The 288,358-nt window shown below is 42.4% G+C and overlaps 1 protein-coding gene, 1 long non-coding RNA gene and 1 pseudogene across 4 annotated transcripts; 1 reads left to right on the forward strand and 2 right to left on the reverse strand.

The window, feature by feature from the left end:
- Positions 1-33,737: 33,737 nt before the first annotated feature.
- On the forward strand, positions 33,738-224,582 carry PLCL2 (phospholipase C like 2). 2 transcript variants are annotated; one of them, XR_006609244.1, is made up of 7 exons: positions 33,738-34,163; positions 149,143-151,629; positions 154,333-154,536; positions 181,875-181,950; positions 205,934-206,043; positions 206,831-207,020; positions 223,725-223,810. XR_006609244.1 is itself a non-coding variant. In XM_004773534.3 (6 exons), the coding sequence occupies exons 1-6, from the start codon at positions 33,828-33,830 to the stop codon at positions 223,902-223,904; spliced, it is 3,393 nt and encodes a 1,130-aa protein (XP_004773591.2). In that variant the 5' UTR covers positions 33,741-33,827; the 3' UTR covers positions 223,905-224,582. The 2 variants fall into 2 exon arrangements, 1 of the variants encoding a protein (XP_004773591.2); XM_004773534.3 differs by lacking the exon at positions 206,831-207,020 and having other exon boundaries at positions 33,741-34,163; positions 223,725-224,582.
- Positions 188,233-203,671, reverse strand: LOC123394463. Of its 2 annotated transcripts, none has more exons than XR_006609245.1 (3): positions 202,727-203,664; positions 202,501-202,618; positions 188,233-188,613 (listed from the first exon to the last, which is right to left on the reverse strand). It is a non-coding gene; the product is annotated as an uncharacterized LOC123394463 (long non-coding RNA). The 2 variants fall into 2 exon arrangements; XR_006609246.1 differs by lacking the exon at positions 188,233-188,613 and having other exon boundaries at positions 202,086-202,618; positions 202,727-202,834; positions 203,422-203,671.
- A 9,802-nt stretch (positions 224,583-234,384) lies between the features above and the next one.
- On the reverse strand, positions 234,385-234,493 carry LOC123394555 (annotated as a pseudogene).
- Between the last annotated feature and the right edge of the window lie 53,865 nt (positions 234,494-288,358).

Genomic DNA, 288,358 nt, shown 5'->3' on the forward strand with positions numbered 1-288,358 from the left:
AGGAGAACATCTTTGATAATCTAGGTGGTCTTCATAACAATCAGTTGAAAGACTTAAAGAACAGAACTAAGGTTTCCCTAAAGAAGAAATCCAGCCTGCCAGTTTACCATATGGGTTTTGGACTCACCGGTCCTACAGATACAGAAGTCAATGTCTTGAAATCTCTGTCTTCATATATACATACTATATAATATTTTATATCATAGTTATATAAAACCTGCCTCTGTATATGTTGCATATTAATTATATTATTATGTCTTACTATATAATTTTGTTATTTAATATAATTAGACATTAATACATAACATAATATTATGAATATATAATTTCTATATATTGATATAATTCACATATTAATATATACATACTTTAATTAATATATTAGCATACATTACATTATATATATTCTCTCTTTATATATCCTCTACTGGTTCTATTTCTCTTCTTGAACCCTGGACTGATATGGTAGGAGAGCACAGGGGTAACTGAATGATGCAAATGAGGCTGATGTAAGGAGACTCTCTTGAGATGTTTACAAGTAAAATAAAGGGAAGAACAATTATTTTTGAGAAAGATGAATATTTGAGAGAGAGAAGTGTTCTCAACAGTTGAATCTATAATGCTATCCTTTGTTTATATTTAATGTTTTTACACCATAAATAGATCTAACATTTTAAACTCTTTCTTTTCTTTTTGTAATATTGCATCCAAGTAGTTTAACTGTATAATCTGATGATATAATTTTTAAGGTAATCTCATTAAAAAGCTATTTCTTGTCAGTAATCTCATTAAAAAGCTATTTCTTGTCAGTTAAGCATCTGCCTTCAGCTCAAGTCATGATCTCAGGGTCCTGGATTGAGTCTCACATCAGGCTCCCTGCATAGCAGAAAGCCTTCTTCTCCCTCTCCTAACCCCTGCTTGTGCTCTCTCTTTCTCTCTCTCTCTCTGTGTCACCAAAAAAAAAAAAAAAAAAGCTATCTCTGAATGCCAATCACTGTAATTGCATGCTTAATAACAAGTAATTTTGGGAGTGCCTGGGTATCTCAGTCAGTTAGCATCCGACTCTTGATCTCCATTCAAGTCTTGATCTCAAGATTGTGAGTTCAGTCCCTGTGTTGGGCTCCATGCTGGGTGTAGAGACTACAAAAATAAACAAGCAAAAACAATAAAACATCCAGGGAATTATCAATAAGCTCCATAGTATTTGCTTTATAAATTCCTTCTTTTCTCATGTTGGCAGACATCACGAGAAAAAATATGAAAGAGGGGTTCCTGGGTGGCTCAGTCATTGTCTGCCTTCAGCTCAGGTCATAATCCCAAGGTCCTGGGATCAAGTTCTGGATCAGGCTCCCTGTTCAGTGGGGAGCCTGCTTCTTCCTCTCCCTCAGCATCCTGCTCCCTCTGCTTGTGCTCTCTCTCTTTGTCAAATGAATATATAAAATCTTTTTTAAAAATCATAAATGAGTCTTCATAGGGGAAAGTTATAAAAATAAAAACTAAAAATTTTAACTTGATAGCCATGAAATCATAGCTATTATGGAATCAATCATGGAAAAATAAGATTATGAAGTTCAATGGAAAAAGTGAAGGAAATGTATTTTTTATAAAATTTAAGAAAAAAATAATTCATCTTATTTGATAAATCCTTGAGATGTGGAGATTTTAATTTCTTATCTAAATCAACAAAATGATAGTCTTTTAACTTACACACTACAAGTATAAATGCATATTCTAAAATTCATGTTTAAAGAAAAAAAATGAAGGACTTGGCTTACTTTGGGCCAGAGCTGGATGTAGTATTTTACAAACAAGCTGGCATATGTTGCCACCATTTGATGCTATACCTTCTAGCTCCTATTACATTCCTACTGATTGCATCCTAGGGCCAAGTTGGCTTTGGAGAAAAACACTTTTTTTGATGAGTGTCAGGTTTACTGGGCTACTAAAAACATGTAGTTAATAAACCAGGGAAACTGCTGAGTATTGTCGTATAGTTTTGTTCCAGAAGAACTCCATGAAGTTAATATATAAGCATCCAATCCGTGTTTTCTTGAGCCAGGTGACTTACATATTATTATGTCAGTTCTATTGTTAATATGATGGCATTTGTCAGAGAACATTATTGTAACTGGTTCCCTAGGTTATATCCTAGGATACAAAACCTGCCTATGTATATGCTGTTATATACAGAAGTCAATGCATACTCTTACATTGACAGAAGTCAGTGTACTCTTCTTAATGATTTTCAGTAGCTATCCTCTGGGAGAATAGGAAAAACAGGTTACTTACGGAAGAAGCTTCTTAGAAGGGCTGACTTCCACTGGCATGTTTAGATTAAATGGATTTAACAGACTTAAATCTTGTTGCTGGTTGATATGTTTTAATTGTGACAACTTCTATGAAAATAACTAATATAACCTAAGCTACAAAAGTATGTTGAAATGTAATTTTTAAAATTTTTTCAAAAGAAAAGTTAGAGATTATGAATTTCTTAATGGCAGGGACTCCATTTTATTGCTACCAGGAGTACAGGAACTGGTACATGGTAGACATTCAAAAATGTTTGTTGAATAAAATAACAAATAAATTAATTAGTTGGAATAATTGGCCAGAGAAAATCCTTATGATCTGACATTGGCGCTAAAAAGTAGTTTTTAATCAGGTGATGGGTTGATATGAATTCTGGCATTCAGGTTATAGGCTGGATTAAAATTTACTCTGATGGAAAATTAGAGACCTGTTCTGAAGTAGTAAGAACTCATTTGTGGAGATATTTGGGAGTTGAGTGACTAAAGGAAAGAAAGCTCAATGGCTCCATCTACTCATCTTCCTTACAGCAAAATATAGGGAGATTTAATAACTGTGTGTGAAGTTTTCTCAAGGAAAAAACATATTTCTGTTGTTTTCAGACTGAATATTATGCTCATGTGGTCAACTGTTTTTCTAACTTTGCAGGGAGTAAATTTGTTATAGATGTATTCTGGTTTCCTGTAACAACATTCTACTTTCATCAATCATCCTTTCTGCCACTCTTACCTCTATCTTGAATTCCATCTCCAGAAATGGGTAGTTCACTGTAGGCTTTACTGGATTCTACAGAAGACATTAAACTTAGGGAGTTAGTCTTGTCAATCTTTCATTTGGCATTTTTACGCAAAGTATTGCATGCTGTTGCCCAATGGTTAGACACAGCTGGTCTGACATTACAAAACTTGCTTGAGATGTGTTTGTCTAAAAGTTGTTGCCTTCCAATTGTCAGCCACCATCATTAATGCCTGCACAATAATCATGATGCATTTCTAGTGCATCAAAACTAATCTATAGTAAAACTGACTCCACTTCTAGAAAAAAGTACTTTTTTTTTAATCATTTCACTCAAAATGTAGAAATAGCAAACATGCTCTGGTGAATACAAAAGAAAATACAAAGTATAAGAAATTGTTCCTACCTCTTTAAAAAAAAAGATTTACTTATTTATTTTAGAGAGAGGGAGAGAGAGTGAGCAAGCATGAGTGGAAGAGGCAGAAGTAGAGAGAATCTCAAGCAGATTCTACATTGAGTAGAGTCTGATGCAGGACTTGGTCTCACCACCCTGAGATCACAACTTGAGCCCAAACCAAGAGTTGGATGCTTAACCAACTGCACCACCCAGGTGCCCCAAAATTGTTCCCACCTTTACAGAATTAAAAATACAATTGGTTGTTTTCTCTTACATGTAGAGAAGTTAGGCTAGCCTCTGTATTGAGTTTATTTTGAAAAAGACCACCAAAAGAGGTATAATTTAAATCTAAGAACATGATTATAAAAGGGAAGAATCAGGAATAATTTAAGGATATTTGTTATCATTGCTAATTTACATTGTTCTGGAGGCCTGAACTAATGTAATAAGATAAGAAAAAAAATAAAAATACAATTAAAAAATTAACAGAAATAGAAATGTACCTGTATCTTTGAATGTGGATAGAAAACTACCTGAGAAGATACAGGCTAAACTATTAAAAGTGGTTGTTTTGAAACGTGGGGCTGTAAAGTGGAGAGAAAATAGACTTTTACTTGTTTTTTTCTCTACATTTTAATGCAGTCTGAATTTTATATATTACAACAAACATGAATTAGTTTATTGCATTTTTAAGTTAAGACGAATTAAGGAATTACGACAATCATGAAACAGGATCTCAACAAGCCAGAGAGAGAAACTAAATAGGCTATCAAGACAGAAGTTATGTCAGAAGCAAATTTTTAAGAGCTGGAGGATGGAGTGCTGGTGATGTGGCAACATGAAATGCTGAGTAAAAGATACAAGTGAAAAAACTGGGGAGCTGGGTGCCTGGGTGGCTCAGTGGGTTAAGCCTCTGCTTTCAGCTCAGGTCATGATCTCAGGGTCCTGAGATCGAGCTCCACATCGGGCTCTCTGCTCAGCAGGGAGCCTGCTTCCCCCCTCTCTCTCTGCCTGCTGCTCTGCCTACTTGTGATTTCTGTCTGTCAAATAATTAAATAAAATCTTTAAAAAAAAGAAAACAAAAACAAAACTGGAGTGCCATCTGTGACAATAACGTTTTGTGTATACCATGAAATGTGGTATCTCTATGTGATTAAACAGTCATTAAAAGACTGAAAATATGAAGGTACATAAGTAACTTTTTGGTGTCTAAACAGGGAAATTGTATAACTTAATTCACATTTCCTCTCATATTTTTATTTAAAAATTCAAATCTGTGGAAAAAAACTTTTTTTAAAAAGTTGCAATGAACATTGCATATATTTCTTCACAATCTTCACAACACATTGAATATACTTCTTCATCCAATATCACCAGTTAAAACTTTGTTCTTTCTCTCTATTTTATTTTCCTTGAATCATTTGAAAGTAAGTTGCAAATATCATGACATGTGACCTCTAAATATTTCTGCAAGTACGTAACACATATAATTATCAAATCATAATAATAGCCCTTTGCTAAATGCTTTACATACATTAGTTCATTAATCCTTACAAGGCTTTGTGTGAGATATGATTGCTCCATTTCATTGATGAAAACCAAGATGGGATTCAAGCTTATCTCTGACTGACTCCAAAATCCAGGATTTAGTTAAGGGCTAGGAAAGTGAAACAAGTTTCCAGTGAACTTCAAGGGAGGGAGAAATCATGGCAGAACAGAATGATTTAGAAATATTTTCCAAAAATGGTTACCTTTAGAACTGGGCTGACAGAAACCATTTTCTCTCTTTTGATTTGTTGGGAAGATATGTCCCCAAAGCACTGACATTATAATCCTTTTTCCCTTTTTATGTTCAAAAGGAAAATTAACTGTATATAAACATTTATTTCTTGACTTTTCCTTATCTGTGATTGCAATGTCATATTTTCCAATAAAAGCTTTTACCATATATGTTAATTTCATATATGTTTTACCATATATGAAATTTATTTTATTTTGGTGGCATTGAGTATGTTCATGGTGGTAATTAATAGATTACTATAAAAGAAATTTCTGTGAGTGGCTGTATAGAGGATTTTTAAATCTTAAGAATTTTCATAGCAGGCCTATTTCTAATGTATATAGAGATGTTATGTGTGCAAATATATCATCAAGAATGCACAAGATCAAAAGTGTGAAACTAAATACAGTTCATAACTCAACAAAACAAGAGTGAAGTTGTGCCAAAACAACTTTGCTCTTCATATTTCCCATTGCAGTAACATTTAAGGGATTATTTCCGAAAATGTTCATGAGTCAGAAGTGGAGAATGAGTAATACTGTGCTTTGGACTTTATGAATGTTTTACTGCCAGAGGGACATTATCTAGGGTTTTTTGGTTTTTTGGTTTTTTTTTTTTCCCAATAAGGCGATGAGTTGCTGCTTCGTCCTGATTCCTAACTGGCTTATTTGGAAATACTTGATTATAATTTGAACAACGAAGTTACTGGCATCTTTTGAACTTAGCACTGAGTTTTCTTAAACTGTTCTAATTAAGTGAACAATACTTTAATCTCATTTGTACCTGGGTAAACAACTACTGGCGGCTGAGGGTTACAATAACCTTAGAATAGGTCAAGATTCTTTAGCAAATAGAAAACAAGGTTGGATCGAGTCATTCAAAGTCAGAATATGCATGGAAATATATTAAATGGTGAGTTGACATTTCAATTTTCTTTGTGGATTTCTAAACTTTATTATGACGAAGAGGTCAATGAAAAATATTTATGAAGCCCATGATGGGGATAAATTTTGTGTCTTTTTTTTTTTTGAGATTTTATTTATTCATTCATGAGAAACAGAGAGAGAGAGAAAGAGAGGCAGAGGGAGAAGCAAGCTCCCAACCAAGCAGTGAACCCCATGCAGAACTCAATCCCAGGACCTGGGGATCATAACTAAGCAGAAGACAGATGACCAACTATCTGAGCCACCCAAGTGCCCCAATTTTAGATCTTTTAATTTCTACATTCCACTGAATTTGGAAACCTTTAAATTTTATGCCTCTATATATTTCTTATCCTCATTTTCAGATTTCCCCCACAGAATATAACATTTTGGCTCTCATTATGAATGAATCAAGAAATTTTTATTTTTTATTTTATTTATTTATTTATTTTTAAAGATTTTATTTATTTGTCAGAGAGAGAGAGCGAGAGAGAGAGCACAGGCAGACAGAATGACAGGCAGAGGCAGAGGGAGAAGCAGGCTCCCTGCTGAGCAAGAAGCCCGACGTGGGACTCCATCCCAGGACGCTGGGATCATGACCTGAGCCGAAGGCAGCTTCTTAACCAACTGAGCCACCCAGGCCTCCCTGAATCAAGAAATTTTTAAAAGGGCCAGGACTGACTTGAAGTTCCATATTTTAAACCAGTAGGGTGATGCTATTTTAATTCCTCAGTTAGCCACTTATTACTGAGCACGAACTGTGGTTCCAGCACTGGAGTTGAAAAAGTGAGCATAAATCATCTATTTTCCCCCTCTTTTCTGTCTTAGATTTTGCAGATAAACCTTCTTTTCCCATTTGACACACCCAGAATTTAGTATAGTGATTCTGGCATACACTTACCAACAGAGAGAATAATCAGGATCTTTTCAGAGGAACCACACTTATAACCTCCTAAAAGAGAACAGGGTTTTTCAAGTTAGAGTAAGACATATCCCCTAAATTCTATAAAGGGGAAAGATTTAATCTAAACCTAACTATGCTGTTTGGTTATAAGGAGGACCTAAATAACACAAAGACCTCTTTTTTAAAACAACGTTTACAACAAAATGTTTTCCCTCCAAATATGTAGCTTGTGCAAGCTAAGATGGGACAGGGGCTGCTTTCTGGCTTTAGGAAAGAATCAGTTATACATTAATGAATCATATTTTTTTCTTTTCTTTGTTAGATAAAGATATGACTCATGTCACCATTGTGGACTAAGCATACAGAGGCTCAAGAATAAAAATAAGATTTTGAAATATAGTTTTTGAAAATCCAACAACATAATCACCAATTCACATCATTGGTCACATTAGAACCTCTTCTTTAAAGCAAATATAGATTTTTAATGATAGACTTAACTGTTTTGTCATGAAGAAAGAATGCATAGGCTTGCTAGATATTGATGATGCCTAGAGGAGGAGATGATTGGGCTTAACTATAGCAGCACTATAGGAAAGTAGCCTGTTGTCTTGGTATCTGAAAGAGAGCTGGTAGAGGAAAATAATGAATAGTTGGCCCAATTATGGTCATCAGTTTTGTCAGTAATTTATTTGAAGATGTAAAATTATCCCTTTTCTCGCATAAAAGTGGTTCAAACAGTACAAAACCAAAACAGGACCAGATAACATAATAGGCAACAGAATTAAGATTGGACTTTATTATGGCAGATATAAAATCCTCAGATAGAATTTTCCAGAGGTAAATGCAAATTTCCTCTATTCTATCCTCTATTCTCAGTTTCAAAAACTTATTTGCATACTCAAAGTGCGGAGATGTCCTGGGTTGGTTAAGAGAAATATTAACAATTTAGTGGGGAATTATGCTGATCAATTTTTTGAAAAATATTTTATATTCATTCACTCACTCATGTGCGCTTAATTACAATATGCCAAAAATAGCTCAGAATTTCTTGCTCTTAAAAGCTTACATTTTAATTGGGAAAAATAGTCTCATAACTGATAATTGCTGAACAATGTGATAAATAGTAAAAGAGAAGGTTGAGCAGTTTTGCAGAAGCACAGAAAAGAGAACAACTTCTTTGGGTTTACCTTCAAAAAGAGGTTGACTTTTAAACTGGAATTTGAGGATTAAGTAGGAGTTTGCTGGAAAGAGAGAAGAGAATGAAGGAAGGAGAACATATGCAAAGAAAAGGGTGTTTTGATCATAGAGTGCACGTCGGAGGTGGTGGGAGTTGAGGTCCAAATCATAGGCAGAAGCCCATCTTGAAGGGCCTTCTGTGCTGTATTAGAGATTGAGATCTTGGATTCCAATAGGTTGTAGTATATTTGAAAGTGGAAAGTGACTAGCAGATTTATTTTTTAAAAGGAAGTGACAAGTAGATTTATGCTTTACAAAGCCATAAAAGATTATAGCTTGTAATATAATGGACTTTGGGAGGGCAGTTTAGAGCCTGCTGGGATCAACAAGATAAGGTGAACTCAGTCAAATAGTGATAGAGAAAGGGACAGGGGAAGAAAAAGTAGGAAGAAACCTTAGAGATAATTTTCTGTGAGATACAGTCAGAGGAATCAGAGGAATCAGGTCTATTTAACCTGGAATAGAGAAGACTAAGATGAATGGGTATCTGCTGTTGATATTCAGTATTACTCAAGACAGCAGAAGTAGGATCAGTATGTGGAAGACATTGGTAACAATTGTAGTTACCCAAAAATGGAATGGGCTTCCTCTCTGGATAATGAACTCTTTATCCTAGGAGACATGCAAGTGAAGCTGAATAACCATATTATTCAGCTACAGAGATGCCATAGAAAGGAAGTCTTCAACTTTGGGAGACAAGTTACACAAGATGATCTCTAATGTGTCTTCTAGGCTTTCTTTGATTCTTTGGTTCCAGTAAAAAGTAAAAAGTCAAGCCATCTAAATGAGCCTTTAGAGACACAGACTCATATCCTTTCTAAAATAACTTTTAAGGTTCCACTCCAAAATGGAGAAGGGAAAACAAATTACTTTTGATGTCAAACAAAAGCAGACTGGCTTTTAGAGATATTTTCCCCTTATTATAGAATGACAATTTCTTGTTTTGGACATTGGAAAATCCTCAAGGAATGGAATCATACCTATCTTACCCACTAGTCTAAGCCTAATGCCTGGGATATAGTTTGTGCTCAACAAATACCTGCAAACAAATATAACGGATACTTCATACATCATCCACATTTATTTTCAGGACTTAAGGACCCATTTCCCCAGCTGCTGGGAGTGCTGTCAGCAGATGGCCCTCAAACTTCTTCAAAATTACCCTTGACGGCAAAGAGCTATCTCACCCAAGGGCAGACACCTCTTTTCAGGGCAGCCAGCAACTAATAACGCCACTCGAAGGGTATAAAGCTTGCCACAACCTAGGACAACTGTGAAGGACCATCCTAGCTCCAGAGCTCCCCATAGGGCTAGCTGAGGCCTCTGTTGTCTCTAGAAGACTATCCAACCTCTCCCTCTGCCAATCCTGCTTCTTTCCCTTCCTTTTTAGAGAAGTTGATCCTGACAATACTTTTAATAGACCTCCTACACATTAATCTCCATCTCAGAGTCAGTTTCACAGGGACTCAGCCCCAGGGAATTAACCATATGAAGGAGAATCCATTCAATTTTTAACAGAATTTTGTAATACACAGAATGAGAGGTTCTTGGCTATCAACAATTTTGACAAATACTTCTGGACGCAACTTCTCCATGGGCTTTTCCTTTTTATTTAAATTAATGTGAATGAAACCCTTTCATGAAGTGATGTTATCTACCTCCACCACCACACTGTTTGACCCCCCACCTCCAGTTTTCCTATGGTTTTCAAAACATTGACTGCTGTTTGATGTAAGATCCAAGGCTGAACTTTCAGAGTGTGTGTTTATTTGGGGCTTGATTTACTGCTCTTTGGCCTTGGTTTGTTTCCATTTGATTTCAAATGATCATTAATCTTCCTTGGAAATCCTCCAGGGATTGATGGTGTCCTGGTCTGTTCACTGATTTAAGTGAAATTATTCAGAAGTTCATGTATCATCCCCTTTTCTGACAACTTTTATCTTTCTGTTAAAGTCCCCAGATGTACAGTATTTCATTGGAGAAAAAGAGTATCAGAGGGCAAAGATGGAACTCTTTGAGCTTTACCAAAGGGAAGTAACAGGGTCTACAACTGGTTGGTGAGATGACAGAGTGTGTCAATCTCTGGTTTATCAGCAGCTGATGACCTAGGGCTGGATAAAGTCACTTAACAGAAGGCACTGGAATTGCTCAACATCAAGCAAATCCTTCACAACCTGTGGGCCCACCAGTCTACTGCTATGTGAACACTAGAACCTTGTAGGTATCTCTGCCATCTCCAGGCTTCTCCCTTGTGAAGTCTCTTACCACCTAGACATGACCTTAGATATAGAGTCACACTTGGATTCTGGAAAAGATTAGTGGAGCCCCCATACACTGAATGGTGGCAAACAGCATAGCATAATGGTTACGTGGACATACTCTGGAGCCAGGTTCAAATCCTGGCTCTGCCACTTGCTAGTTGTGTGATTTTTGACAAATTACTTAACCTCTGTGTGCCTCAATTTCTTCATTTGTAAAATGAGAATGATAGTAATAGTGTCTAATTCTCAAGATTGCTGTGGGGATTATATGAGTTAATATATGTCAAGCACTTAGAAAAGTACCTACAACATATTAAGCATTGTATGTGCATTAAAAATTCAATAAAAATTTCTGGCTGTCACAAAATAATGCATTGAGAGGAACATTTGACATGGAGATGGGGTCATAGGACTGGCTCTACTAAGAATTCTAGACATTTCCACTGTCAAATTCTGACAACAGAATGTATAACCACAAAATTGAACACGGATCTAATACTCAGAAGCTCCTCTTCTAGTTTTGTTTTGGTTTTGGTTTTTTGGTAGCAAAATATGAATCTAATAATTCTAGTGGGATGGTGGATGCATGGAATAATGTTGGCAAAATGGTCAAATTTATGTAGTATTAAAGTAGGACTTTAATAACTAAGAAATACAGTGACAGTCAAAGGAAATACAATTTTCATAGCCACCAGAAAGACAGATATACAATGATTAATTTTAGTGTATCTCAAACTGACTTAAAACAACATACCTTCCACTCACATTATGACATGACTGTAATGGCACAAACGACTTATTTATGAAGTAAATGAATTTCAGCTGGCAAGCATGATCTAGACAGTTGTAAGGATATATTTAATACACATCTTCCTCAACTTATGATGGATTAGATCCCAATAAACCCATCATAAATTGAAAATATCTTAAGTAAAAAAATACACCTAACTTACAGAGCATCGTGAGCTCAACACGTATTAGCCGACTGTTGGACCAAACTGTCTAACACAAAGCCTACTTGATAATAGAGTGTTGAATATTTCATATAATTTGTTGAATCCTGTACTGAAACTGAACAAGAGAACAGTTGTAGGCGTACAGAATGGTTGGAAGTGTATCAGCTGTTTACCCTTGTAATCCTGTGGCTGACGGGGAGCTGTGGCTCAGTGCCGCTTCTCAGCGTGACAAGAAGCTCTTACTGCGTATCACTTGCCTGGGAGAAGATCAAAATTCGAAACTGGAACATTTCTGCCGAATGTGCATCACGTTCACACCACTGTAAAATCAAAAAATTGTAAGTTGAAGCATTGTTAAGTCGAGGGCTGTCTGTATATGTCGCCCCATTGTGTTTTCAGACAAGGAAAGAATAGGAAGTATAGTATCCCCCCCAATTAAGGCAGCATTTAAGCAAAACCCCAGAATACTCACAATGTTCAGGCTTATAATATATAAATAAGGCAAGAAGTGTCAGACAATATACATTTCCAAAAATGGATCACAGGAAGAATGGTTCTTTTGTGCTTCCCCTCTTGCTTAATGAAAGACCTGCAGTTTACATTGTAAAAATAGCAGGTACAATGAATACGGCAGCTAATCCTGTAAATCACTGAAGGGGTGTGAGGTGCTGGCCACTGGTAGAATTAACAATGTGCTCAGCTTGTTTTGATACCTGTATTCATAAATAAAGACAGGGACGCCTGGGTGGCTCAGTTGGTTAAGCAGCTGCCTTTGGGACAGGTCGTGATCCCAGGGTCCTAGGATCGAGTCCTGTATCAGGCTCCTTGCTTGGCAAGGAGCTTGCTTCTCTCTCAGATTCTGCCTGCTTGTGTGCTTTCTTTCTCTCTCTCTGACGAATAAATAAAATCTTAAAAAAAAATAAAAGAGAGTAGTTGAATTTTTGTAAAATAAGCTCTTAAGTTTACATGTTCTAGACATATTAAATATTTGTTTCCAGTCTTTGTTTACCATGTATTTAAGTAATATTAACACAAAAGAAATGGATATATGACTTTGAGATTATCTATTTTTATTTTCATTTATTTTTTAAAGATTTAATTAATTTATTTATTTGAGAGAAAAAGAGAGAGAGTGCACATGAGCAGGGGGAGGGGTCAAGGGAGCAGGAGAAATAGACTCCCCACTGAACAGGGAGACCAATGTGGGGCTCCATCCAAGAACCCTGAGATCATGACCTCAGCCTAAGGCAGATGCTTAACTGACTGAGCCACCCAGCCACCTTGTGAGATTAAAGTTACTATTAAAATGTAAATAAAAGATGGAAAGTGTTTTAAAGAGAATAACAACAAGCTGAAAGGCCTCAGGTTAAATCATTTGAGACCTCCAAATACCCTAGATCGTAATGGTGGTGACCTCATTTCTTTTTTCCTGTTGAAAATTAAGAGGATTTTAACAATTTTACTGTGAAAATTATCATTGATTTTGTTTTTCCCTTCTTATACTTTTGGGCTATTCATTCATTCATGCCTGTATTTTTAGATCTGGACCATTTTCCATAGTTTTGAAAATCCCCCAGTCTTAAGACATTGAGCCTATGCGGTCTGAGCAATGGAACGGTCCAGTTTTTGGATTTCATTTTTCTCACCTCTGAAGAAAGTGTTTCCCAAACTGAATTATAAAGCAACTTTGTTAGGGTTTAAATTCTCTATCATGGCTCTCAGTGAAGGGTGGATGGAGCTGGGAATGAGTTGAGTTGGAATTCTGCCTTCTTGGGTGGGCTAGGAGTACAGAACCTGCATTTGGTGAAGAGGTCTCTCGTGCACCGCTCTAGTCAGCATTTTCCTGAAAAAGTTTTCTGTACATTGATTTTGTATACTGCCACATTACTGAATTGCTGTATGAGTTCTAGTAGTTTTGGGTTTTCCATATAAAGTATCATGTCATCTTGAAGAGAGAGAGTTTGACTTCTTCATTGCCAATTTGGATACCTTTTATTTCTCTTTGTTGTCTGATTGCTGTTGCTAGGACTTCTAATACTATGTTGAACAAGAGTGGTGAGAATGGGCATCCTTGACTCCACCCCCAAACTACTAGAACTCATACAGCAATTCAGTAACGTGGCAGGATACAAAGTCAATGTACAGAAATCAGTTGCTTTCTTATACACTAACAATGAAAATACAGAAAGGGAAATTAGAGAATTGATTCCATTTACTATAGCACCAAGAACCATAAGATACTTGGGAATAAACCTAACCAAAGAGGTAAAGGATCTGTACTCAAGGAACTAGAGAACACTCATGAAAGAAATTGAAGAAGACAAAAAGATGGAAGACCATTCCATGCTCTTGGATCGGAAGAATAAACATTGTGAAAATGTCTATACTGCCTAGAGCAATCTATACTTTTAATTCTATTCTGATCAAAATTCCACCAGTATTCTTCAAAGAGCTGGAGCAAATAATCCTAAAATTTGTATGGAATCAGAAGAAACCCCGAGTCGCTAAGCAAATGTTGAAAAACAAAAAAATAAAACTGGCGACATCATGTTACCTGATTTCAAGCTTTACTACAAAGCTGTGATCACCAAGACAGCATGGTACTGGCATAAAAACTGACACATAGACCAGTGGAACAGAGTAGAGCGCCCAGATATGGACCCTCAACTCTATGGTCAAATAATCTTCAACAAAGCAGGAAAAAAGATATAGTGGAAAAAAGACAGTCTCTTCAATAAATGGTGCTGGGAAAATTGGACAGCTATATGTAGAAGAATGAAACTCAACCATTCTCTTACACTATGCACAAAGATAAACTCGAAATAGATAAAAGACCTCAACATGAGATAGGAATCCATCAGAATCCTAGAGGAGAACATAGGCAGTAACCTCTTAAATATCAACCACAGCAACTTCTTTCAAGATATGTCCCCAAAGCCAAAGGAAACAAAAGTGAAAATGAACTTTTGGGACTTCATCAAGCTGAAAAGCTTCTGCACAGCAAAGGAAACTGTCGTCAAAACAAAGAGGCAACCCACGGAATGGGAGAAGATATTTGCAAATGACAGTACAGACAAAAGGTTGATATTCAGGATCTACAAAGAACTTCTCAAACTCAATACACACAAAACAGATAATCATATTAAAAAAAATGAGCAGAAGATATGAACAAACACTTCTCCAATGAAGACATACAAATGGCTATCAGACACATGAAAACATGTTCATCATCACTAGCCATCAGGGAGATTCAAATTAAAACCACATTGAGATACCAACTTACACCAGTTAGAATGGTCAAAATTAGCAAGACAGGAAACAACAAGTGTTGGAGAGGATGTGGAGAATTGGAACTCTCTTATACTCTTGGTGGGAATGCAAACTGGTTCAGCCACTTTGGAGAACAGTGTGGAGATTCCTTAAGAAATTAAAAACAGAGCTTCCCCATGACTCTGCAATTGCACTACTGGGTATTTACCCCAAAGATACAGATGTAGTGAAAAGAAGGGCCATCTGTACCCAATGTTTATAGCAGCAATGGCCACAGTCACCAAACTGTGGAAAGAACCAAGATGCCCTTCAATGGACGAATGGATAAAGAAGATGTGGTCCATATACACTATGGAGTATTATGCCTCCATCAGAAAGGATGAATACACAACTTTTGTATCAACATGGATGGGGAAGAGATTATGCTGAGTGAAATAAGTCAAGCAGAGAGAGTCAATTATCATATGGTTTCACTTATTTACGGAGCATTACAAATAACACGGAGGACATGAAGAGGAGAAGGGAGTTGAGGGGAATTGGAGGGGGAGATGAACCATGAAGAAACTATGGGCTCTGAAAAACAACCTGAGGGTTTTGAAGTGGCGGGGCGTGGGAGATGGGGGGAACCAGGTGGTGGGTATTATGGAGGGCATGCATTGCATGGAGCACTGGGTGTGGTGCAAAAACAATGAATTCTGTTACGCTGAAAAGAAATAAAAAAAAAAAAAGTTTTCTGAAGTCAGCTCGTTCCTGGTGAGTCTCTAGGTACATTCCTTACATTCACTGTGGCCTAAGTGTCCAATCTGGTAGCCACAAACCACTTGTGGCTGTCTAAATTTAAGTTAACTAACATAAAGTAAAATAATAAAAGAAAACAGAAAGTTCTGCTCTTCCATCACAGTAGGTGAATTTCAAGTGGTGAATAGCTACACGTTGGCCTGTTGGACAGTACAGAGGTAGGGCATTTCCATCATTGTGGAAAGTTCTCTTGGACAGTACTGTTCTATAGCCCTGGTGTCTGGTTTGTTTTCAAAGAATCCACTTGTGGGCTACCCGGGTGGCTCTGCCGGTTAGGCGTCTGCCTTCTGCTTAGAGGAGAGTCTGCTTCTCCCTCTGTGAGCTCTCTCTCTCTCAATCTCTCTAATAAGTAAATAAGTAAGTAAGTAAGTAAGTAAATAAATAAATAAATAAAATTTTAAAAATACAAACAAGCATAGGAAACCAGTTGTTCTTTTCAATAGCCAGATGATTTTTAAAAAATCTTTATTGAAGTATAATTGACACACCTTACAATTCACCCATCTCAAGTGTACAATTCATTATTTTTAGTAAATATACCAGCGTTTCTCTTCTGAAGCACAAAACACACATCTTTCAAGGGTAGTACATAGCTAACACAATTTTAGGCAGCAGTGAATCTTTTACATACTGTGAATGGATGTCTTGGGACATTGGGGCGTAATTCCTGGAATCCCAGGTGAGAAAGAAAAAACACAATTTGGCAGCATTTTAAATTATGTCAAAGAGACATGTAAATAAGTATAGTTGAATGTCCCTAGCTCAAAGATATGGTGCAATTGTACTGTATAACCAGAATTTGGCAACTATTGTGGTCGTGTTGCAATATACATAACATTTCCTTTCCTTTCTTCATAAACAGAAGTATCTTTATAAGGAAAGGGACCCTACATCCACTGAAATGTTATTAATGTAAAACTGTTTTGAATATCGTCACACATTATGCTGTTATGGCAATATTAATATTGCATTCCTCATAATTTCAGATATTTTCTTTGTCATTGCACAAAGATGCTTTTTTAATATAATTGTAAGGAACATTACATATTGTTTTATTTGGCTTTTCTCCCTTCATGCAATTTTATACTTTCATTTTTTATGCATCACCTGTATCTATAGACCTTGTCACAGGGTATTTTATTTTGTTGATTAAACAGTGTTTCCTTAGAATGACCCCTCTTTAGGGCCATGAGGATATTTCCAGTGTGCTGATATAGTAAATAGTGCTATGATGGTAATATTTGTTACTGAGGTCTGTATGTTGGTGTTCCTCCAAAATTCACGTGTGATCATCCTAAATCCATGGTCAAAGCGTCAGAAGGCAGGGTCTTTGGGAGGTGATGGAGTTATGAAGGTGGAGCCCTCATGAATGGGATCAGTGACCTTATAAAAGAGAGCCCATGAGAGCTTCTTAGCCCCTTCCACCATGTGAGGACACAGTGAGAAGTCACCGGCTATGACCCAGGAAGAAGGTTCCCACCAGAAAATGACTATGCCAGCACCTTGATCTTGGACTTCCCAGCCTTCAGAACTGAGAGAAATAAATTTCTGTTGTTTATAAGCTACCAATGTATTTTTTGTTATAGCAGCCTGAAGGGACTCAGAAAGTTGTATTCTACTTCTTCTACTTTTCTCTGGAGTCCACACACACACACCCAATCGGTCAAATATTATCATTATCCGTGTTGTCTCGTCTACTATGGTAGCAACCGACTGTGTAGCCACTAACAGTATGAAATGTGAATAATCTGAACTGATATGTGCTGTAGGTGTAGAATACAGACAGGATCTCAGAGATTAATATGAACAAAAGAATATAAAATATGTCATCAACAATTTTTATATTGATTACATGTTGAAATGATACTTTTGATGTATTAGATTAAATAACATTATTAAAGTTAATTTTACCTATCTCTTTGTACTTTTAAGAATATGGCCATTAGAAAACTTTAAATTACATGTATGGTTCACATTATATATTATTGACCCCTGAACAATGGGGTTAGGGTTGCCAACAGCTGCACAGTAGAAAATCTGTGAATAAATTTGGACTCTCTCCAAATTTAACTACTAATAGCCTATGGAAGACCAAAAGAAGCCTATGATATCATAAGTAGTTAATACATATTTTTATGATCTGTTTTTATATACTGTATTCTTACAATAAAGTAGACTAAAGAAAAGAAAATATCAAGAAAATCATAAAGGGGGTCACCTGGGTGGCTCAGTTGGTTAAGTGTCCGCCTTTGGCTTAGGTAATAATCCCAGGGTCCTGGGATCAAGCCCCACATCTGGCTCCTTGCTCATCAGGGAGTCTGCTTCTGCCCCTCCCTCTGCCTCTCCTTCTGCTCCTGCTCGTGCTCTCTCTCCTTCTCTTTATCTCTCTCAGATAAATAAGTATAAATAAAATCTTTAAGAAAAAGAAAATCATAAGAAAGAGAAAATACATGTACAGTACTGTACTGTATTTATAAAAAAAGATCTCCATGTATATGGACCTGCACAGTTGAAACCCAAGATGTTCCAGGGTCAACTGTATTGCTTTTGGACAGCACTGACTTAATGCATTCAATCTATTTCCAGATTTTTTCTTTTCTTTTTTTTTTTTAAAGATTTTTTAAAAAATTTATTTATTTGACAGACAAGTAGGCGGAGAGGCAGGCAGAGAGAGAGAGGAAGAAGCAGGCTCCCCACTGAGCAAAGAGCCTGATGTGGGGCTCAATCTCAGGACCCTGGTATCATGACCTGAGCTGAAGGCAGAGGCTTTAACCCACTGAGCCACCCAGGAGCCCCTATTTCCAGATTTTCTGATTAAGTTTTTCTAATTGTTTATACCTAATTTCTGTGGTTTTGACATTTATTTTAATAACTTAAAATATATTTGAAATATAACCTGAATATGATCACATCTTTAGAATAGTATTTGGTATTATTAGTTTCTTATGTATTAGTTGACATGTATCATCCATTTATAAAGTTAACGTATATTATATCATGGGACCTTTGACACCGTAGTCCATTAAACTTCTTTTTTCTTTTTTTAAACCTTTTTGTTAACCTGAAATATGGTCATCTTTTCTACTTTTAGACTTCCAAAATGCTGATTTCTGCTTAATTTATTATATATTCCTGTATTTTTTCCATTTGGGTCTTACAGTGGTTTTTTATCAACCTTTTTTAAGTTGACTTCATTATCTTTCTCATTGTTTAGTGGGAACTCTTTGTATTTTCTTCTGGTGTGTCATCACTATAATAAAGGAATGCTATTAAATTTTGTTACTCTCGTCTTAATTCCTCTTGTCTTTTCTTAATTATCTTTAATACTTTTGTGGCTTGTTCATTTCTAGTTCCTAAATACAGCTGCATTAACTTACAAAAACAGGACTTTAAATATTATCCTTTCCTTGTATTTATATATCATGTTTTTTCTTCTTGAATACATTGTGCTGGCATTTATATTTGGATTTTACTATTAAAGTATCTATGCTTTATTATATTAAGGTGGTAATCCACTGTGCTTATTTGGCTTATTTTTTATGATTAATTTTATTAGATATTTTGCTGTAGTATACCAACTTCACATTCTTGGAACAAATTTTGTTTTTTCCATACTGGGCAATTTTTTAAACCTATTATATGTGTATATATATATTTTTTCTTTTTTTCTTTTTCTGAGACTTTGGTTAAGGTTGTGCATCTTTGTTTCATTAATGAGATTTCCTAGCCCTGACAAAACTCAATAAATTCCCTTAGGAAATATTTTTTCCTATGGAAATATACCATACTTTAAAAATACATATTGGGAGCAATTTAAATAATATGAAGGTTTATTTATTTTTAAAACTTAGAAGATTCTCCAGTTAAGGTGCCAGGGTCATAATACCTAACTTTTCCTATTCATATGTCATGAATTAATAGTGTTTTCTATTTCTTGTTGCATATGTTTTTTATTACTTGTTTGTGAGAAATTATATAAACATGATTATTAAATCAGTAGCCATACATTATAGCTAAGAACAATGTGCTTTAATATTTAACAAAATCTATGCTGTTTTAATTATCTTTCCCTGCTTTAATTATCTTTTCCGTTGTTACATTAATTTGTAATTTCTCCTCATTGGTCCAGAGTTTTATCAATTTCATCCATTTTGTCAAAACGCAAACTACTGTTCTGTTGGTTTGTTTCTATTATTCCTTATTTGTTTATTTATTTATTTATTTTAAAATATTTTATTTATTTATTTGACAGGCAGAGATCACAAGTAGGCAGAGAGGCAGGCAGAGAGAGGGGAAGGAAAGCAGGCTCCCTGCTGAGCAGAGAGCCCGAAGCAGGGCTCAATCCCAGGACCCCAGGATCATGACCTGAGCCGAAGGCAGAGGCTTTAACACACTGAGCCACCCAGGTGCCCCCTTCTTTATTTTTAAAATTTGTGTCACATTTTTACTTTCCTACTTTGTTTTGGTTCATTGCATTATTCCATTTTAAAGTTCTTGAGGCACAGATTTAATTCATGATGTTTCTATTCTCATTTATTTTAATATACATTAGAGAGAGAAGTTTTTGGGCTCTTGGATGGTTCAATTGGTTAAGCTTATCACTCTTGATTTTGTCTCAGGTCCTGATCATAGGATGAGGTCTGTGTGACCTGCCTTGTGCTCCATGCTGAGCACAGAGTCTGCTTGGAGCTTTCTCTCTCCCTCTGCTCCTCCTCCCACTTGCATTCTCTCTCTCCCTCTCTCTCTCTCTCAAAGAATGAAAAATTAAAAAATAAATAGTTGAGTTTCCTTAGTTCATTTCTGCCATATCTCATTAATTATGATTTCTTGTACTTACAAGCTTGATCTTTTAAAAAATATTTGTGTTACTACAGCTTTCCTCTATTTAAGTTAATATGGTATTTCAAAATTTAATTTCCATGTCATTTGTTTCTGTAGAATTCTGTTTTTCCTATTAATTATAATTGTATTGTTATGTTGTGGTGTGAGAATGGTTTCATAGATTTCATGCTATTGTTTTTTGTATTAACTAAGTGCATTTTTCTGTCCCAGTGTATAACTAATTTGTACAATTAGAAAGAATCTTTATAATACTTTGCCCTATGTTCCAATATTTTCCATATGTCTGTTAGCTCTCCTTTATTCCTTATATTTTTAAACTGTATTGTTTCTCTTCTGTTTGTCCATAGACCCTGCCATACTCCTTTAGTCCTGAGCTCTACAGTTATATTTCTGTGGATTTCTCCTTGCACTTGGCCAGCTCCTCCTATCTATGTTTTGATCAAGGACTGGCTTCAGGGGCATTGCAGCCCATGCACTAGCACAGGGTCCTGCTCTTAGAGGGACCCTGTATTTGATCTAATGCTTGCTGTCACAGCCTTAAATTTTTAAAAATTTCTGAACAAAAGGCACTGAGTTTTCATTTTGCAATGGGATGTGGCAAATTATGTCACTGGTCTTGCTTGTTCCTTATATTCTGTGACTTTGCTGAACTCATTTTTAAAATCACGAGGTGATTGGGGATGATTTGTTGGATTTTCTAGATAAGCCATTCCATCATCTAAATGAGATCCTCTTGGAGCCAGGCAGCTTCAGCAGCAAAGTCCTCTGGTTAGCTCTTCCCCTCGCCCTGCCCCGGGTGAAGTCACTGCTGAGAGTTCTCTCCTCAAGTCTCCTTCACTTAATATCAAGGGTTCTTTTATTACTTCCAGAAGAGCTTGTGGTCGGGCATCCCACAGAGGAGACTCAGCTCAGGCCCCACAGGGCTTTTGGCTGGAGCAGCAGTGGGAACACAGGCAAGCTCTGCCCCTCATCTCCCTCCCTCCCACACAACCCAAGAGTCCTCCTCTTCCCTAGCCTCTTAACACAAGGAGGATGGGGCCTGATCTCTTGCACTTAGCATTTTAGGCCTGACTTTTTCCCCCTACCATTCTCCTCTGCCTTGACCACACACTTTCATCATCCTGGAGGCACAAAACTCACTTTTCTTCAAACACAGACCTCCTCTTGAGGAGTGAAGGCAGTCGCTGGATGCCTCCTGGGAAACAGAGCTGTCACACAGCAGAATGAGGTTAAAACCCACTGGAGCATCCCTGAAGCTTTGAATTTGAGGTTGGCCTCTCTCTCACCTGTGGTCTGGACTTAAGCAAGTCCCTTCACCTTTCTGAGCCTTCTCAGTTCTACCATCTGTAAAATGGAGACAATAAGTGTAGCTACATAGCAGAGTCTCTGTGAGGGATACGTGAAATGAGTCAGAAAAAGGCCTCTAAAGGGTGGAAACGGCATGATAAATTCTCACTGATTCTCCACTGGGCTGCATGCTCAGTCCTCAAGGCTACACTGAGATGACCACACTGGTTCAATGCTCTGAGGTCGTCTTTGTGTGGTAACACTGGGAGGGAACGTAGAGGGAGTTGTCCAGATCTGTGTGCACCTGGAAAGGGAATAGCCAGCCAGGATGACTAACCAAGTCTCAATCTGCTGAAAATAATAGACATATAAATGTCTCCCCATAGCTACTATGGGGAGCTTCATTCCTCTTGGGCTGGACTTTCAAAGAGGGGATTCTGGCTCTTCTCCACCCCTCAAAATTGCATGAAGGTTAAGTTAATGGACTTTGGAGCCATACTTGTCCCTGGGCATGTTACTTAACTTTGGATGTGCCTCTGTAGCTTCATCTGGTCTCACAATGACATTCCTCCTTCCTTCTCACTCATGAAAAGGAGGTGATTGACTCAGATGGAGATGAGCAGGCTCTCTTTCACCTTTGGATCCTGATTTCCTTTATCTCACTCCTCTCATTCCTCAAATTGAGCTCTGTTTTTCTTTTTTTGGGGGGGGGATGGGTAACTGCTGTTGCAGGCTGAAACTACACTCACAGAAATCTCACCTCCACATCCTGGAGACGGTCTTGATGAAATAAAATCATAAAGCCTGACTCTAGACAGGGCTAGATAGGAAGTGAAACTACTTCTCAGATGTCCCTCTCTTCCCAAGATGCCCGCATGCCCCGCCCTGAGCCTGAAATGATATGGACTTGCCCAGGGCAATTAACTGATAAATCCTTGGTTCCTGTCCCCTACTCCACTCACGCCAGAAGCAAGGAGGGCTCCTGAGCCAGCTGCACAAGGAACACTAATTCTACTAATGCTTTCTTTCATTTTGATACATTGGAATAATTCTTCTTCCAGCCCATGAGCCCCATTACTCACCCACCCTTCTGGATTGATGAATGATTTTCCCCGCTACAGTCCCTAGTTGCTGGGTGGCCTCCCTCTTTTCTTCTTGGTCCGATCACAATGACACAATTTCTGTCCTCTTATTGTTTTATGTTTCTTTCTCTTCAGAATTATTAGCTTGTGAGATGCACTTAGAGAAACTAAAATGTGTGTATAACACACTGTGTGCTGATGGGTGAGTTAATGGGCAGTCATACAATCCTCAAAGTCGACATTCTGTACAAGAATCAGTAGTCGATAACACTATAAAGGGATGCGTTCGATTATGTTCCAACAAATATCCATATTCTGTGATTGAGCAGACATTCTCTTAAAAATAAGGGAGCCGCTGACTGGGGCTCTGGAGTTTGGGAGCATGGAGATTTTTACTGTGAAAAATTTGTTATACCCCAAACTCACCTTTATGGGGACCAGTGAGAAGGGAAGTACATTAAGTACAGATGAGACTGAGAATTGCTGGGTGTGCCAGAGAAATCTTGTGGGTCTAACTGACCTTTTGGGGAAATTATTCGTGAGCTCAGATTTCTACCTTTCCAATCAGCATTTAAGCCTTTCTTAGCATCTATACACAGTGTGCAGACACATTGGTCTGTACCCATCCCAGGAAACAAGTCAAAAGGTAGGTCAGCATGTTTATCCCTAGGTGACCTTGGAGAAAAATGAAATCCCCAAGGTTTAAAGGATTATCTTGTGTCAAGTAGTGACCAAATGGCAAGGGTTCTGATAGGAGCTCCTAGCCAGAGCATCTCAGGTCTGGGCACTGAGTCACATAGCCAGGCTGCTTCCGAACATCCCACATTAAACAGAAGGTTTAAATTTCCCTACGAGTAAGAGTGAGAACAATAGATTATTGGAATAAAGTGTTTACACACCACTGTAGAGAAAAGGGCTTATGAAAGACTTAAGATTTAAGCTGTGTGTTTAAAAGGAAAAGAGAAGGCAGAGCAGAGATGGTTGTGATCATTTTTATGGCTGAAATGTCAGTGTCGACTAATACAATCTTTGTAGGGAGACGGATGGATTGGAGAACACAGAAATGGTTCAGTGTGTGAAGTGTTTATGGAGGCAATAGGCTGAGTTTGACACTGGAAAATATCGTGATAAGAAATTTTATTTTAGATGCAACACAGAGTCTAAAACACAAGTTACCCATTATCAAAACTGGAGATTGAGGGTGATTTAAAATTACTCGCATTGAAAATTAGTCCCATTAACATTGTACTCTACTAGACACTTTAATTGCCCCTAACTGTTACAAATACAGCATGCCCTCAGCATCAAAGAAGTTAGTTGCCATGTTAGGAAAAGGGCCGTTTAAAATTCACCAAGCAGAGAATCTACCCAGAAGAGAGTGTCCTGGGATCTTGGGTTCAGTGGTAAAGAGAAACCAGGGAACCTGATTTAAAAGGTTTGAAAATGGACCAATTATGTGAAACACTTAAACTCATAGTATGGGAATGTAAGATTACAAAGGTATTCAATTTCAAGACAGCAAATGAGAGGGAATGGGACACTCCGGTGAGAAATACACGGGATTGGAAGAGAGCTGAAACATTTCATTACAGCACACCAAAGTGTAATTCCACTAAAATGAAGACTACGGAGAACTGAAAACAAAAACAAAAACAAAAACCAACCAACCAAACAAACAAAAACTCCAGCATCTAATTCGACTTTTAAAAAGCTCTGTGGTTAAACACCCAGAATCATCAGGTCAAAGAAGTCATTCATTATGACCTTTTGCCTTCAGGCTGGGGCAGCCCAGACCATCCTGGTGGATAATTGCCTACCCTATGCTTAAGGTTCTTGTGGAAAGGAAATTCCAAGCCTACCCCCACCCCCAACGCATACCAGGGTCCAATGGCTTGCACAAGGACGGTTTCCTCTCCATAGAACCTAAAATCCTTGTGGCCATAGCTTATTCACTTCCTCGTGTTCCTGTGCTAGTCCCAGTTGAGCTCAAGATCCTCTGTTTATATGATCACAATGATTTTAGAAGATCATTTAAGGCTCCCTCCACATTGTGTCTTAACTATGGTTTAATAACGCAAGAAGTGGTTGCACAGGAACTGGTGACAAGCAGAGGAACTTGGATGTGTCTTGGTTTGTGCTGGCTGGCTTCCCCAGAATGACCTTCTGACCCCAAGCCAGTTCCATCCCTTCCTGCAAGGCCCATGTTCACTCAAGTCTTGCTCCGTCTGTCCCCAAGTCCTCTCTTAGGAGTTACGTTGTAAAGGGCAGGCCTGGAACCCCATTATAAAAACTACAGCACAGTACTCTCTTCACTTGCCCCATGCTCCCTATCTATGGTTTTTGTTTGTTTTGTTTCCTTTGTTTTGTTTTTTTGGTGGTGGGGATGAGAGTGGCTAGTATTCTGAGTCTGGTCCTCCATCTTCCGGGTAAGGAGAATAACCTGTCTTTTCTCTCTCATGTGGCCTCCATATGTGTATGCTAGAAAGGACAAGGTGACATTTGGCTAATTTTTTGTTAATGTGCATAAGTGAGAGATGTCTAGGGAAGCTTTCTTTTGCCAGGTAATTTGTACATCCTAACAGCAGGCTTCTGGAGATTTTGTCCTCTCCTCTGTTGTGTACAGTTAGCGATGGGAATTTCTAACTAATTTAGAAGGGAGTTGGGCAACGTGCCAGGCTGGAGGGGTAATGTTTTTGATCCGGTCAGGTTTTGCTACATCCTACCTCTCAGAGCTGGGTCAGACTTTTTACTGAACCGTGACAGAGCTGGGACTGCTCCTTTAATTTATTATTTTTAAGTACTTTTAAAACTGAGACTGTAATGTGTGCACAATGGAAACTAAAACTCTCTCCTACCCCCAAACTCCTAGTCACCTTCCCCCCATAGCATTAAATATAGTTCTTCATAGTGTACGTATATGTTTAACAGATGTTAGCTACATGAAGGGATTTATTGGAATCAGATAATTAGAAAAGATAAGGATAAAAATTGGAAGGCAGAGACTAAAACATACTCAGCATATCCAAAGGAAAAGGCCTTATGAAATAAAAAAAAGATTTTATAAACCTATGAGGATTTTTATAAAGGCTTATTGAAACCAAATTTACTGAGGATCTGTTACATGTCAAGTCCTAGGCTGGTACAGAGTTGGAAGGTGAACCTTATGTACTGTCAAACTCTGATAAGCTCAGTTAGCATGGAGAAAAGCCTTCTAAGTTGTGCTCTGTTGAGCTCAAACTCATGGGGAAAAGACTCATAAATAATTACAGTGTAGTATAATGAGGCCTGTAGTAGAGGGATATACTAAGTGCTTTAAGAGCCTTGAGGAGTAAGTCATTATGTCTTCTGGAGTCAGGAACATTTTATCAATGGAAGAAACATTTGTGCTTTCTTAAAGGATGCCTTTAAGTTCTTCCATTGGAGAGAGGGAAACAGGAATTCTAAACCTAGCAAACATATAGAGGATGAGAATGTAGAGATGAGGCTAGAGAGGAATCTAGGGACCTGGCTATGATGGGCCATGTGTGTTGGCTAAGGAGAATGATGTTTGTCTTGAAGTGGAACTGTCGGAGACTTTTAGGTTGACAGGTGATCCAGACAGGGAAATTTTGATTGTGGTTTGAGAAATAGATTGAAGCTGGGTGGGGGGGTGGCAAGGAAGGGGGTCTAGAGTCAGCCAGGGTTAGGAGGCTTCTGCAATAGTCCAAGCCATGTGTAGTGAGACAGTAAACTAGGTCACTCTGGTGGGAATAGGACAACATAGATCCATTTCTAGGTTGATTTATATGGTTAACTGTGCCTTAAGAGTTAACTGGAACAAGGGGCACTGGGAGTTGAGGCTGATGTTGAGTTCTTCATAATGCTACTCTGTGGGTAGAGTACCACAAAAAGAAATATGGAGTACAGGAGAATAGAGGTTTGGAGTAAAGACTAAGGCATGTTGAGTTTGCGATTCCTGTGGCACAACCAGGCAAAAAAATCTCAGCAGGGAAAGAGAGTTTCAATGATATAAGGAGAGTTAACAACATCAAATGTTCCACGAAGGGCAAAAAAGATAAAGATTAAAAGGTAGCCATTGGGTTGGTTAATTAGGATGTCAACCATGACCTCTGGGAGGGCAGTTTCAGTAGAAGAGGAAGGAAATCAGTTACAATAGACTGGTAACTGAAAAATTACTAGGAAATTATATCTAGAATATATTTATATAAAAGGGAAGTAGAGAGATAGTACAATGGAGAGGAGCTTTAATACTTAACCTCTCCCTGCTTACAGCATGGGGGAATTATACCACAAAGAGCAACTTGAAACTGGCCACATGATGTTCCTATCTGGAGAGTCCACAGGCCCAGCCTTATGGAGTTTCTGATGAAGGCAGTCTTCTCCTGGCTCTTGGAGGCCTTATTTTCCTCCTAACTTCCCTGGAGCTCCTATGAAGACACACCAGGCCAACAAGGAGAAGGTGGCCCAGGAAGAGGAAGTTTCTTCTCTCTTTGATTTAGGCTTCCTTTCAAACCCTTGATTCTTGTCCTTGTATGATTGACTTTGAGGTTGAAGACCTCACTGTCCTTTCAGCCAAAAAAAGTTGTGAAACCCTTTGGTCCCCAGAGAAAAAGACGCATCAGAATGGAAGAGTCCAATGATTGAAGAAGACAGTCATACATGTTTTTTTTTTTTTTAAGATTATTTATTTATTTATTTGTCAGTGATAGAGGGAGAGAGAGCGAGCAAGCACAGGCAGACACAGTGGCAGGCAGAGGCAGAGGGAGAAGCAGACTCCCTGCCGAGCAAGGAGCCCGATGTGGGACTCAATCCCAGGACGCTGGGATCATGACCTGAGCCGAAGGCAGCCGCTTAACCAACTGAGCCGCCCAGGCGTCCCCATACATGGTTTTTGATTTAGGGTTAGCTTAAGATCAAGGGCGATGGGTGAGGTAAGGTTAAATAGCATGGAGGGGAAGTTAAAGCAACCTATTTTTTTAATGTATTTTATTGTGTGTGTGAAGTAGAATTCTAGGACTATGGCTCAGATGGTGTGGGAGACAGTGGGCCAACTGGAAGAGTTTGGAGAATGGAAATTGGAGCCAATTAGGAAAGGGTAAAATAGTGCCTTGGAACACCAAAGGTCCCACTGAACACATAAATTATCACTCATTCAGTCAACATGGCCATAGGAATTTTTTTTTCTCTCTCACAGAGTGGCAGCCTTGGTTGTATGGTTGGATGTATGCAAAGCTGTAGATTCAAGATGGGCAGAGTAGAAGGACACAGAAGTGAAGGACCTAGAATGCTGATGCGAATGTGGTTGAAAGTCTTGGACCTGAGGCCCAAGGAAAGGAATGAAAACATAGACTAATGGACCAAGAGAGCGGGAGGGGTGGAGGAAGCCCATGTTTTGCTAAGGCTGGCAGGCGGGGAAATAAAGGAAAGGGACTGCTGGAAGGGCAGAGTTTTTGGCTGGACAATGGGTTTCTGAGTTTTAGAGTTCAGAGATGGAATAGTTCTGGGATGGGGAGATGGGCATGGGTAGATGAAGGGGAGTAAGTTGGAAGCCATACATCACATACTGGGATGCTGAAAATGATATGGTCATCAGATTTCTTAAGCTCATTAAAATAAAGCTATCCTTGGAAATCGTTTTGACAAGACCCCAAAAAACACTTTGCTCATCATGCTGTTAGGAGGTGGGATAGGAAAAAATAGGCCTTTCTTTAGACTTATAAAGAACAATACAGGGAGACTTCACTTCGTGGGTGTCCTTCTCTTAAGAGAATGAACTAACATAATAGCTAATTTTATATTCCAGATTTTTGGCTTCTCCGAAAAAATAAGATTATCCTGGCAGCATTGGGCCAGGATTCCCTTGTGGCAACAGTAAGATTACTTACCAGGTTATCTGAGTCCCTATCACTCCATATCGCTGCCCCACACCTGGCTGGTGTTATTTATCATTAAGCTCACACTATCTTCCTTAGAGTTAGGAGGAAAGAGAAATATTTTTTATATCCAAGGGTCTTTTAAGACTAAAAAAACAAAGATGAATCAGAAAGAGTATTCCTCTGTTCTCGATATGCAAACATGTCACTGCTGCAAAACTATAAATTACGATGTTATTATGAAACACATCCTTCCAGCTTTACTCATTACATTATCCACCTGGCTTCTTATGGGCATTTCAGTTTGCAGTGAGTCCTGTAAGAGAATAAGAATAGAAATACATTCAAAGACATGTAAGCTTACAAAAGTAGCACGAGGAGCAATGGTAAGTTTTACTTTACTTTATTTTATTTTTTAAACATTTTATTATTTACTTGACAGAGATCACAAGTAGGCAGAGAGGCAGGCAGAGAGAGAGGAGGGGAAGCAGGCTCCCCGCTGAGCAGAGAGCCTGATGCGGGATCATGATCTGAGCCGAAGGCAGAGGCTTTAAGCCACTGAGCCACCCAGGCGCTCCTATTTTTATTTTTATTTTTTAAGATTTTATTTATTTACTTGACAGAGAGACTGAGAGAGCACAAGGAGGAGAACAGTAGAGTGAGAGGGAGAAGCAGGCTCCCCACTGAGCAGGGAGCCCGATGTGGGGCTTAATCCCAGGACCCTGGGACCATGACCCAAGCCAAAGGCAGACGCTTAGCCATCTGAGCCACACAGTTACCCCAGCAATGGCAATTTTTAGAGCAAATAATATTGTTACTTTTGTTGATGGGATAATCTTATCAAATTCTCAATAATTAACGGATTCCCTCAAAGTGCTGCCTAGCTCAATAGCTACTGAGGAAGATTTAATGAATTGTTCCTCACAGGCGGGAATGTGTCGGTGTAATTCCCCGAGTGCCCAGCTTCTTGGCAGCCATATCTACTTGTAAAAGGTGGAGCCAAGGAAAATGGGTGAAGGATCTTTAGTGTCAGAGGAGAAGAAGAGTATGAAAATGAAAGCTTTTGGCAGGTCTAACTTTCCTCTTTGGGGCTTAGGAAGAACGGCAGCTGCTACATATCTTTCATTCAGGATCATGATAAAATAAACATAATCCAAGCCTTAGGAGCACACTAGATTAAAATCAACGTCTTGGATTAACTCAGGAGGCAAATGGGTAGTCAGTGTGGACTGGTATGTTGATATAATCTGGTATTTCCTTAAAGCATTTTGCTCTTCTACTTTCTGCTCTACTTAAGCTTTCATATTAAGCATACAGAGAGCAGTCGAATATGAAGGCTTAAAAGTTGAACTGTGTCTTTGGCGAAATGCAAAAATAAATGAGATTGAGATTTGGGAAATGAAAATTGTTATAATACATTGAGGGGAAAAAATAATCTGAAGGCCAAGTGCTCAGTGAGTCAGAAAAATTTAGAGCGTTGTAACGTTAGAGCCTGCGAACTGGAAACTAGATATGAATTCATAACCTACAAGGGTATAAATGACGGCAAGAAGTCAGTAAACAGCGTCAGTGTTATTTTGGGAGGCTGAAGGAAGGTTATTATGGACCAGGGAGCCTGAACAGCTTATGTTCTAGCCATCAAATTAAAGAGACAAACAAGCAGAAGACAGTTTGGTAAGGGTGACAATGATGATTAAAAGCTGAGATGGACTGAAATATGAAGAAAACTTAAATCAAGCTATGTATTGCTTTGTAAATCAATGTATTGTGTAACCGGATAATGAGTGTTTAAAGGTATTTATTGACTTTTAACGTTACAGGCAAATGACTCATGAACATCTAACCAAGTATATATTGATATGGTGCTCATTGGAATGAGCACCAGGGAGTTATCCAGAATGAGCATTTTATTTGTGTCTTGCCTATCTCTTCTTTCCCCGCTCTGAACATTTCTCTGAAGAAAGCATTAGAGAGAATTTGCTGATGAATGACTATGATATTTTGGCTCTTATTTCTAACTCTAACTTCTATGAATTTTACAATGCAATGAAAACACTTCCGCAAGATTTTGGCAAAATGTTCATAATTTCTTTAATAACACTGCTCATGGAACAGGAGAAATGGAAAGCAATCACTTGATAACTGCAGAGAGATAAGCAGGAAGGAGAAGAAACAATTGCTTACTTTGCTGTTTTTAGTGAAAAAAAAAAATCTGAGTTTAGCTATTAAAAAGCCTGTTGGGAGCGGTGCAGCCAGTTGCTCCTTCCCATCACCATATAGGAGAAATGGTACCAATAGTCTGACTGTTGGTGTGATGCAGAAGTACAGCTATAACATCAGCAGGCGTGTGACCAGCAGCTTGTGGGAGACAAGCACTTAGGGGGATAAAAAGGAACCTGGCACAGGCCTTGGGCTTCTGGCATCTCTAGTTACAGGTCTGCCAAGATGCTTTGGGAAACGTTTTAATTTAAATGCCAAGTCTATTTTAACGAAGTCTCCCTGGTTTGACCTGCTGGGAGTCCAGAGTGAGACAGATAGGTGCTCATTTTGGAGAGCATTAGGAGAATTAGATGGTGGTTTTATAAAAAAAAAAAAATCCTGGAGGTTTAAATCTGTATTTGTCCCCCCGCTCACCGGGGGAAACTCATGGTATGAGCTGCAAGATATAGGACGCTCAGAGCATGTTGCTAGTGATTGGTAAATGCAGGAAAGGGCAGCAAGACCTTCAGGCAATTACTCAAAGCATCAAAATGAGAGAATGTGAAGAATAAAGGCGCAGGAGTTTTCCTTTCCTCCCCCTCAGCATATTCATTCACTGGCTACTATGACTATAAATCCGATAGAAAGCAGATTAAGAGCCTGATTTGAATTATTTGAATAATATTTTTTTGCAAAACTAGCATGACAGAAAATTTTTTTTTGAACAAAATCTAGAAAAAAAGAGAAGAGGATGGGACTGAATAAAATATTAAAACATTGTGGTCCATCAATGTGAAAATATTTCTGTTAGTGTGTAGGCCCAGATTGGCTGGAGATGAATAAAAGCTTTCCTGATGGGTTACAAAAACATGAATCCAGAAGATCAGAAGAATTAAAACGCCCCCAAGAATAACATGATGGTATTTGAAGTTGCTTCAGAGGCAAGGGTGGGTATGTATATGTATGTAAAGTCCGTTTCCTCAGAGGCTACTTGGCAGTTTGCTACAACATTATGCTTATGAAAGCAAAGTCTTTAAGTTCACCCCCCCAGCAGACTATCCTTTGCTCCCTTCGGGAAGCGCATTCTCAGAAAAGGAAACACACTAGTTGGACAAGAACTGGGGTCCTGAAGAAGTGCTGGAGGCTAAAGGCAGGGAACCTTGGATGGGGAGGTGGGAGGGGCCAGCCTGGGTGGGGCCTGGGGACCCCGGGAGGAGTTGGCAGCCCATCTAGCTGGGTGGGGGGGGGGTGGAGATTCTGGGGAGATGTTTGTGCTGGGGAGCGGCAAGATCAGGTTGATTTTTTTGGCAGGTCTCTCTACCTGAAGCATTAGGGGAGGGGAAGAAGAAAAAAGGACCGAGAGAAGCGGGACTGGCTGTTGTGATCCTAGTAGGATCCTGTCCCCAAAGATAAGTCTGACCTAAAGCTGAGACCCGCAAAGGGCTACATGAGCCCGCGTCCCTGGCGGCGGGATCAGGAAGGACACTGGGAGGGAGGCACGACGGTGATAAATCCCTGTAGGGCGATTGATTCGGAGGGTACAGAACAGGCTCAGCTGAGGTCCTCTACTCTTCACCTCTCGCCGCCCTCCTCACCCAACCCCCTCCCCCCACCGCGCCCCGCCGGAGTTCCAGCATCCTTGCAACCAGTTGAATCAAATCACAGCTTAGGAGCCCGGGGAACGGAATTGGTTTCTGTATGTGAAATAGGTCTGACCCAGTGGGGAAGCCCAGAGAGGAACGTCCGGAGGGCCTTTTCCCGAGCTGGGTGGGAGGCGAACGGGTCCCGCGCGCGGGCTGGGGGCAGGCAGGAAGGCGCAGGGGCCGAGCCCCCGAGCCCCAGATCTCCGCTCCGGGCCCCGCGGCCTGCTCGGTCGTTGCCCCTCCGGCGCCGGGCGGGTGATTGGCAGTTGTCGCAGCTTTAGGGTAACTGGGGTATCCAGGACCCGCGGCCGCTGCTGGTTGTCCGCTCGCTGGCAGCGACGTTCCCGCGGCCCCGTGACCCGGCTTCGGCGGGAGCAGCCACGACGGCGGCGACCTCGGGTGGGAGCCCGGGAGGCTCGCGGTGGGTCGGGGGCGGCTGGGGAGGGTCCCCGCGGCCTACAGTGGGCAGCGCGGAGCCGGGAGGAGACAGCCGCGGGCAGGGGCCGGGGGTTCTGGGCTGCCCCCTTCAGGCGCTGCCCGGGGCCGCGCCGCCACTCTCAGCCTGGCCGCCCCTGCCCGCTGTGCGCTTCCTCTCGGTGCGGCAGGCCGCAGGGCGACTTTGGGGGGGACGTGGCGGGGCTCGGCATGCGACGGGCCCTGGGGAGTTGGGGTCCGGAGAGACCCGGCTTCACCACCCCGCCCGCCAGGGCCGCGAGAGCCTCGGGAGGCGCCTCGGCGAGGCCAGAGAGCGGCGGCCGTCCGCCGCTTCCCTTCTCCCTGAGCCCGAGGTGGGCACCCCCGCCCGGGGCCGGGCGCCGGGTTCCCGCGTGATGGGCGCTCCGATCCCCGCGGGGGAGGGGTGCCCTGAGTCTCCGGGGAGAGCGCCCCGAGGCCCTGAGGCAGCCGCCGCGTTACCTCGGGGTGGGTGCCCCGTGGCCTGGTGGGCGCCCGGCCCGCGCGGGTTATTTTTGGCGCCCGCGGCGGCGCGTGTGCCGGGGCGTGTTTTCCTTTCCCAGGTACAGGGAGCCCCGGCCCCGCCGCCGCCGCCGCCGCCGCCGCCGCCGGAGCTGACTTGTGTCTCTTTCTCTTCCCCGCAGGAATTTTGCGATAATTCTGCCGCCACGACTTGAACCGTGTGCGACGCGAGCTTGAAACAAACATCACATCTAAATTAAAAAAAAAAAAAAAAAAAAAAAAAGCGGAAGGAGCAAGCGGCCGAGGAGGCGGCGGCGGGAGGAGGAGAGGAGGAGGGGCCGCGCGCGGCGGCCCGAGGCGGCGGCGGGGACGCGGGGACGCGGGGACGCGGCTTTGTGCTGGCGGGTCGTGGGGCGCCCATGGCGGAGTGCGGCCGGGGGGGCGCCGCCGGCGGGGCCCTGCCCACTTCCCCGGGCCCGGCCCTCGGCTCCAAGGGCGCCCTGAAAGCTGGAGCCGGGGAAGGCGGCGGCGGCGGCGGCGGGGGAGGTCGCCTCGGCCACGGGCGGGCGCGCTATGACAGCGGCGGGGTTTCCAACGGAGACTGCAGCCTCGGCGTGTCCGGGGACGAAGCCCGAGCCAGCCCCGCCAGGGGACCCCGGGGCGCTGCGCTCGCCCCGATCCCCGCTCCGACCGCCTGCCCCCTCCCCCGGGAAAGCAAACCGGGCGGCCTGCCCCGCCGGAGCAGCATCATTAAGGTAGGTGAGAGAAGGGCTATCATCGCCCACCCCCAGTCGCCCCTGGGGTCAGTTCCCAAGAGGGAAGTGGTGGTGGAAGGAGGAGGATTGTAAGAGGAGTCTCCTGCTAAGGGGAACCACCGGTGCATGGGTGCTTGGGGTGCTGGAGCAGGCATTGGATGCAAATGGCATTTGGAAAGAATGGAGAGGTGATCCCTAATTAGTGCAGGGGGAGCTGTGCTCAGACATTCCCAGTTGAACTTGAGGCTGTCATCTCTCTCAGGACTGGCCTGGAATTATGGCCTGTACCTGGTTGGGCAGGACGTGCTTTTCTGTGGTAGCCTTGGCTGGTAACAGACTCCCTGTAAGGTGTCTATTGTATGTTAAAGACACTGGTTTTGTGAAAACATTTTCTTGAAAATCCCAGGTGGTGAACAGAGCTTATTCAATAGGTTTCTTCTCATCTGTATCTAGTTGCCTCTAGCAAAATGGTTATACTTGGAGGGTACAAAATCCCTGGTCACTCAGTCACGCAGGGGAATGGAGTAGGTTTCTGAACATAAGTGAAGATTTCCGCTTTCTTAGGCTCAAAAGCACTGAGACATTACAGTTCTGCACAATTCAATCTTTTCCTTGCTGCAGTAGGCAGGCCTCCAGTTCTGTGGAAGTTCTTTTGAGCAGTTTGCGGGTTTTGATATCTTTTGCATAGTGTTACTTAGCAGAAGAAAGTCAGCAATTGTTTTGTGCATTTTAAACTCAAGAAGTAGTATTAGGAACTCTTTTGAGTTTGTGCTGGTTTCATTCTAATACTACATTTTTTAATGTAAAAATATTTCTCGTGATACGAAGTAAAAAACAAAACAAAACAAAAAAACAGTTGATGAGCTAAGAAAAGCAGAGCCTTAGGCAAGAGTAGCTCATTCTGCTTAAGTTCAGAGCAAATATGAAAACATTGCTTTCTGAAAATAAAGAGGTTACCAAGACAGTGAGCAGCAAAGCACGTTGACAGGTCTGCACCCACCCTTCCTGTGGCTGATAACCCGTGGGGGAGAGGGCAAAACAGGCCACAGTAAAGAGAATTGGCCCTGGGGGTATTTGAAATTTAATTGGACCTTGAGAAATCTTCTAAATACTCTGTAGTGTCTCATGGTGTTATCAGCTTCTGCAGTAATCTAGTGAAATATACCACCTTCCTACTCTCTGTAACAGGCAGTTGTGAAACTGCTTTTCGCTTTGTCATCTGTTTGTACAGTTTATGTCTGGGCAAGGGCACAAGTGAAGGGCTTAAAGATCAAGTGTATTAACTACCTGCAGTAGGTGTTGAGAGTTTAAGGAAAATAACCTATTTTTGCTGCTTACCTGGCTTTTAAAAGGTGACTTATATTTTCTTTTACTTTGTAGCTTATGTTTCCATGGAAGTTGTTTCAGCTCTGTGTGATAATCAATCCTGTTAACAGAGTTATGTGTCATGTCTTTTTTTATTGGCTACCAGATACTTGTAGTGATATCGCATTGTGGTGTTAATGAAATTTGAGGTGAAAATTACAGAGAAGATACCAGCCTACCTAATTTTAGGTAGGATTTTTTTAGGTAGATTTTTTTTTAGGTAGATTTTAGGTAGAATTTTAGGAAGATACCAGCCTACCTAATTTTATTCCCCAATTTTATGGAGGGACTGTTTTTGCACTTTTTTTTTTTTTTAAATCAAGCTTTATTGGTGTTCATAGTGGGATCCATAGTGTAACTTATTTAATTAAAACAGCTGCTTTAATTTTATATTCAGAATGGAAAGAGGGATGATTTGCCAGTATTTCTGATATGTGGAATTGAGACCTTGTTGGTGAATTTCATTTCTTCATTGAAGATTCTAGGAGCACATGGGGAAAGCATTAATTATTCAACAATCACTGGTTTTTGAATTTTGAAACCTTGAAAGGTATTTTTGTCATTTTTCTTTTTTCTAATGAAGGCAGGTGGTTTCTTGTTCAGGCTGTTGTCCAGGGTATCCCTGGATACACATTGCTAGGAACATAGTGGGGGCTCAATAGATTGCTTCCTGAATGAATGGAGGCATGATAAGGAAGTACCTGTTTTCTCTAAGTTCTGTTAATTTCTAAAATTGGTGGTTTGGTATTTACAAGTCTCATATCTTGTTCATTTTCTTATACTTCCTAAACTGACTTGATTTACTCCTTTTTCTTTCCTTTGTGTCAATGTGCATTTTCTTAAACACCCTTTGAAACTATGGAAATAGTGTTGATAGTTGATCAAGCCTGGGTTATAGAAAGGGGTATGCTATATTTAAGTAGGTAACTAACTTGGTATATTTCCCTTTACATTGGTGCCTTGAAAGATCAAGATTTTAGAAACTTGATGGGTTATTTTCTACAGACATAATAGTATGAAGACAATATTCTGATAGAATAAAGAGATCTTTAATGTCAAATTTCAGAAAGCAATGAAAGTGTACATTTTATCACATGAATGGCAGAAATTATTTCACTTTTGTTAAAAAAAATAGTAAAAAAAAAAAAACCACTTAGCAGAAGCTCATGTGAAGAAACACTAATGACACCTTTCCCTGGTTTCTCTATGTTCTTTTCCAGTTAAAGGGATGAATTCAGTCAGGTGATGAAAAGATAGAGGAGACAGTAGATGAGTAAGCAAGATGGTAATTGGGGGCTTGAGGGCATGGCAGGGAATTGCTAGCCAAATATTGACGGGGTTGCTTTAGTTGAAATGTCAGGCTTTTGAGCTATGCCTCTTTCCTAGCTTCCATTTTCATTACCATCTTGACATTCCTCTTAGGTGGGGATCCCCAAGTCAGAGGGAGAAATAACAGCCCATATATGATGAGCAGTGGGCACAGAAAGGGGATTATTGCTGAGATGCAGGACATATGCAGAAATACACTGTGGGCTGACCAGAATTATACTTCTCATTTAAAATGATTTCTTTGGAACTCCATCTGTTTTGTAAATATGGTGTTGAGTAAGAAATTGTTGTAAAACTACACTTTCTGCCAAAATAGATGTACAGATCTGTACCAAAAGAGCTCCTTGGTTATGGTAACAGTGTTGATGAAAAATTCAGAGTGAGCAGCCCTATAGAATCTTTTACAAATACATTGAGAAGATAAATAAATCACGAAATTCATCACCAGCCTTCTTTACTTTTCCTTAGCTTATCACGTTACACTTTTTAGATTATTTACAAAGGCCCATTACCAAATTTTGAGGGAAGGAGCCATTATGTTTGTCATCTTAAGTAATCTAGTAAATGAAAACATCACTTTCATTTTCTCTTTCCATATTTCATTTCATCACATCATTCGGTACAATCCACGCTTTCTTTTGAAACATTTAATTTACTTAATTATTTAGGTAACATCCATTTCTCACAAATAGTTCAAGCCTTTAATTCAAAGACTTGATCTAAAATGTGAAGTAGTATTTTAGGCCTTAGATTTCCTTCTAATTTTAGAAATAAATAGAGTTAAAATGCCCGTTATTTTAGATGGTTTATTTGAATTAAAACTAATTTGAGTACTGTGGTTGGTACTTTTAAAAAGGTGATATAATTTGCATAAAGTAAAATTTGCTCTTGTTGGTGTCCAGTTCTATGAGATTTGGCAAACACACACATTCATGTAACCACCACCACAATCCAAATATAGAACAGTCTATCACCTTCAAAAAAATTCTCCCGGCCCCTCTGTAGTCTTCCACTCTTCCCATGCTCAGACTGTGGCAATCATTGATCTTGGGTGCTTTTTTAATAAGAAACTATGGCTGTTACAGTATTTTGGTAGTTAAAAGTTATTGTAATAGGCTCTATTTACTAAATACTGTGTACAAAACACATGAAAAGTGCTTAACATAATTCTGTGAGTGCCATAGAGAAGTGAACCACATGTCTAAGGGGCTAGAGCTGGTTTTTGTACCTCATTTCAGTATGGCGGCACTCCACTGTCCCCCCAAATTACTCTGGCCATTTTAAGTTTTCTGTATCATTAAAGTAGCATGGGTGGTTTGGAATGCCAGATTTAATTTTTCCCTTTAAACTTAGGGGATACTGGAGGGAACCAAAGACTATTCCTGCGGGCAGAAGAAGTGGAGAGCTAATATAGCTGGGCAGCTGTAGTTCCCTGTCATGGCTACTTGACCAGAGCCTCCAGCTTCATTGGAATAATGGTTTGGTCTTGCCCGAGGTAGCAGCCCTTACTTTTCTTAATACCATTATTGTTACTATCACAGTATCAAGGTGTGTAAGGGAAGCACTTTTACTGCCTTTATATCAGCATATATCCCTAGATGCTGAGTGCCCCAAGGTGGGAAGAAGCAGACATTTGCATCTATTATCCATTTAAACAAAGTTAAATTATATTTAAACAAAATAATAAAAATGTACATATGAATATTATATTGGCCTGTGGTTTAAATGAATTAGACTCCTTGCAGGCAAAAGCTGGGCTGTATTTATCAGTTCTGCATGGATAACAGCCGCTCCATAACCATTTCTTGAACTGGGTCTTAAAATAATATCTTCATTTGGCTTTAGATTTTTTTTTTAAGTGGTGGGGGAGGGGGTGACAACTCCATGCCCGCAAACTTGTGGCATGTCACAAATATTACACAAACAGTAACTGAATCACAAAGTGAGTTTGTCTGGATAGATAGGCAGCCTGGATTATTTAGGTCAGAAAACTCTAATGCCCAGTCAGCAACTCTCCACTTCACTTTGTCCTAATGCATTTTAGGCCACATAAGATAACTACAGAAAGCCAGGGGCGTGGTTGCTTTTCTCAGCCTACTCAAAGAGCTTTTGTCACAATTCAGAGTTTGGTTTTCAGGAGTGATCAGAGGGTATTAATTTTCATACCCTAAAAATTACTTGCCTCCTTTCTTGTTTTCCAGTCTCTCCTCAAAACAGTTGTTTGATCTCTGGTTGTTTTTGTTTTGTTTTGTTTTGTTTTGTTTTCACCAAATCCAAATAGACAACTGTTGGGAAATTGTTTGTTTGTTTTTAAATTACTGATCCTGGTCACTCAAGATATTTTCTTAGAAAGCTTTCTCCCAGAATCTGTTCAGTTCCTTTTGTAGCTCTGTGTGCTCTGCAAGGGGTGCTAAACTAGACTGTTCTTCTTTTTTCCCTTTTTAAATACTTTAGTTACCCATCCCTCATTATTCAGCAAAATAAGGCAATGTTATTTACAGCTTAAAATGCAGACATAAAAGAAAGTGTGAACATTCATAGTTTCTCTACAGACTTTATTTTATACATATAGGTTCAAGAATAGATGCTCTAAGGGTGCCTGGGTGGCTCAGTCAGTTAAGTGTCCAACTCTTGATCTTAGTTTATGTTATAACCTCAGGGTTGTGAGCCCACAGATTGAGCTCCACGCCCAGCTACTTGGAAAAAAAAAGAATAGTTGCTCTATTTCTTATTCATGCTAAGTTTTGGCTGTCGTTAGTCTTCTACCAGACCTCTAGATTAGTTTAGCTACCTTTTTATTTTATATTAATGGGATTCTGTAGTGCAAGGGATATTCAGGTATTTCTACCAGTTAACCAGACACTGTGTGTTTGCAAGCTGCCCCACTGGCTTTTTTCTGCTGTTGAGAGTGGTAGACCAAGAGGGATGTCCTTGGCATAAGAGCGTTAGCAGTGACTCAAACAAGTCAGAACCACGGGAAGTTTCAGTAGTACCCTTTTTCCTTGTGTCAGAATAATTGCATAGCATTAGAGTACTCAAAGTATATAATTAATCACACTGAGCTTTCATGACAATTATGTGAATGGTCCAGGCTGCTGGCAGGACACTTGGCACCTGCCTAGTTCCACGTAGTAGAGGAGGGCAGGTGGCTAGGCACTGCTGGCCACCAGTGCTTGGTCGCCTGACAGGGGTAATTAGGTAAAGAATGTTCTAGCTAATACTTTCAGCAGGACTGTACTCCAGGGTCTTGGGCAGCACTCAGCCCACATGTTGCATGTCTGGATTATTCAGGAGGCAGAAGAGTGGTGAGAAAAATAGAGGGTGTGGAGTTAGGTGCTTGAATCAGACTCTGGTTCTCCCTCTTCCTTTCTGTGTGGCCTTGGGGAAAGATATTTAAGTCTGTGTCTAGTTACATTGTCTCTAAAATGGAAAGCCCCCCCCCCCTCCATAGCTTTGTGGTGAAGATTAAATGAGGTGATGTGTGTCTGAAATATACAGAGCAGTGTGTGGTGCTTAAGAAGAGCTCAATAAGCACTACCTAATATGTTTGTTTTTCCGATTTTTAGTTTCTCTTACTTCGAGTTTATCCTGAGATGAGCAAACTCACTTAGCTCCATTTGAGTTGGACATCTGCCATGCCCATGTTGGAAGTTGTGTCTTTTGAAATCTGCAGAATGTACCCAGAGAGATTTCTCAGACATATTCTAAAGATGCTTTCAAAAATGATTTGCTTTGGTGCCTTTCTAAATCTGATGCCTCAGGACAACAGTGCGCTTGCGTCAGGCACCCCAGCTGAGGGCTCAGAGGGTACTGAATGGTCAGTTTCACTGAGCCAAGCACCTGTATGTCTTCATTTGTCCAGGACATTCCAGATTTACACCTTTTGTCCTGACAAAATTAGTAATAGTGCCTTCTTTCCCTCTCAGAGGCATCCTAGTTTGGATGAGAAATAATGTGATCACCCTACTGTCAGCTCTGTGGGAGCCCGGTGGACCCACACCCAGCCTCTGTTTTCTCAGCCTGGGTGCTTCCCTCCTCTGTGTTATCTTCAAAGGCTTCCTCAGGTAATCACTTCTCAGGAGAAATTGTCCCTTTCTCTGCCTTACAGATACCACTCCTACTGTATTTCTGTGCAGCTCTGTTTCCTTCTGCCTCTTAGGTAATTTCATCTTCATCCCCTTGAATTTAGGAAGGCACCTAGGTCTTGTGAAAAGCCCTGTTTTTAGGTATGCACTTGTTGAATCAATGTGTGAATGGTTGAATACATAGGCATGGATGTTGTACCTTACCGTAGGGATTCAAACAAGATATTTAGACTTCGTTTAAAATTGGTATAAACATTATATTCGTGTCAGGTGTACATCGTAATAATTTGATGGTTGCACAGAGTGATCATCACAATAAGCATGGTTGCCATCGTAGGTCCCCTTCACCCATTGCGTCCACCCCCAAGCCTGTTCTCTTTTGATAACCACCAGTCTGTTCTCCATATTTACAAGCTTTGTTTATGTTTATTCCTTTGCTTTTTGAATTCCTTTTATAAGTGAAATCATATGATAGGTATTTGCCTTTCTCTGTCTGATGTATTTCACTTCGCGTAATAACTAAACATAACTCAAGGTCTGTCCCTGTTTTCACAAATGGTAAAATTTTATTCTTTTTATGGGTACAAGTCCACTGTATGAACTTTTTCATCCATTCATCCATCAGCGGACACTTATTTTGTTTCCATACCTTAGCTATTGTAAATAATTCTGCAGTGAACACAGGGGTACATATATATTTCAAGTAAGTATTTTTGTTTTCTTTGAATAAATGCCAAGAGGAGGGATTGCTGGATCATATGATAGTTGTATTTTTATTTTTTTGAGGAACTTCCATATTGTTTTCCATAGTGGCTGCACTAATTTGTATTCCCAGCAATGGTGTACCAATTTCCAATCTTTTCTCTACATCATCTACAACGCATGTTACTTCTTGTCTTTTTGATAATAGCATTCTAACAGGTATGAGGTGATATTTCATTGTGGTTTCGATTTGCATTTCCCTGATAATTAATGATATTGACCATCTTCATGTGTCTGTTAGCTATCTTTATGTCTTCTTTGGGAAAATGTCTATTTGTATACTCAGCCTGTTATTTATTTATTTATTTTTAATGATTGACTATATGAGGTTTTTTAAAAAAAAGTATTTTGTATATTAACCCCTTATCAGATCTGTCATTTGGGAGTATTTTCTACTATTTACTAGGTCTTTTCGTCCTGTTGATAGTTTCCTTTGCTGTGTACAAGTGTTTGAGTTTGATATAGTCCCACTTATTTATTTTTGTTTTTATTACCTTTGCTTTTGGAATCAGATGAAAACAATTTAATGCCAAGACCAATGTCAAAGAGCTTGTTGCTTATGTTTTCTTCCAGGAGTTTTATGGTTTCAGATCTTACATTCAAGTGTTCAGTCCGTTTTGGGTTAATTTTTAGGTATGTTGTAAGATAGTAGCCCAGTTTCATTCTTTCGCATGTGATTGTTCAGTTTTGCCAGCACCATTTATTGAAAAGACTGTCCTTTCCCCATTGAATGCTCTTGGGTCCTTTTTAATGTGTTAATTGACCGTATATGTGTGGCTTTACTTTGGGGCTCTTTCTTCTTTTCCCTTGATCTCTGTGTCTGTTTTTGTGCCAGTACCATACTATTTTGATTATTATAGTTTTGTACTATAGTTTGAAATCAGAGAATATGATATCTCTAGCTGTGTTCTTTCTCAAGTCTGCCTTGGCCATTTGGGGTCTTTTGTGGTTCCATACAAATTTCAGAACTATTTGTTCTAGTTCTGTGAAAAATGCCATTGGAATTTTAATAGGGATCACATTGACTCTATAGAATGCTTTGGGTAGTATGAACATTTAATAATAAATAAATTCCATGTGCATGGAATATTTTTCTATTTATTTGTCTTTTTCATTTCTTTCTTCGGGGCCTAATAGTTTTCAGTGTACAGAATTTTTACCTCCATGGTAAAATTTATATTTAGGTATTCTTTTTGATGCAATTGTAAATGGTAGCTAAAAACAATCTCTTTCTGGGGCGCCTGGGTGGCTCAGTGGGTTAAGCCACTGCCTTCAGCTCAGGTCATGATCTCAGGGTGGCCTGCTTCCCTTCCTCTCTCTCTGCCTGCCTCTATGCCTACTTGTGATTTCTGTCTTTCAAATAAATAATAAAATCTTTAAAAAAAATCTCTTTCTGATAGTTCATTACTAGTGTATAGAAATGCAACAGATTTCTGTATATCGGTTTTGTATCCTGCAACTTTACTGAATTCATTTATTCTAACAGTTTTTCATTGGAGTCTTTAGGGTCATGTTATCTGCAAATAGTGACACTTTTACTTCTTCCTTTTTAATTTGGATGCTCTTTATTTCTTTTTCTTGTCTAATTCCTCTGGCTAGAATTTTTAATACTCTGTTGAATAAAAGTGGCCAGAATGAGCATCGTTGTCTTGTTCCTGATCTTTGTAGAAAAGCTTTCAGGTTTTCACTGTTGAGTATGAGGTTAGCTGTGGGTTTGTCATATATGGCTTTTATTATGTTGAGATACATTCCATCTATACTGACATTGTTGAGAGTTTTTTTCATAAATGAATATTGAATTTTGGAAAATGCTTTTTCTGCATTTATTTAGAAGATCATATAATTTTTCTTCTTTATTTTTTAAATGTGGAGTATCATGTTGTTTTGTGGATGTTGAATCATCCTTGCATCCTTGGAATAAATCTCATTTGATCATAGTGTCTGATTTTTTTTTTAATGTATTCTTGAATTTGGTTTGCTAATATTTTCTTGAGCAGTTTTGCATCTATATTCAGCAGGGATATTGGCCTGTGATTTTCTTGTGGTGTTCTTGTTAGGTTTTGGTATCAGGGTAACACTGACCTCATAAAATGAGTTCAGAAGCATTCCTTCCTCTTCAGTTTTTTGGAAGGGTTGAGAAGGATAGGTATTGAAGCTTTATTGAATATTTGGTAGAATTCACCAGTGAAGCCATCTGATCCTGGATTTTTATTTGTTAGGAGGTTTTGAGTATTGATTCAGTCTCCTTATTGGTCATTAGTCTATTCAGATTTTCTATTTATTCATGACTCAGTTTTGAAAGAGTAAATGTTTTTAGGAATTTATCCATTTCTTATAGGTTGTCAATAGTTCAACAATTTTTTTGGTGTGTAATTATTCAGGTAGTCTCTTGATGCTTTGTATTTCTGTGGTATTCATTGTAACTCCTTTCATTTCTGGTTTACATCTGTCTTTTTTTTTTTTTGTGAGTCTAACTTAAAGTATGTTAATTTTATTTCTTTTTAAAGAACCACCTCTTAGTTTCATTGATCATTTCTAATTTTTTTGTTTCTATTTCATTTTTTCCTGCTCTGATCTTTATTATTTCCTTCTTTCTACTTACTTTGGGCTTTGTTTTTTTCTTTTTCTAGTTCCTTTAGGTGTAAAGTTGGATTATTTATTTCAGATTTTTCAAAAAAATTTTTAAACATGTAATGTATTATTTGTTTCAGGGGTACAGGTCTGTGATTCATCAGCCTTACGCAATTTACAGCACTCATCATAGCACATACCCTCCCCAGTGTCCATCACCCAGCAGCCCCAACCCTTCCACCCCCTTCCACTCTTAACAACTCTCAGTTTGTTTCCTGAGATTAAGAGTCTCTTATGGTTTGTTTCCTTCTCTGGTTTTGTCTTGTTTCATTTTTTCCCTCCCTATTTTTCGTATTTCTTGAGGTAGACCTGTGTCACTATGGATTTCCCTCTTAGGACTGTTTTTTGTTGCATCCCATAAATTTTGGACTATTGTGTTTCCATTTTCATTTGTCTTAAGGTTTTTTTTTATTTTTCCTTTGATTTCTTCATTGACCCATTGGTTGTTAAATAACATGTTGTTTAGTCTCCACATATTTGTGGTTTTCCAGTTTTTTTCTTATAACTGATTTCTAGTCATTGTGGTCAAAGAAGAGGCTTGATCATATCAGATTTCAGTCTTCTTAAATGTATTGTGATGTTTTATGGCCCAACACATTATCTGTCCTGGAGAATGTTGCATAAAAATTTGAGAAGAACATGTATCCTGCTGCTTTTGGATGGACTATTTTGTATATATCAATTAATATATCTCTGTATCCATCTGATCTGTCCATGTCAAATGTATCTATTATCCATCTGGTCTAAAGTGTAGTTTAAGGCTAGTGTCTCCTTATTGATTTTCTGTCTGTATGATGTATCCATTGATGTAAGTGGGTATTAGAGTCCCTACTATTACTGTATTGCATTGCTGTCAATTTCTCTCTTCAGGTACATGTTTAGGTGCTCCTATTTTGGGTGCATCAGTATTTACAATTGTGACATCCTTCTGCTGGATTGATACCTTTATCATTACGTAATGCCCTTTATTTTGTCTTTTATGATACTCTCTGTTTTAGAGTCTATTTTGTCTGATGTAAGTATAGCAATTATAGCTGCACCAGCTTTCTGTTTCCATTTGTGTGGAATATCTTTTTCCATCTCTTTGCTTTTAGTGTGTGTGTTCTTAGATCTAAAGTGAGTCTCTTGTAGGCAACATATGGCTGAATCTTCTTTAAGAAAAAAAAAAAAAATCCATTCAGCCACCCTTGTCTTTTGATAGGAGAATTTAGTCCAGTTACATTTGAAGAAATTATTAATAAGTATTTAATTGTTGCCATTTTGTTAATTGTTTTCTGTTTTTGTAGATCCTTTCTGTTTCATTCTTTTTCTCTCTTCCTTTGTGATTCGATGCCTTTCTTTAGCATTGTTTAGATTGCTTTCTCATGATCTTCTCTGTATCAACTATAGGTTTTTGCTTTGTGATTACCATGGGGTTCACTAATCACAGACTATAAAGCAGTCTATTTTTGGCTGATTGTAACTTAAATCTTACCACATTCTGAACTCTACATTTTTTATTCCTACTTCCCATATTTTATGTTTTTGATATCATATTTTATATTTTGTGTATCCTATAATTATAGTCAATTTTTCTACTATTGTCTTTTAACCTTCATACTGGTTTTATTAAGTGGCTTATCCACTACTTTTACTGTATATTTATCTTTAGCTGTGAGATTTTTACTTTTATGTTTTTTTCTTATTAGTTGTTGACTTTTCTTTTCATGTCAAAGAAGTGTAAGGCCAGTTTAGTAGTGATGAACTCCTTCAGTTTTTGCTTGTCTGGGATAATTTTTACCATCCCTTCAATTCTGAATGATAATTTTGCTGGGTAAGGGTATTCTTGGTTGGAAGTTTTCCCTTTTAGCATTTTGAATATATCATGTCACTCCCTCCTGGCCTTAAAGTTTCCATTGAAAAATCAGCGGATGGTCTTATGGACATTATACTGTATGTAAAAGTTGTTTTTCTCTTGCTGCTTTTAAGCTTCTCTCTTTATCTTTCACTTTTGACATTTTAATTACGTTTCTTGGTGTGGGTGTCTTTGGGTTCATCTTATTTGGAACTCACTCTGCTTCCTGAACCTGGATGTCTGTTTCTTTCCCCATGTTAGGGAAGGTTTCAGCCTTATTTTTTTCAAATAAGTTTTCTGCCCCCTTTCCCTCTCTCTTCTCCTGTGACTCCTATCATATTAATGTTATTCTGTTTGATGTTTCATGGATCCTTTAAGCTGTCTTCACATTTTATTTATTTATTTTTAAGATTTTATTTATTTATTTATTTTGAGTGCAGATGGGAGGGACAGAGGGAGAAGGAGAGAGAGAGAATCTGAAGCACAGTCCCTGCTGAGCACAGAGTCCCATGCATGCCTTGATCTCGTGACCCTGAAATCAAGAGTCAGATGCTTAACCAACTGAGCCACCCAGGTGCCCCTGTCTTCACTTTTTAGAATTCTTTTTTTTTCTTTTTTGCTGCTTTGTTTTGTTCAGTTCCATGGCCCTGTTTTCCAGGTTGCTGATCTGCTTCATCTAGTCTGCTGTTGTTAAACCCCTCTAGTATATTTTTCAGTTCCGTTATTGAATTCTGTAGCTCTCTGACTTCTGTTTGGTACTTTGATGTGTTTTCTATTTCTTTGTGGCAGTTCTCAGTGTATCCATTCATTTGTCTCCTGAGTTTGGTGAGCATCTTTATGACCATTACTTTGAACTCTTTAATAGGCTGTGGGAGAGTGCTGAAGGTACAGCCAATCTGTGGCTTTAGTGATGTTGGGGAAGAGTGTTGGGGGCAGGGCATGCTCAGAGCTTTAGAGATATAGGAGAGGAGCATTGGAATGGGGCATACTGGCAGCTTTAGCAAGGCTGTATCCATGCATACCCACCTGAGCTAGGAAGGTGGAGGGAGAGTGCAAAAACGATGCTCACAAGTAGCCCTGTCCCCAAAGAACCCCTTGTGGTCCCTGCCCCTCTGGCAGATATTTTATGAATGGCAAATGAATCTCCATATATTATCCAGTCACCTTTCAAACTGCTGCCTTTGTGCTCATCCTGGGATGAGCAAGGCCACACATATGCCTTTCAAAAGGAGTATCTCGGATTCCCATAGACGTCTAGGTCCCATGGGCATAAGCCCGTTTATTTTCAAAGCCAGACATTTTGGGGGCCTCATCTCTCCAGTGCAGGCCCCAAGGTTTGGTGTGCCTCATGTGGGGAACAATACTCTCACTCCTCAGGGAGAAGCTCTGGACCTGTGAAATCCTTCCCTATTGTGGGTTGCTGTGCTGGCGTAGAGTTTTGGGCAAGACCCTGTCTCTCTGCATCTTTTACCCATCTTGATGTGACCCTTTTATCCCTTGTTGTGGAGAGGGTTGTTCAACTAGTTTTCAGTTCCTTTTTTGGCAGGATTTATTCCATCTGTAGCTATAAATTTGGTGTGGTTGTGGGAGGAGGTGAGTTCAGAATCTTCCTATGCTGCCATTTTGGACCTCCTCCAACTCCAGTTGGTTTTGATTGGAATGTAAAACTCAGTGGGCTGTGTACTTCAAAGAAGAAATTTATTTCACATACATAATTTTGGAAATTATCAAATGGAAGGAAATACCTTCAGTGAATTTAGATCCAGGAATTTGGTTGGTTCAAGAATTGTTCTGCGAGATGTTAATACAAATGATCTGTCCCGTTTGTGCCCCTGAAATAAGAGTAGACCTTTGAAAATTTCTTTTGATTTATGTTCTGCTATCAAAGTTGAAAAAGCATGGCAAAAGATCTTACTGTTTGTTAAAGCATTTGATTTCTTCTCTGTTATTTGATTTCTTTAAGTGATATCTGTGGTTTCTGCTTAGTTTTATTTTATTTTTAAGAAACTTAGTTCCTTTTTATTGTCATTATTATTGGATGATCAAAAGATGTTCATTGGGAATGCTATAGAATTAATAATAAAAAAGAAAATACATAAGGAATATAGATTACTAATAGGCACAGTTGGAGAAGTAGGATCTTTAATCTCAGCATATTTCATCATACAGTGTTAGAAATTTTACTTTTAGTTGCAACCCAAGGATTGGTGTAGAAGAGATACTAAGAAATGCTTTGTATGGGTGTCATCTCATGCAAGTCTCCCTACAGCCTGCAAGGAGACATTATCATTCCCTTTTAGCAGACAAGGAAACTCATTCCTCAAGTTGTAGGAATTTCCAGGCAAGGTCACAGAACTCATAAGAGGCAGAGCCTACATGAGATGAGGTTTGATTGACTTGAAAGCCCACACTTTGAACTGCTTGTCACCCACTTTCTATTTCATCTTCTGAAATGTATCATTGACTTTTTCCTTTCTTCTCCTGCTTAACTAAGGAATTCTGACTCCTTGATCATAGCAGTTCCTACCAGTCCTAAAATATATGACTCTATTTTAAGGAATTTTGGCCTTCTGTGGCTGAATCTTGGCATGAAGCCATCATGTACCTAATCAACAAAAAGCCATAGCAGTCGTCCTCTGCACCAGGCTGTAGGTTTCTGTCTGATCCACAACACTAGGATTTTGTCTTTTTCCTCTCTGCTTTCCTTTGGTGGATTTGAAAACTTCTTTCAAATCCATCAAATGATGAGGGAGGTCATTTTCCATTTTTGTTTCTTTTTTTTTTTAAAGTTGATTTACAGTTGCTCACTTTTTAGGGTGCCGGAAAGTAAAGCAGGTAGTCATTAGTAACAATTTGTTTTTAGGTGAGCTTCTGATAGTATCTATCCCTGTTATTGTTTTGGAATTGTCAAATAGTTATGAAATGATAGAATGTTTTTAATACTTACCACACATTACCAGGTAATTGGTGTTCAGGTATTTTCATGGAGCATGCTAAATATACTGATTTACAGATACTACTACCCCAGAAACCAAGCAGTTGGATTTAAAAGTAATTAATAATGTAGATTCATGGGATTTTTAGAACCGGAAGAGATCATGTAAAATTCTTTTGTAGTTAGAGATACACAAGGCCGTACTGATTAGTACATTTAGCTCCTGGCTATGGTTGAGTTCATTTATTTGCATATTAGCATAACAGAATTGGAAAAAATTTGTTACGTAATACTGCAGTGTGTGAGTATTAATAGAACAAGATGTGGTCTTCCAGACAGCTATTTTTGAGAATTTGTTTTTTTCTATAGATGGCTGCATGTGTACACTTGCTATACTTGTGCATGTATCTACTCTGAAGACTCTGTTTATAAATAGCAACAATTAGGAGCAAATCAAATAATGTAGTGGTAGGTTGACACGAGTCCTGTCTTGTGAGAGACTGATGGGTAGCAGGTGTCTGCTGTCTAAACTGAAAATGCCCAGGAAGGGGTAGGCTATTTTTTATGAGCATTGCTGATGAAGCCTCTGTTGCTCTTGACCAATTAGTGTGGCCACAGAGGGGTAAGTGACCTCATTTGCAGCTACCATTAGAACCACGAGCCATATGACTCTCTCCATATGGTTTCCTGCTACCTTTTATTTTTCATCTTCCTTCTGAGCTCTGATATCCTGTGGGCATAGTAGATGTAATTTTTCAAATAGTTAATACAGTTTAATGTCTATTATTGAAGGAAATACAGCAAATAAGTTTCAGATTTTTATTTCTACCAGTCCATGCTAATAGTCCATATTAAGTACCAAAAGAATTTCATATTGGAACTAATAGAATTCCTGACGTAATGCCAGTTTTAAAGATGTGTTTATCTTTGGGATTTTTAACCATTTGTTGAAAGAGATCTGTTCAAGGCTTTTCTCTAGTTTATATGTATTCCCATAAAATTTTTTTATATATTAAAAATAACATTAAAAGTAGAATTGCTATGACATAGGGTATGTATATGTTTAGCTTTAGTAAATATTATCATGTGATTTTTCTACTTGGTTAAGCCACATTTACAGACCCACCAGGTTCTAGCTGCTGTAAATGCTTACTAACACTTGGTATCGTGTGGTTATGGAATGGCCCCTTATTGTGGCTTTTAGGTTACCTGATAACTAATGATGTTGAATACCTTTTCATATGCTTTCTTGGCCATTTGGATGTTCTCTTTTGTTAAGTGACCATTTAAGAAATCGTGCTATGGGGCACATCGGTGGATCAGTCAATTAAGCGTCTGATTCTTGATTTCAGCTCAGGTCATGATCTCAGGGTTGTGAGATAGAGCCCCACATAGGGCTCTGTATTCGGCATGGAGCTTCCTTAAGATTTTATTTTTTAAAACACTGTATGACTTCTTTACATTTTCTACATATGTCTTTTGTATGATAAATATGTTGAAAATGTCTTCTAGTATGTGACTTGTCTTTTTCCTGTCTTAGAGGGTGTGTTTTATTGACTAGCAGTTCTTAATTTTAGCGAATCCAGTTTATCAATATTTCCCTTTATGGTTATTATTTTTATGTCATGTTTAAGAAATCTTTACTTAGCTTAAGGCCATGAAGATACTAATTTATTTGACTTCTAGTACCTTTATTTTACATAGTTACATCTATAGTTTATCTGGAATTTATTTTTGTGTATGGTGTGAGATAGGGGTCAAGATTTTCTTTCCATATACATATTAAATTAATTCAACATGATTTACTTGAAAAATCATTTTTTCCTACTGTACTGCATTGGCCCTTTGTCATAAATCAAGTGACTGTGTACGTGTGGGTCTGTTTCTGGAGTCTGTTTTGTTACATTGGTTTATTTGTCTATCCCTCTGTTCACACCACACTGTCTTTTTTTTTTTTTTTTTAAAGATTTTATTTATTTATTTGACAGAGAGAGAAATCACAAGTAGGCGGAGAGTCAGGCAGAGAGAGAGAGAGAAGCAGGCTCCCTCTGAGCAAAGAGCCCGATGTGGGGCTCGATTCCAGGACACTGAGATCATGACCTGAGCCGAAGGCAGCGGCTTAATCCACTGAGCCACCCAGGCGCTCCCCACACTGTCTTTCTTACTAGGTATATTTTGAAGTATATACCCAAATGTACTAGATTGAAAGATATGTACAAGAATGCTTATAGTAGATTAACTGTAGCAGCCTCAAACTGGAAACAGCTCAAATGCCCATCTTGTTAAAATAGCATATCATGCATTGGAATACTAGAAAGAAAAAGGACCAAAAGAAAGAACAAAATAAACAGATAACTGCTACGTACTGCACCAGTCTCTCAAGCATAATGTTGAGGGAAGGACATCAAACAGAAAACAATGCATGTTGTATGATTCCATTCATATAATGTGTTAAAACAGGCAAACTAATTTGTGGTGATAAAAGTCAGAATAGCGGTTACATTTGAGGCTAAATGAACATTTGAGGTGGAACCTCAAGTTCCTTCTGAGTGCCATTAATTTTTTCGTTGCTGGCTCTGGGGGTGGTTTTGAGAGTGGACACTTTGTAAAAATCCATTGAGTTGTAGACACTCATGATTTTTCTGGAGGTATATCATACTTAAGTATGTTTTGAGATTGGACACTTTGTAAAACTCCATTGAGTTGTAGACACTCATGATTTTTCTGGAGGTATATCATAAGTAAGTAAGTTGGTTTAAACAATTCCATTGTGAAAATTAATCAAATGCAGGAACTTATTGGCCACTCCACTCTGCAGGATGTGAAGGACAGCAGTTTGCTGCCGCCTGTTGATGGACACATGAAATATCGGAGCACTTGGGTGGCGGTGGGACCTAGCAGAGTCCTGAGCCGAGTGATGATGTGGGGGGCAGGTGGAGGGAAAGGCAGCTGGCTGGAAGTGTGAAGACTGTATCTTTCCTGGGCTATATTGAGTGTGCACATGGGCAGCTGAGCCTCGGGGTGAGGGTGTGGGGGAGTTGACCCAGTAGTGAAGGGTGCCTTGGTTACTGGAGTCATTTTACACTGTTTTTACACTGTTGTGATTGCTGGGAGTTTTTAAGTCTTGTTTGGTGTCCTGTTGAGCGTTTTGATCCCTTCAGGTTTATGTTTAATCCCTTCAGGTTTAATGTTCAAAAGTGTGCTACATGTACAAAACTTTGAGAACCACTCATTTGTGGAGCACCTGTTCTCTGCATGACGGTTTTCTAGATTGCTCTTTTTTGTCTTAAAAGCAGTTAACTAACAAACAGAAACCAGTTATCCAGGTTTTTAAGAAAGAAGTGAGAGTTGTTTGATTAGCACTGGGTGGTCAGCAAAGAGTTTATCTGTACCGATACTTATCTTGTCCTATCTAAATACTTTTCCAGGTGGGGAAAACACCAAATCTTCAGATAGATCGTTTTAGGACACTAGAATTAAATCTGGATTCTAAAACTGCTAATGTGTCGATCCATTTGAATCCAATTACATCAGAATTTCTGGGGCTTTCCTGAAATGCCCTGGGAGATTTTAAGCTGTAAGTAGGGTTAAGAACAGCTGTGAAACCTTTCTCATCTGTTATGTCTTTGCCACATTTAGCTCTGTTCGATATGAGAGAACAAGCAGCTCTAGGATTCTGCAGGCAAGAGACAGTTGGTGATCTTGTGGCTGGTGGGGAACAGGGGATAGGGTTTAACCTTCAGCTGCCTCACAGAAGCTTTCCCATAAGAAGCTGAGCTGCCCTTTTTCTGAGGGGAGAAAAAATACTGAGTAAGGGGAACAATTCCTTAGTCAAATCTGGAGAAACAGATTTTAGATTTGAAAATGATGGTCTACACTGTGTACTCATCATTGTACTATAAGAATGTATTTTTGATCCAAGTAAAGGAATATGTTGTGTCAGTTTCCATAAAGCCTGGGGCTTGGTTGTTTGGAGCCTTCATCTACCTGGATTAATCATTACTGTGCAGCACTACTTCCTCCATCTCTTGGCCCTTTTCTATCCCCCATAAGAGAAGAGGCATCTGTGTGCCTATGGCATTCTGCATACGGAGGAAGAACTTCCCCAGGGGGAATATTTTTAGGAAGAATTAGTTTGACTGAGGCACGAGCTCTGTTTCTAGAGACCAGTGATCATATATTTTAAACTTGGCTGAAAGGAGTCTCACATTTCCTTTAACCAGCTCATCTTGTGTTCAGGTTGCAGTGCATGGTAAAAACCCTTGTTACCCAGAGAATATCCAAAAGCGACCCTTGTCAGACAGGTATCTATTTGCACGTGTAATTTACACCGGGAGGAAGAGAGCCAATCTGGTGATGCTTCAGTGCATCCCATTGTGGTGGGCTGACAGTCTGGGCTGGTATTCACCTTTGGGTGAATGTCTACTTTCTGAATGCTGTGGCATTTTCTTCTCGCCACATAGCCCCTTGTGGTCAGGAGGAATGGCCGTTGAACTCCTCGAGCATCAGTGAGATATATTTTATTGGCTGCAAAGAGGGAACATGTAAATACGAGGTGTTGCGTGGTCACGGTCTTAGTCACATGGTGTGTACTTCTCCTTAGCCTCGTTGCTCCATTAGCACATCATCATCAGTCATGTTTATTCTGTTAGGTCATTTTTTTCTCTTTCACATTAGCATAGGTGGATCTTTCAGCAGAGAAGCTTGTGTCTACTTACCCTGGGTAGGCACCAAAGGAGAGACGTGGTCTGGTGGGAGGGCTGAGTCTCTGGGGACTCCAGTCTCTAGAACCAGGAGTAGTACTTGTAGTTTGGCAACAGAAAGAGAGTGTCCTGGTACCTTCCTGATTGTGGTTAGGGACTGTTTATTAATATTTACATCTTCAATAAGTAGTTTAATTTATTTCTTTATACATGGGAAAAACAATAGAAATGAGCTTTTAACATTCTTTGGGGGAGAGAGCCTACAAACTTCTTGTGAAAATTCAGTACTCTGTAGTATTTTCCAAGCAAAGAATCTGTAAGGAAAGAATTTTCTTTCCTCCAGCATAATTAGCCAGATCTTCTTCCCCATCTTCCTTGTTAGGGAAGAAAGTATTGTTGAAGAATATTTTTAAATAGTTAAGTAGCCCTTTTATTCCAAAGAATAGCTGCCATTGGTGCATGCACCCTGAGGGGCCTGGAAACTAGAGAGTGAAATACAGGGAGAGAAACAGGATACTTGGGTCTCTGCTGGGCTCGTTACTTGTGAGAAGTAGATGAGAAGTGTCCTTTCTTGGGGAGAGCCCTGACCCACTGCATTTATCTTGCTGTCCTTGTAAAAAACAAAGATGATGCTTAGAATATGTCATTAAATAACAGGGTGTGAGAAGGCTCCTCTCCCCAGAGGGAATTCAGCAGCTCCCAGGCCCACCACTCCTAGGAACACTGGGGGCCATGGGATCCATCAGTCATGCTCCAAAAGAGTGCTTTCAAGCAGTCCCACACCAGGCTGCAGTTAGGAAGAGATGTAATTGCACAGCAAGTTGGAAGAGACTGCGTGTGGCTAGGGGTGCCACTCACGCTCAGCTATGTGAGGATAAGGATGGAGGCGGGGGGTAGGTTGGGTGCTGGACACAATAGCTCCTCAGGCCTGTGATCCACCAGTGACACACTGTTGTGGCCAGGGGCACTCAGGCATATTCATCAGTGGGCAGTTCTTTAAAGGCGATAGAGAGGAGAAGAGAGGTACAAGGAAAGGTACGGTCAGCTTTAGGGCGCTCAGCCTCCGTTGCTGTCAAGGGGATGCCCTCCATAAACAGCTCCAAGAGCTAATTTACTTGATGGTGGGTTGAAGCTTGGCTCTAAGACATGCCATGGAGCTGTGGCCTCTGTGCAAACAAGAGCAGCAGATGGGTTGGCCTGGCTTGTGGCCATGCGAACTGAACAGGAATGGAGCCTCTCAAGAGTGAGAGCAACAGTCAAGCAACTACATTCTCGGGAGGCCTAATTTCATACCAAGAGAGGATGGCAAATCTAGCCTGAGGCTTTTCTGCTGTATCTGAACAGGGTGGACCACAGGGCTTGTGTTTAAAAGCAGCAGCAGAAGTAGGCAGAGAGGTTGACTTCGCCTGGTTTCTCCGGAGAGGCTCAAACCTGGTACCTGGCCTCTAGCTCCGGTGGTCAGGGAGCTGGCCATGGGGACTCGGAGCTGCAGATCCAGAGTTAAGGGTTCTGATTTAGGGTCTGCCTCTCTGTGTGACTGAAAGGACTCTGGTATCTCCCCTTTTTTGCTGTAAGAAATACGGGATTTCTTATCTGCCAGATTTCTTACATGTAGTTCGAGCACCTCGGTATTTGTTGCATGACTGATGTGGCAAGTAAAACTGTATAGATCTTGGGAGGATCTGTTGTCTGAATGATTCGGTTTCTGCCATTTTACTGTTCATTTGATTCTCTTTGTGAGAAAGGTCTGTGCTGTTCCTGTCAGTTTGCTCATAAATCCATTAAATTACTTGCTTTCTTCTCCAAAAACCCCAGCAAAACCTCTATCCTATTTTAAAGGTCACATTTAATTTTTCCCCCTCTTTTATCATCCATAGCTTAAAATGTTGTTTTCAACATACCCTGTTCCATCTTATTTGAATATCATGTTTTGGTTTCATATTTTTAATTTCGTTCACTCTGACTTTGGTTTGCTTACTGTTTTAAATGGAAACACTTAACCCCAGACCTTATGTATTGTCTCCAGTCCATCATTATTTCTCAGCTCTGTGAGCTGGTGGGTTGATATGATTATTTTAGTCATTACCAGGAGAGTGATGTCGAAGTCTTAATCTCAGAGTCTCAAAAGTGTCTGTTAGTTGGTAGCAGTGACTGTGATACTAAAGAAAATCACCTTTTTTTTTTTTTTTTGGACAGTGATAAAATTCAGAGAGAATTTGAGAAGTGTCTTAAGACAATAACAATTTAAATACAGTCATTTCTTTATTTTTCAGTGGACTTGAATACTTTTAATTAACAAATTATGAACTATACTTTGTTTTTTTTCACATAGAGAATATCCAATTGAAGACAGAAGATCTGAACTTTATATCTAGCTTGTATTTTGACTTTCAAGAAAATCAGTTAAACTCTTTATGTCTTTTTAATTTTTCTATAAATTGAAATAAAGCTGTATGTTGATCTGCTCATTTCATCAGGATAATCTTCCTGATGGTTTGAAAGAAGATTAAAACTCCTAAAGCAAGATGTTTTGAAAACATAAAATGGTGGTAAAACAAAACAAACAGACAAACAAAAAACCCCACTTCAAAACCAAAAAAATCTGGGCAAATTCATTTATATGTTAATAACACTTCATATTTGCATAGTTCTTTAATCTCTAGGAGGCACTTTTAACAGCAACTTAGGTTGACAACTGTCTTGGACTGTAGACATCATTGCTGGCCTCCATTTTACAGGCAAAAGTGTTGAGGCCCATTGTACAGAGTGAAACAGAGTTACACAAAAGGCCAGCAAGGCTGAGCTTTGCCCCAGTTCCCCTGACCTGCTGTCCAGTCCTCGCCTCACTCTCTGTGCTATGCAAGTACCTTCACACATCTTACTCATGTAAACTGGGCAGGTGGCTCTTAATTCCTCACCCACTTAACTAACAAGACACAAAAATAGAAACCCAGTATCATTGACGAGTAATCTTGGGGCAGCACCTATATGAGGTGCTGACTGAGAAACCAGAGTTGTTTTTCTGTTGTGAAAGGCCCTGAAGTTTAATGCCTTGAACATTTGTCTCTGGCCCACTAGTACTGCTTCACTTCTTCTTCTGATAAGGCAGAGCATCTGTGCGTCCTTGAAGTTAAAAAGATTAAATTTTTTCACGAAATTTATTTAGCAAGTCATACCATTTTGTCATTCCAAGAGAGCAAGAGTATCACACCAGGCCATTCTGGAGGCCACCTGCTGTTTTCAAGAGCTTCATGGAAGGTGCGGCTCCAGGGTAACTGGAGACCCTTCAGAATGTGAGGGCTGCGTCATGCCAGATGTTCTGGGGCAGTCTTTTTCCCACGGTCATGTGATCCAGGGTGGCGCAGGTCCTGATGGGGGTCATAGACTACCCTCTTCTGAGTCAACAAGCTTCTCTGAGGGAAGGACTTCACTCTCTGGGCCAAGTCTGCATCCCTGGCCCTTGGTGGGGGCGGGGGGGGGGACATTGTGCCTACACAGGTGGATGACTGTTGGCTAGGAAATCTGTGGATGTCCATCCTGTCACCTCCTCCCCACTGTCCTTAGCATATGATCTCACCTCATGCTTCTGAGAGAAATCCCTCAGCCTGTGCCTTGGGCCCTGTTCCCCAGCCCCCCGTATCTTGTGGTAGAGGGCTGCCCCCCTTGCCCATTGTCCCTGTACCCTAGCTCCCATCCTCTCCCTCCTGTATCTTTAGCTTCTACTTCTGTGCTCATGTCTCCTCCAGCAGCATGTGAACACGTTCAGGTTTTTAAACAAGGGGAGTTGCAATAACTTCCCTCCTCTCACTTTACCTCACTCTTCAGCTGTATCTTGAAAGAGTAAGTGTCTGTGATCTTCTGCTCTGTTTCCTTTCCTTGCATTTGCTCCTCCACCGTCTGCCACCAGTGAAGGTCATCAGGGCTCACTGTGCCATACAGCTAATAGGCCTCCTTCCCTTATCCCAGGCCTCATCCTGGACAGCTTTTCCACACCCTGAGCTGCAGTTAACTAGGCAATCACTGCTGAGTCTCCAGTTGATGTCTCTGGCTCAGATTTGCCCTCAGAGCCCCGGATCGAGCTGTCTCTTCAGCGCACTCAGTGCTCTCAGTGCATCTCACTGCAACAGGTTCAAACTTGGCCTTCCCCTTCTTACCCTGCTCCCATCCTCCTCTCTGGGCCTTGTTTGCAGCTGTTTAGTTTGGCAAATGGTACAATGCCCATCTACCTTTCTTTGTGGTTAGAGAACCAGTTTGGATGAAAGAGTATTTTTTAAAGGAATTGGAAAGCTTAAGAAATTATAGTAAGCTCTTCTTTCACAAGAAAAATGCTTGCATTTACCTTTTTTTTTCTTTCTTTTTTTAAGAGATGATCAGTTCTGGTACATGGTGCTATTAAAATTTAAGTAAGTGCATGATTCTTATGGTAAGAACTTGGGCTGAGTTGAATTAAAATGATATAACTTGTAGGTATAATTTTCTAATTTTCATTCTAAAATGGTTTGGTAGAAATCATACAGATATCTAGGTATTCATCTGCCTCTGCCCTCAACCTCCATTAATTTTTGAGAGTCTCCTACTATTTGCCATGAATTGGTTTACTTAATACAAAGGAAAATCTAATTGGTATCTGGCTCAGAACCGTTTGTTTCTGAGAGGAAAGGTGTTATAAGTTAGGAATACACATATTTGTGAGCCAGAGAGGGACAGTTTTTAAGCATTCTGAAGAGGAGTATCTACATGAAGAACTGATTTTCTTTTAAGGCTTCCATTTGGAGTCTAATCATCTTTAGCCTGGGGAAGCAGTTCTTATTCTGGAATACGTGATTTGTAATTTTTCCCCATTAATTTCCTTCCTGCTACTTTCAAATTTGTTTCTCTGAAGAATGTGTGTGTGTGTGTGTGTGTGTGTGTGTGTGTATGTATGCATGCACACGCGCATGCCAAGAATATTATCAAACGTTTTTGCTGCAGGTGAGTAAGAGTGGGATGGAATGATTCTGTGCATGGTCTGGAAGTCACCACTGCAGTGACCTTCATGTTACAGAACCAGTTTTGTTCCTCGTTGATAGGCACTAAAGCAGGCCTGTCCTGCACAAGACCATGGACATCTGTCTCTCCTTACACGGGAACATGCTAAAGACGGCAAAGTGCACTGTTGCTCCAGCATTGCCCAGCAGCTCGACAACCTAGTACAATAGCCCTGGCAGCCTGTGTGCACGTGGAAGCCGGTAGACTCCATGAAAACCTCCAGAACACTCATGAAGGTGTTTTCAGTTCTGACAGGCTTCTATTGAAATGTGTATTGGATCTCTCCTTCAAGACACAGACGGCATCTCTGGTGCTGTCCTTTCCGCAAAAGGCCCAGGGTGTATGGGCACAGGGAGTGATGTAAAGTGAATGGAACTAGAAGAGGTTTGGGGGATTTTTACACTCATCACTCATGCCTGGTCTAGTCTGCTGGCAGAAGAGGCTGTGACTGCATGTGGCACTTACGTGCCTCTTCTCATTAAAACAGAAACTAGAAGTTGAAGCTGATCGACTGTTGAGGACCAGGGCCCAGTTTCAACTTCTGTATCAAACTGGAGCTGCCCTCTCACTGCAGCTTTCTTGTGGGATACAGTGTACTTTCTGTTTTATCTGTACAATTTAGACTTCTTTCATTTTCTTTTTCAGAAACAGCCAGTTCATTTTTGCATTTAAAATGAGAGTATTAGTATTTCCAAAATATTTAAATCTATGTGCAAGAAATGAATTTCTTTTTTTTTTTTTAAGATTTTATTTATTTATTTGAGAGAGAGACAGTGAGAGAGAGCATGAGCGAGGAGAAGGTCAGAGAGCGAAGCAGACTCCCCATGGAGCTGGGAGCCTGATGCGGGACTCGATCCCAGGACTCCGGGATCATGACCTGAGCCGAAAGCAGTCGTCCAACCAACTGAGCCACCCAGGTGTCCCAAGAAATGAATTTCTAAGGATGAAATTAATTACATGTAAAATTTTGTGGCTATGTGCACATGTTTCTGAGAAGTTTTTGTCAGATTTCCAAAGGCATCTGAAACTTAGGAAGGAACCAAACAATTGATTCAGAGCAAAACTGTGCTGTGGTAGCAGCCCCAGCTTACCGTTTAAGCCTCCTCAGAATATTGCCAGTATACAGAGAGCCTTTTAGTTCTGTCCTCTCTGTGGGGGCAACTGGAGGAAGAGATTGTTGCGAATGGGTCCCCATGAATGGAGGAGTAGCTGCTGACAGGTGCCCATCACTCTTCAGAATCAGCAAAGGCACCACTAACCATCTTCTGCTTTGATAAGCATCATCTAGATCCATGTAGAGAGACTTCTGGGACAGGAAGGACTTACAGTTGATGCTTGAACAAGGCAGGGGTTAGGGGTGCCGAGTCTGGTGCAGTCAAAAATCCATGTATAACTTTTGACTCCCCCCCGGGACTAAACTACTCACAGCCTGCTGTTGATCAGAAGCCTTACTGATAACAGAGTTGATTAATACATATTTTGTGTATTATATTATTCTATACTATATTCTTACAGGAAAGTAAGCTACAGGAAAAAAGTTAAAGTCATAAGGAAGAGAAAATACATTGACATTACTATACTGTATTTATTGAAGAAAAAAATCTGCGTCTAAGTGGCTCTGTGCAACTCAAACCTGTGTTGCTCAAGTCTATGTGTAGCAGGCCTGCTAATTGACTTTCATGGTGCTAGGCCCTTTGCCCTCTGTGCTCTCCTTACTCCATTAAAAAAAAATTAAAATTATTGCAACTTTGCTGGCATAAAGACAAATTTATTAATATTTATAGTAAAACATTCAACCTTTTTAAAAAATTCTGTTTTTATTCTGATTTTAAAAGAAGTTCATACATTTTTGGGGGCCCCTAAAAATATTGTGGACCTAAAGCATTATGTCTAATGTCCAACGGATAACTTGCCCTTACATGATGTATATAGACAATCCCTTGATTTTCTTTCTAAAATGTGTGAAAAGTAGAATATACAAATAGCTTTGTTCTTTTTATTTCCAATCTATTATTCTTGAGTAAAGCTGAATTTTTGAGCACACTGTAAATTTAAATTTTGGAGAGAATTTTGCACTGGTTAATATGTAAATTGTCTCTTCAATTTGTATTTCATTGTATTGTCAATTTTTGCAAAGAAGTTCATTTTCAAAATTCAAACAAAATTTGAGTTTCAAAATGAAAATTTTACCCTCTTATTTTTATTCTATAGTTGAGAATATATACTCTTTTGAGTATACACAATGGAAATATTTTAAACATTCTTTCTAGTGTGCTTATTAAGTGAATATATCATGGTTTTTACATAATAAATTATTTTCTAAAATAAATTAGTTTTATGTAGGAACTTATATAGTCATTTTCTGACCTGAGAAGTTTTTTTTATGGTACTTTGAGTAAAAATCTACTTTAAGAGATAACAGGCAATAATTTGTGACTTGGAAATTTCAGAGTGGCCACGGAATGCATGCTAAAAATAGAAACTCTGTTTATTTACTCTCTGCTCCACCCAAGCAAAAACACAGCCGTGTGGTTGCAGGCTTGGGGATTGCTGATGGTGACTTGGAGGGTGTTTTTTTTAAATCATTTTTCCCCCTGTTGCAGAGTTGAAGAAAGAGATCATCCTTTTAACTTCTGATTCCTATTTCCTTTGTTTGTCAGCTCAAATGATTTATTTTCACATGCTGTTATTTCAAAATGAATTTGGCCATGTTAGTTTAGTTTTTGGTTCCTTATCTTTCTTTTTATTTACATATTTAAGCTCTGTTTCATGAAAGGAAATTTTGAAATTGTAGGTTTTAGTAATGATTATGCTTTAGAAATTTGTTAGCTTATAACTAAGTTTTCTTGTGTTTTTCATGCTAGCATGTCTGAAAAGATAGCTACTTATTTGGTCATTGTATTTAAAAGGGCCTAGAGTATGAGTTTAGTTCTTGAGTAGGTTTATCACCTAGGAAAGACACAGCTTCATAGGGCTGAACATTAACCAGAGCCTGTCATTTGTGTGATGGGTTGTGAGGATCCTGGGGAAGTGCTCAGCTTACTGCAAAGCCATGACCACCAGATGGGCAGCCCAGTGGTACCCCTGGTGGACCAGCCACACGTCTTATTAGTCAGGTGCTTGAAGCATGTGCTGTTATGTTGTTTTGTCCGAATGATGTTGCTTTCTTAACTCTACATCAGGGCAGTAGGGCGCTGATGATGCCAGTTCCGCAAGCACTGCTTTGGAAGGATCAGTATGTTGTTTAGGCTTCGGAGTCCACTGGTTTGCTCTTAGTCTAGACTGGGATCACCTTTTAGCATTAGTTTCCTCATCTCTAAAATAGGTTTATTAATGGGATCGACCTCACTGGGTTTTTGTGAGAATCAATTGAGGCCGTATATGTAGAACACAACCTTCATAAGAATTAGTGACTGCTTTTGTACAGACTTACAGATTAGCAAGAGTGTAAACTTAATATTTTAAGTCATGCCCTTCAGGTGGGATTTGGCTGTTTTCTTTATCTACTTTTAAAGAATGACTGCATGAAAGAAATAGCGATTCACTTTATTTCAATTAAGTTTATTTTGAAACACATTTAATGAATCTTCACTACATTTTTTATTCTAGTGCTTTCTATTAATCCCAGTATTTTACTTAAAATAATCTTCAAACAAATAGAAGTGAAACTGAATTTTGTGGGTACTGTCCTATTGTCCTAGATGTAGTTTGTTTAATTTAGGGTCCAGATAGGTCCCACATATTGCAGTTCTTTTGCTGTGTCTCTTAAGTTTTAATTTTCCCCATGTTAGTCAGTCATTGCCTGGGGCCATAACACCCCATGGTTAATGGAGAGCTCTTAACAACCAATACTCAGAGCAACTGGGGGACTTGGGTAGGCATCCACTACTTGGTGGAGAACTTCCAGACAAAGGAAACAATGTGAGCAAAGACCCAGGAATGGCATAGTATGGCTTGTTGGTGGAGTAATCAACTTGGCTGTCCTGGAGGCAAACAGTCTCAGGGAGGAGATGCTAGAGACTGAGGCTGCCTCCCAGGTGTGGTTTATTATACATTTTTGTCCTGGGCTTTAAAAGTGCTTGTTTATTCAGATGAAGATGCAATTAATAAAAATGTGATGGTAACAGAGACTATTGGAAAACTGTAGTGTATCAATTTATTATCTGATAATGCCTAAATTGGAAACTTATGGTAATGTGTGAGAAACGTTGTGGCATCTAAGTTAACTAGATCATTTGGAACAAAGCAGGTCAGCCTTCTTTATATTCTTCTTTTTATTATATCATAAAAGTAATGTTAGTAATTATATAAGTAATGTTTGTACCTATAATGACATCCCAAACGGCAGACTGTCATTATCACTGAGTCCCAGGAATAATCTAGAAGAGCTTGAATTATCCACCTACTGAACTTGGGTGAAGGCAGAAATAATTTACCAGCTGAAGAGATATTTTCATATTTTTGTCTAATAAGTATAAACAATTGTTATCCAAACTGATGCTCATGAGCTGAGTTCTTGAGGTGATAACTTAAAATGTACACTCTTAACACAGAGGTCAACAAGACCTGGGTTTAAATTCTAGCTCAGCCACTTACTGTTGCGCAAGTTACATAACTTCTCTGTGCTGTAGCTTCCTCATCTATGAAAAGGGAGTAAAACAGTGCTTCCTTCGGAGGCCTTCTGTACTGATTTGTTGAGAATGGGTATATTACAGCATTTAGCACAGGGTTTGGTCCACCAAAGCTCAAATAGTTCTATATATCATTCTTCCTATTCTTACTGTTCCTGTTTATTCAATATCTTTTGGGATCATTGAGTTAAGGTGCATAAGCAGATGATAGCTAATGACTAATGAAGAGGATTAGAAACAAGGGTATTTTATGTGTCTTGGGGTTGAAATTTGCATGCTATAACTCTTCTTTATAATGCTTCTTTTCTATTCTGTAACTTCCTTTATACTCTATAACCTATTTAATATTGCTTTGGAGTCCCTACTCCTATTCAACAAAAGGCAGGAATGTATCAAAAATAACTGCCTTTTCTGGTTTAACACAGCCTACATTGGATTAATAGCTATTTCTTTTTTTTTTTTTAAGATTTTATTTGTTTATTTGACAGAGAGAGATCATAAGTAGGCAGAGAGGCAGGCAGAGAGTGAGAGAGAGAGGGGAAAGAAGCAGGCTCCCTGCTGAGCAGAGAGCCCGACGTGGGACTCAATCCCAGGACCCTGAGATCACTACCTGAGCCGAAGGCAGAGGCTTAACCCACTGAGCCACGCAGGTGCCCCTAATAGCTATTTCTTTTAGATAATTAGGACATTAAAAATTTAGGGTGAAAAAAATTAAAATTTAGGGTGGTTTCTTCCTCTTTATGGAGGTTTTTCCTTCCCACTCTTAAGAAATAATAGAATTGGTGTGAATGATTACCGTTATTGCTATCTGGCTGTGGCCTACTACCTGTGTTCCCATTTCTCAGCATTGCATCCACATATTCTGGTTTCCCTCCTATTACCAAGGTGAACTAGTCTAGGTCCTCCCCAAACCAGTCTCCAGTTCGGATGCAAGATCTCCACTACCCACCCTCCTTGTCCTCTCAGCTCATTCATCAGCATTTTCCTCCTCCCTCTCATATAGTTAGTTTTTATTCTCAGTTGGATCATTCCCCTCAGCAGACAACATTCTGATATTTCTTCCATTTCTCTTGATGCCACTTCCCTGCTGGTCCAACTTCATTGTCTCCTTTTGCAGCAAAACAACTCAAAGAATTGTCTGTGCTCACAGTCTCCCAATTCCTTGCTCTTAGTTTTTCTAAAACCCACTCTATTCATGTTCTTTCCCTTACTGTTGAGGAGAAGAGCTGCTCTTGTCAAGGTCACCAAGTCCTTAAATCCATCAGTCAGTTGTCAGTTCTTCCTTCCCTTTCCCCATCAGCAGCATGGGGCATGGCTGATGGTCTCTTATCTCGCTTTACTTACTTCACACATCTTCATGGCTCCCTCCTCTCCCGCCTTCCTCCTATCTCACTCAGCTGTCTTTTCAGTTTCCCTTGGCTGATCCTCCTTCTCTTTGACGTCAGAATGTTGTAGTGATCTCTTTCCCTTCCTATGTGTTCTTTTCTATCTGTTTATGCTCCTTCGGTGATCTCATTCTGTCTCATGGCTTTACATGCCATCTGTGTATCGGCCACTCCCAAATTTATATCTCCAGCTTAGTATCACTTCTGTACTCTAGGTTCCTATATCCACCTGCCTCCTGGAACTCTTCACTTACCATGTCTCAAGTGCAATTCTCCATTTCCCTCTCTCTATCTGAGGTCTTTCCTATCTCTGTTGGCTGGCAGCCTTCCTGGTTATTGAGGCCCAGCAGTCTATTTGACTCTTCTCTTTCTCCCACACACCGTCCAACCTATCAACAAGTCCTTCGGGTCCTGTCTTCAAAATATATGTAGAGTCTGAGTGTGTGTTGGAGGTATTATCCCCATTAGAGAGTTAGTAATGGGTGCATCTCTGATTTGATCAGTTCTCTCAGGTTCCAAAGTCTTCACTTTTATTTTGCTTTAATACATTTTTAGTTTTATATTTGCATGATTAAAAATGTCTCTGCTTAATGGGAGAAGAGGGAGACCATGCAAAACTAAGGAGCAGAAAAAGAATATTCCAGGGTATCTTTAGAATTCATTTAATTTGTCTCCCTAGTGCTAAGAAATTTAAATTTAATTTGCAAAGTAGACTCTGTTCTCTTTCGAAGGAACTCAGATCTTGAAGAAACGAGTTCAAAACCTTTTCCCCAACTGATAATGTATCAGTTCGCTTTTCTCATTTATAGGGCTGGATTCTCAGAGGTCATGTAGTTGCAGCTTGTATGGACAAGGGGAATTTAGAACTGAGATCTCCATTGACTGTTAGGTGTTCTTTACAATCAATTTTCATGCAAAATGAAAATTATCATTTCTTTGTCTCTTTGTTTTCATAGGTAGTATATTGAAGCCTTGTCTCATAGATAGCCTCATAGATAGCCTGATAAGTGATTTATTTCAACTGTTATATTATTTTTAAAAATTTTTTTAGATATTTATTTATTTATTTGAGAGAGAGAGAGAAAGAGAGCACAGAGGGAGGGTGAGAGGGAGAAGCAGGCTCAGCATGATGCAGGGCTTGATCCCAGGACTCTGAGATCATGATCTGAACCAAAGGAAGATACTTAACCAACTGAGCAGGTGCCCCTATATTATTTTTGTTTTAAATATTTGATTTGGATTTGAATTTATGGAAAATACTTTGCTTGTCAGTTTTTGAAAATAGTCATATGGTGCTTCAAAATTATATCACAATTGTAATTGATCTTTAAGCTTAGAAGCAAAAAACAGTTATGGAAGGATGATCATAGGTAGATAAAATGGTGAATTTCGGTGTTAAAGTGTTCAGGCATGAGTAGTCTCATAAATCTCATAAATAACACAAAACATAACCAGTTTGGTAAAATGAAAGGTCATCTGGCATCATTCAAAAAGTATTACTTGCTAGTGGTTTCGCATTTATGTAGCAGTTTTATTCCTAGGTATTTGGTTGCACGGATTCAAGTTTGTTTGTCATTACCCCTCCTCATCACTCCCCGCCCCCACCGGCTTCATGAGTTTCTTTGAGGGGAACTGAGACCTATTTGGTTGTATAAGGTGATGAGCCACATCACTCAAAAAGTCAAAAATAGATTTGTGGGCTCCTAATTGTGAAATCAATGCTGAGTTATTCTGCTTTCTTTGCTTAAAAAATATTAACATACAATACTGAATAACTAAGGACTGTGACGCAGATCCTAGTTAGTTGCATGAAGATGTACTTCCTCACCAAACCAAATCAATCATCCAGACAAGCAAAACCCTTCTTGAGATATTGGTGTTGAAAGATGGCCTCCTCCTACCAGCCCACCATGTTCTCATTGTTCCCATCTGTCTCGTTACGTCTAATGTTGGAACCAGGCGCTTGTCACCATATGCTTGGAACACTAATAATTAATCTCCTTTTCCCTGCCCTCTTCCTTTCCCTCCAATCCTTTTCTGGTAGTTTTCAGATTTATACCCCTATAACACTACTTTGAGAATGTTTTCACTCAACAGTTCCATGATGCTCTTTGCTTTTAGGCTGGAGCCCTGACCTTCATCTTGGTTTTCAGAGTATCTCCCTTCCATCCTTGGTGTCTCTCCAGAATCCTTTCCTGCTTCTCATCAACCCCTGTTCTAGCCAGCTTGGGCCCCTCAGACTGCAGTCACTTTACCATCCCTCTCATCCCTGTGGTTTTGTATGCTGTGTCTTACTCCAGAAATTCTCTTCCTCTCCTTTGTTTAGCATGCTCAGCCCTTCTTGGGGCTCACTTCTCACTTGTTAATTGAAATTTTGATTGTAGGGGTTTACTATATTCTTTAGCTTCTAAGATTCTTCTGTGGGTTTACTAAATGTCTTCACTAAGAAAATGGGATGACTGCCTGGTATGAAATACGGTGTCAAATTTTTCTTAATCATATTATCAAATTTAGGGTGCCTGGATGGCAGCATCTGATTTGTGGTTTTGGCCCTGTCGTGATCTCAGTGTTGTGAGATTGAGCCCTGTGTTTGGCTCTACACTCAATGTGGACTCTGCTTGAAATTCTCTCTCCCTCCCCCTCTGCTCTTCCTGCTCATGCTTTCTTTCTCACTCTCTCTCAAATGAATAAATAGGGGTTCCTGGGTGGCTCAGTCAGTTAAGTCTCCAACTCTTTATATCAGCTCAGGTCTTAATCTCAGGGTTGTGGGATTGACTCCTCCCTTGGGTGTTTTGCTCAGCAGGGAGTCTGCTTGAGATTCTCTCCTTCCCTCCCTCTGCCCCTCCCCCTGTGTTCTCTAAGATAAATAAATAAATAAATATTTAAAAAATCATATTATCAGATTATTGCTGAAATTCTGTTATGATTAGCAAACAAATAATATTTTAATGGTTTACTGCTTTCTGCTATATTTAATTAATATCATTTTAGATTTGACTGTAAGGAAAATAAATATTTAAATTTAGTCAAAGATCTTGAGAAATGTAAAAAGTGACTTTGCTTTGAGAACATGAAATTAAATCCATTTACTTGTGGAATAGGAATATTATAAATATATTTGTACATATATAATTAAGCTTTCATGCAGTTATTTTCATGATTGCATTGCTAAAAACAAAACGAAACTCATAATCATTTTGAATAGAATGCTTGAATTTTTATGTGGAATTTTAAAATTTATCTTTTTATTCATTTATTTATTTTTAAAGTAAGCTCTACTAGAACCCAACATGGAACTTGAACTCATGACCCTGAGAGCAAGAAGCAACATGCTTGGGGTGCCTAGGTGGCTCAGTGGGTTAAAGCCTCTGCGTTCGGCTCAGGTCATGATGCCAGGGTCCTGGGATCGAGCCCCACATCGGGCTCTCTGCTTGGCAGGGAGCCTGCTTCCTCCTCTCTCTCTGCCTGCCTCTCTGCCTACTTGTGATTTCTCTCTGTCAAATAAATAAATAAAATCTTAAAAAAAAAAAGATATTTATTAAAAAAAAAAAAGAAGAGGCAACATGCTCTACAGCCAGCCTGGTGCCCCTTAATGTGGAACTTTTGGTGTACATGTGTTTTATGAGAATTTTTTTTTTCAGTTTTGAGTTTGGGAGAAAGTAGTTGGAGAGGAAATTAAGGTAACTCTAACATAGATCTTAATATGGTCTATAAAGTTTTCATGAGGGTAATAAAGTACATTTTATGTATGTATATGGAGAAATATATATAACAGTGAGGGGAGAAGCATGCTAGCTCAATTAAATTTTCTTAAACACTAATATTTATATAGGAGAAAGATGGGATTTCAAAGGATATATTCTTAAGTTCACCCATCTGTAATTTTAGTATGTTGAATTTAATTGTGAGCCTATTAATTCGTGTATTAGTGTATTTCCAAGATGAATTAAATTTGACTTTTCAGATTTTTTTCTCTTGGTGGCCCAATTTTACTGGTCTAGAATTTGTGGTATTACAAGTAAAATATCTTTTCTTTTAATACAGTTCGGTAAATCTTAGTTTTCATGAAATTACATTGTTATAGAAGTGAATGATTAAAAATTTAAAGATTTAAAGGTAGGTTCATAAAATATCACTTAAAATTTTAGGTAACACTTTCAATTTAAAAAACAAAGATTTCATCTGTATAAAAGATTTCATCTGCTATAAAAGATGTTAGAATGAATCAATGAAAACATCTTCTGTAATGTGGTAAAGAAAAATCTACATAAACCAAATAATGCATATTAGTGAAAATTCTTCTTTGAGGTTAATGCTTTTGATTAGACCTAGACCTAGAATTTGCTTAAGACTTCTTTGAAATTTCGTATTTATACTTACCTTGCCTTTTTTAGTTTTAAGGTGAGAGTTTTCAGTATTAATTCCACACATTCTCTTTATGCTAACATCTAGCCAAAACCTAACTAGAGAAAGTCAGCATGTATTTGCTGTTAGGAGCTCTGAAATTTTCAGTATATATTTCATTGTTTTTAATTAACTGAATCAAAGCATGCTTAGTAAGGGGCTGCAATCTTGAAAGCATGTGTATTTTGATCGGACTGAAAGGTCTTTCCTTGTTGTTGTCGTTGCTGCTCTTTGCTTTCATTCTGTATTCCACATCCTTCCTCACACTTGTCTAGGCCTGCTGGACTAGGGAATAGACAAATTTGAGGAAGGATGTGGAATACAGAATGAAAGATTACTCAGCTTTTTAAAACAACAACCAAATACTTTGCTTTTGAGCTAGTTGTTTCTCACTTATTTTGATTAAGAAAATGTAATATCCCTTGCTGTTACAGGTTTTGCTGATGCTAATGGGTTTCTGTAGTAAAAGAATTCATACATCTGCTGAGAGTATCATTGCCTAAGCACTGAAGGAAGGAGATAAAATGGTTCGGTGGGGTAGGGAAATGGTCAAGAGGGCCGTAGTCTCTCCTGGCACTATTTCGGATGCAAGGATATATTCTGAAGTTTTGCACTCAAATTTGTTACTACCAAAACTCCAGGAATAATTTACCACCAAGAACTTCCAGTCCAAAAGAAGAACCTTAATACCATCTATATAAAGAATCAGTGATAATATGGCATCAAATGAATGTGCTTCATATGACTCTATCATCTTTTTAGTTAGAGGAAAAGTCCAAACTGTTAATGATGAATGTTGGAGCTATTTTGATGCAAAGTACTTGAAGAGATTTAAAATATACATATATTGTCAAACAAATTTTGAAGGATAAGAGGTAAAGATAGTTAAAATACTTGATTTTCCTCCACTGGTGTTCAGGTCTGTATGTAAATTATACCTTAGGCTCTCTTCTCTCTTTTGCGGTCGTACATTAGCCATGTGTCAGCCTGTACCTCAAAGCGTAGAGGAATAACGTGTGTGTTCTTTATCTCCCTCTCCCCTTGCCTGTGTTCTTTGTCTTAGGAGCCCCTTGGAGACTCAGAGTTTCCTTAGTAGGTTGCCTGGCAGTGACTGGAGAATGAGATAGCTATGCTATAAAAGGCTCTTCCTCCCCTGGCTGAGCCTTTTCCTGGTACTTAGCCCTTTTCAGTCCTTCCCAATCCGGATGTGCATAGGCTACAGTCCCATTTTGTTAAGGACATACATCCTCTGTGTGCTAGTGGATTGATCTTCCTTTCAGTTGGGTCAAGTCTGAAGGGCCTTTTTAACCTTCTGGTTTATCTGGCTACCTAGCTAATAAATAGAAGAATCAGTCCTAAAATTACATTCAGCAGTGTTGTAGATTTTTTAGTATTTTTGGTTTTGTTTTTGGCCCAAACATACCCTTCTGGTCATCTTCAACTTTATCTGCATAACAAATGGCCTTAAACTTAGTGGCATGAACAATAACCATTTTATTAAGATCATGGATTCTTTGGGTCAGCAGTTTGGACAAGACATATCCAGAGTGTCTGTCTTTGCTCTCCAGTGTCTGGGCCTCAACTGGGAAGACTTGAATGACTGGGTGACTTGAACAGCTGGGGCTCCACTTGCAAGTTGGCTTACGCACTCACATATTGAGCACCTGGGTGTGGGTAATAGGAAGGTTGGGCCCAGCTGAGTGCCTGCATGTGGCCTTCCCAATGTGATGGTCTCAGGTAGTTGAATGTTCCTTAGAGCAGTCCTCCTAAGAGAACCAGGTAGAACCTTCATGGTCTTTCTGACCTAGCCCCTGAGGTCACTCTGAGTCACCTCTGCTGCTTTGTTTTAGTGAGTCATAGGCCAGCTCAGATTCAGGAGTAGGCAATGAGACCCCCACTTTTTGATGGGGCAGGACAAGGTCATACAGAAAAAGACCATTCAGCATGAGGGACATCGTAGCAGTCATCTTGAGAATTTATGCGAAAGAGGAAACTGCATCTTGATATTTTGATTCTACAGTGCCAAATTTCTATTTTCTTATGTGACTCATTCAAATGTCTCATAATTTGAAAATTCAGTACTATATAGAAAAAACTTTAGGATGGTTGCTTGATTATTGCCCCTTTAACCTATTTGTGTTACTGAATTTTTATAAAACTTTTGTATAAGTGTAGAATCAAAGAAGACTGTTCAACACAGTCTTGTACCCTTAATCTGAGAAACTAAAGTAAGATTATAAGATTGTGCCAGGTTATTACAAAGAAGAGCAAATTATAACCAGAAACTTTATGGTCAACAATGCATTTAACCACGAAGATAAAAGGAGACTAGTGTTAGGATACCCGGGGGCTCAGCAGGTTAAGCGTCTGCCTTCGGCTCGGGTCATGATCCCAGGGTTCTGGGATCAAGTTCCGCTTCGGGCTCCATGCTCAGCGGGAAGCCTGCTTCTCCCTCTGCCTGCTCTGTCCGCCAGTCCCCTTGTTTGTGCTTTCTCTCTCTCTGACAAATAAATAAATAAAATCTTTAAAAAAAAAAAAAAGAAGAGAAGTGTTAAAATAGTGGAAATTTTTTTGTGTGATAAATAGTCTTTTAGATAATGTATGAAAACTTCCCGTGATGCTAATGACTGGGCTGATTCTAAGTAGTGTGCCGCAGAGAGATGCATGTTGGGGGTGTAACAATAGCTTCCTTTTACCTTACTAGTGAAGGTAATGGGGCAGAATTATGTTCCACTGAGTACAAAATTATCATAACTTTCTGTGTCGGAGGAAAAAGAGATAGTTAATATGACAACCTGGGCAAGTTACTTCACCTCTTTTGGTCTCAACTTTCTTATCTGTAAAATAAGAGGGTGAAATCCCTTCCAGCTCTATAATGCTTTGACTTTATTGTTCTTGTACTTACCTAGGCCTGAAATAGGCAGTTATATGGCAGCTGAAAGTTAATATTAAATATAGAAGTACAAGGGTCATTTAGCTGTTTTAGAAAGTTATTAAATTATGATCTTTTACACTTGGCAACATCTAGACACTTTCATTAATTAATCCCCAAATTTAAATAGAGATACCAGTGGAAAAACTCTGGATTAGATAAATTCTTTAAGAAGATACAGACATCATTCTTAAATTTAGAGCATTTACAAATCATAATACTTAGTATGAAATATTTTAGATAAAATTTTTAGTTTTATTCCTTTGAACCCCACACCTGAATATACTCATTTGGAGCCAGAATTTAAGTTACTAAATAACAGCTTAATAAGACATAGTACAGTAGAGGTTCTGGGGCTTTTCTCCCCTCAGTTTTCAATTTTATTGAAATGTTCACCATATTCTCCCAACTCTTTGTAATCCACTGCATATGTAGTTATGTCCTTCTTTTCATTACTAGTATTTTTTTATTTGTTCTTTCTTTTTTCTCAGTTAGGCTTGCCATGGCTTATCAGATTCATTATCTTTTTTAAAAAGATTTGCTGATCTCTGTTGCTCTGTTGTTTCCGTTTTGTTTCATTAGTTTCTGCTTTTCTCTTTACTTCCTTTATCCTTGTTTCTTCTTCTTTTCTTCTTTGAGTTTATTTATTAATTTATTAATTATTTTTGCTATTTTTCTGACTTAAAGTTAAATGTTTTCGTATTTAGTCTTCCTTTTAGGGTATTCGTTCTGTGGCATGTATAGTTAGCTTACAAAAAATACATGCCTTTTTCTGACTAACCTTTTTTAGGTTGAGTGGGCATCTGTTTTCCTGGAGATGCTTCCCCCAGAGTGGGGAAGAGTTATCTCAGGTAACAGTGCAGGGAGAATGTTCTTCCCTGGGAATCCTCACTGCAAAGATTCCATGAATATGGACTTCAAGATGGTCTTTTCTGGAAGCTGTGGCATAAGAATAGACAAAACAGTTGGGAGTTCGTTCAAGCAAATTGTGAAATAAATAATACCCATATGTGCCACGTATGTGTCATCAGTCTAAAACTTAATCACCAGAACCCAGTTTATTTCCCTCACTGTCTCTGAGGGTGAAAAATCAGTGAGACAAGGAGCCCGTGTGTTTTTAAACAAATTAACATAATTTGTCCATAATGTTTTGTTAATGGTACTATTTGTAGTTTAGTTACTTTGTTACCTGAAAAACACATCTTCCCTACAGTAGCACGTAAATGTGACAACAGATTCTTGAGTCACATTTTAATGGATTCCAGATTCTGGGAAGGCTTGTTATTTAGAAGGCCAGGGAGGATATTATTTCATGGCTTTATAATATCGTTTAACTTTTTTTTTTTTTTTAAAGATTTTATTTATTTATTTGACAGACAGAGATCACAAGTAGGCAGAGAGGCAGGCAGAGAGAAAGGGGGGGAAGCAGGCTCCCCACAGAGGAGAGAGCCTGACGTGGGGCTCGATCCCAGAACCCTGGGACTACGACCCGAGCTGAAGGCAGAGGCTTTAACCCACTGAGCCACCCAGGCACCCCTCGTTTAACTTTTTAAAACTGCGTTTATTAGATATAAGGTTAATCCTCATATGATTTTCTTCTTTTATATATGATTAAGGACAGTATTGTATTAACTCGTAGGGTATTCCACATAAATATAAGTTAATTTTATTATTTAATACATTTATACGATAAGCTTCTGTTTATTGAGAAAACGAACAACTGGAAAGATCAACCAGAAGTTTAGGAAAAAGATACGTAGATTAGAGAGGGAGTGTGTGCATTCATGAGAGCAAGAAACATGTACTGTGAGGCTGGTAAGTGGCTCTTGTCCACAGGTTTGGCCATTGGTGGGGTCCAGAGGGACAGCCATCTAGGGACCATGTGCTCACCGAATGCAGGAGTACAGATGCTTGTGTGGTGTTTTTACTTAAAATTAAAATAGATTTACTGGGGCGCCTGGGTGACTCGGTCATTATTTATTATAGGGAAAGCGAGATGTCACACACATGTAGGGAGAGGGGCAGAGGGAGAGGAGAGAAAGAATCTGCCTCAGATTCTGTGCTAAGCATGTGGAGCTGGATGCAGGGATTGATCCCATGACCTTGAGATCATGATCTGAGCTGAAATCAAAAGTCAGATGCTTAACTGACTGAGCCATATCATATCTTAAAATGGACAATCCCACAATGAATTTGCCTTGGTAGAGAATCTTTCTTGTGCAGAAGCAGACTGTTGTATTTGTAATCATCTGTCTTTATCATATAAAAAAGCCTTAATGGAGTGACCAAAGGGTCAGGGGACTGGTAAATTGGAAATGTGATTTACCTGCTTAATGGAGGACTGTAAATTGGTGACTGTCATAGCCATTCTTGGCAAGCTGATGAAATATCTAGCAAATGGTAAAATCATTGAACACATGAGCTGAGAACAATCTTTTGAGGAAAACAGCATCCGGATTTCCCTCAGAGGAGATCCTATTTCACCATGCTTTCAGAATTATTCAAAGGCTGGGTGAGGATGTGGATGAGGAAAACAGGAGATGTACTGCTGCCTGTATTTTAGGAAAAAAAAAAGTGAGATAGGAGCATGACAGCTTTTGAAAGAATAAAGTTCTAAATTCCCAGAATATCACTATTCATTTTCATATACAAGTGCAAAAAATGTTCTGTAAAGACAGGTGCAGATCATTTTAGCATGATCTTTACCACAGCCTCTTTCTATTAATCAGGCAATCTCAAGAGAGAGTTTGATTATGAAGGGTCCAAATAGAACTATTTTGTATTTATGTGAGGACAGGAAATACTAAGATAGCTGTGTAGAAGAATCTCATCCAGGAAACTGGCGGCTAAGGGGGAAAAAAGTTGAAGTTGCTTTGATTTTAGTAGGTTGGTTAAGTTGTACATATTTTTAGCAGGACAAAAAAAGAGAGTTGCATGCAACTATTTGAAAAGAATGTGATACAACAAAAGCTATTTTTAATCTCTGGTGGGGAAGAGAAAAATTCATGCTTTTTAATGGTTATGAATGTATAAAATTAATTCCTGCAAAGCAGAATCTTTACTGCTAGAATAGAATTTGGCTCTGCAGTTTTTGTTATGTTAAAACTTATTCGGGCAGAATTTTAGTATTCAGAATTCAGCACTGCAATTTTAGAGTTTGTAATAGAAATGCTAAATTGAAACCTATTTAAAGCATATAACTCCCCTCAAAATTTTTAAAGAATTCTGTAATTTTGAAATGGTCTAAAAATGATAACTTAAAAGATTTGAAATCTCTTCCTGCTTTTCTAACCAGTTAGAACTTTTTAGATAATGCATTGTATCTCAACTCTCATAAGAGATTCTTTCCTTGGTCAAAAGAAATAATTCCTACAATTTTGTAATTCCACCAAATATGGCTATGGAGGAGGCTGTATTTGGGCGGTTAATCTTCCTACGTATGTATTTGTTAACAGTATAATATGTATGAGAGAGGGCTTAGAAACTTTGGTATTAGATGCTATTGAAATGTATCCTGCCAGTTTATTTCTGTCAATAGAAAAATCATAATTGGCAACAGGCAATGAAACATTCTATCTATAAATGGGCACAGATTCCTTCTTAGCCCAAATAATAAAAATGAACATATTATGTTTTAGGGAAAAAAAAATCTTTTTAGAGACAGTTAATATGCTACCTCAAAAGAAGTAATCAAATTACGGGATTTAATTAAAGACCCTCCCTTTCATCCCTCCTCCATCAAAGCATCCATTAATACTTTGGACAAACAAAAAGCTTCTGGAGGTAGAATTTGCATATGGAGCCCTGATTTCCCTTTTGATACCAGGTGTAAAAGTAGAAAAGTGTTAATTGGAGGAAATAGTAACCCTATTATATTTAAAATATAAGAACCTCTAAGAATGAATTTAAAAGATTACTAAGTATAATAAAATGTTGCAAGCATTTAAAATCAGCCCACCTCTCCTCCAACCAGTGACTGAAATGTGATTTGTGTCGGACTCCCCCACTGACCAGGGCAGGTCAGACTCCTGTAGGGTGGGCATCTCAGCTCTTTATTCCTTGCTGGAGGGATCAGGTAAACCTCAGCCCCTAACGGTGGCCACTCAGCACTCTGGTGATTTGGAAGTAGGAGCGGGGACAGGCTACTGGCCTGTGAGGGAGTATGTGACATCAGGAAACTGGTTGTGAGGGCTGGGGAGGCCCAGGGAGCTTATGGCGGTGAAGGGAACAGAAGCACAGCAAGAGAGCAGCAGCGTGGAGACTGGTGAGTGAGAATGGCCAAGGGTACGTGGATGGAGGTCTGGATTTCTGTCTGCTGTCTCTTATTATCCAAAGGATCTTCAGCATAGAGTGCTGTTAGACCTGTCAGAGCACTCAACTTTCACTGGACTTTTGTTCACAAGTAATCCTGTTTTCTTGAATTCTCTCACTCCTCCCGTGTCAGAAGTACCACTGGCATGGGACAGTTGCCTCACACAACCACTTCTGTTAATTTTGGCCATAAGTAAACATCAGTTCTTATTTTTCATTGTATTTTAGTTTTCAGCCATTATTTCTTAAAACCTTCTTACTGCTCTTTTCTCTCTTCCCTGTCCTTCCAGGAGTCCCATTATGTGTGTGTTGGTGGGACTGGTGGTGTCTAGAGGTTTCTTAGTCTGTGTCTATTTTGCTTCATTCTTTTTTTCCTTTCTGTTCCTCAGATGGGGTGGAAGCAATTGACCAATCTTCAGGTGTGCTGGTTCTTTTTTCTGCTTCCTCAGTGAAAATTGCATTTAGTTATTGTACTTCATAAACCCAGAATTTCCACTTGGTTCCTTTAAAAAACATCATTCCTGGGCACCTGGGTGACTCAGTGGGTTAAGCCATTGCCTTTGGCTCAGGTCATGATCTCAGGGTCCTGGGATCGAGTCCTGCATTGGGCTCTCTGCTCAGCAGAGAGCCTGCTTCCCTCTTTCTTTCTCTGCCTGCCTCTCTGCCTAATTGTGATCTCTCTATCAAATAAATAAATAAAATCTTTAAAAACAAACAAACAAACAAACAAACACAAAAACATCATTCCTATCTACTTACTGATCATCTCTATTGGGTGAGACATCATTTTCATGATTTCCTTTAGTCCTTTGTACATGGTTCTCTTTATCTCTTTGAGCATATTTAAAATAGCTGACATAAGTGTTTGTCTAACAAGGCCAGTGTGTATGTTTCGTCAGGGATAGTTTCTATTAGTGGCCTTTCCCCCCTCCCCCCATATATGAGCCTTATTTTCTTCTTTCTTAACATGTTGTGTAATTTTTTTGTGGCATGTTTTTTTTTTTTTTTTTTTTTTTTTTTTTAAAGATTTTATTTATTTATTTGACAGACAGAGATCACAAGTAGGCAGAGAGGCAGGCAGAGAAAGAGGAGGAAGTAGGCTCCCTGCTGAGCAGAGAGCCCAATGTGGGACTCGATCCCAGGATCCTGAGATCATGACCTGAGCCGAAGGCAGCGGCTTAACCCACTGAGCCACCCAGGCGCCCTTTGTGGCATGTTTAATATACTGATGTGGCAACTCAGAAAATCAAGATTCTTCTCAGCCCCGAGGTTTGTTGCTGCTTGTCACAGTTGCTGTTGCTTGTTTTGTGACTTTTCCGTACTAATTTTGTGAAGTCTGTATTTTTTGTCATGTGTGGCCATTGCTATCTCTATTCTGTTAGCTTAATTTTTAGCTAGGGGTTGGATAGATAACAGCTCTGACTTAGCCTTCACGTCCTATATGCACAGAACTTGGGGGTCAGCCAGCCATGCGAGTTTAGTTATCTCAGGCTTTCTTGAGCATGTCCTTAGTACCATGCATGCACGTGACTGTCTAGATTACCAAGAATATGTCTGATCTTTTTAGTCAGATGCTCAGCTATAACCCCTCTATGTCTGATAGACATATGTTTGACAAAATATCTCATTCCCCAAATTTTCTTCCTGAGCCTTAGTTTATTGTTTACCTCCAGTGACTTACTGCCTCAGGCATCAGCTTTCCAGGGCTTTTGACCACCCCCTCGGGCAGCCAGCTGAGTATTGGTAGGGTTCCAGGTTGGAGAGATTTGGTGAAGCCCTTCCAGCTGAAGCCAAGAGGCAGATCCTAACAAACAACCCCAGTTCTTTCAGAGCAAGCTCTGTTCTGCTGTTTCTGGTAATGGTAACTGTACAGGGAATATGGGCTTTTGTCTTCAAGGCCCTTCACTGAGCTGGGGAGCAAGGGACTGGACTGGGGCAAGTTATAATACCATGAGGTGGCTGGATTTTCCTACTGAGATCTAGCTGGTTTTTATTAAGTTCGGGTTGCTGCAATATTGTGGTTGTTTCCACAGCCCCCCCAAAAAGCTGATTTTGACAGCTTTGCTAGTTTATTTGACGCTGTTATGGAGCTGGAACTTTTGGGTTCCCCTACTCTGTCATTTTCACTAATGTCACTTACCATCTGACTTTGGTTTTTTAGGCTGCTATCAACTTCACATGAACTGCTTAGTTTAAACTTGGTCTAACACTAAACCTTTCTTGATGTATCTTTTTTTACTGAATTTTATGAATAGATATACCCTTTTTTGCTTATCCACTTGATACTGCAACCTTTGCTTTTCCTAATAATATGCTTTCCATGTTCCTCAAGAGTCTGTAGGCATATCTGGAGCAATTTTATTGATTTTTCCAATTTAATGTAATAAAAATTTAAGTTCTAGTGTCTTCTTTTAGTAAGATTCACTTGCGTGAAAATAAATGAGATAAAGCTCAGTGAATCTTAACAATTGCTGCAAGATTCAACTTGCCTAGAATTTACCTAACTTCTTAAATAAACAGTGTTCATTGCATACCTTTAAATGTGTTATTATCTGATTGATGACTGTCTTGCCCACCAGTCTAAGAACCCTCTAATGCAAGGACAATTTCTGTTTTTATTCACCTTTGTACCCCTAGCATTAGGCATGGTGCTTGGCACAGTAGGTGCTCAAGAAAAGTAGAATGAATGGGTCACCTGGGTGGCTCAGTTGGTTGGACGACTGCCTTCAGCTCAGGTCATGATCCTCAAGTCCTGGGATCAAGTCCCACATTGGGCTCCCAGCTCCATGGGGAGTCTGCTTTTCCTCTGACCTCCTCATTCATGCTCTCTCTCACTGTCTCTCTCAAATAAACAAATAAAATGTTAAAAAAAAAAAAAGTAGAATGAATGAATAAACATAGGTGCTGTTAGGTGAAGACTTCGAGTGAAGACTTACATGACTTTATTATCTAGAATTATCTAGACCTTTTAAATAATGGAGTTATAGGAAATCTTCCTGGTCAAAGAATGCATATGTAAGTTTTATCCTTAGTTTTTGTGGCTTACGTAGAAAACCCCAAAAACCATATTCTATGTGCCCACTCTTCTTTTAATCACTTTCTGTTAGACCTTCAGGACAGTTTATTTGATAGTTGTATTCAAAGGAATACAAAATACTCTTAGGTCATAGGATATCTTGTAACAAGAAGAGTGAAATCTAAATCAGAAGTCTAGGATTTTAGCATTCCAAACTGTGGGAACAAGTTAACTTGTCCATCACCTTCAGTCCCCCTGATTGTCCATTGCTGGCACAGGGGCACTGGCACAGAGGACGCAGGATGGTAGAGTTCCACCTGGCACTGTTAGGGTCATTGCTATTTCCAGGTGGGATAGAAGGTGGTTTACTGGCTCACTGTACATCAGTGTTACTCCTGAAGCTACGGTTCTTACTAGGTATTAGAAGATACCTTTAGATATGAATTTCAGATTTTGTTCAGGTTTACTTCACGTATACAGAATTTAAATCTGTTTGGATTTTTGTTCTTGTCTTTGTTATTTAGTGTGAATGACCTAAGTTTAGGGTTAATCAGTATGTCTTATGGTGCACCTAGTTACCATAACCAATTCAAGTTATAAACATGAGCTTCATTATTCATTTTGTTTCTTGCAGTTATCCACTGTGCCTTTTTTGTTTTTTTTTCCTGAGATGTAATTCCCCTACTGAAAAATGCACCCTTTTAAAGTGTACATTTCATGGGTTTTTAGTATATTTACAGTTGTGTAACCGTCACCACTATCTAGAACATTTTTATCTCCCCCAAAAGAAACACCTTGCCCATTAGCAGTCACTCCCAGCACCTGGTGACCACAAACTTACTTTCTGTCTCTTTAAATTTCCTATTTTGGACTGCTCATATAAATGGAATCATAGGCTATGTGGTCTTTTGCAACTGACAAGTTTCAGTTAACATAATTGTTTTCAAGGTCCTTCCATGTGGTAGTATGCGGTATCAGTATTTCATTCTTTATTGTGGCTGAGTAATATTTCATCCTGTGGATCTACCACATTTAGTGTCTGTTCATCGTTTGGTGGATATGTGGGTTACTTCCACCTTTTGGCTATTAATAATGCTGCTGTGAACATTTGTATATTTGTGTGGACATGTGTTTTCATTTCTCTTTGGCTGTATATTTAGAAGTGGAATTAATGGATCATATATAACAACATTATGTTTAATTATTTGAGGAATTGACAAATGTTTTCTAAAGTGGCCCAGGTTATTGCTTCAGGTTCACAAAACAAAGGAGTGGCCTATTGACTCACATGTCTATGAACTAAATGTTTCAAGTGCTGTAAGAGTTTTCAAGAAGAGTGTCTGGATGGAAAACAGTTAACAGTATTTTCTTTTGATTACTCTCTCCAGGGCTTCTCAGTCTTACTGCCATGCTTATCAGAATTAAGTCTAAATCTTACTGCCATGCTTATCAGAATTAAGAAATGCTGGCATTTCTGATTAAACTAACTTTAAATTGTTCACAAATTTTGAAAAAGCCCATTATTTATAACTAATATTAAATACTTTAGAATCAGGGCGCCTGGGTGGCTCAGTGGGTTAAGCCGCTGCCTTCAGCTCAGGTCATGATCTCAGAGTCCTGGGATGGAGCCCCGCATTGGGCTCTCTGCTCAGCAGGGAGCCTGCTTCCCTCTCTCTCTCTCTCTGCCAGCCTCTCTACCTACCTGTGATCTCTCTCTGTCAAATAAATAAATAAAATCTTAAAAAAAACTTTAAAATCAGACAGATGTGATTGCTGGCTCTGATGCTAGGTTCCTAGCAGTGTCACCTTGGGAGAAAAACTTACCTTCTTGAACCTCAGTTTCCTTCTCTGTAGAATGGGATTAATAATAGTATCTACTTCTAGGTGTAATTTACTTACATCTGTAAGTATTAGAATGAGATCATATAGATCATATATGAAGAACACTGGCCTGGCACTTCCCAAGCACTCAATAAATATTCTATTGTTAACCTTATTATTACAGTTATATTATTATTTAACTACAGAGATTTTCTTTGGAAGAATAAATAATATTTTTAAAATGCTCTCTGGGGGCACCTGGGTGGCTCAGTCAGTTAAATGTCTGCCTTTGGCTTAGGTCATGATCCCAGGGTCCTGGGGTAAAACCCCTGGGATCAAACCTATTGGGCTCCCTGCTCAGCGGGAAGCCTGCTTCTCCCTCTCCCTCTGCCCCTGCTTGTGTTCCCTCTCTCACTGTCTCTCTCTGTCAAATAAATAAAATCTTTAAAAAAATAAAAATAGAAAATAAAAATGCTTTCTGAGACTGCTCAGAGGTGAAACTTATTTTACTATAAAGATCAGGTTTTTTATTTTTTATAAAATAATGCATAATCAAAACTTTTAAGGTGAAGGAAGAATGGAGAATAGCTGAAAAAATCACTTTGGAACTTCCCTTTGTTAGTTTTTATTCATTTTCTCTTGGGTGTATTAAAATTAAAAATTAAAGCGATTTATTTTACTTTTCCTTCTTTCTTAAAGAAAAAAAAAGGACACAAAGAAATTTTTTTAGAACGATTTATTTATTTATTTGAGAGAGAGAGCGAGCGCGCATGTGAGTGGGGAGAGAGGGAGAAAGAGTCTAAAGCAGACTCTATCCTGAGCACAGAGCCTGATGTGGGGCTTGACCTCATTCATGATCCTGAGACCCTTGTTGAGGTGAGCAAAAACCAAGAGTTGAATGCTTAATGGACTGCCAGCCAGGCACCCCCAGAGAAAATTTGTTTTTTAGCAAAGATGAAAGGTTAAAACCACCATCCCTTTTAGCACCGCTTTAAAGTTGCTTTGTAAGAAGGAATAGGGTAAATCCTTCATAGAATGTTTGCAAGACATTTGTTCGTGCAATAGGGTGTCACCTGTCACATTCCCCTTTAATTTTGCTTTATTTGTTATAGTAAGTAACCAGACAAAATGAATTGGATTTTTTCCCGTTGTTGCCCCATAATGTAATGTTATCGACACATGCAAATAAAATAGTATAAAATGCAAGACATATGAAATAAACAACTGAAGAAAAAGATGAGAATGGCCAAGAATGGTTAGTGAACATTCTGACCAAACCCTCTTTATTCGTTGAAAAAGAATGCATCTTGGCTCAGCCTTTGTTCCAGATGGGATGCCCCATTATCTACATCTGGAGCATCTTAGTAAGTCTTTGTGGCTTGGTAACATCAGCAACTTTAGAGTTGGAGTGGACCTCAACAGTAAAGATCAGTCTTGCTTAGGGTTTCTCAGCTTGAGCACTCTTGACATTTTAGGCTGACAATTCTTTGTTGGGGAGGCTGTCTTGTATATTGTAGTATGTTGAACAGCATCCCTAATCTGTATCCACTAGATGTCAATAGCATTTCCCTTCCAGGTCTGTAGTCCAGGTGAGGAAACCGAGGTCTTAGGGAGGCAACCAAAGGCTCCATATTAATGAATTTCATTGCTGAGGGAGAACCAGAATGCCTAGTAGCGTCAGCTACTAGGACTGGGGAGACAGTGACAGCACACAGGAGAGGCAGCTAGAGACCTGGCGACTACAATATTGGTGGGGGGCAGGGGGGACCAAGTGCAGTGCAGTGGACTTGAGGCACCTCTGGAGGCGACAGGAAACCAGTTGGAGAGATCGACCAGTAGATTGCTAGAGAGACAATGAGTCTGTCCAGCCAGGGACTGGATGAGAGCACCCTGGCGATGAGGAGGCAAGGCCAGACCCTGGGGACATCAGTGTTTAAGGGTACACACAGAGCAGCCCCAAATGGAGGACAAGGAGGAAGTAGGAGGAAGTGTGGGGACAGGCAAAGGGCTGCATTCTGGTGCTGCAGGGAAACGGCAGGCTGGAGTGGCCGAGGGCTTCGTGGACTCTGGAGTGGCACTTGTGTTTTGAGTCCTAACTGCCTGCTCACAGGTTGTGTGACAGTGGGTACACGGTACTCTGCTTCTCAAAGGTTTGATTTATAGAAGGGGTGTAATTGTCAAAGCTACCTCATTAAGTGCTGCTGAAGGCCGGATGAGGCATGCGTAGCTTGGAGTCTCAGAGATGGCACATGAAAGTGCTCAGTAAACACGAGGTGATAGCATCATTATTATTTTCAAATAAGACGAGGACTCAGAAACACCCGCTGCGTTCAGCACGGTGGAGGTTGTGGGTGACCTTGGCAAAGATCCACTTCCATGGAGTGACAGTTTGAGGAGTGAGTAGGAGGTGGAAGAGTAGAGGCTGTGCGTGTAGACATTTTCTCAAGGTTAGTTGTGAATGGTTTGGGGGAGGACTCTTGCTGGAGACAGTTGGCTTTTGATTACAGGTTTAGAACAAATAGATAGGAGAGGCTTGAGCACACTTAAATGTTGAGGAGGAGGAGGCTGGGGGCAGGGGTGAGGGGGTGCAGTGATGGTGAAATTCGGCGAGGGCTGGCGAGAACTAGGAAAGCAAAGGCTTAGGAAGGTGCAGGGAGTGGAGACCCCCCTTTACCAGGACTTGCCTTGGAGTGTCCAGATACCACTGGAATTGAGACTGGCAGGTTCCTGAAAATCAGGGGTTAGTGCACTGTTGTGGCATTCTCTACATAAAGAGAACAGATTTCGCATCCTGAAAGGGCTTCTGAGAAGACAGGCAAGAGTCAGAGCATCTTGGCAAAGCCGTCAAACACTGGGAGTCACCTTGGAATGCAGACTCACTTTGCAGTCATTATTAACTTTAAAAACAAACAAACAAACAAAAAGAAAACAAAAAAACAAACCTCCCAGATGCCATCGGAACTGAAGCCCTTGGTGCTTGTCCTGGTCTCCCTGTGCACAGATGTGTCTGCCAACATCCCCCCTTCGCTTGTAGCCGTGGACGTGTTGTTTCTCTGACAAAGGAGAACAGACTCTTCTTCCTTCCCGGTCTCCAGTACTAGGCAGGGAGCAATTTCCACTATCCCCCAGTCTTGGAGGATTGGGGAAGCCTAGACTTCCTGAAACTTAAAGAGAGGGGAATGCTCTCTGCTCACTGACACAGGAACTGGTTGAGTTTCAGGAGCGTTCTCCATGCTTGAATCCAAAGGAGCAAGTGGACAGCTGTTGCACATATTGACGGCCTATAGGGCCTAGTGAGGAACCACAAGGTCCTGGCTTTGTTTCCACACTATTCTCTGGACTCTCCTGTATCTCACCTCCCGTAGGGCCTCAGGGGTAACTGTCAGGAAGGTGGCGGCTTCTGTTTACAGATGGAGGAATGCTGTGCGAGGGGACTAGCACAGGACGCAGAAGGGTCCCAGGACTCTGAGTTGAGAGGTGGGTTCTTCCAGCCCGACTGCCTGGCATGCCTTCTCCCCCAGGACTGGGAACAGGGTTCTTATGCGGTACAGGCTCCTAGTTTATTCCCTTTTCCTTCTGTCTAAATAACACTGAATGTGGGTTAGAGGATGCTTCTGATTATTTCTCCATGTAACTTGAGGAAGTAACCTCGTGGGTTCCTATTTTTATTTCCCTCAGTCTGAAGACAGGCAAGACTTTCCCAAGTAGAGGGGAGAACACCCGAATTCGAGGGAGTGTTCCAAGGGCACAGATACTTGCTGCGGAGAGAAAGCAATGGCCCTCCCTCAGCTACTGCAGGGAACAGCTGTGTTGAACAGTCTCCTAATTGTTATTTATTCTATCTGTAGATCTGCAGTCCAACAAATGTATGAATAGGACCTTTGCTGATCATATCTCCTTGTTTTGATCAGGACTGCTGTAAATAAGAGCGGTCTAATGTGCTGTTTGCTTAAACTCCTCAGGCTTTTACCATGGTTCACTGTTTGTTTCTTTTGATGCAGGCTTCATCAGCCTCTGTTCATTTCTAAGAAGTTGAACTTAGAGTCATAAACCTAAAGTTCTGGAAACTCCCTGAGGGACTGCTTCTGCGATCTGTGAACCCTGTCATCTCTCCTAAACTTGGCTCACTTGTTTTCTTATGCCACGTGGAATGTTCCTGAAACTCAGCATGTCCCAGATGTGCAGACTATTTCCTTAAGTCTCCTCCTCCTCCAACAGTTCCTGTGTCCTTAATGGCATTGTTTTATGACCGAAGCAAGAAATCTCGAAACCATCTTTATCTCCTTTTTTGCTCACCTCTGCTGTGCATTTGACTATCCCATTTTCTGAGGTGTATATTCTGGCCAAGTCAGCCTGTACTCTTTCGTCTGTGTCTGCAGCTGTTGGTATAGGGTCCTTATCTTTACATTAATGCATCTGCTTGGAATTCTCTTCCTCTTGGCTGGTCCCCAGCCCCTCACCCAGATGTCACATCCTCAGCAGAGCCCTTCCTCCCTGAGCCCCCTGCCCAGAGGGATGCACTCCCTTCTTCCTCTGGATTGCCATTTCTTTTTTCACTCTAATATGCATGAAATTATTGGGTAACTTTGTGTTTGCAGGTTTGGCCCTTTGGCTAGATTATGAGATCTCTGAGGGTAGGAATCCAGTTTTTCCTTAGATCCATGTCTGGCACGTATGTCAGTGCAAAAACTAGTGGCTACATTTAATTGACTTAAATTTAGAAAAAGATATATACAATCAAAGAGGAACCGTTGAATGGTGCTTATTATGTTTTGGTTGACCTCTTTTTCATCCTTTTTTTGTCTTCCTTGCTCATTTGATTCTCTCACTTAGAAGCACGTAAAAGTTCTGCTTCTATAAAAACAATTTAAATACAGTCTTCCTGTGTCGACAGATAGAATAACCTGGTTGCATTCTCACTGTTCTGTCAAAATGCAGTTTCATTAACATCTGTTGATGCTATAGGGACAAGGCATGGTCTTAGAGGCTGAGTGTCCAGGTTCCAGGCCTGGTGCTGCCACTTTTTACCCGAGTGACCCCAGCCAAGTCTCCAGTGTTTTTAGGCTCTGTTTTCTCCTTTGCAACAGGAGACTAATAATACCTGCCTGATAAAGTTATTTTAAGGATTAGATGAGATGCTGGATAGGGAAGCATCCTGTATGGTGTAAGACCTAGAGTAAGTTCTGATACAGAATAACTTCTCCTGGGGGCGCCTGCGTGACTCAGTCAATTGAGCATCCAGCTCTTGATTTCAGCTCAGGTCATGATCTTGGGGTGGTGAGATCGAGCCCCGCCTCTGCCTCCGTTCTCAGCCACATGGGGTGTGCTTGAGCTTTTCTCTCTCCTTCTGCCACTCTCCCCACTCGTGCACTCTCTCTCTCTCTCTTTCTAAATAAATAAATAATAAATAAACTAACTCTTAAAAACATGAGAACAACCTCTCATGTAATTTTTAAGTTGAATCTGAATGTAGATGGATTTGTTAGACTGGATTTGATACTCATTCTACTAGTTGCTTTATGTCGGATCAGCTGTCAGTGTATGTGATGTCTTGAGGGCTGAGTTTTCCAGATCTGTCTTTATTTCATATTAGTAATATCCTTTTGTGGTATTCACCACTTATGAATATTATTTCAACTAATGGTTTTAGAAGATAACTGGACTGAATTTTCCTCTTTTCGCTTAAGAATTTTTGGAATTCTCAAAAAAAAAAAGAATTTTTGGAATTCACATTATTTCTCTCCCATGTTTTGGATAATACTGAATTAATGGTATCTTCTTAAAAAAAAACAACTTGGTAATTAAATTTAGCAATTTTATTTTGGAGGCATTTGTTTTCACCTTTGCATGAAGATGAGAAGTAAGTTATTTCATGGTTATCATTATTTTGGAGTTTCTGCTGAATTTTCTCCATCCATTGAAGTTCTCCTTTGGGAAAGGACCTTCTCTCCATAGTCATATGCTGGTTTATATGGGGTGAGCATTATACTTGGTTGGTACCAGCATAAATAGGGAATCTAGAGCATAGTATTTCCTCACACATACCTTTAAGTTGTAGAAAAGACAACTCTGAGGTATGACTCACAACTTAATAGTTGTAGACAAAATCTATACCGTAGTACTGATTCCCAGGGAAATCGGCCCACCCTGTTTGTCCTGCCCTGTTGGCTGTCCCAAGTCAAAGGAAAATCCCATTGGAATGAAAGCTTTTTTCCCTCCCTCTTGTTTCTTCCTTTTGTTTTCCCTTGGTCCTTCCATTTTTTTTATGGTGCTAGGAGCCACAAAAGCAGAATTTGTAGTTAGTGCTATTTGGCTATACAGATTCATAGTTCTACTTTTCCTTTAAGGTTGATCTCAGCACCACCTTCTGGGAAGAAATCTTACTAGGTTCACATTGCCTCCAAGGAAATGGAAGGTACTTAAGTATTGCTAGTCAGGGAAGTATTTTATAGTGGCTGCTGCTCAGGATGTTCTGGGATGAAGGCCTTAGAGTTGCAGAACAGACCCAAGAGAGAAGGCTGCGGCCCTCCTCTGAGACATACTTTAATTACCTGGCAGGGATGATGGTGCCACTGCTGCCACTTGGCAGCCTGGTCCAGAGCACCAGAAGTTGTAAGGCTTTTTTTGCATGTGGGAGGGGGAGGGGTATATTAGAATCAGCCTTTTTGCTTCCTGTGTGAAGAGTTTTGTCAAACATTCATATGTACTTAGTTAAAGGGGAATCTGTAGTAAGCTGTCATGGAAGTGCATAGCACACTAACAGGGCTGAACAAGAAGGTCATCCAGGGACGAGTCTCTCCATCCTGGCCCCTGCCCCTCAGTTTCCCTCCTTGAAAGTGTGTTCTCCCAGACCTAACTGATGCATATGCCTCCCCTTTTTAGACACAGCAGTGAATTACGGTATCATTCATCATTTCGCTTTTTTTTTTTTTAAGATTTTATTTATTCATTTGACAGAGATCACAAGTAGTCAGAAAGACAGGCAGAGAGAGAGGGGGAAGCAGGCCCCCCACTAAGCAAAGAGCTCGATGCAGGGTTCAATCCTAGGACCCTGAGATCACGACCTGAGCCAAAGGCAGAGGCCCAACCCACTGAGCCACCCAGGCACTCCTCACTTTTTCTACCTCATGCTACTTCCTGATGTTGTCTAAGTCAGTATATGAAGAGAGTCTCACGCTTATGGCTGCACAGTACTGCACTGCATTGGTGTATAGTTTATCTAACTAGTCCCCTCTTGAGGGACATCTAGGTTGCTTTCCATCTTTGATTATTACCAAAGGATTGGGAATGAAGGAACTTATTTTTTAAATTCTCTTCTTAGTTTGAGAAAGCCATCTTCATATGCTGTGTTCTATTCATATGATGAAAATTTTGTCCTAGAAAAAAGAATAAAAGAAACTATGTAGGATCTCTGTTTCCAAAACAACTAGCATCACATCTGATACTGCTTAAAGGGGAACTAATGAGAGCCCAAGAACCACAAAAATGGTCTAAAAATGTGCAGCTTCATTAGGTCTGTCTCAGGCAGCTACGCCCAGGTGTATGTATATATTGCGAAAGAGTTGAGCGTGTGTCGAAGAGCTGTTGGGGTCGTGGTCCGTGAATGAAGGAGGAAGCTGCTGCGAATGCCGACTCCTGTGTCCTCAAAAAAGGCCAAGCAGTGATAATGGTGCCTGGAGATACCCACAAACTAAGCGACCTATGGTCCCAATACAGTGTGTTCAGGGCTGTTGGGTAAGAGCAGAGTGCTGCGACAGCTGCATCCGACTCAGATGTGGGAGAGGCAGGAGAGGTTTGTCCTGAGGAAGGGTCTGCTGAACTGAACCCTGAAGAGTATGCCTGAGGTGTCTAAGTTAGCTATGGGGTAGGCTGGTGTAGGAATCCTGCTCTAGGAGAGGAAACAACAGCAAGTCCAGAGACCTGAGGAACTTCAGAGTGTCTGAGGGAGCCTAGGGAGAGGAGGCCCACATGGTCATCAGGGGTCAGAAGAGCCATGACTCTTGCAAGCCATAAGGACTTGGAACTTAGCAGTGGGAGGCCACTGGAGACTTTTATGAGGGGTGTGAAGTAACCTCATGTGTGTTTTTAAAGTCTTATTTTGTCTGCCAGGTGGAGAATGAAATGGAAAGCAATGAGATGCTATTTAGGGAGCTGTTGTAGTAATCCGAAGGAAGGCTGATTGCCAGACGTACGTGTAGAAGCAGAGACTTGGCCCCCGGGGTGTTCAGTTGAAACAGAACTATAAACAATGCAATTAATACATACATATTCATGAACCATCCATATTGTTTCTTTTTTTAAAGTTTTATTTATTTAATTAATCTCTACACTCAACGTGGGACTTGAACTCGTGACCTCAAAATCAAGAGTTACTTGCTCTTCTGACCAAGCCATCCAGGTGCCCCCATATTGTTTCTTTTGAATAAACCCTGGAAGTGGAATTGCTGAGTCAAAGGAAATGAGATTTTTAAATCTTTTCATAAGGTAGTCAAATCGCTTCCCTAGAGGCTTTACCAATTTATAGGTCTGGTGGTAATTAGGACGCTGCCGGTTCCCCACAGCATCGCCTTCCCTGAGTGTCACCACACTGCGAATGGACACCAATCCAATAAGCAGGCAATACCTATCTTTCCTCTGTTTTCATTTGTTTCTGTGAGTACTGGTGAGCTGGACATTTTTTCGTGCATATGTATGAATTTCCACAAACCGCAATTTTCATGTTTTTATTTTTCTCTTCAACCATTTATCTTTGTCTTTTTTTATTTCTAGGGGCTCCATAAATATTTAACCCTTTGTCTTTAATATATGTTGCCCTATTTGTTTTAGTGTTCCTCTGATTTGTTATTCTGCTTACTTTTGTTGTTTCACTGAGCAGAAAGATTGTGTTTAAATGTAATAAAATGTTTTGTTCATGCTTTCTGCCTTTAGTTTAATGTCCATAAAGTCCTTCCTCAACCCTGGGTTATATAAATATTGGAATGTGTGTAAGTATTTACTTTCATTTTTTACCTTTAAATAATTAATAGGATTTTTGTGATTTGGGAATTAATTAATTAATCAGGATTAAGATGTGATGTGGGAATCTACCTTTGTAGTTCCCAGTGACTAAAAAAAAGTTGGAAAAATTTTCTGAAAGCAAAAATCAAGATTGTGCCCCCACACCCCATCCAGCAAAGAATTTTTATGCAGTTTGTGAGGGAAGGTAGTCTCAGAGATTTGATATTGGAATTTCTGAGGATTTTGATATTATTATACATGGTCAATAGAATTCAATGTATGGGAAAATTAAGGTTTTGTTTTATGTGGCTACAGTTTGCATTTCATCAACTCAGTTATTCTTTCTTCTTTGACACATTAATTCACATTGAAATGAATTTTCAGGTGGTTGATGGCTCTGATCTTTGTGTATTCATAGGTTCCTTTCTGTACAGAACGTCCAAAATAACCCATTCTCTTGACTGCAGTAGAGGAAATCAGAACAAGACCAAACGTTATAGAGTGTTGACTCACAGTACTAAAGCAGAGCCTCAAAATGACTCAAGAAATCTTAGAAAGTAAAGTGCCATAGTCACTGACATTCATCATTTTGGCAGCAAGATAAACATTTCTAAACCTTTAGAAATAATTTAGGTGTTTAATGGAAAAAAACACATATATATTTATATATAAATATGTATATTTATATATAAATATAAATATATGTATATATGTATATTTATACATATATTTTACATATATACATATATTTATACATATATTTTATATGTATAAATATAAATATATATAAATAAATAAACACTCTGGAGCTTGATTTGTTTTTCCTAAGAAAAAGGACTGCCCTGTTCTGCCTGTTGAAGAGAAAATCAGAGAGGCATCTGGTAATGGGACTGTTTGTTTGTGGTGACCCAGAGGGGCTGTGTTGTCCCTATTAGTGTATACTGTGGACTCTCCAGTGAAGCCATGTTTCCCAGTAAATGCTGTTTGCAAGAGTCTGAGGTACGGCTTGGTGGCTTTCAGGCCACCCAGAATGCCATGTGTATCTGCTTGATAAATTCTGTGGTTTGTCTATTCTGTGTTTTGGCCAACTTGTTGAAAAAAAAAAAAGCACGCAAACAATGATATGTAAAATGATTACAATTTTACATGAATTTATGGGGAATCTAAATGTAATTGCCTTCCTGAAAGAACAGAAAGTTTTCCTGGGAGGTGGTTTTTTTTTTTCTTTCTTTCTTTTTTTTTCTTTTTTCTTTCTTTTTTTTTTGAGGTGATTTGAGGGTTTTGTGTTTGTTTTTGTTTTAAATGCTAGGCTCGAACTCAAAACTGTAAGATCAAGACCTGAGCTGAGACCAGGTTGGATGCTCAACTGACTGAACCATCCAGGTGCCCCTGATTTGGTCTTTTTTTTTTTTTTAAGGATATGAATATTAACTATGAAATGAACATAAGACTCTGTAAAGCAGTTTTTTTCCAGCAGGCTGAGCGATCATTTCTCAAAAAGCAAGGCTATAACTGGGTACTCTGTGTATCGATCAATAAAAGAAGGGATATTGGAAGTCATCCTTTTTATAATTATGGCACAGGTTTTCTGATATTGCCTAGGTATAGGTAGTAACCCTTTAATCTCTATAGTTCAGGCTTTCTAGCTTCAGCTGGAGTTAGGGCTGGCTAGGTCCTTGTTGCAGAGGGCTGGCCTTTGTGCAGTAGGATGTTGCGCCACCTTCCTGGTTTATACTCCGTAGATGAAAGTAGCACTCCCCCACAACCATGACAATTAAAAAATGTCCCCATAAACATTGTGAATGATATCCCCTTGAATGTGAATGTGAATGTGAATGATATCCCCTTGGGGGCATATCATCCCTGGTTGAGAACCACTGGTGTCATCAATGCAGAGAAGGTAAGATTGGCCAGATCAGGATTTATGTGTGACTTTTCTGTGGTCTAATTTCAAGTCAGGTAGTAGTTGTCTTCAGGGTAGTAATAGGCTACTGGAAGAAACCCTTTACCTGGGCTGCAGTGGAAATACAATTAAATTCCATAGCACTGAAAGTCACTAACTAAATTTGTTAGATTGAAAATAAGATCAGTGAACTGAAACCCAAGGACAGTCTTGACAATCTGGGAGGTTATTTTCTAGAAAGACTGATTAGAAGACTGATGTAGGTCTCAGTTGATTCCAGGCAAAGGGCAGGAATCATATGGCACTCCTATGGTAAATCAGTTATGGTCGTTAAATTTAGTTATTTGCTGCGCTAATGGCATAAATCAAAGAACAGGATGCTTCTTTCCTAAAATAGCCTCCTGCCCTTCTAGGCTGTGCTGGCTATGCAGGATTTGCTGGCCTTCTGTGGACAGTTGACCTATTCAGATGAAACTCCCACCTGCTGTGGAAAATCTGGAAAATCAACCAAAGCCTGTAACAAAACCCTTACTTGACTACGTATTTTAATGATTACAAGTTATACACTTGACTAGAAATCTATGTATTTTCTGAGAGGAAAATACATGCCACAGGTTCAATTTCCACCATTGCTGATTTTTAAAGGTGCTTCCTTTTTATTAACACTGGCAGCACATGTCAAACAAAAGACAAAAATCCACAGACTAAGTCTCTAACAGAAAATGTTGTCATTGCATTAATTTGGGGTAATGGGTTACAGTTTTATGTTGGATTTTTTTATAGTGTAATCAAAATTACTTTATAAAAAATAGGTCTAAAAGATGGCAATTGATGTGTAATTTGATGTTCCATATTAAAATTTAGTTGTCTTACATAATTTTTAGTACTGCTTTCAACCATAACTGCCTATATAATGCACTTGTGTTAATTCATTGTTAAATATATTTTTACTAATTATTTAACTGGAGTGAATTACAAATCCCCTGCCAAAAACATTGCTTTGCTTATATTGAACAAGTAATTAGTCATATTTGGATCTGTTTTCTGAAAAACATTCTGATGATTTTAAAAAGCTTTCAGATAATTAGATTAGGATGAACTGTTTCTGCACTGTATAAAATGCCCCTTAATGCATTTTTAAAGGACTATAAAATAATAATTAGAACTTAAAATTATAGTCAACTTTCAGTAATCATTGCTAGTAGAGGAAAGAAGAGGTACTATAGAAAACAAACAAAAATGTATTTGGAAAGAAATATAAGAAGCCTAGCCATCCTCAGTCTCTTGCAGCCTGCATGGTTCACCTACAGTAGCAGTTGATGGGCTAGTGGTTGGGGGAAGCCACGGATTTAGAAAACTATCCACTTGTGGAAGACGTGCATTAATTTTTTTTTTTTTCTAGCAGTTTTTCATAGGCCCTTGTCCTAATGCATCTCCATATGAAAGCAGGAAGTAGGAGCCCTTTTTTTTTTTTATTGTATATATAGTACAAAGGTAGCAGTTTGATGAAACTGATGTCAGAATCTATCATAACTGGATTCCTCCTGGCAACAACCGGAACAGATGTCATCAGGGCCTCTCTTCCCTGTACCTCTTCTCCTTTTGTTAAGGCCTCACCCAGGCATGAATGCTTTCTATCAAGGATTTACATTCTGTTTACTGCTTTCATATTTGTGCATGAAAAAAGAGAGAGATGGCTAACCCTGTCTAAAAATTAGAGCACAAGAATTCAGCAATATAAAGACAGTGGATACAAGTGTGTAAGGGAGGATATTAGTTCTGTCTCTCTTATTCAACTTAAAAAGCTTATTAATAGCTAGCTATAGAGTTTGCCTGAATCATCTGACCTCGTCTCTGTCTAAATATAGACATTTCTAGGAACACTGCAGATCCCTGCTTTATGTTTTGGCTTCCTGCAAATCAGCTAAGGCGCATATGTGCACGTGCAAATGTTGGCAATCTGATTCTCCCTGTAGATAGTGCCAAAGGTGAACGGATAATCACACACTCTTTCTTGTCATGTTTTCTTTCAGGGCCATAGTCTAGGAGCTGTTGGAATTTGGATAGATCCAAACTACTAGTGTTTAGTCTTCTAGAGCTTCTAGATCATTGATTTAGAAACAAGTACAAATCTTTAGTTTGTGGATTTTTCTTTTTAAATGCTTATTTTAGAAAAGTCTGTTGGTTACATTTATTGGGATGTGGCAATAATAAGGCTGAAGACATGGGACTGATGCCTGCTTCTAGCACTTAGCTTGCCAGATTCTGTTATTATATGATACTCCCTATGAAGAGGTGGTCTTCAGGGTCCTGGGGCCAAAGAGGGCATCCCTGCATTCCACAGATATTTGTGAATGTCTGCTCTGCTGGGCTCACACCAGCAAACAAGATGACCACAGACACATAAATGAGAAAGCTATCAGATAAGTGCATGCTGATTATTAAAATTGGGTGAGACAATCAAAAGGTGGTTATTTCTAGAATAAAATCAGTAAAGATGGATTAGTCCTCAGTGGAACAAAAATGATTGCTAGGAGTTATAGAGCCTCTGAAATCAGAAGTCCAGGGCCTTGGATTTACATTGCGCAGAATATTGGGGACAGCTTTCATTGGGATGATTCTTTGTCATTTTCACTCCATCTGTTTCTCTGCAAAGTAACATATTTTAGAAAAACCTCAGAACAATGTTTGCTTCCAGACGGCTGTAGAAGGAATAAAAACAGAGAGACCGTTCCCCTTGTGTGGGGCAGTGGGGGAGCAGAGAGAATATCCAAGCATGTGGGGGGTGGGTTGTACCTGGGTCTACAAATAAAAATACTCATACTGTAAAAACACAGTTCTGTAATCGAGATGGTGGCGCTCAAAACTGTGCTTCAAGTGAGAGGGCTTCGAGGGAAACCATGGAGAGTAAGAGACTCGTTAAATGGTCATTTAGCACAAATCGTCTAGGCAGCAGCTCCCTTCCTCCCTGCCCCTCCCCCCCAGCCTCGAGGGTGACATGTCCCCTGGGCCCCTTGCCTCACCTCCAGATGCTTTCTCTAAACCAGCTTTGCTCCCCCACTTCCCAAACCAACCTCGTTTAGGGCCAGCATGCTCTGTTGGGTTTTCCTCATTGTGATTTTCATTGCAAGGAAGCTCAGCCCTTGTTTACCGTCTCTCTCCCTGCGTCAACTACGACTACATGGGAGCTTGTGTTTGCTTTTACAAGGGCCACAACTAAGTTCTGTGTTGTAAAAATTTAGTCCTTTTAAAACAAGCCTTGGTGTGAGGTAGTTGGGGGTTTGGATCTTGACTCTGCTATAGATGAATCAAGTGACATTGGGTAGATAGTGGCGTAATCTGCCTGGGCCTCACATCATACGATGAGATGCTAACAGCTTCTTTTGTTGTAAAGACTGAATATGATGCGGCATAAATGTGCACAAGAAGCATCTCACAGGGTTGCAGCACGTGTGCCAGCCCACAGGACCTGCCTCATGAGGGTTAGTGCTGCTCCCAAGTCTGCACAGAGCCGGCTGTTAGCCCAGCGCCCGAACTCGGAGGCCCACAGTCTGCCCAAGGTCCTCCCGTGGCTCCCACCTCCCGCCTTCTACACTGCGCTCTGTAGGTTTGCTCCAGCCCCTACCCATGGCTTGCCCTGGGCGGTGCTCAGAGGAGGCCAGACATTGGCCTCTGTCTCCTGGTGTCTCACCACGTGGCTCCCCACCCGTGCTCCCAGTTCTCCATCATCCGACATGATCCTTGGAGCCCTACACACCTTCCCTCAGAGCACAGATTAAACCCCAAACACCTCTCAGTTCCATTGTTGCATTAGCCTCCTAACTGTTCTTCTTTTCTTTTGTATGTGCTTTTCCTGAGAGCAGTTGTCACACAGAGTGATTTCTGGAAGACAAATCCGTTAGTCCCTGTTAAAACCCTTCAGCCAAGGCTCTGGCCCAGCAGCATGAGCCTCAGCACCTTACCTGACTCTCCAGCCCCCTCTCCCCCTGGTGCCCGCCTGCTGGGCACCTCATCCGCGTCACTCCCTGCACCACGGTAATGCTCTGATGATGGCCGGTGCTGACGGGCCCACTAGGGCACTGTGCATGCTTTGCTTCCAGCTTTGTGATGTTTGCTCAGCCTGGAATACCTTTCCTCCTTTCTTTGCTTAGCCCACTTTGCTTAACCTCAGCACAGAGCTTGTCTGCACAAGGCCCTCTGAATCCTGGGCTGAGGCCCCGCCTCGTTCCCCCACAGCATCCCACTTACTGCTCAGGCTGTCGTCCAGACCCATTTTTAAATGATTAAATAAAACTGGACAGAATGGACCAGAAGAGGAAATGCTGTTTCACATGTGGGTGTATAGATGTACATAGGGTTGCTGTGTACTCTGCGGGTGTTACTGAGGGGCACAACAAAGACGTTGGAAAAGCACGGATTTGCCATGCTCTGCTAAAAGTATGTTTATGTTTCCCGGTGGATTGTAAACCCCTCAAGGGTCAGGACTGTTCTCATCCCCTAAGCCCTAATGTTTAGCAAAGTTTGTAGTCAAATAAAAAGCTTGTTAAATGGAAGCTGCTCCTTCTCAAAGAAGCAAGGGTGAGGGGAATAGTGGAGTGCATGGATTCCTGGGACGAAGAATGTGATTGTGTGACAGGCAGCTTCCCTGAGACCAAGCGCATCCCTGACTCGGCCCCCACACTGAAGCTCTGTGTCCCGTGGAGCAGTTGAATCCTGTGTAGGACAGCTCAGGTGAGGGAGGATCTGCGGAGGAGAATACCTGTGCTCTTGTGCAAATATGTAAGAGAGATTATGTGATTGTTAGTGGGGGGCAGGGGGAGGCAGCTCTCTGTTGCTTTCAGGACGCTGGGCTCCACCGCATCAGACTGTGAAATGGCTTTGCTGTGGCCAGGGTAGCTGAGGAAGGTAAGGGCACTCAGGTGAAGGGTTCCGTATAGACTTTCCTCTGCATTTTCCACTGGCAGGACAGAAAACAACCCTCTGAGGCAGAGGCTTGTGTCCTTACCCCTCAGGGGCCCACTGATGCCATTCTCAGAAGCAGCCGCAGGGCTGGAGCCTCGGGGCCCTCTGACAGGGCATCCCGACTTTTCTCACTGCCCTGCTTATGGACTTGGCAGGGACCAGAGGAAATTCGGTAACATGTACCACTTTCCCTTCTGAGTTGTGCTGTCCTCTTTCCAGGCTCTTTTGTATTTCCAGCTCAGCACTGGTCCTCAGTACTCTTGGCCCTTCCTCTCATTTGTCCTGCTGTCTTCTCCCTCTGCCTTCTCCCTCCTCCTATTCCATCCCTCCCCTCCACTGCCTCAGAAACAAAGAGAAAAAAGAAACAGCTGTAAACAAAGCTTGTTGTCAGATGGCTTCCACTTCTTTGGGTACCCCCACTTCATAAGGGGAAAGGAACCTGTTACAGTGTTATCGACCACATATTAAAAAATGATCATGGCCTTCAGGGGCCATGGCTTGCTGACCTTTAACTTTGTAGGGCTAGCGTGGTGCCATGCAGGGAGTAGTGAGCTCAGTCCTAGTTCACTGTCCAGCTAGGGTGAACTACTTACTGTTAAGTATGGTGCTGCGATGGCTTTTTGGCGGGCTTGCCCCCCGCATCTCCCCACTCTCATCTGTACCCTGATCTGCTTCCTTCTCTCAAATGTTATTGTCAGTGCTTCGTTTTATAATCCTGACATAAATGACTTTGACACCAATGACAATCTTGACAGATTTGATACTATTAAAAATACCAGCTGAATAATATACTTTCACTTCTTAGGTCAGACACTTCATTTGTGAAAAGTTGGTTCTCTGAGTCTAAATGAGTGATGAACTGGGAGTACAGTTGTGCTCTGTACCAAGTGTGAAATGCTTCTGCTGACAGATCGCCTCCCGAGGGCGGCCTTGCGGGTGGTCAGAGCCACCAGAGAGAGAAACTCCTGGAGGCTTGAAAGCCAGCCTCTCCAGAGAGCCCCAAAGCTGAGAGGAGCTTGGGCAGCAAAGTATTGAGGAAATAGCTTTAAAAAACCCTTCTACATTAGCATTATTGTTTTTCTACTTTTACAAACAATGCACATTTACTATAGAAAAAAATCAGACATAGAAGGCTTTTAGAAAGAAAGTAGAAATGACTCACTTTCTTACTGTCTCCTTGTTACTGTACATTCATCTAGGCTTTTGTATATACATGCAATGTATGTAACATTTTTAAAAGGTTATTCTGAAGTGTTATTGTATTACCTGCTTTAAAAAAAAACCGAACTTCATATACACAGGTATCTATCCACGTAATCAGTGTAGTTTGACAGCACTGTTTTAATAGTTGCAAGGTGTTTTATTACAGAGTCATTCTGTAATTTTCAAACCAAATACACTTGTTTCCTTTTTTTTTTTTTTAGTATTATAAAGTAAAGGATATTCTAATTAAAGCCTGTTCTAGAAAGCTTGCGTTGAACAAATAATTTGATCACCTTTTGAATCCATGCCTATCCTATAAAAGCCTGGAGTTTAGCTTGAGGATCTCTTGCGTACCATCTTTCATGTTAGTTTTGGTTTGCTTTATGGTTTCTTGCCTTCACCTCCCAGCTTTTGGGGGCAGAGGCAGTGTCGATAGTGGTTAGGAGCATGAGTGCTGCAATCTGAGTGCTTAGATCCAAATAAATCCCTTTTATTCCCTTACTGCCTGTGTGACTTTGGGCAAGTTGTGTAACCTTGTTAAGGCTCAGCTTCTTGATTTGTAAATGGAGATGATAATCCCAAAATTCTCGTGTTGTCATAAGGATTAAAAGAAATAATGATCCTGAAGTCCCAAGTGTGGTGCCTTAAATTTAATAAACCCTCCGTACATGTTCATTGGTCATTGGCTCTTGTGATTTCTGCACCCAACTGTCTCCGTGCATCAGAAGCCTGCTCATTGCTCAATAGTGAGCTCAGATGGCTCTCTACCTTTCTACTTGGTTGCGCCAAAAACCTTGGACTTATCTTTGACCTTTAAGGGATGAATTGTGTCTCCCCAGAATTCATACATGGAGGCATTAACCCGCTCAGTGCCTCAGAATGTGACTGTATTTGGAGACAGAGTTTCTAAAGAGGTAGTAAGGTTCAGTGAGGCCATTGGGATGTGCTCTAACCAATAGGACTCGTGTCCTTCTAAGAAGAGGCGCAGAGATAACGCAGTTTGCAGAGTACAAACGTGAAGACAAACGCAGAAGTTGGCCATCTACAAGACAGGGAGAGAAGCCTGAGAAGAAACAGCCCTGTCCACACCTCAATCTCAGCCTTCCAGTACCAGAGCTATGAGAAGAGGAATTTCTGTTGTTGAAGCCATCCAGTTAGCAGAATGTTTGATATTTGTTCTATTTGTAGGCTAATACAACACATCTTTTCCTCTTGTACCTGACACTGAATCTGTTAGGAAATCCTCTCAGGTCCCCCTGGAATATATCCAGCCTTGAATTATTTCTTACCTCCTTCCACTGCTATCGCCTTGGTCCAAGCCAACATCATCTTTAGGCTGGATGATTCAGCACCCAGATGGTGTGGCCTAAGTCTTATCATGTTGCTCTTTTTCCCAAGACCCAGTCCTGTAGAATCAAGGCTTATGTCTGTCTCTGGACCATGAATCATGACGTGATCTGGCCACTTGTCATCGTTAGCCTTTTCTCCAGCATCTCTTGTTTCCATCTGCTTGGCCTCCCCTGCCTCCTTGCTGCTCCCATACTGGGTGCATGGCCATGCTCGTCCCTTCCTTCGCCAGGAACACTGTTCCTGTGCGTATTTGTGGTGCTCAGGCTCACCTCCTGCAGGGCTGTACTCGGATATCTTCTTAGTGAACTCTCTCTCGTGGTCTCTCTCTCTCTCTCCCTCTCTCTCACACCCACACAAACAGGACCCTTGTCTTCCCTTTGGCTTCATTTTTCTTCAGGATACTCATCATTTTAAATGCCATGTACTGTGCTTGTATTTTAAGTAGTAGGCTTTTGTTGTTTTCATTACACCATGAGGGCTGAACTTCTGGTCCATTTTATTCACTGTATATCCACAGCCCTTAGAACCTTGTCTGGCCTGTATTAGGTACTCCATACATCTTTTTTGAATTCTTCTTCTCCTCCTCCTCCTCCTCTTCCTCCTCCTCCTTCTACTTCTTCTTTTTTTGGTTCTTTTCCAATCTGCTTTTTCCCCTCTGTGCTCCTATAGCTCTTTGTTTCTTGTGGTTCTTAATATTTCTAGATTTATTATAATTTGTGTGCTGTCTTTTTCCCCCATAGACTGTGAACTCCTTGAGCAGAAAAAAATGCCTCAGTTTTGGATTAGGGTATCTAGTGGCACTCTGTATACACTAGGGGCTCAGTAAGCAGTGAATGACGACGCCTGGCTACTAACAGCTGCAGCATTCCCATAGCCATCTCACACCCCATTCTTTGCCCACTTGGCCCAGAGCAAACTGGTGTCCCTGAGCTCATACTCTACTTAATAAACGGAGTGGGGGTCTTTTCTAGTAGCTGACCCATTGCCGTTTACCCTACACTGCCCTTCATGCCCTGCAGGCTGATGAAACAACTCTACCTTTCCCTCCTTTCTCCTTTGCTTCTCTCGGAAGGGGGTCCATTCCTTATCTTGACCCCCATGCTCACTTCAGATCCCTTATTGGCCAGCAGATGCCTGTCCCTGACTGGTGAGAACAAGAACAAGAGCAGGGCTGGCATGGAGATGCTCACTGCAGGAGGAACAGGAAAAACTTGTGGAAGCAGCAGCCTTCTAGTCTAGGTCAAGATCCTTTCAGGCTGACAGGTGGCCTTTATGGACATAGGTTTAAACCAAATATCAGAAGCTGACAAAATCCGGATAGAAGAGCAGAAAGGGAAAGGGGGTTGAAGCAGAGCGCCCACCTCCTGTCCCCCAGCTTCCTCAGCCCTGCAGCATGCCTGCACTGGACCCTTCCAACGTCCAGCAGAGGAACACGTCTAGTCTTCCTTCAGTTCGTGTACTTTCCTTCCTGTTCTAGATTGAATAGGAGGATCAAAAGAAGGGTTTAAAAATTATTTTTTATTGAATTTGAATTATTTTCTGTTTGGTTTAATTATCAGAATTCCAGCAGTAGTTTCCCATTTTAAAATACTGTCCATGCTCATTATTTCAGCTACGTTACGGATTAAATAGGCTCTCCTGGGTTGCTCTGAGATTACAAGCACTCTTTACCTTGTAGTTTTTGTGAGAGAATGAATTTGGAGTTGCAAACAAGTGACTTACATAGAAATGTTTGGACTATACCGTAATGGTGGGCTGATCTGTTATAACCGACTTTATTTTTGGTTTTGCTTTAGATTTGGTTTCACGTTTTGTTTTTCTAGTCTTATAAGTGGAATCCACTGTGGGCTTTTCCTTCTGATTCTGTAACTACTCTATGCAGTTAATCAAAAAGTAAAAACAAGTTCTAAGTCTTATCATAAATAATTTTATTTCAAATTTCCTGTTATAATATTTTACGAATGATTGGTAGTTCTTCTTCTGCCTTTTAATCATATTATAATTAGGTAGAGATTTTCTTTTATATTCATTTTCCCACTTAAAATGAATAGGTGAATAAATATGAATGAATAAAACATTATGAATATTATTTTGTACAGGAGCTCAGAATTGTTGAAAGAACAGTAAATAAAGATTTTCTGAAATTCTTACTTTTGTGGGATTGGACCACTTACTGGGTGAGCTCATCAGAAGGGACCAGGCCTTTGTCCCTGGAACCACATTCCATAAATGTGGCTGAATGAATAACAATTTATTTTGAGACAATCAGAATGCAAGGGCCATCTGCAGTCTTTGGGTGGATATACCTTACCTTTCTTGCACTCTGGCACTTTTGAAGGACAATTCATTACATCCGTAAGAAAGAAGTGGTTTAAAAATGGAATATCCTTCTTTGCAATACTTTTGTCTCTAGTTATTTTATTATTCCAAATAATTTATAAAAATTCACTCTGAGTCCAAGTGCAAAGTATCTTTGCCACCGAAGTATTCAGTTACCTCAGTGACTGGCAAGATTTAACCATCCTTCCTTCTCCCACTATTCCAGGAAACCCTTTTATTTTTTTCTCTTTATAAAATTCTAATAAGTAAGATAGTTGATGGCCAAGGGTATTTCTCTAGTTTCAAAAACTAATTTCATAAAATTTAGCATTTGAAATAAAGTTAATTTGCAAGTTAATTATGGCTAGTATGATATCAGTACTTGTTTCCTGTTCATTATTTTTATAAAAGGGCTCATTTGATTCATTAAGAATTTCTTGTTAGGATGAATAAAGAAAAACATGTATTTTAATTGTCCTACTTTCTGTGTTTTCCAGCACATGTTTACATAGAATTGGTCAGCTTTAAAAAAAAAAAAAATTGAGAGATACCCAGGTGGCTCAGTCAGTTAAGGGTCTATCTTTGGCTCAGGTCATGATCCCAAGGTTCTGGGGGCACCCTTCTCAGCGGGGAGTCTGCTTCTTCCTCAACCCCTATCCCCCCAACTCATTCTCTCTCTCTCAAATAAGAAAAAATTGACTTATAACATGAAAGTTCATAGCAGCATTATTTATAATATGCAAATAGTGGAAACAACCCAAATATCCATTAACTGATGAATGGATAAATAAAATATGATACATCCATACCATGGAGTGTTGTTTGACAATAAAAAGAAATGAAATTCTGATTCATGCTGCAACATGGACGAAGCTTGGAAACATTTTGCTAAAGTGAGAGAAACCAGTCACAAAAGGCCACATATTTATAATTTCATTTATACTGGAGTGGGGGATTGGAGGGCAAGGGGAGTGACTGTTAATGGGTACAGGACTTCTTTTTAGGGTGATGAAAGTGTTCTAGAACTGACTGTGGTAATGGTTGCACACCTCTCTGAGTATCCTAAAAGTTACTGAAATCATACATTTTATATAGATGAATTGTATCGTGTATGACTTATAGCTCAATAAAGCTGTTACTAATGATTTCATTACTAATTCATCCACTTATTTAATCAGGAAAAGACTTCAGAGGTATACAGCATGGTCAGTTAGATAAATATAATGGATAGTGAGCAAATGAATTTACTGAAGAAAATTCTCAACATCTTTTTGAAATGCTATTCAGTGAGGATGAATAAAGAACAACTTTCTTCTTCCATAAATTTGAAAATATTATTGTACTTATGTACTGGGGAGCAGACCTCAGAGTTCACATGTATTTAAATATTCATTTAAGGTCAGGAAGACTGAAATAATCTGCTATGTTTCATGCAGGAACTTAGACTGTTACTGCTGTTTGCTTTAGCGATGACCTTGCTCTGCGTATCTCCAGGCCAATTGTAATATCATGGTTTGCATAAACCATAAGAGGCTGTCCAGGCAATGCAATTGTCATGTGGATTTGGGAAATTAAAGTCACTTAATAATTAATTCTGCTTGTATGAAGGGGAAATGAGACATCATTGTACTGCAAAGAGGTCTCTAGAAAATATTTGGAAAAAAAATATTTAGGTTTCTTTTCTTCCTCTTTGAGATGGAAGACACTTTTTTTTTGTGTGTGTGTGTGTAGGAGATTCGAAGCTGTTTAATGCTGCCCAGATGAAGTATATTAAGAATAAAATCTGTCTTCAAATAGGCAATGTTTATTCTGACACATTTTAAGTTATTTTTAATTATTAAATAATTTGTGAGTATGTGTCATTTAAAAAAAAAGATACACACATCTCATCACATCACAGATTCTGCTAAAATTCCCTTTGAAACACCATCCAATCCCATTTCTTTCCAGAGACGAAACTACTGTTAGTTACTGATGTGGTAGATATTGTCCACGGGCTTCTAGGTCTTTTTCTCTATATTTCATGTATACACATATGTTCTATAGAAATCTGTAGTTTGGATATGTGGTTTCTTTTAAAAAAATCAAGCAACATATAGTAGCATCCTGTGTTTATTTTTCTGCAACTCAATTTTTTTCCCTTTAAAAGTAGGTCTTGGGACACCTGGGTGGCTCAGTTGGTTAGGCAGCTGCCTTCGGCTCGGGTCATGATCCCAGCGTCCTGGGATCGAGTCCCACATCGGGCTCCTTGCTTGGCAGGGAGCCTGCTTCTCCCTCTGCCTCTGCCTGCCATTCTGTCTGCCTGTGCTCGCTCTCTCTCCCTCTCTCTCTGACAAATAAATTAAAAAAAAAAATTAAAAAAAAAAAAAAAAGTAGGTCTTAGCCTTTTATGCCTGTATGTATAAGGTTCTATACCTTTCTTTTTAACTCTTGCAGAACACTCACTATATGCAGGTATGATAAATAACATGAATATACCATAATTTGTTTAACCATTCCCCTCCCCTATTGATGGTCATTTAAGTTTTTTTCCCTAATTTTTGCTATTAGGGGCAGTTTAGCAGTAAAGTGCCCATATAGGACTCCTTGCATTTGGAAAGGTTTTCTTTGGGGTAGGAAGCAAGAAACGGGATGGCTAGGTAGGAGGTATGCCTGTTTTTATTCTGAAACTGCCCAGTTGCCCCTCAGAGATGCCAGCATACTCTCCCACCAGCAGTTTCCCTGCACACTTGCCCACACTTGACATCATCAGACTTTATCTGTGGTTAAAAAAAACCAAAAAACCAAAAAACTCCTTGTTTAAATTTGCATTTATATTTGCATGAATATTCTTGAGGTTGAACAGATTTTCATGTTTAATGTCACTTTAATTTTCACTTTTTGCATATTACTCTTGTATATCCTTTATCCATTTAAAAAAATAGTGGATCACTATCTTTTATCGATTGATAGACATCCTTTATATATTTAGATATTAATCCCTGTCTCATATGTGTTGTAAACATTTCTTCTTCTGTGGCTTGTCTTTAAACTTTGTTTACTGGTATCTTTTTTCAGGCAGAAGTTTTTAAATTTAGATGTAGTGCAACATAATGTTCCTTGTGCTCAGGGCCTGTCCATCTCCTCCCCACTTTGTTTAATTCTGTGCCATTGCCACCTTGAATGTCTCGCCTTTTATTTTGTACTTGGCCCCACAAATTATGTTGTTGGTCCTGCGTATATGTTATGTTAGATTTTAGGTCTTTAATTACTCTGGGATATATTTTGGTGCAACTTGTGTGAAGAAGAGATTTTATTGCCTTTAATTTTGTGCTTTTTGAAAACAGCCAACTAATTATTTCAACACCACTTGTTGCATAGTTAATACTCTTCCTATGATTTGGAATACTATTTTTATATTTGAATTTCCTTGCATTCATTGGGATGTCTCTGGTGTGTGTGTTCTGTTCTGTGAATCTGGTCATCTATTCATGCACTGGTATCAAGCTGTTTTAAGTACTGTTTCTTCACAGATTTTTTTTTTTTTAAATAATCTGGTAGGACAAGACCTTTGTTCTTTTTAAGATTGCCTCAACTCTCTTGTATTTATTGATTTGCTTTAATTTTTTGTATCAGTGTGTCAGATTTCTTGCAAATTCCATTTGGTATTCTGTTAGAGATTACATTAAATTTATACATTGATTTATGGAAAAATTAAACCTTTTTAATATTGATATTTCTATCTGGGGACCAGATATATCACTTATTTAATTACTTTATGTTTTTCAGCAAAGTTTTTTATATCTTTTCCTAACAGTCTTGTATGTTGCTATTAGGGGCAGTTTAGCAGTAAAGTGCCTATATAGGACTCCTTGCATTTAGAAAGGTTTTCTCTGGGGTAGGAAACAAGAAACGGGATGGCTAGGTAGGAGGTATGCCTGTTTCTATTCTGAAACTGCCCAGTTGCCCCTCGGAGATGCCAGCATACTCTCCCACCAGCAGTTTCCCTGCACACTTGCCCACACTTGACATCATTTATTTCTAAGTTTTTTAAATTGATCATTGCTAATGTATATAAAAGCTAACAGTTTTTCTGTTTTTGATCTTGTATTTGACCTCCTTACTGACATCCTTATGTATCTAATAGTTTGCCAGTTGGTTCTCTTGCTCTTCATTCAGACAATTTAAAAATCTGCAAATAATGACATTTTTTTGTTTTTCTTACTAATATATATGTCTTATGCTGTTTTTTTCTTGAGATACTGATTTGGCGAGTACAAGTCTTATTCTTTGGTTGGGATGCTTCTAGCCTTTCATCATTAAATAAAAACCTTAGGTTCCCTTTTTCAGGCTAAGGAAAATTCTGTTTCTGGTTTGTTAAGAGTCTTACCATGAATGTGTTTTGCCTTTTATCAAATAATTTTCTCTGCAGTAGTTAACACAAACATATAATTTTTCTCTTTTAATTTAATATAGTGACTGCCTTCATAGAATTTTCTATTTTAAGTTGAATATTTATTGTATTTCTATACATAGATACAATGCCATTGTATTTCATAAACAATACCATTGTATTTCTGGAATAAACTCTGCTTATTCTCGATAAATTGATTAGTGGGTATTTTTTATTAAGGGCTTTTGAATCTTTGTTCATAAGTGTGAATGATATTTTTTTTTCTTTTTTGATGTTGTCATTGTCTGGTTTAAGTATCAGAGTCATACTAAACCATACAATACATGAGACTGCTTTTGCCCATCCCCTAAAGTAATGATTCTGTCCAGAATGTCAGGAGTGCTGAATTTGAGAAACACTGTGCTAGACTCTAAAGCTGATTAGCTTTCTATTTTTTCCCCAAGTTCCTGAATAGTTTATATAACATAACATTTACCTACTCTTTGACAGTTTGGTGTAATTTACCTAAAATTATCAGCCTTTTAAAGGGATAGTGCTTTGACTACCTTTTCAGTTTTTTTCTAGACTATAGATCTCAGTCGTTTTCTTCTTCTTGAGCTAATTTTGATAATTATGTTTTCCTGGGAAATTGGCCATTTTGTTTATTTTTTCCTAATTTATCCCTATTAAACTGATTATATATTATCTAAATTTTAAAATTAATAGTTTTACTCTTTTTATTTTTATAATTCACTTTACCAGAGATTTTTTTTGTCCTTGAAAATTAATAGGTTTTGGTTTTATTGATCAACTCAACCATTTTCAGAGTTGCCTTTGTTTCTTGATTTTTCCATTTATCAGTCTCTTCTTATATCTTTATAAACTGCCCTATTCCGTATGTTTATTTCTCTTTTTCTAGCTTTTTGATCAAAAGTTTACCTACTTAATTTTTATTGTTCTTATTTCCTAAACAGGCATTTAGAGCTATAGGCTTTCCTCAGTGCTCCTTTTCCAGCAGCGCTAAGGCTGTGGTATATGGTGCTCGTATAGGATTCATTTTTTTTTTTTAATTGGTGATTTCCATTTTGATTTGTTTTTCCTTTAACCTACAAGTTTTTTTGAAATGTGTTTCAAAATTTTCTACATTTGTGGGGTACTTTTGATCATCCAAATCTGTCAGATTATTTCACCTGCACGTTTTCTGTTTGGGGAACATTTTTGAGTGCTCTTTTGTGGCATAATACAAGATTACTTTTTGTGAATATACTGAAGACTAACACTTATTTAATTTTTGTTTTAGACACTCTCCTCTCTAGTTTTCTGTCCTTAATTTGATGATTTCTGAGAAAAGTATGATAAGAGTGTCTCCGTGATTACTGCTTTGTTAATCAAATATGCTGATATTTAAAGTCATAAACAATTTTACAAAAAATAAGAAAGAACACATTTCTGGTTTATTTATGAAGTTCAGTTCAACCATGACACCTGTCATATCCTAAGGAAGTAAGGAGTCACCTATGTAGTTGGGGCTGTAAAAACCTAAGGACTTGATATTGTAGAGATATTGTTTATTATTTTAAAATACAGACTGAGTCACAGGAATACAAGGTACAGCATAGAGAATATAGTCAGTAGTATTATAATAGCGTCATATGGTGACAGATGGTTGCTACACTTGTGAGCATAAAGGATAGAGTTCAAACACAATTTGTATACTTGAAACTAATGTAACATTGTGTGTCAGCTGTACTCAAAAATAAATTTTAAAAGATATAGAGTACAGAACCTGCTCTAACCACTTTTTAAAATTTAATTTAATTTTTTTCAGTGTTTCAAAATACATTGTATATATACCACACCCAAGGCTCCGTGTAATATGTGCCCTCCATAATACCCACCACCAGGCTCACCCACCACCCAGCCCCCTCAAAAACCCTCAGTTTGTTTCTCAGAGTCCACAGTCTCTCACGGTTTGTCTCCCCCTCTTATTTTCCCCAACTCACTTCTCTTCTCCATCTCCCAGTGCCTTCTGTGTTATCCCTTATGCTCCACAAGTAAGTGAAACCATATGATAATTGACTCTCTCTGCTTGACTTATTTCACTCAGCATAATCTCTTCCATTCCCGTCCATGTTGATACAGAAGTTGGGTATTCATCCTTTCTGATGGAGGCATAATACTCCATTGTATATATGGACCACGTCTTCTTTATCCGTTCATCCATTGAAGGGCATCTTGGTTCTTTCCAGTTTGGCGACTGTGGCCATTGCTGCTATGAACATTGGGGTACAGGTGGCCCTTCTTTTCCATACATCTGTATACCCAATAGTGCAATTGCAGGGTCATAGGGTAGCTCTATTTTTAATTTCTTTCTTTCTTTTTCTAAGATTCCACTTATTTATTCAACAGACAGAGACAGTGACAGAGGGAACATAAGCAGGCAGAGAGGAAGAGGGAGAAGCAGACCTCCCGCTGGGCAGGAAGCCCGATGCGGGGCCCGATCCCAGGACCCCGGGATCATGGCCTGAGCCAAAGGCAGACATCCAATGACTGAGCCACCCAGGCACCCCTCTACTTTTAATTTCTTAAGGACTCTCCACACTGTTTTCTAAAGTGGCTGCACCAACTTGCATTCCCATCAACAGTGTAAGATGTTCCCCTTTCTCCACATCCATTCCAACACTTGTTTACTGTCTTGTTGATTTTGGCCATTCTAACTGGTGTAAGGTGATATCCTAATGTGGTTTTGATTTGAATCTCCCTGACGGCTAATGATGATGAACATTTTTTTCATGTGTGTGTTGGCCATTTGTATGTCTTCTTCAGAGAAATCTCTGTTCATGTCTTCTGCCCATTTTTTGATGTGATTATCTGTTTTGTGTGAGCTGAGTTCAAGGAGTTCTTTATAGATCTTGGATATCAGCCCTTTGTCTGTAGTGTCATTTAACAATATCTTCTCCCATTCCATGGGTTGCCTTCTTGTTTGTTGACGGTTTCCTTTGCTGTGCAGAAACTTTTGATCTTGGTGAAGTCCCAAAAGTTTATTTCTGCTTTTGTTTCCTTTGTCTTTGGAGACCTGGAACTCATACAGCAATTCAATAATGTGGCAGGATACAAATTCAATGTACAGAAATCAGCTGCTTTCTTATACACTAACAATGAAAATATGGAAAGGGAAATTAGAGAATCAGTTCCATTTACTATAGCACCAAGAACCGTAAGATACCTGGGAATAAACTAACCAAAGAGGTAAAGGATCTGTACTCAGGGAACTACAGAACACTCATGAAAGAAATTGAAGAAGACACAAAAAGATGGAAGACCATTCCATGCTTATGGATCGAAAGAATAAACATTGTTAAAATGTCTATACTGCCTAGAGCACTCTATACTTTCAGTGCCATCCCAATCAAGATTCCACCGACATTTTTCAAAGTACTGGAACAAACAATTCTAAAATTTGTATGGAACCAGAAGAGACCCTGAATTGCTAAAGAAATGTTGAAAAAGAAAAACAAAACTGTGGGCATCATGTTGCCTGATTTCAGGCTTTACTACAAAGCTGTGATCACCAAGACAGCATGGTACTAGCATAAAAACAGACACATAGACCAGTGGAACAGAGTAGAGAGCCCAGATATGGACCCTCAACTCTATGGTCAAATAATCTTCAACAAAGCAGGTAAAAATAATTATACAGTGGAAAAAATGACAATGTCTTCAATAAATGGTGCTGGGAAAATTGGACAGCAATGTGTAGAAGAATGAAACTTGACCATTCTCTTACACCATACACAAAGATAAACTTGAAATGGGTAAAAGACCTCAATGTGAGGCAGGAATCTATCAAAATCTAGAGGATAACAATACTGTTAACCTACAGTAACCTCTTTGACATTGGCCACAGCAACTTCTTTCAAGATATGCTCTAACCGCTGTTAAGAATCGCTCTAACCTAATGGAATACTCAGATATGTGAAGATGCCTTTCTGCATTATTTGTGATAATAAAAAATCAGAGGTAAATGTCCAGTAGTAACAGTTAAATGAAAAGATATTATGTAATCTTTAAAAATCATGTATTACGGGGACACCTGGGTGGCTCAGGTGGTGAGGGATCTGACTCTTCATCTTAGTTCAGGTCTTGATCTCAGCGTTGTGAATTAAAGCCCTGCCTTGGGCTTCATGCTGGGCACGGAGTCTACTTTTAGAAAAAAGTATTTAAAACTCATGTTTTAAAAAATATTTACTCTTATGGGATAATTACTGCTGATGTTTTTATTTAATAAGGTAGGATATGGTATAATTGCATTTTGAGAAAAACAGTATATGTTATTAAATATCTACATAGAATAAAAGGTTTTTTAACAGTTATCTCTTGAATTATGGTATAGGTAATTTCATTTTGTTCTTTATACGTCGTTATGTTTTCAAAAATTTGTACAGTGATGATTTATTTAATAATGAAATGTATGTCTTTGGAAACATCTTTTATCAAATAATTTTTTTAGTTTAGGATGATTGTGATCTAAAATCAGAGGAGCACTAAATTTAATATTGGAATATCTATATAAGGGTGGAAGTGTTTTAAATGATTATGACTAATTCAATCTAAAATATGTGAAGGAGTTTAAAGTAAAATAGTATCACATGGACAAAGAGTAAAAAGATGATGATATATTTTGTGTTTCAGAATGCAAGGGGAAATTGGTGTGTTTATCTGCTGTTGGTAGTAGTGCTAGGCACCATGTGATGGGCAGGTTCACAATAGCTGTTCAGATTTTGAATATTTATATCCTTTGGCCCAGAAAATTCTCTGCTAGGAATTAATCTGCAGTATTTCTTTTTTTTAAAGTAAGTAATTAATTAGTTAATTAATTACAATTTCTTATAAAAGTACAAAGGATTTCACCTTTCTGAATTTCTCTTCTCAAAAAATTGAGAGGAAAAAAAAAAAATCTAATATCCCTCAATATGGAACTAGTCAAATAAATTGTGCTAATCTAAACAAGGGAATATTATACAAGCCCTAAAAAGAAAGGGGGGGTCTTATGGATAATAACATCAAAAATTGTCCAAGATGCATTGCTGAGTAAAACAAGTTACAAAATACCATGTATAGTAGGATCCCAGTTTTGTAAAATAGGATGTATGTGTACATGTTTGCACATACTATGTATATGCATTAAAAATATTTTGGAGAGTTGGGACGCCTGGATGGCTCAGTTGGTTAAGCCGCTGCCTTCGGCTCAGGTCATGATTCCAAGGTCCTGGGATCGAGTCCCACATCGGGTTCCTTGCTGGGCGGGGAGCCTGCTTCTCTCGTCGCTGCCTCTTCCTGCCTCTCTGCCTGCTTATGTGTACTCTCTCTCTCTATCTCTGGCAAATAAATAAAATCTTTAAAAAAAAAATATTTTGGATAAATACGTTTTGAGGTAGGTAACAGTACTTACCAGTGAGCAAACGACAGAACCTGAGTGACTTCATGTATTACTATAATTTTGAATGTTTACAATAAACAGAATTGCTTTAAACAAATGTTGATAAAATTAAATTTTAGGTTTAAAAAAGGTATAAAAAAGTAGCACTGCAATCAGATACTGTTATGTATGCCCTTTCTGTGTGTGGTAGTATCCTAGTGATGTAATAAGCATGTGAAATAGAATGACTGCTCCTGAGAAGCATGCCCTTTGAAATTCTTTTTTTAAATAGGTATACAAAGTTCATATAATTATTTATATTTGGTAGTAACATGATAATTTGCTAAAAGTCAAATAATTACAACAGTGATTCCTTTTTAAAAAACTGAGGTTTGATTGACATATAACATTATGTTAGTTTCAGGTGTACAACGTGATGATTTGTTATCTGTAGACATTGCAAAATGATCTTGCTATAGCAGGTCTAGTTAACATTTGTCAACCTAATAACAATTTAGTAATTTCTTTCCTCAGTGAACTAGGACTAGTTTAATGGGTATTTATTTTCTACAGGTCAGATAGTCCCAAAATGGATATTTAACTTGTCTGAAAAAGGAATTAGATGGGTAGAATTAGTAACATGAGTGCAAACTTTAAAAAAGTTCCTATGAAACAATAAAGCTTTTGCAATGTTTGCATTGCTGTGTCTTTAATGGTAGATATAGAAGTAAATCTTAGGAGAATTTATCATTTACCATGGGTCATAAGTATCATAGAGAGTTAAAAAGATGCATGCATATATTTAAGTGTTGAGCTGATTTCTCATTTTCATTTAAAGGACCGGATGAACATTAAAATACCTGTTAATTCATACAATATTGAGCTATACTTTCCACTCAGTGACATTTATGTTTCTTGAGCAGTTCTGTTATCCCTTCTTTAACTGCCTAGCTACCATAAACCCTTAACTGAAAGCCAAGCTTAGAAAAGGATGAGCAAGCAACCATTAATTGTAGGTAATTAGGAAGCTAGATTTTTAAACAATGTTTATAGAAATGTCACATCACTACAGCTCACATACTCTGTGTTTTCATTCTTCCATGTTTTATTTCTGGTATCTGAAAATGTACTTTGTGTACAATAAACGTGGGTACAGTGATCAAAGTAAAGGTGAAAATAAAACAAATTAAAAGTGCAAGCAACAGAAGCAAGAGTAATTCCATGTGCAGTTTATTCCTTGAAAGTTCATAGATAGGCGAAGCCAGTATTTTCTTTAGAATCATTGGCAGATACTTGAAATGAGTGCTACCTTGAATGACTATGCTAAATTCCTGATAAGTAGATCACACAGAGGAAAAATGAAAGCACTGGCCTAAAATAATGATGTCTAATTCTTTTGTATAAAAGTGAAGTCACTGCAGGTAAAAGCAAGTTTTCCACTTTGAAACACTTTTAAACTCCTGCATTCGTTTTTGCCTGATTCTATCCTGTACCTCTAAGCTCTCTCCAAGCTGACAATTTGTTTTTAGTAAGCATTTGTTTGGAATAACTGTTTGAATGCACACCTAGGTCAGAAGCAGTGCTGAAAGCTACATCTCTGGAAGTGGCAGAGGAAGGTTCTGGTTCCCTTTAGCTTTGCTCCCCATTAGGTGTACACCATGACTGCTGAGTAGGCCTTGCCCAGACACCTTTGCCCCTTTATTGGGATTAGGTATCTTTGCATCCTGTTCTCCACTACCGGAATTTAACTTCTACAGTTAGCCTCGTCAGCACCTTAGACCATCTTCAGCTTCAGGTGCATCTTTCCAGCTTCCCATCCAAATGCAGAGAAAGGGGGTCCCAACTTCACTCCTGTGCTATCCCTGCCTGTACCTGATGGCGTAACTCTTTCCCACCTCCCTGCTTGCTTCCATCTTCATCCTCACTCTCTCCGGTGTCTCTGCCTTTCCCTGGGAATTCAGGCACACACTGAAGCCTCTCTGCCCTTTTGCACTCCTATTCTATTTTGCTCCTTTTCACTATGAAACACACTGAAGAAGTGGTTCATGGCCACCATCTCTCGGCTTCTCCGAACGGACTTTCATTTCCACCAGTCTACAGAACTTCTTTCTTCAGTGCTGCCTTTGATCTTTCTGTTGCAAAACCCAAAGTCTCTTCTTCACTGTTTCTCACTTTTGCCTTTCCACTGCCCTAATGTTGCTGACTACGCCTTTCATGAGAATTTTTTTCGTTTTTCTCATGTTGTCCATTGAGATTCTTTTCCTACTAGTAAAGCAGATCTTCCCGGCATGCTTTGCCGGTTACTGTCCTCCTGATGTCTGGCAGTCGGCATTCATCAAGGCTCTGCCTGCAGGTCCGTACTCTCTTCTATCAATAAATATTTTCTCCTTCGGAGAACTCTCATAAGCAGCAGATAGCACCTTGACACTAACAGCTTCTTCAGTGACTCCTATCCTTGAAGACTTAACCTGGTTGTCTGGACTGTATCCCACCCACATTCAGAACTTTTTCAATTAGTTCTCCACCTGTACGGTACTTTCCAACCTGAAAACTTGTGATTCTTTGGGAGAAAAGAAAGTCATTTTCTCCTTAAACTAGTTAATGCAGGGATGCCTGGGTGGCTCAGTTGTTAAGCCTCTGCCTTCAGCTCAGGTCATGAACCCAGGGTCCTGGGATCTGGCCCCACATGGGGCTCCCTGCTCAGTGGGAATCTGCTTCTCCCTCTCCCCCTCCCCCTGCTTGTATTCCCTCTCTCTCTGTCAAATAAGTTAATAAAATCTTAAAAAAAAAACCCACAAAACTAATTAATGTATAGAAATTATTTGTTTCAGCAAAGCACCATCATTATTCTGATCTCTGTAAGTGATGCACCTTTTCTAGTGATTTAACTGAGAAATCTAGAAGTCTCTCTTAAGTCAGCCCACCCTGTTTCCTCAGTGGAGTCATGTGCTGATTTAGGTCAGTTCACCCCCCCCCCCCCCCCCCCGCTCAGCGCCACCACCCGGGTCCTGCTCATCTTGTCTTGCCTCTGACTGCTGGGGCATTACCGCCTAAGACCACTTAGTGAACACCACTGCAGCAAGCCATCGGTCTTCCAGCCATCCCCTCCTTGTTTTGCAGTTGGTTTTAGCTCCTGGACCGGACTCTCAGAACCCTTGGGAGTTTGCCTTTCCGGTGTGTCCCACTTCCTTCCTCCTGTCCACATGCCCCTGAGTCAGCTGCATTCTCTGTCTGTCCCTTCAGTCACGTGTCTCCTTGTCAGGATTGCCTGCTTCACTCCGTTCCCAGTCCTACCTCACTTACAAGGACCGCCAACACCTCTCTGAAGCTACACCTCAAGTCAGTACCTTTAACTGAGTAGTGTTCCTTTCTATCTAGTGTGGATAAGGAAGCAATCACCTGCACATAAACCTCACCCTCCCTCAGAAGCCCTTCTTAAATCCCTTCCATTTCCTATCATTTCTTCAAACATATTTTCGTCTTATTTTCCTGACTGTACTTGATGCTTCTTAAGGCTGACAGTATTTTTCATCCCTTTCTTTGTCCCCTCTGGTGACTGTTGTTACTCAGGGGATAATTTCAGTAACTACTTACGTATTGATTAAATGCTGGGCATTACAGTCTGAATACTTCACAGGTGAAGGAAACTTAAAGAAGATTTTAAATAATCCAAACATCTATGTTTCACGAAATATTAGCAACATTTTTGGAATTAAAAAAACAAGAATGTTTTCTAGCTGAAATACTTGCAATATTAAATTATGTCCTCTTGTTTCAGTGGAGATGGAGAGTTGGCCACTTTGCTTAGGCAAGCCTTCTAACATTCAAAACATAAAACTCCCTCACGCTAGAGTCACAGAAGCCAGTGCTAGAATGGCATTACAAATAGTCTTGGCAGAACTTTCTCTTTGCACAGCTGAAGGCAACAGAAATTGGGGGTCTGTTCTATCATTGGCAGATATTGAGGCTGTGACTGGATGCTGGTTCTTACTTATGCTATGTTCTTACATCAAATCCACATACCTTTCCACTGCACACTTACATATATTTTATTCACACATTTTTTCATCCAACACACACTTAATGAGCACCTAGGGTACGTCAGGCCATGATGGGCAATGATATATAATAATAATAATTTAAAAAGATACATTCCCCACTCTCAAAGAACATAATCTATTAGAGGAGACAGACAAGTCCATGTAAAGTGGGAACACAGTGGAACATGAGGGAGAGGAAAACTTTGTGGTTTATGATTCTTTTTTTTTTTTTTTTTTAAAGATTTTATTTATTTATTTGACAGACAGAGATCACAAGTAGGCAGAGAGGCAGCAGAGAGAGAGGAGGAAGCAGGCTCCCTGTGAAACAGAGAGCCCGATGCGGGGCTCAATCCCAGAACCCCGGGATCATGACCTGAGCCGAAGGCAGAGACTTTAACCCACTGAGCCACCCAGGCGCCCCTATGATGTTTTAATATAGAAAGGATTTGAGGAAGTCTAATGCTCCTCAGTGCCAATAGCAGGGAAAAGGCTGAAGGTTTGGCTGAAGGTTAACCAATGCGCTGATGACCCTTTGAAGGCTGTGTGAGGAAAATGGGGTCCAGCTCCTGTTGGGAGGAGCTGGGAAAAAAGGAAGGGAGGAAAGTAAGGAGGAAAAAAGGGGGAAAAAGTAAATGGCAGGAATTTACTGGCAAATTATGCAGGAATGACCCGAGATCCATGAGAGTTACGGGCAAGCTCAGGGAATGTGGAAGTCTGGGGCTAGACACGAGTGGCACTGATTCCAGGGACAGTAGACATTTTCCTTAAGTGGCAGTTGATGTGAAAGAAGTAGACAGTTGGTTGAAGAAATGAAGGAAGGGGAAGGGATATTAGACAAGAGATTATTTTAAAATAGATTTATTGTGAATGCTTATGGTCTTTTGAGTTGTCTTGAAATAGAAGGCTAAGCTAGCAGAGACATACTGATAAGGTCTGGTCAGAATGAGGTCTCTCTGTCCTTGAATCACAGCAGACCGTAGCTGCTGGCATGCCTCATGACCCAAATGTTCAGTTTTCTGGATACTCACCCAGTCAGGAGAAGCCCCACCTAGGATCTTTTTCTCCCCTAGGACCTTTCATGTTTGGTTTTTATGCTATTTTAGTTCTTTAGTATTAATAATTCAGAATCAATTGTTTTTAAAAATCTAACTATAAATAATTAGTGAAAAGAATGAAAGTAATGGGAGTACTCATTGATATTCTCATAATCCTTACTCTGCCCTGTGCCATCACCTACTACTGATAAAACTTGATACTGTAAAAATTTTGTGCAGTGGAGTTCAGATGTGAAGAGAGGAAAAACAATTAAAGCTGCTTTGAAAATAAAACCAAGAGCAACTGACAGAAAAGGAATTTTCTTTCCAAACTAAGGAATCTTTCCAAATTGAAAACATGCGGTGAATAAGAGATTTGAAAAAAACTCTCCCAAGTATTAAAACCTACCTTTTCTTGATTCCTAATGATAATAGGATCTAGTAGTAAAAGTAAGTCTATATACACACATAGATTGTGTGTGTGTGTGTGTGTGTGTGTTTGAGGCAATATATCTTATCAGACTCTGAAAAAAGTAAGACCATCATAGTCACAAAGATGAAAAATAGTTTATCTTGAGAGAAGAGCAACTGTGCATTAGTATTTACAAATAGAGTAATTCATGAATTAATTCACAAATAGATAATAAGATTGTATATTCTGAGCCTATGCTAGCAAACTATACATACCTGAGTATAGCATTTATGACTCCATGTTCACTTTACTTCTTTAGTAATCATTTCCTTGCCCTTTTGATTGTGAATTCTTTGAAAGTAGAGTGCATCCTCATTTAACTTGTATTTCTAGCAGGTACTCATAAAATTACTAAAAAGCTCCTCTGATAATAATGCTTCTACACAGAATGTCAAGTCTTAGAGTAACCTGTGACTTAGTATTGTTATTTTCATTCTGCAAGTGAGTTAACTAAAGCCTGAGGAGTTTAAGCAGTTTTTTTGTTTGTTTGTTTTTAAATATGATGTCGCTCCTTAATGATCAGACAGGAATTTGAACCTAGGGGCTGGAGTTCCAAAGCCCACAATAGGGCAGGAGATGCATTACTCATTTTTATATTCCTAATACCCAACACTGTGTTCAAACATTGTAATTTGTCAAAGAAAGTATTTGAAATAAAGAGCAGAAAAGTTATACTATTTAAAGTTACCCAGATTTAGTGAATTTTTTAACTATGCAAATTATCAGAAATATTATAACCCTTAAGTATTTTTGAATTATGCTTAAGATAATGAAAGGAAAAAATGAATTTTAGGAAGTATTGTTTTTTAAAACCCTGGGAACCCTACAGTGTGGTCAGGAGGAGTGGCATGGGAGTGAGAAGAGTCTCAGCTCTGCTACTGCTCCTGTCACTGTTCGATTCTGACCGTGAGCCTATACATTTCTTATACTCATTCATTCAGCAAATTTTTATTTAGGGTCTGCCAAGTTTCTGACCCTGTGCTAGACACCAGGGAGTAAAAACTGTCATGATTTTGCTCTCAGGCAGCTTAGAATTTAATGTCTAATGGGAGAAACAAGTGTCCATTGTGTAATGAGAGAAATAAATACAAAATTACAACAATGACAGGTGTTGGACAGCAGAAGTACATGGAACGGAGAGCAGACAGAGTGGGAGATTTAGCCATGATTATGGGGATCTGGGAAATGACCACTCTTCTGAAATCTGAAGATTGGGTAGGAGTTAGTTAGCTAAGCAAAGAGGACAGAGGACAAGAGGAGCAAATGGAGCAGCACAGGCAAGGGCCCAGTGGATGATGGGGTTTGGGAGGTATCAGAGAGAATGGTGGAGAGAGGGAGACAGGACATGAGCCAGGACTTGAGAGGGAGGGGCCAGTCTTGCTGAGCTCCGTGGGCCACCTGAAGGAGTGTTCCCTTCCTTAACCAGATGGGGAAAGGAAAACATTGGAGAGTTTTAAACAGATGGACATCAAGACCATATGCCATGGCTGCAGTGGACAGAGGGTTAGAGGACAGGACTGAGTGACCATAGGAGGCTAGGAGGCCTTTATGGGAACCCAGAGACATAACGATGGTGGTAAAGAAGAAGAAGTGAATGGGTCTGGGCAGGATGTTGGAGGTAATACCAACAGAAAGGACAGAAGGAAGTGTGGATTGGTCAAAGATGCTTATAGGCTTCTGGCCTATGGATGGTGAAACCCTTGCTAAGAGGGGAACATCTCCAGAGGACAAGCTAGATCCCGTTAGCTATATGCTGAAATTGAAGTGCCTATGAGACCACCAAGAAGAAATGTCAGGGAGGCAGCTGGGCAGACAAGTTGAGTGCTCTTGAGAGAACAAGACTGCTGTCACCCAGATGGACATGATCCTCCTGTCCCTGAGTTCCCACAGAACTTGGTTCCTCTCCTGCTGCTTACATTAAGAGCTCCCATTTTGGATCATAGTTATCTTCCCAAGTCTTACATTATTTGCTAAGTGAAATTTAAGCTCCAACGCCTTTGCCCAATAGCACAAAGATTTAATAGCTTTTGAAAATGCAGTTATGTCTTAACTTGGTACAATATGTGCTTATTTCATAGTCTTGAAGATTGTCCTGATGAGACTCTACACGTTATTGGAAGGGAAAGGGCTAAAAAATCTGTGGCCGGGGCACTTGGAATTCCTTCAGAGCCTCCTGTTTCCATCAGTTCCAGTTCTGGTGCTGGTTCTTTTTTCCCAGTGATGGATTTTTAATGTGAGGAGGTTTGCCCAAGTGGAGGACCTTGCTCACTTCAGGTCTGGCTGTGTAGAAGAGGCAGTGAGAATGAAGAACTCCATCCTGGGTTCCAAGAGTACTGCCTTCCTCTGAAAGTTCTCAAAGAACAAATCACGTTCTTTGCCCAAGTCTCAGATGACACTAGGGCAGAGGTAGAAAGACCCTTGATAAATGCGAAGACTTCTCACAAGACCTGTGTTTGGCCTGTTCTCCCAAGGAAGTCCTGGTGTCCTTTCCTGAGTAATGAGAGGTTGAGACTAAGATTTGGTTCCTTATTCATCTCTTCAAGGCACAGCTCACTGAAGCCTAGAATCACTTTGATTTCGGGCCCTCGCTGTCTTAGGTAGCAGGCTTGGCTGCTTTGCAAAAGCTTATTAAGAACTCTCGTTATAATAGTTTTGGACCCCTGTGATGAATCAGACTTTCCAATTACAAAGTCCAGAGGATGTAGCCCTCTTGACTGTTCACACTGGCAGAAAGGTGTGAGAGGCCCAGGTAGCATGGGACTTGCTGTAGGGCTTCTAGGCCATAGGATGCTCAGATGCAGGCACATCCCAGAGTTGTACCATGGAGGTTCTTCCATGTGGCTGGAGTGGTGAAAATCCGTGCCCTAAACTGAAGGGCTGAAGACTGGTTGGACAGAAGTCCAGGGTGACTCAGTTAGGAAAGGGAAGCTTTTGAACTGAGGTGCTCTGAGTGATGGGGGCAAAGTTCATCCAGGTGCCATGCCCTAGGTTTGGGGCAGCCAGCCTCCTTCAGACCCTGTTGGCAGCAGGAAAACTGCTGCCAGTCTTGGAGGAGGCCCACTCTCCTTGGCTCAGATCTGGTGTAGCTGAGCCACTGCTGGTTGGTGGAGCAGATGGTAGCTGGCAGGGCCTCAGTCCCATTGTAGAATGAACTGATAGGAGAACAGAACACTGAATCTTGCTCATCTGGGTGATTGTGTCTGGGAAAGAAATGAGCAAAGGACAAAAAGGATGTTTCAAATAGCTATTGAGAAAAGGGATGGTTATAAAAGAGGCCACAGTCTAGATCACAGCTAAGTCAGGATTCTCCAGAGAAACAGAATCAGTAGGGTGTGTGTGTGTGTGTGTGTGCACGCACACGCACAAATGTAGGTGGATGTGTACATGTGCATGTGTATATAAGAGAAAGAACGAGAGATTGATTTTAAGGAGTTGGCTCAAGTGATTGTCACGGCTGGCATGTTTCAAACCCATAGAATAAATAAGCCAGCAGCAGCCTGGAGACTCAGGTAGGAGCTCATGCTGCAGTCTTGAGTCTGACGACTGGAAACTCAGGCAGATTTTCTGTCCTGCCTTCTGAGGGCAAAATTTTTCCTCCTGGGAAAACCTCAGTCTTTACTGTTAAGGCTTTGAACTGATTGGATGGGGCCCACTCACATTATGGAGTTTAATCTGCTTTACTTGAAGTAAACTGATTGTTATTATTAATCACATCTAAAAAAAATACCTCTCCAGCCACACATAAACTAGTGTTTGACCAAACAGCAGCACACAAAAGTCCATCCAACTTGGCACATAAAATTAACCATCACCACAGTCTCATGGAATACGGTCATCTTATAAAGGAAGAAAGGTCATTAGGTGAGCATTTCCCCTCAAGAGATGGTGGGAAGTAGGGGAAAGAGGGGCATGTGGTTCTTATTTGTGGGACTTTTTTTTTTTTTTTTTAGTTTTTAGCTATTTTTTTTTTAAGATTTTATTTATTTATTTGACACACAGAGAGAGCTCACATTTAGGCAGAGAGGCAGGCAGAGAGAGAGGAGGAAGCAGGCTCCCCACCAAGCAGAGAGCCCGATGTGGGGCTCGATCCCAGGACCCTGAGACCATGACTGAGCCAAAGGCAGAGCTTAACCCACTGAGCCACCCAGGCACCCCAGTTTTTAGCTACTTCTTGAACTTAGAGTCTTCTGTTGGCACACTCTACCATGGGTCATTGGTATGGTATGGATCACTGTATCCTAGATCATTGTCTCCCAAAAAGGTTACCCTTATTGGTACCAGCCAGAATCCCAGACTCCTGGTCTTCTCTTGAGCCCATATAGATAGTTGGAAGCACCTTAAGGATAGAATCTCTTGTTTGTTTGTTTGTTTTAGTAGCCCCACAGTGTCTAGTATCTTAGTACTGAGCCTCATGCATAATGGATATTGTTCATTTGAAAAGTATTGAAGTCTTCCAAGTTCAAGGCACTGTGCTAGGTATTGGAATAGCCATTGAGCATCAATTTCTTGAGTGAATTATTTCGCATCACTTCACATGATGATTTGTATTTCCTTTTCCTCCCCTCCCCTGTTGGAGGGGAATTTCAGTCTAGTATACTCTAGAACAGAGTTCTGTAAGAGCTTCCTCCTTGCCTGGCACTCATGGTTCATGTGATTGCCTCAGCTTTCCACCCTCAGCTCTCACTGTCCCCTCCCATCACCTGCACTCAGGCCACACCAAACTAGCCTCCCTTCATAGTCACCCCAGCAGCATTTCCACTCTTTTGCTATTCCTTCCCCCTGAAATATCCTATCTTGCTAGTTCCTTCCATTTTGACCCATTCTCTTCAGCAGATGAGAATCTCTGGTGGTTACCCAGGACCCCATGCTCATTGTCTGCAAAGATCACAGACCTTTTGTGACTTCTCTTTGGATACTGTGTGTGTTCTCTTTGTCCTTGTGGTGAAAGCTTCTGGAGGACGGGGTCTGTGTCTCACTCTGTATTGCGTGCCTGCTCAGTACCTTGCACTCTGCAGGTGCTAATGAAGTAGGATTCCAGCAGGCCTTCCATGTTTGATCTATATGTTAGGAATCTGTTCAGCCACTACATTCTTATTTTGAGGTGATTATCCAGTTTCTGGACAATCTCAGACTTTTCTTTTTGTATTTGGAATATGGTCAGAAGACAGAAGAAGAAATGGTGATGCTTCCTGCCTGTTTTATTGTTGATAAGAGGGTAGCTGACCAGAAAAACCCACAGTCATTTGAAGGTTTAAAATGAATGGCTACAAGACAGATTAAAAATATCTGTGACTTCTTCATCAGTGAGCTCCATTTTCATTAGAGCTCACAAACTGGTTACTGATGCTTTGCCCTGGGGGCCAGTGACAACATCTGGAACCTCTTTTTTCTTATTACTGCAGGTAGTTACTACAAGGAACTTTTAGTCCAGTAACAATGAGAGAAGGAGAGAGAAGGGAAAAAGGTAGAAAAGTTATAAAAAGAGGGTAGGTGGGAGCCTGCTGGCTTCTTTTGCAGTTCAGTGAATCTGCTGGCTTCTTTTGCAGTCCAGCCTGGATATCACCACTTCGCAGAAGAATATTCTAACTGGAGAAGTCCTGGCGGCTACAGTGTTCTTGGGGATGTAATGATGTAAGGACATTCTCACAAGCTCATTAGCTTTCTCTCAGTAGAAGCATTGGCAGGCTCCGATGCCAGACGACGTTATGTCAGTGCAACAAGCCCAGAATCCTAGCAACGATTTTAAATGTCGGAAACTTATTGAAAATGACTCTTTTCACATTAGGAAGTCTTGTTGGCAGAGAGAAAGCCAGATCTTGCCCTGTGCCAAAGTGCAGGAAAACTCGTGCGTGGCCTTGGCTGTTCTGTTAGACCTGTTAGCGGCTACTTGCCCAGAGAGAGAATTGTTAAGAAAAGACGATTGTAAGGAATGATGAAGTCTTGTCTTTGAATGTTTACTCTTTCACAGCGCCAGTAATTTGTTTTTGTTGTTGCCTTATTTACTTTTGGGATAGTATGCCTGGGGTCTGTTGTGAACCCAAATTGGAATCCTGGAATTTGACTTGTATTTCAAAATCATCTGATGATGTGACTTATACATTATAGGAATACAAGCCACATTTATTTTATGATTAAAAGCCTCAGTTAGGCATAATGCATGAACTCCTCTAATTTTTTTAGTTCTTATGGATATGTTCTCCTCTCTGCCCCCAGGGTGTTCAGCATATATAAATTCTTTTTTTTTTTTTTTTTTTTAAAGATTTTATTTATTTATTTGACAGAGACAGAGATCACAAATAGGCAGAGAGACAGACAGAGAGAGAGATGAGGAGAAGCAGGTTCCCTGCCAAGCAGAGAGCCCCATGCGGGACTCGATCCCAGGCCCCTGGGATCATGACCTGAGCCGAAGGCAGAGGCTTAACCCACTGAGCCACCCAGGCGCCCCAGCATATATAAATTCTATTTGGGGTGTGGCTTAATTTGAACTACCACTTTGAAAAAATACAGTTTATCAAACTACCCTTAGTTACAATTGTCGCAATTTGTATTTGCTGGAAATATGTTTATTTTAATAATATAATGTTGGTTATATACTGATTAGGCAGCAAAAATGATAAAGGCATATTTCTCCCAGTTTACTTTTCATTTTAATGCAAACAAATTGTACATCAATTAGGTTTTCGAAAATAATAACATTTTAGTTTTATTTTGAAGGTTTGGAAGAAGTAAGTCCACAGTAATCTCCTGACTAAAATCGTGACTCCGTCTTCTTTATCATTGTCTGTGAGAAGGAGTAGCTTCAGTGTTATCGGGGCATCACATGGAGTTTAAAATGGCAACAAAGGTGTCTGTGATTTTGGTTATTTGGTTCAGATGTAGGTACATCTTCCAAAAGATTTTTTTTTTTTTAATCACATCCAGAGACTGTACTTGAAGGTTAATTTGATGGTTAATTTTCACTTCTTTGGGTCTCTCTTTCCTAGATAGAAAAGCACTTGCCACCCACTTTCCTCCACAGTGCTCTTTATATAAGAACCATGTGATGAGCTGCATCTTGAATTTAGTTTCCGGAAGGATCTTAGCAAGGCCTTTCGCTTGCTTAATTTTCTTGGACAGTGGAAGATGCATAATCCTGCATGTTGCCATTTGTGACTTTTCTGTCACAATAATCTCCTATCTAACTATAACGGTTTGCTCACTTCAGGTATGTGGTGACATCTTAAAGCTTTTTTTAGGTGTTCTATTTTCTTCACCCCCAAATTATCCTCTTTTATATTATGCTGTAACCATATGCCGTTTCAGATTCTTTATAAGTAGGCAGGATACACTTTTCTAAAAATATGATTTCTGGTTAATACTTTCATCCCTATGGAAGTGGTGGAAGTGGGGAACATCTGAGGCAGACAATGCTTCATGTGCAAAAACCCGGGGTGCATTAGAAAAGTCCATGGCACTACTTATGTCAGGCACTCCGTAAAATTTGGAAGAACCGATGTGGCTATACCACAGGAGTTTTCTTCCAAACTGTAGATTAAGACCTGTTCCCCTCAGTGCCCTTTTTCTTCATCCCAGACTCTATCCTCTTTATCGTGGTACCAATTTACTCAGGCTTTTGCAAGTCTGGAGGAGCTACTGTTTATCTGCCTGAGAATTCCGTGAGAGCTTCTGAGCCATAGTGTTTGCACAACTTGCCATTTCTGTTCTCTTTTCCTGTTATGGGGTATTTGTGTTTTGGGGTGGAGGAGAGGGTGTTTATCATCATCAGTGCAGCAGCTGGAACCTACTCCCATTTATCAAAACCCAGGCAGGTGGCCCAAAGCCAACACAGAAACGCACACTTCTGGGCAGAGGGTTTTCCAGCCATTTTGAACTGGAAAGCTAGAGTGAGAGGTTGTCTGGACCTGCATGGTTTAATTTAGTGTTTAGGGTCTAGCAGTTGTGTCCTTGTTTTCCCCTTGATGTGTGAGCTCCCTGGCAGCGGGGGAAGTCACTTCCTCTGTTAACAGTGTTGAGCACCCTTGCTGTGTTGCCTAGCTTTCTTCTTCCTTCCTTCAAAGGAGGGAAACTGTTCAACAGCTGCCTGTTTTCTTACCAGAACACAAAAACATGATAATAATTAAAAAAAGAAAGCCAGAGTGAGGGTTTCCAAAAATGTAATCCATTCTTCCCAATTTAATGACACAAAATTATTTATCTCTAAGTATGTTTTTATTTTTACATCACTATGTCCTCAACCATATCTGCATTTCTATATTCGATATAAGCCCTAATGTGTTCACCTACCCTTAGTGGGCCTTCACTGTGAGTTGTTTCTCCATGGCAGTGTGGTTTTTTGTTTTTTGTTTTTTTTTTATGTCTTAAAATTTCTTATATTAACTTAAAGGTGATCAAGAGTATACATTTAAGAACATTTTGAGAAAAAAAAGAATCCTTCCAAGTTTCCCCCTCCCACACCACTGTTTTTTGTTAGTGCATTTTGCCTTCCAGTTGTCCACACATCCAGCACAGCTGTTGTTAAAGGATGCTTGCTGTTGTTCAGGGCTGGTCCTCTCCCCATCCAACCACAGTCTCTAATCCAACTCTCCTTTGGATTTATAAGATGCCCAACCAAGTTCAAAAGTCTGTGGTCTGTGGCCATGGTTCAAAGCAGAGCTGAGTGTCTTCTATGGAAATAAAATGGCCCACATGGGAGAAGGGCTTCAGCATCTTTAGAGCTACGATTTAACAAAACGAAGTGGCTGGAATCCACCACAGACTAATGCATTTTATAATGCTAACAATGACTCATTTAAACTGAGATGATTTTAATAGGGACAGAGACATCCTCGTTGTCCAGACTTTTTCTACTTTATCGAGAAAAGTAAAATATCATTTGAGCAAATTCTTACTCCTTTGATGTGGAATATGTCCAAGGCTTCCATTGCTTTCTGGAGTCACATTTTCAAATGTAATGACTTTGTACCTCATTGTAGGTCAGCAGCAAACTACATTTTTGTGTATATTGTGAAGACAGTCAAAATATGAAACCTATTTATTTTCAGTCATTTAGGTAAATTATTGTTCACAATCAAGACAGGAAATGGTGTAATTCTACAGTTTCTGCCTATAGCCTTCTTATGTCTTCATACTTAAATATTTGGAGAGTGTTTCTTTTCTAATATTCAAACCTTAAATAATAAGACCCCATTGGCAGATGTTAATACTTGTTTTTAGAAGAAATTACAGAGGTGCCTTGGTGGCTTAGTCATTTAAGCATCTGCCTTCAGCTCAGGTCATGATCCCTGGGTCCTGGTATTAAGTCCTCAGTCAGGCTCCCTACTCCATGGGGAGCCTGCTTCTCCCTCTCCATCCGCCCCTCCCCCTGCTTGTGCTCTTGTTCTCTCTCAATTAAATAAAACCTTTTTAAAAAATTACATAAACAGAGCTAATTTGTTTTTTAAGATCATAATTTTTGATGATTTATTTATTTATTTACTTATTTTTAAGATTTTATTTATTTATTTGACAGAGATCACAAGTAGGCAGAGAGAAAGAGGAGGAAGCAGGCTCCCTGCTGAGCAGAGAGTCCGATGGGCTTGATCCCAGGACTCTGAGCCACCCAGGCGCCCCCTATTTATTTATTTTTAAAGATTTATTTATTCTAGAGAGAGAGAGAGATTGAGAGCTTGAGAGGGGGAGGGGCACGGGGAGAGGGAGAGAGAGATCTTCAAGCAGACTTCCCACTGAGTGCAGAACCTGAAACATGGCTTGATCTCATGATCCAGACTGAGATCATGACCTGAGACAAAACCACTTAATTGACTAAGCCACTCAGGTGCCCCAAGTTTATGATTTTTTAAAGAAATAAATGTCTAATAATTCTGAGAATAAAACTAAACTAGCACCAGTTATTTTCACTGGTTTTTTCTTTCTGATTTTGCTTAGTAGATTTATAATTGATTGTGAAGTTTTGGAATATTGGGAAAATAAGGCTTCATTAAATTATATATCATCTCCCTGTTTCTTTGATTATAAGGCATTATGTGTGGACAGAGTGCTAGAGTTTTTGTTTTTATATGAATTTTTCCAGTGTTCCTTCTTTAGGTAATCTATATAGCTTCTGATCTCCATAAATTAAAAATGAGAGTAATAATCATTCATAATTGACATGGAAAGTCAGAAAGAAGAGGGTGTCACCACTAGGGGCAAAGAAGAGTTATGATTTAAGGGTTATGACTTAAGAACCAGACCCATGCCTAGCAATTTCAGACATGAATAGATTACTTAAAAGAAGCTAAGGTTGGTTGCTTTCATGAAATACAAGTGCAAGGATATTCCTTTCTGATTTTTGGTTGTGAGAGTATATCATTTGCAGAGACATAATTTCATGGAATTCCTTCAGTTATTCTTTTCTTCAGTAAAGGAGGTAGTAACTTGACCTCTGTGTTTTTTAGTTATTTTAAGGCTTGAGAGTCCTGACGAAGCCTTCTCTAAGCCTTTCTGGTGGGGATAGTAGCCCCACTCTAAGTGCCCGTAATTCCCTGGGCAGGCTTCTGTATCACATCCTTTTGAAATTGTTATTTCTGCCATTCCCATACTTTAAACTTTTTTAGTACTTCCATGCTACCTGGCTCACAACGCATTTAATCATTTATTGAATGGAAACTAAACTAAAAGCCAAGATAGAAAGCATAAAATTGTGCTGTCTTGTGCCTAAAGTTAGTACTATACTTGGTGAGTATAATATTCTATTAGCTACCCACATCGAAACATTGAGGGGTGGAGGTGAGGGAGACTTTGGCTTATTATTCTAATCCAGTGTCATTCTTAGTTTATTTCCGTAGGGGACTGAGAGTCATATGGTTTTGTCTGTGCTTAATTTGTGCGCTCAATGTGCTTTTGCCTCCACAAAAGAATATATGAAAAAGTTTGAGTGTTATTGCCTCTGTGTTAGTGTTTGGGCCTTGCCAAGAGGAGTGATAACAACTACTCTGCTGTGCCCTGGAAGGCCACCTTTATCTTTATAGGCACCCAGTATGGAGGCTTAGACGGGCTACATCCACCCTTAGTAAGGACAGGTGGGAGCTAGGCATGAAAGAGTATTGGCTTGTTTCCACTGGCAGTTTCTGAGGGCTTTGTGAAAGGAACAGAGGCAGTTGTCAGCATTGAAGGACAGTCCCTTGGAGAGACCAAGGGGAGGAGAACAGAAAAAATGAGATGGCCCATGGAACCATGATGTCATAAGCTGCCCTTGAGTCTGATGACCTTGGAGGTGTTGGTAGGAATGATGAGTGGAACCACGACATAGGGAATTCTACTTCGTAGGAGGGAGATCTTGTCTAACCAGCAGGAACAGTCAAAGGAGCTGTAGGGAGCATCCAGCCACACATCTGCCAAACTGAGGAGTTTAGTGGCCTTGTAAGTCAAAAGAGAAGTCATGAGAAACGATGTTGGGCCACTTGTATCTTCATCACTGTGACCTTCTCAGCCTCACCGAGTACTGGGTTTCTTCGTAGAAGGTAGAAGATAATAGTGTCTGCATCTTGGAGTGGTTGTGGGGTTTAAAGGCGGTGATGCATACGATTCTCCTAGCCCTGGGCCTGGCATGCCACGGTTACGCTTATTACCGTGTTAGTTCCTTCCTGACCCTACAGTTCTTCTTCTGGTGTGAGTCGCCCGACCTGTTGGAAGGCCCACAACCTTAGGGGTTCTTTAGCTCCTGTTGTGGGCATGGTAGAACTGATTTTAAAGCTCTGATGGAGGAAAAGCAAATGATAACTAACGATTGACTAAAAATATGTCAGTTGTCAGAGAAACTCAGGATGGGGGAATCAGGCTACCTCCCCCATTTCATTTGACTCTCACAATAACCCTGTAGAATAAATTAGTATCCTTGTGTAATATGAAGAAACTGAGGCTGACAGAGGACAAATCTAGGAGCCTGTGGCCGCCAGCTCTTACCAGGCAGAGGCAGAATTCAGACCCGCATCCATCAGGGGTTCTCTGACGTTGGCTGATATGTGGGAAGGCCTCCCAGCAGGGCAGGTTTTAAAAAAAGGCACAGTAGCCCCGCTGTACCGCAAGTGCCTGGAAGGCCGGGGCTGCCTTTTCTGCTTGGTAAACCCAGGGCCCAGCAACATCTGGCACATGGCAGGCTCTCAGTAAATATTTACTCAGTGAATGAAAGTCGCAAGTTAAGGTAGAAAACTAATTATTTCACCAAGTGGCAGGTTGTCAGCAATATGAAATTTGTCATCAACATTATTGAGTTACTGAAAAATATGTGACATTTATTAATACAGGCTCCGCTCAAGTGGCTATCCAGCACTTTAAAGATCTATGTTTAAAAGTGGACAATATGTGAATAACTGACACAAGATAAAATTCAAAAGATGTCAACAATTTTTTAAACAATTGAAGAAGCACAAGCTGCTTCTCGAGAAAAGTAAACTGATAAGCCTAAAAATAGCTCTTATAATAATGACATAAATTTTGATTCGTGTGTTCTCCACTTCTTTCCTCTAAAGTGTAAATATCCAAATCTTACCATGATGGAGATTTTTTTAAGGCTCTATTTGTTTTCATGTAAGGACAGCAAAATTTTCAATCAGATTGAAAATTAAAAGTAAATGCAATGATTGAAGAAGTAAATACACCACGCCAGTTCTTCTCCAAATAAATTCTATATACAGCTATTAGCTATAGTCTTATGGGAATTTTGATGATAGAAATGTAAAAGGCTAGCTGAACACTGGTATTATGAGTAACCACAGAATCCTCAAGCCTGGGATCTGAGGGAAATTCTACAAGGTTGAACAAGTCAAGTTTCAGTTAAATGAGAGCTTTTCTCCACAGGTAAAAAACAACCGCTGTGACCATGGAGCTTCTCGTCAGCACAGTTGCCTTGCAGTTGGTTGAATCACCTCAGATCCCCCTTACCTAGGAGACAGGAGCTTTAACAGAGAGCTGGGCACACAGATGCCTTTATTTTATTTATTTTTTTTAATCCCTTTGGTCAAAGCGTATTTAGAAGTAGCAAAAACCAATCCTGTCATGGTAAAGGAGAGGCTTTTTTGTCTCCCCACAGAATGCACCCTTTCAAGTAAGTGCCTTTAATCCTAGTTGACTTTTCCTTGGAAGTTCATTTCACAGTCTTAGTGAAGATACACCAAGTACTTCGCCATTTCATACAACTTTTGTTGAGGCTTTCCATTTCCTTTTCTTGAGGGTAATGGGAAGCCTGTTGAGTTTTGTGGAGAAGCTATCACACCCCAGTGGCTGCAGTCAGTATTTCTGGTAGTCAAAAGGGACTTGAGCTTTGTGATTTCTGTACCACAGGCCGGAAGGAGCTACCTTCTTAACCTTGGCTGTGTGTGTATTATATTTCTATAAACGGTGTGATCTTGTGGCCTTCAGGAAATGCAAGTTATTTTTTTAAGCGCTTATCCTGACTGAGCAAGTTGATTTGTTTGCATCAACTAGGTAAAAGCTAACTGTAATTTGTACTTATTAATCCTCAAAACATTCAAGTCAAATATACTTTTAGTAACACTGAACATAAAAGGTATTCATCATTTCCATAAATTAACTGGTTGCAATATTAGTTTTAATGCTCTTTCAAGGTATGTCTATATCCAAGCATACACTACAGGGTCTTACATAACACCAGACATAAGAAGTCATTTAAACAATAGTTGATGATTCATTGAGGTCTTTTGTTACAGAGATCTCGTTGGGGCCATTTTTGATTTTACTCTCTCCCCCTCACTTTTTTTTTTTCTTTTTTAGGAGAAAGTTAACCTTGCTTTCTCTTTATATATCATGTGACTTTTGCAGTGATATTAGGGTAAGTGAACATTGTGGGACTTTTTAGCAATGATATTCATTTTGCATGTTTTAAAGTATGTAAGACCATAAAATGTAACTTCTTCCAAGAAACTTATATTGGCTCTGCTTACATTTATGGGTGACAGCCCTTCTTTCCAGCCATCCATTCCTGAGATCAGTGATAAAATGTGTTGACTGCTTGCTTTGGGCAAAGCACCACACTAGAAATGTCAGGGGGGAATTTGGAATTAAAATATGACAAGTCCCTACCCTTAAGGAGCTTGTCATCTGGACCTGTGCTGTCTGATGCATTAGCCTGAATCCCTGTAGTTCCCTGACCACTGTGCTGTGGTCAGTCGGAATGTGCTAGGTTTCAGGGATTTAGTATGAGAGAAGAAGGCAGAATGTTTTCATAATTTTTATACTGATTACATGTTGAAATGACAGTATTTGGGGTTAAATAAAATATTAACGTTTATTTCATCTGTTTCTTTTTATATTCTTTAATGCGGCTACTAGAAAATTTTAAAATTACATATGTGACTCATACTTTTTTGGGCCACTGATCTAGATGATTTCTGCTTTATTCTAGTGCTATCACCAAGGGAAGGTATCCATCTCCCAGTGTTTTCTCCATCAGTGCTCATGTTTATAACCACAACAAACAATAGCAATCAAAGAGTACCAGGATAGGAAATCAGAGTATTATGATATATTATTAGCCCTTTAACCCATTCTTATATGAAAACATGGCTACATAATAGTTTGCTTCTGTCACAGTATGATACCAAAAGAAGAGGGGGGGGGCGAAGTTCCCAGGTGCTTAGACTAGAAATAAAAGAAAAGGAAGAGGTGGGGTGGGAAGGAGAACCGTCCTTCCTGTGTGTAATCATGATGGCTTGATGTGGGTGATGAGGTCCAGGAAAGCATATCCTAGGCTGCTACTTCTCTGCGAATGATAACAAGCAGAAGAGAAAGCTCTAATCAAACTCTTGTGAAATGTTCATCCTAGGAAAGAATAGTGGTAATGCTAATAAGAATAGTAGTGTTAAGATCATCTACCTTGACTACATTTGACATTGACAAGCCCTGTGAAGTAATTAAGGGCAGCTTCAGTAGGCATTTCAATATTATTTGATTTCTACATTTTGTAATACTGAGCAGCAATCCTAGGAATCAGGCACTGTTATCTAGTCCAGGTTCCCAAAGCAGCAGGCCGGGGTTAGTTACACAGGAAGCAGTGGTGCGGACTCCAGCCGACCACAGACAATAGACCAATAGACCATACCTATGGAAGCCAAAGACACCATGGCCAACCCCCTTCTGTATCCCTATGAGGTCAAAGTGCTTGTTAGCACCCAGTGAGCTCTTAGAGGGCAGCTCTGTGTCCTTTTTAACCATTTAGATCCGTGAGATTGATTTGGGGTAGATTTCGAATAAACTCCTTTTTCTCTTTCTACAGCAATCCCAGTAGATGGGACTTGAGGACTTGTAATGTAAGTCTTGGGTAAGTCAACCTAGGTAGTACTCTCACATTTGGTATCTCACCGGTGCCTTACCAAGCCCTGTGAAGTAATTAAGGGCAAGTAATTACTTTCCTCATTTTATGAAATCCGTGGCTGAGGTTTCAGGAGGTTTACTGACCTTCCGAAGCGTGCAGCCGGTCACTGGGGATCTGGGAGAGCTCAGCCCTGGCTGGCAAAGTGGGCCAGCTCGGGCAGTGGGAGGGAACCGACTTTGCACTCAGCAGCTACGCCTTCAAGCACTGAATCACTTAGCACTAAATCGCTTCCAATCAGAAAAACAAAACAAAACAATAGCATTTTCCTTGAGAACTTAATCCAGGGAATTGTTACAGGTGCTGAAAGAACCACCAGGCCAAATGTGGGCTTGGTGAAGCCACCCACCCAGAGATTAGCAACAGCAGAAAACCATCCCCCTGGATAGGGTAGAGAGACTATGCAGATTGGTCCCTGAGCCCAGGAGCCATGGGGACCTTTGAGGGGATGCAGCCTCTGCTAGCCTCTCCTCTGCAGACAGAGAGATAAAAACCCATCCATCTTCACTCCTCCTCCTGCCCAGGGTCTAGTTCTGTCAGAGCTCCTGGAAGTAATCCAGCAGTCATCCAGCTGACATAGGATCTTAGGACATCTAACCCGAGGGCCGGCTCCCTGGTAATGCAGAGTACAGCAAGGTTGGAAAAGGAACCCATCTGCCTGGCAAACCATTTAACCTCTGAAATGGGGATGATGATAGGTCCTGCCTCAGAGTTGAGGATTCAAAGAGATAATGTTTATAAAGTGCCTGTGGATGACATAGTTCAGCAGAGGTTGGCCCACCTCCCCTGCCTGAGGGAACAATGGCAGTTAGCGTGGACAGTGGTTACCGCGTGACCTAAAAAGCATAGGTGTGTGGCACATGAGAATGAGCGAGATCCTGATGGTCTGAGCACTGCAAAGAGTCACAGATTATCCCAGTCATTCTCCACACTTCATTTTCTTCGTTCTTCTTGCAATTTTTTTCCTCAATTACTTCATAAAGAAAATGCATTGTACATTTTGTCCGGGGCTAGTGGGCTACAAGAGGGAAGTAGGATCGCTCAGAGGTCACCAGCGTGATGCTGGTCACACAGAGGGTTGATTTTTCCTATTTTTCCAGCCCCAACTTACTCTGAAAAGCCCTCAGTCTCAAGTTTTAGTCTTATTAAATTAAAAACTGCTCTAGAGTAATGCTTTTAGAAGCACAACTAAATTACTTGAAAAACAAATTTATAATTGGAGTAAATGTGGTTCAGCTAAAATTCCTCTTTCCGAAGGATAAAATGTGATTTCTGTATTGCCATTACAATTTCCAGTAAACCCAAGTGAATTTTGCATTGTATTTGGCTTGGGGGGAGGAGGGGAGATGCATCCAATCAGATTAAGAGATAAACTTTTTACTAATCCAGTTTTTAGATGCATTTCTTAAAAGTTTTGAGCCACAGACTCAACCGATCAACCTTACAAAGGATGTCCGAAGTTGGAGAGTTGAATTGTGAGAAGGCTGGGGCAGAGTCCTAGGTTGTCAGTGGTGACACATGTGATGATGATGGTGTTATATGTGTGTAGTCCATTCATGTTTCAATTTGAAATGAGATCTGCAATACACCTGCATATTTTGGAGGGCAGGGAGGCATGATTCGATCCCCAGAAGAACTCATGTGTGGTCCACTGGAATAGCCCAGCCCTCAGTTCCTTTACCCTGCTTCACACCTCACTTCTCTGCTCTAGCTCCAAGAATGCACACCCTCCCTCCAGGACCCCCTTCTAACAACTATATCCCCTTTCTGCAGGGCTCCCTCCCTTTTCTTACTCTCTACGATGCTTACCCACGCCCCTGTTAACCTCCTTCAGAAGATCTTAACATCCATTTGTGTATTGCTTCCCCTTCTGTGGGCTGCATAGGGAATTCTGTGTGATTTGCAGCAATCCAGACTCTGGGAGAGTCAGAAGTTGAGAACTTCAGGGGAATCTGACTCTCAACACCCAAGGTTGTGTGGTGAGCTCAAGCCAGTGCCTGCAGGGCAGCCCTTCATGCAAGTCATGGGAGAACAGCTTAGCTCTGTGCAGCTAAGCAGGTAATCTCATTGTTCTCCCAACGAGGTCCGTGCAGAGCAAAGGGGATCTCCAGCCGGGAGCTGGGCAGGGACTCGTTCTAGTGAGGCAGGCTGGAGATTGGGCTACAAAGGGGCAGGGGGTAGGGAAAACTGTAGTAACCTCAGGAAATTAGTAAGAAACAGCTCGAAGGACTAGGTCACCATGCCCAAAGGTACACATGGCTATCTGTCCACTGGCTCAAGGCAGAAGGACTAACCACACCTCACAAACACCTAGACGTGGGTTTCTGGCCTGGGCAGGATGGGCTCTTACACTGGACAAGGTGAGGTGTGCAAGTTGGAAGTGTCCAGACAGGCTAAACTGCCAGCCTGCAAGCCTGCCAGTTGGCCTGGGAACATCTCTGTAGCTGAGATTAGACTTTGGTTATACCTGACTCTGCAGTGCCTGGCACTTGGCGACAACTTAACACATGGTTAATAAGGTCACTTTAAAACAGGGCGACCAAATATTTCAGTTTGCCCGGGACCACCTGGTTTTTGTGGCACATGTATTACTAATTCCCACTTTCACTCCCAGAAGTGTCCCAGTTTAGATGTCCTTCTATCTTGGGGGAATAGAATCCACCATTTGCTGGTGGTGGTCTGTGGGTGCTGGGGGCCTGTGTCTTTGTCCTCCTATCAGAGGCTTCTGTTGGGATACGGCTTCATTCCCCAGTGCTCTCTCCCCAGAAGTCTTCCCTGGGAAAAGCTTGGGCCTTAGCGAGTCGGTCAGAGTTGCATAACTGGCTGAAGGGTCAGCTTTGACACTCTCAGAATTTTTTTTTTAATTTTTTAAAAAAATTTTATTTATTTATTTGTAGGCAGAGAGGCGGGGGGGTGGGGTGGGCAAGCTCCCTGCTGAACAGAGACCCCGATATGGGGCTCGATGCTAGGAGCCTGAGATCACGACCCAAGCTGAAGGCAGAGGCTTAACCCACTGAGCCATCCATGTGCCCCAACACTCTCAGAATTTAAAGCAGTGTTTAGAGGTATAGTATGTAAAGCAGCCTGATTCCTGGAATAAGGACAGCACCGTGCTCGGTAAGGGCTTTTGGTGATTGGTTTGCAAGTAGATTCGGAATTAGTCCTTGTTGTCCACTCCTAGGTAACTTTAATGAAATATAATACAATATAGTTAAATGTATTTTAAGTTTACATTATGTAGTTGATACTCTGGTTTCTCTTCAGATTGCATAAATATTTTGCCTTTTACTTTATTCAGTTGACCCTTGAGCAACATGGAGGTAGGGCCATTAAACACCTCCCCCCGCTCCCCCCGCAGCCCTGCACAGTCAAAAATCCTCATATAACTCTAGACTCTTCCCAAGCTTCACTAATAGCTTACTCTTGACCTTACTAGTAACATAGACAGTCATATATTTTGTATGTTACATGTATTATATACTGTATTTTTACAATAAAGTAAGCTAGAGAAAAGAAAATGTTATTAAGAAGTCAAAAGGGGGAGAAATACAGTTACAGTACTGTGCTGTAGAAAGATCCGTGTATAAGGGGACCTGCGCAGTTTAAACCCATGTTGTTCAAAGGTCAACTGTCATACCTTACCTTTGTAGAAAATCTAAGCATGCCTTAGAAGTGCCTGTATTTTGTCTTTCCACCAGTATCCTGAAACAGGCATGAAAAGCCTTTCTAGTTCCAATTCTCAAAACCCAAGTTTACAGGATGTACTTTTGTAGGATTGCCTGAGCTTCTTGATTTTATGTCCTATACAGAATGGGATAGAGACCCCTATTCACAGTGCGTTCTATGTTGTATTACTTAAAGCCTGAGCCAGGTGCGGGAAACCCTCTGTAGAGCAAGTGTCATACCAGCTGTGGGGCATGACCTGTGCGCTGGGGACTTGTGTTCTCTCCATTAGCCAAGTCTCACGGCACCAAGGGCTGGACATGTGACACGGGATGGCACTGAAGCAGTTCAGTTGCTTTGGTCACTGGCTGCATAGACTGTCTGAGATGTAATAATGATGAGATCTTACCGGTTTTTAAAACTGCTTTTCATTTCATTTTGATGAGCTAATTAATCTGGAAGGGACTTGTGGTTTTAAAAGGGTATACGACGATAAAGGAAAATGGCAGAACCGGACCTTCTACAATCCAAATTGGCACTGCTCTGTTTTGCAGACGCTCTCAGCTAATCGTGCAAGTCTCATGGATTCCTGCCATGTCGGCATTGGCATTTTTATTGATTGCTTAACCCAAGTGGGGCGTTTAATTAAAAAAAAAAAGTCTTTCTGTGGGCATGACATAAAGCATATGTATGTATTTGCTGTAAATCAAGTAGATAAAAAGATGGTGAAGGTCTGTCTGTGCTACTTAGGCAGGTGTTTGCATGAGAAAATCTTTTATTTGAACCTCTTTTTGGAGGAAAGCAGTGGGTTTGGCTTTAATTTTAGGAATTGGCTTTAATTTCAAGAATTTCCAATAATTTAAAAAATTGGACTGTAACAAGGTGTACTATAACTTTTGAGATTATTCTGTTTAAAAGTAATTTTAGAAGTGTGCAGGTTTCTATCTGGTGTTCAAAATAGTAATCTTTGAGTTCATTCATTCAGGGGGGTTGATAAACTGTATAACATTTAAACATTACCTATCCTTAGTTAAGTTTTATCAGACTGTTAAGACGGAAGCAAAATAAATAGCTCCATAAACGGGCTGATGATTGTTAAAGTTGTAAAACAAATGAGGCTTTTTCCCTTTGTTGACCTTTTAAAACAGGTGGTGAGTCGTATTCACATGCATAGGGAAAATGCGCATGATTATCAGTTCTGTACATATTTGTATATTTTCTGTCTGCAGCATGGGAGTATGTGTTCCCAAGACTGGGAGGCCTTCTCAGAGGAGGTGCTGGCTCAGAGCCAGCCTCCTGGCCTGCTTCCCCTTCTCCTGCTCCCAGGCCCCATGATTGACTTCAAACCTTACAGGCTCTCTCCTCTCTCATGCCTTTGCATCTGCTGTTCCCTCTGATTAGCCTTCCCTTCTTCTTCCTCTTTCATCAGGATCCAGCTCAGAAGCCACTGTCTGGGGGAAGCTAATGACAGTCTTGTCTCTTGCTTTCCCAAAGGATTCTGCTCCTTCAGAGACGACATGTTTCCTTTCTCCTGCATCATTAATTTCTCTTCTTTACTGGGGTGAATCCCTTCAGCCTTGAATACTGCTGTATGGTCTCCAGTCTGACTAAACACTCTCTCTCCCTCCCTCTAACTCCCTTCTTCATGGAGTTAACCACACTCACGCTCTGCTCCTCACTTTCCTTTCAGTCCCCAGCTCCCCAGACTAACCCTTAATCTTCCCCTCTAATTAGACATCACAACATCGCACACCATTTCATCGAGCCAGGAACTTGGCAGCTGCCTCAGACTCCTCCATTTCTCTCATGTGTGGCCTCCAGCCCATCGGCCAGTGTCGTCAGCTCTGTCACTGACGTCGTGAAGCCATCCACTTCTCTCCGTATCTCCAGATCCGTATCCGTACCTTCTCTCCGTATCTCTCCATACCATGTCACGTCCATGGCTCCGGCTACCATAGTCCCATGTGTGGGATGCTGTAGTTGTCTCTCTGCTGTCTCCCTGCCTCGGCCCTTCCCCATCCTCATCCTCTCCACTTGGCCTGTTTTAGAAGGGCAAATCAGACCACGGCACTCTCCTTCAAGGAGTTGCCCTTGGAATTAAATCCAGTGCCTTCCTGTAAAATTCTATCGGCTCTAGCCTCTGCTTCCCTGTGGTTTCTTCTCCTTCCAGTCTCACCAGCTACCTACACGTCCACTACGTTTTTCTCCTTTGTGTGCTGGAGTACTCGTCACTTGGGCCTCAGCATCTTTGCACTGGTCATTCTTTCTTCCTAGAAAGCAGAGTGGAACAAGTGGTAGAGGCCGGACTCACCAGAAGTTAGGGCGTTTGAGGGATCCATCCCGAGGCTGTCTGGATGAAGAGCAAGCAACAAGGGAAGCCATGAAGCACCCATAGCTGGGACCAGGCGTGGGAGGTCCACGAAGAAGGCCTGCAGGGTTTTGATGGCCAAAGGCTGCCAGGCAGGGAACTGGTCTCCAAAGCCTGCTGAGCCACAGCACCTAGCTTGGGCTCATGGTTTAGCGCGGCGTTGGCTAGCTTGAGTATGCTAGGAAAAAAATATTAGAACTTCAGTTTCATTCTGTGAATGTTCTCCAATATACACAATCTGTTAGTTGCTAACACATGTATTTAATAAACACACACACACATCTCAGAGGCATGCTCAGAAATAAGAGCACATGACCAGTATACAAAAAGCACTTCATTAAAACAATAAATGCTTTAAAATTGTTGTGAGAACCTCCCAACAGAAAAGCCCAAAAGCAGATGGTTTCACTGGTGAACTCTAGCAGATATTTGAGGAAGAATTAATATAACTCTTCCTTTGTGTTTCTGTGGTATTAGTGGTAATGTCTCCTCTTCCCTTTCTGATTTGATGTATTTGAGTCCTCTCTCCCTTTTTCATGGTAAGTCTAGCTACAGGTTTGTCTATTTTGTTCACCTTAAAAAAAAAAAAAAAAAAAAAAACTCCTGGATTCACCGATCTTTCCCTTTGTCTTATTGGTCTCTCATTGATTTCCAGTCTGATCTTTGTTATTTCCTTCCTTCAAATAGTTTTTGGCTTAGGTTTGTTCTTTTTCTAGTTCTTGGAGGTATAAACTTAGGTTATTTGAGATTTTTCTTATTTCTTGATGTAGGCATTTATTGCTATGACCTCTTTCTTAAACAGTTCTTGTTGCATCCATGAGGTTTTAGTGTGTTGTATTTCCATTTTCATTTGTCTCAAGGCTTTTTCACCTACTGGTGGTTCAATAGCATTTTATTTTATCTCTATGTACTTGTGAATTTTCAGATTTAGTCACATGATTGATTTCTAGTTTCAGACCATGGTGGTCAAAAAAGATGCTTGATTTCAGTCTTCTTAAATTTATTAAGATTTCTTTTATGACCTAACATATGATGTATTCTGAGAATGTTCCATCTGTGCTTGACAAGAATGTGGATCCTGTTGCCTTTGGATGGAAATTTCTGTATATATCTGCTAAATTCCTCTGGTCTACCATGTCAAAGGCCAGTGTCTCCTTATTGATTTTCTGTCTGGGTGATCTATCTGTTGATGTAAGTGGGGTATTAAAGTCCCCTATTATTACTGTATTGCTGTTTATTTCTCCATTCAGGTCTGTTAATATTTGCTTTATATATTTAGGTGCTCCTATGTCAGGTGCATAAATATTTACAAATGTCACATCCTTTTGTTGAGTTGACCCTCTGATCATTGAGATTACCAGATTACCAGTTCATGAAAAGTGGCTACTGGCCAATACTGGTCAGCATTGGTCCCTCCAGGGGCTATGGACTATAAGAGCCCATTCCCTCAAAAAGTTTCTGCTTGAGAGATAAGGCGAACCCACATAAAACAATTAGAGAACTGAATAAGACTATAATTAAGTGTTAAATTATAGGGTAGAGACTTTAACTACTGTAAGAGTTTGGAGAAGAGACAGCATTCAGAGCACAGCCTTGTGAATGGTTTGGAACTTAAAAATATTTTATAGAAAGTGAACTTTCCCTTTTATTTGATTCATTCTCCCCCCCTCCCTTGGGCTAATTGTTCACACACACTAATCTCATATGCAAATGAATGATTGGATTAAAAAAGGCCCCAGGAAGAAGTTTATTTTGCCTATAAGATAAGATGGGAAATAATAAACAAGATGATTGCAGAGTAAATTATCTGTGAAAGAATTTTCCTTTTAAAGTTTAATTTTAAAATAATTGTGGAAATATAAAACTTCTGACTGAAAGAGCTACTGCCTCTTCCTTCTCTGGTGGCTGTGGTCCAAGACGGCAACTCTGCAGGTCTGCCTGCTTACAGGTCTCTGTGAGGCTTTCCTGTTTGGTTTTTTAAAGATTTTATTTTGAAGTAATCTCTATATCTAACGTGAGGCTTGAACTCACAACTCCGAGATCAAGAGTTGTGTGCTGTACAAACTGAGCCAGCCAGGAGTCCCTGGAGCTTTCCTTCTGGGTCCTGACTAGCCCCACGGAGCCATCATTTCCCTCAGTACCACGTAGTGATGGATTTAAAGGTAAAAAGTGAGGAAAATATCCTTCTATGCTATACCGAAATAATGAAGAACCAGCACAATGTAGGTGGAAAAATTGTGATTGAGAAGCTATTCTTAGAATGGATCATACCGGAGGCTAAGATTATATACTACGTGATTCAACTTGCATGGCTTTTGAAATTCAGTATGATTTACCAAACAGTTATTAACAATTAAAGTTATGTAACCACATCTTGAAACAGTGCTGTAGTATAGGAAGTCAACCGGCTTTATGATGTGCTGAATAAGGAATTATCATATACACAGTTGGGAAACACTGACAGTTTTCACACCAAAGTGGGCCACTTAAGTACCATTATTATAGATCATAAATTAAAATTCATTAGCATCAATATTTTCACTGGAATGTAAAGTAGCACTTGCATAGTTTATAGGAGCTCAGTGCTCACCATTAAGTTTTTCATTACTGGAGAAAAACCGATGAATTTTATTGCAGTTTACATTGGACATAGATGTACATTATGGTTTTATAAATTTACTTCAAATAAATATTTCAGTGGTAGTGAAAGTGTTTGACCAAAAGAGTGTTGTCATAAAAGTATCGTATTCCATTATGGTCTCCTGATTTCATAATTAAAGATCCTATTTTTTTTTTCAAGGCAGGTGCAACCCATCACATCAAATGAGCTCAAAGCTTTAACCTGACGTTGAAAACTTCATTTTATAGGACCTGGAAATGTGTTTTCTTTGCGCATAGTTATTTTGAACACTGTAGGAAATAATATGGGTGTATGAAGTAGAAGGGGTCATCTGAATAATTCTGTTCAGAAAGTGCTTTGAGTGAAGTTGTTTCAGTATTTTTTAGACAAAAATATTATGGGGATCATTGCTTTGTATTTTTCTTTTTACATACGAATACCTACATGTGAGTTAAAATTATAATTCTAACTAAATTGATGGGATTTTAAATTAACAAAAGAAAAATAAATAAAATTAACAAAAGACATTGAGAACTGATTTATTTATTTGTGCCCTATGAATGTGGGCATACAACCTACTGAAGAGGGCATCTGGCTCCTTTTGACAGTTTCTCAATATATCTTGGGTATCACATCCACTTGGTTGTGCTTAAAAGTCCCCCAGGAGCATTAACTGGTAGCCTCAGTGAAACACGACCCAGAGGGGAACTGTGTTCATTCTCTTCCTTCTGGAATGGGACTAACTTCCAACAAATCCTAAGTGATTAGAGTACTGCAGTTGCACATTTATAATCGTGTTCTTTTTATTATTCTTTCATGAAGAAATAATTTCAGCCTGAAATGTATTTATTGAACAGCACCTCACGCAGAGTGTACAAAACTTCAGGCAGCATTTTGAGCACTTTCCAGCTGTGAACTCATTTATTATTATAACAACCCTATGAAGTAGATACTATAAATAACACATGGGGGGCACAGGTACTTTTTTAAGTCTCTGTTTTACAGGTGGAAAGCTGGAGGACTAAAGACTATGTAATGCTAGCTTGCCTCTTGGGGCTCATAGTATTTCTGTGGGTGATTCCTAAATTAGAAAGTACATAAGCTATTGGATTATTTTGTTCCCCTTGGAATTAAGAAAACCTATTTTACAGCTATAAATAAGAACTCTTCCTCTGACTGATTGGTTTTGCTGCTATTAGTGAAAATCTGTTCCTTATATCCATAAATTATGTGGTTTCCTTTTGTTTGCCTGTCTCTCAGTTTGTCATCTCTCTTTTGGATAGCCTTAAAATTTCCTTGACAGTCCTATAAAACATATACCCTTTGCCTTTAACGTGTAAGGCTGACTTTCTTTTTTAGGAAATGATAATCTTTTTCTTTGCCTTTTGAAGTTTATGTTAATAAGGTGCATGACTCTAAACCTTTTTGAGAAAGAGGAATGGGTTTGCATTGCGTATCACTTTCAGAATCCACTCAGTCTTTTGAGGTCTCTGAAACCCACCTGTGAGCCTTCAGAGACTGACCTCTAGGTTAGGGACACCTTTGTGGCAGCACAGGAAAATTTAGGAACTGTAGTGCTTTAAAGGGGAATAACTTTTGAAAAAAATTCAGTACATTTGTAAGCCTGGTCAAGTAGATGTCGTGTGGCTAGATGTAAGTGGATCCCCTGTAATCCATTCCTGTTGTCATTGTTTTAAAGAGTGATTATTTTGAGAGAGAGAGAGAGAGAGAGAGAGAATGAGAACAAGCAGGGGGAGGGGCGGAGGGAGAGAATCTTTTGAGCAGATTCCATGCTGAGCGAGGAGCCAGACTCTGGGCTCGATCCCATAACCCATGAGATCATGACATGAGCTGAAACCAAGAATCAGACGTTAACCAACTGAGCCCACCTAGGTGTCCCTGAATTGTTATTCTTATTTGTGTTCCTCTGTATATAACTTTAAGGTTTTTCTTTTTGTATTTGTTTTTGAACAATTTGATTGTGAGATGTCCAAGGGGTGTTTTGTGTGTGTGTGTGTGTGTGTCTGTCTCCTATAATGTGGACTGAATGCTGGGCATCATGTTTTGTAAAGACTGAAGTAAATAACACTTAGGCTCAAAAATGAACATGCCTCTTCATCTTCTGGGTCATTAATGTTGGGGAAGTTGAGCAAGTCTAGTCAATAATTGCATGGGTTTTGTATTTTGAGGCACCATTGTTACTTTTATTGTACCACTGACTTTAAATTCCTCCCCCAGTGGGCAACAGTGTGTTTAGCGTGGAGACTAGAGTCCCAGAGGTTTACTTATTGTACCTGCTCTGCCCTCGGCTTTCATCCTCAGATGGCTGTGTGAAAAAGGAGTCTTTCTCCGTGTTCTTACCCTACCTCCATGGTGCACGGCTTGCTCCTTAGTCCCAGGGTTCTGGGAAAGTCAGGAGGAGTTTTTTGTCCTCCTGATCTAGTTTCAGTATTCAGCAGCCATACGCTCCTATTCATCAGGGTAGAACCTTGTGGGCACACCTGCCCTGCTCCCCTTAGCAGCCACACTTGGCCAGTGTCTGTGTGGAGTTGAGGCTGGAGACAGTCTTCTGCTCTCTCTTGGTGGTAATAGAGTTCTGCTTTTATTGGTGCAGGCTCCTGAATCCAAGAGGTTCTTCTACCCTTTGGGGCAGTAGATCTTTGCCTGGCTGTAGAGATAGATGGATTTTGCTTCTACCCTGACCCCAGTGGTGCTGGAGAAAGAGGGCTTGCTGCCCCTCCCTCAGTGGCTTAAGGCTTTTGCTTCAATATGAGAGGGTAGTTGGGGAAAGAGGCAGAGTTTCAATCTGCCCCCCATGTCTGTGCCCTGGAGAGGGGCTCTCTCTCCTGTTCTCCCAGTTTTTCTCAGGAGCACCCATGAAGCAGACCTACAAATGTGTGCAAACTCTGTGTGTGTCTGGGGCTCCCTTTTATTCTACACTGATATCCTAGCCCACACTTGGCCTGTATGAATTCCTGAAAATCTTAGCCGACTTCTTATATGTGCGGCTTCCCTGGTGACCTCTCTCTTTCATGCCCTGTCAAATGTGAAGCAGTTTCTGGGTCTTGTCTGTCCTTGGAAGGGCCTGTCACTCTCTGGAATGCAGCTCCTTTGGTTGCTTTGTGACCACTGTTCTCTGATGGATAGAAGAAAACTTAAGATTTTATAGATAGTTTGGCTTTTTCTCATCCTGCTGGTAATGATGTTCTCTCTTGACTTTCCATATTCTGAGCTATCCTCTTGATGGTACCTGCTCACACACATGAGTTTCAATTCTCCTGTGGGTTCCCAAGCGAAAAGCTGATCTGCGGGTTCACAGACTCCTTGCCAAAGTTGGGCCAGGGTGAGCTCTGGGAATGCAGTAGAGGGCATCCTGGGAGAGGGAGGCTGTGAAGAGAGGAACCTGTGGGCCAAGCAGCTCTCTTTATATGCAGTAAAGGGAATTCCACATGAGCGGGAAGCAACATTTGGCCGTATCTAGCTTTTCTTCAAGTTATTTTATTCTTTTCAGTTCATCTGATTGTACAAAATGACCTTCAAAGTGACCGATTTTCCTCCTTTTTTTTTTTTTTTTTTTTTTTTCCGTCTTTGCTCATCTTGGAGAGCACATCAAAGTTCTAATGATGAATGAGAAACCTTGCAAGGTAGCTCTGATGTGCCCAGCATGACTTCTTCCTTCAATTCAGCGTTCTTGTTACTGAGCTTAAGAAAGGCCAGGCCTTGCTGTGCTCCTTTAAGGGGCCTCAAGTTGCTTCTGGGGGCATCCTGTTTTCTTTTGTTAAGGATAGAAATTTCTTTAACCTGCTGTTTCTTAACTCTCTTTATTCCTAGGCCCCCTTCAGTTAACATAGAGATCTCAAGGTCTTTTTAAATGCTATTTCTAAACCAAATTAAATGACTTGACTCAAAACAAGCCAGAAAGGCAAACGACTGTGCGGTTTTCATACTCCATCCCCTTCTTCCTTCTGATATGCCCCACCCCCAGCCCCCTCTGGAATCCCCACCTGTATCTAGAATTCAGCATTTCAGGGTTGATGTGGAGATGGACTTTTCGAAAGCTGATTTTCCTTTAGACCGAACATTTGTTTCGTGTTTCTTCTCTTGGTGTTATTAAGTGCTGATAGAGTATCAGAAGTTTATATTCTCTTATATTTGCCACTGAGAAGCTTTAGATGATGAGTGCTTAAAATGGAAGAACCAGCTTCGAAACATCATACTGTTTTTAGAAGCATTTTGAGACATCTTTATCTCAGCAGAAACTTACATCTTTTCCTCTGGTTTTAGGTGATTAGTTCATGTAAACTATATGAATTTTGTTTTCTGTAGATAAAAAGACTGTATAGGTAGCGCCTTTCACTGTTAAATTTAAACTAAGTAACATTAGGAGCGAATATAGGAAAGAGACTCCAGCTGTGGTGCTGATCAGCTTCTGAGTTTATGCAAGTACAGCAGACCCTTGAATGGCGAGGGTTTGAGCTGTATGGGTCACTTAGACATGGACTTTTTTTCCCAATAAATACAGTGAAGTGCTGTAAATGTATTTTCTGTTCTCGACGATTTTCTTAAAAACATTTTCTGTAGCTTAGTTTATTGTAAGAATATAGCATGTAATACATAACATGCCAAGTACGTATTAATAAACTATGTGTTACCGGGAAGGCTATGGGTCAGTAGCAGGCTCTGAGTGGTTGAGTTTTGGAGAATCAGAAGTGATTAGCAGATTTTCAACTGTGTGAGGGATGGGCACCCCGAACCCTCGAGTTGTTCAAGGGTGAGCTGTACTAGATCACGCCTGGGCTGAAAAGTGAAAGCCGAGTAGGTGTGGGATAAAGATTCTGGGAGTCAGGTCAAATGGGGACCTGGATCTCCTGCTATTTGAGCCTCAGTTGTTCCTCCCTCCCACACAGGGGCTTCTGTCCTTCTCTTCTCTTCCTCTGGGCGGTGGGGGCTGGCCTGCCTTCACATCCACCTGCAGCTTCCAGCCAGTGGTTCAGGTTCATCCGGTGGTGAGAGCAAGCTCGCACATCCGTTCTCCTGTTTGGTCTCTAAGCAAGCACCCTGTTGGTATTTGATAATAGCTTCATCTGTTGGAGAGGAAGGAGGCCGTGATGTGCTCTGGAGAGGACAGGATGGTTCTGGATCACAGCAGACAAGGGGGAAGAAACAGGAAGATCTCTTGTAAGGGAAGTCCCTGCTGTCATTATATCAGCTTATGTTGGGGTGACCGTCATGTGCCTGTGTCTGCAATGAAGGATCAGAACTCACCAATCAAAACCTGGCTGGCTTGCAAAAAGCAGGGCAATGTTTTGAAAGCCTCAAGTGTAGTGGTTAAGCTCCTGTCTGTCCCACAAATGGGGGTGTGTGAACACATAAGTATGTTATTAGCGTGCTTTGTGATTTGGCTTTTTCTTCTTAATAACAAACAGAACTATGAATCTGAAATGTACCAATTGTAATACAATAGAAAGTAGTAGGTGAGTATTAATCAGTATGTTAAGATGGATAGAGTGAAAGATTACAGTGCTGAGAAAATGCTATATGTATTTTTAATGGATAAATGGGTAAGTAACTTCATTTATCTTTGTGACTTCTTTTTACTAGTGGCACTTTAGAGATATAATTTGTAACGATTATAACATTCCCTTACTTAATTAGTATGTTGTCTTTACTAAAGGTACATGTTTGTTTTTAAAGGTAAAGCAACCGTCATTCTGAAAAATTGGAAATTTATACATTTGTTTCAGGCCCTTATGCATGGTTGATTACAAATTTAATTTCACGCCAACTCACTTAAATAGATAGAACACAGGCTATGCTTTAGGGGTTTGGAAGAGCTATGATACAATTCATCTTATGGATACAACTGCCACAGTTTTTATATCTTTTGCACTTTATTGTTCTGAGGATTCACTTGCAAAGAAATACTCTACCTTGTGGCTTTTATGTTGTGTCTTGGCATTTAAAAAGCCTCTGTGGTTCGTTTTGAAACTTTAAGGGAAATGATAACCATATGATTTAAAGTTTAAGTTTAATTACCTCCTGCAAATTGCTTTTGGAAGTATAGGTAGTCAAAAAGTAAGAGTGGTTTTAAATTTCGGATGCAGAGACTGGCATAATCACTCTCTAAAATGTAGAGATTTTACTCAAAATAGATTCTCTCCAAAGCAGAAAAGTTAGAATCGCTTTTGTCTAATACTCTTCATGCTCTTCTCTTCATTGCCACAAAAGTTATATAATCTCAACCTCCACGTCTACTCCCTGTGTATGAATAGAATGACTTACTGGAAATTTATCAAAAATATCACATACTTCCTGAAAGGCAACATCATGTTTTAGGTGAAAATTGTGAAAGATGCTTTGAGGTCATTTGAGCATTTTATAAAAAGGTGATAAAGGTGTCTGTACAGGGAAGGAACTTCAATACACACATAACTATGGCATCAGCCTCTTAAGGCGGGCACCTGTGACACTGAGCAGGGAAGTTGAGGGCTGTGCCCTTGAAGATGCAGACTTCTTCAGAAACAGATGCTGCTTAGAGTGTTTCCCTTGATGGTGTTCACAACCTGGTGATGCTGCACACACTTAGGTGACATTGTTCTGAGCACTAGCCCTGTGCGTGGCAGCAGGCTTTAATAAATCCAGCGCTAGGGTGACAGAAGCACCCTCAGCTGTCCTCCCTCCCAGACTCAGTACAACTGCAGCTGCAGAACCGTACGTGTGCGAAGTCTGGAGAACCGTGACTAATCGGAGACACTGAAGAGCCAGGAATTTTGGCTGGAATTTCAGTGTCTACTCATTTAACACACAGTTTAGTGGTCAGTATTTAGCTGTTTCTGGATTTTTGGCGTTTCCAGAAATAGCTCAGATATCTTAGTGAGTCCAAGTGGTGAGGAAGTGGTTTTCAAACTTCAGTGAGCCTCCCCTTCACCTAGAGTATTGCTTACAGTGCAAATTCCTGAGCACTACCCCCTAGAGATCTGATCCTATGAGCCTAGGAATCTGCATTTTAATCAGGTAAGCCAGGTGGTTCTGAGGCAAGTGGACAGGCCTTTGAGGAACACTAGTGTGGGAGATACATTCAGATGCAGAGTCCGCCTCATGGGTGTATGAATACTGTGCGGTTGGGCAGGCCCCACACTCAGTAAGGCCCTGTACTTGAATCAGTACTCTTCTGTCACCTTAAAATCCTTAACAATTTTTTTTTTTTTTTTTTGAGAGAGAGAGACTGGGGAGGGGCAGAGGGAGAGGAGAGAGAATCTTAAGCAGGCTCTGCACATTCAGTGCAGAGCCTAATGGGGGCTTGCCCTCATGGCCCTTGATTGAGATCATGACCTGAGCTGAAATCAAGAGTCAGAAGCTTAACTGACTGAGCCCCCAAGAGCCTCTAAAATGCTTAACAAGTTTTGAATAAGGAGTCCTGCATTTTCATTTTTCCCTGAGCCCTGCAAATTAAGCAGTCCATTCTCTGTACAGGATTTTATTTTGTATTACTGAAATTGTGTTTCTTGACACCCATGGGCTTGCAATTATTCAATAATGATTTTTTACCTGTTTATATTAGACTGCAAACTCTAGGCTGCTTCTAAGCTCTAGAAGTGATTGTCATTTATCATAGATCATTCAATAGGATTTTTTTGAAGAAATTAAATTTTTATTCCTAGTCTTGAACACAGAAACCTATGTTTATGTTATTCTTTTACACTTTTGTTTTCCTCTCCCAGGATGGTACAAAACAGAAAAGAGAACGGAAGAAGACCGTGTCATTTAGTAGCATGCCGACAGAGAAGAAGATCAGCAGTGCAAGCGATTGCATCAATTCAATGGTCGAGGGTTCCGAACTCAAAAAGGTTCGCTCCAACTCCAGGATTTACCATAGGTACTTTTTACTGGATGCTGACATGCAGAGCCTGAGGTGGGAACCATCTAAGAAGGATTCTGAGAAAGCCAAGATTGATATCAAATCCATCAAGGAAGTGAGAACAGGAAAAAATACAGACATATTCCGCAGCAATGGCATTTCTGACCAGATATCTGAAGATTGTGCATTTTCAGTCATATATGGAGAGAACTATGAGTCACTTGATTTGGTTGCCAATACTGCAGATGTTGCGAACATCTGGGTTACGGGACTGCGGTACCTAATTTCTTATGGAAAACATACACTTGATATGTTAGAAAGTAGCCAAGACAACATGAGGACTTCTTGGGTTTCACAAATGTTTAGTGAAATTGATGTAGATAACCTTGGACATATAACTCTGTGTAATGCTGTGCAGTGTATCAGAGACCTCAATCCTGGTTTAAAAACTAGCAAAATTGAGCTTAAGTTCAAAGAATTGCACAAATCCAAGGACAAAGCTGGTACTGAAGTCACAAAGGAAGAATTTGTTGAGGTTTTCCATGAGCTTTGTACCAGACCTGAAATTTATTTCCTTTTAGTTCAGTTTTCAAGCAATAAAGAATTTCTTGATACCAAGGACCTTATGATGTTTCTTGAGGCAGAGCAGGGTGTGGCACATATAAATGAGGAAATAAGCCTTGAAATTATTAGCAAATATGAGCCATCTAAAGAAGGTCAGGAAAAGGGCTGGCTTTCCATAGATGGGTTCACTAAGTACCTTATGTCCCCTGATTGTTATATATTTGATCCAGAACATAAGAAGGTCTGTCAAGATATGAAGCAACCTTTGTCTCATTACTTTATAAATTCATCTCATAATACATACTTAATAGAGGATCAGTTCCGAGGTCCCTCTGACATCACGGGATACATCCGAGCTCTTAAAATGGGTTGCCGGAGTGTTGAACTGGATGTGTGGGATGGGCCAGATAACGAACCTGTAATTTACACGGGCCACACCATGACCTCTCAGATAGTCTTCCGCAGCGTCATTGATATTATTAACAAGTATGCATTCTTTGCTTCAGAGTACCCTCTTATCTTGTGTTTAGAAAATCACTGTTCTATTAAACAGCAGAAGGTAATGGTTCAGCACATGAAGAAGATTTTAGGGGACAAACTCTATACAACATCACCCAATGTGGAGGAATCTTACCTACCATCCCCAGATGTCCTGAAAGGGAGGATACTAATTAAAGCAAAGAAGCTGTCCTCAAACTGCTCTGGTGTTGAAGGGGATGTTACCGATGAAGATGAAGGGGCAGAAATGTCTCAGAGGATGGGCAAAGAGAACGTGGAGCAGCCCAACAATGTGCCTGTGAAGCGATTTCAGCTCTGTAAAGAACTGTCTGAGCTGGTGAGCATCTGTAAGTCCGTTCAGTTCAAAGAATTTCAGGTATCATTTCAGGTTCAGAAGTACTGGGAGGTCTGTTCGTTTAACGAAGTGCTTGCCAGCAAATATGCCAATGAAAACCCTGGGGATTTTGTGAATTACAACAAACGTTTTCTTGCCAGGGTTTTCCCCAGCCCAATGAGAATTGACTCCAGTAATATGAACCCTCAAGATTTTTGGAAGTGTGGCTGTCAGATCGTAGCCATGAACTTTCAGACCCCAGGCCTGATGATGGACCTAAATATTGGCTGGTTTCGGCAGAACGGAAACTGCGGCTACGTCCTCCGGCCGGCCATCATGAGGGAAGAGGTTTCTTTCTTCAGTGCCAACACAAAGGACTCCGTGCCAGGAGTCTCACCGCAGCTTCTTCACATTAAGATCATCAGTGGGCAGAACTTTCCCAAACCCAAAGGATCAGGTGCCAAAGGGGATGTGGTGGATCCTTACGTCTATGTAGAGATTCACGGAATCCCTGCCGACTGTGCAGAACAAAGGACAAAAACCGTGCACCAGAATGGAGATGCTCCCATTTTTGATGAAAGCTTCGAATTTCAGATCAACCTACCTGAACTGGCCATGGTGCGCTTTGTAGTACTGGATGATGACTACATTGGGGATGAGTTCATTGGCCAGTACACAATTCCCTTTGAATGTTTACAGACAGGCTACCGCCACGTCCCCCTGCAGTCCTTGACTGGAGAGGTCCTTGCGCATGCCTCTTTGTTTGTCCACGTGGCTATTACTAACCGAAGAGGAGGAGGGAAACCTCATAAAAGGGGCCTTTCTGTGAGAAAAGGGAAGAAATCCAGGGAATATGCGTCTTTAAGAACACTGTGGATTAAAACTGTGGACGAGGTGTTCAAGAACGCCCAGCCCCCTATCCGGGATGCCACAGATCTGAGAGAGAATATGCAGGTATGCTCTTGGGTTTAAGTATTTCCTTAATGGCTTTTCTTCACAGTGCTCCCTCTGCACCATCCACGAATACTTTGAGGACTTTGGGGTTTACAACAGTATGTTTCATTTTCAGTAATTTGTAAATTCCAATTTGTTATTAGAACATTTACCAGTAGTCTCATCTTTTTTTATCATTTGCATTTCTAGAAGTGCAGTTGGTATCGAAAATACTGATAATGCATTAGAATAAACCAGTTTTGTTACTGTCTCACATAAGCACAGCCTAGTCATTGTCTGCTTCACAGATCTCCATTGTTTTCTAAGAGTGTACATGGGAATCTCCGGTTTTCCAGAATATCCTTTAGCTGGAACACACTTTGATGACCTACCAAACTAAAAGGCCCATGTTCCAACCCTTTCTTCTGGAGCTGTATTGCTAGGAAAATAGCAAGCACTTAAGTGATCTGATGTGTGTGTGTTTTGAGCTGCCTCTTGTTTTTGGAGGACGGTTGTTCAAGTGTTTGAGTAAAAGACGTGTGGCGTCTGTATTTATTAGAAGTCTAAGATAATAATTACCTCTAAACTGTGTAATGGCTAAAAGCAGTCAGGAATTAATTAAGGATCGTCCGCATGTCCAGCAGTGTGCCAGGGCCTGCCTCACACAGCTTCTGGCCGTTTCCCACCCCAGTGTGTGAGAGTGCCTGCCACTCTGTGGTAACTGCTCTCTGTGTGTTTATTAGAACATATATATTAAATATATTAGCTGGCTATATAACTATAAATAACTACTACAAGAAGAATGCCACCAGCAAGTAAAATCTGACTCAGAATATTCAGCAGATTTCAACCCTGCACAGATCTTATAGATACATCATTCATAAAAAGACCTTGCCACAATAGAGGAATTTTATTCTCTTCCTCTCCAAGTCAAAGCTTTAACAGAGACCTGAAGGGCTCTTCCCTGTTTCTGAGAGCAAGAATAGCTTAGGAAACCCTTAGCTCAGAGCAAAGCACACTGTTGTCACCTGCCCTAGGGCTGTGCGTGCCCCAGCACTCCCGCGGGGATCCTCTGGAGTTCTAGCATCCTGCGTCTAGAGTCCTGTGTCTGTGCCACGCCCGGCAGAGCGGTCGGTGGCAGGGTTAATGGACACCTGTTGCACAGAGAGTCTGGGCCCTGAGGACGCAGCCATGAACAAGCAGTGCCTTCAGCTGCAAGCAAGCGGCGGGGAGGGAAGTGGACCGTGAGCAGGTGAATGAGCAAATAGGACAGTTGCAGACACTAGCAAGAGCTACGAAGAAGATAAAACAGGGAGGTGTGATGGAGTGATTGGGAGACCCCCCCCCCAGGCAAGGTTTGGTGTCACAAGCAGTCACTATCCAAGAGATTTTGAGTGAAATGTCCTTAAAAGTCCACGTTTCAAGAGATATGAAAGAAAATGTTTGAGAAAACCAAAGTGCTGCTCATTTCTTAGACTGGGGTATCTGAGAACAGAAGATACAGGACTTAGAAGGCCTGGATTCTTCTCCTCTGGCCACCATGCTCAGCCCAGAGCAGGACCCAAGTGCACCTGGAATAACTCCCATTTTGGTTAGAATTTACTGGTTGTTATAGGACAGTAATTAAAAGCATAAACCTCAGCATCAACAGATTCCAGGTAAAATTTTGACTCCTTCCCTCACCAGCTGAGTGACCTTAGGGAAACAACAGAGAGAGGTCAAAGCCGAGACTCCGCTTCTCACCCACAGCACAGCCTGTTGGGAGTATTAAGTGAGGGAATGGTACTAGGTAGTCCTACTGGCTTAGCACTTGGTAAGTGCTCTAAGAATGCCAACCATGACATTTGACAGTGTCCAGGGGTTTTCTTTACCAGAGATTTTAATGGCATAGCTCTGGTGGTGGGTGAGAAAAGAGAGAAGGGGATTGTGGGGGAGAAACGTTGCACTCAGTGGACATGCTAATAGGGAGGGTATCCTACTGGGCAGACCTCTCCAGTAAACTGCTTTGTCCTTAAAATTCCTTTAGATTTTCTGTAGTTTGCTGGCAATCCTCGGCATCCCTTGGCTGGTAGATCTTTGTTTTCACGTGACTTCCAAAGCTAAGAGAGATAGAGCAGTCCATCTCTCATGCCCTCAGAGGAACAAACCATATCAAACCTTGATCTTGGACTTTTAGCCTCCATAACTGAGACAAAAAGCTTGTTGTTTAAACAAAAAACAAAAACAAACAAATAAAAAATTCCTTTCTATTTGGAACCAGTGTAAATGGGTGAAAAACACTAAAGTTTCTTCCTTGCAAATATTCCTTTCCTTTTTGGATGGCTGGAATATTTGATGCTTACTTTAAACCTGATTTGATTTTTTTTTCCTCTACCTTTTTTGAACACAGAAGTCATTCTTTTTGTTTGCTCATGATTGCATATCAGCCTTAGCACCACCGTGAACTTTTATCTGAAAAGAGGCTTTATCCTTCAGATGAATTTACTTACTCACATCTTCTGTACTTTTGATAAATTGGATTGAAAATGTCTGTAACTGTATTTACTTTGGAAAATAGCCACTTTTCCCTGGTATGGGATAATCATTGGTTAATTCTGTCATGACATTGCTAATAATGGTTGTACCAGGCAGTTCAAGTATAATCAAGTCTATCAAGTAGAATATCCACGAGAAATTAAAAGCTCCAGTTAATAAGTAAGCGCCTCCTCTCTTTCCACTGAACAGAATGCTGTGGTGTCATTCAAGGAGCTGTGCGGCCTCTCGTCTGTGGCCAATCTCATGCAGTGCATGTTGGCGGTGTCTCCCCGCTTCCTGGGACCCGACAACACGCCGCTGGTGGTCCTGAATCTGAGCGAGCAGTACCCCACGATGGAGTTGCAGGGAATTGTGCCTGAGGTTCTAAAGAAGATTGTAACAACTTATGACATGGTGAGTTATTCTTTGTATTTTTATGGAGCCTGGGTGAGAGAGAGATCTTAAGACAAAACACCAGACATACTCAGGCACTCTTGCTAGGGTGAGCTTTCCCATTTCGTGCTTCATTTATCTACATTGGAAAAATGATTCCTCTGACCTTGCTGCATTTGAAAGAGCTCAGTATTTTATCGGTGTTGTTTTAGAGAGTAGGATTCAGAAATACTTGCCTCCGTCGGATTAAATAATGGTTTGCTTTTCAAGAACGTATCTGAACTGATTTCTAAAGCATGTGCTCGAAGAATTTTTTTTATCTTTCTCTGCATCCAGCCCTTGATTTGCTCATTTTTATTTTGTTTTCATTGTTCAGGCTGGTAGAACTGAAAAATTTAATTATCTTCTAAAATAAATTTTAAGCACCATTAGGGGCAATTGCTTCCATCTCGTGATTATAATGTGTGATGCTTTCCTTCCTTACAGCAACTGCTCTGAGATACCTGTAATTCGTAATCAACTTAACACTAATGAGGTATCCTCAGGATACCTAGAATATTACATTTTTGTGCTTACATATATCGCATTTTCATTAATCCTATCCTGGTCTTATTGTACTTTTTGACTTATCGTAGCTCTGAGGGAGAATTAGTGGGTGAAGAGCACTGTTTCGACCCCAGGATGTCGTGGAGGCCGTCAGCACTTGGGAGTGCTGACAGTTGCTCTCCAGCCTGCAAGGTTAAGGGTGTGGGATGCTCCTCTCCCAGATGGGCCAGGCTGGCAGCCTGTGCTCCTCAGGGTGCTTAGCACTGGGAGGCCGTCTCTACCACCTCTTCTACACAAAATGCATGGACTACAACCACAAAACACTAGGCCTCAAGTGATATAGCTGCTGTGGTTAAAGACAGCAGCTATATATATATATTATATATATATTAGCAGATATATATATATATATATATATATATAGACACTCTGATGGGAGTGGCATCAGAAGACTTAACAGAAATATTTTCGACCGTTCTAGAACTGGATCTGAAAGCTTTAATTCAGAGGGGTTTATACAATTCAAAGGAAAGACAAAAACAGATTAGGTCAGCATTTCCCACAGTGTGTTCAGAGGAACATTGGCTTCTTAGGGGATTAGTAAATGTCACATGGGAGAAAGGGCTCCTTGGTAAAGCAATTTGGGGAAATACTGATTTGAATAAAACTAATCATATGTCTTTACTGTGGGATATCTTAGGGCTTTTGCTGACACTCTGAGTTCCCAAGGGGGCGATACATAGAGAATGCCCTCTTTCACAAGCTGACTGGACCAAGGGGTACTATTTCCAAAAACGGAAGTTCTAAATACCTTTGTTCTTGGTCTTCTTCACTTCCTGATCTTACTCGCTCAAGTGTTCAGGCAAAGAAGATCTGAGAAAGAAGTACGAGTCAGTAGAATGCAGTATTTTAAACAGCATATCCATTCATTACCTACCTTTTTCCTAGAGTCCTGCATAGTAGCCACACAGTTTAGCAGATACGTATTAGTCCCCTACTATTTCTAGCTTAGAATTCATAGTAGTGTGAGCGATCTAATGACCAAACAGTGGGCTTTACAGGCATACTGCAGAGAGTGGCGGTCAACCTGAAGAAAGAGGGAAGGCCAGGGGCAAGTTTGTCTCAGCACTGGGGAGAGAGCTGTGCTGGGTGCTGCGGGGACTGTAAGAATGAACTTGGGTCGCCCCTGTCCTCAGGGAGCCATCCAGTCCACTGGTAGGTAAGGGAGGCAGCTTGGGAGCAAAGCACGGGACACTTATGCTGTGCTCCTTTGCAGCAAAAAGTGGAAGGGTAGGAAAACAGGTAAAAATGGGAAAGTTTAGAGAACTCTTTCACACTGTGGCTGAGGCCACCTCGTTAGTTCCCACCTCCTCATGCTTTATGAGAAGAAGCCAGAAGAGGTAGCTGATGATGCATGTAAATGCTTCCTAAGCTTAAGCCACATATGAAATCGTTAAGACATCTTGTAGACCTCTTTTGTTCACAAAAATCTAGCACGGTTTATACCCTTGGGGCTTCACGGATCTCTGTAGCAATCCCACAGTGACATTTCTTCATGGTAACCCTTTTTTTTTTTTTTAAGATTTCATTTATTTATATGACAGAGATCACAAGTAGCAGAGAGGTAGGCAGAGAGAGAGAGAGAGAGTGAGGGAAGCAGTTTCCCTGCTGAGCAGAGAGCCCGATGTGGGACTCGATCCCAGGACCCTGAGATCATGACCTGAGCTGAAGGCAGCGGCTTAACCCACTGAGCCACCCAGGCGCCCCATGGTAACCTTTTTACCAGGAACTTTCCGAGAGTGGGGTGATGGCACCCCACGTGGGTGATAACAGGGGCGACTGGACAAGGGTGAGGACCCAGGACCTAGACCAGCAGCTGAGTGCTGACCATGGAGCTTCTCAGGGTTCATGGCAAAGAGACTTCTGGATGACAGGACCTCCCAGTGCCCACCATAGGATCCAGCACAGGAATCCCTCAGAGCTCCTAGCTCCCTGCCCCTTCTTCTCCTGGACTCCTGAATGATAACTCTTAACCACGAAACTCTTATTTGCACATAACTGGATAGCTGTATTGCTGCAGAAGTGCTCAGACAGAATGCTTTAGCATGTTCAAATCTTTTAAACTGTGAAATTTACTCTTATATAATGTTTAATGGACATAGCTGTGCTGCATTACACCCCTAGCTCTATTGATTTGTTCTGTTTTAACTCCATCTGAAAAAGTAAGCCATAAAATACTCAAAATTAAATTCAAACTACTATAATTTTAATTTTAAAATAACAGTGCTACAGCAATAACTCTTATAATACTTGTATTTTATATTTCTTTTTTTAAATAATTTCATGGTTTCTTACCTTGTGACAATTAATTTATTAAAGCTAGCTAAAGGAGTGTGGATGGGAAGTATGCTAATGTGCTGGACAGTCCAGAACCTTACATATAGCTCTTTATTTTTGTAATATTATGTTGAGCTTTACCCAAAATTAACCTTGGAAATAAGATCTTATTTCATTTTGTTGACTTCCCATTTATAGTACGAAGGCTGCAAGAGAGAAGTAAGAGTAGTGTGAGAAACCCCCTCCAGGACTCCTGTGTCGTTGTCCATCTGCACTGCTGAAGCTTACCCTCTGGGGAGGCCAGGGCCCTGCATGCCATGTCCTAAGAGTGTGCAGTTATGTATTTATGCTGTCATGACTGTGATTACTTCTCAGTGTCTAAACTCTTGTTAATAAGCCAACATATAAAAAATGTGCCATTTCTTTGGGAAAAAGGAGAATGCAGAGAAGGAATTGATCATGCAAATATGAACAACCTGTAAACCATTCTAGAGGCTAGGAAAGAATGCCCCTGTCTAGGGTGACCACATATCCTGGTCTTCCTGTTGACACATCTCTTGCCCCAGAGTAATTATTAATAGTTCCCCCTTTAACTCTTAGAAGTGTCTCTATCAGGGCGCTTAGGTGGCTTATTCGGTTAAGCATCTGCTTTCAGCGCAGGTCATGATCCCGGAGTCCTGTAACTGAGCCCTGCATTGGGCTCCCTGCTCAGTGGGGAGTCGGCTTCTCCATCTTTCTTTGCTCCTCCCCCTGCTTGTGCTTGCTTTCTCTCTCTCTCTTTCTCAAATAAATAAATAAATAAATAAATCTTAAAAAAAAAAAAAAAAAAAGAAGTGACCCTATTTAGATAATTAGTTGTATGGTTACCCTATCCATGGTCCCTAGATTGTCTTAATGGCCCTTGTGATTACCATCAACAAATGGATCTTCTAAATTGTCCAAACTGTGGTTTTGCACTATGTGTGGTCCCTCCTTGGGTGCTAGAAGTGGTGAGGTTTAACCCTTGGTCAAAGTCATGTAGGTGTCAGAGCCATGCAGGAGTAGAGGAAGAAGAGAAGTACAGACACCTTCTTAGGCTAGGCAGATTGGGGTGGGGGGTATTGAAAACAAGGACTGGACTGCTATGGAGAGTAGAATGGCCATATGTTCGTCAGACAAATAAGGCTTTTCTCCCCTTAACGTGTTTACAGTTTAATAAAGGAGATAAAGTGTATCCATAGATAGTAAGATAATACATAACAGATATTTTAAAATGTTTAAACGAGGGATGCCTGGGTGGCTCAGTGGGTTAAAGCCTCTGCCTTCAGCTCGGGTCATGATCTCAGGGTCCTAGGATCAAGCCCTGCATCGGGCTCTCTGCTCAGCAGGGAGCCTGCTTCCCTCTCTCTCTGCCTGCCTCTCTGCCTACTTGTGATCTCTCTCTCTCTCTCTCTGCCAAATAAATAAATAAATAATCTTTTTTAAAAAATGAAAAATAAAGTGTGTAAACGAACCATTTGGATGTTATAGACAAGAATGGTCAGTTTCAGGTTTAGGTATTAGGAAGCTTCAGGGAAATATTGGCCTTTGAGCTAGACCTTTAAGAATAAGTCATATTTGAATAGGTAGAGGTGATAAGGAGGAGGCTGTTGAAAGTCGAATTCACAGAGTGAAATGTGCTCGAAAATGTGGAAGCACATATTCTGGGAGATTCACCTGAGGCCCATGGTCGTTCCTGCACATCTTGGAACAGTATGCGTATACACTGCATGTTTCCTCAGGGATTATGCAGTGTAGGAGGCTGAGAGTGAGAGAGAGCCCGAAGACTACATGTTGAGTGCTTTTATTTTGCTCCTGATCCAAAGGAAACCACGGAAACCCTGTGGCACATCAAATTAGTGGTAGAACTAGGCTTAGGAGTCTTTGTCCCATGTTTTTTTCTGCAATCCAGGTCAGGAAGATCACCATGTGTGGTATATAGATGAGTGATCAATATACAGATAAAGCCCAGCTATCTTCAATAATAATAATCTAAAGTTGTTCACGTGGGGTTCTCCAAGTGAGAGGTAACTTGTTTCTGATTCCTGTTCCTTATGACGATTTCATACTTTGGTATAGATTAAAAGACAGATTTGATGAGCTTAAACTGAGGAAGCCTATTTCAAAAGCTAGATCAGATTCCCCTCAAAGAAATCTGGTTATAAGTAGCTGAACATATCTTTTATATTATTACTTCAGAAAACAAAACATTTAAATATGTTATGTAAAATTTATGTAAATGAACTTGAGTACATTTGCTGTTCACTCAAATATCAAAATTGAGCTAGAATGTTCTCATGTAATTAAAAGCTGGTAGGAGAAAATAAGGATTATGTAATTTGTTGAGTTTATGTTACGGTGAACAACAGTACTCTTTACAATACCCAGTGCTCTTAAGAGCACATCTGCACTGGCAGGTCAGTGTAACCTTTCCCCGCCCATCAGTATCAGTGATCTAATTCAGCATTGTTTTAAATGAAAGTGATTTTTACCATCCTTTTAGTATTGATGAAAGTAATAATTCAGCTTTCTAGCTATCTTTATTAATGTCCTATTTCAGACTTAAAATTTCTAAATTTTTGTGAGATCTGTAATAAACTATAGAGACCAAGGATTCAACATCCTTCCTCTTTAGAGAGAAAACTTGGAAATGTTGCATAAAAAGAAAGTTCTCCTTAAGAATTTTTTTCATGGGGCTTTGAGGACAGTCTTCACAGTGAAGTGAGCCAGACATGAAAAGATAAGTACTACATGATTCCACTTACGTGAGGGATCTAAAATAGCCAAATTCATACAATCCGAGACTGGAATGGTAGTTACCAGGGGCCTGGAGGATGGAGAAATGGAGTCATTCATTAATCAATAGGCATAGCTCTGGTTAAGTATGACAAGTCAGCTCCAGAGCCCCCACCGGCCAACATTGTGCCAGTAGTCAACAGAAATGGATTATATGCCTAAAATTTGTTAAGAGGATGGCTCTTCCGCGAAGGGGCTCTTCATGCAGCTCTTTTAAGAAAAAGGCTTTTCTCCCCTTGATTTTGTTAGGATTTTCTGTAACACGGAATAGGCTTCAGTCACTGTAATGAACTTGAAAGTGGAGTTGTAGGGAAGGAAAGGAGAGAAGAAACAGTAAAGAAAATGATGCCCAATTCTGTTCCAGGCAGTAGGGCTAGTCCTGCGCACAGCAGAGGACGCACAGGCAGCCCCATCTGTTCAAAGATTACACGGGACCTCATTCCTACCATTGCAGTGCTTTTGTATTTACTTTCTGTTGAAAATAAGTTTGTTTTGATCTTTTTCAGCCTCACAAAATTCTTGGTTTTAATTGCTTTCACATCTAATTAAGAAAGCATACTCTGGGGAATCCCCTTATCCAGTAAAGAATAGTATTTTTTTCAGTGTTTAAAGGGAGGAAAATGATGCTTTATCTGGGAGGATATTATTTGCTCTCTGAGTATTTTTATATAAATTACTGAATAGTCCCTTCTAACACATTACTTGCAATATTTCTTTGAAACAAGTTTCTTTCAGGGGCGCCTGGGTGGCTCAGTGGGTTAAGCCACTGCCTTCGGCTCAGGTCATGATCTCAGGGTCCTGGGATCGAGTCCCGCGTCGGGCTCTCTGCTCAGCAGGGAGCCTGCTTCCCTTCCTCTCCTCTCTCTGCCTGCCTCTCCATCTACTTGTGATTTCTGTCAAATAAATAAATAAAATCTTTAAAAAAAAAAAAAAAAGAAACAAGTTTCTTTCAATGAAATATGTGAAATGAAGGTCTTCCTTCTTATACAGACATGCTGGTGGTTGGCATGTAACGTCAGGAGCACTCTGCTTTATCTTACGGGTGTGATTTCATGTATTTTATCTTGCCGCTGCCTAATGCGGTGAAGAGATAAATCACACTTCATAATTAATGGAGTCGGCCCATCTGGACCAAGCCAGAGATGATCTGTAATAAGGCTGCTATTGATCCCCGTCTCCTTTGTGGCTCCTTTTATCACTTTACTGCCTCAGAACTTGACATTAAAAGCTTCTTTCTAATTGGAGGTGTCAACCTTCCCATCTTTTGTAATCAGAGAAAAAAGGCCAGATAGATTACAATGCTGTAGGATAAGACTGAGCTTAAGGGTGTGTGTGTGTGTGTCTGTGTGTGCGTGTGTGTCTGTGTCTGTGTGTGTCTCTGTGTGTGTAGAAAGGTGGATATCCCGCAGAGGGAGGATCAGAAACCCAAAGGCTGTCGTCTAATTCAGTGACAGGAGAGGTCCAGCCAGTGATGTGTCCGAACGCAATTTCCCTGGAGCCATTCAAACCACACAGCTGAGCCACTCCAAAACCATTTAAGCGGCCGGGCTGCTGGGAGGGGCAGGAAACGTTAAAGATTACAGTGTGATGACAGCATCACATGTGGGATTAGATCAGATGCAGCAGGCTGCCGCTCGGTAATCAGATACAGGGAGACTCGGAAACGTTTGGAATATAGTGCTCAGGATGTGCCTGTGCTGGTGATGGTAGATTTTACTTCTGATCCGTTTTCTAGTTTTATATGTCTCTGCAGAAACCAAGGAGCACGTACTCAGAAGTTCTCTCTCTCTCTCTCTCTCTCTCACACACGCACACCCCCCAGATACTTAAGCAATGAGCAGTTGGGGAAAGAATAGCATTTGAAGGACTGACCATTCCCTTGAGACTTCACCCTACAGCAGTTTTTGTCAACTAAATTGGATACCTAGCTCCAGACTCTCTGGGAGGACAGACATGAAAACCGTAATGGAGTTCAACATGTTGTCAGGCGGTGTCTTCAGGCAAGAAGTGATAAATGGTATTAAGCAAGCCCCTGTATCATCTGACATACCTGCAGTCTGACTTAAAATTCCTGCGTAAGCTAGAAAATGGTGATACAGCTGGTGCTGTCCAACCATATTGGTAAATGAGAAACGAGAGCCTGCTCCTGGCCTCATTTCAGATCTCGGGTAGATATCACTCGAACCAAGGCCACCTGGGGAACTGTTACCAGCAGTGGTTTGGGGCATGTATTTGGTGGGGTCTCTACCCTTTTACTTCTCTGTTTGGAGTCTTTCTTTGGCCTTTTAAAGGGCAAAGCAAGATTGCTTATTTTTCAAACACTGTATTTCTTTATTATTTTCATATTTTTATTTTACTGAATCTTGTAGAAACTATGTATAAAGCGTATTTGCAACCTAAAGCTCCAGAAAAGTTAGGGGACTTCTTTCTAAACCGATGCTTTATGCAGAAGAACACTACTACATTTTTGATAGTACTAAGATCACTGAAGCACTGTGATTTTCTTCTTCCTTTTTTTTTTTTTTTTTTTTTTTTGCCTATGCAAGAGCAGGGGAATTACTTGTTCCCATCAAATCCCACATTTCATTTTCAATTTTGCTCTCATATTCCTTCAAATCTTATTTTTGATATAGTCTCTTCTTGCCTGAAAGTATTTTGTGTTTCTGCATTGGGTAAAGGCAGGTTGTTTGCTAAGTTCTTTCTGTCAAGGATGCTTCCAGGAAATTAAGAAAGAAAGAGAGGAAGGGAGGAAGGAAAGAAAGAATGAACAAACTGTATACATAAAATGGCGTCCTTGCTCTGTAAATAATACAAACATACTATTCTTTTGGTTAGTCGTGATGTGCACTGGTGGCTTCTAGAAGCTGTGAGGAAGTGTTTAGTTTCCTTCTCCTAGTTTATTCGGTAAACTTTTGTGTCTCCATTTGACTTTGAATAAGTAAAACTTCACTGAGCAGAGGGAGCTGGGCCGCTGTGGCCAGCACCCAGGTTCAGCCCCTCTATGATCTGTGCCTCTGGGGCAGAGTCTGAGTACAAACCTCACACTCAAGTCAGAAGGCAAAGGAACATGCAGCCTTCTTCTCTCAGGAGGGAGGTGGGTATGCCCCAATTTCTGTTCAGTTTGGTGAACTTGATCCGTTGCATTGATTTATTTTATCTTCTTTTGACTGTAAATACTCATCTCTTGAGGTAAAATGCTCAGTCTCTTGGACTTTTTTTCCCTCTGCTTCTCTACAAAATGGCCACTCGTTGTCTGACGGGGAATGGTTGCAGAAGGCTTTGTGCTTATAAAGAGCATCACTCTAAAGCTTGCCCTCCTCCCTTCCGCTCCCATTCACCTTGAGACAGGGCCATGCAGTGGAGGGACGCCCTAGCTACTCTCACTCAGGACCGCAAGAGACAGACTGCTAACTTCTCCACTGCCCTTTCCCTCCTCCTGTCTGTGCGCTGCCAACCTTTCCGCCAGCCTTGGGAGGTGGATGGCCGTCTCCCCCACTCCAGGGCTCCAGGCTCTGTGATCTGTGGGTTGATTCTTTGCATGTTAAAACAATCTAGAAAATTATTTCTCCTCGACACATCCTGACTTTCAAGCCTGTTGTTTTGGTGGGAACCCAAATAAAAATCTAGTTTGACCTTTAAAACGGAGAAGTGTCTGATTTTATAAGGGAGCTGCGCTTCACCCAGGGCTCTGAAACTAGTTGTTTGAATTGGTGGAAAGCCCCTGGGGCAAAATGGTTTCTAAAGTATGGCAGTGTATGTGGGAAAAAGTGGCTCTGTCCCTTTCCCACAGCACCTGTGTTCCTGCTGCGCCCCCCTCCCCTCACCCCTGGATGTCAGCATTCCCTTCCCACTGCAACACATCTTTGGGATTGCTGGAGTCCTGAAATCCCAGCCAGAGGAAACCCCAGAGGATTCAGAAAGGAGCCAGAATGTTAGGTGAATAACATTCTTCTTAGAGCCTCTTAGAACAGTGGCATCTGTTTGGTGTATTTGGACTGATGAAGTTATGTTAAGCCTAATAATTGCCAAACAAGAAGGGGAGAAAAATAACTTTAACGACAATTACTCCATGCCTATATTCCTCCAGAAATTGAAGTTTTCCAGATTCAAATTTTTGATTTGTTACTATTAATACTGTGCAGCTCTTTAAAAGAAAAAGTTTTTTCAACTTCCAGAATCTGTTTGACATCTTAAAGTTTGGAATTATTTTTGTCATGTCCACAGAACAATATCATCTCTACATCTAGTTTGGTAGGTGTGAGTGTCCTCTTTTGTGGGAATCCTTTTCAAACAGAAAAGTGATGATCAAAGAAACAAAGAACCTAATTGGCTTTCAGTGCATGGTAATTTATTTGTATGTCTTTACGCAGCTTGTGAGTTCTAGATCCTTTTAGATTCACAGAAATGAAGATGAGCTGACCTAGAACATGCACTTCATAGCTCACTGATACATTCAGCCTGCTTTTTCCCTTGAGCTTGGAAGCTCTCTGGTCCTCTCACCTTGGACCCAGGAGATGACTGTGTCTCTCTTGACCCTCTAACCTTTGCTGTTGGCACAGTTGGAGAAATAATTGTGTTCATCTCCATCTCTGTCAGGATGTAGAGACCTGAGTTGGAAATCCTGGAGCTCCCCAAGTGTGGGCTCCACTTTGAAACCCCAAGGACTACCTGGGCCACACTCCATTGGAGGACCCAGGAAAGGCTGGAGAAATGACTGCCTTTGCCCTCTGAGCCTGCAGTTTGCCCTCGTGTCTGGCTCCATTTGGGGTTCAGAATGTTCTCCAGGCGGTTAATTGGAAATCGTTTGCCTGAGTGATTATTTTACCAGTGCTGGCTACAATTAACAAGTAAGAATAACACGTGTGAATTTCTTTTCAGAAGTTTTTTTTTTTTTTTTTTGTCAAAGATTCATCAAAAGGATGAGCAGTTTAATATTTCAGTGTGTTCCTTTGTTGTCCATATTCAGGTTAGAGTTTAGAAAACATGGAAGTTACCTGGATAATATGAATTTATTATTTAGAATTTTGATGTTTTTACTATCATGCCCTGACTTTATACATGTGAGAGCCATTCAAAGATTAATTTGATTTATTACCACCCATTTTTGTGAAGTTTGGAACAGCATATACTCTTCCATTTAGGAATTCAGCACTGTCGCAAGTGTAATTTGGAGTTGAGTTTAAAAAGACTGAAATTACATCAGATACTTGTATAAAGTTGTTAGTGGTGATACATAGATTTGTTTGTAAATGCAAAGATGAGCGTCTCTGTTTTTGTGGACAATACGCTATAGATATGCAATCACAGTTTAGAAGACAACTCTCCAAGAAATGGGATAATTTGAATGGAACCAACTCCGTGAAAATGAAGCTACTGAGATAACCAGCTTTTATGAAAAATAATGTATTTCTGAAATGATTTTGAGATTGTATGCACTACAATGTGTTTGTAGGCACTTATTCGAACCACCTTCTGACATCTTTTCTGGGGCAGTAGGGTATACTCATTTCTGACCTTTTTTCTTTTTTTTTTTAAAGTCTGTTATATCCCTAGTTATGAACTGGAGACAAGTTTTAAAGGTGTTTTTCCACAGCCTTTTGAATAATGAGGTGGTGATTTTTCTTCACAGCTAGATGTGTGCCCATAAATAACATTTGGCACTACACCAGCTTTGAAGCCTACATCTTGTTGATGTGTTACATTTGACCTCATCCTCATAAGACGAGTAAAATTGAGCCCTGCTTGTGGATCCGTTCTCTCCCGGTTTGGCGTGAGTGGGAGTGCTCACCCTCAACCTCACCAAAACCCTCAAGTGTACAGGGGGCCGGGCGGTGACTGCCCTCTGCACACCGACTTCTCGCTCAGTGGGGACTGCAGGAACTGTCACTCCTTACTCCTGTTTTTCATTCTGTTCGTTTCTATTCCCCCAGATTGACATGAAATAATTAATGCCACTCACCCCACAGAAATAACCACCTTTAATACCAGAAATCTGATCTTACTACCACATGAATTTATCAGGAATAAAAATACTACTTAATAATGGCTTTAAAGGCTTTTCTAACTTAATTAGGGTGTTTTAAATTCTGAACCATAAGAAAACTACTCTCACTGTAAACTCAGTGGGTGGACAATATGATGTGTTCAGAGTTAAGTTTAACTCTACAAGCTTAATTACCAATTAACTTAAAAATAACATGTTAGGTAGTTTAAAATATTTATTTCCCTACTGCATTTCATATTAGTCAGATTTTTAGGGCTGACCGGTTTAGGTTTTTATATGGAGATTTTATATAGAACATCTTTTATCAACTTACAGAACTCTTTAATTCTGGTATTTTCTTTGAAATGAGTGTTGGTCATTCTTTTTTTTTAATTTTTTATTTTTTATAAACATATATTTTATCTTTCTTTATAAACATTACACTCCTACGCTAGAAGGTGGTCATATGGAGTCACACCATCGTTTATGTCATTGTATGGGCAAAAAATAATTTGCAGGTTTTTTTTGAAGATTTTATTTATTTGAGAGAGAGAACTCATGAGCTGGGTGAGGGGCAGAGGGAGAAGCCGGCTCCCCACCATGTGATATGCGGCTGTTTCCCTGGGACTCTGGGAGCCAAAAGAGGTGCTTAACTGACTGAGCCACTGAGGAGCCCAATAATTTTGGTTTTTAAATCACTTCTCTGGTGCCGAAAACAAGCAAGCAAGCAAACAAACAAACAAACCCCCCAAACCCTATCTTTATAAATAGAAATGGCTGAGTATTTAACTAAATGGAAGTGGGATGGTACTTAACTAATTTTTATTTGATTTCCTGAAACGGAGCCCTGTTTTTGTGGTGAATCTATGGAAGTCTTTGACCAATGTTAGGACTCTCCATAACCAAATCTTTCTTTTGCCGACACATATCATATGTTTACCCTTTGGAAATACTAGCTGCACTTAATTTTTCATGGTCTTTTCTAAAATGTGAATATAATCTCTCAAGCTGTGTTCTCTTGAATACATTTAGTCCAATGTCACCAAATGATGCATCTTGTACCATGTTAGGTCAGGGGTTGGGGAAACTGGCCCATGGGCCCTGATCTGTCACCAGCTGTTTTTGTGTGGTCTGCAAGCTGTTTTGAGTGATTTCTTACATGCTAAATGATGGAAAGCCATAGAAAAATAATACTGTATGACTTGAAATGTGAAATCCAAGTCTCAATGCCCATAAACAAAGCTGTATTAGAGCCCTAACATTCTCTGTGACCATTTTTGTACCACAACAGCAGCACAGAGTTGTCAAGACAGAAACTGAGCCTGAGCCTAAAAACCTCAAATACCTAAGGTCTGCTCTTTCACAGGAAGGCTTCGCCAACCCCTCACAAAGAGGATCAGGCGAAAAAGTCCCTAGGGTATTTTAATGCCCTGGTTCCCATATTCGCTTTCACCAGTTTAAATGATGATTTCAGAGGCTTTTCTTTCTCTTTTTTTAAAGTAATGGAGTCAGTGCATTTTGAATTTTGACCCATCACAACAGCATTCTACTTGGTCAGTTGGTAGGAGAAGCATGCCAGCCAGAGCTGGAGGGCTCCTGTCCTGGAAAAGCATTAACACTGACTATTGACATTTGTTAGCATTTTGATGGTCAAGAACCTGCAGGCACTAGAGGTGGACATCGGAAGAGGAAAGTCAACAAAAACTTTTGCTCTGGCTGCTTGCAGTGCTTCCCAGGCAAGTTGGCTACCTTGGTGGGAATGGTGACCATTGCACAGAGTTTTGTTATCCAGGATACTGTGTAACTAGCTTACTTCACAGTGAGCGTATAGTCTTGCTTGTGCTGCTTAGTACTGAGGCATTAAAAAATGAGCCAAAGAATGGAGTTTAAGTGGTACTGCTTGTATCAGTTGAAGCAAGCCTCTCTTGTTGCAGAGGAAGGGGAATTGGGTGGAATTCCCAAGCAGGCTCCTCATGTCTCTGAAAACCCCTGGTTTCCTTTTACCCTTTCCAAGCAGGGAGCAGGGCTTTCTCTCAAATGATAAAATTCAGGCTGTGCTAACCACATTCTATTTAAAGCTGTCTCATCAGGGAAAGGATATAAAGGGTGCTAGAGGCGAAGATGGAACCTGTGAACCCCACCCCACCCCAGGGGGAATGGGAAGCCTGCTCTGAGGGCCCTCTGCAGCTTCCCACACCCTGCTTCTTTATGTTGTTCATTTCCTTCTGCACCCACTGCAGCTTGTAATTATGTATTCGTTGGTTTGGTTTCTTTTTTTCTCTTTTTTTTTTTATTTTTAAGGTACCTCTCTCCCCTGCTGCTGGGTTGGAGCTCCAGGATGGCAAGGATAGTGTGTGTGCCCTGCTCACCATACTGTCTCTACCACAGAGCAGGTGCACAAGGTAGATCTATAAATGAGTAAATGAAAATGACCTTGATTTCCAGCACACAGATCAGGTGTTCTTCCTACCCTGTCTCTCTGCCCCCAAATGGCTACATTTTCTTGAACTTGGCTGATTTATGTCATCACATGTAGTCTTCCCTGGGAGGGTTAGGTTTCGGGCTGGCCAGAGGATGGAGGTTGGGGCTGCTGCTCTTCCAGGCTTGGTACTAGATGGCAGTCCCCACATCCTAAGGCAGTGAGTGGAGCCTTTGTAATAGGTCCCACAAAAAGGGGAGGCCTGAGATGCCAGTGGGAGGTGTGGGCCGGAGGCCAAAGGCTTGGGACTCCAACAGGTGGATAGAGGAATGCAGGCATGAGGTTCCTTCCCCGGATCATTTACCTCTTCTTCATACTCTCAGATCTCCCCTACCTTTTGCCAGAGGACTTTGCTGTGTCTGAAGTTCTCTACTTAAAGATTCGTATGTCCTAAGAGGAAAATGCAGCAGAGGTGAGGAGTGGAGGGGAGAGTCCTAGTTGTTCACCCGGCTGGATTCAGTGAAGCCACCCTGGGATGGGAACATTGTTCATATAGAGTGCAGTGTTCTAGGATTTCCTAGAACGTGTCCACAGACAGATTGTCATGCGAGCTAATAGGTGGGCATAGGCTCCTGGTGCGCCAAGCGGAGAAGTACTTGAGTCAGACAGCCATCTTCTCTCAGCTGTCCTACCTGCTTCCTCCCTGACACTCACTGTCCCTGCTAAGTGAGCTGTATCACACTCCTGTGCTCCTGGGAGGAAAAACTGGACTCTCCTGGACACACACCCACACACGCGCGCATGCACGCACGCACATGCACACTGCCCACCAGCTCTGACCCCACCTTGGGAAAGTCTTTGTCCTTATCTCACCTGCCATCATGAACTAAGTTAGTGCACCAGGCATCCAGCAGAAGGTAACGCCCCGGTGTGTTTTGCCAGTAAGTACAGTTGTAGCTTCACACTGACCATCTGGGCAGGTGTGCGTGCAGTGTGAGTACCCACATGCAAAACAGCTCTCTCCAAAGACACCGTGACTGGAAATTGGGGGATGAAGGAGGAAGTATACACCCAGACTCTAGGAAGTATATGAGTGGGTTTTGGGGGCTGAGGTTTTGCTGGCAAAGAATATGAGCCCTGATGATGAGATAGGCCCTGGTGCTTATCCTAATCTGTGACTGAGGGTGAGTCCACTTCTCTATCTGTAAAGTGGGCATAGTTTCACCACCTCAAAGAGTACAAAATTATATGTAAATAGCCCAGACCATAGTAAATTCTCAGTAAATGGGAGTCATCATCATGGTATTATTAGTTTCCAAATGCTGGACACCTGCATTTCACGAAGCTCACGAAGCTTTAAAACCTTTCTGTGTGTGTATCACTCCGAACTTCAGAGCACAGCTCTGCTGTAGAGAGAGCATGGCTGCTCCATTTCATAAAGGCGGGTTTAAATTACAAAGTGAAAAGCAGAAGATAAGGTTTAGGTGAGTTGTCTCTCTTCTCTGAAAGGGGAAGACACAGGGGAACCCTTGAGTTACATGGTCAACACCCAGAACAAGTCCTGGGTTTCTACCGTAAATATATTAGTACCTGGTCAACTGCGTTCTTGTCTTCCTTCTTGATCTGCAATTCCTGGAATACCGTGGGCACTTCACTGGGCTAAAAGATTAAATAAATAAATGAAATGAAAATACTGCTTTGCATTACAGAGAAACGTCCCATTGCTTTTTTCTCTTAACTAACATCTATACTTAGTTACACAGACCTGAGAGAAACTAATGATACCTTACAGTAAGAGTGTGATTGAATTACCTTCTGTTAATTAGGAGTTTCTAAATGACCTTAATCCCCTTGGAGAAAAGACTTGATATAAGTAGACAGTAATAAAAGTGGTACTATGTTTCATTCTAATTGTATCTTTTGAAATTCAATTAATGTTGTAATAATTGTTTTAAACAAGGATGTTGGAACTCAAAATGGTCCTTGGTGACTTGAAAGAGTTAATGTAGCATCCAGAAGTTCTTAATCCCTTTCAGGAAGTAGCTTGCTCACTGAATAATTGGGTTTAAGGAGCCTGAGTTCCCCATTCTTCTTCAGGGGTGATTCTGGCCAAGTTTTAAGCCATTCTTATCAGTTCCTTGAGGACACTCCCCTCCATCCAAGGGGTAGGCTCTGAACTCACTGTCCTGAAAACTTCCGAGACTGGAGACCTAAAACAGCAGAGTGTTGCCCTTCTTTCCTTCCGGCTTTTCAGGCATTTACTAGAGGCAGAGGGAGTGGCCGGCTGTAGACTGTGTCCCCGCTGGACTGTGCCTTGCTGCCCCTCAGACGCAGCTGTAAGTCCCTCTGTCCTCCCATTCCTTCCCTCTACCCTGACGGCAGAGGCTGCTTGGACACCAGATGTACTTGGGCTTCCTGCCGCGTGTCCTGCAATCACATTGTTGTTACAGTTTGCGAAAGCAGGAGACGCAGTTTCCAGCGTTAAGAGGCTGACATGACATGACCAAAGGCCTGGCGAGGATGGGGTTTGTGTGTGTGTCCCCTTGAAGCAGCCATGGTACCCAGTGACTCATCACAAGCCGTAGACTGCGCATTGAGTGTGAGAACTTTGAGTCTTCCCACAGTGATCGTGTAAACCTCGTGTAATTCTGTGTAGCACATCAAGTTATTCCCTGATGAGATAAGGCTCCATAAAATGGAGAGATGAGAACATTATTATATTTTAAATGCATTTGAACTTTACAATATATGTGTTCTTCATGCAGAAAAGTACAGTACAATATATTATTATATGAACTAATAGGAATTATTATATACTTTTTCTGGATAGTTTTATAATTCAGTGGAGTTCCTCTTTAGGATAGCTTAGTTTCTGTTTTGTTGCTTAATTTTCAACAGTTTTTGTTTCCTTGGAATACGTATTGTACAGGACCAATAAGAGCCCAAGAGCAAAACCAAAATTCTTTTCAACTTTGAATTTCTGTGTACTTCCTGAAGCTGAAACTATTCAGAAGTTTTAAAACTTCGCCAACAGTTTATAGTAGGATAAACATTTAAAATCCGTATACTGGCTTTATAACTAATCTTTTGATCTGTTAGATCCCTAGGTATTTCCAGAGCCCTGTTCTAATACCCCAAGCTATTTTGCCTAGTCGAGCTTCTCCAGCTTCTGGTCTATTTAAACATGTTTGGGAACATATGGAGACCTGTAGTAATGCTAAACCCCAATTAATCTAGAAATAGGAGTGAATTTCTTTTAAATCAGTGCTTGGTTATGGCTTAATAGTTTATTCAGTTGTCTACATAAAACAAAATTTTCTTCTCTGTTTTAAAATATGATTTTTGATAAGATAAATCACCCTGGTGCATTTGTTGTTTTAATTCCTCTGAGCTCTGCCTCTGTGATTTTGCCTTCCCCCCCCCCCCTTTTTTTTCAATCTTTTATTCTTCTTTTTAGCACTCCCCCCAAGCCCAGTTTTCTCTTTGCAGTGTTTTCTCTCATCTTTGCTCCTTTCTCCTCTCTTCCAACGTAGCAAATGTGTCTAACTAAGGACTTCTAGCGGCTGACACTGGAAATGCCACTCAGAAATACCCACACGTGTAAACATTTGGCCATCCGTATACGCTGGGTGCCAAAGAACTGGCAGAAAGCAAGAACCCAGGGCAATCACCTGGTTGTTTTGACTACATGATACTGTTTATTTTCATGAATTTTATACTGAATGCAAATTTTTTTTAGGTAAGCACAGGAGAAATATATATTAGTCTGTGTGTAATAAGCCTAATATCTTTGTCTTGTATTTATGTGGTGATTCACTTGAGAATCTGCAGTTTAATTAAAACTTAAGGTTTAGACGATTTACAGACCTGTATCCCTGGGGCTAATAATACATTATATGGTAATTAAAATTTTTTTTAAAAAACCAACAAAATAAAGTTTATAAAAGAAAGAAAAAAACTTGAGGTTTAGTGTGTGAACTGTCACCCTTTCTCAGTGTTGTGAATGTCATTATATATTAACTGCAAGTGAGAAGTGGTAGATGGAGATGATGATGGTGGTAGAGGAGAATTTATGTCATGTGAAAATTCAACTAGATACTTATGCATGCGATACAGTGTTGCTTTACAGGATTTGATCTGAAGTTTAGTGCATAAGGGATTCTTGTTGCACCAATATTCAGATCTCAAAGTTATGTAACAGGAGAGCCACGTTCATTCCTTAGGTACATACCACCCTAGCGCTGAAGTGACCTTTATGAAAAATCAGAGCATATTGAAAAGCTAGAGAATTCTTGGCTTCCTGAATGCAGACCCTGGGTCACTCATAACTTGCTCCAGATCTAGCACTTGGCATCTACTCTTTGTCAAAAAACAAAACAAAACAAAAACAGTTGTTAAAATAGTTGAGTACAGTGTGGAGGCAGGCTTATACAATGCGAAAACTATGCTTCGGTTGAGTATCATAGAAACAGAGTTTAACTGAACTTCACAAAAAAATTGCAGGGGATATCTTGAAAAAAAAATTCAGAAGGGTTTTGAAGTGCTCTCCCTTTTGTAGTCACTTTGGCTATGACACTTGTTTTGAAAATGCAAATTTATTTGAATGTGATGGCTACATTAAGGAACAGTTTTAACCTCACATTTTGTGTTTGGATGTGCACAGTTTTGACTACAAGAAACACTGGTGGACACAGAAAACTTGACCCGGCTGACCTGCACGCACACAGGCACCTCAGACAGCACCCAGCCCCCCCCCCCCCCCAGTTCATGAGCACCTCTGGAGCTGGGCCCATCCCACAGCTCCTATTCCCCTGCTTTCATAGCACATCACCCCCTCCACCTCAGGTAACGAACAGGCTGCAACCCTCAGAACACCCACTTCCCAAGCAAACCTCCTGTCTTTTCAAGGTCAGTTGCCACATACTTTGCAGTAGGTTTGCGTTCCTTAACTCTTTAACATATGCAGAGCGGATCTATGACTCTTATTCAGTTCCTGTCTGTTTTTAATGTGTCACTGCAAAATTTTTGAATGCTCTGGCCCTAAGCCCATTTTCCCCACAAACCTTGTGATTTTTACTGCATGGAGCAAATGCACGAAAAAATGTTTCTGTATACTGCAATGATTTTTAGGAACCTGCACATCCCATTATAGCAGATCTATAGGGACAATTACCAAATGCCCAAATCCAGAGTTCCCAGGCCCAGATCCACCCTCCTTCCAGAAACTCTCCTCACACATCTGTAAACATTTAACATCCTTGTTCTGTTCCTTCCCCTCTGACCGCCCCTGCTGTGTGTCATACACCAGTTCTCTCTGCTTAAATTTAAGTGATTCTGGAGCATAACTATCATGCTTTCATCTCATTTGTCTTCTAAAATTCCTCCCTCGGAGATGTATATCTGTTTTCATCTCAGCTGCTACCTTTATGCAGAAAATCCCAATTTTCCAGTGCCAGAATTAGACCTCCACACACAGACTGCCTCCTTGTAGCCACCTGCTCCACTCCACTAAGGAAGAACTCCACATCCTAGAGGAGTGAACACATTAAAGACACCTTGTAACCTGTGAAATGCTTTCTGACCCCCTGTGGGGTGTGTCTTATCTGTCCAGTTACGCGTTTAAGGGGAAAGAGTCTTTGGATCGTCCCCTGTACCCACAGCAAGCCAGTCACTGAAACCTGCTCTGCTCCCCTACACAGTCTCCCACTTTCATCCTTTCCCAACCCCTCTGCCACTTCCCATGTCCCTCCCCCGCTCCGGAGCTTTGGCTCCCTGCCTGCTTCCTGTCCCCACTGCGTTTCTTCCTGTTTCTCGGTCTCTTGCTCACAGCTGTGATTAGGTATCCCATCCAAACTGACCCTTCCCCGCTTTCCTCTAACCTGGTGGAAGTGCCTAGAGAGGGTAATGAGACTTGACATTGATTTACATCCCCACCACGCCTGCAGTGGGGCCCCAGATGCCCTAGCAGCCAGCTGTGCTCCTCTCTGGCCAACAACTCAGGAGTGGTTTTTATCTGGCAGTGCTATAGGTTCTTTCTGTAACTTTTCTCTTATACAGCATTTTTTTCTATACTTTTCTCTTTTGAGTTATATAGTGGAAAAATGTGGAAGTGGAAGTGAGGCTTCAAGAGGAAACTAAGACAAATTACTCTGGAAACCGTTTGTTACACGGAAATTGTTTTTATAGTGGCCTTGCTGGAAGGGATGATGACTGCACTTATTAATGACGTGGCATACCTCATCCCCTAGATGGGGACCAGCTCTCCACAGACTGTGGCCGCCCCCACCCCAGCTTTCCCCCCCTCACCCCCTCTCCCCATGTGAGCTGCAGAAGGGGCTGGGGTTAACTAGCAGGTAGCTGGGCAAGGACCCCCACAGGGATAGAACTTTGACGCTTCATTCATGTATGTGATTTTCTTGTTATTTTCAGGTATTAAAATCTATCCCATATTTTCCAACAGTAACTCTCTCATTAGTTCAGCTCTGGGACATCTTGCTGGACTTGGACACTTTACTGAAAGAAAACGTTACCTCTGAATTTTCAGTTTCGAAGTCACGAATCCCAGTATTCTTGTATTTGATCCTAAAATTTGTCAAAATTCTTAAAAACTTCTTTTTAAAGTATTAAAAAGAAAGGTGGTGTTATTAACTTAGAGAGACATGACTTTTTCAAGAGCCCAGAAGTGAACACCAAAGCTTACAGATTCCTTAAGAGAATTCCCTTCTTCTCTGTCCCATTCTTAGCATTAGCGAAGTGACTCAATTTGTATGACTGTGTAGTGACAGTCCTCCGGTGACACTGAGCTTTAAAGACATCTGCACAGATAATTCTTACTGAGGGAAGAGCACTGCTTTGGACTGAATTGGGTGGTCTTCTGAAGACTTCAATCCTTGATTCATGTTTGCTGTTTTCGTATCCATGAGGCCTGAGTGGCAAGTCCTGCTTTGGTCTAGTACCTGCTTTGGTACCTGAAGCCACACCTGCCAGCTGGGCATTCGCTGGCCACCAAAGCCTTCCACCAAGCCTTCCAAGCCTTCCAAAGCTGTTCCACGACAGCCTTGGAACCCGGGGGTGGGGGGGGGGTACCTCAGAGGTCAGGGCAGGCATACCGTTTCTCTAAGCCTATTGGCAGGTTTGAGAATGATGCTCAATTACTTGAGTTTGTTATATGTCCAGAGTCACAGAATTTGTGTCAAGGAACAAACCTTTTTTGTTATCTAGAAGTTCCCTTTTATAAGGACATTAGCACTTCCGAGACCCTGTAACTTCATTACAGATAGCTACAGCCAAAGCAGCAGCAGCAGCAGCCATGTGTGAAGATGGGGACACGCAAAGCCAAGTCTTAAGTGGAAGGCATTTTCAGCCTGCAGCTGAGGTCAAAGCAAGATAAAGGGAAAAATCTAGAACTCAAAATCTTATGATTAAACTAATTTCACCGGAGGACTTGAAATTATTGGCAAATTGTTTTTGTAATTCTCAAAATCTATGTTCCTGGGATGAAAGGAAATTCGGTGTACTGTCCAAAAGCAGACATAGATCCCTCTATAAAACTAGACTTGCTTATCGTGAAAACATAATTTTCCTACTTGATGTGCAAATTTCAAAACATAAAATTAAGAAGCAGTCTATAGAAATCTAGTGATATAAAATATATTAGTATAGTAACGGTTCTCAGAACCATATCCATAAATGGAGAAGTTTGCCTTATACAAATAGAGGAGTTAACTTTCAAAACAATATTCTTACGAAAGGCATTTCTGGTTTCTATCTAGCTTAATAAAATATGAATTTTTTACTTGCCTTTAGTTGAAACATTCTGCTTTTCATCTGCTTGAGTCTTGTATTAAAACCCTAATATATATATATATATTAGAGTTGATCAAATTTATGAAATGGGTTTCTGGGGTATGTTAAATTCATAGATTTTCCTAATGTATTAGTCCCAGAAATTTAGGGAGTTACTGGTAACTGGACACTAATAGAAAAACTATTAGCACCAACTACACAAAAGCAACTTGTACTTCATAAATAATATGAGCTGTCCTCGTGGGAAGTTACCAGGGTTAGCAGCAGGATGATCTCATTGCTGAGGCAAGACCCATAGCTCTGTGTTTACAGAGATCAATGGAATCACATTTGCATTAATGCAAATAATGCTTCTAAAGCCAACCATTCTACTGGCCTTTATTACATTGACATATTCATGTAATATATAGAGAGAAAATAATGTAACTTAATATAGTTTCTCACTTTGACTCATCTGTTGATGTCATTCCCCATGTATTTGCTGTTGTCTACTATGAAATGCTTGTTCTGGTAGCTTCATATTAAATGTGAATGATTTCTCTATTATAATGATGAATTTCTAAGTGAGCCAAGCAAATAGTTTATTGTTGTCATTTTAAAAGAAATGTTTTCCCAAAGTACTTTACAGAAATATTTTTAAAAAGACAATTCTCAGAGTGCCTGGGTGGCTCAGTCAGTTAAGCGTCTGCCTTCGGCTCAGGTCATGATCCTAGTGTCCTGAGATCGAGCCCTACATCAGGCTCCCTACTCAGCAAGGAGTCTCTTTCTCCCTCTGCCTCTGCCTGCCTCTCTACCTGCTTGTGCTCTCTGTCTCGCTCTGTCAAATAAATAAATAAAATCTTTTTTTTTTTTAGATTTTATTCATTTGTTTGATAGACAGAGATCACAAGTAGGCATAGAGGCAGGCAGAGAGGGGGGCGGTGGAGAAGCAGGCTCCCTGCTGAGCAGAGAGCCCAATGCGGGGCTAGATCCCAGGACCCTGAGATCATGACTTGAGCTGAAGGCAAAGGCTCAACCCACCGAGCCACCCAGATGCCCCAATAAATAAAATCTTAAAAAAAAAAAAAAGACAATTGTAAGTGGAAGTCAATAGTAGAGATTATACCACCTACTGTGTGTAGCACCTGTCAGGTGTTACTAGATTCCTTTCTGCTTTTGTATGTCTTTCCGGCTGGAATGCCCTTGCCTCAGCTTTCCTTGTGCAGTTCTACTCCTACAGCAGGACACGTCATGGTGCTGTGGAAGAGCAGGGGCTTTGAAGTCAATCAGAATGCATTGTTTCTTAGTGGCAGTCCCTTTGTCTGTCTAACCAGGGGACCTTGGGGAAGCAACTTAACTCTCAGGCCCTCAGTGTTCACACGAAACACCAACACTATAAATACCCACCTCCCGTGGGTTTTGTGAGCCTTAAATGAAATAGAAGGCACCAAGGACACACCTGATGCAGAGGACGTGTTCAATGGCTTTCATTTTGATTCAATCAGTTAACATTGGTACTATTTATAATTACAGCTTGTTATATAGCTGCAGACGTCGGCAGAGATGGGCCCCCACTAGATCTAATGGCCCTCCCCATGTTGTCTGTGCTCCCCCCGTGCCATGTGCTCTACATTCAGTCCTACCTGTGAGCTAATGAAGCAAGACCTCAGGCAGCTGGGTGGGCAGGCAGGATGGTCCACCACCCGGCCCCGCCCTCTCAGCCTGCGCTGGGTGCACTGAGAGCAGCCCACAGCCCAGAGAGCTTGCTGGGGAATACCCAGTGGGGTTCCCTCACTCAAGGACAATTTATGCAAATACTGCAGGAGTTGAGGATTACTGAAATCACTCTCTGGACAAGAACTATAAACTGTTTACTATACATTAACATAAGTACCCACCCTAACTGTAAATATGTACCCTAAAACTATAAAAGGACATAAACTGGCAGTTCCTCCTCCCCACGGAAGTGGTGAAAACATTTAGTAACAGGTGTGGCAAGATGAATCATCTCTGCCAAGGTCTGGATGTGCTTTCTTCCTGCCTTCTCGAAGTTCTGCTGATTGTTTATTGTGGTGCCTGACCGTCTCTGAGGCTGGTTCCCTCTAGAATACCCCTCCAATATGGTCTGCAAAACCTGCGTGGTTGACTTCCAGACCTGGGAGGCTTCTCGCTGTGTTTGCATTCTCCTCCCTGGTGGAGTTGCCCCTTCATATTTGATATACTGCTCATAACTAAGGGGGAGAGTGTGTGCTCAAGTCTGGTCCGCAGACAGAGCGTCCGTGGGTCGCCATGACACTGTTCTGGAACGCGGCATGGTTCCTGAGGGAAGAACCAAGCAGCACTCGGAGGGCTTCGAGGACAGGAGGTTTATTTAACGCCAGTGGGCTCAGAGGAGAGTGATCTCCAAAGGTCTGAGCTCCAAGCACAAGCAAGAGGGGTAATTTATACACTTCTACTTCTGCATACTTGGCACTTTGGGTGTGCCTGCGAGGCGGAGCAGGGAGAAGAACTGGGAAGAGCCCTGGGGCAGGGACTGGGGCTCCCCTGCTGGCTTGGTGGGCCATCTTAGGACACAGATTTTTCCTCTTCCACACCACCAGTTACTCCCCCACTAAATAACCCGTATGCCTACTGTGGCTTAGGCGGATTTAACTTTGTCGTGCCCAGTAGCACACGGGCTACAGTGGCAATGCCACATCTTGTTGTGATGATTTTTTGCCTGGAGTCCTGGGTCAGCAACTCTTCTGTATTCATCTGTAGCACTTAATTCAGGGGCCCCCACTAAGAGGACCTCAGTGAAGGATTGAGCCTTCAAGAGTTACAGAGCATCTGAGGCCGGCGAACTTCTCTCTGCAGATCCTTGAAATGGATGTGCTGGCCTTAAACTTTGCATGTATTTTATAAACCGAAAGGTGCTTAACTGTTTAACCTTTGGTGACACTTTAAACTGGAAGAGCTTTCTAAGAAGAAGAATGTGACTTCTTGTTTCTCTCAGCTTCATTCATCACACCAGGCTTTTCAGGTAAAACTAAAACTAGTAATGGATGTTTGAAACATTGCCAGTGAGTTGTGCTCGTCCAGCTAATCTTGCGCTGCCAGAAAACTCTCTGCCAGGCCCCCTGGATCAATGGGGGAGTCCATGGTCACATCCGCTTGCGAGTGCCTTAATGGTGTGCGTCCTTTCATTTACTCCTCACAGCATTTTGAAGGTAGTGTTTTATTAAACTCATTTTGTAGGTAGGAAATTATGGCTCATGATTTTTAATATCCTGGTATGGATGGCAAAGCTAATGAACAGCAGAACCAGGATTTGAGCCCATAGAAATCTGTGCTCTTTTTGCCCCCACACCTTCCCTGGTAAGGGTGTGTTCTGACCACCTTTCCCCCACAGGTATGCGGGAGCCCATGCCTAATGCTGTTCTGTTCTCCTACATTCCTGCTCTTAATTGCTCCTTGTCCTGCCCATCTTCTTCCTGACCAGGTTCCTTTCTTTCTTTCTTTCTTTCTTTCTTTCTTTTTTAAGATTTTATTTATTTTATTTGACAGAGAGAGAGATCACAAGTAGGCAGAGAGGCAGGCAGAGGCTCCCTGCTGAGCAGAGAGCCCGATGCGGGGCTCGATCCCAGGACACTGAGATGGTGACCTGAGCCAAAGGCAGCGGCTTAATCCACTGAGCCACCCAGGCGCCCCACCAGGTTCCTTTCATTGCTGGTATTTTTTTCCCACCTTTTTCCTATTTGCATGATGGAGGCACAGTTAGCTAGTTCTTTGATAGTGGGTTGTGACAACCACCATCCTTGCTTAAAGAAGTCCTTGCTTCTTCATATCTGTCATTTTGGCTTGACATCAAAGCTGATAAAGGTTACTGATGACGGTATGAACCTTTTTAGTATGCAAATGATGTCATGGTATGAATGACTTTATATCAGTGTAATTGAGCTCTTTATTCATTTTTATCATTGCCTGTTCAATATGTCAAGCTATGAAATAGAATATTTTAAGTTACAGGCATGACTCAGATCTTGAAGAATGAATGTGAAAATACTGAATCCAAAGTGTGAGCTCTTCCACCGGAATATAGGCTTCTTGAAGATAGGGGCTATATCCTGTTTGTCCCTGTGTCCCCAGTCCCTGCTCTGGGCCCTGGATAGTGAATGAAGGCATGAATGAACACCTGTGTTGGCCTTAAACCATTTTGTGTTCACTGTAATTCTCTTAGAAGGATAGCTAAGTTGATAAATGCTGTGTGACTCATTTGAAGGACCTGGTGCATTTAAGAGACACGTTGATTATGCTCTGGTTTGTAATTAGTCAAAATAGGGTGTTCTTTCTTTGAATTATACAAATAATCCAATCTACATATATTTGGTTTCTATAAAATATTGACTGTGGCAGTTAGTGTTAAATACTATAAAGAAAAACAAGGCAAAACAAGCATCATAATGGTACCCAATTATGGTACAATTTTGGTACAAAAAATGGCTATCCCATTTTCATAGTGATTTTAGAGCCAAAAGGATTACTTCAGACAGATCTTTTCCTAACATTTTGGTAAATAAAATAATCGATCAGCTGTGCCCTTATCCTTTTCCTTTTCTTTCTTTCTTTCTTTTTTTATTCATTCAAGCTTGCCTGCTAAAACAAACACACGTAATTTGGAATAAGAACTCAAAATTGAATCTTTTATTTTTATTTATTTTCTTTTCAAAGTTAAGTCTTTTAAGATCATTGCTAGGAACACTAAAAATACTAGTTTGAGTGATATCATTAGTGATGCATTAAGTAAACACTGTTTTAAGGGGTGCCTGGGTAGGTCAATTAATTAAACATCTGGCTCTTGGTTTTGGCTCAGGTCATGCTCTCAGAGTTGTGAGATTAAGCCCTGCATTGGGCTCTGTGTTCAGTGGGGAGTGTGCTTGAGAATCTCTCCCTCTCCCTCTGCCCCTCCACCCTGCACTCTCTCTCTAAAAATAAATAAGTAAATCTTTAAAAAAAACACATAAAATAAGTGCTGGTTTTTGATCCTCATGGTAAGTTTTAAACTAATTTTCAGATGAAGGCATTTTAGCTGAAATGAGTAAGGTGTGTAGGTGGCAGAGCTCTCTGTAAGATGCTGCTGAAGATTTTGTTAAAATGAATGACGGAAAATATAACTTAAAACACAGATCAGATGTGTATACATATTTATTTGTAGCTTCTCATGCTGAAACTCCATTCAGCATTGACACAGGGTTCAAACTCAGTGTCGTACAAGCCTAACTATGAAACATGATACTCCCAGTCTGTTCAAACCACTACTTGGAAGGCAGGACTTTTCATTTTGTACATACACGTTTGGACTGAGTCAGGGAAGTCAGATTAAAGAGAGTTTTGCCTCAGCACCTCAGCCTGTTTGGAGAAGAGAGCCCCCTGCTCGTGCATAGACGGGCACTTGGTCGTCAGGTGTAACCCTGTGTCTGGGTCTTCCCTTTGCAGATGATCCAGTCCCTCAAGGCCGTGATTGAAAATGCAGATGCTGTGTATGAAAAGATTGTACATTGTCAGAAGGCAGGTAAGTGAACGTTTATTTCTTCTCTTTTAAAATGAAATTTGTAGCATCCTTATTTATGTCCTTAAACTATTTTGTCTTTTGCTAGAAACTATATCCAGGAAATCAGATGAAGAATTATTTTTCCATAGCTAAAGAAAATACTAATTCACTGCTTCTTGAGCCTGGATAACAAACTCACTTGGGGGAAGCTTTTAAAATATACTGACACAGTCTGGGTTTTGGATGAAAAATTCCTAGCTGTTAAATGTCCCGGGTGTTTCTGGTGAGCAGCCAAGATGGAGAGCTGCTGCCCTGACCTCCTTCTCCTCAGCTTGCCCTGTGCTGCTGACCCCCCTTTGATCCCCCCATGACCTTCCAGCAGGCGGTGGGAAGGGTGAGTGGGGCTTGAGCAGAGCTCTCTCTGCTATAAGTTCTTAGAAAGGAGAGTAGGCATCGGTCAGAGCCTCTTGACACTTTTTAATGCACTGGCATGTTCAAATGCTGATGGATTCATCCATTTAATATCAAAATGTTATACCAGACTATAAAATGCTACCATCTGATGAATTTTAGCTGAGATAAAACCAAAAAAAGTGTTCTGCATTGTACTAAGAATAGACAAAATGGAATTCTTTCAATTTTCCTATTTTGTTAGGGCATCAATTTGGAAGTTGTTAATATGGAGAATATTTATAATGAATAAATAACAATATCTGTCCCTAATTTCTAGGATTTCTGGTTGCTATTCTTTTTTTTTTTTAAGTCTTTATTTATTTTTTGTAATCTCTACACCAAGTGTGGGGCCCCAACTCACAGCCCTGAGATCAAGGGTCACATATTCTTCCAAATGAGCCAGCCAGGCGCCCCTGGTTGCTATTCTTTAACATCAAGGGACTATAAGTACCACTTAGTCTGAAAAAAAAAAAAAATCATCTCTTATCTCAGAAATGAACTTGTTAAAAACAGATCAAAGACAAAGATACATGTGACAGTTTTCTTTTTTGGTGTTTATCGAAGGAACATTCACATTAGTGACTAACCAACACACGAAAATCCTCATCTTGTTTTATTCATTAGCAAAGTGATCTTTCTATGTCTAGTCCTTTCTGGGCTAATACTCTCTTCAACCGCAACTAGAATGAGATACTTCAAACACCATTTTTATCCTGTCAGTGTTGTACCAAAATTATCCAGTAGCTGACTAGAGTCTGTTGTATCAAATCTAAGCTTCTGACTTCCCATATAAGGTTATCTACTAACGGGCCAGCCCATTTTGCCAATGCTTTATAAAATTTGTTAGTTAAATCATCTGTTCATTCATTTAATAAATATGTTTTGAACTTCTGCCATACCAAAGGTACTTGTAAGATGTACTTGTAAGAGCTATCACATCCCAAAATATTAAAAGTAAGCAAGATAGTTGTTTGCCTTCTAGAACTTTTCAGTTAAACAGGAGATTATGAAAGTAATCACACATACTCGAATGTATTGAGTACTTTCGCTGTGTTACTTAGGAGTCTGAATTTGGTTGGTGGGGCAGTGGGGAGCCATTGATTTTTTGAGCAGAATAGAGAGAACTTGAGATTTAAGGTGGTGATCACAATATCTGTGTGCAGAGAATTTTCATGGGCAGAACCCAACTGGGAGGCTGCTGGGAACAGTGAGAAGGAAAAGAAGAGAAGTGACGGTATGCATCCAGCCTGGCCTTTGGGCAGCCTTTCCCACTTCTCAGTGTGTTTTTCCTTAGTCAGATTTTCATAAGCCTCTCCTCTGGTAAGACTTCTCTCCCCTCCTCTTGGCCAGTCTGTACATTTCTTTTCTTTTTTTTTTTTTTTTTAAAGATTTTATTTATTTATTTGACAGAGAGAAATCACAAGTAGATGGAGAGGCAGGCAGAGAGAGAGAGAGGGAAGCAGGCTCCCTGCTGAGCAGAGAGCCTGATGTGGGACTCGATCCCAGGACCCTGAGATCATGACCTGAGCCGAAGGCAGCGGCTTAACCCACTGAGCCACCCAGGCGCCCCAGTCTGTACATTTCGTACAGACTTTTGTCTCAGTGGTCTTCCAGGAGCCCTTTGTGATTGCAGGAGTTATGTCTCCTAACCATTCTATTCAGCCCTGCAGAATGTGTTCGGTTCAGCTCACAGAGCTTCAGTGACTGTGTGTTTTATTAATGTGTTCCCTGTCCTTTAAACAGGCTCGTGACCTGCTGTGCCACAGGCTTGCATGTTAAGATCTCTGTATTTTACCCACGGCACCTGTTCTCACATTCTACACAGGGTAGTAGAGTACTGACTAAATGTGATTTCACTTGTACTAAGTACTCAGTTCTACTCAGTTCATGTATTGTCATGAGAATTGTGGACTGTTAGAATCTGAAGCTGCATTTATTGGACAAAAAAGAACTATTTATTAACATTTAGAGTTATTGTCAGTTCTTCGTGACTTCATTGGTTTATGAAATGTGACTATTTCTAGCATAATGCAGCTTTCCGTTGTTCTATTGAATTTCAGTGAGGGATATATTTGCTTGTATTTAAAAAGCTGAAGAGTGTTGCCTATTAAGAACTTTGCTTGGAGGGCAAGCAGGAATAACCACTGTGTAATAGTGCGGGATGCTCTGGGTTGGAAGGTCCTGAGAAGCACAGAACGATTATCTTTTGGTTTCACAGCTACTGCTGACCGCCTACACAGCCCTTCTGTTATCCTAAGTGCTTATTTTTAGAATCCTTGATCTTTTGTTTCTCATGTTTACAGTTATCGGAAGGGCATATAGTCATTAGTCCTATGAAGAATTGCTAATTTGTATTGGGCTCAAAAACATTTGCATGAGATTTTACTTCTGATAAATAATTGCTGTTCTGCTTACAGAACCTTAATCTGATAATGACACAATGAAGATACAGGTACCCAAGCGCTATAAACGAGGATTCTTTTAGAAGCATTTCAAACTTCTAAACCCAAATTTATATTCTAGATAAACTTTCATCCAAACAGCTCCGTGAAATATGGAATCACGCAGCCACCTCCAGCCCATGTTCAAAAGCGTGCCCAGTTCAAGCAGGTGCAGACTCCCAGCGCTCTGGTTCTTTTTTTTTTTTTTTTTTTTTTTTTTGAGATAGAAATGGGTATTGCTCATGGTGTTCTTAGGGAGAGAGGGGGTAAGGCAAGAGAAGGATGCTAAGAAGTGAAGACCTCCAGCCAGGGTGGGCTGGGATCCTGCAGACCCTGGCAGGCCAGACACATGGCCAGAGGCGACCCCCTTGGGGAGGCAGGGCGAAGGAGATGAGTGGTTCAGGCAGCCTGCAGAGCCCGTTCTTTTAAGAGGAGAATATTGCAGCACAGGGCTGGGGGGTCAAAGGGACTTCTTTATAAGCAAATCATGTCCCTAAAATTAGGAAAGAGCCACTGGAGAGGTAAAGAGGAAGACCTTAAAAGATGAAACAAGGAGTAAGGAGGGAAGAAGGGAGGAGGGCAGAAATCCAGGATAGTTGTGACCAACTTGACCTTAGAAAGGGGGCTGGGCCCCTCTTCTTCCCAGACACTCCAGATAGCTGTGACCTTGAGAGAACTTCCAAGGAGGAGAGGACCGTTTTCCGTTGGGCAGGTGGATGCGGACGCAATGCTGTAGGAGGGCACCAGCCTCGGGAGTGAGAGAGTGGAAGGAGGGCCTCCGGACAGGGGCAGAGTCCAACGGCCTAGTGCCAGTGCAGGGACAGGTGGCATGGCGGGGGTGGAGATGCAGGAGGGATGGAGGGCAAGTGGGTCTGGGCCGATGCGTGAGTGAGGGAGGGGTCAGTCAGATCTGGCGTGGCTGTATGCGCGTGAGTGTGCATTTCCAGGATCACAGGTGAATGAACACACTCTCACTTTCTCCTAAACCTAACACATGCTTGTGTTTCCAAGACAGGGCAAAAGGAGGGGAGCACAGGCAGGGGAGCAAGACTGAGATCTGTGGACGGGGAAGCTTCCTAGGAGTTCTTTAAAAAGTTTACAGAAGGTGTGGCGCCTGGGTGGCTCAGTAGGTTAAAGCCTCTGCCTTCAGCTCAGGTCATGATGCCGGGGTCCTGGGATTGAGCCCCTCATTGGGCTCTCTGCTCAGCAGGGATCCTGCTTCCCCCTCTCTCTCTGCCTGCCTCTCTGCCTATCTGTAATCTCTCTCTCTCTGTCAAATAAATAAATAAATAATCTAAAAAAAATAGTTTATAGAAGGTGATAAAAGGGTAGCCAGATTCTTTCTGGGGATAAGTCTTTTCTTTTCTTTTCTTTTCTTTTTTAAGATTTTATTTATTTATTTGACAGAGAGAAATCACAAGTAGATGGAGAGGCAGGCAGAGAGAGAGAGAGAGAGAGGGAAGCAGGCTCCCTGCTGAGCAGAGAGCCCGATGCAGAACTCGATCCCAGGACCCTGAGATCATGACCTGAGCCGAAGGCAGTGGCTCAACCCACTGAGCCACCCAGGCACCCCGGGATAAGTCTTTTCCACTATGTATTATCTATCTCTCTTTTGCTGGCACAAAATGGCAGCCTATCTTTGAATTTTAATTTCCTCTTTGGTCACTGCTTTGATCTGCTTCGTAAAGGATAGGAAGACGAAGTAGAAGGAAACCCAAACTGCCTTGCTTCAGCTCGTTGGGTGTTTTTATCTGGTGAATTTAATTGGAGAATAATTTGCTCTCCAGAAAGGGAAAAGAAGTCAATGACTTACTTTTTATTAAAGACAGTGAATTAACACACGCACTTACTTTCCCCTCCCTTCTGAACCTCATTAAAATGACGGTTAGGGTTTGTTGGGTTTGTTTTTTGTTTGTTTTGTTTTTTAAGGCATAAGTCCATCAGGACAAAGAAACTGAAAACTACCCGAACAAGTGGCAATTGGCTTAGGTGGTGCAGGAGAGGAGTTGGAGGCTGGCAGCGGGCACTGCATGCAATCTGATTTATACTGCCGGCCTTGCCTACCCCCCTGCCCCCCTACCTGCGCAGAACCTGGGGGCACCAGGTGCCTCTCTGCAGGTTGGGGTGAAGGTGGGGATAAAGAGAGAATCATCTGAGAGGGGAACTAAGGAGCTGTTAGACTGCAGATGCCTGGGAGACAGCATGTGTCCTGACAGCAGAAATGTGAAAATAACAAAATTTTCATCCTTCATTTGGGCAGTTGAGTAGGTAATGTCCAGGAGAAAAAAAATGGAACATTATCATCATATTACTTAGAAATATGGACATAAACACTAAAACAAGAATCAAACAACTAAAGGGGTCGAATATAACTAGTTCTGGAAAGGGGGAATGGGTAACAGCGATTTGGCTCTTTAAACTATGTACATAATATTGATAAAAATTAAATTACTAATAAATCTAAATTTCATTTAAATGACTACATTAAACAACAGAAGAAAGAAGGAAGGAAGGAATCAAGGACCAGAAGCTGTCCCAAGAATCCCTGACTGAGAATGTTCCAGGAGAAGGCATGGGCCACACTCCCCAGGTGTGGGGACAGTATTGAATGATTAGGTGGGGTTTCTGCCAAGGAAACCCGCTGGCATCGTGGGCAGGCCCAGTGCACAGGTGACATCCAGGTGCTTGGGTGGGCGACAGCCTAGTTCCTCTTCTGGCAGGAGAATTGATTCTACCCTCTTTTTGAATGACAGGGGAAGATCGGGCTCTAAATGAAAGAAACCCCAGCCCACCCCAGAGTTATTTAAATAGAAGCCCCTTTTCTAAAAGCTCTAAGGGATTCTCATGCATGGTAGGGTCACATCATTACCTAGTGAAGTGGGTTATAAGCTAAATTTCCAAATAATGAAAGCTTTTGTTACCCTTCGTTTTAATCCTTTTAATGGAACACTTTCTATAACAGATTTTGTTATAGAAAATCTTCCTTAAACTTGCTTTACCAAACATAATTTGAACTTTCACGACCGAGGGTCATTTTGAGAGGCATCTGTTATTATCTTCCAGTTTAATGTCCCCCGGTCCCCCAGGAGCCCGTATGTTCCTAGAGGACCCCTAACCCACTCTGCCTGCTCAGATCCTGTTCTAGGGTTAATGGTTTATTCGTTACTTCCATTCAATTTTCACTTCCTACTGCTAATTTGTACTGTATCCGACTGCCTGTTAGTACACCGACGCTTTTTTTCCTTTCTAATTTGCTGCTTCTAGTCTGCTGAGCAGTTGACATCTCCCCCGTGGCCAGGCTTGATAGATTTGTCTCACTAAACGCAGGTGAGAGCCTGACGCACTCCCACTCAGAGAGAACAAGCAGAGCACTGGGCCAGGCCTGCGTGTCCTGCATTTGATTGCTCCTTTTTTTATTTTGCAAACTCCTCGGATCTCAGCATGTTCCTAGGAGCTGGGGTTACCAGAGAAGCAACCTGTCACCATTCGTCACTTGCTTGGCTCACATCAGTGTCTTACCCAACACAGTAAACGTAAAAGCAGCCGTTAAGATTTATCCTGAAAGCACCTCGCAAGTTTGCAAGAGGAGATCTATAACTTCTGTTTTCATTTATGTCAGGGTGTTTCTCACCTGTGTCTGACAGAAGTAAGAGGTTCTTCCCTGGGGATCCATAGACCTGTGTTCTTGTGCCTTGTGTGTACCGTTAGGTTAGTCACTACCCCTCTGTCTCATTTTTCTCCTTCTGAGTGACACTGAAGTATGTGATTCCCTCCTGGTGCCGTGCGGGTTCTGAAATGCAGTGACCTAAGATCAGTCGTCTAATTAGCAATTTTGGAATGGCTTGCTTACAGTTACTTAAAAAGATACAAGATTAAACAAGCAAACAAGCAGCCCCATCCAGTGGCATGGGGCCACTTAAGTTGCAGCCGCTCCACGTGAGTTTCAAGCGGGGAAGTTAATGCCTAACATTGAAGGTGCAGAGTGACCTCTCTGAGTGGGAGACATGGACCTGGAGGCAGATCGCAGAAGTCCTCCAGGACGCCCTGCATCTGTACTCTTCTTAAAGAACAGAGATTGAATTGACAGATCCTCCCCCAGCCACTTCATTTAGCTCAGTTAGTGAAGGCATGGGAACCCAGGAAGTTGCAAGTCTGCCCCACCTGCCCTTTTGTTCCCCCAGAAGAAACCTTCATTGCTGATCAGGGAGACTAAAGAGAATGATCACAAAGGTGACATCTAGGCCCAATTCAGGGCAAAAAAAATTCAGAATAAGCACCTGGTACCTAGAATCCTCTGCCTTACCACACTTTGCCATCTCCTGTGCCTGCCACCCAGTCGCATTTTAAGATCCCCACAACCACCATCTTACTAACAGAATTCGTCCTAAGTGTGGTGTGAATCTCCTGGGGATGCTTGTTTTAAATGTTGTCCCTTTGCCTCACCACCAACAGTGAATCTGAGGGGATAGAGCTCAGGACTTTGCACCTGAATGAGGACCTTCAGGTTTTTGAGAACCTCTCTTTGGAGGGTGGAGTGGAGCAGGCCTGCTCTGGGGTTCACACTCCACAAAGGGAGAAAAACTCTTCAGACACAGACATGTACTTGGTCGTGTAATTGGTTGGCAGCCAAGTTGTCTTCTCCAGGGGTGGATCCCCTTTTCCTAACATCCCTTTCGTGGGTGAAAGTTCTCCACAAATGAAGGGGAGGGAATTTGGTGGGGATGCTTGACCTTCCTGAGATACCTGTCTTGTGAGCAAATCCTAAAGCTATGCTTTCTTGTCACTTCTTCCTCCCTCCTCCTTTGTAAACCCACAGAGTCTAAAAGCATCACTTTTCATTTAAAAAGGAACTCTCTGGGTCATCTCCATAGGAAAGGGGTCAGGCTGCTGTCAATTCTGGCACTCCTATACACTTTTTTTTGTTTGTTTGTTTTGCTACTGTTCTATTATACTCATTTATTAAAGCTTAGAAGAACCACAATTCAAATAAAGTCCACAAATAAATCATCTTTCTCAGACAAATACCAGAAGCTTATATATATATGTGTACACCTAATTGATATCTTTGGGTCTAAAATAAATAGTTCCGATGATCTCTAAGGCTTTTTCAGCTCTGAAATTTTATGGTCTACAAGTCTCATAATATAATAGAAATAAGGCATTGTAGTGAGTAAAAGTGAACAAATGCGTTCTAAGAATATTTAAACAATATTTAGAGATATGTCTTCTTACAGGAATAAGGAGTTTAAAGCAACTTTAATTAACCTGTATTCTTTCATTACAGGTCAGTCAGTGCCATGACCTGTGTCATTATACATGTTAACATAGGATAGGAAGAACACAGTTATGCATTTGCAAAATGTGTTCAATGACAAGATATGCTTATTATTTATTAAAGCTGCAAAAAAAATTAATAATAATGAAAGGACTTGAAGGAATGCAGGATCCATGGAGGCAGAACAGAAGGAACAGGGCTTTCTATGTGGGCCCAAGTGTAGAAGGCCTCGTTACCGAGCTGTGCTTTCTGCACACATGAAATATATCGCCCTGGTTTAAGGGAAGTACTTGCTTCTGGAAGCAGCAGAAATTAGGTTTGGAAATAGAACTTGCTTCAAATGATGGAAGCCTTTTAATTCAAGGATTAAGTATTTGGGGTTGCCTTTCTAGACCAGCACTTCTCAAAACTTGATTCAAGGAATACTGGTCACGCTCCTCAGCAAAGGATCTCATCATCAACTTTTCATAACAATCTTACTCCCCTTTGGAAATTCTCAGGATACATTACCGTGCTAAATATCCTCCAGTTTAACTCAGTGTGTCCTGAACTTATATTCTTATAAAGCCCTTGTTTCAAGTTCTGAATGCTTTAGGAAACTGCTGTAGGTGGTGGGGGTGCAAAATAGTTTGGGACAGGCTTGGGGACTCATTGATTGACTCATCTCTGCCCTTTGCCCTCCACATTCAGAAGCTCCTCCCAGCAAAGGAATGTGGATGCTTGCAGTGTGAGAACAGGAAGGAGTTGACCATGAAGACCTGTGTCATGTCTGGTGAGCATGATCACAGTAGGGCTTCACTGCTATAACAAATACCACAGACAGCACTGTTTATAAACAACAGAAATGTATTTCCCACAGATCTAGGGGCTGGGGAGTTTCAGATTATCATGCCAGCAGATTTGATAGGTGGCGGGTGAAGGTCCAGTTCCTGGTTGGTAAGTAGCACCTTCATGCTGCGTCCACACGTGGTGGGAGGGTCTAGGGAACTCTCTGGGATCCCTTTCCTAAGGATACTAATCCCATTCATGAAGGTTCTACCCTCACGACCTAAGCACCTCCCCAAAGTCTCACTTCCTAATACCATCACACTGGACTTTAGAATTACAAAATATAAATTCGGAGGAGGACACAAACATGCAGACCTTAGCAGATAGTCCAGTGAAAAAAGCTAGTAAGCTGTTGAAGCAACTATAATGAGGCTTGGGATGGAGTCAGGCTTGCAGACAGAACTGGTGTATCCATATGGAAGAGTTACTTGCTTGGATGAGTTCTCTAAGGAACAAGGGGTTGGGAGGAAATACTGAAAATCCAGGGACATGATTATGAACCTCTAATTCAGTACTGGTTATTTTACTTTAACCTCAAGTCGTAAAAGCATTCCTAGCACACCTGATACCAAGCAGTTGGCTTACTGTGTTTTCTTGCAACTTGAATATAAACTCCTTGGGGCAGGAGTTTACTTATCTCATATCCCAAACTCCAACAGCAGTGCCCAGCATTCAGCAAATATATGTTGAGTTGTATTAAATGTTGAATGCTGCACTCATTCGATCATTCTTATTCACCAGACACTTACAAGGTCCTTACTCCCAGTGCGACAGAAGCTGGGACTTTGTTCCCTGTTCCCAGGGGACTTGGGCAGAAGTTCCAGAGACAGGCCTGTAAAGAGAGCCCCACTGCACAGCGTACTTCACACGGTAGCAAGAGGGCACGCCCTCCACAGCACCCCCTGCGATCAACTCCATCCTGGGTGATCAGCGAACCAGATCTCAGAACAGCAGCTTAGTCCTGCAAGTGGTTTTTCTGGGAATTTTAGGTCAGGACAGAAATTCCAAGCAGGCAGGCAGGAGGGCATGTGCAGGGTGACACAGGACGGCCCATGCCAGCAGTGGCCGTGACAAAGGCAGGAGCAGCAACTGTGGTTGGAGGTACGGGCAGGGACAGTACAAACCCGGAAGCCTGGACATAACCTTGAACGGCAAGGAAAAACTTGATATATCAGTACTGCATAAAAAGAATTCTATATAGCAAAAACTATCAGAAGCAAAGTTGCAGCAAAAACTACAAACAGAAAAAATGTAAGCGATACATATCACAAAGGACTAATACCCCTGCTTTGTGAGGAACTCCTCAAATCAGTAAGAAAAAGGCCAACAACCTGATATTCTTTGCAAAGAATTTGAACATAGTGCGTGATAACAGAACCCAGAAGACTGAAAACAAAATGAAAAGATGTTAGGCCTCATTCATCAAAGGTGTAGAGCTGTTCCAGGTACGGGGAATATAGCCCTGAATAAAAAGTCTACACCCCTGCCTTCGTGAAGCCGAGATCTAGTTGTGGAAGACAGAAAAGAAACGAAAAGCAAATAGATAAAACATTTAGGTGTCAGGGGGTGGTGAGTGTTTCATAAACAAGAGGCAGAGAAGGGTAGAGAACATGCCAGGAGAGCAGGCAGGGTGGCGTTTTAAAGTCCTCACTGAAGTGCTCAGTGACTTCTGATGGGAACATGATTGGAAGTGGAGAGCAAGCTTTCCACACATCTGGGAAAGGGATGATCCCGGGAAGAGGGGCTCTGGAGGCAGAGGCCTTGATGTGAGGGCGGTCCCTGTATCAGTGGAGGAATTAGTAGCCAGTGTGGCTGCAGTGTCTGCAGGACAGGGAGGGATGGGGGGGAGGGAGGGAGGGTAGGAACCAGCACGGACAATGAGCCAGAGCTAACAGGAGGCCAGACACATGGGCTGGCTTTGTTCTCAGTGAGGTGGGTCCGAGCGGATGACTTGAGGATAAGGCGTGGGGGCAAGAACAGCAGCCAGAAGACCGTTCAGGAAGCTTTTGCAGCAATCCAGCCCCGTCTGGTTATGGTTTGATGGGTGGTAGTTGGGTGGAATGAGGCAAAATGGTTAGATGCTGGATATTTGGCTATATTCTGGATATGTAGATTGGATGTGGGTGGGAGGGAAGAAAGAGGGAAGTGAGTATGACTGCAGGATTGAGGGCTGGGAAGTAGACACGCTCTTCACTGAGGTGGGAGGACTGAGCAGGAGAGGCTTGAGAGGGAAGGGTAAGGATTTGGTTTGAACCGGGTAAGTTATGCTTAGTTGGATTCCACGTCTAAAGTTCAGTTGAGGGGTCCAGACTGGAGGTAATGAGTTTGGAATCCATAAGCACAAAGTGATCTTTTAAGCCTGGAGTCCGTCGTCATCTAAGAAGTGACTGGGTGGCGAAGACGGAGCCCTGGCCCTCCACCATTTAGGTGTTGGTGGGAGGGATGCCTGTGGAAGACCAAGCACAGGAGGTGGATGCAGCCAGACAGGCAGGAGGAGAACACTGTGATCTTCTAGAAGTTGAGTAAATGAGGTATTTTAAGGAGATTCCACTTTTCACGCATCAGATCCAAACATTCATATCCAAGACTGCAAATTGATGAGGTTAGAGGGGAAAATGATACCTGTCACCTTGTTGGGGGTCCACACCTGGGGAGGGCTGTATGGCAGTAAATGTCAGATTTACAAGTTAGGTACACGTTGAACCAACAATTCCATTCTTTCAGAGTTTATTCTACAGACAGGATCACATACTTGAGGAAGGACAATGTGTATAGAATTTTCTTTGCAACACTGAGAACAGGCTAAATGTTACCCTAAGGGCCCTCGTTAGATACATTCTGATAAATCCACATAATAGAACACTATGCTAGCATAAAAAAGAATAAAATCTAAATCTGTATATACATACATTCTCCTGCCCCCAAAGGTGCTATGGATTACACATGCACAAGGAAGATCTTATAAATACGTATAGGTTAAATCTCTATATATAGTTTTCAAAGTCAAACAGTGTGTGCTGTTTGCTAACATTTGTTTTAAAAGGTGGGGTAGGAGAATGGGGCCCTGTGTGCTTGTGAGGGTGTGAGTCTGTCTGGGAGGATTCGCAAGGGGGAGTCGACAGCAGTTGCCTGATGGGGTGGGAGCAAGAAGACTGGCGGCTGGGGAAAGGAGAGAACTCTGTGTGCCAGTTTAGACTTTGTAAATTGCTGAGTCATATCACAGTAATATCTGTTCAAAAATTTAGATAAGAAGAGGTACAAAAAGCAAGGGAGGCACAGACAAGGTAAGGTGAGGAGGCCCGCTGTGCCGTGGTGATCGTGTCACACTGAGCTAGAGAGACAGGATTCAATTTAAGAGTGGCAATCCAAGTAAAGGTGTCCTAGGTTTAAAAAGAAACTAATCTTTGAGATAATTGGGGTGAAGAAGGCCTTTTTAGTTCTCAGCAGAAAGAAATGGGGAGGGTCCTGCTAACCGCCTCATGGCTTCTGTGACCCCAGCCCGAGTGCTTCATGTGGCCGCATGGTAAGGATGGTGGCCCGGCACTTGGATTCCACACAGGCCTGAAAGTTATGCAACTTCCTCTCACCTCGGTTTACCCAAATGGAGCAGGCTGGCAGAGGAAGGAAAACCTCCCTCGTGCAATTCATTCACAAAGTATGCCGCTGTGGATGTGGCATTCCGGGGATCTTGTCATCCATCTGGGTTTCAGGGATATATTTAAGAGACCTGGTTTATCTATCCCACCTCATGTGGAACGGGATTTAACAGCTCAGAAATCCATCTTAAAATGATTTGGCTTTTGTTAATGCCAAGATTGGAAAGAAGGCCAAGAAAAAGAGACTACCAACTGGAACTGTATGAAAAATAATTAGGCATTTCCATGTCTCTGTGGGGATTATGGTGTAAAGGCCCACGTGTTAGCAGCACACACAAACTTCAGGCCCCTGGAGTCTGGGGACAGAGCATAGAGTTTACAAGGCTCTGCATTTTAACAGGTGCTATAATTAAATTAGTTGGAAAAAAATATCAGATAACTGTATTTTGTGTTCAAGATACTTTGATGTGCCACAAGGCACGTGCAGAACGTGCTTATTAAGGTACTTTTAATACCGCTGATAAATCATCCTCTTGAACGAGGTCCCAGATAGACCTGTGTTATATGGTATTCCATCTTCCAGGAAATATCTCACTATACCCAACTTGGGAAATTTGAGATAAAATATAAATATATATTTCTTTTTTCGCCATTTGAAAGATTTTGCACTTTGCTTATGGTTTCTATTTTCAATACATAAAAAAATATTTTTGCATTGGCTGTGTTTGTGATAAAAGTTTTTTAGGGTAGCAAAGTAAATTTTCAGTTAAAAAACTAATCTTTAAGTATATAAGTTTAAGGGGTGCCTGGGTGGCTCAGTGGTTTAAAGCCTCTGCCTTCAGCTCAGGTCATGATCCCAGGGTCCTGGGATTGAGCCCTACATCGGGCTTTCCACTCAGCGGGGAACCTGCTTCCTCTTCTCTCTCTCTCTCTGCCTGCCTCTCTGCCTACTTGTGATCCCTGTCTGTCAAATAAATAAATAAAATCTTAAAAAAAATAAGTATATAAGTTTAAGATCAATATGTCTCTCTAAGTATTTTTTTAATTGTATTTGTTTCTAAAAATATTTAGCCTTGCACTACATGGTGTATTTTACAGTCATATCATTTAAATCAGTAGAGAAAATCCCAACCAGAATGTTTGAAAGGTCATCTGCTTTATGTTTGGCAAGAAGAAATGGCATTCATTTTAATCGAAGAGGAAGTGATTCCATGTTTCTTGAGTCTCCCTTCCCTTCCAAGCAAAAGCCTCTTTTTCATATCTTAGTTATTTATTGTATGTTTCATATATTTTCACATTTCTATTTTACTTTTATGGCTGTTTGGCTTTCATCTAAGTTTATCTGTGATAGGAAGCAGGAAACTTAATAGAAGCTCCAGTGTGCCCTATTCTTTGCAGTTTTAGTAACGTGCTCAGTTAACTTAATTGTATCATCCTGGAAAATTTATATATATTTATTAATTTTTATAAAACACACTTAATCTGTCAGTTTTACGTTTTATTTTTAGTCATAAAGCTTTAAGCCCTTCCCAAAGGAAACTCTTAAAAATATTTATAAAGTATTTTGAAATAATAATTGGAAAATTATATGAAACCAATGCCTATGTGAACAAAAAATTTTAGCTGTTTAGATTTTCAAGAGATGACATGGAAAGAAATGACAAATTCCCAAAATTAGTTCTTAACATTTAAAAAAAAGACAAATCATAGGGGTGCCTGGGTGGCTCAGTGGGTTAAAGCCTCTGCCTTCGGCTCAGGTCATGATCCCAGGGTCCTGGGATCGAGCCCCGCATTAGGCTCTCTGTTGCACGAGGAGTCTGCTTCCTCCTCTCTCTCTGCCTGCCTCTCTGCCTACCTGTGATCTCTGTCAAGTGAATAAATAAAATCTTAAAATAAAAAAAAAACTTTAAAAATAAACAATCAAAAAAAAAAAAAAAAACCCAAATCATATACTTTTGTGTGGCCAGACCAATTTTTAAAATTTAATATTATAGCTAAAAATGGAAAGATTAAATGATTTATTGAGTTAAAGGTGAGTAGAACTTTATGTATTTGGAGAACAGTGAGTGAACTCTAATTTTGACATCTCAGAATATTACAGAATTCTGTAAAATGTCCATGTTGCTGTGGTGGAAAACTCAGTACACCCTATAGAACTGACTGGAAAGGTGAAGCAGGTGTTTAAACTAAAAGGGTGGCATGGGCATCACTGTTTTAGACCACAGTTTACTGTGAACTAGCATTGTACTTAAAAAGATAAAATTGATAAGAATATCCCTTGTATTTAATGTTTGATATGAATGTAAATAGAAAACTATTAAGAAAATAGGTTTGTATTTAATGTATAAATGAAGAAAACTAAGTTATTTGGCCTTTGAAATGATCAGGAAGTGGTCTTATTTAAAAATGGTGTTGCTGCGGCACCCCGCTGGCTCGGCCAGTGGAGCGTGTGACTCTTGGTCTCTGGGTCATGAGTTCGAGCCCCAAGTTGGGTGTAGAGATACATTAAGAATAAAATCTTTGAACATGGACACTTGACCCTGTTTTTTGTTCATATGGCCTATGTCTTCCATTCCCTTAGACCAGGATGGAACTAAACTCTCACAGAAGTCATCTGAGTATGGGTTTTCCCTTTGTCCTTTCTCTGCTGCTGGATCACCAGCTCTTCACTTCCTTAATTCTCAAGTTCATTACCACCAAGGAATTCGAGCAGATTTTCTTCTTGGTTAACATTCAAGAAAAATAATTCACATCTTTTCCCTGGAAACAGAAACCTGGGGTCATGGAGTCAGGGGAACCTGACTGTAGGTTCTTTGGCACAGAGTAGCCAGGGCTCAAAGACAATCCTTTTGGCAAAAGAGCTGTAACAGTGGGCCTGGCCAGGGCTGTGCATGAGACATGACCATTCTCTCTGCTTTCTGGCTCATTTCCCCCAGGCTTTTGTCCATGTTCGCATGCACTTCATTGGGTTTGCGTAACAGATGCTCACAGTCTGCAAACTTTAATGCCTTTATACACACCATGTATTTTGACTATTGAATAGTATAGCCCATTGCAATTGGATAGCGTGTCACCCTTTTCAAAAGACAGTTTATCTAGTTGCTACTGGTTTTCAAGTGAAGTTTCCTAAAACTTACAAAGATTTCCATTTCTTTGGCCAGAATTAACTGTTATCTCTTGTCTTACTGGGGTGGCAACATCCTGGTAGAATCAAGGAATCCTGTTTCCTTCCCCTACCTTCGTAGTTGCCCCCACATGTTGTAAATGTTTGTTAGGCCACACTTTCTTTGAGGCTCTTATACTGCCATTTAGTGTAAATCAGACAAGGAAATGGGACATAACCTATAGGAAAAATACAAGATACTGTGAATAGCAAAACATAGCCCTAAAATACACAGATTTATGAATAAACTGTGTTGGTGGCATATTTGGAAGGTACTGGAAACCTACAGGGAAATGCAACCTGTTCCTGAAAGAAGAAAATTATCCCACTTCTTTTTCCCTCCTTATTATTGGCCTGGCTTCTATTTTTGAACCCAGAGATTGTTTTCACGGTAGGGATTCTTGTCACTAAACTGTGGTAGGCCTGCATGCAAGAGCCCGCGACCCCTCCCTTCTCCCCAGCCCCGGTCTGGGGGCTCTCTCCAAGTCCACCGCCATGCTCAGGCCACAGAAGCTAAGAGCTGTGTTTTGTAAGAACATTAGAACTCTTTGGTCTTATATCTGCAATTTTGAAACCACCAAATAATGATTTTGCAGATGATCACAAAAGAAATTTTCTCAGGATCAAAAAAATTCTCATTATTTTCAGAAGCATGTAGGATTTTTGTTTTTCAGTTTGTTTGTTTTTTTTAACCTATAATTCATCAATGAGAAGTACTGTCTTTTAGAGCTAAAAAGCCCTCTCTTTCACCGGCTAATGCCCCAGGTGAATATACAGTTTGCATAGAAAGCCTCCTTGGTGTGCCTCTTCCCACGGCAGGACTGTGCGCGGGGACAGCCCTCCATCGTGTGTGTGGAGGGAGCGACAGCTGCAGTCCTCTATTCTTCTTTCTACTTTCTCAGAAGCTGGTTTGGGGGATTCTGCATCTGCTTACCCTTTTAAGAATCCTAAAGGCAGGGCGTCTGGGTGACTCAGTTGTTAAGCTTCTGCCTTCGGGGCTCAGGTCATGATCCCAGGATGCTGGGATCAAGCCCTACATCGCATAGGGCTCCCTGCTCAGCAGGAAGCCTGCTTCTCCCCTCCCACTGCCCCTGCTTGTGTTTTCTCTCTCTCTCTTGCCGTGTCTCTGTCAAGTAAATAACTACAATCTTAAAAAAAAAAAAAAAAAAAGGAATCGTAAAGGCTTCACTTGGAGCTAAAAGCTGGCTCTGAGGGCTGCCTCTAAACACTGCACCTATGTAAATAGACAGTCCCTTCCTAGATCGCAGGGACTTTCACTCTAAAATACAGGTAATACACCAGGCAGATAAAAGACACGCTGCTGGGGCACCTGGGTGGCGCTCAGTGGGTTAAGCCGCTGCCTTCGGCTCAGGTCATGATCTCAGGATCCTGGGATCGAGTCCCGCATCGGGCTCTCTGCTCAGCAGGGAGCCTGCTTCCCTTCCTCTCTCTCTGCCTGCCTCTCTGTCTACTTGTGATTTCTCTCTGTCAAATAAATAAATCTTTAAAAAAAAAAAAAAAGACACGCTGCTAACTGGTAAATGAGGAACGTGCAAATATGTCTGGTATTTAGTCTGTGTAACTGCATGTCAGTTTGGTTAATAGTGTAGTTAGTAGGAAGGCAGGATGTAGGGCTGAGCTGTGCAGGCTAACACAAGAATAGCTGGCAGAAGAGGCCTGGTCCCCTTTCTAAACAAAGGCATCCTGAGGCCCAGCCAGCCTGCAGCGGGTACAGTTGAGCTGGGAGGTGGGGGTGGGCTGGTGTACCTTGCCTCCCTAGTTCCGCCCGCCCCCTACCTGCCTGCTGGGGAGAGAGTTAAGCAGAGAGCCTCTCTTAAATCAGCATCCAGGGTTCTTACCGGTTCATTTAGAACATTAAGGTAGCAGAGATCAAGAGCAGGAAATGGGCAAGGGCTCCCTGTCCACCTTACTATGTAGCTTTCCAATGGAATTGCTTACAATTGCACAGTAAGGTTCAAGGGCGATCAGCGCTACCTAGGACATATTTATTATCTGCTCCTTTTCTATTCGGTCACCTAAGTCAAAAACACCGAGTGAATTTACTCAGGGTTTCAGAAATTTAAATTTGTCTGATTTTTTATTTTTCAGTTACTTTGTAAGATGAAACAATCCAGTCTTAAATGATCAGTTGGTTGTAATTTATTCAGTAGAATTTGACATTTTAATACATAGACTGTAGATGCCTCCTAAATCTCCCATGCATGGTGTCTGTTTCCTAGTACAAAAGTCCTGCTTTGATAGTTTTCCTACAGAGTTTATTTTGGCCTCAATTTAAAAAGCAGCTGTTGTTATGTATTCTCACATCATCATTTTATTGCTGTTGCCCTGTTTGCTATCCTGATGCCTCTAAACTCAGCCATTGTGTTCTAGAACAAATCTATAAATATTTCTTGATGAAAGAGTTGCCAGTGAGTTGATAATATGAGCACTAGTTCCCTTACCTCAGATCGTTCCCCATACTTCTCGAAATCTCGTTTTTTGCAGTGATCAGTAACGGGTCTAAGCACTGGGTTTTAGTAGAGCTCAACCCTGCATATAGTCAAATGACCTACACATGGTGTATGATCAATAAACGTTATTCTCTGACTGATTGCCCACCCCAGGCTCTTTCAGGTGCTAGTTAACACCCATCTCCAACCCCCTCAAACTCTAATTGAAGAAAAAGCATTTTAAAACAAAAACAACTTGGCTCCCTTGTGGGGGTTGGGGCAGGGGTGAGAGAAGTGCTAACTTAGTCTCAAAAGTTTTGCTTATTAGATTTTCACCAGCTGCTTTAAATCTCACTCTGCTTTTTAGACAGAATGGTATAACTTACGGACGGAGAAGAGGTATATATATAAGTGGTATCTTAGTAATTTAAACACTTTCTCATTGGCTCATGTTTCTTTGCTGAAAATAATGTGGAAAATAGGGAGAAAGTTACTTAACATCTAAACTAGACAAGTTCTTTATGCTCAATGTTGACAGAAAGAACCAAAAAGACCTCCTGTGACATGTTAGCGTAGATTTCCTGATAATTTAGTATCGAGGGACTAATGCAATTTGCATCTAATATAATTAGATTTCCTTGTTATGTATGGGCTGACCCAGTTCGAACACATAATCTCATTTGCTGTCCCTCTGTATTCCCTTAGAACTGGGTCAGTGCCTGTGCATTCGCCCTTACAGTGCTCTACCTCACGGCATAGTTATTGGATATGCATAACCATAGCATGAGCTCACAGTAAGGGTAGGGACTCTAGGGACTCTTGATTAGAAATAAGACCTGGTAGGGGCTCCTGGGTGGCTCAGTCATTAAGCTTCTGCCTTCCACTCAGGTCATGATCTCAGGGTCCTGGGATTGAGCCCCACAGCTGGCTCCCTGCTCAGTGGGAAGCCTGCTTCTCCCTCCCCCACTTCCCCTGCTTGTGTTCCCTCTCTCACTGTGTTTCTCTCCATAAAATAAATAAGTAAAATCTTAAAAAAAAAAAAAAGAAGAAGAAGGAAGTCATGGTAGTTGGAAAAACCATGGGACATTGGGCTCGAACAAACCAGTATTCAAATCCTTCTTTCCCATTTCCTTGGGAAAGTGCTGTAGCCTCTCTCCAAGTTTCCTGTATAATACATGTAAAGCACCTGGCCAGTTGCCTTTCACTTCCCTCAGCTGTGTGCCCTTAGTCCTTGCCCTGGGCTTTTGCATATCACAGGGAAGCAAGTGAAAGGTACAGTCATGTTCTATGGGCCAAGGTCAGAATCCTCTGATTTCCTTAAAATCAACATATGCTTTGAATCAGTAGATTAGCAGGTGTTTGCAAATATCCATCTACAAGTTATTAATATAAAAAATTTCTTAAAGAAACCGTTGTGTTGTGCAGCAAGCTGAATAATGAATTATATAACAGTAGGACTGATCGTCTTGGCTGCTCTTTAAAGTTTTGGGTTATATATATATATATATATATATATATATATGCATATATATTTTTTGGTCAGGTTTTATGTTTTTAACACAATTTTTCCAGTTTTCTCACCTTTTTTGCATGCACTTTTTTTTAAAGATTTTATTTATTTATTTGACAGGCAGAGAGGCAGGCAGAGAGAGAGGAGGAAGCAGGCTCCCTGCTGAGCAGAGAGCCCAATGCTGGGCTTGATCCCAGGACTCTGGGATCATGACCTGAGCCTAAAGTAGAAGCTTTAACCCACTGAGCCACCCAGGAGCCCCCTTTGCATGCATTTTTTTTTTTTTTAAGATTTTATTTATTTATTTATTTGTTTGAGAGAGAGAGCACACACAGGCTGACAGAGTGGCAAGCAGAGGCAGAGGGAGAAAAGGCTCCCTGCCTCTCCCTGCCAGGACCCTGGGATCATGACCTGAGCTGTAGGCAGCTGCTTAACCCACTGAGCCACCCAGGCGTCCCTTTGCATGCATTTTTAAAAGAATTTCATTACTAATACATTTAGTACTTCTGTATGGACTTTTATTGGACTACTGATATTTCAAGAGGGGAGAGAAGAGGGAGTCATGTCGTCTCACTTTTCAGTAAACATATAAAATATGAGATTTTTAGACACAGCCATGTATTCAGCTATTCTTATTTCTTTACACGTTTCCCTGTTTCTTCCTTATCGATATCATTTTTTTTTTCATCATTTTAACTGTGTTTTTTCTTCCTTGAGTCCTCAGTCCTTCTCAGGGCAGCCCATCCTTTTACTGCCTCTGGCCCTGGGTTCTTCTTTCCTGCAGAAAGCTGCTAAAAATTGAGGTAGATGTTTGTCTAAGCTCAGCACTCCCTCAGAAACCACACAGTTGTTTACCTTCTTGTTATGGAGAGCTTCTCCCCCAGCAGTTCTCCATTATCTCTTCTCTCTCCTGAGTTCCAGCGACGAGTTCCATCTGCCATCCTCAGTGATGCTTATAAGCCTGCATCGCCTCCTGATGAACAGAATAGAAACACTGAGTGTTCGTGGCCCTTCCTGAAATCCAGATCTTGCCTTAGTCCAGTTAAATCTTAACAGAAGAGCCAGCACATCAAGGTCTCACCACTCAGTCTTCACCGGGCCATGTTCTCAGAAGTGGGTCTGAGTCATCACAGCACTCTCCAGGAGTCTCCCAGATGTGGCCAGGGGAAGTGTGCACGTACTCGCATGCCTGCAATTAAAGACTCTCGCAAAAAAACCCCTGTAGATTTCTTCCTACTCATAGTCAGTTTGTGTGTGTGTGTGTGTGTGTGTGTGTGTGTATGTATGCAGTATGCTAAGCCAAGAAGAACTAGATAGAGGGTATACAGCCCACTGTCTGCGCCTGGTCACCAGTGTTGTGGGGGAGGGGTTTAGTTGATCAAATTGGGAATGTTCTCTGGTACCATCACTGGCAAAAGAGAAGTTGGAGAAAAAGGGAGTGGTTAGTGTGGAACTTTTCTAAACAGTGCAATGAATTTTACTGTTCATTCTTGAAACCAGTTATGTTGTTAAGCCTTTAGTAAGACAGGAATTGAAACCATCGTTCCTATTCAGTGAGGGGGAAAAAAAGAAGAAAAAAGACGAAATTGGCAGCTTTTACTGTATTTATCATATGTGTCAGCTTTAGCTTACTGTTTAAAGACACTGAGAGATGAGTTGCTGTCAATCACAGTATAAAGAGTTGCTCTGAAATGGTGTTGCATAGAAAGGGAGTTAGAAATTGGAATGCCCAACTGAGCAGTAAGCTTACACAGAGGAACACAGGAAATGTCTTACAAAGATTATGACTGCTCCACATTATTTGTAACAGCAAATGCTCTTGAAACAACCCAGTGTTCATCAGGAGGGGACTGGTTAAATAAATCATCCACTCAAGGAGTCCATAAGCTGTTAAAAAAAAAGTGAGGATGAGCTCTCCAGGCTGACATGGGTGATCTCTATCCACTATGTACCAAGGTACAGAACAGTGTATTTCTGAGCAGTGTACAGAAAACAAAAAGCCAAGTACAGAAGAAAGAGAAAGTACACAAGAAAGGGAAGTTTATGAATATACATACACTGTTGTTTTTATATTAAAAAAAAATTATTTATAGGGGCTCCTGGGTGGCTCAGTGGGTTAAAGCCTCTGCCTTCGGCTCAGGTCATGATCCCAGGGTCCTGGGATCGAGCCCAGCATTGAGCTCTCTGCTCAGCAGGGAGCCTGCTTCCCCCCCCCCCCACCCCAACTGCCTCTCTGCCTACTTGTGATCTCTCTGTCAAGTAATTTTTAAAAATCTTTTAAAAAATTATTTATATATTTAAAAAATCAATCAATTAATTAATTAATTAAATGTATTTGTCAGGGAGAGCACAAGCAGGGGCAGCAGCAGGCAGAGGGAGAAGCAAGCTCCCTGCTGAGCAAGGAGCCCCATGTGGGGCTGGATTCCAGCCCCCTGGGATCATGACCTGAGGTGAAAGCAGACTCTTAATTGACTGAGCCAGTCATTCCCCACAGCTGCTTGTATTTTCAAGGAGAAACAATACAGGAGAAAGTAAATTAAAAACTACCAAAAATGTGTAGGGGAAGGGAGGGATCTGGATGCAAGACACCAGGAGGAAGCAAGACTTACCTGAGCACACTCTGATAGGAGGTTTGGCTTTGGAATCATGTATAAAGCTTTGACATAATCGCATAGTCGTAAAACAGATTACATCCAAAAAAGCACTACCCTATCACACACAGAGAGGATGAAAAAGAAGAACAAAACAAAAGCTAAATGAACCTAATTGGACTTTGTTAGTGACATAACGACGTGGAGAAAAAAATTATTCTGACTTACCTTAGAAGACAATATTCTTACTATACATTCTTAACAAGATGCTCTCTGAGGACCCTCCCCCTCCCCCCAAATGCAGATTTTAAGTCATATTCAGCAGTCTCACTACTAATAGGTTAGGAATTAAGATTTTCCACCTAAGAGATATAAAATAAGCATAAAATTTTTAAAAACATATGTAAAAACCTCATACCCTTAAATTTGAATTAAAATCTTAGCAGGGCCCCTGGGTGGTGCTGTGGGTTGAGCAGCAAACTCTTGGCTTTAGCTCAGGTCATGATCTCAGGGTCCTGGGATCCAGCCCTGCATTGGGTTCCACGCTCAGCAGGGAATCCGCTTAAAAGATTCTCTTTCCCTTTGTCTGTCCCTCCACCCCTGCCCTTGTGCTCATGCACATGTGTTCTCCCCATCTCTCAAATAAATAATCTTTAAAAAAAAAAAAAAGCATTAGCAAGATGTTATTCTTCCCTTTAAAAAAAAAAAAAAGAAAGAAAGAAAGAAATGTGTCTGAGATCTGTCCAATGAAAAGGCCTAAAAAATAATGAAAACTCAGTAAAGATAGGCACTCCTAACACCCAGATTGTAGTATATAAATATCACTCCCCAGCAAAAGAACCCTGAGGTCCTCCAAGAAATGCCTGGCTCCAGGACCAGGGTGGAAAACATACTCAGTAAGTCTAGAACATCTTGTGCCAAAAGGCTGATGAGTCATTTCAAAAGGACATAGGAACCAATCTGAAGGGTCCCCATTGGCCAGAGTGGGATCATTGACTGCAGTTTAATATATAAAATTCCATAGGTTGTCATGGTACTAAAGCAGCAAATGAACCATCATAGCACTCCTGCATTATTGCATTGTTGTTGCATCAGGCGCTTTTTTGAGACTATTTTGAATGGCAATAGGGAACGTTCATTTGATTATGTAAATTATATTAAAGAGTCATAATGGGAATGCAGAGATCCAGTTCAGGGCCTTTGTCCCAGTCTACTCCCCTTCAGGAAGGCTTGGTGTCTGACCTCAGACTGACACTCTTCGTGACAGGAAGGGCATTACTTTGCATTCATTTCATCACCAATTGCCAAGATGGCATCCACAGAGCTGAAATCTTCCTCCTGAGGTTCTGAAGACCTGGGTTCTAGTCCCAGCTCTTCCTCTTGATTCCACCACAGCCATCCATTTCTCACCCTTGCCGAGCCTCAGATTACTCATCTCTAAAATAAGAATGAGAACGCTTTTATGTGCCTTTTTCTCCCTTCCAGACCATGAGGAGTGACTGCTGACCTCTAAGATGTTTCCGCCTTGCTGAGACCATGAATTGTCAGTGTTTCCCCTCAATTACTACACTCTTAAAGAGACACATTTATGAAATTCCACTGGAGACTGGAATCTTTGAGCTCTACCTAGAAAAATAAGCGTTGCCTGTTCATCAGCACAGGTTGGACTTGGAAGTAAAATGCTTTGTTTCTTTCAGCCATGGAATTCCACGAACACTTACACAGCATCGGAACCAAGGAAGGTCTGAAGGAACGGAAACTACAAAAAGCAGTGGAGAGCTTTACCTGGAATATCACCATCTTAAAGGTATGTGGCCAAGCTGTTTCTGATGCCGGTGACGCTGCAGCCTTGCTCAGCACGTTTCCTCCTTTAAGTAGAACAGGCCTTGCCTTGTATCAGCCACTGAGGCGATAGCATGGTCACTGCCATCCAGTGAGAACTCAGCCCTCAGGGGAGCCTGCAGGCACAGCCCCCGGGCGGTGCGGTGCGGCTTGGAGAGAGCACAGCGGACTCCGGTGGTTGGCACATTGTGGATTCTGCCGGGAAGGGAGAGGACCTTGGCTTCTACCCTTAAAACATTGTCAAGTTTATAAATGCCAGTTGCTATCTGTGAAATAGTGTGATTATAGAGGGATGATTGGGAATTTAGATTCTAATTACTCAGATGTCATTTAATACTTCCAAGTATAATCACAACCTTAATATTTATATGATCCTGGACAAAGTGAGAAAGACTTATGTGGGGCATAATTAAAAGAAATATGTAAAGGAATTGCCATTCGACAGAAAATTTGCTTTAGAAGCCATCTGTCGGTCTTCCTGCCTCCTCCCCTCCCTCTCCTTCACTTCCTTCCTTCCTCAGCATGACCATCTTTATAAGGTTCAGTATTTTTTATTGTAAAAGTAATACATTATAGTTGAAACTGTCAAAAATAGAAATATGCAAAGATGGACATGGTCCCACCGTTCAGAGGCGACTGCCATATGCCTTGTGCTCTACACTCTCCCTGTCTTTTTCTCTGTGCTGTGTATCAGGTGACATGGTTTTTTGTTTTTTTTGTTTGTTTGTTTGTTTGTTTTTTTTATTTGACAGAGAGAGATCACAAGTAGGCAGAGAGGCAGGCAGAGAGAGAGAGAGAGAGAAGCAGGCTTCCTGCGGAGCAGAGAGCCCGATGCGGGGCTCGATCCCAGGACCCTGAGATCATGACCCGAGCCGAAGGCAGCAGTCCAAACCACTGAGCCACCCAGGCGCCCCGGTGACATGGTTTTTAAAAGGAGGCTATGTATGTACCTTGAAGCCTTTGTTAAGTTTTGTCCCAGTGGTCTTTACTTTTCTTCTTCTCCATGTTTGGGAACTTGAATAATCATAACACAGAAACATTATTTCACTCTGGATCTTGGACAGCTAAATCTAAAATTACTCTCTGGTAGTCACCCTCCAAAGTTTCTGCTCCCTTGAAGCCAAAACTATAAGGACATTCTCACTGCTGCCTCTTTTAATTTCCTTGTTCCTCCTCAAGTTAAGAGATGCATCCCTGCAGCAGACAATGGCTTTCTGATTTGATTTAAGAGAAAGTCACCCTTCCAAAGCTACCCAACTTGCATTTTCTCATGTTAAACCTCTACTTGTTTATATAATTAAAATCATTTTCTTGACTTCTTAAAACAGTTCCCTTCCTTCACATGTGCTTTCTTTTGTAAGCTTTCAAAAGGTTAATCATAAGGTTAACTTTGATAGTTTGCAATTTAGTAAACAGCAGATAGAAGAATTTACAAGGAAAAGGAATTTAGTTGTATAACTTGCTGACTCATTCCCACCCAGAAGTGGGGGTACACAACAAATTTCTGACAAATCTCAGTAGCACAGTAGTTTAAGCCCTGTGATAGAACAAATGCTCGTGTTGCTTTTATTATAGGCAAAACCAGACTTACAGACCAGACCCTTCACCTGTCAACTGTCCTCGCTACTTGTTTGAGGTCTGGGAACCAGAAGCCTGAGTATTACTTGGGAGCTTGTTCAAAAATACAGACTCCCAAGCCCCACCCTGGGTCTACTGAATCAGAATATGCATTTTTACAAGATCCCGGGGGATTCTCGTGCACATTCAAGTCTGAGACGCACTTGGCTAAGAGCCACCGAAAATGGGAGCCTGGCACACACATTAATGAGAAACAGCTGACATAAAGTAATATACCAGATTTTAGAAATAAGTAATTGAACCAAATAGCTACGTCGAGAAAACCCATTTTCTTTTGACTTATGTCCAGGACAGAGAATTAACACCTCAGACTTGCATTCACATGGAAACTAATGTATAGGACAGGGTAAAGGATCTTTTTAGAATTTCCAGCATATTTGTTCTAGATGGTGTTTGAGTGTGGTAGAAGCTGAGTGAGGAATGCGAAAGAACCGGAGAGATCTATGTATCGTTTCCATATAATGGAAGGGCTTTTTCCACCCCTGGGTGATTCACAAGTTTTAACTTTGTTTAGGAGAATCAGTGACCCCTTGGATGTGAATTTGGTTCTGAGTTGAGATACTAACCTTTTCCTGGCAGGAGGGAATCAGATCCTTTGTATTCCTCTGACCACTTGTTCTTCGTGGTAAGCTAGGAGAGGTGGTGGCCCTCCGAGGCTATGCATGGTGGGCAGTAGGCAGCCGTGACCTCATGGTGGACCCAGAGGCTAGGGGAAGGTTTCAGATGACACTGGGTATAGAGAGAAAAGGAGAAGAAGTGCGGGGAGACATGTCCAGGGAGTCCTGGAGCTGTGAGGCCAAACAGGAACTTCCTGTAGTGCTTAAAAATGCAGCCTCCTGAGCCCCACCTCAGAAGCTGGGTCAGAATCTCTAGGGACAGAACTTGGAATCTGCTTGTTTAACAAGTTCCTTGGGGGATTCTGAGGCATCCTAAAAAAAATTGGGAGTACTTCTGCTCTAGAACGAAATTGAAAGTTATCTTCCTCCACTCATTTGAACAATGAAGAAGGCGGGTGACTGATCATCCTGGGACGTAGGACTTCCTGTGTGTAAATCAGGACAGACCTGGGCAAACCAGAAGATGATGGTCACCCAGCGTGGGAGCCTCCTGCTGTAAACTCCTTTAATATAGGGACGTGCCTCCCAGTTTTTATGAATTTTTGCTTGCTTTGTTTAGTTTTGCAATTTTAAGAATTACTTTAAAAATACAAAAATGAATAAAGAAGAAATGTCAGCTCTGATCACCACACCCAGAGTTATCTACTATAGACATGTTAGCATATTTACTTCCAGACACTTTTTATTTTGAATAGAAATCATTCATTTGTTTTTGTAAATGCATTTTCATTTATATGAAGCCTTTTTTAATGTAGAAAAGATAGAAGTTTTAAAATGACCTCAAGTCCTCTGAGAAATAACTATTAAGTGTAGGTGACCTTGGGGCACCTGGGTGGCTCAGTTAAGTGTCTGCCTTCGGCTCGGGTCATGATCCCAGGGTCCAGGGATTGAGCCCCACATCGGACTTCCTGCTCATCGGGGAGAAAGCTTCTCCCTTTTCCTCTGCCTGCTGCTCTGCCTACTTGTGCTCTCTCTCTGTCAAATAAATAAATTTTTTTTAAAAAATTTAAATATGTGACCTTATTTTAGGAACCATTTTAGATGCATATGGATGGATGGATGGAGATACATATTATTGATTCTGAATCATACTTCTTTTTTCTATTTCTGATATCTTCTAAATTGGCATGTATCTTCTAGTCCATGGTATCTGTACACTATACCCTAGTTTGTTGGCAGTGATTTTCTTTCTTAATAGAACCTCTGAAAAGAACTGATATCTCAGATATTATGAAATAAGGTACGCTAATAGACAGAATCCTACTAGGATCGCTTTTTAATTTTTAAAAAAATACTAAATTTTACTTAATTTAAAAGAAGAAAAGTAAACCATAAAGAACTTAAATGAATTTCTATTTATAGGAAATAATTATCTCTCACAGTAAAGCTTGTTCAGCGATTCATTTAGCTTCTTTCCTTTACCATAATGCTTTGCATATTCATCCAAGTTGAGGTGTGTTTCAGCAATCCATTTCTTTTCATTGATGAACAGTATTCTGTTTGCTGGCCATGGGACCCTTTGTTCATACACTTACTAGCTGATGGGCGTTTGGGTTGTTTCCAGTTTCTAGCTCTCGTGACTAAAGCCACAGGAAGCATTCCCAAGCAGGTCTTTGTGTGAACATGTGCTCATTTTCTCGTATAAATATGAGTGCAGTTGCCGGATCATATGGTTAAATGTATGTCAGACTTTATAGGAAATTGCCAAACCACTTTCCAAACTGGCCCATGTAGTATTCCCCCAGCAGTGTTGTGAGAGTTCTAATTATCCCACATCCATGTCAACATTTGCTATTGTCAGTTTATCCAGTATACGGCATGTGTAGAGGTAGAGCATCTTTTTGTTTGGATTTTTTTTTTTTTTTGGGCCTTTTAAAAGAATTATAATGGGCCTTAGTCTTATTTTCATTATGTTTCTTCTCCTTTGGGTTTCTTGAGATTCTTCCACTTGTGGATTTATAGTGTCCATCAAATTTGGAGAATTCTTAGCCATTTTTTTCTTTAAATCTTTTTTCTGTCTTACCCTTTCTTCTGTAGCTCCATATATATATCTATTTTTTTTAATTTATTTATTGCTTGATACTTTTCCAGAAGTGACAGATCCACTATTCACTTCTTTTTAGGTCTTTTTTCTTTCCTTCTTTTTTGGTAGTTTCTGTTAGTTCTGCATCTTCAAGCAATACTATTGTGTCTTCCACAGCATCTACGCTGCTATTAGTCCTTCCCAGCTCCCCACTTCTCTCGTCTCTTTGCTCACTGTATCCTCCATCTTCTTGAACGTAGATATTTATGGTGATTGTTTAAGAGGCCCCCCAATCTGCCACACACATCCTGGCCACCTTACCTCCCCAAACTCCAGAGTCCATCTTCTGGGCTCACTGGGGCCTCTGGGCTCTGCTTGGGCTCAGGCTTCCCACAGCACATCCCAGAAGCCCTCCAAATAGGGAACTGGACCCCCATTTGCACCTTTTCCCTCAGGGTTCTCTGTGTTGCACTTGTCGGAACATCATTGTTGAATATATCGTGTCCAGTTTTCTCCACTTGTGTGTCAGCCCTGTTCCTCACTTGTCTTGTGTCATCTCTTTCATCCTACCCTCTGTCCCATCATCTGTTCTGCTCTATCAGACGTAAAAGAGAAGGACACTCTGTGACTTTCCAATTTGAGTGGCTCTTAGAATTCTTGGGATTTTTATGAATTGCCACTGTGTATTCTGTGAGGTTTAGAAGTTTCTTAAATTGTGTCACACCCTTCTGTTTGTTTGCTGCTTGTGTTATGTGTGTGTGTATCTGTGTGTGCGAGTATGTGTGTGTTTGCCAATTTTACTTTTTGCTCGTCTCATCAGGAATGTGGGAAGGAAATTCTGTTAATATGTCTTCCACCCACGAACTTAATCAAGATGCTCCTCTCCCTTTATTTCCCATTTGCTAAAATATTCACTGAACTGGTGATCATTTTCATTGTTTCTATTTCTTATTGTTCCCCAAATGATAGACTCTCATGGTAGCACAGCCCTGTTTTAATTGGTCCCTTTTGGTGATAAGAAGCCAGATTCCTGCAGGCTGGCTCACAGAGGAGAAATGAGCAATCCTGGCTCATGGAAGGGATCATGAGAGGACAGGGAGGCTGAGACCAGAAGCTGTGGTCTGGCCGCACGAGAGTGAACAGCAGTCAGGAAGCCCAGCAGCGCCTGGGACAGCTCTTCTCTGGGGGACTGTGGTCATCCACTCAGTCCTTCTCCATCTGCCAGTGGCTCCCCCTGCTCACTCGTGGTTTCTGCTGCTCTATGACTTGGTCTTGTGTTGCTTTGGCTCTGACTATACCTTAGAAGTTTTTATTCCAAGTTCTCAATCTACTTGCATTTCCTAATTTAAATTCCAAAGAGAGGAAATCTGATCAGCTCAGCCTGTCCTTTCATTTCACATCCAGACCAGGAATCCTAAAGTTATAAGCCTCTTCTTGTATCACGTTCTCCTTGGATCAGGTTCTCTACCTGCTTCAGTCCACTGTGCCCAGAAAGGCACTGTCACAACACACAAAATACGGCCATCTGACCAACTGTCTCACTTCTCTGTTGCTGTGTAACAAACCATGCCAAAACTCGTGATTCTTTGGGTTAGCTGAGCTCAGCTGGGTGGCTTTTCTACTCCCTCTGGTGTTGACCAGGATCATCTGTGAGGCATGGTCCAGCTGGGAGGTCAGCTGGGCCTGGAATACCCAAGAAGCTTCCACTCACATGACTGGCATCTCACCAGGGATGGCTGGAATGGCTAGGTCTCTCTGCCCTCTCTCTCTCTCTCTCTCCTTCTCTCCCCACGGACCATCATCATTCAGTAGTCCAGCCCCAGCTTCCCTAGATGGCTGTGAGATTCCAAGAAGACAAAAAGGGAAGCTGCCAGGCTTCCTCAGACCACTTCCTCCATGTTTAATTGACCAAAGCAAGTCAAGGCCAGCCCAGATTCAAGGGAGGGGGAAGTGGACTGCATCTCTTAGTGGATGGAGCAGCAGGATGCCTGGACAGGGATGGAAGCAATTATGGGCAGCTGCCTTTGCAGAGAGCATCCTACAGTGGCAGAACCTGCAAATGAAGCATTTTCCCTTTGACGAGTGGAGACTTGGCCCCACAACAACATGGGGTCATCACAGTGGAGACTTGGCCCCACAACAACATGGGGTCATCAAATCCACCTTCGTGCCGCTTCCTCCTTCCTACTTGCCAGCCTCCTCTACCGTCATGGAGTTTTAGCTGTGTTCTGCCATACAGTACGTAGAATTTGATCTCTCTGTAACTTCACTTCTTTCTACTGGTTCAGTAATACCCTCAGAATAGCCCAGAATTATTCTATTCCTTCTTCCTCAACATCCCTTTATACCTTTGGGAACTCTCATTGTCTTCTCTTAGACCTCCCCAATTCAGATCAGACATGCTCAGCTTGTGCAGATTCCAGGATGAGATGGCATCCGGCCCCCTCCTCACTGGGTTCCTTGGCTTTCTGAGGGCTCTAGTTTGTCAATGTCTTTCGGAAGATGGGGTGGCCAGAATTGTCCTCATACTTTGGGGGCACAGGGCACTAACGACCCCAGGGCAGGACTTGTCGGTATGATTTTGTTCATAGTCTGAAAATTATCTTACTGTTAATACAGGCCAAAATTATGCTGGATTTTTCTAGCACCTGTGTCATATCCTAAACTCGAATGGAGCTTATTACAGTCCAAGATGTTTTCCAGATGAATTGCTGCCAAGCTAGCTCTCTCTGCTCTATGCCACTCCACCCTCAGAAGTAAGACTAAAAACTAAACCCTGAAAGCAATTAGAGATTTGTTCTCTTTAGGAACATAAGACTTCTGCCAAAAATAAATAAATAAACCAGACGGTCTTTGCACCTGGTAAGATATTAATCTTGATTTCGTTTTTACCTGAGGTGCAGTACTTACCTTAAAGACCTAATTAACTAACATTTGTTTCTTTTCCGAAAATTTCTGTGATGGTCTTTGTGCAACTCCTTTTCTTTATTGATGGTAATATTCTTTAGTTATGTTATGTATTATAGGAAATGTATTATATTGCCTGTTTTCCTGAAAATCTGTAATAGGCTGAGAGCCATTCCTCTGGTTGGCGTGTGCAGATTCTTCAGCACGGTTCAGGAAACCAAACTACAGTAGTGTTTGTCATTAGGCTGGCTGTTCTTTCTGGTCCACTTAAAACAGTAAAACCTCAGACACTGGATCCTACTAATGTGGAATTTGTAATCTCTCAGCTAATGTTTAATTATGCAGAAGTTGTGCTTAAAAGACTAATGGCGCAAGGGAAGTGCTTTTGCATGCTGTTTTAAGTAGTGTCTTCAGGAGCTTCCATGCTCATGCTTCTCGCTCTCTCCAGACCTGCCACCCTCCTGTCTGGTCCTGGTGCCGCTCCCCAGAGCCCTCTCTCGACCTCCCATCTCTGCCCTTCCCGGCTCCCTTCCACTGTCTGGAGCCTCCAGGGGCAGCTCCTGAAACCCTCACCCCATCCCCACCCCCAGAGCCACCAGTTCTGTCAGGCAAGATCTCCCAGGGCAGGGGCCAACACTCACCACTAGTGGGAAATTTAGCCCTTCCCATGGCCATTCCTGTTATAGGGAGATGGCAACACAGTTGGAGCTCTAGAAAGCTTTGTAGTATAGAAATCATGCTCCTGAGCCATGGTTAGGCCCCAAAGGCATCATGTGTTGGAGTCATAGGTCACGTGTGGAAGGTGGGCTCCTCCACAGCCCGTTGGCCTGATGAAAGCCTTTCCTGTTCGTCTGTCGGGGCCTGACTCAGACACCACACCTCCTCCACGGTGCTGCCTAGGAGCTCCTGGGAGCCCGCCCCATCTTTGCTGAATGAGACATAAACTTGTTTCTGAGATGGGAGACGTCCATTCTGAATTTAAATGACATCTTCTATTGAAAAATTTAAATTAAACTTTGTATAAATCTTTGAGTACCACCACTGCAAAATTGAGGAACAGCTGTCAGTGTGATAAAATAGCCGAACTCTCGGCAAGGGTGAGAGGATCGAGGTGCCGGGGGCGTCTCGGGATTCACCCAGCAGGCCTGTGTGATCCAGACACTGCGTCATATGCCTGGAGTGGCTCTGGATTAAGGGAAGAACCAGGGTTAGGAGCAATGCTTCCAGAACTGTTCTCACACTCTCCCAGGTCCTCATCCACCTTGCCAGCACCCAGGAGCCCTCTGGGGACTCCGCAGCAGAGTCTTCCTGCTGCGGGGAGATGAGGCGATATGCAGTTCCCATTTCACTCCCTCCCAACATGTGAATGAACGTAGTAGAAGCTACAAGGACAGAAAAAATCATGAAACACTTAAAAGGAATTTGATGTTCTATAGAGAAGCGCATGCTGCTAGGCTTTATTGCTCTCACTTTAGACTGATGATCGGGGGCCTTTTTTCAAGTGTAAGGCTTACTGGGATGTCAGTGGGAAGAAGGCCTTCTGTACCTCAGATGAACATGCTACAGTCTTTGCCGGCCACACAGGCCTCTCAGAGGGAGCTGTCAGAGTGTAACGAGGCAACTTATATCCCAGAACCAAGATACCCATAGCCCCACCATTGAGGTGTTCACTCTATCCTCATTCAATAAATACAGAGGGAACGCTCTATTTTTGTGCTTCTGTTTAAGCCCAGGAAGAGTGAATTGTCTGTGCTGAGGACATTAGAGGTGGTGGTAGACATTCCAGTTGGCTTGCTTGAAAGTGTCATGTGTCACACATGGGGCTCAGCTCTATGGTTGGGCCCAGTGGTTTAGTTAATCTAAAAAGAAATCAGAACACACAGAGAAAAGTTGTGTGTTTAAGTGTAATATGCTGTGTAGACTCTGCCTTGTGCCAAGCCCTTAATCTCTCCTAACTCTTTCCTCATCTATGAAAGTGGGGATAGGAAGAGCGCCTCTGGCAGAATTGAGAGACTCTCATGACATAATCTTTGTGAAGGGCTTAATACGGTGCCTAGTGCGCTGTAGTTAGTGTTCCCAGTACTGTTTCCTGGTCATGAGACTATGTTAGGGTTTTGCAGTTTTGATTCTGTGGTTCGGGTTGCAGAAGATGCTCTGGTGAGAAGTAGCAGAAGAATCCTAGACCCCGTGCTGTCTTCTCAGAGTGATGGTGAGGGAGGAGATGGGCAGCCTCTTGAAGACTTCCCAGTGTGACAGGAAAAATAAGGACACGTGCATAGCAACTTGCTAAGTAAGGGCCCAGCTTGTGGGTTGGTGCTAGGCTTACGCGGGGTGGCAGTCCATCTTCCTGCTGGGCCTTCATGCTAAGTGTCTGCCCCCATCTCTTTTTGCCAGAGTTAGCTTCATCTCTTGGGGGGAGCAGAAAGTGTCAGTGAGGGTGCCTAGAAGCTTCTGTCCTCCTCACTGTGTTCCTGAGTGGATAAGGAAGCAGGACGGAGGCAGCATAGTCCATTACCAACCAAGGGAACCTTCTGGGGTTGGAGATTTTAGCCCTAGAACAACACAAATGTCAGGGTGGATACTGGACATGCTGAGGTCAAGCCAGATACTGATAACTTGGGTTCTCACTTGCATTAAATTTAAGAGTATTTGACTACCTTTATGCCTCCTTCAGACTCCCAAAATGGTGTGAGTGTCCTCTTTTCTTTTCTCTTCCCTCCCACTGCTTGTAATTTGGAAGAAGTAGGTCTGCTAACTCCCAGGGAACAGCAGGTGGCCATCTTTTCCCACTCCAGCTCTTAGCCATGTGGCCATTGTGTGGTTTCGTGGCAGAGGTCTGGGAGTCTTTGTGGCCATTCTGGTTCACCCACCTCAGTAGGAAGGCAACTCTGGTCTCCTCTAATAGATAGTTGGATAGAAAAAGCTTTGAAAAAAAAATAATAACTGAAGTATAGAATCCCTATTGTTTCAGCTCTAGGTATAAATAAAGGCAGTGAATTGTGATTGTTAATTTTAGATTCAAAAACTATGTAGCACTAACAGATGTGCCTGGAAGTATTTTTAACATATTTTCAAAGCTTAGACATGTTTTATGGTCAGAGAGAAAATTTGGTGATTGGCTGATCATTGAGTATGGCTGGGACTCTGGCTCCAGTGTCTATCAGCCACCATCATTCCTTTCTGGCGGCTTCAGCCTCCGACCCCATCTCAGGCAGCTACGGGCAGAGCCAGAAGGAACATGGTCGGGGCAGACTCTCAGCAGGAGCCACAGGGATCTGGCCCTGCTCTTAGCTCCATCTTTTAAAGATTATGTTCTGAGTCTAAGTAGGAACCTTAAATATTTTGACCTAAGGTTGTTAGAAGTCTTTCATGATGAAAACCAAATAGAATAAGTTATGAAATTCAAAACAGAATGTGTGAAACCAAATAGGGTTTGAGTTTTTCAACTGGAAACATTGTGAAGCCAGTTTCGTAGGAGTCTTCAAACCCAGATACCCTGTGGCGGTGGGCGGCAGTGTTTTAAATAGCCTTTGCTCTTTTGAAGTCTTTGAAGCAATGCGATGTGAACCCTGCTGCAGCAAACATCATCATCGCCCCTTTCAGATTGTTCTTTATTCTTACTGGATGGTGCAGTCCCGAGACATGTCGGACACACAGTTTTAGATGCACAGAACAAAACAGAAGTAATGTGGATAAAGCCCAGCGGTTCCCCAACCCAGGCTGACAGCCTGTAGGAGTCCTTTGTGTCTCCCAGGCTAACAGCCCATCGCCTTGTCTGTCCGAGATACAGTTAATGACCTGTCTGAACTTGGGAAGCAGAAGATCCAACCAGATAAAGAGTTGTATTATTACCACAGTGATTATCCTCTACCATCTGGGGATTTCTGTTTTTAAATGCCCCATCGTCCTGTGGCCAGTCTGTATAGGCTGACATGGAAAGATTGCCAAGGCATGATTTTTGGTGAACAAAAAGAAAACCGAAGACTTTAATAGTTTGCTTGATTCCATTTCTGTAAAAGTAAAATAAAACACCTGTTCATAATACATATAAATGCAGAAGAAAATGCCTCCATCTTTGGGAGCCCCCTGTGAGGTAGAAGAGGTACTTTCACGTTTTATGCTCATTATATTCACTCCGTCTGTTTCTTGAGCCCATGTGGTATGGCCGCTGCTGTTCTAGGCCTGAAGGGGGAGGGTTCAACAGTGGTCTGAAGATGTAAAAAAACCCTGTTCTCGTGGAGCTCACATTTAATGGGAGAGACAGACAGTAAATAGCAGCAGAGAACATTACATGGTGGTACATATTATGGAGAAAGCAAGGCCAGGAAGGGACAAGGAGAGCTGTGGGCAGGATAGGCAGTTTTCATTTTGGAATGGTGGTTGGGTAGTCAAGGCCCGAAGAAGGTGAGAGAGGAAACTATGTTCCTTTCTGAGTAAAGGCCTGCCCTGCACAGGGAATGCTGAGTGAGCCCCCTTGAGGCTGGGCTGGAGAGGATTTACTGTGTGTAAGGAGCACTGTGGGGCCCAGCATCAGAGTGGCTGAGCAAACAAGGTGGGACCATCAAGGGGGTAAGAACAGCTCAAGGGCAGGACATAAGGGCTGTGGGAAAGGACTCTGACTCTCACTGTGTTATATGAAGAGTCACAGAAGGTAGGAGGAGGAGATGTTCTGACTGCGTGTAATTGTGTGTCTCTGGTTGTCATGTTGAGAAAAGAGAAGCAGGATGGCCAGTTGGAAGGGCATAATCATAAACTCAAACAAAAGTGACGGTGGCTCAGGCTACTGTTGTGGCAATGAGGGCGGGAAGAAGTGCCAAGAACCTGTATATGTATATATATGGATTGATGATAGAGGTAATAGGGGCTGCTGACAAGTGGGGTGAGGGATGCAGGAGAAGGAGAGGACTCAAAGATGGTAGTGGGGCCTTTGGTCCAAGTCATGGCAAGAACTGAGTTGTCTTAACCTAGGAAGAGTTGGTTAGAGAAACTGGTAGGATATCAGGAACTCAGTTTTGGACATGTGAAGTCTAAGAGGACATGCCAAGTGAGTATTTTGAACATAGACCCACTAATTTTTTATTAGTAAAAATACAAGAACAGAAATCAATGAAATTGAACTCAGGAAATTGATGGAAAAAATCAGCAGGACTAAAATCTGGCTCTTTGAAAAGATAATTAAAATCAGTGTGTCCTTAGCCAAGCTAACTAGGAAGGAAAAACAAAAGGAGGATGTAAGTTACAAATATCAAAAATGAAAGAACAGGCGTCAGTACAGATCCCATGGATATTAAAAGGATGACAAAGTAATAGGATAAACAACTCTTGTCCCACAAATTTGAAAAATTAGATGAAATAGACCAATTTCTTGAAAGGCACAGTCTACCAAAACTCACACAAGAAGAAATAGACCATTTGAATAGACCTATCCTCATTAAAGAAGTTGAATGAACAATTATCACCCTTTTAAGAAGATTTTCTCTATTTATTTGACAGAGAGAGTGGGAGAGCATAAGCAGGGAGAGCATTAGGCAGAGGGAAAGGGAGAAGCAGGGTCCCCACTGAGCAAGGAGCCCAACGGAGGACTCGATCCCAGGACCCTGGAATCATGACCCAACCCAAAAGCAGATACCCAACCGACTGAGCCACCCAGGTGCCCCTAAGTATAACCTTTTAAAACAGAAAGCACCAGTCACATGGGTTGACTGGTGAATTCTATCAAACATTTAAAGATGAAATGATACCAGTTTTTTGTGTTTTTTTTTACATTCTCTTCCAGAAAATAGAGGCAGAGGGAATACTTTCTGATACCTTCTATGTGGCCAGCATTATCCTAAAACCAAAACCAGACAAAGACATTATAAGAAAAGAAAACTACAGATCAGTATCTCTTATGAATATAGATGCAGAAATTCTCAATATTAAAAAGTTGAAGACAGCAATGTATAAAAAATTGTACACTATGTACAAATGAGGTTTATAAAGGTATGAAGGGTTGGTATAACAATTGAGAATCAACTAATGTAATCCATCACATCAACAGGATAAAGAAGAAGAATCACATGATCATCTCAGTAGATTGAAAAAAGGCATTTGACAAAATCCAATACCCATTCATGATTTAAAAACAAAACAAAACAAAACAAAACAAAACAAAAAAACTTCTCAGGAAAGTAGAAATCGAGAATTTTCTTAACTTGGTAAAGAACGTCTAAAAAACACCTATAACTAGCATCATACTTGTGAGACTTCAAACCTTTCCCACTAAGATCTGGAATAAGGCAAGAATATCCCCTGACTCTACTATTTTTCCACAGTGTACTAGAAGTCCTAGTGGATGCAATGAGACAGGAAAGAGAGCTAAAAGGTGTGCATTGGGAAGGAAGACTGAAAACTGTCTTTGTTCACAGATGACATGATTATCTGTATAGAAATTCCAAAAGAAACTGACAAAAAACTCCTGGACCTAATAAGCAATTACAGTAAGGTTGCAAGAAATAAGGTTAGTGTGTAGAAGTCCATTACTTTCCTAGAAAATAACAAGGAATGAGGGTAATTTGACATTAAAAACATAATGCCAGTTATATTAGAGGACATGCCAAGTCCTCCAATTCCAAAAATGAAATACGTGGGTATAAATCTAACAAAATACGTGCAAGGTCTATATGAGGAAGACTATAAAACTCTGAGGAAATATATCAAAGATAAAATGAGTAAGTGGAGAGACATCTATTCCTGGTTAAAAAGACTCAGTATTTTCAAGATGTTGTTTCTTTCCAACTTGAGCTATAGATTCAACACAATCTCAATCAAAATTCTGTAAGGTTATTTTGTGGATATTGACAGATTGATTTTCCAGTTTACATGGAGAAGCAAAAGACCCAGAATAACCAACATAGTATAAAAGGAGAAAAACAAAGTCAGGGAACTGACACTACTTTGAGATTTATTATAAGGCTCCAGAAATCGAGACAGTGTGCTATTGGTGAAAGAATAGACAATTAGATCAGTGGAACAGAAAAGAGAGCTTAGAAATAGACCCATATAAATACACTCAACTGATTTTTGACTGAGGGGCAAAGGCAATACAATGGAGCAAAGATATTCTTTTCAACAACTGTCCTGAAACCACTGAACATCCACATGCAAAACTACAACAAAACAAAACCAAAAAAAAACCCCAAGCCCCACAAATATATATAGAGATAGTTGGATAAATAGATAGACAGACAGACACAGACTTACACCCTGCATAAAAATTAACTTAAAACAGGTTATAGACTTAAATGTAAAATGGAAACTATAAGGCTCCTGGAAGATAATAAAGGAGAAAACTTAGATGACCTTGAGTACAGCGATGACTTTTTAAATGTAACACCAACAACACAATCCATGAAAGAAAGAATTCATAAGACCAGACTTTATTAAAATTAAAAACCTCTGCTCTGCAGAAGATAAGAGAACAAGAAGAGAAGTTGCAGACTGGGAGAAAATACTCATAAAAGACACATCTGATGAATAGTTATTGCCCAAAATATACAAAGAACTCTTAAAATTCAACAATAAGAAAATGAACAGTCTGATTTACAAATGGGCAAAAGACCTGAGCAGACACTACCAATGCAGATACACAGATGGCAAGTAGATATGTGAAAAGTTATTCAACATTAAATATGAGAGCATTGTGAATTAAAGCAAAAATGAGACATCAGTATTTATCCATCAATGACCAAAATCTAAAACACTAACAGTATCAAATGCTGGTAAGGGTGTGGAGCAGTAGGAACCATCATTCGTTGCTGGTGGGATGCAAAATGGCCCAGCCCTTGTGGAAGACAGTATGGCAGTTTCTTACAAAACCAAACATACTATTTGATGCATCAATCATGCTCCATTTGGTATCTACCAAAATGAATTGAAAAGTTACACCACACAAAACTCTGCACATGGATGCCTACAGCAACTGTATCCATAATTGCCAAACCTTGTCCTTCTGTAGGGGAATGGATGTACCTGTGGTACATCCAGCATTAAGAACAAATGAGCTATAAAGCCATAAAAAGCATGGAGGAAAGTTAAATGCATCATACAGAGGGAAGGAAACCCATCTGAAAAGGCTACATACATATGACATTCTGGAAAAGGCAAAACTATTGAGTTAGTACAAAGATCGGTGATTGCCCAGGTTTAGGGGGAAGGGAGAGATTAGTGGATGGAGCACAGAGAATATTTAGGGCAGTGAAACTTACTCTGTGTAATCCTATAGTGGTGGATACAGGTCATTACATATTTGTCCAAACCCGCAGAATGTACACCACCAAGAGTGAGCCCTAATGTAAACTGTGGACGTAGTGACAGTGATGTGCAGGGTAGGCTCATCAGTTATAACAAATGGACGCGCCATGGTGGGGCAGGCTGTCGGTAGCGGACGGGGTGGTGCCTCTTGTCGGGATGGGGCATATGGGAAATCTCGGTACTTACTGCTCAGTTCTGCTGTGAACCTGAGACTGCTCTAAAAAAATAAAGTTATTAATTTTAAAAAATGTTTGTGATTTTAAAGCACAAATGGAATATCTAGTTATAGTCTATTAACCATAAATGTATGTAGCAATCCCATATGGGAGGGCAAATAAACTCTTTAACAAGAAATTACATTTTGGCCACAATATTCTGTATTTATATACAAAGGCCTTACTGCTTGTAAAATTTCAGTATGTGAATCCAGTGACTAGTAAAAATGAATTAAAAAATGAAGCTCCTTCAGTTAAACTAAGCAGCGGAGCATCTATTTATAGTTACTAATTAAAGGTCTTTGTAAGGTAGGAAAATCATGAACAGTAAGTGGTAAACAGCAAACCATTCTGTGGATTCTGGCCTCCGAGTCGCTTAAAATTACATTGTAATTTGGTCTCCCCAGAGACTGAGATTTGATTATAGTCCAGCTGCCTGCCAAGCCAAGTCCTATACCTGTTACCCTGGGCAGCTGGACCCCAGCTTTTGTTGTACAGGAGTAGTTTAATGGAGATGCACATTGGGAGGCCGTTAAAAAAAAAAACAAAAACAGAAAGGAAGAAAGACTCGTACCAAGCATGTATGACCAAAGAAAAAGCCAAACTATGGAGGGATAGTAAAGAGAATAATAGAATAAACTTAGAGCCTGAGAAGAGGAAAAAAATAGCAAACAAGAAAAATAAGAAGGGAAGGTAATAGAATAAGTAGAAAGACTATTCATGGAAGGCAGTTAAAAATAGGAAGGAAAAATAGAACCAAAGTTCTACCAAAGTGGGAACATTGCAATTTCCAGTGGAGCACCACATTGTCTCTCCTAACCAGTCATCTTAATGATTGGCTGATACATGGGCAGTTTCAACCCCCAGGGACATTTGACAACATCTGCAGACATTTTGGTTGTCACAGCTGAAGGTGTGCTACTGTTTTCTAGCGGATAAAGGCCAGGGATGCTGCTACCCAGCCTGAGATGCACAACAGAGCTGCCCACCACCTACCCCCCGCAAACCACCCAGCAAAAGAATGCTCTGGTCAAAATGTCAAGAGTGATAAGGCTGACGGACTCCCAGTGAAGACTCCCAGTCTTTCCCATTGTGTTTTGACCTGTATGTGGCTAGATGGCATATATGTCAAATTGGCCACACACTATGAAAGAAATTACAACAACTTGGCTAAGAAAGTTTATCCAAAGTAAAGAATCCTTTCCTTCCTTCCTTCTTTAGCAAGTAGTCAGTGAAAACTTGCTGTGTGCCTGTCTGCCAAAGCTTGCTTCCAAAGCACATCTTTATAAATGGAGACCAGACTCAGGGTGCTCAAGGGGCTAGGGATGGTGGGGGATGGGTGTGATGATAGAGTCATGGTATCAGGGCAATCTTTGTGGCAGCAGAGTAGCTCCGTGTGTTGGTTGTAGGGGTGGTTACATGAATCTGCCTTAGGATGAAGTGACACAGAGCTATACACATGCCTGGCATCTGTGCCAGCTGCCTGGTTTGGATACTGGACCATAGTTATGTAAGATGGAACCACTGGGAAAAATTTAAGAAAAAGTACAGAAGACCTCTTTGTACTATATTTGTATCCTTCTGTGAATTTATATTAATTTCAGAATGAAAAGCCAAAAATAAAGCAGATCTTAAAAGAGAAAAACCAAGATGGGCCAAACAAGTTAGCTAAAGATATACTTCTAACCAGGGTAGGCAGCTGTGGTCCACACACACCGAATCAGTTCAGACTGATAAATAGAAAGGACTGAAGACACAGCACACTCTTGGAGTTTGGTGGGGAAAACAATCCTGTTTTTTTATTAAAATTGACCTATTCAGATGCAGAGCCAGTATCAAATAACATGCCCTCATGCGGCATCAAAATGTTTCTGGTTCAGTGGAAGATCTATATTGTCAGACTGCAGGAAGAAGTCATGTCACACCTAACATTTAATTGCATATCTTGTTACAGGGACAAGCGGACCTTCTGAAATACGCTAAGAACGAGACTTTGGAGAACCTGAAACAAATCCATTATGCTGCTCTTTCATGTGGACTAAATAAACCAGGCACAGAAAATGCCGACGTTCAGAAGCCGCGCAGGAGCCTGGAAGTCATACCTGAAAAAGCAAATGATGAAACTGGAGATTGAAGGAATTTTCTAGAAACCATTATGGAGTTTATAACTCTAGGACCAATTGTAGTCAAATGGGACATTTGCTTTGCACTCACTAATGAAAATAATATTTGGGATTTTAAAGCACAACTGGAATAGCTAATTACAGTCTATTAAACTGTGAATGTATGTAGCAATTCTGCGTGTGAAGGCAAATAAACTCTTTAACAAGAAACTATATTCCTGGCCAAAATATGCTATATTTGTATACAAAGACATCATAACAGTTCCGGTGTGAACAACAGGACTATTCGCTCTAGTTCCATTGAGAAAAAAAATGTTTTCTCTGGCTGAAAACAATTTCTTGAGATGGAAATGGATTGTATTGTCAAAGTAGTATTTATTGGAGAGAAATCTAATCTACGCATTTTGTTTATAGATGATTGCCAGAGTCTCTGGGTTATAGATGATTTTGGTGGCGTGCCTGCTGAGCCAAAATTACTAGGGAGAATGTAAGTGGACAGATGCCCCAAGTCCCCAGGGGCCCTGGAGAGCCGTTGAGCACAAGGAGAACATGCAGGATGGAAGCCTCTGGCTGAAGACGCCCGCTGGGTAGCCACGCGATGTTAACGGCGACCGGTCTGGAAGCAACACATTGTAAATAGTTTTTCATTGTATGAAGTAGTGTTCACATTAAAAAGATGTTTTATGATATTTCTCCAATAGCAGTTCCTGCCTTTCATGAAGTTTTAACTTTCAAAGTTTCTAGCTAAAACTATTCTACTCTCCAGAGTGGCTAGTTGTCAAACAGCTTTGTCAAAAGTGAGTTGCTTGTCTGGTGTTAACAGTTTTGCCTCGAGGAAGGTGTTCAGGACTCTGCCCTGTGTCAGCTGCGGGTGCCTGGGAACGGGGACGCCTTTCTCTGCCTCCTCCCTTTCTCATGGTCCTCAAACAGTGCGGTGAGGATGGCAGAGGCTGGAGCGCTCCTAGATGTCCTCCGCCAGCAGGGATCTTAAGCCAAGCCTTTATTTCCTAAATCAGTGACACTTTGTGCTATTTTTGAAGATACCAGACACTGCAGCCTAATTACCGCTTCCTCCAAACCCAGCTTGCTTTCAGATTTTGGAAGAGTAAAAGCTATCTAAATCTTCAGCAACTCTTCTTGCTTTGTCCATTTTCTTTTCGGTGGCTCAGGTCTGGGTGGCAGATTAAGTACGAGGAACCTGCTATGTCCTCCCAGTTAGGAAGATGCTCGGGCCAATATATTTGATTTATTTCTGCCCAGACTCCTAAACATCCTCCTAAAAAGCACTTTCTCTGCTCAGCTCCTGTCATTTGCATTCTAATAGCGTGCCTAAGTTAAGGTAAGCATCTCCACTGGCTCTCCCTAGATGTAATTCCAGTTAGAAAATTAAACCTGTTACCTGAGTAATAGCAGGGCTCCCTGCACGCCCCAGCAAGCAGTTGGCTGGTAGCTTTGGCTCTTAGCTCAGATAGGAACTCTACCCAGAAAAAAGGAAAGGGAAAAGAGCAAAGAATTAAAAGTAGTTTCATAGAAGGAAAAATAATGTATAATTTAGACTAATGTTAGCAATCCTTGAATTTAGCTGGCAAATATATAGCAATATCCAAGTTAAGGTGAAAACCAGAAACAATTAAAAAATAACTTTTAAAATATAATGATATTGGAGCAAGTGCCACATTTACAGTGGTGGCCAGCGTTGTGGAAGATATGACTTGAATGAGTGAGAGCAAGGCACCTGTGGTTCACTGCAGTTCTTTAGGTCACAGTCAGCACTTTAGGAAATCTGAGAGGATTGCCTCTGACACTGTTTCCCAGATGCAGGAGTTGCAGACAAGAATGATGCAAAGTCTTATAGGGCATTGTTGGCCGTACACCCAGCCCTGGCTTTGCTCCACCTTTCCTTGATTAAAAAAAAAAAAAAAGGGAAGCCTTCTTTTGACCCATCTTTTCGAAGGAATTAACCACATGATGGGAAAAAGGAGACACTCTGGTTGAGGACTTGCTCCCAAAGCTGCCCCTTTGCTCCTCCTGGCTCTCTAGCCCACCACCCCCCCTCCCCGTGAGGCCCCCACCCTTCAGTCAAGATGGTGGCTCCAACCCGGAGCACACGTTCCTGGCGAACTGAGCTTCTTACTCCTTCCATCCGCATTCAGACTGAAACAGGAACTGTCTGTCACATGGCCTAGGGCCAAGGTTATGATTTATGACCTTCGTAAGCATTTTTGTTCTATAAAGGACTAACTGGGCTGCTCCGTATTGAACCAGTGGGGGCTTTATTCTAACCCCACTGGTCAAACAAAAGAGAGTCATGCTCCTGAGTTTATAAATTGTGGCAACAGCGGGGTGACATGCCAGCTCCCCATGTCATCTACATTCCTTAAATGGGGGGACACCCCCCTGGTAAGTCTCTTATTGTAAATACAAATAATGCCCTTTAGTTTGACTAATGGATACATTAGTCCTACTGTCCACACGGGCTGTGTGTCATCTCCTGAGGCACAGATTATGGCAAGTGCCCGGTCGGTTCAGAGGGAAAGGAGATGCCCCACAGGCAACAGGCAGGCAGAATGGAATGCCAGGTTCCCAGCAGCTGTGGACCACCGTCCACAGAGGAGATCCCAAGGCCTCTGCTTGTCCAATGGATCCTCTCTGCTACCTGAGCCATTGTAAGTGTTGATCTTTTCGCTGCTTTCAGCAGCTGCAGCTTCTGAACAGTTGGAATGAAAGCCTCGAAGCCCCAGATGTTCACCCTTCCATCTCAGGGTGCACGTGGCTGGGGATCTGGGCCTAGGGAGAGTTTCTCCCCAGCTGGCTGGCCCGCGCCCTAGGGAGGATGCTCTCTACCTCCACGTCCTCACCACATGGCCTCATTTGGTATATTAAATACTTTGCACTGAATCTTTAGTCAAGGATTGAAACAATATAATGCAAATTTGAACCCAGTAAACAGCATCGCTCCCCTCAGTGTCACCCACTGAGTGCAAAAGCCCAGGCTCAATTTCTTTCTACCGTGTTCAGTAGGTGCTCACGTCTGAGCTAGGCTTTCATCTGAGCAGACACTTCTACCGCAAATTGGAAGACTCTTCTGTTTGTTATGTTTGACAGTGGAACCCTTTGTTGGGGTGGTATGCCAATGGCTGTGTTTGGGGACTTTGCATATGTCATTTCATCCCCTCAACAGCTGGCAAGGTATTTATCCAGTATTACAGGTGACGAAACGATGACTTTAGCCAAGGTCATAGACTGCTCAAGCCGGATGTGAACCCAGATGTGCCTGCTCTGAAGTCTGTCCCCAAGCACTCTTCTGAATGCCAAATATATATTTCTCCGCTAAACTACAAGGTATGTACTAGGTCATAAAGAATAATGAGGTAATTGGCATTTTATTCCTCGTTCACACTGAAAATGAGCTCCCTAGAAACCACTGAGATTTACTCTCTGTTCTATTGAGCACATTTTAGACACTAGGGATCACCATGAACAAAAGCAGACCTGGTCCCAACCCCTGTGGAGCTCACAATTTGGTTCTGAGGAGCAGGAGACATTAATCCAAATAATTACAAAGATAAGATATAATTAGAACTCTGTTGAGGGCAATGAAGGGGCTCCCTAGGCTCACATCCTAGCTGCGTACTGAGGGGAAGTGTTCTCAACCTCCTTTGCTTCTGTAACTCAAGGATTGGTGGTGGTGGTGGGGGGGGTGGATTCTGCTTTCCCACACAGGATTCTTGCGAGGACTGAATAAGATGGTGTTTATAAGGTGCCTGGCTTATGGTGGACCCGTATTATTACCAGTAGTTATTCTTGAAAGGCAGAGCCATGAGAATATATACAGGGGCCTTACCCTCTTGAGAAGATGAACTCACTGTCTTTTGCTCTAAAACGCCACCCTCAGAACCACAAAAGGTTCTGGGCGTTGGCTGGGCGTTGGCTGGGCTCACTTCAGTGGTTCTTACCTGGGGTCTGTCACTCAGTTGCTGCCAGATGTCAGCCGGGGCCGCAGTCACCCAGCTGGCTACACATTCAAGATGGCTCCCTCACAGGGCTCCGGGCAGGGCACTGGGCAGGGCGCTGGGCTGGGCTGTCAACCGGAACATCTACATGTGGTCTCTCCATGTGACTTGGACTTCCTATAGCAGGGCACTGGGTTCTAAGAGTGAATGTTCCGGAAGACCCATAAGGAAGCCCCAGGTCTTTTTGAGACATCTTGAGCCCATCTTTCTGACAATACAACATTCTCCTGTATTCTCTTGTTCAGATAGCTCACTAAGTCTTCCCAGGTTCAGGGGGCTGGAGAAATGAACTCCTTCTCTTGTGAGGGTTGTGGCAAGGTCACGCTGCAGAAGAGGATATGGGATAGGAGATATTAGGACCACTTTTGGAAGATACAAACTGCCACAGAAGATTCCCTGAGAAAGTGGTATTTTAGCTGGGATCTGAAGGCAACAATGGTCAGGAGAGGGTGAAGCACTTCAAGCAATTAGGCAAGGAGCCCGGCATGTTGTAAAAGCCAGCAATAGGAGGAAAGCTGGCATGTTTGAGGACCCAAGGAAGCAGGGTGATACTGGGGTGCAGACAATGAGAGGGGGATGAGTGGTGAGGGTGCTGCATGGAGTCCATCATGAAGGCCTCTATAGGCCTTGTCAGGGATTTTGGTCTTCTTTTCCTAAAAAGCTGGGGCCAAACACTTAGTTTTATGTATATTTAATCTACCTTTTATTGGTAGATTTATTTAATTGCAAAAGAAATATATGCTCCTTGTTACCAAAAAGATCAAACGCTAAAGAATGTAAATTAAAAAGTGCCCCTGCCGGGACACCTGGGTGGCTCAGTTGGTTGAGCCTTCAGCTCAGGTCATCATCCCGGCGTCATGGGATCGAGTCCCACATCGGGCTCCTTGCTCCGCAGAGAGCCTGCTTCTCCCTCTGACTCTGCCTGCCACTCTGTCTGCCTGTGCTCGCTCTTGCTCGCACTCTCTCTCTGACAAATAAATAAATAAAATCTTAAAAATAAAAATAAAATAAAAAAAGTGCCCCTGCCTCTCATACTGTCCATCTCCTGTTTCCCATGGGAAATGGGTTCGGCCAGCTCCTCCTCACATGGGGATGCTCAGAGGACACCAGCAAATGCTGTCTTTCTCTCTCTCAGAAGTTCCCACTTTCACTGTTGAGAAAAGATAGAACTTTCTTTAAGGATCACAGAAATCGAAGAACTGAGTATTTAAGAAGTAAAGCTATGGCCTGGAGAGTGATGAATAGCAATTTGATTTTATGAACTACAATAATTTGCATTTTATCAAAGCCACAGATGTGAGGTAGAAAAGAAATTAACAACTTCTGTGAAATAGGACTTAGAATTTATAAAAACAAATGTCTTCCCTTTAAAAAGATTTTTTTAGGGACAGCTGGGTGGCTCAGTCAGTTGAGTGTCTGCTTTCAGTCATGATCCCAGTGTCATAGGATAGAGCCCCTCATCAGGCTCTTACTCAGCAGGGAGCCTGCTTCTTCCGCTGCCTGCTGCTCCCCTTGCTTGTTCTCTCACTCTCTTTCTGACAAATAAATACATAAAATCTTTAAAAAATAATAAAATTGCTTTTTACTCTGAACCAAAAGTCACAAAAATTCTTCGGGAATGGATTGTTGTGGCCATTGAGGTTGATTATAGGTTGAGATGAGCATTCTGGACGCATAGTAAAATATGATTTGAATAATGAATTGTCAAAGCATTCAGTAGGTATAATATGAAGAATAAAACCCCCCCTTGAATTTCCCCCTAGCCCCAGGGCTAAGCACTTGTCATGCTTAATCATTTCTGGTTTTGATTCTTCAATAATTGTCTCCCAAACTCTAGACCAATGTTGTCCAAAACACTTTCTAAGATGATGGAAACATCTCTATCTGTGCTATCTAATGCAATAGCCACTGGCTGCATGTGGCTATAAATTTAAATTTTAATTAATAAAAACTCAATAAAATAAAAACATTGCATCCTCAGTCACCCTAGCAACATTTCGGTCATTCCACTGTCACATGTGGCTAGCGGCTACCATAACGGACAGTGTGGCTGTAGAGATTATGCTCATCCCTGTGCTTCTGCTTTATCAACTTTTAAAGATCTGTTACTTTACATGAAGGAAAATAAAAATTCAGCTCACTTCACTGCTTCTTCTCTTTTCCCTCCCTTCATTCCCAAGCCCTGCTAGGAACATTTTAGCTTTAGTGCTATTGCTTCGTCATGATAGCTTTTAGCAGTATATTTTATACTGCTTCTCGGTACATCCATTGTTGATTATCATGCTTCGCCCCACCACCTTGGTAGGTCAGGATATTAGAGCTCTTCCCTGTTTCCCTCCAAGATGCCTGCACTCAGAGCTACCAACCAGCACAGGGCTGTGTGTCCCATTGTCTATTCTGGAACTGTAACCTTCCTATGCTTTCTTTCAGATTGGTTCTAAAATTAAATAACCAGCCTTTATAATGTTATAATTTCTTAAGAATTAATTTGTTATGGAAATAGTGTGACTCAACTTTCCTAGAAGGAGACCTGTGGGATCCCAGGCCACCAAATCTGTACCATTTCAGGTGAATGGAACCAACTTCCACTGTCAGCCAAGACAGAGTAATGGGGAACAGATTTTCCTTCCTGCGTAAAACAACCCAAATCCAGGAAACAATGGTTTTCAAGACACTGGACCTCGAGCTTAGAAAGACAGTGATATCTTAGAGAAAGAAGCAGGTGGAGGGCACTGTGATTATCTTGAGAAAGCTTGCTGGCCCTGTGCCAGGAGAGGAAGCAAGGTAGAGCCGAGAAGCCACCCTTCCCTCACCCCCAAGTCCAGGAAGTGGGGCTGAGAGACCAGGGAGTCTCATCAAGCTGGCTAGAGTTCGTGGGACAGGGTGCTGGAGGGGAGAGAGCCTCACAGACAGAGAACAGACACCTGCAGACGATCAGTGTTCAGCACAGTGCCCATTAGCACAAATGAGGACGTTCCCGAAGGCAGGAGAACCACTGTCATTAGGAGAGCATTTCTCAAACTTTTAAGATTATCAGCCCCTTAACGAATCATCTTAGACATTTTTAACAATCAGTCTCTCCCATGAAATTTAATACCATACATAGAAATATATCTGCATAGCTATTTATGTATTGTATGCATATTGTACTTTATATAATTATGTATTATATGCATATATGTGTGTGTGTGTGCGTGTATTTGTATGCACTAGAGAGTTACACGGCTTGCAAAGAAGTAGAAAGTTATGATCTATATGAGGAGAAAAATCCATGAATCCATGAACGAAAACCAACCTAGAACAGATGTTGGGATTAGCGGACAAAAGTATTAAAACACTTATTTCAGATGTTCTTTACGTTCAGAAAATCAAGCAGTGCATGGATCATATACAAAAGACAAAGACTGGACTTCTGGTGATGGAAACATCAGTGTGTGAGTGAAAGCTACAATGGCTGGGATTAATGGCAGATTAGACTTTTCAAAAGAAAAAAATGAGTGCACTTAAAAACATCATAATAGAAACTCTCCAATATAAAACACACAGAAGGGGAAAAAAAGAACAAGGCAAACAAATGAACAGAGCATCAGTGAGTTGTGGGACAACTGCAGGTGGTTTAATATGTGTCATTGGGGAGTGCCCAAAGGCGAGGAGAAAGTGGGAAGAACCCCAAAAGACACTGAAAATATAACAAACATTGTGTACAATTGACAAGCGCTTTAAGTCCGCAGACGCAGGAATCTCAGCAAACCCCAAGCACAGAACACATGAAGAAAACTACACTAGGGAACATCAAAATCAGAGTGCTCGAAGCCCACAGTGATAAAGGGGAAAATCTGAAAAGCAACCGGAGAGAAAAAGACATTCTACATGGAAGAACAAAAATGAGGGTGACAGCAGATTCGGCAGGTGGCAGGAGTGCAGGTGAGAAGTCAGGGAGCAACATCTGTAAATGACTGACTAACAGAAAAGAAGCCATCTCCCTCGATTCCTATGCCCGCAAAAACATCTTCCAAAAAAGGCAAAATAAAACTTTTTTCATGTGTACAAAAGCTAAAGCAATTCTTACCAACAGGCCCACACTACAAGACATAACATTTTTTTTAACATTTTATTTATTTATTTATTTATTTGAGAGAGCAAGAGAGAGAACGGGGGAGGGAGAGGGCCGAGGGAGACAGAGGCAGAAATCTCCAGCAGACTCTGCACTGAGGTTGGAGCCTGATGTGGGGCTTGATCCCACGACTCTGAGATCATGGCCTAAGCTGAAACCAAGAGTCAGATGCCTAATTGACTCATCCACCCAGGTGCCCCAAGACATCACTTTTTAAGAAAGTTCTCGGGAAGAAGAAAATGATAGCAGACGGAATTATGGATCTGTACAAAGGGATGAAGAGTTTGGGAAATGGGAACTGTATATATAAATAGATAAGATATTTTTCTTATTTAAATCTCTTTAAGAGGATCTTTGACTGTTCCAAAAATAATGTTGGAATATTATGTAAATGGAAAACACATAACAACAAAAGCCCAAGATCCTCAAGGTGAGAAATAGAAGTATATCACTGTGAGGTTTTTGAGCTTTGTGTGAAGTGATAAGACATCACTTCAAAGTGCAGTGTTGTGAGTAAAGACATACGCTCTAACCCCTAGGAAACCACCAGAAGAACAAAACAAAGGTATAGCTCATAATTCAACAAAGGAGGTGAACCAGAGTAGTAAACACTCTAAAGAAAAAGAAGAAAAAGGGGGAAAGAACACATAGATGGGGCAAATAGAACACAACAGGCAGAATCAAATACAAAAATTCGATAAATCTGACTTTAAAATTAGTTTCTTTTTCTTTTCTTTTCTTTTCTTTCTTTCTTTCTTTTTTTTTTTTTTTTTTTTTTTTTTTTTTTTTTTTTTTTTGAGATGCTGCTGAGAAAACTGAAAGTCAGGCTGGAATAAGTATTTTTAACACTATACTTGAAGAAGAACTTGTTTCCAGAATATGTAAAGAACTCTTACAACTCAGTAGTCAGAAAGCAAGCAATATAATAAAAAATCATAGGTAAAGAAATATTGACAAAAGAAAATATAATGGCCAAAAAGCTTAAGAATTATATTCAGTATCATTAGTTGTTAGGGAAATGCAAATGGAAACCACAATCAGATAGCATACCGCACCTGCGACAATGATTAAAATTTAAAATATTGACAATACTGCACTCTTTGACGAGAATATGGAACAACTCTAATTCTCATACATTGTCAAAACGCAAAATGGTGCACCTATTTTGGAAAACAGGTGGATGTTTGCTATAGTTAAAATTACACTTAATTTATGAACCAATAATTCTGATCCTAGAGTTTCTGCAGAGAAATGAAAACTTCATCCTCTGTGAGATTTGTATAAGATTATTGACAACAGCTTTACTCATAATATTCAAAACTTTAAACTGCCCAAATGATCATCAGCAAGAAGATGGATAAACAAAATTGTGCTGTATTCATGCGATTTAATACTTCTCAACTCTAGAGAACAGACTGCTGGTGGCTGCCACAAACGTGGATCACTGTAAAAACCCTCGTGCTGAGTGCATAAAGCCAGACAATGAAGAATGCCTGCCCTGTGCTCCTAGGGAGCTCTGGAACAGGCGAAGCTGGACTCGACCGTAGAAATGGTTTTGCAGGGCTTTGTCCGCCAAGGAACCCTCAGGAGGGACGCAGATATGACATGGATGCGAATCTACCTCTAGATCAATTGTAGTTACGCTGGTCTTTGTTACAACATACCAGCCGCCTGTCAAAAACTCGCTGAGTTGGGGCGCCTGGGTGGCTCAGTGGGTTAAGCCTCTGCCTTCGGCTCAGGTCATGATCTTAGGGTCCTGGGATCGAGCCCCACATCGGACTCTCTGCTCCGCGGGGAGCCTGCTTCCTCCTCTCTCTCTGCCTCTCTGCCTACTTCTGATCTCTGTCAAATAAATAAAATAATGTTTAAAAAAAAAAAACTCGCTGAGTTGTATATTTGAAATCTGAATATTTTTTTGTATAGAACTTATATTTCAATAAAGTTGAGGTTACATTTTTAAAAGGAGATTGTAAGTTAAAGACCAGCAGAAAAACAATTGGGAAAAGAAGTGGGAAGAGGGAACATGATACTATTTCGTATTTTTCCTTTATCAGTAAAATCCTTTCTGTTTCTTAATTATATAATTTTTTTTACACATTATTTTCTTTTGAAGGCTTTTTTTTACCCCTCTGAGTCTTCTGATTTCTTGTTTTTAATTTGGACTAACTGCTTTCCAGAACTGCTGCACAGATTCAATTCTGAGATTTATTTTATTTAGTATGGTGCTGACCTAGTTTTACTATATAAACTGGATCCTGGATCCTATGTGTTGTTGGGGTTGAGGGGGTGGGAGTAGTCTTTGCTTTTTGCTCAGGATGCCTGTGAGTAATTCTTTCAGAGAATGTTTATGGACAGCAGATTTTCTGAGTCTGTCCACGTTCAAAAATTCTTCATCTTGCTCCCATATTTCAATTAGCAACAATCACGCCTTGGATAAACCTCATTGGCTACGATACTGCCACTGCGCAAAGCTTGCTCCCATATTTGATGGCAAGTTTGACTGGGTGTCTAATCCAAGGCTCTAAACCATTTCTCTCAGAACTTTGAAGTATGACTACATTTTCCTCCAGTGCTGGGATTGTTTCTGAGCAACAGACCATTCTGATTCTTATTCTGATTCTTTTGTGGGTAACCAGTTACATTTTCTTGGGAACTTAGGGATCTGTTCTCTATTTTTGGTGTTCTAAAATGTTGTGGTGAAGTATATATAACTTTACTCACTCATTCAACAGACACTTATTGTAGATACTGATTTCAGGGAAGCCTGAGAGCTAGAAATAGAACAATAACTTCCCCATTCTCATGGAGGTTACATTCTGGTGTGGGAAAGAGATGATAAAATATAAACAAGTACATGAGATCCCTGCAGATTGATAAGTACTAGGAAGAAAATAAAAGAGGAATGGGGTTATAAGGAGCACGTTAGCTGAACCGGTCAAGGGAGGCCTCTCTGAGGAGGTAGCATTGGGCACAGGCCTCAGTAATGAGGAGCCCTGGGTTGATCTGGGAAAGAACATTACAAGAAAGGGAACACGACAGCACCTGGGTGGCTCAGTTGATTAAGCGTCTGCCTTGGGCTCAGGTCATGATCCTGGAGTCCTGGGATCAAGCCCCGAGTTGGGCTCTCTGCTCAGCGGGGACTCTGCTTCTCCCTCTGCCTCTGCCCCTCCTCCCTGCTCCTGCTCTCTCATGCTCTCTCTGTCAAATAAATAAATGAAGTCTTAAAAACAAAAAACAAAACACACTCCCAAAGGGCCGAGGTGGGAATGGGCAGGGAGCAGGAAGATCAGTCGGGAAGCCGTTACTATGAACCAGGGAGGCAGTGAAGGTTGGGAACAGAGTGTAGCAGTAGAGATGGGGAGACATCGTCGGTCTGGGCTCTTAATTGGATGTGGCAGGAGAGAACCCGAAAGCAGGAATGACTCGAGTTTTCATCCGGGCATCTAGGAGAATGGTGTGCCTTTAACTGAGAGAGGGAGACACAGGGAGCAGCAGGTTTGGAGGAGAAAATCACATCTAAGCCAAGATGCCCAAGAGACTGTGAGAGTCCAGTGTCTGTGCCAGATATCTGGGGCAGGTGAGGGAAGCAGATGCAAGAGTCTCCTGCGTGCAGGTGCTGTGCGGTGTCCTGCATGAGATCTGACGGGACCTTCCGTTCTGAAGTCCTTGTGTGAATTGTGCATCTTCGAGTCTGGACCTTTTTCCCCTGCTATTTCTGTATTAAAACCTGAACATTCTGCCTGCCCTTTCTTTCCAGAATTCCTATTAGGTGGATGTTTCATTCCGTGGATCAATCCTCATTTTGTTATTTTCCTTTGTTTTATTCATCTGTTTGCACTTTTATTTTTAAGATTTTATTTATTTATTTGACAGAGAGAGAGAGAGCACAAGTAGGCAGAGAGGCAGGCAGAGAGAGAGAGGATGAAGCAGGCTCCCCACTGAACAGAGAGCCCGATTCAGGGCTCCATCCCAGGACTGTGGGATCATGACCTGAGCGGAAGGCATAGGCTTTAACCCACTGAGCCACCCCCCGGAGCCCCCACCTGTTTGCACTTTTGTTCTGTGTCTTTCTTGCCTCTTTTGTCTGGCTGTCATATTAATCCAGATGATGTTGGCGTTTTAAAAAAAAAATTATATATATATATATATATATATATATATATATATATATATCTCCAAGACCTCTTTGTTGTTTTCTGATGGTTGTCTCTTCTTTCGGGCCATCTGTTCTTGTTTCATGACCAGAATCAGGACCCTATTTAGACCTTTTGTAAGTGTGTTTCTTTTCCCTGTGTTATATTCTATGTGGTCAGCTGTCCTGTTTATTTCTCTTAGACCTTCTCTCTCTTTTTTTTTTTAAAGATTTTATTTATTTATTTGACAGACAGAGATCACAAGTAGGCAGAGAGGCAGGCATAGAGAGAGAGGAGGAAGCAGGCTCTCTGTGGAGCAGAGAGCATGTTGCGGGGCTCGATGCCAGCTCATGACCTGAGCTGAAAGCAGAGGCTTTAACCCACTGAGCTACCCAGGTGCCCTGCACCTTCTCTTTTGTACTCTGCTTTTCATCAATTGTCAGGAGGGCTGTAGTGCTCAGTTCCTGTTTATGAATGAAACACTGCTGGACTGGTCAACATGGCTGGGAGGGTTTCTGCGCTTGGGTGTTCTCTTGTCTTCCCCTGAGGGGGACTCCCAGAGAGGGTGGAGCATGCCTGTTGGCAGGCTTCGCGGCAGTCTATAAGCAGGAACTGCCAGTCAAGCTGTTATCTTAAATGCTTGTAAATTAAGGGTAGCGTAAACTCTTTGGACAAATTACATTATAAACTAGAAAAGAAGTGGCGGACATAAGTTACCCCTCTCTGAAAACACAGGCAAGTATTACCAATTAATCCCACCTCTTACTGAGTCTTGATTGATGAATGATGCCTGCTCTGTGTGTGGGAGGAGGGGCTCAGAGCAGACGGCTCTTCTGTGTGCTTCCCGCTTCAGACCACACCACGATCAAAGCATCAGAGCTTGGGAGTTTGTAGTTCCGACGCAGTCTGGAGGAGATGCTCAGAAACTGGTCTGGGGGCCTTTACAATCATCATTCTATTCAGTGATCAGTCACAGTTAGATGTACATAGATTTACTTTGGTCTCTGTTGCCAGAATGCTGAAAGTAGGGCTGACCTGAGAGGAAACCCAGTTGCGTATAAAGTAGCTGCGTCCTAAAGTCCTAAAGTGCATGTGCATTGATTAGGGGAGCGATGGTGTCCCAAGCTAGATGCAAGTTATTTTTGGAATATACATACCTCTGTTAATTCCACAGACACAGTTAACCAGAGTGCACTGTGTCCGGTGGTATTTTTAATGGCTGATATGAAAGACGCATATTTACGGACTCTGCTAAAGAACACAAACTGGATGTTGTCTTGAGCAACTTGGAAAGACAGATTGGAATGGTTTAGAAAGGATGCCAGAGTAAAAGTAGCAGCACATGTTGTAGCCACAGGGAAAAATTCAGAGGAATGAAGGCAGGGAGGACAGAATTCAAATGCAAGGTGGGCTAGGTCGCCTGCATGCAAGGTTAGTGGGGCTCCCACTAGGAAGTTATAGTGATTCAGTCCCAGTTTCATGAGGCTCAATGTTAATCAGAAATATGAAAGAGAAACGTGATGATGGGATAAATGATGATCTGAAGAGGGAAATGGGCCAGAGCTATAACCATAAGTGTTTCCAGAAGCCAGAGCCAGGCTGGTGGTATAAATGCATGAAATAGCTGGGAGGGCAGTAGGGAGTAGTGAAGCCTGCAGCTAAGTGGAAAGTTAATATCACCTCTGCAGACACTCTAATTCCGATTCACTGCCACCACCAACATACCGGCCAGGCATACAGAAATTTCTCAGAACTCACAGAAGACTGTATTTGTGGCATCACAGGCAGTCAGCATCCCCAGTCCCTAGAACTGTTGCATCAGTAACGGTCGGGGTAGTCGGCCACCCCTGGGATGCCTGTGGGTTGTGATAGTGCACCTAGTTACCCAGCCACGGCTGTTTCACAGTGCTTCCTATCTACTTCAAAGTTACCTTCGGTGTAGAGAGCACTATCACCAGAATCTCCACTTAATTTGCAGAGACATAAAGGAGAAGGAAAAGAATTGCCCTGATTGGGGTGTGGTTGGGATGGAGAATCTTCTTGCAGCTTTCCTCCCGCATCTGCTGTTGGCTCATGGCGTTCACTAGGAACATGAATATTCATGTGACTATAATATGAATGCTGATTAAATGAAAAAGGCAAATTGAGGTCACATTCACAAGATTTGGGGGAGCTCATGACACTGGAGTCTTGGCATTTTATAATCTCAGGAGGAATCTATCAGGGATGAAAATGCGTCTCCATTAGGCTTGGGTAAAGGAATTGGTTGGCACAGTAGTATTTCAGATGTGGCCACGGCTCTTGCGTTCATCAAATCCAGTATGTTTTCAAAATGCAGAAACTGAGGCCAGAGATGTTAAGAGATTATCCAAGGCCACAGAACTTGCCAGGGTCAGATGTCAGACCAGACCCTGGGAGCTCTGGTTCCAAACACAATTCCCTTTCAACTCTGTTCCTATAATTTTGTTGAATTTGGAGCTGATGCCTAACAGTGATGTATCTACTCTGGAAATGACTCCTCGGTTCACATAGGTCAGCAGTGTGGAACAGACCAGCCAAAGTGGTGTCACCTATCAGATACACATTTAGATGTTTTCATCCTGGTGTGGGATTCGGCTCTCGAATTTTGCACCCATCTTCATTTAGGAATTTTAACAACATTTTTATCAGTAATAAAATTTCTGAAACTGATGTAATACTGTCTGCTCCCTCACTTAAACAAGAAATCGAAATTTGGGCCTAAAAGATAAAATCCAGGGACACCTGGGTGGCTCGGTGGATTAAAGCCTCTACCTTTGGCTCAGGTCATGGGATCAAGCCCCACACTAGGTTGCTGCTCAGCAGGGAGCCTGCCTCTCCCTTTCTCTCTGTCTGCCTCTCTGCCCACTTGTGATCTCTGTCTGTCAAATAAATAAATAAAATCTTAAAAAAAATAAAATCCATATTCCCTTAGTATGTATACATATCTTCCTACCATGTAAATTATATCTATTGTTAAAATAACTCTAGAAAGCATGAGCTTTATCTTAGATACAAAATAGTTAAGATCAGGTCTTGAAGAGAGCAGAAAAATGCAGATGACGTTGACCGGTAAAATATAGCTAGAAAATGCTCATAAAAATGCACCTTAATAGAACAAACTTAGAGATTGACTTTTATTGTCATGTCTATACTAGCAGCACAAAATGGCTTCCTATCTATAACATGTCAAGCTTTCTCCAAAAAGGAACCTGACCTGGATTTGAATATAGAGCATTAGTGAAGACAGTGAGAGAGATAGAGAGAGAGAAGTATTTGGAGAAAAAAACCTCGAAAAACAAAATGTCAATATGGGTACGAGGCCTGAGATTCTGCATTTATAACAGATTACCATGTCATGTCTACACTGTGTGTTCAAAGACCACATCTGAACAGCAGGAGTCTAGAGACTATCCTGATTGTCTGTACAAAAACAGTTACATGAATGAATTCTGCCAATAATATATATAAGGCATTTAAATTTGCCCAGTGATTTTCACTGGAAAAATGAGGAGTTTGGGGAAAATTGAGTGGATTTATAAGTGAGAGTATATGACATATTTATAAGCACTACTTAAACTTCTCATAAATTTCTATGATACACCATATATATTCATCATAATTTGTAATAAATCATCAATAAATGTTCATTTCTATCCTGTATCGTTCCTAAGTTCAGAAAAATCTTTGTGTTGGCTCATGCGAGCAAGAGAAATCTTCTCCCATTGTCCCCACGTCCATGGCTAGAGAAGGGAACACCAGGGACCCTCAGGCAGACCAGAGTGATGACACAGAAGGGTTGGCTAGAACCAGCAACTGCAGGAGCCTTTGCCTTCCACAGAGGTGCCCTGGGGGCTGCTGTGTGGAAGACGCAAATGTACATTAGACTTTGTTGTTTTTTTTTTTAAACTGTAAATATTTTAAAAGGGAAGTTAGGAAACTGTGCTTTCCAGATGAGGAAATTGTGGCCTCAAGAGGCAAAGTGACTTCCCTAGAGAGATCGAGTCCCTGTCCTGGTCCATCCAGTGTTCTTATCAGCCCTGTTCTCACAGCACCACTCTTCCCTAAACGACTCCCCACTCTCTTTGTCATCACTCCTATTTTCTTTCTGAAAAAACAGGTACTGTCTCAGACCCAGGACCAGTGTTTGGATTCAAACAGACTCCTCCTTGTGGTGGATCCCCTCCCTGCCCAATGCCTAGTGTGAACTTGGACAAGGGTCTTAGAAATAAGAATGTCTGGCCCCTGGGGCTCAGCCAAAAGAGGTTCTTGCTCCCCAAGTGTGAGGTAATTTGGCTGAGCTATAATCACACAACAGACTTTTATAAGTGGACTTGGTATATCACATGTGCACGCACACACACACACACACACACACACACACAGCAGCTTCCCCCAAGGATCTCTGACTCAGAGTTCTTTGTCTTCTTCACCTAAGGATTTTTGGGACCCCTCTCTCTTTTGAGGTTTCTTTGACCTAAATGGAACACATCTTGTGTAAGAACTATATCAGCAAGAAAATTCTCACCAAGTATCCCTCATGAACATGTGCTGGTGACAGGATTCTTGTTCTTCCCCACCAGCAGCAAACGAAGGCGTTATACAGTCTGCATTCATCCGCACTTACTTCTTGAGCTCCTATATGTGCGAGACTCTGTTCTAGGCTCTGGGGAAAGAGGACATTAGTTGACTCTATAAAGGGGTCAGGCAACAAGCCAACCAACGTTGGAATAAATGGCGAGCTGTAATAGAAGTTTTATGGAAACAAGTCAAGAGTTACTTTAAAGAATGGCAGGAGGGATTCTCTTTTGGGTATAGTTGTCAAGGAAGGCAAAGCCTTATGACCTTCAGAAGATTGGATTTACCCACACAAAAAGTGGTAGAGCTAGCATTCCGGGCAGAGAAGAACATGTGTGGAGGGAGCTGAGGCAGGGGAGCTTGGTATATTGGGGAACTTGGTCTGTTGGGTACAAGAGGAGACACACAAAGGGAAGAGTGACCTAGGTGAGTCTGGAGAGACAGGCAGGGACTGGATAACGTGGAGCTTTGTAGGCCACAGGTGTGAGAGGAGTAGGTTTTATCCTACATATGATCGGACCGCTGTTGAAGGATTTTAAGGGTCTGATTTCATTTTTGTTATAAGATCGTTTTTGTCGCTTGATGGAGGAAACAGTGGAAGGTTGCAAGAGCTGTAGTGGAGGGACCAGAGTGCAGATGCAATAATATTTTAGCAAGGGGGGTGGTAGCCTCCATTACAAAGGTTGCAATAGAGGAAAGGTGCATCCAGGATGTATATTGGTGACAAAGACTTTCTACACAATGGATGAGTTAGATGAATAGAATAAAAGGAGGGATGAGGATAACTTCTAAGATTCTTACTTAAGAAACGGTACCAGAAAGACTAGGGGAAAAGCACATTTGGGGGAGATCAAGAGTTCCTTTTTGGACATGTTGACATTGAGATCCCATTAAACATCTAAGTGGAGATGTTTAGGCAGGTGGACATATGAATTTGGAGCATAGAGGGGCAGCCAAGAATGGGAAGATAAATTTGGGGATCATTCGCATACATACATGGCCTGTATTGCCAAGGGGTTTGATGAGAAGATCTGGGAGACGGTGTTGGTAAAGTGGAAGACTCAGGACAGAGCTATGAGGATTCCCAACCTTTAGAGCAGATAAGTGGTTTGTTTGGAATTCTCACCATTGACATCCTTGTTTTTTCTTACGGTATTGGGTGACATTGCTTTGAGTCATGTCTCCCACATACTTTGCAACAGCACAAGAGATATTTTATATGAAGAACCAAATGTACCATTTTGGAGACAGTGTAGGAGGCAGGAAGCTGAAGAGGTGCTCACCGTCAGTGGATCATTACTGGCGCCATTTGTATTTTTTAACCATTTATCTCATTGACATTGACGCAGGGCAAGATTTGTGTGTGTCATGGGAAGCAAACAACACTGTGACACAGTGTGTAGTTTGTGTCTCCTTCAGAATAAAGTCCAAATGCCAGTGCCCTCCTTGAGGAGCCAGTCCTCTTGCCCAGGCTCCCATCACCCTCTCTGGAGCACCCTTGGCTCCAGCAGCACTGGAGGGATACTGACCCTTCTGGCATGTATGTCTTCTTGCCCTGTCTCCCACCCCTCAGCCCGCCTGGCCACCTTCTTCTTATCCTTTATTCACCCCTCCTGCATGCTGCTTGGGGAACACATTCTTCCCATACCTTTCCATCCCCAAACACTGGCCCACCATGTCACTCTGGGTACCTCATATCATGTGGGATCATGTATGTGAGATCCCAACGTGGAATTTGTATTCTTATACTGCTCTCACTTCCCACCTGCCTTTCCTCATCTCTGCCCTACAGATTTTGGATTTGCCAGTAGCCTCCACCATCACTTTGGCCATTTTGTTGCAATAAATGTCCTGGTGGACTCTGACTGCTATGAGCAGGTGTCTGGTTAGCTAGGGCTGCATTACTGAACATCCATAAAACTGTGTGGCTAAACCAACCACCAGTTTATTCTCTTCATGGCATCTGTGAGTTGAGAAGTTGGAAAGGGCACAACAGGCATTTCTCTCTCCTCTGTAAATGGCTGGGGCTCCACTGGGATGATCTCAATGGCTGTGGCGGGGTGAGGGGTGGGATTCAATTGACTGGGGGAATCAGACTACAGGGCTGGGGGACCTAAGGCCGAGATGACTTCCTCATACATACTCCTGGCTCTGGGGCTGGGATGGAGGGCGACTGGGCTCAGGAAGACTGCCAGCCAGAGCACCTCCACATGAATGTCCTGATGGCTGTCTCAGGGAGGTCCAGCTGCTCAAGGACCCAGAAGGGAACATTCCCTGGTGACAAGGCAGAGCTGTGTGACCATTTATAATCTCACCTCAGAAGTCACTGAGCAATACTCCTGCCATAACCCCTTCTTTGAAGTAGTCACAGGCTCAGCCAGATCAAGGGGAAGTGGCATAGCCCCAGCCTCTTGAATGTCAAGAATTAATGGCCAAATTTCAAAACTACCGCCAGCCATCAACCAGGAACCAAGTCCCAGCAAGATGGACCCAGCTTAGCCTTAATCCCCCGGAGGTGTGGACATGCCCCAGCACATCCATAAACCCAAGAGACATTGGGTGAGACTCTGGGCTCATGGCAGGGGTGGAGGTGGGGTGAAGATCCCACTTAGAACCCGGATCTGCCCAGAGCTGGCAGGGAAAGACATCTCCACTTCCTTGTCTGTTCCCGGCTGACTCCCACTCACACCGAGAACATAAATATCACCTGGGTCTGGCAAAGTCTCATATTTAATACTGTCTCAATAAATGCCATTAAATGAATGACTCAATGCATGCATGAAGCACTGAGTACATGAGAACTTTAAGTAGAGATAAGCAGTGAAGGCAGGGTGTCTCTGCCACCTCTTCCCGGGTTCTAGGCCCAATCTCCTTTGCATATCATTTCCACTGTCCTAGAATGACAGGGAGACAAATGCATAAGGGAAATAATTTTCTTATTTCTCTTTATCTTTTGCTTTCTAGGCATTGGAGTCAGAGTGCCTGGGTTCGAATCCCAGCTTGGCCATTGACTAACCATGTGGTCCTGAACAATTCAATTGACCTTAGTTTCTGTATCTGTAAATAGACATGATTGCAACACCTACCCCAAAGGGATTTTTAAAAAATATTGTTTATTTATTTGATAGTTAGAGAGAGAGAGAGAGAGACATTGAGAGAGGAAATACAAGCAGGGGAAGTGGAAGAGGGAGAAGCAGGTTTCCCGCGGAACAAGGAACCCGACGTGCGTCTCGATTCCATGATCATGGGATCATGACCTGAGTGGAAGACAGACACTTAACCACTGAGCCACCCAGGCGCCCCCCAGTGGGATGTTTTGAGGATTGTATGAGCTCATACACGTAACATGCTTGGAACCATGCCTGGCATGTTGTAAGAGCTGAATCAGCTATGATGGTCCTTATCAGGGTCTCCTTTGAGAGAATTATTACTCTAGTTCTAGGTAACTCTCTCATCAAGGATAAAATTTAGCCCTCAATGTAATTCTCTTTCCAGCTGTCTGAGGCAGGAAATTGGTCTGGGAAGGCAGAAGTGATATTCCGAAGGCTTCACAACTGGCACCGTGCACTGTGGATACTGTGGTGACGTGAGACGGCCCCAGCCTTGGGAGGCTGGTGAGTGTCATGGGTCCGCAGGCCGGGATGTGAGCACCAGTACCAGGTAACCCTCCATCCCACCAGGTCCAGGCCTTCGTAGGGGGGCAGAGTTCAGGACCTGGGAACTGTGACAGGCTGGCTGGCAGGTACACATCCAGTGTGGCCCCTGACAGAGCCTGGAGGGCTAAGGAGGAGGGAGATATAGGGGAGATTCGGGGCAGTGGCTCCTTTTCTACTCTTATGGAAACATGTCAACATTCTAGCAATAGGTATGATCGATTACTCCAGCATGGGTCTGTTTACCTTCAGTGGGGCGGGGACAATTGGGCTGAACATGAAAGCCCCGCCCCCCACCCCCACTACGTCCTCCTGTGAACACTTCTGGGGCACAGATCTTGGTTGTCATTGTCCTGTTATCCAAAATCAGTTAGTTCAGGTTCGAAGCATGGGGCTTGGACCAGGACTGGTGGGAAACTCACACTCTTGCCTATTCTCTGTGTCTATTAGGGCCTGTAGAACTCAGGGGTGGGGGGCTCTGGGGACCCCAGAGCCAGCCAGATATGACCCAGGGCCTGGCTCTGGGACCAGCTCTGGGTGCTGACACCAGAATCAGATCTTTAAGGGCTCCTGGCTACCCAAGTTCTTCTTGTTGTGTAGGCAACAGGAAATGTGTAAATAAATTGTGATATGTTCGCACAGTGGAATACCTTAAAGCTGTGGTAAACAAAATACCACAGCTCACCACAGTAGGTGTTCATGGGTGTAACGGTGAGAGAAGGAAGCCAGACCCAAAGCCAGTCTTACTCAATACAAGGAAGGTGCATGTTTTTTGCATGCTCTTCTTCCTCTTCCTTTCCCCTCCCTCCTCCACATCTTCTTCTTATTCTTCTGCTCCTCTTCCTCCTCTTTCTTCTTTTAATTCTTCTCATGGTTGGCTTTGGAAGCTCCTGGAGATTCCTTGCAGGGCACCTGGGGGGCCTGCTGTGGGGGACATGATTGGAGTGAACCCCCGTTGGAGGTCCGACCATGGCACCATCCTGCTTGATGCCTTCTAATGGCAATACATTGAACCTGGAATAAATTTCAAACTCATCACCACGATTTAAACAAAGGACTGGCAAGCTGCAGTTTGTGGATCAAATCCTACTTACCATCTGTTTTGGGTTTTTTTGGGGGGGTGGGGTTTTTTTTAAATATAAACTCAAGTTAGTTAATATATAGCATATTGTTAGTTTCAGGGGTAGAGCTTAGTGATACATCAGTTGCATGTAACACCCAGTGCCCTCCTTAATACCCATCACCCAGTTACCCCATCCCCCACCCACCTCCCCCAACCAGCAACCCTCAGTTTTTTTCCTAGAGTTAAGAATCTCCTATGGTTTTCCCTTCCCCTATGTTCAACTGTTTTGTTTCTTAAATTTCACATATGAGTAAAACCATACAGTATTTGTCTTTCTCTGATTGACTTATTTCACTTAGCATAATACCCTCTAGTTCCACCCATGTCATTGCAATGGAGAGATTTCATCCTTTCTGATGGCTGAGTAATATTCCATTGTGTATATACCATATCTTCTTTATCCATTCATCCACAGATAGACAGCTCAGCTCCTTCCGTACCATATTTTGGCTATCGTGGACATTTCTGCAAAAAACACTGGGATGCAGGTGCCCCTTTGAATAGTCCCTAGTAATGGCACTTGTTTTTACCAACAAGGTTTATCGGAACACAGTCACACCCAAACTTTACATATTGCCTATGGCTGTTTTCAGCTACAAAAGGAGAATTGACTAGTTGTGACAGAGCCCACATGACCTGCAAAGCCTTCAACATTTATTATGTGGCTCTCTCAAAGAAGAAAAATCGCCAACCTCTCATGAGAAGGTCCCACACGATGTGGACCTGCCCAGCCCCAGCCTCATCTCCAGGTTCTGCGGGTCTGGTCTCCCTCCCTCCCATTCTCCAACCACAGGCCATGCTTACCCCCCCCCCAGGGGCTTGGTACCTGCTCCTCCAAGCACTTTCCAAGACTGGTCCCTTCTCATCAATCCAGTCTCAATCCTAATGTTCCCATGGTCTTTGTTGGCCACCAGATCTCACTCCTTACTCTCGAGCTTATCAACCTTATTGATTCTTTTCAAGATTTGTTTTTTGGTTTTGTTTACTTGTACACCAACTATATCCCTCAGTGAAAATGTAAACACCATTATGGCCAGGATTTGGTCCATCTTGTTCATGGGTGTGTCCCCAGCACCCAGCACCACAGCCCGTCATAGGGCCTCAGTAAATACTAGTTGAACAAACAAATGGAGGGATGAACATTTTCTAGAAGACAACACTACACACTGAAGACCTAGAGTAACAGACCATGTCATTCATAAAGCCCTTGCCATCCAATGATCACATACATTGCAATTTAATTCCCTTTAACAGCCTGTGCCATTGGCGGTATAACACCCATTCTATAGACGAGGAAACTGAGGCTCGGAATGGTGACTCTACTTGCCCACAGTCACACAGTCAGCAAGTGACAGAATGAGATCAGACTCATCTGAATTCAGTGCTTGGACTTTACCCGGTTGCCCTGCTCTCGAACCCAGGCCAGAGGGCTTTGGTTCCTGATGATACTTGAAAGGTGCCAGCCTCCCAGAAACTTCCCTCTGCAGACAGAGCTTCAGAAGGCCACAGAACCCAGCTGGCAGGCAACATCTTAGAATTTGAGTCCAGGCTATACATATGCTATTGATCTGCTCCTCTCATTCATTTTTTAAAATCCAAATAAAAATGAAGCCCAGCAGTCAATCTGAATTAATTAGCTTCTCTGGCAGCTGCCATCTGAGAATTAGGGATTATCCTGAGCCAGTAAATCCTAGCTGATTCTTTTTTGCGGTGTCGGATTGGATTAAAGGAAACGTTGTGGGTAAAATTAAATGCTATGCCTTTCTTATTGCTTTAGTTGCCCGAAGATAAATGCTTTTCATGACGATGAATATACCATAAATTCTCGTAACAATAACTTAAATTCAAATAAATAGGCTGTGTAACCCCATGCGACTGTAATTTTCCTTTTATGGTCCGCTTGTTTACTGTTTATTGAGGAGACTGCCTGGTCTTTGCTACTGAGAAATTTTAGAACAAGGTTAGCCTGGACCTCTTAAAGAAAGCGCCAAGCCCAACACCTGTCTGTATCTTTGATTACGTTCTCTTGATTAAGAGATTACAAGGTCACAAGGTCCCTGACCCAGACAGTTGGAATGGGCACAGGACAGGGGTGTAAAGGAAAGGGGAAATAAGAAACAAGAATCTTGGCAGAAGGCAGGAGCCCTGGGCTCTGGCCCTGTGATTTGACTTTGGCTGACTCGCTTCATCTCTTTATGCCCCAGTTTTCTCATCTATTAAATGAGGGTATTAATAACTTCCTGCATACATCATAAAGTGTTTTACCCACACCGGAGCTATGCGGTGTGGAAAAGGACACAACTTGTTTCTTAGGTTGATTCACGGTATCGCAGTGAGTGAGTAGCTTCACCTGGTGTGCAAAGACCACTCTGGACACGTGAATCACAAACTCCAGTGACAGTAATGAGGCAGAAGTCACCAGGCACTGGCATTTATAAGTTAAATGTTACCTGCAATAAGCAAAAGGTAGTGAAACTAACAGACATATTTCTAGAAATGTGACAGCATTTTAAGTTGGAGTTTTGACTAAGGCACCGTAATGTGATAACTGTGAAATCCCAAAGATTCAATCTCCAAATTCAGTGCAATCCTTATCAAAGATCAAAGACATTTTGCATAGAAATAGAAAAAAAATACTAAAATTCATATGGAGCCACAGAAGATCTTAAATAGCTAAAGCAATCTTGAGAAAGAAGAACAAAGCTGGAGGCATCATACTTCCTATTACAATATATGACAAAGCTATAGTCACCAGAATAGTATGGCATGGCATTAAAAACAGATACATAGGTCAATGGAACAGAATAGAGAGCCTGGAAATCAATTCACAAATGTCCCGGGGGCAATCTTTGACAAGTACCGTGAACACGTAATGGGGAAAGAACGGTCTCTTTAAGAAATGGTGTTGGGAAAACTGCAGCTACCTGCAGAAGTAATTAGATCCCTATCTCATCCCATGTAGAAAAATCAACATAAAATGGATTAGAGACTTAAATGTAAGACCTGAAACTATAAACTCCTAGAAGAAAATATAGGGAAAAATCTTCCTGACAGCGATCTGAGCAATGATTTCTTAGATATGACCCCAAAAGCACAGGCAAGAAAGTGAAACATAGACACATGAGAGTGCAATGGGCTGAGCTTCGATAGAGTAAAGGAAGAAATAAGCAGGATGGAGAGAGCCTATGAAGTAGGAAGAACATTTATAAGCCACATATCTGATAAGGGCTTATTTTCCAAAATATATAACCAATTCTAGCAACTCAACGGCAAAGCAACAACAATAAAACTATGTTAAAAAATGGGCAAAGGACCTGAATAGACATTTTTCTAAAGAAGATGTCCAGATGGTCAACAGGCACACGAAAAGATGCTCAGTATCACTCGTCATCAGTGAAATACAAATCAAAACCACAATGAAGTGCTACCTCCCACCTGTTAGAATGGCTGACGTCAAAAAGGCAAGAGATAACAAGTGCTAGTGAGCACGTGATGTGGCGAGCACTGGGTGTTACATGTGACTGATGAATTACTGAACACTACATCTGAAACTAAGGATGCATGCTATATGTTCACTAACAGAGTTTAAAAAAAAAAAACCAAACAGGTGTTGGTGAGGATGTGGAGAAAAGGGAACCCTAGTGCACTGTTGGTGGACGTGTAAATTGGTGCAGCACTAAGGAAAACAGCATGGAGAGCTCTGAAAAAGTTAATAGGCATTCGTTTAGGTCATATGTGGGTTCGTTAGGGATTAGCTGGTCTAGGATGGTCCTACTTTTATACGTGTGTGGCCAGCTACTGGGTCAGCAAATCGGTTCTGTTGATCTTGTCGGAGCTCCCTCATGAGTCTGGGACAAATTAGCTGACTCAGTTTTGTTCCTTGTTGTCTGTCATTCCCCAGCAAGCTAGACTAGGTCTGTTCACAAGACTGTGGCAGAGATCCAAGTGAGTGAGCGCAAGTCTAGAAGGCCTCTCCAGGTCTCTACTTGGATGAGGCCCATCCTAATCTTACTGCATGGTATTGATCAAATCAAGTCACTAGATGAGCCTGTTTTCAAGGGAGGGAAAATAAATTTCGTCTCTTCCTGGGAGAACCAATGGAGTCACAATGGAAAGTGGTGTGACGGCAGGGGGGCAAGGGATGGAGAATTGTAGCTAATTTTTTAAGAGTCTTTGGTGAACTTGAAACAGTGCAGTTATGGTGGGGCATTGAATTTAATTTCTTGCACCTGACTAAGGAATTTTAAGATTAAATTATATGGCTACCTCTAAACAGTCACCAGCAGAGAGAGGGAGTAGAAGGCTGGATTGGCGGAGTCACGGCACTGCTACCAAGAATGGGGTGAAGAGTCTGTGTTATGTTTCTTATGAGCTAGAGATGGGTCACGTAAGAGAGAGAGGCCCTCTGGAGCCATGCAAGAGAATAGCCGGGAGGGGCGAGTGGACTCCAATGGAGGGAATTCCGTGCTGAAGAGACCACCGAAAAAACCAGGAGTGGGGGCAAGGGAGAAGCAGCTGGACGAACAGGACTTCCCTTCTCTCTCAGGAGCAGTAGCTGGTGGTACCCAACAAGGGGTTGTCTGATAGGTCCTTGAATGTTCTCATGAAGGAATGGCCCTTAAATACTCACCATACCCCCAGAGTTTGAAATACCAGCTCAGGACAGTATCAGACAAGTAAGAACTTCCTCTGTCCCCTGCTCTGTATAACTCTCTGGAAAGACCAGAAGCCACTTCCTCAGCAAGCAGAGAGAAAAGTGAGGAAGAAGAGCGCAGTGATCACACCCCCTCCTGTCCCCTGGAGCCAGGCTAGCTGGGGGAAGGGGGAGATTTAACTCTGAAGCAAGTTGGGAAGTTTAATTATTCTGATTCTGGGAAATTTAATTAGCAAATTGAGCCTATGTGTGTAAAGGACCATAAGAGTAATACCTATGAATGAGTAGAAAAGTAACACCAGAACTGTCATCCCAGGCAGTGTGGCAACTCCCTCTCTGAATACATTTTCAAGAGGCAGGTTTTGTGTTTTTGTTGTATGCTACATGTCCCTGTGTTCACTGTATCAGTTATAGTTTTTAATACTTGATGCTTCTTTACAGTGACAGAAATTATTGTAGAGTACTTTGTAGGATTATACAGTGATGTGCAGTAATGCACATTTCCTTGTGAATATTTTTGTGCTTGAAGTTTAAATTTCCATATATTAAAAAAATTTCCATCTATTAGACTGTGATCTTTGAGAATAGTGATTTTTCATATTTCTATAGAATACTAGAACATTAGAAAAAATATATTTTTTTAAAGATTTTATTTATTTATTTGACAGAGAGAAATTACAAGTAGATGGAGAGGCAGGCAGAGAGAGAGAGAGGGAAGCAGGCTTCCTGCTGAGCAGAGAGCCCGATGCGGGACTCGATCCCAGGACCCTGAGATCATGACCTGAGCCGAAGGCAGCGGCTTAACCCACTGAGCCACCCAGGTGCCCAGAAAAAATATTTTTAACATCGCTAGTAATCTGGGAGAAATAAGCTAGAACAAGACACTGTTTTCCATCTATGAAATAGGCAAAGATTGAAAAAGCACTAATGTTCAGATCAGACTTGGAGCAAGTGCTGTGAGAAGGGCAGTCTATTATCCTCCTGAAAGGAAGGTGAGCTGCTGGTGTATTTGAAAAACAATCTATGCTACAGTTTGCATCAAGAACTTTAAAAATATTCATAATTCTTTGACCCAGCCATCTCTCCTGTAAAAAGCATGCCAGGAAGTAATCAGAGAGATAGAGACAGATGTATATAAAGCAGAAACCTGGAAATGATGTCAATGGCTGGTTAATGAGAGAATGGCTGAATACTTATTACATGCACTGGATTTATACAGCTGTTAAAATCTGGTCATAATGAATTATTGAATGATATGCAGAAATGCTTATAATTGAGGTTAATTGCCAGAGAAGCTTGTAATGCTTTTTTAAAAAATTAATTAACTTATTTTCAGAAAAACAGTATTCATTATTTTTTCACCACACCCAGTGCTCCATGCAATCCGTGCCCTCTCTAATACCCACCCCACCCCGTCACTTCAAACCCCTCAGATTGTTTTACAGAGTCCATAGTCTCTCATGGTTCACCTCCCCTTCCAATTTACCCCAACTCCTTTCTCCTCTCTAACACCCCTTGTCCTCCATGATATTTGTTATGCTCCACAAATAAGTGAAACCGTATGATAATTGACTCTCTCTGCTTGACTTATTTCACTCAGCATAATCTCTTCCAGTCCCGTCCATGTTGCTATACAAAAGTTGGGTATTCATCCTTTCTGATGGAGGCATAATACTCCATAGTGTCTATGGACCACATCTTCCTTATCCATTCCTCTGTTGAAGGGCATCTTGGTTCTTTCCACAGTTTGGCGACCGTGGCCATTGCTGCTACAAACATTGGGGTACAGATGGCCCTTCTTTTCACGACATCTGCATCTTTGAGGTAAATACCCAGGAGTGCAATTGCAGCTTGTAAGGCTTTTAAAGCAAAGACTATACTATATTTTTTTCTATGATATATACATATACATAAGGAGTTTTTAAAGCATCAAAGTGTTAATAATATTTATCCTTGGGAGTTGGAAATAATGACAACGTTTTTTCCTTTCCATTTAATTTTTTACAAAGTACACACACTGCCTTTTTTGTTTTAATTAACATGTACTTTATTATTTGCACCAGGGGTACAGGTCTGTGAATCCTCAGGCTTACACATTTCACAGCACTCACCGTAGCACATGCCCTCCCCATGCCCATCGCCCGGCCACTCTGTCCTCCCTCCCTCCCACCCCCATGCACTGCCTTTCTTAACAGAAAAAGGCATTTGTCATGTGTGCCAGGCTCATCCACACTGTTGGGCATTACCCGGAACTGGAATTGCTCTGTGTGTGTGTGTGTGTGTGTGTGTGTGTGTGTTTTCAGCTTCAGCAGATGCTGCTAGTTTCCAAAGAAATATACGGTAAATATGGCATTCTTCATTAACATTTTTGCATTCAGGTTTCAGGATAGGGGCACCTGGGCGGCTCTGTGGATTAAGTGTCCGACTCTTCATCTCAGCTCAGGCCTTGATCTTGAGGTCATGAGTTCAAGTCCTGAGTTGGGCTCCATGCTGCTGCGTGTGGAGAACACTTAGGAAAAAAACTAAACCTTAGCACAAAGCATACTCTGGCGTCAGCAGTGCTTCATGAATGGCGTTTGTGCCCGTCGCTGTCAGCACTTGGTATTATCAGTGTTGTTCATCTTAACCACTCCAGTGGGGTGTGGTGGTCACCTAGCAGCACTAACTTTCAGCTTGAGCCAAAGGGGCCCCTGCTCTGTGACCCACGCTTCAGAGATCCCACATTTCTTTCTAACACTGTCAAGGCCTGGGAGAACCATTTCTCCACATTTCTCACCCTCCATCCTCAACCAAATGTAACTATGTCCAAATCTGCTGAAGGTGTGTGGGTTGGGCCACAGCCAACACCGGGGACCAGCCCCGCCTTGGGAGGCAGCAGGGTTAAAATGGGGGAAGGCCTTAGCAAGAGGGAACACAACTAACTTGTCAAATCGATCCCGTCCCGTAGCAGGGAGGCTGTGGATGCCTGCATAATGGAGTTCCATTTCTTCACTTCTTGCTTTTCTTCCTGGTCCAGTTTGTGGTTTGGGGGTACTTGTTCACAGCCCCGTGCAGTGCCGCTGAGCAACCTTTGCTGCATTAGCCAACCCGTAACCCGCTCACATTTGCTGTTACCTGTCTCGACCAGGGCTTTCAGTCTTAGCACTGTTGACATTTTGGGCCCGATAATTCGTTGTTGCAGGTGTCTGAACATAGAATGATTAGCAGCAGCCCCGGCCTCCACCTGTCGGGTGTCAATAGTCACCAGCATCTGTTATGACAATCAAAATTGTATGCAGACATTGCCAGATGTATCCAGAACTGCCCTGACTGAGAATTTCTGGTCTAGCCATAACAACCATAGACACTAAGGGACACTAGGCCTTTACATGAGCAATAAGTAAACACTGAATGCTGTAATGATGGAAATTTAATTTCTAAAACATGCAAAGATTTACCTAATTTAAAATAAAAAATTTTTTTTAATTTGAAAACAAAATAATTTTTTACACTTTAATTTTTGGATAAAAATTAATAAAATTATATATACATTGAATATATTTTTAACCCTTTAGATTATTTCTCTTAACTGAATAAAATTATACAAAAACCTTATAGTTTTGCTGAAATTAGTGATTTGGCTGAAAGGGAAGGCAAGAAGAATAACTTCTGTGGAAAATATACATATAAATATTTATGAATGATTATGTCTTTATTTTATTACCCATCCAAACACCACTGGCCCAGTAGTAGAACACAGAGGTAAAAAATATCAATTAAAGTCAGTCATTTTTAATATTTAGTGACTGAATCAGTCATATAAAAACTGTAGCTTTATTCATATTTGCAATGTTGTCTTTATGAAGGTGTATTTTTTGTTTTTGTTTTTTGATTTTAGTTTTTTTGTTTTGTTTTGTTTTGTTTTTTAGAGAGAGAGCACGCACGCTTATGCGCATGGGTTCCCATGCGTGCGTGAGCCGGGGAGGGAGAGGGAGAGAGGGAACCTTGAGCAGGCTCCATGCTCAGCATGGAGACCTGGTGGGGCTCAATCTCACGACCCAAAAATCATGACCCAAGCTGAAATCAAGAGTCAGTAGCTCAACTGACTGAGCCACTCAGGTGCCCCAAATATGTATGTGAAGGTGTATTTGTCATATGAAGGTATATTATGAAAGTTATAACCGAAAGGGTAAAATGTGTTTTTTTTTAACAGTTTTCCCAGTTTAATGGAAAACATTAAAAGATTTAGATAAATGCACATGAGCCTTCAATTCCTGCTCTCCCCCTAAATCACATAGTGCTATGGATAGGCCCTTCTCCTTTGGTCTTCATTCATTTTTTTTCTGATTACTAGTAGAGTTTGAGCCATTTTCGTAAGTTTATTAGCTATTTGGATATCCCTTTTGTGACTGTGATCAAGACCGTTACATGTTTTCCTGTGGACTCTCTGCCTTTTGCTTACTGGGTTCTAGGCTTTCTCTGTATGTTCTGAATAGGAGCCCTTTCTGGACTGTGTATCTTGCACGTAGACTCTCCCACTCCGTGGCTTGGATTTTTCCTTCCAAATGGCCTTTCCATTGCTGTGCAGACTTTGTTCCCAAGGAGGCCTCAGCTTAGACCACCTTAGCCACCCAGGCTGGTCCCCTGCCCTGGCTGTTCTCTCCATGATTCCTCTACCGCTGCCCTGTTTTCTTCTCTACTCTATTCTACTCTACTCCTGTCCAATTTGTGAAGGAGTAATTTTGGCCAAGAGGAGTGCGGGTCACCACAGCCACTTTGGAATAGTGTTGAATACTTGTATGGGTCAGGGAAGGCTTGGGCCCAAGGAAGCGGTCAGTGGTGAGTAATAGGGTGGCAAACTCTTGGAAAACATACTAACCCTAAATTTAAAAAAAAAAAAAAAAACCTGAAAAACATTTTGACCAAACACTGTAACATTGGCTTGTTAAGGAGGGGGAACAAGAGGCAGAAAGGCTGGGCATGTCCCATGGGAGACATGGGTGTTCCCACCTGAGCAGCACGGCCCCCGGGGCCTTGCCCAGCACCTCCATCCACCAGAGGCTAGGAGCCTGCCCCACAGATGGGCTGAGTGTGATCCACGGCCCACGGGAGGCCTTGGACTTGGAGTTCTATCTGAGGTACAGTGAGTGCCGAGGGCATACCGCAGACACCAACAGAGCATGATCTCCTAGGGTCTGTGGTGTGTTCTGCTTCAGCCTCTGCACTGGGCTGGCTGGCAATGTAGGGCATGCTATTGGTCCCCATGGCGGGGGCTGGAGGGGGCACGCTGCCCTTCACTCCCCTGCATTGGCCCCCTCCTCCCCCCATGGCTACCTCCAACCACAGCTGGACTGGGGATCCTAATTAGCCTGCCCAGGACTCAAAACCAGGACATACAAACTTCTGTCCTCTCTTTGCTTCAGTAACTTCTGTTGAAACTTTCTTTTCAAGGAATTTGTCATGTCACTTGGTGTTCCTTCAGTGGTCACCACAGTTGGAGAAGTTGTTTATGGAATACTTGCATCCAGCCTTCCAGGTGTCTCTGCACAGGCTTCTAGATGTTTTCAGAGCATTCTCTCCATGAATTCAGGTGCTTGGAAGGTCCCTGGTCATGGCTAAGTGAGGGAGAGAACTCACCCATGGGGAGCCGGGTGCCTGGGTAGGGCACACAGGAATAATCTCCACACGAGGAAGCATTTGGGGCCATGTGCTCAGTGCAGGCGCTTGGCCACACCCTGTCATTGTAGCCACACAGGGACACATGGTGGAGGTGGTCTTACCAAGAATGTATAGCCCAGGTCTTCGAGGAGGTAAAGTGACTTGCCCAAGGCCCAACAACCAGCCATTCAGCGGGCTTGCACCCAAGACCCATCCACAGACCCCTGAACCCAACCCACGGTTGTTGAATGTGAGGAGACCTTCAGCCCCGCCTCATGCCGCCCACCCAGCCCAGGGTTCCTCTGCTCCCTACAGGCTCTCTCTCCTCCCTCCCCTCCCTTCTCCTTCGTCGTGCCTCTCACTCTCAGCCGGTGCCACTCCCCAGCCATGGGGCTGCTTGCTCTCATCTCCCATGGGTCCCACGGGGGCAAGAACAACCAGCTTGGGGGAACCACCATTTCTGTGGCGTCTAAAGAACTCGAGCATTGTCATCAGATGACCTGCATCTGGAGGGGCTTGGCCATTCGTCTGGGTGACCCAGAGCAGGTCACTTACCCCCTGGCTCAGTCTGCTCACCTGTAAACTGGGAGTGATCTACCACCCATTCAGCGGGTTATCACGAGTGTTAGATCAGATCGTGGATGAAAGATTTAGAATGGAGCCCAGCCCCCCGGATATGATGGGACCTTTGTGACTTCCTCCACAAAAATGTGTAGAAAATGATAATAATTGTGTTGCTATTAAAAAAAAACTTTATTAATTTATATATTGAAACATTTTCCTTGACCTTGAAGTTTGGTTTTTTAACCTTCTGATTTCAAAAGAAATTAAAACATTTTTATGGGCCTTTGATTTTGATGAGCCTGCGGGCCCATGTCTGCCAAGCCGACCGTGGAAGGCGACCCTGCCTGGCACAGTGTGTGCTGGGAGTTAGGGGCAAACCCCCCACAGAAAGGGCCAGCAGACTAGTCTGGTTCCCGTTTGAGCTGTGGGCCCACAGCTCTCACTCATCATGAGGAGGGGGCCAGAACCCCTCTTGCAGTCAGACTGTGGGATCGTCAGGCACTTGCTTCTCACGGTCACCCTGGACACAGCTTTATCTCCCACCTGGGCTGTGTCACTGCACCTGGGCAGCATACGCCAATGTTAGCAAGGGTGGCTGTGTCCTGCCAGGTATCCATCATCACACCAGCCTTCTCTCTATGGGGAGAGATTGCTGTTGAATATCCGCTCCCAGGAAAAGGTACACTTTTGGTGTGGTGGTAATGATTGTTAACATTGACTTGAAAGGCTCTGTGAGTGAGCTCTTTCCCTTTTTGCTTTGGCTCTCAGGAAGCTCATAGCTGGCATCTCTTGGGGACCTGTGTGGCAGACGTTTCTGCAGAGGAATCTTACATCCGACTTTGTTCTACTTATTACCTTGTCTTCTCCCTTTTCCTCATTTCTCTCAGCTATGTTTTTGTGACTCCAGAAACTTACTAAGAGAACATAAATAATAGATTAACAACTATTTTAGAAAATACTTAAAAGTAACGTCTTCTCAATTATGAAAGACTTTGAAAACAAAGGACAGGAATATAAAGGCAAAACCAAACCTTACCCAGAACCTCATGGACCAAATAGCTGGAAGTGTTTTCATATAGTCCCTTCTAGAGTTTTCTCTAGGTACATTATTGCAGTCATACCATGTAAAAACAGTTTCCAGTTCAATAGCTCCCATCATTGCATGCTTTAAACCTGATGTAAGCATTTTAGTGTACAAATACGTCACACTCTGTCTGTGCCTCTGTCATTTTTCTCACCCCCAATTCTTCTCCAACATGAATGACAGTTTGGGGAATATGGACACACCCCTGCGGGTATGTCACTTCCATGTGAGTCCATGACTCAACAGGTGTGAGTGTTTGGGAGGAATTTCCTTCTGGTATTTACTTAATTTTCTAATGGAGGGACCCAAGGAGCCGCCTCAGCTCCCTTCCAGGCGAGGCATGGTGCGAGTGAAGAGATGAGTGGTTAAAATAAACTATCGAACAAATAAATAACGGCCCGCCTCTAGGCCAGGACCCTTGGAATCCTTGGCTTCTCTCATTCTGGCAACAAGCCATCTTCAGATGCTGTCATTTTCCCTCTGGACTCTTCCATCTTTCAAACACCACCTTCTGCCATTTCTCTTCACACGATGAAGAATTCCACAGTGTTATCGGGTATTTCAAGCTTCTGGGTCCTTGCCCTTATCCTGTCTTCTACCTGAACATCTTCCTCTCCCTGGGCCCCCTGACGACCTGCTCTCCACCCTTCAAAGCCCTGCTCTGCATCATGAACCTTATGGGCCCTGACCCTGGGAGGAAGGTGACTGGGCTTCTGCAGTCCTCAGCCACAGGCCTCTCCTGGGCTGTCAGGCTGTGGGTTTCTGGGCCTCCCGGAGATGATGGAGCACAGTGGTCAAGAGTCCCGCTACCTGAACCAAACCCTGGCTCTGCTTCCTCATCTGGAACACCGGGCACTAACTGCACCTGTGCTGCGTTGTGTGGAGACACGGCGTTAACACTTCAAGGGCTCAGCGCAGCTCCTGGCCCCGGGATGCCCTCAACCACAGTTAGCACTTCTCAGCTTAAAAATGAAACTGTCTGGAAAACCACAGTACAAATTCCATGGTAATTTGATATATTTTTTAAGGATTTTATTTATTTATTTGACAGAGGGAGATCACAAGTAGACAGAAAGGCAGGCAGAGAGAGAGAGGGAAGCAGGCTCCCTGCTGAGCAGAGAGCCTGATGCGGGACTCGATCCCAGGACCCTGAGATCATGACCTGAGCCGAAGGCAGAGGCCCAACCCACTGAGCCACCCAGGTACCCGGTAATTTGATTTTTACTCTGGTTCTTTTCTCTAAATATTCTTTTTTTTTAAAAAACAACTATTTATTTATTTGACACAGACAGAGAGAAAGTGAGCACAAGTGGACGGAATGGCAGAGGGAGAGGGAGAAGCAGGCTCCCTACTGAGCAGGGAGCCTGATGTAGGACTCAATTCCAGGACCCCAGATTATGACCTGAGCCAAAGGCAGATGCTTAAGCGACTGAGCCACCCAGGCGCCCCTCTAAATATTCTTAACATCAACATAAAAGTGATTTCTTATGATTCAGTGAATTCTTCATGAGTCAGTTCCTCAGGAGTAAGCCCACAGTGTGTGGCTCTGGCCAGCCCTAGCTGGATGTGGGAGTTAAAGGAGGGCTGAGGCCTGGGGCGAGAGAGCAGAGTGTGTTCTGCCCCCAGGGAGGGGTCCTTTAAAAACTCCCTGACCAGGGGCGCCTGGGTGGCTCAGTTGGTTAAGCCGCTGCCTTCGGCTCAGGTCGTGATCCCGGCGTCCTGGGATGGAGTCCCACATCGGGCTCCTTACTCGGCAGGGAGCCTGCTTCTCCCTCTGCCTCTGCCTGCCTCTCTATCTGCCTGTGCTCGCTCTCCCCCCCCCCTCTGACAACTAAATAAAATCTTTAAAAAAAAAAACAAAACAAAACTCCCTGACCAGAACCCCATCTCTGGCACCTCTAAACTCCAAAGAAACCAGTGAGAACCTCCCAGCAACAGCATTTGGGTGGAATGCAGCTGTGAGCTGTGCCGCCATGTTCCGAAGGGGCTAAATGTTGGGTGCACGGGTGGGGGTTGTGAAGCAGCATGTACGTCTGGAGTCCGAGGGCACCAAGTTCAAACCCAGTCTCTGTACTTCCCATCCTCTGTGACCATGGGCAAGTTACTTTACCTCTCTGAGCTTCAGTGTCTTCATCTGCAATCACAGTTCCTCCCTCACCGGGGTTCTGTGAGGGGGACATGCCAGTTAGAAAAGTGTCCAGCACATGAAAGTTTAATTATAAATGTTACTTCCCTTCCCAGTGAACTTGAGGGACAAGAAAGTGTAAGTCTTATATTTTTGTTGTTCTTCTTCTATTTCAAGCAATAATAACAGCAATGATAAGGTGCATTTCCCATTATATACAGCATATATTTGTGGGTTTTTTCAATTTTTTTATTTTAATTTTTTTATAAACATATAATATATTTTTATCCCCAGGGGTACAGGTATGTGAATTGCCAGGTTTACACACTTCCCAGCATTCACCATAGCACATACCCTCCCCAATCAGCATATATCTGTTTTGGGCATCTCCTCCTGTAAGAAGTCTTCCCTGATGCTACCAGCCTAGACAAGACATCCTTGTGAGTGTGTGGTAGTCAGCTGTGCCATTCATCCAACTTTTTAGCTCTTCCTCCAGACACATGGTAGGTTTTCAGTACCCCCACCTCGCTCAGGTTGGACATGACCACGTGATTTGTTTTCGTGATTGGCCAATGTATGGGGAAGCGATGTGTGTCCTGTGTGGGTGGAAGCTTTAAGAACCAAATCCAAGATCCAAGATTCACTCCAAGATCCAACCAACCAGATCCAAGATTCACTCTTCTGTCCTTCCAGGCAACGGGTAATGAGTGGAGGCTCCACCAGCCTGGTCCCCAGGCGGGGAGCCTGAGTGACTGAGCTCTGCTGTTTATTGCCTCTGAGATGTTTTATTACTGTAGCATAACCCCGCCCAACCTGACTAAGCCAGCAGTTCTCTAGTTAGTAGAACATGTCCCACAGGCCTCAAAAAGCCCGTTCACTTTGACACCCAGCACCTGGCCCCGTCCTGGCCATACTGGGTACTCAGGTAAAAAGCCCATTTCACTCTTTCATCTATCCTTTGGCTGCAACTCAGTGGCTTGGTCCTGGAAGCACAGAGGACTCGGGCAGATCATCCTTCCCCCTTCTCCCACTCCATTTCAACAGACCCACTTCAATGATCAGAGGAACCTGTGACCATCTGGTACCTCCTCCAAATGTTTCTTCTGACAGGAGGTTGAGCTCCTCTGGCTTCTCAGTGCTCATGACCTTATTGCTTGTTTTATTTTTTAACATGACAGACTCATGTAAAAACATATCAGCTAATGATCAGTATGTGCTTATATATTAGCTCACTTAATCCTCAAGTTGCTTAAGCTCCTGTCCTTCAATTTTCTCATCTGTAAAATGGGGGAGAGAATAGCTGTTCCCAATATTCATTCTTCCCTTGTAATAGACCTTTCACTACCACCACCACCACCACCACTGCTATTACCAAGTTTTAGCAGCACAGGTGCCTTCCTGGGAAAATGGGTACATTTTCCAGGCTTCTTTGAGGCATGTGACTAAGTTCTGGACAATGGGATACAAGCAGAAATGTCATATATAACTTCTGGGGAGTGCCCCAATGGAGCAATTATGCCTTTCTTCAACTATTATTTTCCCCTGCTGGCTGAACTATGAATGTGATGGCTTGTTCTTGGGCAGTCATCTTGTGCTAGGAGGAAGATGTTAGATATTGCGGATGGCAGAGCAAAAGGAAACCATCAAGACATGCATCAGCCTAGGGCTGCTTTTCTTTGAACGTCATTTATCTGGCAGAGAAGTTAATCTACTCACCGAAGCCTGTGATGCTTTATCAGCAGCAGTGGTATTACATGGGAATTTGTTAGAAATGCGGAATCTCAGCCCCCACGCCAGACCTGCTGAATCTTAAGTCTGCATTTTAACAAGATCTCCAGGTGATTTGTGTGCAAAATAAAGTGAGAAGCACTCACAGATTTGAGCTATGGTTATTTGAGATGGGCCTGTGGCTCACAGCTGAGCTCAGTCCCAACTAGACCATCACTTACTGCACTGCTGGGGAGATTAAGCAAGTTCATGAAGCCGAGGACAGGGCTCTGCCCAGCATGGGAGCTAGAGTTATTGAGTTGGGCTGCCTTGGGGTGTGGATTCTGTGATACAGCATAGACTTATGGCACCTTGCCATATGGCCCTACGAGCCCAAGGACAACCCTGACTCTGTGAAACCTTGGACACAGAGCTGAGAGAGCCCAGTATTTGTTGAGTAACAATTTATTTTGCATAAGCCATTGATCTGGGTCCAGGGGAAGGGAGAGGTCCTTGGGATGGACCTTACTGAGCCTGTCTCACAGCCTGACCCCAAATGATGCAGGCCAAGGGGGCGGTAAGGAGAAGAGGTTTCAGCATGTTGTTGCCAAAGCCCTTAGAGTGGGTAGACTTAGGGGGCTACGTTCACCTACCACAGTAGGAAGGGTCTCCTTCCTACTGTGCTCTTGCATGAGAAGAGCCACGTCCTGCTCTTTGAAGCTGGCACCCTGGCTGCAGAGGGAAAAGCTTTCTGCATGGTGACTGGCTCTGCAGCTGTACTTACCTTCAATTTTCCAGCCAGTCAAGCTTCATTCTCTCCTGTTATGTGACTGGCAGAGCTCTCCGCAGCACCCCCATTATGGTCTGAAGGACGCAGTGGCCTAATTTTCATGGGGATGCAGGGAGCCTTGCAATGCAGGACTGCAGCCTGCCATGGGGTGTTGCTGGGAAGGGGTGGAGTCTCCCTGGGTCAAGATGTGATAGGATTGGCCCTGAGGCAAGAGACCCTGAGGAAATCCTTAGGTGCAGCCAATGCACAGAAAGTCCTGGACCGGAAGAGGGCAAGGCAGTGTGTCTGGCAGGGCCTGTGTCTCTCCAGCCTGTTCTCCCCTGCTCCTCTGCCGGCAGGACTTTCCCAGACCCAGACAGCCTTGAGTGGGTGGGCATGGCTGCCAGGAGGATCCATTCAGGTGGCTGGACCTCACTCAGGATGGCATGTGTGAGTGTGTGTGTGTGTGTGTGTGTGTGTGTGTGTGTATCTTTCTGTATGTCTCCAACATGAACAGGTCTTTGGAGCAGATCACCTCACCTGTGACATTCAAAACACCACCCCCACCCCCACTCCACCCCTACCATTTACCAGCCAGATCAAATGAGGCACAGTCCTCTCTCTGAGCCAGCAACAGATCCTGGTTGCTGGTACTGACATTCTTGGGCCTGTGGGCCACCGCTCCCCTTGGCCACCCAGCAGGGGTCTGCACAGTCCCCCAGGAGGACAGACATGCCGTGGGCACCGTGAGTAGAAGGCTCGGTGCAGGTAGCCTGTAGAGCAGTTGCCCTTCTGTCCTGCTCCAGAGTAAGTCATCAGGAAGCCCTTCTCCCGTGAAATCCCCTTAATTCCTTACACTTACAAACAAAAGGGGATTCTGGTCCCTGAGAGCCACTGATCCTTTCATTAGCTCTCCTTGTTTCTTATTGAGGTTACTTGGGGCTGAATCCCACACCTTCAAGTGACAGCTCAGCTTCAGGGAAGTGATTTGCAGACTCCGGGTCCCTTGAGCCTGCTGACAGAGCTTCCTGCACCAGTGCTTGGCTCTAATCTCTTTTTTATTATTATTTTCTGCTTAAATCCATTGTTGCCGCCTGGGTGCCTCTGACATTTAGCAGCTAAATGTCTTGCTGGAAGGCACCATCATGTCTTTCAAAGCATGAATTCTTTTGGTGGGATTTTACCCAGGGAAAGAGAGGGGGAGGTGTGTGTGGTGGGGATGGGAGTCCCAGGACCGTGGGGGTAGAGCCAGTTTCCCCAGACGGAGGGTCTTCTGGCCCGCTTGTCTTGTCCGGGGACAGGGAGAAGAGGCTAGGTGTGGCCTGTCAGAACCATTCTCCCCTCTGAGCAGGGTCCTGGCTGCTCTGGAGCCCTGCGTACTTTGGGTTATCCCAGAAGCTGACTCTAAGACAAGGATTCAAGTGCAAGCAGCCCATTTAAGGTGATACCGGACACGGTGGCCAGGTGGGCATGAGGGATGGGAAAGGGCAGGTACCATGACATGCGGGACGCATCACCGGGCTAGGATGCTGACAGCTCTACTCTTCATCAAGGGCCCAAGTGGCTCTGGGATGGTATTCTGCCGAGTCTTGGCTTGTCCTGTGCATTCCCGCAGGGCAGAAGCCCTCAGACGGGACATTGGGGGCGGGCTGGGGGTTGGGGGAGTTGCAATGTGCAGTCTTCTTCTGGTAGAGGTGGATGTCCCTGAGCTCAGAGCCAAATCTGATTGGGAAGGTGTCCATGCCCCATCCCCCACAAACCCCTACAGCTTGGTGGGCTCCTGGCTGGACATGTGACCCCAGGTGGGCAGCAGCGAGCCCCAGGGTTTGGCTGGTTTGGGTGGGTGGGGAACAGTGCCCTGCTGTGTGGGCAGACTCGCTGAGCTGGAGGGGGCGTCTGGCCATTCTGTCACTGGATAGGGAGAGACTGCTTTCCAGTGACGCCAGCACCAGGAAAGCAGAGTTGAGAGATCCTGATAGCATAGTTTGAACCCCTCAATTTTAAAAAGATTTGTTGTAAAAAAAAAAAAAGTGTCAAATATACATAGCATTACATTTGCCATTTCAACCATTTTTAAGAGTACAGTGCTGTGGCCTTAAGTGCATTCACGTTGCTGTGCAACATTTTTTTTAAAAAGTATTTTTGGGAATGTTTCTTCTTAGGGCCCAACAACTCTAGGGGGCAGTTGGTGCATGTGTTCATACAGTTGACAGGCAGATAGGAAAAGGACGCTTCGGGGAGGGGTCGGGAGCCAGCACGGGACCGTAGCCCTTCTGGGCCCTGTGGTGGCAGTGGGGCGCCCAGTGGCCCGGACAGCAGCCAGTGCGGCCACGTTGGCCTGCATCCGTGACTTGGAGAAACACTTAATCCCAGCCTGGAGGGAAGTGGTCTGGGCTGCTGGTGGAATTTCTCTTTCATCTGGGGCCAGCATGTGTTCTAACCCCAAAATAGGTCCCTGGCCTGAACCCATGTGGCTTCAGGTTTATTTATATCCAACACTCTGAGTAGTGTCCCTCTCCCCTAGCTTTCCCCAGGGAACAGCTGTGGACAGACAGACACACAGGACAAGTCAGACTACAGTTGAGACCATGATCCCCGAGTCATCTCTCTCTCTGTCTTCTGCCCTGGACTGTACTGCGGGGACTGCTGGGGTGCTGAGAGGTGGAAGGACACATCTCTGGGGTCTTGACATTTCTCCTGCCCCCTCGGAATGGGGAGAGTTTCTGGGCAGCAGGTTGTTCCCCTAGAAACTCAGCCTGTGGCCCCTGTGGGCAGCTTGTAGCTGTCCCTACAAGTGGCCTCAGCCTTATCCCAGTGGAGGCTGAGGCTGGAGACCCAGTGGCCTCATTCTCTGTTGCGGTGGGGGAGGGGTGCATTCCTGGCCCCGATTGTTAGCATGTTCGTGAACCCCTTGCTGAGAAAGCATTCTGGGCCGGGATGTGGGTCTGGGTGAGAAAGTTATTAGACTCTTGAAGAAGCATCCACGTGTGATCTTTCAGGCAGCTGGGGGCATGATGAAAGGCTGGAGGGGGCCCCGTGATCAGTGCTCTGCATAGCCACCTAGGAGTGTTCTGTTTGTCTCCTGCAGCTTCTAAGTCTTTCCCTCTCTGGTGCTATTTCTTCCTTTCCCCATCCCTGCATCTGCTTCTGTGCTAGGCATGTTTCTCTGTGTGTCTGTCTGTGTCTCTGAGCGCCTCAGTATGTTGCTACTATTCTTGGTCTGTGTGTGTGTGTGTGTGTGTCCCTCTCTGGCTATTTCTCCCACTCTCTCTCTCTCTGGCTAGTGTTTTCTCTTTCTCATTTGGCTCTCTCAATCTGTGTATATCTTTTTATCTGTCTTTCTCTCTGTCTCTGTGTGTCTCTTTCTCTGTCTCTGTCTCTGTCTCCGTCTGTCACTATCTCTTTGGTCTAATCCAGAAACCTTGGCATGGGGACATGGTGAGTCAGGACTGGTTGTGACTAGAAACCACAGGGAAGCCAGCCAGAACTGGTCTGTCTGAAGGGGAAAGATCAATGTACTTCTTGGAGAAGCCTGGGCATACACTCTGTTCAGCCCTTTCTGCCTTGCCCACCCCATGGACCCTTAGGAGAACTTCGGTCCTGGTCATCCCCACGATGGCTCCCCCTCACATATCCGCATCATGGGGCTGTTCTTGGGCTGTGCAAAGCAGCTCTAAACTCCGACTGGGTCAGACCTAACAGGGAAGAAAGGGCACACAAGACAATCCAGTGTCAAGAGATGCTTTGGATTTATGTGCAACCAATTAATAAATCAAATATGCAGACCATTTGAGTAGTTTCACTTGATCCCTAAATGTCTAGATGGTCACAATCCGAAAGATCTTACTGGGAAAACTTTATATCTGGGGGTCACTTATACTTGATGCAAAGGTGACCTTCACCTTCCCTGTGCATTTAGGGGGTATGGGAACTGGCATGTCCACTTGGGAGTAGCCCCTGTGCCCCAAAGACCTAAGGACCCCAAGCAGCAGCCAAGGGGGTCGAGGACCAAGATCTGTCCCACTGCACCTGATTCACACTGCCCACCACCACCCCCCGTTAGGCTAGACATGCAGACCTATCCTGTCAGCCGGGAACTGCAGGGTCTGGCCTTGAGACACCGGACTGAGTGCTCCTTTCCTTTTTTTCCTCTAGCCCTGCACCTAGGTGGTCACAAAAATAATGACATCAGGGAGAAGGTGAGACAGGTGATAGTGTGTCTGCAGGTGCAGATCATGAGCAGAGGATTGGGTCTGCTGGCATTTGGGAATGACTTCATCCAGGAAGGGGCAGCTGACCAGGTTTTAGGCTTAGAAAAAGCAAAAAGGTCCTCTGGGCCAAAGCCCCAAGGCCCCTGTGTTAGGAACAGGTGTGGAGGGTATGCAAGAGGGAGGCAGGGGGAGCAGCCACCTATGGCCTGTGAGATCAGACTGGGGGCATAGAAGGTGCTTGAGCAGCGGGTGATGTGAGCAAAATGGTATCTTATGCAGGAAGAGAAACCCAGCAGCTCTGGGAATGATGGGCAGGGTGGGAGGCAAGACAGACAGCTAGAAGACAGACTGTCAAGGGACGCCTTCATGAGCAGGAGCCGATCTAAGGAGGTTCTGCCCATTCCCACAGATGTAGTACTGGCTTGGCCACATGTGCATGCCTGTGTGTGTATTTGTGTAAGTGTGTGATGTTGTAGCATTCTTAAACTAAATTCCCTTCTATGGCTGCTCCCAGCCCTCTCTGTCCCTCTCACAAATCCTTCTCTCTGTGAGCCCACAGGAAGGATGGACAGGGAAGACGGGCAGAGATTTTCCAAAACTCGGGGGTGAAAGGGGAGGGGTGTTGGGAAGACTGGGCCTAATCTACATACTCTCCTCCCCCATGAAAGTGAGGGGTTGAGAGATTCCAGCAAATCACCTCCTGCTTCTTCATGTGTCAACGTTCTTCACAGCGGCCCACCAAGGTTTCAGCTGCTCACCAGCGGGAGAACAGTTACGTCCCAGGCGATAGGGCCCCACAGTTGACTAAAAAGGAACCGCCGGGGAGAGCTGCAGCTGTGAGCCTGTCTACAGACGGCATGTGGAGAGACAGAGGATGCACCCCCCAAAGTACCCTCTGTAGGGTTCATCCCTGTGACGTCCCAGAATAGGCGAAAGCATTCCTGGTGATGGGAGGCGCATCAGTGATAACTCAGGTGAGGAGGTCTGGAGTCTGGGAGGGCGGAAGAGCTTTCCGGGAGAGGGAAGTACTCTTGTGTCTTGATGGGGCCATTGTCATGCCATGCAAACACCTGTCAAAACTCACTTGGTTGAGTCTTTAAGATCCACTTTACTGTATGTGAATTCGAATTCAGTTAAGAAAAAAATAGGCTACCGATTATTAAATTAAAAAAAAAAAGGAAAGCAAAGAGGGGTAAGGAGGGAATCAGAAAGAGTAGAATGTGGCTCGGCTTCTCAAGGGACCACTTAGGGTAAACTGAGGCATCCACCAGCCCTAAATGTGAGCCTGCTGCCTCACTTGGCCGCTATGGTTGCCTGGACAGATGGATGCAGGCCAGGGAGGGGCTCCTTAAGATCATGCACCTCGGGTGCCTCCCCGGCTCCCTAGCCCCGGCTTGGTGTTGCCCGTGGACGGAGCTACCCAGGCTTCAGGAGAAGGCATCCTGATTTGGGGTCAGATCTCCCCACTATTAATGTTGGTGACTATAGTGCTAATAGCCCACTGTTGCCCAGAAACCTTACTGCTCATGTCATCACTTAATACATATTCCCTATACAGGGCACCTGGGTGGCTTAGTCGGTTCATGCTGTGAGACCTGGGATGGAGCCCTGCTCAGCAGGGGGTCTGCTGGAAATTCTCTCTCCCTCTGCCCCTCCCCTTGATCATGTGCTCTCTTTTACTATCAAAAGACAGATTTTGTATGTGTATGGTCTACTGTATTCCTATCATCTCACTTTTTCTTAATTTTTAAAAATATTTCTAGCCTATATGGGTTGTCCGTGAGCTTTTTCGAATTTCCAAAACATCTCCCCAGTGTGTTGATTGAAAAAGGTCTGCAGTACACTATGGAGTATTATGCCTCCAACAGAAAGGATGAATACCCAACTTATGTAGCAACATGGACGGGACTGGAAGAGATTATGCTGAGTGAAATAAGTCAAGCAGGGGCGCCTGGGTGGCTCAGTGGGTTGGGCCGCTGCCTTCGGCTCAGGTCATGATCTCGGGGTCCTGGGATCGAGTCCCACATCGGGCTTTCTGTTCAGCAGGGAGCCTGCTTCCCTCTCTCTCTCTGCCTGCCTCTCTGTCTACTGTGATCTCTGTCTGTCAAATAAACAAATGAAATCTTTAAAAAAAAAAAAAAAGAAAGAAGTCAAGCAGAGAGAGTCAATTATCATATGGTTTCACTTATTTGTGGAGCATAACCAATATCATGGAGGACAGGGGGTGTTAGGAGAAGGGAGTTGAGGGAAATTGGAAAGGGAGGTGAACCATGAGAGACTATGGACTCTGAAAAACAATCTGAGGGGATTGAAGTGGCGGGGGTGTGGGAGGTTGGGGTACTAGGTGGTGGGTATTATAGAGGACACAGATTGCATGGAGCACTGGGTGTGGTGAAAAACAATGAATACTGTTTTTCTGAAAAAAAAAATTGAAAAAATTAAAAAAAAATTTAAAAATACCATATTAAGAAATTTATACACCAAATCATTGCAATAACAAAGTAAAATATGAAAAATATTCAAAAAAAAAAAAAAAGGTCTGCAGTGAATGCAGTGAAGTGGCCCCGCCTCCGCTGCCCATCCTGCGATACGCCTTGCAGAAGCCCTCAGCTGTTGCCCATAACCACCTCATCTTAAAAGTTTGGGCCTTGTAGTGTTTCCATTGATGACAGGGCTGCTGGGAATTCTCGGGCCTTTGAGACGCACACACCGCGATCTCCTGGCACTTCCCGGGTCAAGCACAGGGCCAAGCAGCTGGGGCTGAGCCGGTAAGAGACTGTCATGGGCCAAGACTCAAGGAGTGGGAAAGGTCAAATGGGAAGGACTTCTAAGAGAGAATGCCCTCTCTGAGATCAGATGTGTGTTTGTGTGTTTCCTCTGCTGTGGGCTGGGAGAAGGGGCCAAGGTTCAAGTTTGGCTGGAATGCCAGCCGCCCAGGACACACGTGTGAGGAGAGCCCTGCGGAGTCCTCCCTGGAAAACAGCACTCCCTCCCCCTTATCGGGGGTACCCCCATGTTATGCCACAGCCGGGATCCTGTGCGTCCACTCACCCCAAGGCTGGGAGTTTGGGGGCCCTCCTCCCTCTCTCCTCAGGCCCCATGGTTCCCAGGCTGGCTCCAGGAAGAGGTCACGTGGTGGCTCCCTCCCCACCCCTCATGCTCCCTGCCTAGAAAATGGGTGTCCCAGCAGCTGCGGGGACTAAGGGAGGCCTTGTCTGCAAAGGCAGCAGTGTGTGTTAGCAGCAGAGGGGGTGTTCTGGCAGCGTGAATGCAGAACTGAGGCTGCTCACGACAGAAACTACCCCAAGAGGAGTGAGGCATGGAGAAGACCCTTTCCCCTCTGCCCACTTAGCACCGCCAGAGTCCTTCAGGGCTGCCCCCGTCCCAGGCAGGCCCAATGGGGAAAGCCCACATGCTAGAGGGAGCCAGTGGGGTTCATGGCCTCTCTTTGCCTCTTACTCACTGTGAGACTCTGGCCAAGTTACTTAATTTCTCTGTGCCTCAGTTTTTTCTTCTCTAAAATGGGATAAGAACCCCATCTACCTCACAGGAGAGTTGTGGCGATTACATTGTTAATATATGTAAAGCACTCCCAGGCCTAGCCCATAAATGCTTGCTAAGTGGGCCTTTCCCTGCTGGGAAAACAATTTAAGGCTAATCACAGAAGGATGTTGATAAAAGACTTGTTCCTATAAGTAAGAAAACCTGAGTATTCATTCTTAATTTGAGTCACTGCAGGTTAATAATGTAGAGATTTTGCCCTCAAAGAGAATGTGGGCGCAAATCCCAGCTCTACCACACACCACCCGTGACCAACTGGAGAACTGTTCTGGCCTTCTCTCCCGCCCTCCTCCCTCATCCTACCGAGGGCCTCCTCCTCCTCCTCCTCCTGGCTTTGGCCAATGGGCTGTTGGCAGACCTGGTGCAAGCCAGAGTCTGAGTTGCATGTGCACAGTGGGGCTTACTCACTTGCAGGGCTGCTCTCACCATCAGAAAATTGTGTCCTTGCCTGCTTGTCTAGGGACAATGACCTCTCAGAGACCCTTCCATAAATCATCTCCTTTAATTCCTACCAGTCTCCTAGGAGGTGGTCTTGTCATTCCATTTTGTAGGTGAGGAAACTGAGGCCTCACTTGGGTCCCAGGATTTTTTCTCCCATTGCAGCCTTGGTTGGTGGCACCAGGAGACATGACGTCTCTGGACTCCGGGCAGAGCTTGGGATTTGCGTTTCCCCTGAGCAGGAGTTTCTCTGGGATCAGACTCTCCATTGAAAAACCCCGTCCCCTCCAGTAGGCATTGAGTAGGTTCAGAACAGAAAAGAGGGTGCCTGCATTTTTCTCCTCAGGCAGACGGGGCATTGAAAAGGTTCTCTCAGGAAGAGCTCATTTGCCCCAGTGCATCTAATTAAGTGTGGTTAGCGTCTGGAGGGAATGAGCCGCTCCTGACTGTCCCTGGGAGGTTTTGAAGTTGACGGCTGCCAGAGGATAATTTCTTGAGAAGAGGCCGAGAAAAAATTATCTGAGGATAATTTTTTCAGATGCTGCCTCCAGGAGCCCTCAGGTCTCCAGAGAGGAGAGACAGTGCTTGTTTGCTGGCAGAGAAGGAGAGAGGGGATGTGGACAGGAGTCCCAAGGCCGGGGAGTATTCCAGGGGCCCTGAACGTGATTCCTCACCAGCCAGCTGATCCCCAAATGTCCCAGAGTCCAACGGAACTCACAGCCTTTGAGGTTGGCATTGGGGACAGAGGGGGACAAGTCAGATAAGGGAGGGACAGAGGGGACACTGAGGCAGGAAGTGGCTGAGGACAGATTTCACTGCCACGACCAACTGGCCCCGTTCTCACCCATGTCCAGGAGGGTGGGGAGTTGAAGCCCCTTCAAAGCAAAGTTCCCACATGAACGTTGTTTCTCCCCAAGCCCCTAACATGCCATAGACCTTCATCCTATCCCTTTCTTGTTATGACCCTTGCTGGTATGTACTGCCACCCCCATTCACTGATGGAGAAACCGAGGCTCAGTGAGATTAAATGACTCGACCAAGGTCGTCCCACTGACTACCACATCTGGGCATGTGTGTGTGTATGAGAGAGAGAGAGAGAGAGAAAGACTTCAGAGCCGTGCTCTTTGGGGAAAGTGGGATTCAGTTCCTGTCTCTGCCCTGCTTCTAGACGTAAAGCATATGTGGGACTCCTGGCCTGGCTTCTGTTGGGATGTCACTGAAATTGAGAACGTGATACCTTATTTATTTGGCGTTAGAGGATGTGGTACTCTTCAAGTCTGTTTGCTAGTGCTCACTAGTTGAAGTGTTTTGATTTCTGTAATTGTCCATGAGTTGAGGTGAAAATTGCTCTCAAATGCGTGCCATCTGTTGTCTTGTTGAGGGGCATAGGAAGCATAGCTCAGTCTTTTCCAGGGGCTTCTGGTAACTGTTGGGAAGGGTCCTCAGTGGCAGTGGCACAGGTGCCTTCTGGCTTGTTGATAGAAATAGGATTAGTTGTATGGCTCTGAACGGCTGCATTTTCAGCTTTGTGGGGTGCTCCTCTGGTCTCACCCCCATGGCCTGCTGTCAGCTGTTAACTCCAGCTGCCATCAAAAGCTGCCTCCACGCCTTCTATGCCGCTGTGGTCAGGAGAGAATGTGGCCAGGCCTTTAGGTTGGTGTAAAACATGCAGTAAAGCACGTGAGGCGAGGCTGGCGGGGCTTCTCTGGGGACTCTGACACAGAGGACTGTCGCTCCCCCGTGTCTTGTCTGCTTTCTTCCTGACTCTTGGTTGTGTTACCAAGTGAAGATTTGTGCGTGACAGTGGAGTAATGGTAACAAGGATCTGTGGCTGGAGGCGAGCAGGAGTCCAGTCCATGCGTCAAAGGCCGTTTAAGAGCCTGCACAGCAGTGTCATTAGCAACTTTATTTGCAACAGTCCCGAACTACAAAGAGCCCAAGTGCCTTCAGGGGATGAGTGGATAAACCGCTACATCCACGCTGTGGGAGTCTGACGCAGCAACAAGGGGAGCGAGCGATTGCTATACACGCCTTGGATGGGTGGCAGGAGCATTAGGGCTGAGGGGGAAGCCAGTCCCCGAGGCGGGTCACACACTGATTCAGTTTACAGAACACTCTCAGATGAGAAGACGGTAGCCATGGAGGACAGGCCCCCGGGGGTTTGGGTGACAGGGAGGCCACCGCTGTGGAGGGGCGGGAGGGAGTCCTCAGGTGTCCTGACTGTAGGCGCGGCTCCATGAATCTGCACATGGGGCCACATTTCACAGAACCGCTCACACACCCACACAAGTGCTTGTGAAAAGGGGTGAAGTCGGAGTAAGACCTGCAGTGCACTTGACAGTAAGGTACCAATATCCATTTCCTGGTCATGAAACTGTTCTCTGGGTGGGAAGGCATTTTCACTGGAGGAAGCCGGGTGAGGGTGAACGCTCTGGTTTTTTTTTTTTAATAAGGTCTTATTTATTTGATAGATCACAAGTGGGCATAGAGGCAGGCAGAGATATAGGGGGAAGCAGGCTCCCTGCTGAGCAGAGAGCCCAATGCGGGGCTTGGACTCAGGACCCTGAGATCATGACCTGAGCTGACGGCAGAGGCTTAACCCACTGAGCCACCCAGGAGCATTTTTTTTTTTTTCTTTTAAGAGATTTTATTTATTTGTCAGAGAGGGAGAGAGAGAGAAAGAGAGAGAGAGAGGGCATACAAGCAGGGGTATCAGCAGCCTTCCCACTAAGCAGGGAGCCTGATGCAGCACTTGATCCCAGGACGCTGGGATCATGACCTGAGCCACCCACGTGTCCCTATTTTGGCAATTTCTATGTGAATCTAATATTATTTCAAAATAAAAAGGTAAATTTCTTCTTTTTTTTAAACCTGTGCAAGAGGGGCACCTGGGCCGCTCAGTCAGTTGAGTCCGGCTCTTGATTTCAGCTCAGGTCATGACCTCAGGGTCGTGATATCAAGCCCCACATCGGGCTTCACACTCGTGTGAAGACTACCTAACGTTCTCCCTCTCCCTCTGCTTCCCTCTTCCCCCTGCAATAAAAGCCTATGTAAGAGAGCCAGTAGAAACCTTACGTTCTCAATTCTCTCTCCCATCTTTCCACCTAATTGTGAAGTATCCATGTATGTATAATGTTGAAATATAAAATCACTTTTACCAAGTTGTTTTTTCTGGTTTATCATCACTATCATAATAATAACCACAATTATTATTCATCATGACTTTTTCTGAGCTCTTTCATTTACCCAAACCAATGACCCCGATTTGTAACATCTATGAGACCAGAGGAGGCTGGGGTAGGAAAGGGGCTGGCAAGAATGGGGACATTGGACTGTTGCCTCCATAAAGACACATGTGTTGTTTTTCTTCCCCACTCCCTCTTCCCTAGTGCCTAGAATGGTGCCTGAAATGCTCAATAAATATTGCTGAATGCATGTACGTGTCCCTACGTCCGTAGGATCTGCAGGGGTGCTTTCCTTGGGTACTCATAGCTATATTTGACTATTTGGAGGTAGAATCTAGTTTTATTGAGTGAGAAGAGGGAAGGGGAGGGAGGGGGACCAGATGGGGGAGGAGAGGAGGGTATTTACTGAACACCGCCCAGAACGCGCTCTCAGGCCTCCTCCCAGGCAACCCGCACCCCCACTGACTGGCAGCAACCATTTTCTACTCTATCCCTAGAGACTCCTCTTCGTCTTTTCTTGAACTTTATTGAAGTTGGATCCTAGTAGGTATCCCTCCTTGTCTGGTTTTTGTAGCTGACCCTCTGTCTGTGGGCTTCATCTGTGTCTGTAGCACGAGCTCGTTCCTTTGTACTGAGCGCTTTCACGTTGCGTGGCTGTTCTGCCATTTTCTTGTCCATTCACCTGCCCATGGACGGGCGCTGTTTCCGGCCAGGGGCGATAACGAACAAGGCTGATCTGAGTGTCCATGTGTGAGTGATTTTGTGAGATGTGAATTTCATTTTGCTTGAGTAAATACCTAGGAGTGTGATTGTTAGTGGGCATGTCTGACTTTATTAGGAGCTGCTGAACTGTTTTGCAAAGCCCTTGCACCATTTTGCACTCCCATTAGAAATGAAGAGTTCTAGTTCCTCCACCTGTTTGCCCGACTCCCTTCCCCCCACCTCCCCCTGCCCCCTCCCACCCCACTCCTGTCCAGACCGGAAACAGGAATGGACTGTAGACTCCCTGCTGGGCTGATTCCTTCTCCTCCATGCCCTTCTCCTCATGGCTATTTGTGTAGTGCCCAGATCCCATGCTCTGGAGGGATGGTGAGCAGAGCCTGTACCCTGAGCTCTGGAAGTCCACACTCTAGACCCCTACAGTGATTTCTGTCCGGTTACTCCCTTCTCATTTTACCAATAAGGAGACAAGACGGCCTGAGGTCACCCAGGGAGAAGCAGGGCCAGGTCAGAAACTCAGATTCTTATTTCCAGCTCCTGCTCCTTCCTGACACCAGATAATTCTCTGCAGACTATCTTTCTTTCCTTTTATCCCAGCCTTTCTGCCTTTGCTCATGCTGTTTTCCTATCGCAATGCCAGTGTCCCTAGGTTCCCATCGGACACAGACTGGCTGTTCTGAGGTGATTCCTTAAATCTGAGCTTTGAACTTCGGCTCTGAACCACAGATTTTCTAGAAGCCTTCACCTCCTACAAACACAACTGCAGAGTGAGAAGAAGGTCCCAGAGAAGCCTCAGATTCCTCAGACCTTCCTGGAGGTGGCCCTTGCTGAGAACCTTCCCCAACAAGGAACTTCCCCTGTTGCCTCCCGGCTCAGGACCTCACCTCTGCACATGCTGCTGCTCCTGCTGTCCCGAATACCTCCCTCCAAAACCGCTTGGTTGACTCTGAGTTCCAGCTCTACTTCCTTGGGCAAGCCCACCTGCTACCCCTTCTTCCTGGTTTAGGGCACATGCCTCTTCTACTCCTGAGTCTGCCTTTCCCGATTCACAATTGTCGTACTTGGACTTGTCAGGAGATATACATGGGGGTGGCAAGTTCCCCAAGGTCAGTCCCTTGGCTGGGCTGAGTATGTGGCCCTCTGGATGCACCCCAGTCCAGCACACATGGGTTCCTAGTAAAGGGCTCGTGGGGCCTGTCACGTCCATGTAAAGGGCAGTGAAGTTTACTCCTTAGAATATGTGGTTTTTGGCCCTTCCTCATGGCCAGGGGTCCGGGTGGACAGGCCAGTGCCACCTGGGCATTTGCCATGAGTCATGCCCTTTCCTTATTTTAAGGAAATAAGGAAAGGGCATGACTGCTCCTCACACGTGTCTCGAAAGGCAGGCAGTGTGTATCACTCCCAGGTAAGAGAATGGAGGTCCAGAGAGGTTGTACAAGTTGTTCAAGGGCACACAGCTTATGCGGGTCAGAGGCCCTTCTTGAACCCAGATCTGTTGTCTGTACAATCCCATATTCTTGCCCTCACACACCTTTTCCATGGAGAGGATCCTTGCTCTGGGTTCGTAATGGGAGAGTTGCACAAGGTATGGTACATGAACCAAAATTGGTTAAATTTTGCACCAGATCTGTACAGGAAAATCTAGGTCACTCATTGAAGGCTGACTTGTCCCTCCGAAGAAATGGGTCCATGTCTCCAGGGTGACTTTGGTCACAGACATCAGGAGCAGACTCACAGTTACGGGGCTCTTACCCAGGTGTTCCTGAGAAAAGGCGTCCAGGTATGGAAGTTGTTCTGCAAGCCCTCAGAGCTCAGGGAACACCGGCAAAGAGATGGGACAGACCAGAACTTTCCTGGGGGGGTGGAGGCAAGGTGAGAGAGAATAGGTAGTCTCTGTGGCGGGGGGATACTAGGGTACTTTATGGCAGGTGGTAAGAGGCCTGCTCCTTCTCCAATGTTCGAGTGAATCGCCATTGCCACCTAGCTGAAATTTTGTTCAAAGAGCATTCTGGGAAAAGAACTTCCAAAATCCCTCTCAGATGGAAGCTTAGAGCCAGGATATTGCTCCTCCAACCCCAGTCTGGAATTTGCTTTGGAATCTACCCTCCTGGGTCTCCAGACATACCTTCTGCTCTTGGACATCTGACCAGGTCTCATTTCTTTGCCTAGGAGTTCATCCGGATCTATTATGGGTTAAAAGCCACTTTTTCTCATTGCATCTTCCCCTGAACGACAGCTGTGGCTTTGAGCAGCTCTCTTCTTGGCTGAATGGAGTCCTCCAAGACATGTGGCCCCTCAGCTCTGTACACTCTTACAGAGTTGGATAATATCATGGCCATTTCTTTGAGGAATCCTCTGAATTTTTAAACTGTAGGCACTGACCCAGTAGTGGGTCCTGGGATTAATTTAGTGGGTCATGCCCAGCACTAATAAAATAAGGTAGAAGGTGTTAGAATTGGAAGGCATCACTGGCTGCATGAGCAAGTTTGTTTCGTGAACCTTCTCTTTCAGTTGCATGTGTGAGTGTGAGAGTCCAGGGTGTGGCAGAGGCAGCTGACCTCCTCCAGATCTGTGCTCCCCTCCCACAGAATATGCGTGTCCCTTGGGGTCAGGCGGGGGAGGGGGCTTCCTGGCTAGGAATGACTGTTCCCAGACTCTTGCCTCTAGCTGGTGCCCCTGGATGACTTGCTCTCATCAGTGGAACGTGATTGAAAAAGACATATTCGTTCTGGGTCAGGGTGGCTGGGTTCATAGATCACCGTGTGGAAGAGAGCCACCCTCAGACCAGGATAGCCTTACATTTGCAGTTATGTGAGTGAGAAATGAACTTTTCTTTTGTTAAGCTGCTGACATCCGGGGACCTGAGTTACAGCCCTTAAGGTTATCCTGTGTCGTATGCTGTAAAATGTTTTTCTTAATGTGCGTTATGGTCAAAAAGTCTTGAAAAAAGTACTTGATCTATAAACTCCTTTATTTTTCACATGGAGAAACCAAGTGTCAGAAACTGAGGGGCTCCCCTGTCTTCTGATTGAGTGGGGGCTGGGGATAAACGTGTGGCCTGAGTGGGCTTTGTGTCTTGCTTAATGGAGCAGAGCTGACTGCAGGAGCTGCGGACTCCCGAGACAATGCTCCTCCCACACCCACCTGGGGGCAAGGAGCTGACATTTGCCGCTCTGCTACTGGGGACCTCTGCCCGCAGCTAGGGACAGGAAGGGTGAACTCTCCCTGGCCTCCTGAACTGTCACCTGGCCTGTGCTCAGGCTCTGTGGTTAACATCTCTGTGGCACACCGACAGACTTTCTCTGAAAGTCTGAGTTTCTCTGAATCTCTGAGGTGCAGGATTCTGAGAAACCCAGCAGCAGCTTGGCCGCCACCACCAGAGTACTAGGTGAGTCACCCACACACGCCCAGGAATGACATCTCTTTATTTCACCACACAGGGAGTTTGGGCCATGGTGCGGACGCGGACACAGGCAGGTGGGACCACACAGAGGTCCCTGTGCTCAGGCATCCCATAGACCAGGTGCCCAGGTGCTCGAGGCCACTCTCAGACGTGTGCGGGGAGGGAGCAGGGCTTGTGACTTCCGCATCCCCATGAGGTTACTGTAGGAGTTAATAAAGCAAATGGCAGCTGGACCCAGTACTTGATACTTGATTCTACTCACAGCACCCTGAGAGGCGGCTACGCTCAGCTACCTCCATCCCGGGCATGTTGCAGACCAGGAAATGGAGGCTGTCAGAGCTTCCTTGTCACACTCAAACCCTTTTAATTGGCTGAGAGTGGGCTGGTGCCCTGGCATTTGGAGAGTTAACACAGGCAGGGCTCAGGGCCCTGGAGTCCAATGGCATTAATTCTCCTCTGGATGAGTGGGGGTTGGGCAAGAGTAGTGACACTGGCCTCCATCTCACTTTGGTCTGTCAGAGCTGACTCCAGCTCTTTCCCTAGGCGTAAGGTTTATGGGAATGAAAGCAAAGGATGACAAAGAGGCTTAGGAAAAACCTAGGGGAGGGAAGGGTTTTCCAGTCTCCCAACTCCTGCATTCTTGGGCTGCTCAGGTCATCTCCTCAGCTCCTCCACCTCCATACACTGCTCTTGGGTCATCACCCACAGCCAGTGGTCCAAGGGCAGTCACTGCGAGGGAAGCATGGTCCAGCTGTGTCCCTGCCCAGGCAGTAAAAGGAACTGGACTTTCTGAAGAGTTTCTGCTACATCATTCTCATTTGACATTATGTCCTTCATTAACTCACAAAAGCAATGCATTGAGTAAGAAGGCGTTGCCTGGCTCCCCTACTGGATCCCTGAAGACTGGGATCTTGTGTCTTGTTCACTGCCCTTGTATAGTAAGTTCTCAATAAACATGGGTGAATGAATTGCTAATGCTCAGGCCCTCTCTTCAAGGAAGGAAGTGCGAGTTCTGGGCATAGAAGGTTGGGAAAGATGGATGGTCTCAAGATGGAGTTTAGAGGATGAGTCCTGCTGTTAGGGAAGCTGGACTGGATGGATCCTGACGGAACCACCAAGCGGCACTCAGAGACTTTGGAGGATCAGAGGTTTATTTGATGCTGGCGGGCTCAGGGGAAGAGTAATCTTTCAAGGTCTTGTTGGGTCCGTTATCAAAGGAATGAGACTGAGACAAAGTGGAAATTATGTAAAGCTTTATTCTATGCCAAGCATTAGAAGTCAGTCTGACTGGCCAGGACCACCTCTGAAGAGAGTGACGACCCCTTGGTCTTACAGGCTAGTTTTATAGGGCACAATCACAGACCTCTACATATGTGGCTTTGGCTGATTGGATGTTTCCACCTGTCTGGCCTTGTTTTAGGTGTGTGTTTTAGTAACAGTTACCTGGAACCAATATCAATAACTGTTGAGGTGTTTATTAAACAAAATGGCCTTGTTTTAGGTGTGTGTTTTAGCAACAGTTACCTGGAACTGATATCAGCAATTGCTGAAGCATTTATTAAACAACCAAATGTCTACCTAGGCAACATGGAGTCACTATGGCTAAGTAGGCCTAGGCAGGCCCTAGGGGTTTAACAGGTTTTAATGTGGAATTGGCCCCAACAGTCTGAGCCCCCAGCACAACGGGGGTAGTTTATCCACTTCCACTTCTGTATCTGTGCCACTCTTGCGACTGCAGCCGGTGGGGCAGGAGGGAAAACCCAGAATGGTCCTGGGGCCAGGACGGGGATTCCCCTGCTGGACTGGTCAGCCACCTTAGAACAAAGATTTCCCTTGTCATTCCCTGCCTTGGGTGCCCCTTTAAACACCTAGTTTAGAGGGTGTCATCTTTATTTTTCAAGGGGTGGTAGTGAGTAAGGAGCAACTGGAGTCTGATCTTAGCAATTTGAGCAGTGGTAAATCTCGTAAGGGCATTAAGAATACAAGAGCCAAATGCTACTGAGGGAAGGAGCAGAAGGAGGGGGCCGATGAGGGGGGGTAAACCAGGGGAACCATTGTAAGAAGGAATCCCACCAAGTCACCTGTTGGAGTGCTTCCCACCAGTGATTTACTCATTTCTGTAACTCGGTCAGAGTTTCATGGACCACCCTTGGCTCATTAGTTTAGAAATATTTCTCCTGTAAGAAGAGGCAGAGTTCCCCTTGGATGGCCATGAGCAAGTTGAGCCCGCACCTGCTTTGGAGGACCACTGAGGCCAGTGAAGCCAGCTGGTGCTGCAGGGCCAGGACTGACTGAGGGCAGAAAAATCCACCGTGAGTTGTTGAGTTTGCCCCTGGTCATGAACCTGTGACATTCCCACGACAGTGGTGCCACGGGCCGCTCCCGACACCGCCAGGAGGCTCACAAGAAAGGGAATGGCCATGGGGGAGCATAAGAGGGCAGCTAGGAAGTCTTCATATGAGTGAAGTGTGGCTCCAGGGAGGACTGGAAGATTGGGTAAGAGACTGACAAGCGTGCATGACTGATTGTGCAGGGTGATGCAGGTGTACACACCTTGATGACAAGCCAGAAAAGTGTTGTTAGGCACACAAATCCGACTGAGGCCCATGATGGGAGAGGAAGAATTTCCATACAGTGGTACTGGGGTCAGAAAGGGATAGTCTGAGGTCCCTGGTGAGGTGGGTGGTGACACGTGGATCAGTTGAGGATGACACCTAGGTATTGGAGACGATCAGGTTTCATACAGACCCAGCAGTGAGATGCTAGGAGTGGATCTAAATGGTTAAGTGCTTGGTGGGAGGCATTAATCATATCTAATAGTTGCGCTAGGGATGCTTGCTGTGTGTGGATGGGGGACCCAGGGATACGCCAGGGCGAGTTATTCTCTCTCTGACTCTGGGGTTTGACCGTAAGGCTTGGGGCGAACATGGACTTAATCATAAACTTGGCCATGCAGTTGGTCCCCAAAGAGTGGTACTGGCCCAAGAGAAGAGTGATTCCCATGGGTCATGAGGTAACACTGGGCTTCAGGACTGACATGGTGAGAATAACACAGTGTTCACTGAGACAAGAGGAACTGGTGACATTGTGTGACAGAGAAATCTGGATGTCACTATGAGGTTTGAGGCTCTACCACCCATTGGACTATTGTTCCATTCCCAGCCAAGTCACCACCCATGACTCCCATCCTCAAGCCCGAGCAGAACCGAGGGCAGGTGTAGGGCTACTGAGGCATAGGGCCCCCACAGATGTAGATATTTACCAGTCGGTAACCTGAGTGAAGGCCATGGTGAGAACACCATCTATGAGGTTTCCAGGAGGTATACAGAAGTTGACATCCATTGAAGGGGAGGTCAAACTTTGGTATGTGCCATTCCAGGTGGAAGAAGCCAGTGGGGGCACTGGTGTGAGATTGAGGGGGATAAGCTGGAAAGTCCATTTGCCAGTAACAGTGATCTGAGAGTCTGGCTCCCCTCCTGGGTTGGGCGGGCTAAAGGCAGTGAGGAGGAACAGCACACCAGGTAGCAGAAGACCAGGACTAACTGGGGTCACGAAAACCATAGTGAAATGCGCTTAGGAGTAGACAGCGGAGGGCCAGTAAAAGTGGGGTCCATGACCTTAGTTAGAGGAAGCCATTGTGGCTAACCTGATAGCAGATAAAACCTATGGAAAGTAAGTGCAGTAATACACCCTAGGGTCACCCAAAAAACAACAACAATGGCAAGTCTCTGGGCGGGGGGGAAAGTCCAGTCAGAAGGGGCAACAGTGTAGAGTTTGACCCCCAGGATGAGGGATGTTATGCTGATGAGAGCTAGGGACCATGGCAAGCAGGTGTCCATCAGTCAGTGGGGTCTCGTTGGAGGCAAAGTCGGAGGGGGTCTGGGGGTTTGGCTGGACTTCGCACCTGTGTATCTCCTTGTTTTTTATTTTATTTTATTTTTTTTTACTCTGGAGTGGTGGACCCATGGGGTGACACCAGAGACCTTAAAGGCAGCAGGGATGGTTAGAATAATAGAGTGAGGCCCTGTCCACTGTGGTTTGAGGCCCTTTTTCCCAACTTTTACTCAGACCAAGTCTTCTGCCTGGAAGGAGTGCACCTGGGACCCTAGGGAGATTGGGGTCCTCTCAATGCTATACCTTTGTTTGTTATTTAGGGTGGTCCCCAGGGCCTGAAGTTGTTTTTCTATCTCTTTATCCCCAATCTAAGTTTCCTGGAAGGCTCCCCAGGCGTGGGGGAGGCCATCCATACACTAATTAAAAAGGGGAGAAACCTAGCATCCTGGGTATGCAGTGGGCACGCAGGAGGGCTAGGGGTAGCAGATCTGGCCATGGGAGGTTAGTCTCCTGACAAAACTTTGCTGAGTTTCGTTGAGAGTGTGACTCATCCGCTCTAATTTCCCTGAGTTTTGGGGCTGGTGGTGGTGGTGTGGAATCTCCAGGTGATGTTGAGAGACTTGGACAGACCTATATGCAGGCCCCTTGTCACTATGGATTGTTTATGGCAGGCCAAACTAGGGGATAATCTCCCACGTGAGGCCTTTGGCTACTTCCCAGCTTTGCTCCGTACTGGTCGGGAAGGCTTTGACCTATCCAGAGTATATGCATATTATTATTAGGACATATCTGAACCCCCTGCTCAGCTGCATATATGTGAAATCTATTTCTAGGTCTCTGAAAGGGGTTACTCCCATCCTCTGGACACCTGGCAGGGGTTGTGGTGCAGATCGAGCATTATTTTTTTTAGCACATGTTCTGCATGGCTCGCTAGTTGCTTGGCATGGTGCTGGTAGCTGGCTGATGTAGCAGTGCTTCTGGAGGAGGGCCTCTGATGCAGTTTTTCCTAGATGGGTGAGTTGGTGGTATTCCTTGCCCTCCCATTGCTGTTGGGATGAAGACATGCCCATCTGGCATCACCCACCATCCCTTTCCTTCAGGGTAGTCCCCTCAGCCATGGCTCATTCTCTTTCCTTTTTAGTGTAACTGGGCAGAGGGACTTTTTTCTGGGGGTGTTAGGGCCATGGTGAGGGAAGGGGCTCTGTTCATGTCTTTACTGGCTATGGTCTTGGCAGCCTCATCTGCCAGACAGTTTCCCTGCACTATGGTGCACTATGGTTGTCTCCTTTCTGGTGTCCCTTACAGTGCACGATTGCTACTTCTTTTGGAAGCCAGGTGGCTTCGAGGAGTTTTACTATCCCTTCCTTGTTTTTGATAGCTTTTCCTGCAGTGGTTAGGAGGCCCCTCTCCTTGTAGATGGCCCCATGCTTATGTACAGTAGCAAAGGTGTACTGAGAGTCAGTGTGGACGTGGACTCGCTTGCCTTCACTGAGGGTGAGGGCTCGGACTAAGGTATATAGTTCGGCCCATTGTGCTGACTATGGTAATGCCGTAGCCTCCATGACTTTAGTGGTTGTGGGGACTGTATAAACCGCTTTTCGGGCACTCTCTTGTAGGTAACTGCTGCCACCACTGAACAGTGTGAGCTCTGGATTCTTTATGGCTTGATCCTGTAGATCTGGACAGCTTGCGTAGACTTTATCAGTTACTTTGGAGCAGTCATAGTCTGGTTTCCCCTCTTCTGTGGGGTGAAAGGTTGCTGGGTTTAATGTTTTTACTGTTTTGAGGCTGACCTGTGGATTTTCACAGGGGAGCCCTAGGTATTGTGCTAGCCCGGAGTTGGAAAAGAAGTGGTGCTCCTGTGTGTTCATGGGGGACACAACTGCATGAGGGCATTGGCTCACCAGCTCGGTGGTGGGCCGGTACGGGCTGCTGGTGCCTGAGATAGTAGAAGTGTTTGAAGCCTAGCGCTTGAAGTTGTCCAGCTCTTTGCTGCTCTGCATACTGCCGTCTGGCCCCGGGCCACCTTGCATGGCCAGCCCCTACTGCCCAGAGCTGGTGGACTTAGTGGGGCAGCTGCATCGCCATTGTTACCTACTTGACCACCTGGCGCCTGCCCCGCTGCCGCCGCCTCCTCTGTGCACCCCCCAAGGGGCTGCAGCTGTGGCTTGTTTGACTCAGGCTTTTCCTGCAGTGGTTAGGAGGCTCCTACCACCTTCACAGCAGAGAGGGAGGAGGTGGGAGCTGGGGCAACGGGCCAGGTGTCCATCTGCCGGCTGCTCAGTGGCCCTCCATGGCTGGGGCTTCTTTCAGTCTTTTTAGGCTGCTTAGATGAGGTGGTTAAGACCCTGGCCTGTCCCTGTCCTTGCAAGCAAATCACACCCAAGGGGCTAGGGTCTGGGCAATTCCTAGCCAGGACTTGATGTACAGAAACTGGTCCGGGTGTCCTGTTTCTCCTGTTAGTTCTTCGGGTGTGGCAAATTCTGTTGGGACATCCAGCGTCCCTTTTGAAGACCATCTGACATTAAAGGTGGGCCATTCTAACTTACATAGGGTTCTTAATTTGTTGGGATGCATCTTAACTCCGTAGTCTCCTGAAAACCCCTTTAGTTTTTTGATCATGGTCTCAAGAACCGAAGGTATTGAAGAGCTTCCGCCTGTGATGAACAGGAGCTCTCATTCACTCTATGTGTACCCTCCCTGCCTGGGTGGTGCAAAGACAAACGAAGGGTGGGTGCCCCTCCAAAGGAGAGAACAATCAGATGCCACCCTCCCGGAGGAGACTTGGGTGCTCCTTAGCCATAGCGAGTCCGTATAAACCCCAGACTGGCACCCCGAAGGGCTCACCATAGACTCTATGAGGTCACCATGGAAACAGGATGGGGCCCACTCAGACTCCGTAGTCTCAAGACTGTGGAGCCACAAACACAAGCAGGCCATTCACTCACTCATGCATTTACACCAAAGTCATTACAGTTCCTCCCTCCCACTCCCAGAGTACGTGACCTGTGGAATTTCTTTCAGAAATGCTGAAAATTAGGCAGGGCGCGCCTTCTCCCTTAGAACCCCTCATTCCATCCCTGCCCTGCCCTTGCCCCCAAACTGGTGGCAACAAGGGGCCAGCATGGTTGGGTTTCCTGGGCAGGGAACCAAATATTACAGAAACTGTACTGGATCCTATTGGAAGAACCAAGCGGCACTCAGAGACCTTGGAGGATCAGAGGTTTATTTAAGGCTGGTGGGCTCAAAGGAGAGTAATCTCCCAAGGTCTGAGCCCTGAGCACAAAGGGGGTAATTTATACACTTTTACTTCAGTATCTGTGCCACTCTTGCATCCTGGGCTGGCAGGGCAGGAGGGAAAACCTGGAATGGCCCTGCTAGATGGGTCACCCACCTTAGAACACAGATTTCCCTTATCACTGCTAGTCAGGGTATCGGGGAAAGTTACCCATTGCTGGATCACTACCCACACTAAAATTTAGTGGCTTAAAACAACAACAGTCCTTATGTTTATTCATGATTCTATAATTTGGGAAGGGTTCAGCTGCTGTACCTTATCTCTGCTCCATAGTGTGAACTGGGACCAAAGGATCCACTTCCAAGATGGCTAAGTCTAAGTTGGCCGCTGGCTGTTGGTTTCACATTGGCCTCTCTGCAGAAATGCTTGGGCTTCCTTGCACACGGTGACAGGGTTCTACCAATGAGTATATCAAGAAACAGGAAATAGAAGCTGCCTGTGTTCTTAAGATCTGGGCCCGGAAACTGGCATGGCATGGTATCCTCCATATTTTACTGTTAAGCAGTCACAGAGCCAAAATTCAAGGGACTCTTGATGGAAAGTGTCAAAAAGTTTTGGGGCCATGCCTTAAAACCATCACAAAGACTTCCTGGAGGAGAGGAGTGAGCAGCTAGGTACACTAAAGGTTTGAGTGTTCAGTATGGTTGGAACAGACTTGGTTGTCTGCAGCATGGCTGAGGCCTTGTTCCGGCTATACTGAGGAAGCCTCTAGAAGTCAATGGGCATAACAGGCTGGCCAGAGCACTTCCTGTTTCCCATTTACTTCTAGAATGTTGCCTGCTTCATCAACAAGGGGAATCTAGCTCCCCTCCCCTTGAAACTGGATGGATTTGTGACTACTTCAATGAACAGAATGTGACTACTTCAATGAACAGATGGATTTGTGACTACTTCAATGAACAGAATTTGTGACTACTTCAACAAATCAGAATGTCTCAGATACTGGGAGACAGATGAGTCTAGGTCATAAAAGGTAAGGGGACGTCCACTTAGTGCTCACTCTCTCTTCTCTCTCTCTAGACACGCACTGTTGGAACTGAGGCACTCTGCTGTCAGGAAGCCCAGGCCACATGAGGCCACCCACAGGTGTTCCAGCTGACAGCCCAAGATTAAGATCTTAGCATCAGCCATCAGGCATCCAAGTGAGCCAGACTTCTGAGGATTCCAGCCGCTGCTTTTGGGTCTTCCATCTGAGGCCCCAGACATCAGAGGTACCAGTGACAAATCATCGTCACCGTGTTCTGTCTGCATTCCTGACCCATACAACCCATGAGCACAGTAAGTGGTTACTTCTCACCAACTTGTGGGTGACTGGGTATGTATCTCTAGCAATTGGCACAGTGGACAAAGTGAAATAGGACAGTGGTCTGCTAGAAAGCAGTTCCATGGGCAGGAAGAGTCTGGTGGACCCCACTAGAGCAGTCTGGCTACCGATGCTGGCTTCCACCAGGTACACATTACAGAGCAAGGGGAGGCGTTTTGGATGGAGAAATCTGCTTGTGTGAGGCTTCGAACTGGGGAAGGGAGGAAGGCCTGTGGGCTAGAGCACAGCCCTGTGAGGATGGGGTGGGTGGTGCAAGGGGCCACCCTTCATTCTGAGCACTTGGAGGCCCCTGGGTCAGAGCTGCTTCCAGGTGAGGAGGTAGGCAGAAGAATGAGGCCACTGGTCAGGCCCAGGAAGTAAGGGTGAGGCCTCTGTGGTGGTAGGGCGTGGGCAAGAGGGCCTGACTATGCCATGGGATGGGTGAGGACCAGAGGCTTGACGGGAACTAGGGGCTCTTGCCTGCTGTGGGACTAGGGCCAGAAGCTGAGGTGGCCAGAGGTGGGGATACCCGTGTTGAGAGATAAGGGTGCCACTGGCAGGGCAGTATACGGTACGCTCCTTTTGCAGTATGGCCTCTGCTAGCTGTCCTTTCTCTGGGAAGATCCCCTGGGAAGGGGACGTCTACTGCGGTCCCTTTCCCTCTTCACTTAACCCTGTGACATATGTCTTTATTCCTCTGAGACTGAGAGACACAGAAGAGCTCCCGCTGCTGGGGGCTTCCTCCACTGTGGCCACGATGATGTCAGGCCCTCAGGAGCCTGTTGGGCTTCCCCCAGCTGGGTACACTCTGGCCAGACCTGAACGATGGACAGCACGTGTCTGGGGGAAAGGCAGTCTGCATCGTGGCTCTAAGTACACCCTCTGCTCTGATCCTAGCTCTTGGCACCTACTGACAGGAAAGGGGACGCTCTTACTCACAGCAGCAGGAGCAGGAGGCCGGCAGGAGGATGGCTGGCATGCTAGGCCTAGCTTATTGGTCTCCCTTTGGAGCCTTCCAGAGCCTCCCCAGCTGGAGGCCTTCCCTGGGCTCCCTTGGTCCTGAAAACGTTTCTGGAGTTCATAGTACAGACATGGGTCTCTACCCACCCCACCCCCCTCGCCTGGCAATCTAGGGGCCTTGGTGTGTCCCAGCATCCATGCAGCCTCACACTCTAAGGGCGTCAGGTCAAGTCTGCTGAGGGAACAGTGGGCTGAAGCTGGATGGATTCTCTGGGTCAGTGAGTCAATGATCCTTGCCTCCACAGTCTGTCACCTTTCTGTGAGAAGGGTCCTTTCTCTCACAACAAATGTGCCTCTCAGAGTACAGACATTTCTGGTGACATGTACATATTCTTAAGAGGCAAAGAATGCTGTCTATGACAGAGGCAAGTTACAAAATGAAAACGAAGCTGTCCATAGCCCCTCTAATGGCCTCGCCTGCCGTGGGGAATGGTCATGGCGGGGGGAAGCAGCTTACTCAGTGGCTGCCCCAGCCCTGGATGGGACTGCTGAGATAGTTCCTCTGCACAGCCGTCTGCAAGGACAGAGGACCCACCTTTTCCCGGTTTCCCATCGGCCTGGCTGAGGGGGAGGCAGAGGCATGGCTTCTGCCTGAAGAAGGGCCCTAAAAGGAAGATGTGTCAGTCTCATTTCCCCAGAAGCGGCCCTTAGTTAAGCTGAAGAGTGGCTGGTTTCCATGGGAGGAGCAAACACCATCCAAGGGTGGGGAAGGGGCTCAGGAGAGGGAAGGCAATCAGTGCCTGCACTTAAGCCTGCAGGAAAGCCCCCGCACTCACCTCTCGTCAGGCAGAGATGTAGGGCCAGCAGGAGGAGGATCCAGCAGCCCAGGGGCCATCTTCCCAAGAGCTATGCATGAGGCGCCAACCACACCTGCTCCACAGTCTCTGCTCCTGGTGGCCAGTGAGCGAGGCCAGTGTGCGTGGTCGTCACAGGACAGGGGAAGCAGGGTCACCACCACCAGCAGCATGAGCCGGCTGAGAAGTGCGCCAGGCCCTTCAACCTTTTGGCAGAACAGGTGGGTAATAAAGTCCCTCGGGGGCTATGGGCTGTGACACATGGTAGGGAAAGCCCCTTGTCGGCTGGGGATGGGTCCAGGCACAAATTCTGGCAGTGTCACAAAGGCACCACTGGTCTCATAGTTCTACCTAAGCCATACAGATCCCCTTTACCTTTCCTAGTTTGTCATTTATGACTTGGAGTGCATTCTGCACTGTGGCCCTCATCAAATCCCAGGTCAGCTGGGTGTATGCAAGGCTACCAGAGCAAACCTGGTGTGTGTGTGTTGAGGGGGAGGGGTGAAGAGAGGGTGGCAAGCTGTTG

Source organism: Mustela putorius, unplaced genomic scaffold (genome assembly GCF_011764305.1).
Source record: "Mustela putorius furo isolate JIRA1106 unplaced genomic scaffold, ASM1176430v1.1 tig00003834_pilon_pilon_pilon, whole genome shotgun sequence".
NCBI classification, from domain to species: Eukaryota; Metazoa; Chordata; class Mammalia; order Carnivora; family Mustelidae; genus Mustela; species Mustela putorius.

Coding starts and splice junctions, on each gene's coding strand:
- PLCL2 (XM_004773534.3), top strand. CDS start 33,828: ATGGCGGAGTGCGGCCGGGGGGGCGCCGCCGGCGGGGCCCTGCCCACT. Junction 34,164..149,142: donor GCCGGAGCAGCATCATTAAG/GTAGGTGAGAGA, acceptor TTCCTCTCCCAG/GATGGTACAAAACAGAAAAG. Junction 154,537..181,874: donor TTGTAACAACTTATGACATG/GTGAGTTATTCT, acceptor TTCCCTTTGCAG/ATGATCCAGTCCCTCAAGGC.